Here is a 213,559-nt window from a genome sequence, read left to right on the forward strand (position 1 = left end):
CAGTGCTGAGGACAAGCTAGAGTGCATGGGGACGAAATTACAGAAACTGCGCAACAAACTACGAATACCTGATGAATAAGGTCGACCATTTTGAAAACTACAGTAGGCAAAGCGACATTAGAATTATCGGACTCCGCGAGGGCTGTGAGGGGATGGACCCCATTGATTTCTCTGCTGCCATTATCCCCTTCCTTCTGGGCAAAGAACATTTTTCTGAGCCCCTGGTCATCGAACGGGCACACAGGTCACTCGCCCATCCCCTGACCAGAACCCACAACCCTTCCTTGTCCAGTTCCCGAGGTACCAGGACAGAGAGAAAGTTCTCAGTTCTCGGCCAAACATTTCAAAGAGAAGGGATTGATCCTATATTGATCCTTTTGAACCCACAACCCAACACTTCACTTCCATTTTTCAACTGGTCGTTCAGTACAGCACCACTTCCGTTCAATTGAACGTTCTATTGCTGAGCTAATTGATCAGTTCAGTGATAGCCTAAATTCAGCACACCTGGTCTTCCAAGTCAGTTAAATCAAAACATGAAGCACTCCAGGACCAGGGTTGCCTACCCCTATTAGTAAATGCTAATGAACTGAATATTGTTTGTGAATTTCCATATTTCTATAACGTTTCAAGTAAGACCCAAGTGTAGACTGTGTTGAAGTAACAATGTTTATTACAGCAACATGGGCAGGCAAACGACAGGTCAAGGCAGGCAGGGGCCGATAATCCAGAGTGGTGAGGTAAAGGTACAGGACGACAGGCAGGCTCAAGGTCAGGTCAGGCAGAGGTCGGTAATCCAGAGTAGGGGCAACGGTACAGGACAGCAGGCAGGTTCAGGGGCAGGCAGGCGGGCTCAGAGTCCAGACAGGCAAGGGTCAAAACCAGGAGGGCGAGAAAAAGAGAGACTGGGGAAAGCAGGAGCCAATAAAAATGCTGGGGGACTTGACAAACAAGATGAACTGGCAACAGACAAACAGAGAACACAGGTATACATACACAGGGGGAAATGGGCGACACCTGGAGGGGGTTTGGAGACAATCACAAGGACAGGTGAAACAGATCAGGGCGTGACAATATCAATGACGCTAATATCAATGAGTTGAATTGTTCAACATGTGCAGTAAAAGTTAACACGGCATTGGTGATGAAAGGTACATAATGCATTGTCATCAAGCCACTGCATGCTGTGACATGTGCCTTGATGGTGACACATCTTCAAGGTGCCTGACTGAATACTGTGGCCTTCAGTGGTACCGGAAGGAAGAGCCTTACCTTACCTAACAACCTATCCCTCAACGTAACCAAGACTAAGGAGATGATTGTGGACTACAGGAAAAGGAGGACCGAGCACGTCCCCATTCTTATCAAAGGGGCTGTAGTGGAGCAGGTTGAGAGCTTCAAGTTCCTTGGTGTCCACATCAACAACAAACTAGAATGGTCCAAACACACCAAGACAGTTGTGAAGAGGGCACGACAAAGCCTATTCCCCCTCAGGAAACTAAAAAGATTTGTCATGGGTCCTGAGATCCTCAAAAGGTTCTATAGCTGCAACATCGAGAGCATCCTGACTGGTTGCAATCACTGCCTGGTACGGCAATTGCTCAGCCTCTGACCGCAAAGCACTACAAAGGGTAGTGCGTACGGCCCAGTACATCACTGGGGCTAAACTGCCTGCCATCCAGGACCTCTACACCAGGCGGTCAGAGGAAGGCCCTAAAAATTGTGCCTTCCTCACCCCAGTCATAGACTGTTCTCTCTTACCGCATGGCAAGTGGTACCGGAGTGCCAAGTCTAGGACAAAAAGGCTTCTCAACAGTTTTTACCCCCAAGCCATAAGACTCCTGAACAGGTAATCAAATGGCTACCCGGACTATTTGCACTGTGAGGCTTACTATAACTATACACTCATGTACATACTACCTCAATTGGGCCGACCAACCGCTGCTCCCGCACATTGGCTAACCGGGCTATCTGCATTGTGTCCCGCCACCCACCAACCCCTCTTTTACGCTACTGCTACTCTCTGTTCATCATATATGCATAGTCACTTTAACCATATTTACATGTACATACTACCTGAATCAGCCTGACTAACCGGTGTCTGTGTGTAGCCTCGCTACTTTTATAGCCTCCCTACTGTATATAGCCTGTCTTTTTTACTGTTGTTTTTATTTCTACACCTACCTATTGTTCACCTAATACCTTTTTTGCACTATTGGTTAGAGCCTGTAAGTAAGCATTTCACTGTAAGGTCTACACCTGTTTTATTCGGCGCACGTGACAAATAAACTTTGATTTGAGTACAGCAACACTCTCTCTCTCTCTCTGACTCACAGCCATTCTGTCAACCACAGGAGGTTGGTGGCACCTTAATTGGGGAGGACGGGCTCGCAATGGCTGGAGCGGTATAAGTGCAATGGTATCAAATACATCAAACACATGGTTTCCATGGTTTCCATGTGTTTGATGCCATTCCATTCGCTCTGTTCCAGTCATTATTATGAGCCGTTCTCCCCTCAGCAGCCTCAGCTGCTGTTAACATGTATTGTATGTAACCGCTCAAATTCATACAAACTGCTACGGACACAATCACTGACTTATATTCACTTATCCCATTCACTCTTGTCTGGGATATACAGTATATTTTAGTTGACACATCTGTGTGATGTGTTTGATATACATGAATAAAAATGTATCCACCCTGGACATGAGACTTGCATTTCTTTTAATCCTTTTGAATTATAAGATAAGTGCTTTGTGTTTGTTACCACAGAAGTTAGTCAAAGATAGGATGTTTGTCACGTTGGTCTTCACACTATGAAAAAGTTACTTGAAACAAAAATTCGACTTTATTGCATTTGGTCATCCCCAAAATGTGGCCTTGAAAGCCTTTTGAACTGTCTGCAGATCGCTGACAACAGGGTGGCAGGTTATTTGATGTGCTGCTCTAAAGGCCCATAGCCCAGCAGACACATGGGGATAGAGGGATGGACACCAGGGCCGGATTAAGAAATCATAGGCCCCAGGGCATTGTTTTTTTTGTTATAGGTCCACTTGTAGAATCTATGCCAAGGTGCATTGAAGCTGTTCTGGCAGCTCGTGTTGGCCAAACAACGTTTTAAGACACTTTAGGTGTTTCCTTTATTTTGGCAGTTACCTGTATGCACTTGTGATAAAATATAATCCAATTTAACTATTGATCATCTGTGGCTAAATTATGCTCTCTGGGGTATTTCGAACATTGAAAGTGGGCTCCTGTGGTTGGATAAAAAAGTAATAGTTTACATTTTTTTGCCTATTGGGCCCCTGTGGGCTTGTGCCCAGCCCATGACTCCCACAATTGACCAGTCATATTTATTATGCAGTTTATTGCATTTTATGAATCAATTACCTAATCAAGGCAGGGCCCACAGTTACCCACGCGGGCCCCCTACTCCTGTCCTCCCCCCAATTTGTAAGTCGCTCTGGATAAGAGCGTCTGCTAAATGACTTAAATGTTAAATGTAATTACGATTAGCAGTGCGGCAGCAGCAGGTTGTCCACAATGAATCCTCCTGTGGTTGGCGGTTCAGTCAAAAAAAATACATATATTTTCTTGGGTTTTTTTCTGCCTCTTGGGCCCCCCACGGGCTTGGGCCCAGGGCTTCAGCCCGGGTATACAATACTACGTCATTGCCAAATCTAATAATAGAGCTTGAAAATTCAAGCCCCTTGGGTGCAGCCATAGAGTTACTGTACATTAGAAGTGCCCATCCAAGAAGGCTCAAGGTCATTGGCCACAGATAAAATGACGTCAAATCACGTTATATCTACAGTAGCTTTGATTGGACTCATGTCAACATCATACTTTCAAAATCTTAGCTAGCAGTCATAATCATGAATCAAGCCGACAATCTACTGGCAAATCCTTTTTAATCCTTGTCATATGAAGAGAAATAATGAAGAGAAATTATAGATAAAACGTATCGGTGCTCATCGGCCATTGGACATAAACATTACAGAACAAGTTGGAAATTGCAAATTCAACAATAAGTGTGTGTGTGGTCCCAATTCTTGGTTTAATAGGATCTCCTTTTCACGCTTAAAATGATAAACATTTAACGTTGACCATGCTGTCAATCCAGCATGATTTCTGCTGCACCCAAAACAACTGTTAACACAGAACTGGGATATCTGACTTCAGTTAGTTCAAGACAACTGGGAACTCAGGAAAAAACGATCTCTGACTGGGAAAATACATTTTGAACGGTCATCCAACTCGAAATTGTAAGTCGGGAACACTGGCCTCTTTCTAGCTCTACAACCTGAAGATCACTGACATCATCATGACTTGACCGTGTTTTTTTCAGAGTTCTCAGTTGTCTTGAAAGTACCGTAAATCCAGAGAATGACAGATTTTGATGACAAAGTTTGCTGGCAAAATTTGCCCACGAAGGACCGCCGCGCCACCTTCCTGTTCAAGTGAGCACAGCACAACAAGGTGAGTCCAAAAATGTATTGTATGCTGTTGCATAAATTATGAAATATGCCAGGGAGATATGTATACTGTAGCTAAGAAAGTAATATTAAGTGTATGTTGTGTAGTAAGCTGTTAGTAGCCCATGTGCCTCACCCTAATAATTTGGTATATTTTCCCCTCTGAATTTTGCCTAATGTTCTGACTTGGTGGTGCACATGTAGCCTATAACTTGTTATAAGAGCTTTCATTGTCTGCTTATATGCCCCCTTTATTTATCCTACGGTTCTGACTTGGTGTACAGGGAGAACACTGTAAGAACGGCCCATATTCTGAATTCTGTCGCTGTATATTTAAAAAGTGCTGAACAAATAGTTATATTGACTACATCCGCCCTAGCTCGCTCATTAATGTCTTAATCGAAATTACGGATTGCCTCTTATCCGCATATCGTTCCCTTATGCCATAGTTTGTACATCTGAATTGTCAGTAGAAACCACATTTGTTTAAGCAAGTCAGCCATATCAGGGCTCCCGAGTGGCACAGCAGTCTAAGGCACTACATCTCAGTGCTAGAGGCGTCACTACAGACCCTGCTTTGATCCCGGGCTGAAACACAACCGGCCATGATCAGGAGTCCCATAGGGGCGGTGCACAATTGGCCCAGCGTCGTCCGGGTTAGGGGAGGGTTTGGCCGGAGTAGACCGTCATTGTAAAATAAGAATTTGTTCTTAACTGACTTGCCTAGTTAAATAAAAAGAATATCTGCTATGTTTTTAAAAAAAGGCAATAAATGAGGCTGAATAAACTGTTTCGCTGCCAGACAAGGCTTCGCTGATAGCCAAGTGTAGCAGTGGTAAAGTGTTGGGACTCTGCTGTTGGGACAGCTTTATGTAGGCCCTAACAGTTTGTGGGCACCGTTTGTCACCGTTATAGTGCAATGAATGTATTGTTCAGTATTGTATTGTGTTGTGTAGTGGCTTTCTTGGCATGCATTCCCCCCCCAATTTTTTTGGGGCCCACCAAGATTTACATGCTAATATCGCCACTGTGCTGCACACATGTGAATGTATAGCTAACAAAGCTATTATTTATACTATCGCATCACGTCTCATCTCACAAACAATTGCTAAGGTGAAAATCGAATTCCACTATTGTGGCTAATCCGTATTGTGGCTAGCTTCACATAAGTGACATAAGCTAGCTGCCAGCTTAGATGCATGTGCTTGTTCAGACCTAATTTTGCAAGCAAACTGCTTCAAAGATGGATGTTGTCAAGAATTAGCCTAGGTAGCTAGCTAGTATCGACTCTATTGCTTAATAAGTGATCTAGCTAACATGAGCTAACCAACATGCATCGCTTCTGACAAATGCCACAGTCCTGCTTCCATTACATCTGACAGATATTTAGCTACCGTAGCTAACTGGATAATAATGGTTTATGATAATTTCAGTTTAGTTCATTATCTAGCTAGTGTAAAACTGAGTCTGGCTGTAAAACTTTATCAGTTGTAGCCAAACTAGCTACCTTGAAACTCACACTGTAACGTTAGTTTATCATGATTTTCTAGCCAATCCCAGTTGAATCCTTGCCTACTCCCATCTCTTGGTCTTCCAGGTTCAAAACTATATGGCTGTAGTCCGGTGCCTTATTGTCAGAAGAAACCCACTCGTAACACAGCCACCTGGTGCAGCCAGACAGTCAATGGCTCAGTGTTCCAAAACCTTTCACAAGTTAAGCAAGGACAATGTTCCATTTGTTATTTTTGTATGTTGTTATGATGCACATGCGGCACAGCAGCATATTGTCGATTTTATCTCCAATTTCCACACCAAAAAAGTGACATATCATATTGGTACATAAATATATGTGCTACACATTATTGTTTGGGGGGTGCTAATGTGAAACATGGCCTTTGTTGAACACCCTTCTGTCATACTGAATGCAGCCCAGGCAAATGCAATCAAGCAACGTGCCTTGGCATTGATCAACCAATGGTGTGTTAGATACCATCCACATGCTTTTGCTTGACACCCACTCATAATCAGATTGGAGGAAGAAATACATAAATAAATAAATAATATAAATGAATAAATTGAAAGAAAGTGCGATAAATAATTTAAATAATTATGTATTTATCTGTGCTTTCTCCCCCGATTGCTCAGTTAGGCCGGGCGGCCAGCTTGGCCAGTCTTGGTGGTTCCAAACTTCTTCCATTTAAGAATGATGGAGGCCACTGTGTTCTTGACAGACCTTCAAGGTACCCTTCCCCTGATCTGTGCCTCAACACAATCCAGTCTCGGAGCTCTACGGACAATTCCTTCGACTTCATGGCTTGGTTTTTGCTCCAACAAGCACTGTCAATTGTGGGACCTTATATAGACAGGTGTATGCCTTTCCAAATCATGTCCAACCAAACTGTTCCTGGATGGTTGGGAGAAGTTGCTCTCGGAGGATGTGTTGGTACCATTCTTTATTCATGGCTGTGTTCTTAGGCAAAATTGTGAGTGAGCCCACTCCCTTGGTTGAGAAGCAACCCCACACCTGAATGGTCTCAGGATGCTTTACTGTTGGCATGACACAGGACTGATGGTAGCGCTCACCTTGTCTCCTCCGGACAAGCTTTTTTCCAGATGCCCCAAACAATCAGAAAGGGGATTCATCAGAGAAAATGACTTTACCCCAGTCCTCAGCAGTCCAATACCTGTACCTTTTGCAGAATATCAGTCAGTCCCTGATGTTTTTCCTAGAGAGAAGTGGCTTCTTTGCTGCCCTTCTTGACACCAGGCCATCCTCCAAAAGTCTTTGCCTCACTGTGCGTGCAGATGCACTCACACCTGCCTGCTGCCATTCCTGAGCAAGCTCTGTACTGGTGGTGCCCCGATCCCGCAGCTGAATCAACTTTAGGAGACGGTCCTGGCGCTTGCTGGACTTTCTTGGGCGCCCTGAAGCCTTCTTCACAACAATTGAACCGCTCTCCTTGAAGTTCTTGATGATCCGATAAATGGTTGATTTAGGTGCAATCTTACTGGCAGCAATATCCTTGCCTGTGAAGCCCTTTATGTGCAAAGCAATGATGACGGCACGTGTTTCCTTGCAGGTAACCATGGCTGACAGAGGAAGAACAATGATTCCAAGCACCACCCTCCTTTTGAAGCTTCCAGTCTCTTATTCAAACTCAATCAGCATGACAGAGTGATCTCCAGCCTTGTCCTCATCAACACTCACACCTGTGTTAATGAGAGAATCACTGACATGATGTCAGCTGGTCCTTTTGTGGCAGGGCTGAAATGCAGTGGAAATGTTTTTTGGGGGATTCAGTTCATTTGCATGGCAAAGAGGGACTTTGCAATTAATTGCAATTAATCTGATCACTCTTCATAACATTCTGGAGTATATGCAAATTGCCATCATACAAACTGAGGCATCAGACTGTGAAAATTAATATTTGTGTCATCCTCAAAACTTTTGTTCACGACTGTATATTTTGTACACTATTTGAAAATATACAAATTAGGTGATCTCATTAAATAGGTGCATATTTGCATATCACGCAAGTACTTTTTTCTGTAAGCTGGAAAAAGGCATCCTAAATATTTTGGTTTCGTTTTGTTAAGATATTCCAAACTTACAAATAGCCGATTGTGGATAAAGACTTGTTTCATCTTTCTATCTTTAAAATACTAAAGAAAGGTACATAAAATGCATTTTTTGCCCTTTTTTTAACAGAAGAAAATGTAAACTAGAAAAAACATATCAACAATTTTGGAGAATACGTCTAAGGACAACCACATGCAATTTGATGAATGTACATGCTTCTGAGGCTGAGAAAAATTTGTTGGCATGTGGGAAGAGTCTGACTTTCAGGAAATGGCAGTTAAAGACAAAGACACTGAATTTAGACTACCAAACGCCAAACACCTATTTAGACCCAATCACCATCTCTTCAAAGTAAGTTACTACATATAGTTCAGTTTGTAACCTTCTCCATGAAATGTGTGGTTCAATGTAGTGAGTTTTGAAATTATGTCCATTTAAAAGTGATTCAAATTTATAACATTTGGATGAAGGTAGTATGATGAACTAATGAAAATATACATTTTCATTACCTTTTTGACATTTTCATTTTTACTTTTTGAAAATACTAATATTAATGGAACAAAATACCCCAAAATCTCAAAATTGATAAGTACATGCAAAAATGTAATTTTAGTCTGTGGTGCCTGGCCTTAATTCCTTTTAGGTCTCAACCTATCACCTGGATAGTTAAATAGATATAAAAGGTGGATGAAGTCACCGTTGGGGGATAACTTCAAGGTAAAATCAGCTCTCAAGATAGTGGTTTGAAGAATAAACATGGCCTTGTGTTGTGATCATTGAGTGGCTGTAGTTTATGGAGAGTCACATGACTTCTTTTCATTGTCTCTTCGTTGTTTGTCTATGGCACAGTTGGTTTCACTCGGATTGATCATTAACCAGCCAACGGATAACAGGCTTTTTGTTGACCCATATAAGAACCTGGGGTCCTATTGAGACGTAAGACGTATCAATGATAAAGTTCATTAATAATATCATGGCTGTGTAGTTACTAAATGGTTTCGGCCAATCCAGGCACTGAGTTGTTTAAACAGTTAAATGGCACACATTGACCATCTGGACATGTTTTTGTGCATTAAATTAAAAGAGCCATTGACAGTTTGTAAAACACGAATCCAAACAGAAAGATGAAAACAGGAATGAAGAAAAAAAATCCCCTTATTCAGACATTCTATTTCTAAGCACTAACAATTCACAGAGATACTATAAGCTCATAGTTCAGCATACGGTAGCAATAGCTCCTTGTGAGGAGGAGCTGGTTTCATAAGTGACATAGGTAACATTTAATTGAATAACTATTGAAGTTGATTGTAATAACTCAAAGTTACCAAGTAACAAATGCTTGTTACCATGCTTGATATAAATCTGCAAGTTTCCACTAATTTAGTGTTCTGTTTCTTCTCAGCTGCATTCGATTCAGTAGCAACTGTCACAAGGTTGTCATCTCTCGTGGACAGATGTGCGGGGTTCAAGATTACAAAGGTTGGAGTCTCAATAGACTCTAATAACCTCCCTGTGATTGCGCTCTTCAAAATCTCCGCTCAATGTTGTAACTAGCACTTGCCCCCAAAAAGTGTACCATCTGGGTTAACTTAGTTGAGTTTACAGAAACAGTTTAGATATCGGTCAACCTCATACGGGTGTCATCCCAGATTATTATTACAAAATTAACTCATAATTAATGTGTACGTTACCCATACTGACTACCTGAACCTCCTTGCCATCCAAGTTGCACAATTACTTGTAATTAATGTGTACTTATATATAGTACATTACCCATGCTGACAACCTGGTCCTCATTTGAAGGTTTCCGAAAGTACCATCCAAGTGGGAGGATGAACACACTAGTACAACACAGAGAACATGTAATATCTGCCTAAGTACAATGCAAATACTAGGTGTTACACAGGATTTAGCTAGTTATAATGAAGTGTATGTTGAGGGCTTTTTGTAATTATTATGTACCTACAGTACATAGTACGTTACCTAAATACTGTAAATAGTTACCTATGAGCAATTACCATATACTTACTACTCATTCAGTGAAAGCTCCTCAGAGGAGGAAGAGGAGGACCATCCTCATCAGTGAATTACATACAAATAAAAGTAGTGAAACATTACAAAAGTTATCTTTTTTAGATAAAACTATACTAAATATATTCAGGTTACCAAATAATTAATTAAAACACACTGTTTGGAATGAAGGTCTACAGTAGCCTCAGCAGTGCTCTGTAGGGTAGCACCATCGTGTAGCCGGAGGACAGCTGGTTTCCGTCCTCCTCTGGGTACATTGACTTCCATTTGAAAGCCTAGAAGGCTCATGGTTCTCACCCCCTTCCATAGATTTGCACAGTAATTATGACAACTTATGGAGGACGTCCTCCAACCTATCAGAGCTCTTGCAGCATGAACTGACATGTTGTCCACCGAATCAAAGGATCAGAGAATGAATCTAGTACTGAAAGCATAAGCTACAGCTAGCTAGCACTGCAGTGCATAACATGTGGTGAGTAGTTGACTCAAAGAGAAAGACAACAGTTTTGAATAAATTAATTTCTTTAAAAATGAAGGAAAAGCAAGAGAGAGAGAGAGATATTTTGTTTGGTGATATATGATGATATAAAGGTTTGGCTTGGAAAGGTTTTTTGGCCTGGTCACAGACAACTGATGTGTATTGTGCTCTGAAGTCCACAAGCTAAGGGAAAGGTGAGATGTGGCTGCTATGAAAGTGAATTGTGTTTGCGTGTGATCAGGGGTGTATTCATTCCGACGATTCTATTGAAAAACTTTCCTTAAATGGAAGCAAACGGACCGAAACGGGGATAAACATACCTGAATTTGTCCAAGAGAAACTCGTTTGCAACTGTTGGACTAATAATTACACCCTAGATCAGCTAGATGCAGGCAAGAGCGTTCATGGCGGTATTGAATGTGTCACTGTCTGTCACCTTGATTACTCACTTACGTTGTAAGCTTTCATTCAAAGGGAAAATCTGAGTATCATGTAGCTACCTAAACCATTTGACGCTACATTGAGCTGGGTGAATGGAATATGAATGACAGTCATCCAATATGCTGTAATAGAAATTAGGCCATACTCATAAAAAAATGTGTTCTCCCTCATCTTAAATGGCACCGACCGCCACTGTACTCATCATTACCACGTGAAAATACCTACAAACAAAAGACGAGCTTCTACTTTCGTCAACTTTATTGCAGCATGTAAAAAAACTTTACATTTCTTACAAAATAATATCGATTTGTATTGTTTGAATAATAATTAAATTTAACAAAGATATAGGCAAATAAGAAACAAAGTGCTTACATATTTTGTATGTTAACTATGTATTTTTAGTGTGCTTTGTAACTTTCCCCAGGTCATTGCTATAAATGAGAATGTATTCTCTGTTAACTCACCTGGTAGAATGAGGAATAAATAGATTTACAAAAATGAAATAACTATTTTAGTGGTGACTCAAATCTGCAGCCTATAGTATGGTGAGTAGCCTAGCTAGCTAGCTAATTAAGATAAAACAGTATTGTCTTTTTCTCACCTTTTTAACATTACAAGTAACAATGGAAATCAACAACATCTGTGTCTTGATCTGTTTCTTTCTTGTAAGCATTTTCCCATCCTGGAGTCTGAGACCTTGTGGGAATCTGTGGTAAAGAAGAAGAATATATGACAATTTAGCAAAGACACTCTATTATTAGCCTACTAGCTAGCTATCTAGCTATCAGAGACAGAATAGAAACATTAATCCTATATCTCTGCTATCATCTTGATTTCTATAATTTAAGGTTTTAGGCATATAGCTAGCCATAGCTACCTAGCTAGTAGTTGTGTTATCCAGCTAGCATTATAATAATGGTGCTTGCTAACACTAATAAGCTAGCTCACGTTTACATTGAAAAAGGAACTAACGTTACTCACAAGTAGCAAGCTAGCTAATGTTAATATGTTGCGTGTGTCTCATGTAATACCCTTGGGTATGGATACCCTGAGAACAAGGTTCAGGGAAGATAAGACCAAAGACAGATCCTCAACACTGGAGTCCCCCAGGGGTGCGTGCTCAGTCCACTCCTGTACTCCCTGTTCACCCACGACTGCATGGCCAGGCACGACTCCAACACCATCATTAAGTTTGCAGACGACACAAGTTTGCAGATGACCCCCCCCCTCAACCCCTCATTTACGCTGCTGCTACTCTCTGTTTATCATATATGCATAGTCACTTTCACCATATCTACATGTACATACTACCTCAATCAGCCTGGCTAACCGGTGCCTGTATGTAGCCTCGCTACTGTTATAGCCTCGCTACTGTATATAGCCTCGCTACTGTTATTTTTCACTGTTTTATTTCTTTACTTACCTATTGTTCACCTAATACCTTTTTTGCACTGTTGGATAGAGCCTGTAAGTAAGCATTTCACTGTAAAGTCTACACCTGTTGTATTCGGCGCACATGACAAATAAACTTTGTTTTGATTTGATATACTACATATTCTATCCATATATTGTCCATATTGTCTATACATTCCATCCCATATATATTTATGCTCCGGACTCTGGCATTGCTCGTCCTAGTATTTCTATATTTCTTAGTTCCATTCTTTTACTTTTTAGATTTGCGTGTATTGTTGTGTATTGTTAGATATTACTGCACTGTTGGAGCTAGGAACACAAGCATTTCGCTACACCCGCAATTACATTTATGCGACCAATACAATTTGATTTGATTTCTTTCACTAGACAGTGCCTTTGAGGTTTGACACATATCCCTGTTGGGAACAGTGATGGCGCACAGCCCATCTGATCCATGTCACAGACTCCTAGTCTCAACAGGCTGTTCAGTCTATCTGCTCCAAGTGATTATGTTTAGAGAAGTAGGTTGTTGCTGGAAGTGTGTGATGTTGGGTTGTGGCATCCAAGGACAACTATGGTGGACATCATGAATCTATTTACAGCCTTTCTGAATTTATTAAAGGTTCCTATAAGAAGCCTTGACCTTCAGCTCTTATGACTGCTTATAGCAAGTCTTAGAAGGTACTGTCTATAAAGCATGAGACACAGGTGTTTCAAAAAAGTGGTATCAGAAGGTCCTGTTGTATTTGTTCATTTTATCAGATAAATTGGGTTGATGCTCCTCCGTGCTTACTCAGTGGTTCTGGGCAACTCCAAAAATAGTTTCAACTTCACTTCTCTCTGCCCCTGGTGATGCAGAAAGACACTCCCTTTATCGCTCACACGACCCTTCCATCCATGCAGAAAGCAGTTCAGGGAATTTCCAATCCAGATTTCTGTGCATCGCCTTCCCCCTGAGTGCCTGTGACTGTGACTTCCCTTCTAAGAATAGGAGGAAAGAGAGGCTGCCAGGCAAGACACTGATCATCCCAGACAACTGGAGGAAGATACTTTTGGCCCCTGAGTTTGATGGATGTTGGAGTTCATTTTCAGTCAGAATGTGTCACTTTGACTTGGGCTGTTTTGGGAAGTTGTGTGTGCATGTCTGTGTGCGTGTTTTCATTGAAAAGGGCTTGTGTAGTGTGTTCAGTCTACTGTTGAACATCCATAAAAAAAAACAATTTACCTTGCATGCCCTACTCTCCAGTTCTACTCTCTACTGCTCATGTGGTGTATAAGTGGTGCACAGGCTTAGACCTGAGACATAAGACCTCATGAGAACACCCTTGACATTATGGTCAAGATGCATTTGAATGTCTACTGAGATGTTCTGTCTCATAGCGTTCGTGTTGATCAACATGGCATTTTATTTTGAGGCAAAACACCCTCCCAAGCACAAAAACGAATGTGTGAAATATTTAAACCATTACCAATGTTATTATGTTGTTTCAGGTGGACTGTGTTGCAGAGTACTACTGTGGTCCTATCAGAGAAGGCCGTCCCTGACCTTAGGACAGAGATCAGTGTTGTCTCCGACGGAGCCGAAACAGTCAGCATCTACAGTGAGGAGACCTACAATGGCAATGCGTGAGTCAAAAGGCTTGATACTGTATATACTGAACAAAAATATAAATGCAACATGTAAAGTGTTGGTTCCATGTTTCACGAGCTGAAATAAAAGATCCCAGAAGTGTTCCATACGCACGAAAGCTTATTTCTCTCAAATTTTGTGCACAAATTTGTTTACAGTCCTGTTAGTGAGCATTTCTCCTTTGCCAAGATAATATATCCACCTGAAAGATGTGGCATATCAAGAAGCTGATTAAACAGCATGATCAAGACACAGGTGCACCTTGTGCTGGGTACAATAAAAGGCCACTCTAAAATCAGCAGTTTTGTCACACAACACAAAGACACAGATGTCTCAAGTTTTGAGGGAGCGTGGAACTGGTATGCTGACTGCAGGAATGTCCACCAGAGCTGTTTCCAGAGAATGTAATGTTAATTTCTCTACCATAAGCCACCTCCAACATCATTTTAGAGAATTTGGCAGTATGTCCAATCACCCTCACAACCCCAGACCACGTGTAACCACGCCAGCCCAGGACCTCCACATCCGGCTTATTCACCTGCGGGATCGTCTGAGACCAGCCACCTGGAAAGCTGATGAAACTAAGGAGTATTTCCATCTGTAATAAAGCCCTTTTGTGTGGAAAAACGTATTCTGATTGACTGGGCCTGGCTCCCAAGTGGGCGGGCCCATGTACTCCAAGGCCCACCCATGGTTGCGCCCCTGCCCAGTCATGTGAACTCCACAAAGGATTTAATGGACCTAATGGATTTATTTCAATTGATTGATTTCCTTATATGAACTGTAACTCAGTAAAATTGTTGAAATTGTTGCATGTTGTGTTTATATTTTTATATTTTTGTGTAGTTTAATTACAGTGACCTATAGACCTAAAATGAATAGTCCAGTCCAGGTAAATACGCTAGTCTGGGGAGAATAGTCTAGACCCAAAGTGAGTTCCCATAGTCTTGATGTAGAGTGGATAGTCTCTAATGGGGGTGAGTTACCATAGTGTCTACCTACAGTGGATAGCTTCAACCCGGGGTGAAATGCCTCGGCTTAGTCTTGGCCTAGGCGAATAGACCAAAGTTGTATAGTCAATAGTATTGGTAACAATAATATTACCCCAACCCTAGTGCTCATCCACAGCTGTTAAGTCTGATTAGAAACAGGAAAACATTTTTTTTTAAACCAGTTCATAACAGTTTGAAAATTAATTCATGAATTAATTATTTTTTAGATGTTTCAGTTCCATGTTTTACACGGGACCGATAGTTGTAGTAAGAAGTCCTGTGAATAACCATATAAATGCCAGCACACTCAAAGTAAAGTTCAACTAAACTATATCAAACGCCCCGACCTCAGTTTTTATATGCATAAATGATCAAACGTAAAGAGGGGCGTTGAAAAAGTTAACGACTTTAGTGACAGTTTGATATTATCTCCAGTTACTATGACAACACCAATGGCCTATGGAGGCAGAGAGCCTGAGGAAGACCCCATTCCCAGGGAGAGGGAACAGGACCCTACCCCCCTTTCACAGGAGGAGACCCAATGTGAGACCGGTTACACCACTGGTGGGGATACTGGTAATGAACTGGACCAAGACCAAAATGACCACTTGTATAGGTGAGCCATATTTGATGGGTGGGTGGATGGATGGAACAAGAGAATGAGCGATAGATTAAACAATAAAACAAACAGACAGCATTCCATATCTGCTGTGCGTGCTGTTTCAGTGTCACATGCTTAGTGGGAAAGCTTGACAGAAAGCCATTTTGTTCTACATTCAAGATAGCATTCAAGAAAATTGCAGTATTGATCAAAATGGCATTTCCTTTGTCTCCTTTTTTCCTGTGTAATGTGTCTCTTCAGTACCCTGAGATAACATCAGACAGGCAGACAGTATATGAAAGAGTTCTACCTGGCGAGCTAGAAGAGCCTGTGTGCCGAGATCGATGACATCAGCGACCAGATGCAAAAACTGAGCCGAGAGCTGGACACCCTGGAGGATGGGACGATGAAGTACCAGGTGCGGTGAGCACGAAAAAGCATCTGCTATTAGATTTTTGGCCAAAAAGAATATGGTTATTTTTTGTCTTACTTTTTAAAATCTTATTAACACTTTTTTCTAGCTAGCTATTTGTGTAGGTCGCTATCAAGTAAACACAATGATATAGTTATTCTGATACTTGTGTAGAAAAGTAACTTTTTAGCGATTAATTGAAACAAGCACCATTACAGCACACACACACACACACACACACATGCACACAGGCTTACTTTAAAAATATATTTGTAACTACTTTTTGAGTACAAAATTAGATGATCAAAATAAAAACAGTAAAAGGAGTCAATATTTTCACCTAGAATTTGTACTACTAAGGAGCGGTGGTATTTTAACCTTTCTCTTTAGCTTTATGAATCAGCTAAATGATACGCAAATAATAAAAAGCCCCGGTAACCAGCCTTATGAGTTTGAACATTTATTTGTGTGACGTTTCCTCTACAATTGTGGAAAAACTGTCTGTAACTTTTATGAATAACCCCTTGTGAGTACACTCTTAGAAAAAAAGGTGCTATCTAAAACCTAAAAATGTTCTTCAGCTGTCCCCATAGGAGAACCCTTTGAAAACTCGTTTTTGGTTCCTGGTAGAACCCTTTTGGTTCCAGGTATAACCCTATTGGGTTCCATGTAGAACCCTTACCCCAGAGCCTTCTACATGGAACCCAAAAGAGTTCTACCTGGAACCAAAAAGGGTTCTCCTATGGGGACAGCCAAAGAAGCCTTTTGGAACCCTTTTTTCTAAGATTGTAGTAGTATGTTTTAGCATTCTCCTCTACATCTCAGGGAGTGGCTGATGAATACAACTGGGCTAAAGGACCTGAAGCGGGTGAGTGAAAACTGCGTTAGAGGAGCATACCTCATGTTACTGTACATCAAGGATTAAGCACTACCCTATATTTTCCAGCAGTTTGACAAAAGACACCAACTCATGCTCTCATGGAATATCGATTGAGGATGACAACTGGTAATGAGCACGAACAATTGTAACTTTGTCTGATGTCGCCTCACGCTGGTGCAAGATGCAACAGTGTAATGGTTCATTCTTGGTAAAATGATTTACAATAGGTAGATTGAAAGGATGAGGCTGTTTTCACCTATTCTACAAAATGTATGCATTACCTTTTGCACGTTAGTGTGCTGTCTAATATTCTATCTTTAATGTTTTTAATGAAGAATAACAATTAACATGTTTTTTGTAATTAAATATTCTAAATCATTCTAGAATATAATGTTTTGCAATGTGATCATGCAACACATTCTTTCTGGACATTTGTAAAAAACAACAACATTTACAGTAGTTTTTCTTTGATGAAAACCTATACATACTGGTACTCCCCAGTAGGAGCAGTCCTCCATAGGAATGAATGGAATTCTACATTTTTCAATGACAAAATTACATATAGTTAAGTATTGTTTGTTCTAATAGGGACGGTAACATTCGTCATCTCAAAAAATTATACTAAAAAAATGTTGATATATTTTTTTCGTTTTTTATTTTTGCTTACCTCACATAATATAATTTAAAAGCATGAATTAAGGTGTCTGTAATGGAATCAATGTGGACGTAGACATTAATAAATGCATTTCTGTAGCTTCCAAAATATTTTTTACAGGGTGGGGGAGTGCCAAGATGGAGGCACGATGGCTTCAACACATCACCCCAAAACTCATCTAGTGTATGTACAAATCATTAATTTCATCTCTTATTAGCTTGTGAGTACAAAACATATTGCCCACATCTAACTGACATTCTTATGGCGTTAACTGACACAACTAAGGAAAGAAACGATCCACACATTCACCTTGTCATTTTGGCTGCAGCAGTCACATCGCCAAACAGCCATGACAACAAACTCCCATGACAACAAACTCCCATATTGCCTAAGTGTTCTGCATTGAGCTAGTGGAATGCATTGCTTTGTGGTGGCAACACAATTGGCTCAGGAGTAGCCTCTTGTTCTGCACCAGTGTAGTGTCACTTTCACCGCTATGGAGAATCATATCTTTTTGACACATCTCGAGGAAGGGTAGAGGTATTTTCACATGAAAATGTTCATGTTTAAAAAAAAATGAACTGTGAACTCAACATTAAAAAAAAGAACTTTACCTTCTAATCCCATTTTGTAGAGATGAAACACAGATCAATAACTAAATTGTGACATGCCGCAGGACAACCTTTGGTTCCCTAAATCTACAGTATATACACTTCTTAACACTTAAAATTTGTTTTGATGCGATTTCTCTGCATTTTGAAAGTACCAACTGTATATGCTCTTTGTTTTCAGCATGGTCGCAGGTCATAGGTGAACCGTTTGGCCACAACCTTTCAGCATGGAGATATGTCATAGGGGAACCATTTGGCCACAACCTTTTTGATTAAATACTTTTTTTGTCACTTGAGAACAGTCTTGTTTCAACAATCAGCCTGTCACTCACATCAGCTGCATTCCTCATCTTCAGGTGTAGTTTAAATATCAGTCCGTATAAAAAAAAACAGTGTTAATCTTAAAGAATATGTCCAGATGAACGATCTACTCATACTGCAATGTCCGAATTCATATTGAAAAGGCAGTCGTTGAAAAGAAGGCAGTATGTGGTGAACAACTGTACAATGACAGAGAGGTTGCCTTTAGAAGAAATCCCTCTATAGCATTCTGCTGTCTTGTGAGGTATCGATCCATATTTGTGTGACTGTGGCGTTTGAAAAGTTGCCCAGTACAACAAGTAAGAGCCCTATGAGTGATACATGGAAACAGTCGTTGAGTCCCTCTGTAAGTCTCTCCATTTTATCTGTCTGGCTGATTTAGTAGTTCAAATGTCTAAGATTATAAAAAGCTATAATCCTTTAAAGCTATAATCCTTAATTGAAACAATAACAAAGCGGGCAAACCGCCTCTGTTTTGGTAAAAAGCTGAGGAATGGGCCTGGAGATACTGTATGTACATTTAACAATGTAGTTTAAACGATGTTTTGAGACTAAAAGTTATTTATAAGTTATATTCTTCAAGAATAAATGGGTATATATAATTAATTTATAAGTCCAAAAATGGATGTAGCAAGTAAGGATTCTAGCTTTAAGAACAATTACGTTTTGAGTGAAATGTCTGTGGACGATGAAGATTTGGGTGAAATGTCTTGTCCCAGTTCCATTTCCTCCTCTACCACTTCTGTGTTTGCATATATAAAGCTTTTCTACCAGAATTCTCCAGAATTTCACCAAGTGTGATCTCTGTCTTGGTTTGAAACTCCACCAAAGGTCTGATGTTGATGTCAAAAGTCTTTGCACCAAAGGCAATGAGATGTGGAAAATGAGGCATGGTTCCAGTGACCTCTATTGGCAGGACATTAATGTGTGTATGTAAGTCACTATGGCATGCGGATGGCATAGCTGACTCGGGTTGCCATAATGGCGCACAGTAGGTGTGTTGGCACCAGTGTGCTGGCAATAGACCCAGCTGGCACTAGGCTGGTATGGAGAGCTCAGTTCATGGAGGCAGTACAACATGTATGATGTCCAGCTGGTGCTAGCATAGAATCACACAGATGGATGAGTCAGAGGAACCTGTGGTCCTTGTCGTCACTGCCCAGACGGAGACTTCCTTTCGGGGTTACTGTCCAGGGACGTAGGGCCAGCTGATGGAGCTTCCGGAGAGCTGCATGTCGCGGATGAGAGTCTCGATGGGCGTCTTGCCCACCAGACGCATGAAGAAGAGCTGGGAGATGAGGTTGGCGGGCACCGCGCGGAGGGCAGGCAGGCGGAGGAGCAGGCGGCCGAAGCGCTGGGGCTGACCTGGGTACTGCATCCGCTCGTACTCTGTCAGAGCCACCTGGGCCTTCTCCTGCAGAGACTCCACATGGGCTGGGTCTGTCAGGCCACACGCATCTGAGATGGAAGAAGGGAGGAAGAGATTGTTGAGGTGAGGACAAAGTGGGAGGGAGTAGTACTTTATTGAGACGGGACCCTAAATGAAGATGAAGGGTTGCTTTCGGTTTGCACGAACAAGAAAAATATTCTAATTTTTTTCTCTTCTGTTTTCCTGTTTTGTACACATTGTATCATTTCTATCTTTTGTTTATGTATTTTTGATTTTGGTCATTCAAGCAAAATTGTTTAATTTACATGTCAAAATGTTCAAATCAAAGTGTATTTGTCACGTGCAGCGACTGTGCACACATACAGACATAGTGACTGTGCATACATACAGACACCGGTTAGTCAGGCTGATTAAGGTAGTATGTACATGTAGATATGGTTAAAGTGACTATGCATATATGATGAACAGAGAGTAGCAGTAGCCTAAAGAGGGGTTGGTGGGTGGTGGGTGGCGGGATACAATGCAGACAGCCCGGTTAGCCAATGTGCGGGAGCAGTGGTTGGTCGGGCCTATTGAGGTAGTATGTACAGTGGGGAGAACAAGTATTTGATACACTGCCGATTTTGCAGGTTTTCCTACTTACAAAGCATGTAGAGGTCTGTAATTTTTATCATAGGTACACTTCAACTGTGAGAGACGGAATCTAAAACAAAAATCCAGAAAATCACATTGTATGATTTTTAAGTAATTAATTTGCATTTTATTGCAAGACATAAGTATTTGATCACCTTCCAACCAGTAAGAATTCCGGCTCTCACAGACCTGTTAGTTTTTCTTTAAGAAGCCCTCCTGTTCTCCACTCATTACCTGTATTAACTGCACCTGTTTGAACTCGTTACCTGTATAAAAGACACCTGTCCACACACTCAATCAAACAGACTCCAACCTCTCCACAATGGCCAAGACCAGAGAGCTGTGTAAGGACATCAGGGATAAAATTGTAGACCTGCACAAGGCTGGGATGGGCTACAGGACAATAGGCAAGCAGCTTGGTGAGAAGGCAACAACTGTTGGCGCAATTATTAGAAAATGGAAGAAGTTCAAGATGACGGTCAGTCATCCTCGGTCTGGGGCTCCATGCAAGATCTCACCTCGTGGGGCATCAATGATCATGAGGAAGGTGAGGGATCAGCCCAGAACTACACGGCAGGACCTGGTCAATGACCTGAAGAGAGCTGGGACCACAGTCTCAAAGAAAACCATTAGTAACACACTATGCCGTCATGGATTAAAATACTGCAGCGCACGCAAGGTCCCCCTGCTCAAGCCAGGGCATGTCCAGGCCCGTCTGAAGTTTGCCAATGACCATCTGGATGATCCAGAGGAAGAATGGGAGAAGGTCATGTGGTCTGATGAGACAAAAATTGAGCTTTTTGGTCTAAACTCCACTCGACGTGTTTGGAGGAAGAAGAAGGATGAGTACAACCCCAAGAACACCATCCCAACCGTGAAGCGTGGAGGTGGAAACATAATTCTTTGGGGATGCTTTTCTGCAAAGGGGACAGGACGACTGCACCGTATTGAGGGGAGGATGGATGGGGCCATGTATCGCGAGATCTTGGCCAACGACCTCCTTCCCTCAGTAAGAGCATTGAAGATGGGTCGTGGCTCTTCCTGCAAAATCGGCAGTGTATCAAATACTTGTTCTCCCCACTGTACATACAGTGGGGAGAACAAGTATTTGATACACTGACAATTTTGCAGGTTTTCCTACTTACAAAGCATGTAGAGGTCTGTAATTTTTATCATACGTACACTTCAACTGTGAGAGAAGGAATCTAAAACAAAAATCCAGAAAATCACATTGTATGATTTTTAATTAATTAATTTGCATTTTATTGCATGACATAAGTATTTGATACATCAGAAAAGCAGAACTGAATATTTGGTACAGAAACCTTAGTTTGCAATTACAGAGATCATACGTTTCCTGTAGTTCTTGACCAGGTTTGCACACACTGCAGCAGGGATTTTGGCCCACTCCTCCATACAGACCTTCTCCAGATCCTTCAGGTTTCGGGGCTGTCGCTGGGCAATACGGACTTTCGGCTCCCTCCAAAGATTTTCTATTGGGTTCAGGTCTGGAGACTGGCTAGGCCACTCCAGGACCTTGAGATGCTTCTTACGGAGCCACTCCTTAGTTGCCCTGGCTGTGTGTTTCGGGTCGTTGTCATGCTGGAAGACCCAGCCACGACCCATCTTCAATGCTCTTACTGAGGGAAGGAGGTTGTTGGTCAAGATCTCGCGATACATGGCCCCATCCATCCTCCCTTCAATACGGTGCAGTCGTCCTGTCCCCTTTGCAGAAAAGCATCCCCAAAGAATGATGTTTCCACCTCCATGCTTCACGGTTGGGATGGTGTTCTTGGGGTTGTACTCATCCTTCTATTCCTCCAAACACGGCGAGTGGAGTTTAGAGCAAAAATCTCTATTTTTGTCTCATCAGACCACATGACCTTCTCCCATTCCTCCTCTGGATCATCCAGATGGTCATTGGCAAACTTCAGACGGGCCTGGACATGCGCTGGCTTGAGCAGGGGGACCTTGCGTGCGCTGCAGGATTTTAATCCATGACGGCGTAGTGTGTTACTAATGGTTTTCTTTGAGACTGTGGTCCCAGCTCTCTTCAGGTCATTGACCAGGTCCTGCCGTGTAGTTCTGGGCTGATCCCTCACATTCCTCATGATCATTGATGCCCCACGAGGTGAGATCTTGCATGGAGCCCCAGACCGAGGGTGATTGACCGTCATCTTGAACTTCTTCCATTTTCTAATAATTGTGCCAACAGTTGTTGCCTTCTCACCAAGCTGCTTGGCTATTGTCCTGTAGCCCATCCCAGCCTTGTACAGGTCTACAATTTATCCCTGATGTCCTTACACAGCTCTCTGGTCTTGGCCATTGTGGAGAGGTTGGAGTCTGTTTTATTGAGTGTGTGGACAGGTGTCTTTTATACAGGTAACGAGTTCAAACAGGTGCAGTTAATACAGGTAATGAGTGGAGAACAGGAGGGCTTCTTAAAGAAAAACTAACAGGTCTGTGAGAGCCGGAATTCTTACTGGTTGGTAGGTGATCAAATACTTATGTCATGCAATAAAATGCAAATTAATTACTTAAAAATCATACAATGTGATTTTCTGGATTTTGATTTTAGATTCCGTCTCTCACAGTTGAAGTGTACCTATGATAAAAAATGACAGACCTCTACATGCTTTGTAAGTAGGAAAACCTGCAAAATCGGCAGTGTATCAAATACTTGTTCTCCCCACTGTATGTACATGAATGTATAGTTAAAGTGACTGTGCATATGTGATAAACAGAGAGTAGCAGCAGTGTAAAAGAGGGGTTGGGGAGGGGGCACACAATGCAAATAGTCTGGGTAGCCATTTGATTACCTGTTCAGGAGTCTTATGGCTTGGCGGTAAAAAGTGTTGAGAAGCCTTTTTGTCCTAAACTTGGCACTCCGGTACCGCTTGCCATGTGGTAGTAGAGAGAACAGTCTATGACTGGGGTGGCTGGGTCTTTGACAATTTTTAGGGCCTTCCTCTGACACTGCCTGGTGTAGAGGTCCTGGGTGGCAGGCAGCTTAGCCCCAGTGATGTACTGGGCCGTACACACTACCCTCTGTAGTGCCTTGCGGGTGGAGGCCGAGCAATTGCCGTACCAGGCAGTGATGCAACCAGTCAGGATGCTCTCGATGTTGAATCTATAGAACCTTTTGAGGATCTCAGGACCCATGCCAAATCTTTTTAGTTTCCTGAGGGGGAATAGGCTTTGTCGTGACCTCTTCACGACTGTCTTGGTGTGTTTGGACCATTCTAGTTTGTTGTTGATGTGGACACCAAGGAACTTGAAGCTCTCAACCTGCTCTACTACAGCCCTGTCGATGAGAATGGGGGCGTGCTCGGTCCTCCTTTTCCTGTAGTCCACAATCATCTCCTTAGTCTTGGTTACGTTGAGGGATAAGTTGTTATTCTGGCACCACCCGGCCAGGTCTCTGACCTCCTCCCTATAGGCTGTCTCGTCGTTGTCGATGATCAGGCCTACCACTGTTGTGTCGTCTGCAAACTTAATGAGGGTGTTGGAGTCGTGCCTGGCAATGCAGTCGTGGGTGAACAGGGAGTACAGGAGGGGACTAAGCACGCACCCCTCGGGGGCTCCAGTGTTGAGGATCAGCGTGGCAGATGTGTTGCTACCTACCCTCACCACCTGGGGGCGGCCCGTCAGGATGTCCAGGATCCAGTTGCAGAGGGAGGTGTTTAGTCCCAGAATCCTTAGCTTAGTGATGAGCTTTGAGGGCACTATGGTGTTGAATGCTGAGCTGTAGTCAATTACTAGCATTCTCACATAAGTGTTCCTTTGTCCAGGTGGGAAAGGGCAGTGTGGAGTGCAATAGAGATTGCATCATCTTTGGATCTGTTTGGGCGGTATGCAAATTGGAGTGGGTCTAGGGTTTCTGGGATAATGTTGTTGATGTGGGCCATTACCAACCTTTCAAAGCTCTTCATGGCTACGGACATGAGTGCTACGGACGTGAGTGCTACGGGTCTGTAGTCATTTAGGCAGGTTGCCTTCGTGTTCTTGGGCACAGGGACTATGCTGGTCTGCTTGAAACATGTTGGTATTACAGACTCAATCAGGGACATGTTGAAAATATCAGTGAAGACACCTGCCAGTTGGTCAGCACATGCCCAGAGCACACGTCCTGGTAATCCGTCTGGCCCCGCAGCCTTGTGTATGTTGACCTGTTTTATAGGTCTTACTCGCGTCAGCTACGGAGAGCGTGATCACATTCTCAGGGTAAGTGTGCAGTGCAGACCTTTCAATTACAATATCGACTACAACAGTTTTTCTAATCTCGTCCTTGAGCACCCCCAAAAGTACACATTTTTATTTTAAAAACGGGGCAACCGATTCAACTTGTCAACTAATCATCAAACCCTCGATCAGGTGTTTTTGTTCGGGGCTGAAATAAAATGTGTGCTGTTGGGTAGACTCCTCGAGGACCGGAGTTGAAAAACACCACACTACCATACACTTACATAAGGCCTGTGATTGTACTCTGCACTTGCATTGTGGTGCCAGGAGAGGGTACCACACTCCTCAAGTCTACCAGTATAACCGTGTTCAGGCTTTGTCCTCGTAATTTCAGTCAACAGGTGCTTGGTTATCCTTAAATAACATAGAGCAGTGCTCTCCAACACTGTTCCTGGAGAGAAACCCTCTCGTAGGTTTTTGCTCCAACCCCAGTTGTACCTAATCTGGTTCAGCCTATCAACCAGCTAATTATTAGAATCAGGTGCGTTATATAAGGGGAAGAGCAAAAATGTATTGGACTGTACTGTAGCTCTCCAGGAAGAGGGTTTGGAAAACCCTGATTTTATTTTATTTATTTATTTATTTCACCTTTATTTAACCAGGTAGGCAAGTTGAGAACAAGTTCTCATTTACAATTGCGACCTGGCCAAGATAAAGCAAAGCAGTTCGACACATACAACAACACAGAGTTACACATGGAGTAAAACAAACATACAGTCCATAATACAGTAGAAAAATAAGTCTATATACAATGTGAGCAAATGAGGTGAGATAAGGGAGGTAAAGGCAAAAAAAGGCCATGGTGGCGAAGTAAATACAATATTGTCACGTTCCTGACCTGTTTTCTCTTGTTTTTGTATGTGTTTAGTTGGTCAGGGCGTGAGTTGGGGTGGGCATTCTATGTTATGTGTTTCTATGTTGGTTATTGGGTTGCCTGATACGGTTCTCAATTAGAGGCAGGTGTTTTACGTTTCCTCTGATTGAGAACCATATTAAGGTAGGTTGTTTCACATTGTTTGTTGTGGGTGGTTGTTTCCTGTGTCTGTGTCTGTATGCACCACACGGGACTGTTTCGTGTTTTCGTTCGTTTGTTTTAGTCTGTTCCTGTTTCATGCGTTCTTCGTGTTTATGTAAGTTCTTATGTTCAGGTCAGTCTACGTCGTTTGTTATTTTTGTATCAATTCAAGTGTTCTTCGTGTTTTCGGTTTTGTTTAAATAAATCACTATGTCCTATAACAACGCTGCGCTTTGGTCCAATCCCTACTCCTCGTCTTCAGACGAAGAGGAGGAGAACGACCGTTGCAAATATAGCAAGTAAAACACTGGAATGGTAGATTTGCAGTGGAAGAATGTGCAAAGTAGAAATATAAATAATTGGGTGCAAAGGAGCAAAATAAATAAATACAGTAGGGGAAGAGGTAATTGTTTGGGCTAAATTATAGATGGGCTATGTACAGGTGCAGTAATCTGCGAGCTGCTCTGACAGCTGGTGCTTAAAGCTAGTGAGGGAGATAAGTGTTTCCAGTTTCAGAGATTTTTGTAGTTCGTTCCAGTCATTGGCAGCAGAGAACTGGAAGGAGAAGCGGCCAAAGGAGGAATTGGTTTTGGGGGTGACCAGAGAGATATACCTGCTGGAGCGCGTGCTACAGGTGGGTGCTGCTATGGTGACCAGCGAGCTGAGATAAGGGGGACTTTACCTAGCAGGGTCTTGTAGATGACCTGGAGCCAGTGGGTTTGGTGACGAGTATGAAGCGAGGGCCAGCCAACGAGAGCGTACAGGTCGCAGTGGTGGGTAGTATATGGGGCTTGGTAACAAAACGGATGGCACTGTAATAGACTGCATCCAATTTATTGAGTAGGGTATCGGAGGCTATTTTGTAAATGACATCGCCGAAGTCGAGGATCGGTAGGATGGTCAGTTTTACGAGGGTATGTTTGGCAGCATGAGTGAAGGATGCTTTGTTGCGAAATAGGAAGCCAATTCTAGATTTTACTTTGGATTGGAGATGTTTGATGTGAGTCTGGAAGGAGAGTTTACAGTCTAACCAGACACCTAGGTATTTGTAGTTGTCCACATATTCTAAGTCAGAACCATCCAAATAGTGATGCTGAATGGGCGGGCAGGTGCGGGCCGCAATCGGTTGAATAGCATTTAGTTTTACTTGCATTTAAGAGCAGTTGGAGGCCACGGAAGGAGAGTTGTATGGCATTGAAGCTCGTCTGGACACAGTGTCCAAAGAAGGGCCAGAAGTATACAGAATGGTGTCGTCTGCGTAGAGGTGGATCAGAGACTCACCAGCAGCTAGAGCGACATCATTGATATATACAGAGAAGGGAGTCGGCCCAAGAATTGAACCCTGTGGCACCCCCATAGAGACTGCTAGAGGCCCGGACAACAGGCCCTCTGATTTAACACAATGAACTCTATCAGAGAAGTAGTTGGTGAACCAGGCGAGGCAATCATTTGAGAAACCAAGGCTATATAGATATAGAGTGATATGCTTTCCCATTAGAAATACACTACATATACCAAAGTATGTGGACACCCCTTCAAATGACTGGATTCAGCAATTTCAGCCACATCCATTTCTGACAGGTGTATAAAATCGAGCACACAGCCATGTAATCTCCATAGACAAATATTGGCAGTAGAATGGCCTTCCTAAAGAGCTCAGTGTCTTTCAACGTGGCACCGGCATAGGATGCCACCTTTTTAACAAGTCAGTTTGTCAAATTTCGGCCCTGCTAGAATGGCCCCAATAAACTCTAAATGCTGTTATTGTGAAGTGGAAATGTCTAGGAGCAACAATGGCTCAGCTGTGAAGTGGTAGGCCATACAAGCTCACAGAACGGGACCATCGAGTGCTGAAGTGCATAGTGCATAAAAAACACTCACTACCGAGTTCCAAACTGCCTCTGGAAGCAACATCAGCACAAGAACTGTTCGTCGGGAGCTTCATGAAATGGGTTTCCATGGCCGAGCAGCCGCACACAAACCTAAGATCACCATGTGCTATGCTAAGCATCGGCTGGAGTGGTGTAAAGCTCGCCGCCATTGGACTCTGGAGCAGTGGAAACACGTTCTCTGGAGTGATGAATCACGCTTCACCATCTGTCAGTCTGACGGATGAATCTGGGTTTGGCGGATGCCAGGGGAACGCTACCTGCCCCAATGCATAGTGCCAACTGTAAAGTTTGTTGGAGGAAAAATGGCCTGGGGCTATTATTCATGGTTCGGGCTAGGCCCCTTAGTTCTAGTGAAGGGAAATTGTAACGCTACAGCATTCAACAACATTCTAGACGATTTTGTGCTTCCAACTTTGTGGCAAGTTTGGGGAAGGCCCTTTCCTGTTTCAGCATGACAATGTCCTCGGGCACAAAAAAGATCCATACAGAAATAGTTTGTCAAGATCGGTGTGGAAGAACTTCACTGGCCTGCACAAAGCCCTGACCTCAACCCCATTGAACACCTTTGGGATGAATTGGAACGCCAACTGTGAGACAGGCATAATCACCCAACATCAGTGCCCGACCTCACTAATGCTCTTGTGGCTGAATGGAAGCAAGTCCCCGTAGCAATCCAACATTTAGTGGAAAGCCTTCCCAGAAGAGTGGAGGCTGTTATAGCAGCAGGACCAGCTCCATATTAATGGCCATGATTTTGGAATGAGATAGTTCGACAAGCAGGTTTCCACATACTTTTGGTCATGACTAACATCAAGGCGGTGGCCCGTTCCTGTAGGTTCATGCTCTACAACATCCGCAGAGTACGACCCTGCCTCACACAGGAAGCGGCGCAGGTCCTAATCCAGGCACTTGTCATCTCCCGTCTGGATTACTGCAACTCGCTGTTGGCTGGGCTCCCTGCCTGTGCCATTAAACCCCTACAACTCATCCAGAACGCCGCAGCCCGTCTGGTGTTCAACCTTCCCAAGTTCTCCCACGTCACCCCGCTCCTCCGCTCTCTCCACTGGCTTCCAGTTGAAGCTCGCATCCGCTACAAGACCATGGTGCTTGCCTACGGAGCTGTGAGGGGAACGGCACCTCAGTACCTCCAGGCTCTGATCAGGCCCTACACCCAAACAAGGGCACTGCGTTCATCCACCTCTGGCCTGCTCGCCTCCCTACCACTGAGGAAGTACAGTTCCCGCTCAGCCCAGTCAAAACTGTTCGCTGCTCTGGCCCCCCAATGGTGGAACAAACTCCCTCACGACGCCAGGACAGCGGAGTCAATCACCACCTTCCGGAGACACCTGAAACCCCACCTCTTTAAGGAATACCTAGGATAGGATAAAGTAATCCTTCTCACCCCCCCCCCCCCTTAAAAGATTTAGATGCACTATTGTAAAGTGGCTGTTCCACTGGATGTCATAAGGTAATGCACCAATTTGTAAGTCGCTCTGGATAAGAGCGTCTGCTAAATGACTTAAATGTAAATGTAAATGTAAATGTAGTGCATATGTTAAAGTCTCAGCATGTTAGTAAAAAGTCACAGCATGCAAGCCAATAGTTTGAATATGTAAGTATGTACAGTAGTCAAAAGTCTCAAAATGTATCAGGTCGACATATAGGTCATAAAGTCTGACATGCATGCCAAAAAGTATCCGAATGTGGGTCGAAAAGTCTGACATGCATGTCAAAAAGTATCAGCATGTCAAAACAAATCTCAACAGACTCAATCCACATACAGTACAAAGTGGGAATAAAATAAAACAGACATCTCACCTGGCGAGAAGAGGACGATGGCCTTAAGGCAGCTGTACTCGGCAGAGTCCACCTGGAGCCGGCTCAGCTTTTCCACTTGGTTCTGGAACACCCTCACCTGGTCCATGAAGGACACCACCCGCTCGGCCGACATGGGTGAGGAGTGGAAACCCGCAGCGGCCAGCAGTGGGGCCATGTGGAGGGGCAGGGCGGACTGGGCTGCGTTCAGGATGAACAACTCGCTCCAGCTCAACCTGAGGAGAGCTACCTGCTCTGACACAGGCAGCTCTGGGAAGTAGGGGATGTTCCTGGCCCACTCAATGGTGCTGAAGAGCAGCCTAGCTGCCAGCTCGCAGATGTTGTCGATGCCCATGACGGCCCCGCCCGCGCCGGTGGCCTGGCCTTGTTGGTTGTACTGGTGGCCGTAGCGGCTGCTGGGGTAGGGCTCGGCACGCAGCAGCTGGGAGATTAGCTCTGACACGGGCTGCCCACCATTGTTGTTGTAGAAATCGGCCCCTCCTACGCCACTACCACCACCTACTGGGGTGCCCGTGGGGCTGAGGCTGGAGTGTGAGGGGGGGATACGTCCGCGCTGAACTGCTGGGGTGGGGATGGGGGCACAAAGGGAGGTTGGGGGGGAGTTAAGAAGGGGCAGGGAAATGGGGAGGACGAAAGGGATTAGGATTTGGGTTGAAAAGTAGGGAGGGCAGGGAGGGCAGGGGGGAGAAGTTGAAAATGAGTCGGGCATGCTCTCTCACAGAAGGTGGTTTGGCAGATTAACAACAGACGGTCTTGACCAGATAAGGACCATCTAATTCCTGAGTAAAGCTGGCACAAAGGGGCGCAGACAGATTCCTCAATAAAAGAGGGCAAAATGGAGGACTTGCATTCTTCGAGAATCCTCCAATTGAAGGTTATCTCGAAAAATAAAACAAAAGACAGCAGAATTATCCATTAAAATTAAATTTCCTCCAATTAATTCTCCCCTCCCCTGGAGTTCATTTTTTACTGTGTAAAGATTTGTGTTACCAAAAGTGGGATGAAATATGACATTATGGCCTTTGTTTTCAGATTGATTGCTCTCGGAAAGAAAAGGAAATTATTTTGCTTCTTTGTAAGGATGAAATAGAGCGTGGGTATATCAAATACTGCTATAATGCTCCCAACCATAGTTAACGTATTACGCCATTGGGTGAGTCATTTAACCTTGAAAATTCCACTCTTATATGCTCCTATAGGAGGAGCAGATATGACTCGTTTCAGGAAACTAGGCGCACTACTTCACAGTAGCACTATTTGAACGTAACCTTTTTTTTAAATCAAAATGCGAGGGCAGAAATGCCTTCTGGAACATGTGAACTTTCATGTGCCTTAATAACAAACTCATACGCAATCTGTAAATACGAATAACATTTTTTAATTAAGAGCCTAGTTGGTTTAGCCACGGAAAAAGCCAGAAACCTTCCCGCTAGCCATGATTGGCTGAGATAATGAGTGGGCTGGCCATGTAGCACGCTTCTGTCTATAACATGAGCTGGTCAGTATGTGTAGGTACTCCTTTCTAACGCTGCTTTTTTTTAAAGATATCACATAGTAAAACTGCATCAGGGTTGCGCTCCACTTTCTGGAGGACCGAGTTTTGAAATCAGTGGAATTAGTGTATGATAGTTAAAGAAATGAAGTTCTGGGGTTTGATTACAAATATGCAGATAGAGTCGAAAAGAGAACACACAGAAGGCTGTTGTATAAAACACCTGTCTCCGGATTACATCTTCAAACTAAGGGCAACCATGACATCTGTGACGGAGAAGGAGAAGCGTCCATCCATGGATACAGGTAAGATGGTCTAGCTAGCTACATTTTCAGATATTACACGTTTCTAATTTTGTCAGAAAGTTGTTTTCATTTCAAGTTAAAGTGTACTGTTAGCTAGCTAGCTAGCTAATGTTAACTGGCTAGCTAGCTAACATTGCGTGTATGATCTCTGTAGTAATATTATTCTTATCTGAGCCATTTGCATTGCTAGTTATAACCTAATGTTAGCTAACTAACATTGAACCTGGTTGGTTAGGTACCTGCAAATGTATGCAGGGTAGTAACGTTATGAGTTGGGATTATGGTTCATTGTTTAGCTAGTTAGCTAGCTACATGTCTAAACAAAAGATGTCATTATGCAAGTAACTATTTCAATAGTATGTTTGTCACTGCAACAACTGTCGAGAGACGTAGCTGGTAAATTCGCTCTGGCTATATACTCCGATTTCAGAGCACTCTTGTCTGAGTGTACGAGAGCACGGAATAACTGATGAATTTATGAACGCTCAACACCTGTTGAATATGGCCGGTGTCAGTAAACGTTGGCAAAAAAAGCGTTATTATATTGTTGCCAGCAGCAGTACAGTTGCAGTCACCAATGCTCTGGATATCATAAAAACAGCCTAACCACCTCTGCTAGGGCGAGTAAAATGGTCAGTGAGCTGTTCTCTCATTTGTGTCTGGAAGTAGCTAGCAAGCTAGCCAACGTTAGCCAGTTAGCAGTCAAGCACCCAAGCTGTTGTTAGGTCCGAACGTTCAGATCAACCCTACTCCTTGGCCAGAGTGTCCAGTGTGCGCTCTGAACGCTCCGAGAGCGAAGCGCTCTGAATTTACAAACGGACAATCTGACAACGCTCTGAGTTTACGAATACCCAGAGCACACTGGCACTCCAGATTAAATTTACGAACACACCCGTAGCATAAACCAGCCTTTAGTCTTGAAATCTTTGGTTGTTTAGTACATAGCCTCACATGTGAATCCTTAGAGATGGGTGGGGTTAGGAGGGTGTGAACGATGCTGAATGGGTGTAGACAAAGAAGAGCTCTCCAGTAGGTATCAAAACATTCAAGGGACATTTTCTCAAAAGTGAGGTTACAAGTTTATCAACTTTCAAAGCATAATTACTTTCCCATTGTTCCTCAACTGTAGTGTATGTTATACCATTTTCTAGCTCGGAGTCTACTTTTATCCAATGTTTAAAAAAAACGCACAATTTCAAATGTTGCTACGTAAGACCAAATCGAGCCGGTCGGTCACAGATAACGGAAGGCAGAGTCATCTATATTAGACTGAAGAGGAAGCATTTAGAGTTAAATTCCTCTACATTTTCTGCAACAGCTCAAGTAAATCATTGTGGGCTATATCACTCTGAGCTTCATGCTACAGACCCTTTACCTTAGGCTACAATAATGCCTCAAATCAACGGCATAGGGATACTTGGATATTAGGGATATTTTTAGGGATATTTTACTTAGGGCTTCATTAGGTATAAGATGGCATATAACCATGGTAACGGTGGAACAATCACTACTACCAGACAGATAGAATGTTATACATACACAATGTATATATACATACCCAATACTCAAAACTATTGGAAAAGCATTCCTCATGAAGCTGGTTGAGAGAATGCCAAGAGTGTGCAAAGCTGTCATCAAGGCAGTATATTTTGATTTGTTTAACACTTTTTTTTTTTACTACATGATTCCTTATGTGGTATTTCATAGTTTTGATGTCTTCACTATTATTCTACAATGTAGAAAATAGTTTAAAAATAAAGAAAAACCCTTGAATGAATAGGTGTGTCCAAACTTTTGACTGGTACTGTATATTCACATGACTATGGGGCTATAGTTACAGTTGAGATACAGACAGTGATGTGCGTGAATGACTGGTGCTCAGGGGCGCAGGTGGCTTGCTCCTGTATCCCTCTCATTCACTCACACAGGCACTAGATTTGATGACAAAGTGCATGGCATCGAGACTGTACCCATGGCAAGCTTAGCTATGATAGGGCCAGGGTAGTTATTTGTGACATGGACTATGGCCCACATGAAAAAATACTATAGTATACTATGGTATAAATACTATAGTATTCACTGTATTGTTTTTGCGGACAAAAGTGTGTGGATACTGTAGTACTTACAGTTAACTATAGTATAAATACTGTAGTAAAATAAAACTGTAGTATATACTATAGTAATTCATGTAGTGTTTTTGCAGATTATGGTATACTGTAGAATTTACGGTTGTGCTTTTGTGGAAATTACTGCACAATTTAATATAGTGTTTTTGTTTTATTATCTTTGACACAGAAGTGAGGACTTTCTCCTTGAGAAACCTACTGGCAAAATACTAAAAGAGCAAATTTTTGTTAACCTGCAAGTAAGTCTGCACTCCTGCTCTTTCCTACAACCTGTAGGGAACACAATATATGATCTATACTTGGCATGTATGGGTGGCACAAAGTGTGATACGGGGGAGGGGAATAGGTAGGGTATATGCAAAATATTTTTTTATTTTTATATTGTTTCTGCAGTCATTACTGTAGTATTTACTACAGTGTTTTTTGGGGAGGATAATACTGTAGTATTTACTATAGTATTCTACAGTATACAACAACATTCTATAGTAAGTACTAGACATATTAGAGGGATACTACAGTGTGTAGTATATTATTCTACTGTATACTACAGGTTACTATATAATTATATAGTAAGTACTGTACTATTCTATAATAAACTGTAGTATTTCTTCATGTGGGGGGCCATGTAATGGTAAAAAAAAGTTTACTTGTTTTTTAGGGCAGAAATCTATGGATTTCTTGACTGGAGTTCATGTCTCTTAAGACAACATAAACATATTCTGCATGAATTTACATAGAAATATGGATATGCAGGTGTTCTATTGTATGTGGACAGGAAAAGTACCTTCTTTGCGCATTCCTACACGAAAGCACTTCTCCAGGCGACAGTACTGGCACTGGTTACGATGATGTTGGTCGATCTGGCACTCTCGATTCGACCTGAAATATAGATCAAAACATGTCATCACTGCTATGCCATACACAAATGATAAGGACATTTAGCTTAGCTGACACTTAGAACAGCTACATAACCCTTGGTAGAAATCTATAGTAGCATATACAGTATGTGTAATATCCTCTTAATGGAGGAAGGTCACTTCAACGTGATGTAAAACATTTCCAGGCAGATGTGAGTTACCAGACCATATCTAAATGATTGCATAACATTACTAGAGGGTATAGGTAAAAAGCTGAAGAATAAAACACGATGTGATACAAAATAAGCTTCTATTTAAATATATTATAGGTATAAGCTGGTTTACAGAACCCGGTTATATAACTGCACAGCAAATTCTCCACTTTAAATCAACACTGACAGTATTAAACTTAACACTGGGCCAGTGCCAACAGGGGTCCACACTTTTCAGTGTTAAGTTAACACTGAAAAGTGTGCTGATCACACTACAATGGTGCCGGAGAAGAAGGCAAACGTTTTACGTGTTCCCAACCGATAGTTTTTTTGTTTATTTATTTGGTTTTTTTGTAACTTATTTTTTAACTTCTTTTGTACACAATGTTGCCGCTACCATCTCTTATGACCGAAAATAACTTCTGGACATCAGGACTGCGATTACTCACCAAGGACTGGCAGAATCCTTTTTTTCCTTTAACGAGTCTGATGAGCCCGACGCGAACGATATACTGCTTTCTCGGGAACAGGTCCAGATGCCCGTGATTTGCGTGAAGAGAAGGTGGTGAAAAAGGGGCCAGACGGCATGCTGCCTTCTGAGAATTTGTAGGCGATCTAATAAAACCCGACTTCCTTCCATTCTGCTAGCAAACGTGCAATCTTTGGAGAATAAAATCGATGACCTACGCACAAGATTAAAGTACCAACGGGACATTCAAAACTGTAATATCTTATGCTTCACGGAGTCGTGGCTGAACGAAGACACTATCAACATACAGCTGGCTGGTTATACGCTGCACCGGCAGGATAGACCAGCGGCGTCTGGTAAGACAAGAAGCGGCGGACTATGTATTTTTGTAAATAACAGCTGGTGCACGATATCTAAGGAAGTCTCGAGCTATTTCTCACCTGAGGTAGAGTATCTCACGATAAGCTGTAGACCACACTATCTACTTTTCGTAGCTGTTTACATACCACCACAGTCAGAGGCTGGCACTAAAACAGCATTGAATGAGCTGTATTCCGCCATAAGCAAACAAGAAAACACTCACCCAGAGGCAACGCTCCTAGTGGCCGGAGACTTTAATGCAGGGAAACTTAAATCTGTCTTACCAAATTTATATCAGCATGTTAAATGTGCAACCAGAGGGGAAAAAACTCTGGACCACCTTTACTCCACACACAGAGACGCATACAAAGCTCTCCCTCACCCTCCATTTGGCAAATCTGACCATAATTCTATCCTCCTGATTCCTGCTTACAAGAAAAAATTTGAGCAGGAAGCACCAGTGACTAGATCAATAAAAAGGTGGTCAGATGAAGCAGATGCTAAACTACAGGACTGTTTTGCTAGCACAGACTGGAATATGGTCCACGATTCCTACGATGGCATTGAGGAGTACACCACATCAGTCATTGGCTTCATCAATAAGTGCATCGATGATGTCATCCCCACAGTGACCGTACATACATACCACAACCAGAAGCCATGGATTACAGGCAACATCCACACTGAGCTAAAGGCTAGACCTGCAGCTTTCAAGGAGCTAGACTCTAACCCGGAAGCTTATAAGAAATCCCGCTATGCCCTCCGACAAACCATTAACTTCTTATGGCTGCAGGGGCAGTATTGAGTAGCTTGGATGAAAAGGTGCCCAGAGGTGCCCAGAGTAAACTGCCTGCTCCTCAGTCCCAGCTGCTAATATATGCATAGTATTATTATAATTGGATAGAAAACACTCTGAAGTTTCTAAAACTGTTTGAATGATGTCTGTGAGTATAACATAACTCCTATGGCAGGCAAAAACCAGAGAAAAAAAATCCAACCAGGAAGTGGGAAATCTGAGGTTTGTAGGTTTTCAACTCATCACCTATCGAATACACCGTGGGATATGGGTCAGTTTGCACTTCCTACGGCTTCCAGTAGATGTCAACAGTCGTTAGAACCTTGTCTGATGCTTCTACTGTGAAGTGGGGCCGAAGGAGAGAGGAATGAGTAAGGTCTGCCATGAGCTGACCATGCTTTGACCATGCGCGTTCACATGAGAGGGAGCTCTGTTCCATCGCACTTCTGAAGACAATGGAATTATCCGGTTGGAACATTATTGAAGATTTATGTTAAAAACATCCTAAAGATTGATTCAACACATCGTTTGACATGTTTCTACTGACTGTTACGGAACTTTTTGACATTTCGTCTGCTTTTAGTGAACGCGCTTCGTGACTTTGGATTTGTTTACCAAACACGCTAACAAAAGTAGCTATTTGGACATAAATGATGGACATTACCGAACAAAACGAACATTTCTTGTGGAAGTGGGAGTCCCGGGAGTGCATTCCGACGAAGATCAGCAAAGGTAAGTGAAGATTTATAATGCTATTTATAACTTTTTTTGACTCCACAATTTGGCGGGTAACTGTATGGCTTCCTTTTGTGGCTGAACGCTGTTCTCAGATTATTGAATATTGTGCTTTTGCCGTAAAGCTTTTTTGAAATCTGACACAGCGGTTGCATTAAGAACAAGTTTATCTTTAATTCTATGTAAAACATGTATCTTTCATCAAAGTTTATGATGAGTATTTCTGTTATTTGATGTGGCTCTCTGCAATTTCTCCGGATATTTTGGAGGCATTTCTGAACATGGCGCCAATGTAAACTGAGGTTTTTGGATATAAATATGGACTTTATCGAACAAAACATATATGTATTGTGTAACATGAAGTCCTATGAGTGTCATCTGATGAAGATCATCAAAGGTTAGTGATTCATTTTATCTCTATTTCTGCTTTTTGTGACTCCTGTCTTTGGGTGGGAAAATGGCTGTGTTTTTCCGTGATTTTGCGGTGACCTAACATAATCGTTTGTGGTGCTTTCGCTGTAAAGCCTTTTTGAAATCGGACACTGTGGTGGGATTAACAAGAAGTGTATCTTTAAAATGGTGTGAAATACTTGTATGCTTGAGGAATTTTAATTATGAGATTTCTGTTGTTTGAATTTGGCGCCCTGCACTTTCACTGGCTGTTGCCATATCGATCCCATTAACGGGATTGCTGCCCTAAGAAGTTTTTAAACAGGCAAAGTGTCAATACAGGACTAAGATCGAATCGTACTACACCGGCTCTGATGCTCGTCGGATGTGGCAGGGCTTGCAAACCATTACAGACTACAAAGGGAAGCACAGCCACGAGCTTCCCAGTGACACGAGCCAACCAGACGAGCTAAACTACTTCTATGCTCGCTTCGAGGCAAATAACAATGAAACATGCATGAGAGCACAAGCTGTTCCGGAAGACTGTGCGATCACACTTTCAGCAGCCGATATGAATAAGACTATTACAAAGGTCAAGATTCACAAGGCCGCAAGACCAGACGGATTACCAGGACGTGTACTACAAGCGTGCGCTGACCAACTGGCAAGTGTCTTCACTGACATTTTCAACATGTTCCTGTCCAAGTCTGTAATACCAACATATTTTAAGTAGACCACCATAGTGACTGTGCCCAAGAACACTAAGGTAACCTGCCTAAATGACTACCGACCCGTAGCACTCACGTCTGTAGCCATGAAGTGCTTTGAAAGGCTGGTCATGGCTCACATCAACACTATTATTATCCCAGAAACCCTAGACCAACTCCAATTTGCATATGCCCCACAGATGCCAGATGACGCAAACTCTATTGCACTCCACATTGCCCTTTCCCACCTGGACAAAGGAACACCTATGTGAGAATGCTATTCATTGACTACAGCTCAGCATTCAACACCATAGTGCCCTCAAAGCTCATTAATAAGCTAAGGATCTTGGGACTAAACACCTTCCTCTTCAACTGGATCCTGGACTTCCTAACGGGCCGCCCCCAGATGGTAAGGGTAGGTAACAGCACATCCACCACGCTGATCCTCAACACTGGAGCCCCCTCACAGGGCTGCGTGCTCATGCCCCTCCTGTACTCCCTGTTCACTCATGACTGCACGGCCAGGCACGACTCCAACACCGTCATTAAGTCTGCCAATGACACAACAGTGGTAGGCCTGATCACCGACAACGACGAGACAGCCTATAGGGAGGAGGTTTGTTGTTTGTTTGTTGGGCCTACCAACTACGCTAGCTAGCAGACTTCTGCCTGTTTTGATTTTTGAAAATGTCTGAATTTAAAAAAATGCATAGAACAATTACAAATAAAAATATGCTAGCAAGCAAGCTAGCTAGCTAGTTACCAATACATAATATACTTTCCATGCAATCTGTTGAGTTTTTTGGGATTAGCTAGCACTCTAACTAGCTAGCTAGCTATTTTTTTAACCTTGACTAGCAAGCTACCTACCTAAAGCTGGCAAATATGCTATGGTTGCTACTCACTAGCTAACCAGCTAGATAACGTTAGCTGGGCTTGATGGATTTATCTTCCCTGAACCTTGTTCACAGGGTATCCGTACCCCAAGGGTATTATGTGAAACACCCAGCATGTTAGCTAGCTAGCTACTTGTGTCAACACAAGCACTGTTATTGCTAGCTGAATAACACAACAACTTGCTAGGCCAAGCGTAGCACCCCGTAATATCGGCATATTCAACAGCGTTTAAGAAATATATTACCTTCAACAGTGTTACCTTGTGAACAAGCCATCAATGTTTCGTGATTATTGGTGTCGTAAAAACACCAATAGCAATTAGGGTTAGCAATTAGCATGTTTGACATTTCAGCTTTTTGATAAGCGGTTTAGCAAATAAATACGTCCCTTATTATCGGCATACTGTAATGGGGTGCGTGCTGGTGGCAGGGAAGTCAGGTGCAGGAGAATGAACTTGGTATAAACGGAGCTGTTTAATAAGTATTCAAAACCTCCGAAAACCAAAATGTACAAAATAAAAACAGAGGGTACAAAACCCGTCGCACACCAGAACATAACTAGCACACATACATACAACAAACAATCACCAACAAGGACATGAGGGGAAACAGAGGGTTAAATACACAACATGTAATTGATGGGATTGAAACCAGGTGTGATGGAAGACAAGACAAAACCAATGGAAAATGAAAAATGGATCAGTGATGGCTAGAAGGTCGGTGACGTCGACCACCAAACACCGCCCGAACAAGGAGAGGGACCAACTTCGGCGGAAGTCGTGACACATACGATCCCCCGTTATTGGCCACCTTACTATTATGTTCAATTACAAGATATAGCCGTTTAATTTTGTTGAAAAAAGAGACACCAACCTCGTATCTGAAGTGTTTGACTAGTTGGCTAGCTTACCAGTAAAAAAAATAATACTTGCCTGAAATCCATTAGCTATATTTCAGAGGTAAAATATGTATATTAAATGTGTGGTCTGTCATGCGGTCAAATTTTACAATATACAGCGTGTCACACAAAATGTGTACACTATGAAAACTCTCAAAACCTAACTTAACTTCCATAAATTGCAATGAAAATTGGTGGTCAGCTAGCTAGAAGAGTGTCTTTAGTCGCAAAACTTACCGTTATTTTCTAGTCCTTTTAAATGTTGAGCTCGCGGTGATTTAATCATCTAACCGCTAGAGTGTTTCCGAAGTTAGGGAGTGTCCGATGTTGGGGGAAAATTAGTTAGCTAGCTATACGCCTAAAGTATAGAAATCATGATGATGATAACTAGCGGTAATGTTTAGTGGCTATGCTAAATTATCATACATTCTTCTTCTCTCCCACAGATTCCCACAAGGTCTCAGACTCCAGGATGCTTAGAAGGAGCAAACAGATGAATACAGTCAGACAGGGTTGTCGATTTCCATTGTCACTTGTAATGCTAAAAAGGTCAGAGAAAGACACTCCCATTTTGCTAAATTAGCTAGCTATCTAGGCCACTCACCAAACTAAAGGATACAGATTGATTCACCACTTAAATAGTTATGTTTATTTTATTGAGTAGGCTTGTATATATATATATATATATATAACCATACTTCCGGGTTGGAGCGAGCGGTCGCACTTCGCACTTTGGTCCGCAGCAGCTAGCCAGCTAGCAAACGTCCACCGTCTACCGAATAGCAGCACTTTGGTCCGCAGGTAGTATAACTTTTCATTACATTTCATTACATTTCATTATAGTACAACGGTTTAATTTGTCTAATCTTAGCAATTTCTTCTTAGCTAGCTACATAGCCGTCTTTGTATCAAAGATAATTGCGTAATTATCGTATTTCGTCGTCCTAACGCAGTCTACACTGCTATCTGCCATCTGCCCAGCAGCTAGCCAGCTAGCAAACGTCCACCGTCTACCGAATAGCAGCACTGTAGCAACTATTACACCCAACTGAACGACTTGATTAGTGTAGTGTTAGCTAGCTACATAGTTGTCTTTGCTGTCTTCGTATCCAAGATAATTGTGTAGTTTAGAGTGTGTAGTTTTAGAGTGATTATCTTAATTTACCGAGGCTAGCTAGCCAGCTATCTGTCGTCCTTAACGTAGGAGACACTGCTAGCTAGCCAACAGCTAGCCAACGTCTACCGAATAGAACTTCTGCACTCAACAACCCGGTCGCATTCCGCTTCGCTCCACAGGTAGTATCACATTTTCATTTCATTTCATTACAGTACAACGGTTTGATTTGTTTGATCGTAGCTAGCTACATAGCTAGCTACATAGCCGTCTTTGTATCAAAGATAATTGTGTAGTCTAGAGCGATTTTCTAGGTTAGCTAGCCAGCTATTGTCGTTCTCTTAACGCAACGTAACGTAATCAACACTGCTAGCTAGCCAGCTAGCCCCCGAATAGCAGCACTGTAGATACTATTACACTCAACGGAACGACTTGATTAGTGTAGTGTCAACAACGCAGCCACTGCCAGCTAGCCTACAAAGTCAACAACTGCCAGCTAGCCTACAAAGTCAACAACGCAGCCACTGCCAGCTAGCCTACTTCAGCAGTACTGTATCATCTTAATCATTTTAGTCAATAAGATTCTTGCTACGTAAGCTTAACTTTCTGAACATTCGAGACGCGTAGTCCACTTGCCACTCCAATCTCCTTTGCATTAGCGTAGTCTCTTCTGTAGCCTGTCAACTATGTGTCTGTCTATCCCTGTTCTCTCCTCTCTGCACAGACCATACAAACGCTCCACACCGCGTGGCATCGGCCACCCTAATCTGGTGGTCCCAGCGCGCACGACCCACGTGGAGTTCCAGGTCTCCGGTAGCCTCTGGAACTGCCGATCTGCGGCCAACAAGGCAGAGTTCATCTCAGCCTATGCCTCCCTCCAGTCCCTCGACTTCCTGGCACTGACGGAAACATGGATCACCACAGATAACACTGCTACTCCTACTGCTCTCTCTTCGTCCGCCCACGTGTTCTCGCACACCCCGAGAGCTTCTGGTCAGCGGGGTGGTGGCACCGGGATCCTCATCTCTCCCAAGTGGTCATTCTCTCTTTCTCCCCTTACCCATCTGTCTATCGCCTCCTTTGAATTCCATGCTGTCACAGTTACCAGCCCTTTCAAGCTTAACATCCTTACCATTTATCGCCCTCCAGGTTCCCTCGGAGAGTTCATCAATGAGCTCGATGCCTTGATTAGCTCCTTTCCTGAGGACGGCTCACCTCTCACAGTTCTGGGCGACTTTAACCTCCCCACGTCTACCTTTGACTCATTCCTCTCTGCCTCCTTCTTTCCACTCCTCTCCTCTTTTGACCTCACCCTCTCACCTTCCCCCCCTACTCACAAGGCAGGCAATACGCTCGACCTCATCTTTACTAGATGCTGTTCTTCCACTAACCTCACTGCAACTCCCCTCCAAGTCTCCGACCACTACCTTGTATCCTTTTCCCTCTCGCTCTCATCCAACACTTCCCACACTGCCCCTACTCGGATGGTATCGCGCCGTCCCAACCTTCGCTCTCTCTCCCCCGCTACCCTCTCCTCTTCCATCCTATCATCTCTTCCCTCTGCTCAAACCTTCTCCAACCTATCTCCTGATTCTGCCTCCTCAACCCTCCTCTCCTCCCTTTCTGCATCCTTTGACTCTCTATGTCCCCTATCCTCCAGGCCGGCTCGGTCCTCCCCTCCCGCTCCGTGGCTCGACGACTCATTGCGAGCTCACAGAACAGGGCTCCGGGCAGCCGAGCGGAAATGGAGGAAAACTCGCCTCCCTGCGGACCTGGCATCCTTTCACTCCCTCCTCTCTACATTTTCCTCTTCTGTCTCTGCTGCTAAAGCCACTTTCTACCACTCTAAATTCCAAGCATCTGCCTCTAACCCCAGGAAGCTCTTTGCCACCTTCTCCTCCCTCCTGAATCCTCCTCCCCCTCCCCCCCCTCCTCCCTCTCTGCAGATGACTTCGTCAACCATTTTGAAAAGAAGGTCGACGACATCCGATCCTCGTTTGCTAAGTCAAACAACACCGCTGGTTCTGCTCACACTGCCCCACCCTGTGCTCTGACCTCTTTCTCCCCTCTCTCTCCAGATGAAATCTCGCGTCTTGTGACGGCCGGCCGCCCAACAACCTGCCCGCTTGACCCTATCCCCTCCTCTCTTCTCCAGACCATTTCCGGAGACCTTCTCCCTTACCTCACCTCGCTCATCAACTCATCCCTGACCGCTGGCTACGTCCCTTCCGTCTTCAAGAGAGCGAGAGTTGCACCCCTTCTGAAAAAACCTACACTCGATCCCTCCGATGTCAACAACTACAGACCAGTATCCCTTCTTTCTTTTCTCTCCAAAACTCTTGAACGTGCCGTCCTTGGCCAGCTCTCCCGCTATCTCTCTCAGAATGACCTTCTTGATCCAAATCAGTCAGGTTTCAAGACTAGTCATTCAACTGAGACTGCTCTTCTCTGTATCACGGAGGCGCTCCGCACTGCTAAAGCTAACTCTCTCTCCTCTGCTCTCATCCTTCTAGACCTATCGGCTGCCTTCGATACTGTGAACCATCAGATCCTCCTCTCCACCCTCTCCGAGTTGGGCATCTCCGGCGCGGCCCACGCTTGGATTGCGTCCTACCTGACAGGTCGCTCCTACCAGGTGGCGTGGCGAGAATCTGTCTCCTCACCACGTGCTCTCACCACTGGTGTCCCCCAGGGCTCTGTTCTAGGCCCTCTCCTATTCTCGCTATACACCAAGTCACTTGGCTCTGTCATAACCTCACATGGTCTCTCCTATCATTGCTATGCAGACGACACACAACTAATCTTCTCCTTTCCCCCTTCTGATGACCAGGTGGCGAATCGCATCTCTGCATGTCTGGCAGACATATCAGTGTGGATGACGGATCACCACCTCAAGCTGAACCTCGGCAAGACGGAGCTGCTCTTCCTCCCGGGGAAGGACTGCCCGTTCCATGATCTCGCCATCACGGTTGACAACTCCATTGTGTCCTCCTCCCAGAGCGCTAAGAACCTTGGCGTGATCCTGGACAACACCCTGTCGTTCTCAACCAACATCAAGGCGGTGGCCCGTTCCTGTAGGTTCATGCTCTACAACATCCGCAGAGTACGACCCTGCCTCACACAGGAAGCGGCGCAGGTCCTAATCCAGGCACTTGTCATCTCCCGTCTGGATTACTGCAACTCGCTGTTGGCTGGGCTCCCTGCCTGTGCCATTAAACCCCTACAACTCATCCAGAACGCCGCAGCCCGTCTGGTGTTCAACCTTCCCAAGTTCTCTCACGTCACCCCGCTCCTCCGCTCTCTCCACTGGCTTCCAGTTGAAGCTCGCATCCGCTACAAGACCATGGTGCTTGCCTACGGAGCTGTGAGGGGAACGGCACCTCAGTACCTCCAGGCTCTGATCAGGCCCTACACCCAAACAAGGGCACTGCGTTCATCCACCTCTGGCCTGCTCGCCTCCCTACCACTGAGGAAGTACAGTTCCCGCTCAGCCCAGTCAAAACTGTTCGCTGCTCTGGCCCCCCAATGGTGGAACAAACTCCCTCACGACGCCAGGACAGCGGAGTCAATCACCACCTTCCGGAGACACCTGAAACCCCACCTCTTTAAGGAATACCTAGGATAGGATAAAGTAATCCTTCTCACTCCCCCCCCCCTTAAAAGATTTAGATGCACTATTGTAAAGTGGCCGTTCCACTGGATGTCATAAGGTGAATGCACCAATTTGTAAGTCGCTCTGGATAAGAGCGTCTGCTAAATGACTTAAATGTAAATGTAAATGTATATATATATATATATATATATATATATATATATACATACAGTGGCTTGCATAATTATTCAGCCCCCTTGGCATTTTTCCTATTTTGTTGCCTTACATCACTTGTATCATTTGATTTGCACAACATGCCTACCACTTTGAAAATGGAAAATATTTTTTATTGTGAAACAAACAACAAATAAGACAAAGAAAACTGAAAACTTGAGCGTGCATAACTTTTCGCCCCCCCAAAGTCAATACTTTCTAGAGCCACCTTTTGCAGCAATTACAGCTGCAAGTCTCTTGGGGTATGTCTCTATAAGCTTGTCACATCTAGCCACTGGGACTTTTGCCCATTCTTCAAGGTAAAACTGCTCCAGCTCCTTTAAGTTGGATGGGTTCCGCTGGTGTACAGCAATCTTTAAGTCATACCACATATTTTCAATTGGATTGAGGTCTGGCCTTTGACTAGGCCATTCCAAGACATTTAAATGTTTCCCCTTAAACCACTCGAGTGTTGCTTTAGCAGTATGTTTAGGGTCATTGTCCTGCTGGAAGGTGAACCTTCGTCCCAGTCTCAAATCTCTTGAAGACTGAAACAGGTTTCCCTCAAGACTTTCCCTGTATTTAGAACCATCCATCATTCCTTCAATTCTGACCAGTTTCCCAGTCCCTGACAATGAAAAACATCCCACACAGCATGATGCTGCCACCATCATGCTTCACTGTGGATATGGTGTTCTCTGGGTGATGAGAGATGTTGGGTTTGCGCCAGATATAGCATTTTCCTTGATGGCCAAAAAGCTAAATTTTAGTCTCATCTGACCAGAGAACCTTCTTCCATATGTTTGGGGAGTCTCCCACATGCCTTTTGGCGAACACCAAACGTGTTTGCTTATTTTTTTCTTTAAGCAATGGCTTTTTTCTGGCCACTCTTCCTTAAAGCCCAGCTCTGTGGAGTGTACGGCTTAAAGTGGTCCTATGGACAGATACTCCAATCTCCACTGTGGAGCTTTGCAGCTCCTTCAGGGTTATCTTTGGTCTCTTCGTTGCATCTCTGATTAATGCACTCCTTGACTGGTCCATGAGTTTTGGAGGGCAGACCTCTCTTGGCAGGTTTGTGGTGGTGCGATATTCATTTCCATTTTTTAATAATGGATTTAATGGTGCTCCGTGGGATGTTCAAAGTTTCGGATATTTTTTTATAACCCAACCCTGATCTGTACTTCTTTGTCCCTGACCTGTTTGGAGAGCTCCTTGGTCGTCATGGTGCCGCTTACTTGGTGCTGCCTCTTGCTTAGTGGTGTTGCAGACTCTGGGGCCTTTCAGAACAGGTGTATATATACTGAGATCATGTGACAGATCATGTGACACTTAGAGTGCACACAGGTGGACTTTATTTAACTAATTATGTGACTTCTGAAGGTAATTGGTTGCACCAGATCTTATTTAGGGGCTTCTTAGCAAAGGGGTGAATACATATGCATGCACCACTTTTCAGTTTTTTATCATTTTTGAAAAAACTTATTTTTTTCATTTCACTTCACCAATTTGGACTATTTTGTGTATGTCCATTACATGAAATCCAAATAAAAATCCATTTAAATTACAGGTTGTAATGCAACAAAATAGGAAAAACGCCAAGGGGGTGAATACTTTTGCACGGCACTGTATATATATATATATTTGTTTAATCTAAGTAATACAATTATTAATATAACAATAAAATCCTTATTATTTTGAAAGACATGTAAGGTCTTTCTACATGTTGCAATAAAGTTGACTAAAGTAGGAGCTCTTTTTTTGTTTGTAAGTATTTTCACTTGGTAATGACTAATAAGTAATTATATAGAAATTGCTCACATGTACCTATAAAGTTACACCTCACTTTAAATAGCTAAACCCTGTGTAAGAACTATCGACAACCTTGTACAGATATTACAGATATGCACTAGTGTGTTTATTTTCTCATTTGGATGGCACTTTCAGAAGCTGATGATTAGATTGCCAGAATGGGTAACGTAATTTGTAGGTACACAATAATTACAAGCAAGTACACTTCAAGATACACTTCATTTTAACTAGCTAAATCCTGTGTAACACCTAGTAATTACATTGTACTTATGCAGATATTACAATTACTCTGTGACAACGTTGAGTGTAGATTTTGAAGAGTGCGCATTTACGGGTAGGTAATTAGAAACTAAACATTAAATTGGTGAATTTAGTGGAAACCTGCCCATTTCTAACAAGCATGGTAACAAGCATTTGTTGTTACGCCTCTGTAATTACAGACCGCAATTACAACCAGTTACATGTTGTTATTACAGTGTAACTATGAGTTATTACAATTAACTACAATACTTGTTACAGTATAATTACACATGTAATGACACTGTAATAAGGACCCCTTAAAATGAAGTGTTACCAAAAAAAATCTACCTGCAGTAGAGCATGCTGGGAAATCTGATAATGAGGGGCGTGGTTTTGAAAGGAATGTTTTACTCTCCACATAGTAAAACTGACACAATCACACTCAATACTGGTTATTAACACCAACACTGGGGTTATTTTACACCACTGAGTGTTATTTTAACTCTTACAGAGTTAATTTAACTTCTAAATCAACACTAGAAATGTTACACTTAAAAATCAACACTAGGTAACACTGGCCAATTTGCTGTGTATATACTGTATGACCCAATCCCTCTCTTTCCTTAGATGATCCATGGCATTAAATACTGCATCTTGCTCATGGATCGTTCATATGGGCAGACTGGCTGATGTAAGGATGACTAAATCGCAGTGGGGAAGAAATTCAATCATCTGACTTCAAGGCCAGTTTTGTAGAAGAAAACGTATGAATGCAATGTAAATCAATAAATAGCATACCGCAAAACAACACAGCTGAACAATACAATTAAATGCGATAGAGGTGGATATTCAACCCTCAATTGTTGCATATTGTTGTCTACCAATAATATGGGCAATCAAAACATCTGCCAATAAACAATGGTGTGTAATACAATGTTTCATTCAGCTATTCTCTTCAGAGCCCTTTCATGTCATGAAAGGCTCTCACTTAAAGGAAAATACCACTCAAAAACTGTCTTTTGGTATTTGTTTCGTTAGTCCACTGTTGATACAGTCCCAAAATGTTTTGCATGTCAGCACTCAAGTTTTCAAGACATAGAACTTTCAAAATATGATGCAAAACGCTTTCTGTATTTTGAAAGTTCTATATCTTGAAAACTTTGCTGACATACCAAACATTTTGGGACTGTATCAACAGTGGACTAATGAAACAAATACCCCAAATATCCCTTTAAGTGAGGGATGACTCAAATCCATTATGCGCACTGCTGTGGGATATTGTAACAGCTCTGCACAGTCAACAATGTATTAATGCATGACTCATTCTCGCTATTTGCATCCATTTGCTTTGTACAAATGGGATATCGATAACAGACAAACTAAGAGATCAGAAATAAAGGCTCAGGGACAAAGCTATTACACAGGTGTATGCTACAGTTTGGTTGAGAAAGAGGTGAATTCTCCTCTTACAATGTAAATTGCTTTGAGCACTTTAAAGATGCACTATGCAGAAATCACTCCGACCACTTCCTGGTTGCTAAAATTCGAATAGTTCGCCTAATTTCAGTTTATGTGACAAAACAAACAAGTATAGTCTAGAGAATTATTGTACTATCTAAACCGTTGTTAAATATATTTTCCATAACCAAAAATATTGTATTTTCAGCTGTTTGAAGCTGGTGTACAAAACAGAAAGTAAAACACTCAAAAATGAAACTTAAGAACAGGAAGCATAGAAATAGGGCATATAGAACAGATCTACCGCTTCTTAGACTTGCTTTCAATGAGAATGACAGATCTATAACCCACATTTCTAGGGTTGGGTCGCCCAACAAGTTACACATGCAGCTCTGTTATAATTATCCATCCACTTTGAGAATCAATAATTAAATCATCACAATTATTAATTAAGTCTCACCTGCAGGTATAGTTGAGGTTGCGACGGATGCTTCTCTTGAAGAAGCTCTTGCAGCCCTCACAGGTGAACACACCGTAGTGCTTCCCACTGGACTTGTCCCCACACACCACACAGTCCACCACACATGCCTTGTCCTCGTCCCCAGCCTCCATGTCACTGCCCCCTGCCTGGGGCGAACCGTCCTCCTCCTCTCCCCTCAGATAGCCCTTCTCCCCCAGCCCGTTGGTGCCCCCGTTGGGATCTCCCCAGCCCCCACTTACCATGGCCATTGTTTGATTAGCAGACCACAGAAGGAATGGGAGACGGCCAAAGCTTTCGGTAGCTGCCGTCTAAACTTACTGACTTTCTTTTGTGCTCCGCTGTTCAGAGTTCAATATTTGAAGGTTCTCTGTCTTCTCATTTAATCATTTGTTTGGCTTTTTGGTCCTTAAAGTGTGTTGGAAACTAAAATAGTCTGTCTGAAAAATACCCACACCCTCTTTTAATTTATAGAACAGTAAAAATGGTGTAGAATGTTTGTCCTCCGAAAAAAAACAATAGAGCTGTTTTGTCTCCTCCCCTTCCACTATGATCCGGAAATAGTTAAGCCTTTCACTTTAGAAACTTTTGTTTTGCATGCCTGTGGCTTCCAATACCCCCTGTTTTTCTTTCTCCTTTTTCAGTTATTCACTCTTTTTGTGAGTTTTTTCCTTTGGCCCATGTCCTCCGACGGCTGTCTTATAGAAGTCGAATTGTTAACGCTTCAGCCAAGAAACAGAACCTTTCACAGGAAACAATGAATCAAACACAAATTTTCAACAACGGACCAAAACACACCCCATTCACTAGCTCTCCAAATCCCTTATTATCCGTAGGGTTTTCACTGGTTAGCCTCGCCCACGGTTGGCTGCGTGTGAACTACAATTCAGACACTGTGTTTTAACGTTTAGAAACGTCAATAATCATCACTTGCGAAAAGGTTTTCGAAACATATGATATGCCCCTTATCTTTCATATCAGCAAGAAAGAATCTTTCAAATAAAATAGATACACTTACAGTAGCAGTTTCTCACACATCCATATGCTGTGCGTGCCTCCAGTTGACGAAATATACTTCCTCCCCAGTTACACTTACACACAGGTGTTCTGAGCACACTAGTCCTTATGTTTTCAAAAACCTTACCGCAAGCGATGCGTTTTAACGTTCAGAACAAGCCTTGAAGCTCTTAACAAAACTCCCCGGAACAGTAGATACTATCTTCAGTAGTCACTGAAGGTAGTTAGCGTCTATGAATGAGTTACACATTCACTAGCACTTTGCACATGATTAGAGAGGGAAATTCTCTCGCACTCCCTTCCCTCTTTGGCAAGAATAATGGCTGAAAAAGAACCTCGCTAGCCCTTAGCACATGCCTGGAGACGAAGCAGTGGCCACCCCTCATAAAACAGTCATGCCGTTTGCCTTTCTGATACTGTTAATGTAGAGACCTAGTCCTGCTGCCTTTCTGGAATATATTACTTATATCCTGGCATTAGAGAGAAATAATACAAAAGCCTTGTATGCTTACCTTGGGAAGTACATTCATATAAAATGTCAATGTCTTGTTTTTGCTAGATCACTCTTACAGCCACGGCGGGAGTGAGGGTACAGACAGAGCGAGGCAAGAGACGGGTTTACCAGCAATCCTCAGAGCACCAACAACGTTCTGGTTGACAAAGAGCTCTTCCAGGTCACCATTAGCAAAACAACTTGAAGTTTCACAGCTCACTGTGTGGCAATATCATCAAGGCACACAGAAAACTACTATCACGTCTCAACTGTGGTTACATCTACCCCCTCTGTTTAACTAAATCAACCAGTCTCTCTGGCTCTCTTCAAAATGATCTTTTGCTCAAGGAAGTGCCCTCTCTTCCTTGTTTGTTGTTGCAGAGGGCTAGGCTGTAGCAATATCATCGGCCGTAGTGGCTAGAACAGTCTCTGATTCAGACCCTCCAAAAATAGAGCGCACAGATGAGGTAGAAATCCAAAAAGCCTCCTTTCCACCCCTCTGAAGTCAGTGGAGATACTCTAAGCACTCACTCCAGTCTTTTGTCAGTTTTTTCCCACCGAGCACTAATGACTTGTGGCCTAGCCCTGTGCTCAGTCCGTGTGGGTACTTCCCGTGGCTGAGGCAAGGGGGAAGGGACAGGGCTTTCTCTCCTCCCTTTGGCTGCAGAGTCCACAAATTTAATTAAGATTTTAAAAAAGAAGGCTAGGCTCTAGACAGTGTTGCAAGCCGCCACACTGACCATCCTCTCTCTCTCTGTGTCTGTGTTTCTCCTGCTCCCTCAGTTTTCTTCAGCCTGTGTGTGTGTGTGAGAGAGAGAGAGAGAGAGGAGAGCAAGAGAACAAGGGGGAGCAAGAGAGAGAGGGAGGGAGAGGGGGTCATGTGTGTGCTCAGGGATTTGACACTGCTATTCAAGCCCTACGGTTGCCATGGCACCAGCTGCCTTATATGGACATTGGAGTCAAAGAGCAGAGAATGTGCTGTGGGGCTGACTCACACACACAGGAAAATAACGTGGAGGTTCGCTCTCCTTGGAGAGAGGCATGACCCCAAGGCCTGACTCTAAGCACACGGCAAGAGTTACCCCCGACCACGCCAAACAACTCGAAGCCCTCCGACAAATAAACAAGACACCTCTTATCATGGCTCTGTATCAGCTCCCATCACATTGTGTGGGCTTTTTATGGCAAAATGTTAAGCTACTTGTTTGTTTACTCTGTTCCCACAGGCAGGTTATGCAATAGGCTACATTGCATTTTTACATTTCATAGCTGAAACAAAACACAGATTCCTCTACAAACATTGACTTCAGTAATATGAAGTAGTCCTACAAATGTTTTCTAAGTGTAATGCATTAACCCTGCAAATTATATTGCCTGCACTTTGATCTTAGCCCCTGGTCCATGAATAGACAGCTTAAGACCCATCTCATTGTGCAACAACAACAAAAAAACGCCACATTTTGGTCATCGCCATTTCACAAAGGTTCTCTGTCCCGTTGCTCCCTTGCTTTGTGAAGCGCATGGTGATTTGTGTCTGAGGTTAACCCCAAAGGTCACGCTGACTTTCACACCCCTGCCTGGCGAAACCCAGGGTCATCCTAGATAAAGAAACAAGGGCAGGAGAGAAGAAAAACTATCCTGGCTCAGAGTGCAGAAAAACAAGTCATGAATCTGATCAGGCATATTACTATGATGTTATTTGAGAAGTTGATATTTTACCGCTATAGAAAGACGTTCTTTTAAGTACCTAAAAAAGTGTCACCAACATCACTTTTTTCCTTGTTCAGATCCAGATAATGTGTAGCATAATAAGGACAGTGTAGCATAATAAGGACAGTGTAGCATAATAATTCAAAGTAATTCCTGAACCCAAACCCTTCCCCCCGTGTGTGTGTGTGTGTGTGTGTGTGTGTGTGTGTGTGTGTGTGTGTGTGTGTGTGTGTGTGTGTGTGTGTGTGTGTGTGTGTGTGTGTGTGTGTGTGTGTGTGTGTCACTGGGACAGTGTAGCATTGTCCAGGCCATTGTGTGGCTAATGGATCATCAGAGATGTGTCAAGCTGAATGAAAGTCCCTTTAATTAAGCCTGTGTGTCTGTTGATTGTACCTCTATTGTTGGTCAAGATTAGCCTCCCCAAATAATGGCTCCTTGTGAATGTGTGTGGAAGTGAATGTGTGTGGGAGTGGATATGTGTGGGAGTGGATAATGTGTGGGAGTGTGTGCGGAGGGGGATGGGGGCGCTGAAAATATTGAAAGTGTTGACCTTCCTTTTCTTCCACAACATTTTCAAGATCCGTTATTACGACCAATCCTTTTGAGATGAGCTACATGAATTCTGTCATGAAATAACAATCATTTCTTAAAATCCGGCATATATTTTACATTAGCAAAAGCCTGTTAAAACCACTATTCCTGGCTTCAACCTCCCCAGCAGCAGTTTGTCCAGCCAAGGTACTACTAACAGCCTGCTACCATAGCAAGGGCTTGGTACATTCCTAAGAGTGCTTGTTCAACCGTCACATCAATGATAGCTGCTGTAGATCAAAAAGTAATGCTAAAGAGATACATTTAGCCTTTACTTGATGTTTGGTATGTCTCTGGTGTTTGAGTTAGTGTGTGTCTGCACTCATGTGGTTTGTTTGTGTGTTTGCGTGTGTGTGTGTGTGTGTGTGTGTGTGTGTGTGTGTGTGTGTGTGTGTGTGTGTGTGTGTGTGTGTGTGTGTGTGTGTGTGTGTGTGTGTGTGTGTGTGTGTGTGTGTGTGTGTGTGTGTGTGTGCATCAGTGTGTGAATCTATTTAGTGCTCACATGCTTTGTGTGTGCATGTGAGTGAGTGTGAGCGCCTGCATGTGTGCATTGGGGGTGGGGTGCTTTGGCCTTTGAACTGCCAGTCAGGAATGTGGTTGCTCTCTGCTAGGGGTCCAGTAAGGCAAGTCTGCAATGATGTCTGCCAAGCTCCACTGACACTGAACCGACAGCCAGGCGTAGACATTGCACGCACACACACACACACACACACACACACACACACACACACACACACACACACACACACACACACACACACACACACACACACACACACACACACACACACACAGAGTGCTTACCCAGTGGTAGTAGTATGACCTAGTTACCTATTACATTGCTTTCCAACTAATTGTAACCTGATATTAGTTCCTCATGCAGGTTATTATAGTACTATTGAGAGTAGTACTATAATAAGCCATACATTTTTTTCTCATTTGGCTTCATTCCATTATTGCAGATCAAACCACTGACTGGTCATTAGCTGAAGAAAGAGGACAGAACTGACTGAAGTTTCCTTCCAGAAATAGTTTGCTCCATTTGTTGTAAGGCGAGCTCTACTTTGTTTTGACATGAGAAACTCTTCACACAAAATAGCTCACTTGATGTTGTGGTAGGTGTGGGTTGATGGGAGGAGTCCAGGGATGTGTTGGTGGGGATTCAGATTACGTGGGTTCTGCGCACTCCCACAACAAACCAGGACACCCCTGTAAATGTTGGAAATAGCAACACTGGTCCAGCCTAAGGCACTCCCAATAGTCGATGTGATTTTCGAACCCTGGGTGTTGGCGACGGTGAACTCAAGCATAGCGGCATATGGAAAGTACTAGGTTTTAACATAAACTGATCATGGACGTCACAGTGGTTACACGAGAGGGACATTTTCATCGCGCTCCAATGATTGTCAAACCGTTTGACCTGCAGGGACAGCTTCTCTCTGAGACCGGCTTCACCTTTGAACCCAAAGGAATGGGCAAGCCTGGTAACAAATACAGGGCCTTTTGTCTGCGTCAAAGGAAAACATATGCTGGATTGAGGAAAGATTAAGTATTTTCTCTCACAGAAGACCCTCTGATGAGAGTTAATAAGATGTTTGGAGGGAACCTGCCATTACATTTAAGCACCATGGCTTAAAAGGCATGGTTTGAAATATGAAATCTGCATACAGTATTCAAAATACCCTATGAACACAGTGTTCTTATCACAATCCTACAGAAGACTGGCGCAAGCAATTTATTTTCAAATAAAATTTGGTCTGAATGAGTGGCCGTGGCCGTCAAAGCCTGATAGTTTAATAAAAAAGTATTTCTATTGAAATAGAAAAACCCTCAGCGTTTTTTACATTTTTAAACCACTCATGCTTTGATATCGCAGACTAATAATTCATGAATTGATATTCTCCAGACTCAACAATGGTACAATATCACATAATGCAAATCACATAATATATGTACAAAAATAAGCTATAAGCTATAGGACCAGCCTTGTTGTTGGCCAACGTCCTTTCGATTAAAGTGTGTTTTACAGCATGATGACATACAAAAGGCAGACTCAAAAATTGCATTTTTGGGGGACATGTAAAGCACAAACTTCCCATACACACACACAAGTATTTAGCACCACATTGTTTATTTGTCTCAGGAGGGGTAAAACAAGAGTCTGGTAACCAGTGTCATAACTCTCCTGTGACGATCTGAAGGATCAGGTTACAGGGGGGTCCGCTCTACAGCGTGCGCTCTCTCGTAGAGGGGGAGAGCGGGAAGTCAACTGTTTTATGGTCGGTCATAAAATACGCTGCCCCTATGCTCTGTAGTGTTCGAGATTGGAATGAAAACTGTGGAACACAGAGAGACCCTTGGATATCAAAAGTTAAATCATTCAAACAACGTTTCTATTTTTGAGAATGTGGGAATGGTCCGTGGACACTCATGTCGAGTGTGTTTCATTTGGTGATCTCATGAAGGACAGGAAACACACATAACAGTATCTTTTAAAGTGTACATTTCCCAGCAGTCAGGTTTACATCTAAATATTGTGAAACGTATGTGATTAAACAAAAGATGTAATGTGATGTTAACCTAAATGAGAGTATGGATTTTCATATAAAGATTAACTAGTCAGTGGCCACACCCCTGTGAGCCCAGACATCACATTAGGTGTCATAGAACCGCCCCTTCTTCCACAGAGTATATAACCTACTTCCTACAAAATATACATTAAATCAGAAAACGCCGGGATGGAGTCCCCACGTTGGAATGGCTACAATTCTATAGGCCACGGAGACCGGGTGGGTATAATTTGTGGAACGGTCCAACAGGAATCTGTTCCAAAAAATTCGTAAAGTACAAGGATGCCACCAAACAACGCATACAAAGTAGCATGATCAATTCACCTAGTTAACTAGCTCCCGAATAGGCATCAACTCACCACGTAGATTATTCTAATGTTTGTCCATAGGCTCCCAGAGTGAGGACAGACATTTTTCGGGAATAAACGTGGTGAGTGAAAAACGCAATTAATTTGCCCACTCCCTACCCGGTATCTTAATCTGCCGCCATACAACTTTGTATGCGTTGTTTGTTGGCAACCTTGTTATTTAAGAAGTTTTTGGAACAGATTCCTGTTGGAACGTTCCACAAATTGAACCCACCCACGGAGACCAGTCAGCGTGCAGCGGTGGCTACATGGCTGACAAATGGTTTAAAACTACAAGACCAGAAAACCAGACTGCGTGTAGTGTTGGCTACACGGCTGGAAATGGTTAAACTGTGAAACTATCGATCACTACAGAATAAGAGCCAATCCTAGACGTAGAATTACTAGTCTGCAGCTAGAAATTCCGTAAACCTAGGACGAGAATACCAACAACCTCCAAAACATATTAAAAAAAAATATATATATACAGTATATTATTTATGTGACACCCAACGTGTATCAAGTTTAACAAGTGGTTACTTATGATATCCAGCCAATCTCAACTGATTGGATATCCATGTCTCATTCAATTTAACTAAGAAGTTAAAACTGCATAACAAATCTTTTCAGGTGGATCTTTTAGAAAATATTCAAAGTGATTGGTTTCTACAAATGAGACAATTTAAACTATTCCACATTAACCTAGATCAACAATATTGTCAGTTTAATTCAAGTTTAATTCCCAAATAGCCTATACAGGTTTCATTTATCATTAACATTTGTGTTTGCAAGCATTACCCCCACTCCCACATTACTGATCAGTATTGATGGAAGTCCCGTCTTCGTGAGAATCCCATGTGGTTTTAGCCCTCAGGGATAAGTAACCCCTGGTGTAAAGAATAATTTGTAACATTTTTTACAAATATTCCATTGAGGTCCACCGTTGTCCCAGTGTCAACAAGTGGTTAACTTCTTATGGATAGGGGGCAGCATTTTCACATTTGGATGAAAAGCGTGCCCAGAGTAAACTGCCTCCTACTCAGTCCCAGATGCTAATATATGCATATTATTAGTAGTATCGGATAGAAAACACTCTGACGTTTCTAAAACTGTTTGAATGATGTCTGTGAGTATAACAGAACTCATATGGCAGGCAAAAACCTGAGAAGAAATCCAACCAGGAAGTGGGAAATCTGAGGTTTGTAGTTTTTCAACTCAGCCCCTATTGAATATACAGTGGGATATGGGTCATCTTGCACTTCCTAAGGCTTCCACTAGATGTCAACAGTCGTTAGAACGTTGTTTCAGGCCTCTACTGTGCAGGGGGGCTGAATGAGAGGGTAATGAGTCAGAGGTCTGCCAGCAGCCTTGGTCTCGTGATGCACGGGCATGAGAAAGTTACCTCTCGTTCCATTGCTTTTCTACAGACAAATTAATTCTCCGGTTGGGACATTATTGAACATTTATGATAAAAACATCCTAAAGATTGATTCTATACATCGTTTGATTTGTTTCTACGACCAGTAATATAACTTTTTGGAATTTTCGTCCGACATTTCCGCTGGACTTGCCCGCGCCTCGTGAGTTTCGATTTGTTTACTAAACGCCCTAACAAAAGGAGGAATTTGGACATAAATTATGGACTGTATGGAACAAATCAAACATTTATTGTGGAACTGGGATTCCCAGGAGTGCATTCTGATGAAGATCATCAAAGGTAAGTGAATATTTATAATGCTATTTCTGACTAATGTTGACTACACAACATGGCGGATATTTCTTTGGCTCTTAGCGACGTACTCAGATTATTGCATGGTTTGCTTTTTCCGTAAAGTTTTTTTGAAATCTGACACAGCGGTTGCATTAAGGAGAAGTATATCTTTAATTCTGTGAATAACATCTGTATCTTTTATCAATGTTTATTATGAGTATTTCTGTGATTTGATGTGGCTCTGTGCAAATTCACGGGATGTTTTGGAGGGAAAGCCAAATGTAAACAAATGTAAATATTTCTGCTTTTTGTGACTCCTCTCTTTGGTTGGAAAATCGCTGTATGCTTTCTGTGACTAGTTGCTGACCTAACATAATGATATGTTCTGCTTTCGCCGAAAAGCCTTTTTGAAATCGGACACTGTGGTTGGATTACCGAGAATTGTATCTTTAAAATGGTGTCTAATACTTGTATGTTTGAGAAATTTGAATTATGAGATTTCTGTTGATTGAATTTGGCGCTAGCGGAACCCCGGTCTTGGACAGGTTAAATCTTGGAGAATGCCTACTACTGAACACCACTAACGTTTCTCCGTCTCATCATTTTATCCTGTTAAATCATGTATGTAATGTGCAAAAGTGCAATATGACTCTCAAAATATTGAGGTAACATGGTTAATTACATAATCCAGGAGTTTGGTGACGTTTGAAGGTTTTAATCGAGTGAAAAACTTGTTGGTATTTTCCCCATTGTAAGTAATGGAGGTTGGCTAGGTTGCTAATTTTTTATATGTAAGAGAAGGGATTAAGATGGCGTCCAAACTTTTTGTACTTGTTTTAAACAACATTTTAGCTCCTATTTGTTTTCTTTTCTATGAACGAAGGCTCAGTTTACTGTAGTTCAGGGAATATATGTAAATATGTGAGGTGATGATAAAATGTGTTAAAGTGTTAATAATTGTTTAAAAAATGACATTTAACAGTTCGCTAGCTTGATGCTAAACAAATTTAGCTTGGCTGGACACTAGCTAGCTCTAGGCTAGTTGGTTTGGTCAATGTTAGCTTACATGTTGGTGGTTTAGTGTAATTGTTGTAGCACTGTTTAGCACAGGCCTCCAGTAATTTACTACTTTTCAAGATTGACACTGATAGTACAGTAAGTTATATATAATGTGAATGTGTTGAAGAATGGTGATAGGTTTTTTGAACCTCAGACCTTTTATTTTTTTGGATACTGGAATATGGAATGGGAAGATTTAATACTACAATAGAATTGTCATTCATAATTGATTTTGACAACAAAAAAAGATGAAGAAAAGAGAATATTTTAATCTTGGAGAATGCCTACTACTGAACACCACTAACGTTTTCTCCATCTCATCATTTCCCCCTGTTAATTCAGGTTTATTATCTGTCGGACACGTCTCAATCCGAGGCGTGTAACAATTACTGACAATGTGTATGTGGTAACGTTACTGACTCGAAACTAAATGAGAAGTCACACCAACAATTTTTTTTTTAAATATGATACCTAATTAACTTTATATGATTTATTTTCTAAACTAATCCAATTATTGAATTATTGTGGTTGTTCCAGTTTAAATGATGTAGGTAGTTTCCTCCCACTGTTCTTAACCCTGGCAGTCTTTATGAATGCAGGTTGCGGGTGAATAAAATATTTAACTGTTGGATAGCCAAACGCTGGCTAGATTCCAATAGGAATTAAACCTCACTTTACAAGCCAGCATAATGTGATTTACGGTTAGGGTTTCAAAATCCATGTACATGTCCCAGGTTTTCCAGAAATCCTGGTTGGAAAAAAATGTGCTAACAAAATTGCAGGCCTGATGTGGCTTGTAAACTATGAGTTTAAGGCCACTGTATAAGGCCATATTATATATGTGATGGTTCAATAATAATGATAATAATCACTTAGGGACACACTTGGTGAAGGCCACACGACTACAAATATACAAATTCAACAACCATTTCTCTTTCATTAACAAATACAGTCATGGGTGGTAACTCTACAAGTCAATCGAAAAGGCAAGTCGCACTGGGAAATGATTGGAGGCGTGGCTTAGTGGGGCTGTTAAATTCAAGTATACATTAAAAAAAAATTGCATTTGTATTACTCATATGAAGGTTGTACTGCTCACTTCAGCTATTTAAGTTTCTTGAGGATCCGCCCCTTTTTTTCAATTTTCGCCTAAAATGACATACCCAAATCTAACTGCCTGTAGCTCAGGACCTGAAGCAAGGATATGCATATTCTTGATAGCATTTGAAAAGAAACACTTTGAAGTTTGTGGAAATGTGAAATGAATGTATGAGAACATAACACATTAGATCTGGTAAAAGATAATACAAAGAAAAAACAATGTGTTTTTTTGTAATTTTTTTATACCATCAGCTTTGACATGCAAGAGAAAGGCCATAATGTACTATTCCAGCCCAGGCGCAATTTAGATTTTGGCCACTAGATGACAGCAGTGTATGTGCAAAGTTTTAGACTGATCCAATGAACCATTGCATTTCTGTTCAAACGTTTGTATCAAGACTGCCCAAATGTGCCTAATTGGTTTATTAATAACTTTTCAAGTTCATAACTGTGCACTCTCCTCAAACAATAGCACGGTATTCTTTCACTGTAATAGCTACTGTAAATTGGACAGTGCAGTTAGATTAACAAGAATTTAACCTTTCTGCCAATATCATATATGTCTATGTCCTGGGAAATGTTCTTGTTACTTACAACCTCATGCTAACCACATTAGCCTACGGACCCACTGAACCTGTAGAGGTTAACTTATTCTTTTTAGGTAATCGGTTTCTTCAAAATTTGCGCATCTTGTCAAAAGTTTGAGTAGCCAGACCCTATCCAGTTTTACAGTATGCCAAAATGGGGAGTTGTTCATAATAATCATAGCCCATGGGATGAAACTCCTCCCGAAGCACACACTGCGCACCATTTAATTGACTGATTTCGCTGACCTGATGGGAGATCAGAGCAGTGGTGGAGTCGGTGGTCTAGATTGGAGTTCATGTGGTGGGCTTTGTGCTGTATAGCATGTTCGTTCAGTAGGTCTGGGGGATCCAATCAGTTTAGATACGGTGAAAAGTGAAATAGTAGGCTTAATAACCAATACACTTTATTTTTATACAAACCTTTAGAAGCAGTAATATGTCTAATAACATCACTACCAAATTACACCGATGTTAGATTTTTTTTTTCTCTTTTTTTAAATATTGAAGTTGCACATCAAAATATTTAGAGTCATATGACGGTCTTCTCTGCCATTCCTCCCCTTCACACACTAGGGCTGCAAAGAATATAAGGTTGCTATAGACCTAAATGGGAAAAGAATGGACCTGTGAAAAAACTATAAAATAGCTCCCCACTACCCTCAGAAAGTATTCATACCCCTTTAATTATTTCACATTTTGTTGTGTTACAGCCTTAGACACATATACACACAATACCCCATAAGGACGAAGTGAAAACATGTTTTTCGACATTTTAGCAGATTTATTGCAAATTAAATACAGAAATATCTCATTTACATAAGTATTCTTCACACCCCTTAGTCAATACATGCTAGACTCAATGTTTATTAATTATGAAATATATTAATAACATTCTACCCATGAGGCCACTAGAGGGCGCTTCTGGTCATTCTACTACAGGAAAGGGATACTATGTCTAAACTGTAACTAGGCCATTCAAACATTCAATGTCATGTTGGTAAGAAACTCCAGTATATATTTGGCCTTGTGTTTTAAGTTATTGTCCTGCTGAAGGGTGAATTCCTCTCCCAATTTCTGGTGGAAAGGAGACTGAACTAGGTTTTCCTCTAGGATTTTGCCTGTGCTTAGTTACATTCTGTTTTTTTTATCCTGAAAGATTCCCCAGTCCTTAATGATTACAAGCATGCCCATAATATGATGCCGCCACCAGTATGCTGACAATATGGAAAGTGGTACTCATCAATGCATTGTATTGGATTTGCCCCAAACATAACACTTTGTATTCAGGACAAAAAGTTAATTGTTTGACACATTTTTTGCAGTATTATTGGCCACCATTGGCCTCATGGGGAAATCCCTGAGCGTTTTCCTGTCTTTCCAGCAACTGAGTTATGAAGGACGCCTGTATCTTTGTAGTGACTGGGTGTATTGATACACCATCCAAAGTGTAATTCATAACTTCACCATGCTCAAAGGTGTATTCAATGTCTGCTCTTAAACCTTGTGACATTTCTGTGCAACTTCTGGTGCGCATTTACTGTGAACACTGAGGCTGTACCCGCTTTAATTTACTGTTTTAACAGTGTCCAATCAGGCTTCTGTGGCTATTTGATCATAATGTAGTCTACCAGAGTGTCCTACCATAAAAAACTATGGAGAAAATGCATCACATAACATTTTAATATGGAAATAGTGGTTATATCCTTCAGTCTACAGTAGCAACCAATGTGTGGTGTTCAATGTAGACCTGCACTCCATGAGACTTTGAAAAAACATGTAGGACTTGACATTAATCTGTTTATCCACTTGTTCTTCAGACGAGCTGACTGAACATTTTGTTGTGTTGTCTGATGTAAGAAACCACGTTACAAAATAAAATTCATTATTATTCCAATACCATTTTTACAGAGAATTATTATTCCAATACCATTTTTACAGAGAATCAGACAAGTTATGCTACAATCTGCCTATGGCTACTTAGCTTATTCAAGCCTGTCTCAAAATACAACACTGCCCCCTTTAATAAGACATAAAAGAGATCTTTACCTGGATCGCTTTTCAGTGATGGCTAGAAATGTAAACGTCTTGTTCTCTTCTAGGAAGCAATCACTCTCACATTGCTAACTACAAATTAGCTATAACTGCGCAAAATAATTTGAACAAATGTGCACACGTGGCTACATTTTATTTATCCGTTATTTTACCAGGGAAGTTGACTGAGAACACAAAGTTCTCATTTGCAGCAACGACCTGGGGAATAGTTACAGGGGAGAGGAGGGGGATGAATGAGCCAATTGTAACCTGGGGATTATTAGGTGACTGTGATGTTTGAGGGGCAGATTGGGAATTTAGCCAGGACACCGGGGTTAACACCCCTACGATAAGTGCCATGGGATCTTTAATGACCTCAGAGAGTCAGTACACCCATTTAACGTCCCATCCGAAAGACGGCACCCTACACAGAGCAGTGTCCCCAATCACTGCCCTGGGGTATTGGGATCTTTGTTTAGACCAGAGGAAAGAGTGCCTCCTACTGGCCCTCTAACACCACTTCCAGCAGCATCTGGTCTCCCATCCAGGGACTGACCAGGACCAACCCTGCTTAGCTTCAGAAGCAAGCCAGCAGTGGTATGCAGGGTGGTATGCTGCTGGCTAAAAAATACATGCAGCTCTCGGTTTGATCTCAAAACAAGCGCATAATGCATAATAATCGCCACCGCTCATTCTGAAAAAGAGTCCACTTCAAAGAAAAAGGCACAAATCAATACATGGCAATGGTCTATTTGCAGCTCTGATCGGTTATGGCACACCAGTCTGTGTAGAGTAGAGGCCTGAGTCATGCCTGTCAATGCAATACAATCAGGGACGCAACTTTGGTTTTAGAAGTGGGGGGGACATAACCTGGCAGGGGGTCCTCCCTCACAATTTTTTGGGGCATCTAAACTCATTTCCTGCATTTCAACTAGGGTTTACCTCGACAAAAAATATATCTAGAGTAGTCTTTCAACCAATTGATTGGTCGTATACTGTATACATGTATACATCCTATGTGTCTTAATAAAATCATCTGTATGTACTGAACTTGTCTTATGCTTAATGCACGCTGTTTTATTAAATACTGAAGACACACAAGTGACTCAAAAGGGAGCCAGAGATCAAGATAGCCTAATCTGTCACGTTCTGACCTTTCTGACCGGAGCTGCCAGAGCCGCCAGCCAGTCAGGAGCTGCCAGAGCTGCTCGTCAGTCCGGAGCCGCTCGTCAGTCCGGAGCCGCCCTTCAGTCCGGAGCTCCCTTTCAGTCGGGAGCTGCCCCTCAGTCCTGAGCTACCCCTCAGTCCTGAGCTGTCCTTCAGTCCGGAGCTGTCCTCAGTCATGAGCTACCCCTCAGTCATGAGCTACCCCTCAGTCCGGAGCTGCCCCTCAGTCCGGAGGAGTTTCCTCAGTCCAGAGGCGCCCCTCAGTCCAGAGGCGCTCCTCAGTCCAGTGGGGCCCTTTATTAGGGTTCCCAGGCCAAGGTCGGCGGCGAGGGTCGCCGCTCAAAGGACGCTAAGAAAGCGGACAAAGACAATGGTGGAGTGGGGTCCACGTCCAGCGCCAGAGCCGCCACCGCGGACAGATGCCCAGATGCCCAACCCTAGGTTCAGGTTTTGCGGCCGGAGTCCGCGCCTTGGGGGGGGGCACTGTCACGTTCTGACCTTTATTTCCTTTGTTTTGTCATTATTTAGTATGGTCAGGGCGTGAGTTGGGGTGGGCAGTCTATGTTTGTATTTCTATGTTTTGCTATTTCTGTGTTTGCCCTGATATGGTTCTCAATCAGAGGCAGCTGTCAATCGTTGTCCCTGATTGGGAACCATATTTAGGTAGCCTGTTTTGTGTTGGGTTTTGTGGGTGGTTGTTTTCAGTCTTTGTGTGTCTGCACCAGATAGAACTGTTTCGGTTGTCACTTTTGTTGTTTTGTATTTTGAGTGTTCACCTTTATTAAAGTAAGATGAACAATTACCACGCTGCGCATTGGTCCTCCGATCCTTCTAACTTATCCTCCTCAGACGAGGAAGACGACAGCCGTTACATAATCAGAAGAAACAAAATCTGTTCCCTACCCTCCTACCACTACTGCTAGCCTTTGCAGATTCTGCCGTTATGCTCCTGAAGTTGCTGGTAATAGGTTACAACTGCAACCTTTTTTATTTGCAGTGACAATTTATCTTACCATTTATACCAATCTGCATGCCACAAATGATTTTCATATGCACATCTTCGTGGAACAGTTTTATTTCATTTATAATAGTCTTTGTATCTCAAAATCATTGTCAGAGGTTAATCTACATTCTATCTAAATCTAAATGAAAATTATACAAATCTAAAAGTAACTTTTATTGCAATTGCCAAATTATGTAATAATAACCTACATAAAGCCAACACATAAAAACATTGCAGCATGCAGGTAGAAAATACTTATCACTGGATCAGATCATTACATCTTTAATGCCGAGTGGCTATCGAAAGGGAGAGAGCTGGAAATATTGTTAAAATACTTTGAGGAACTATTGTCATTATGAATTGATTCTAAAAACAGACTTCGATTACTTGCTCTTTGAGGAGAAGAAAAAGTACTTTGAGAAGCTCCGCAGCTCATTAGTGGTGGTGAGTTAAGAAAATCAGAAATACTATCAGACATCCCCAAATGGGTACATTTATGGGCATACAGTTGCGCGCTGGCCAGGTAGACTAGTGCTACTTCTATATGCGTAATCAGGTGCGTGTCCTCGCTCAACATTGTGTTTCAAACAAAAGATGATGAATAAATTGACCAAACTCGGATGTGCTCTGCCTACAACTGTGAGGACAGACGCTGGAGAGGAGAAGCAGGGAGTGAACATTTAATGAAACATTGACAGAAACAGAATCTGGAAAACAAAATGACAAAAATGTTGACACGGTGAACCAACGGAGGAACAGACAGACATAGATGGGGCAATCAACAAGGTGAAGACGTCCAGGTGAGTCCAATGAGCGCTGATGCGCATGATGGTGACAGATGTGCATAATGAAGGGCAGCCTGACACCCCTCGAGCGCCAGAGAGGGAGAGCGGCGTGACAACAAAAAAATCTCTTGCATACTAAGTCTTGCATAATTTGTTTTGTTATGTTGCTTTGAAAGTGGATAATATTGCATTGATTTGATCACAATTCCCACAGTAAAGGGAAATGTTGATAGTGTTAACTAAGGATGAAAACTCTAAAAAGTTGAGTGAAATTCAATCTCATGCTTTTCTGTGTAACAGTGTTGCTTCCGTCCCTCTCCTCACCCCTACCTGGGCTTGAACCAGGGACCCTCTGCACACATCGACAACAGTCATCCTCGAAGCACCGTTACCCATCACTCCACAAAAGCCACAACCCTTGGAGAGCAAGGGAAACAACTACTTCAAAGTCTCAGAGCAAGTGACATAACCAATTGAAACGCTATTAGCACGCACCCCGCTAACTAGCTAGCCATTTCACACTGGTTACACTCACTCCCCTTTGACCTCCTCCTTTTCTGCAGCAACCGGTGATCTGGGTCACGGCACCAATGTAACAGTGTGCTTCCGTCCCTCTCCTCGCTCCTACCTGGACTTGAACCAGGGACCCTCTGCACACATTGACAACAGTCGCCCTCGAAGCACCGTTACCCATCGCTCCACAAAAGCCACGGCCCTTGCAGAGCAAGGGAAACAACTACTTCAAGGTCTCAGAGCGAGTGACGTCACCGATTGAAACGCTATTAGCGTGTACCCTGCTAACTAGCTAGCCATTTCACACCGGTTACATCTGCACAGGCAGATTTTTTTCTGAGCCAGTCAATTGGGAGCAGGCCCCGCGCACGTTCCGCTTAGTGGAAACATTTGGGTGTGAATACCTTCTGAAGGCACTGTATATATTTAATGTATTAATTGAATAGTGACCACAGCCCTTCCAAAAATACATTTCAATTGTGTTTTAATGCGATTTTTCACCCTGCTATTCACCCCCCTATTCAATGTGGCTCTCAGTGCAGCTTTACTTCTTGGCTATTATGATACATCTGGCAGTTGCTTCTCTGTATTCCTAGGTAGAAACTATAGGCTGAAAACTACACCAGTACCACGTTCTGTCATAGTCCTAAAGGGCCGTCTACAACATTAGAGTGAAGGAGTTGAGTCGCCAGAATAGAATTCTAGGAGACAGGTACCCAAGGGGATGCACGTTTTTATTACGCACGTGGTTCGAACCACAATTTTATTCTGACAACATTTACCAGAATACCGGTTGTTTATGCTCCAAATAAACAACCCAATTCATTTTCAATATTCAACATTTTGTGTGTACTTCTGTGTTTGTCCCTGATATCCTGCTTTTGTTCCCAAGCTTTATCTGTGATCTGTCCTGATGGTAGAAACTCGGAAATGGCCAATTCTAATACCTTGGTGAATTACTGCTTCCTCTAAAGACGGGGGTTGGCACAGCAACAATGGCTGCCCACGTCAGCAAGTTGGGTTGAGACGCACAGCATCAAAGGGTTGCTGGCTCTGATACTCTATGGAACAACGTGTAGGCCTACTATTGTCCTGTCACTTAACTAGTGGAGCTGTGCACCGGAAACCATGTTCATGATCCCATAAAAAAGTTTTTTTGGGGGGGAAATTAGGTCTTTACAATGTGTCATTTTGAGAAAGGCAGTTATGGAGGAAGATAATATATACAGATCAAATCTTTAGAACAAATAATATCTTCAGAACAATGGTCAGAACAAAGGTCAGCACAATTGTCAGAACAATTGTTCATGGATCATATACCTGTCAAGAGTGTGAACATGCATGTACCTACCTATGCTAAATACTTGTCAACAATAACCTCTCTGAACCTCACAACTAATCAGAGAGCAGGTAAGGGTTTAGATCGCTCAAGGAAAATGAAAGACCATTATATATGATGCCTACAAAAACCATCACATTTAAGTGTCCCTAATACCTATGTAATACATATTAGGTACATATACTGGTACAGTTTAGGTACACCTTGTTAAATAGTACTTAGGACTGTTATACCCAAAGACTTTTCCTAAGATTATTATCTCTTTCCCTCTTCGGAGCATGGAATTTCAGGACCACTATCTCTTGTCACATGTGCTGACATGTTGTCAAACAAAGGGGCGGCTGAAACCGCAGGGGGCCAGGGGTAAAAAACAGTGTGTTTGCGTGTGTGTGCATGATGTTATATGTATGTGTGTGTGCGTATGTGTGTGTGTGTGTGTGTGTGTGTGTGTGTGTGTGTGTGTGTGTGTGTGTGTGTGTGTGTGTGTGTGTGTGTGTGTGTGTGTGTGTGTGTGTGTGTGTGTGTGTGTGTGTGTGTGTGTGTGTGTGTGTGTGTGTGTGTGTGTGCGTGTGTCTGTGCGTAATGTTATGTTAACCCTGACATGATGTCCAGGGATGGGGAGGGGGTCAGGAAGGTGTTCCCAGAATGGGAAGTGTGGCAAGGTGTTTATAAAACTCCTGACGATGTTTACACAATCCTGTCTTCTCACTCTCAGACAATGCTCAGGAGAGGAAACGGCTAGAACTCTACTGTTTGGACTGCCACTGTGCGCTACCTTAAGTCAGAAGGGGGATACTATCGCCGAACCACACCACTACCAGGGACTGAGTTCGGTTGCCTAAGATATCTCACATCTTTTCTATTCTTTTGGTATTTCATTTGGTCCTCAAGAAGTGGAACCCATTTGAACCGTCTTAGTTCTGTCTGGGCTTGGCTGTTTCTCAGTAAGGGTGTTCTGTACTGTACTGTGCATCTGAGGCTGAGCACCCATGTACAACAGCAACTACTCCCAGGCCAAGTTTGGCTTGGAGGCCAGGAGGAAGATCCAGAAGCCCAGAGGGAAGAGCTGCGGCTACTACATGAGGGTTGTCTTCTTCTTCTCCTCTCTGATCCAGTCGCTCATCATCGTCAGTCTCGTTCTCTTCCTGGTCTACGGGAGGTCCCCAGACGCGGCAGCCGAGAGCCGGGTCCAAGACCTGGAGAAGAGCTTCAACCGTCTCTCCATTGACAACATGAACCTCCGGCAGCAGAAAAAGAATCTGACGCTTCTCCTGAATGCTACTCAGACTGACAAGATGCGCAACAACAAGGACATGATAAATCTGCGTCAAATGGCAAACAAATCTGTCATGTTCATCACCAATCTCAGAGACCAAGCGGTAAGTGCTGAGACTGGTTCAGTGGTCAATGCTAGAGAGTTGCGGTGGATGTTTTTTGATATTTTGAAATACTTGAGAGAATAGTTCATTTTTTATATTCAACACAACGACATCAGTACAGTACATACAGTGGGGTCACAGTGAATGGTTTATTGAATACTAATATTAAGTCAGCTTAGTTGTATTAGTGGATAGAAAAATTAAATGTGGTAACTGATTTAGATTTTAGTGTAATTGAACATGAAATAACACGCCTAACAAAAAACAAACTACATTCAAGTATATTAAGTATATCATATCCATTATTATTTCAGCGATCATTATATCCATTCATTTCAGCAAATTTATACCTGAAAAGGTTAAAACAGTGTTACTACATAAACATTAACAATCACTAGTTACGTTCAGATTTAAGTTTGTCAGTTGTATAAAACATATGTATAAAACAACTGTCCACAATAATCTGCATGTACACAGTAGGTGAACCTTGCACTCAAATTTTCTTTAGCGGACAAAATGTGATGCATATCTGTTATTAATATCCACAGAATCAATGCGATAATGATAAGAGAAGCTGTCAGATTCAACTTAGCATGAACCGATGCCCCAGAGTCATGACACCAATGACAACACTAAATGGTAAGACAAATTAACTTTAAGACAAACCAATGCTTTCATTGCTCTGCTCTGCACTAGTGTTACATATGTTCAAACGTCAACACAGAATCTCATCCTTGTAATTCACAGGTGAGCTTTCCTATTCCTATTAGCTTTCCTATTCCTATTAGCTTTCCTATTCCTATTAGCTTTCCTAACTTCCCTAACTGGTATTTCTTTGGACAAGAATCAGCAAGGAGCAAATTACAACTTGGCAATGATATTCTGTCTTAACGGTTTTCGGTTTTCACGGCAAATGCTTGCTGTTGTAGTACCTAAGTAAGAATACAAAATAGTGAAAATATCATTTAAATGATTTATTCGCCATTCTGAATTCACTTAAAACCAACACAGGGCTGGGGTTCAATCCAAGCCACCTTGTAGCGTGCTTGGTTTAGAGGGAATTATCTGTTGAGCCCACATCTGCAGTGTTTACTGTGAATATTATATCCGCAACGCAGGAACATTGCCTTTAAAAGGTGCATTGTCGACAGTGCTCCTCGGATAGTGGTTCAGAAGTATTAACACAAAACTTGTTTCTTTCTTTTTTATCTTCCTCAAAAACATTTCCAGGCAACAACAACAATATACATGAAAACCAGGTCCAGCGGCTAGAGCAATTGTTAAAGCTAGTGAGCACCAACTTCAGTCAGACGGTGCAGTTCATGAGGATTGAGATAGAGAACACAGCCAAGAACCGGGACACCCTCACCTTGGATGCCATCTCCCTCCGGAGGGACAAGACCTCCCTGCTGAAACAGCTGGAGAGCTACAGGAAGAAGTGCAAGGAGGACTTCGTCCAATCCCTCAGTGGCATCTCCAACGTCTCCAAAGCCTTCCTGTTGAAGATCGACACCCTCCTGCCCAAAGTCAGCCCCTTCCTGCTCACCTGCGAGAAGCAGCGCGACCACCTGGACCAGATCCGCAACAACTGCTCCAGTCTGTCCCGCGAGGTGGAGACCAAGTTCCAGCACTACCTGGACAACGTAGGCTCCCAGGTGTCGGAGATCGAGGGCCGTAGCGCCAGGCTGCAGGCGGAGAAAGACCAGCTAGCCGAGGACCACCACTGGTGCAGCCAGAACCGCAGCGCCATGGCCCTGGAGCACCAAGAAAAGTTGCAGAAGACCCAGGAGAAATACGACCAGGAGATGGAGAAGCTGCTGACAGGCCGCATGAGGCTGCAGGGGGACAAGGATCTGGGGGAGACAGCGATGAAGGTGAAGGAGGGCGAGATCAAAATCCTCAACGACAAGATCCGGAGCCTCAACGCCTCCTTGGCCAACTGTGGCTCCAGGGTAAAGGAAGATCTGTTCTGTGGTTTAGTAGTGGGCTTTCATCCAGGTCAGAGATAAGGGCCGTTTAAATATAGACAGAAAATGATTTAGAAGTCAAACTGAGGCCAGAAATTGTTTCCGTCCTTGCTGTAGGGATAGAGTTGAGACACTGGTGAAAAGATCTAATCATGTAAATGAGATTTACGATGACAATTATCTCTAGGAAAAAACATTAGTTGAAAATGAAAGCTATGGGAAAGTGAAAAATGTACCCAGGTGAGGGGGGAGGGTCCAAAATAGGGGAGGGTTGTCTAACTTTAGTTTTTTCTTTGCAGAGGGTTGTGTGTTTTTTTTATTGGGCACAGGGAGGGTAGTGCATCTTTTCCCTGGTTTACATTCACACTTTTTCAGGTTTTATTATATAATTTCTTCCATCCGAACTAAATTTCCGCATCTGCTTGAATGTGCATCCCTGATATCAAGGTGTTATGGTACTTCCCCTATGCACTACGCTTTTCTGCTCCCTAGCTATACCACAGCTCCCTAGCTATATATAAATAAAGATATTCATGAGAGAAGAAGTGTTTGAAAACATGGGAGGCTACAGAAAGGCCAAGGGCTGTAATAGCAGAATTTAAATTGTACTACAGATGTATTGGGGATGCATGGGACAGACTATGATAGAGTCACAGCAGAAGAGCGCAGTGCATGACAAGTGTATGGCTCAAGGTATAACGTGTAGGCTTAGTGCCGGTGCCTCTCCCACACTCCCACTGTTTGATAAATGGGCGATGCGTTTTCAGAGAAGTGGTGTGACCTACACAGATCATTCCTTGGAAACAGAGGGAAGATCTCCTAGGACCATTTAGCTGCTATCTCACCTTTCACACAGGACTCTACCCTATGTTGTGTCGTTTTGAGGGTGCGCTCCAAGCCTTTACCCCATCACATAGGATAGTCTATTGTGCTTTTTTTTGTCACTGGAAAGCACCCACTTTTCTGTCTATCCTACGCCTGCAAAGCGAGTGAGTGGGGTTGCAAGTGCTGTCAGCCCGCCCGTTTGTGCTTTCAGTTTGCCCCGGGGTCCTCCTGGGTACCTTGGAACCCAAACTCTGCCTGTATGCCTGGGGTCAGCGGCAAACTGTGTTGTCTCTCCATGGAGCTTGTGGTCACACCCGCTTCTCCAACATTTGTGTCCAGCATGCGCCTTGCGCATTTGCTTGGATGAAAGCGAGAGTATTGCACTAGAGTATTGCAAAATATAATAGCAAAGCTTACAGCCCAGAAAGGGTCTTTCCACCAGAGGTATCTGAGGAACCAAAGGGGTGCACATCTTTCAAATGAGCAACTCATAATCCTTTACATACATTGTTTTTTATTTTATTTTAGTCATTCAGCATGCACTTTTCCAGAGTGACTTACAGGTACAATTAGGGTTAAATGCCTTGCTCAAGGCCAAATCTACAGATTTTCCTCCTAGTTGCCGACTTTTCAGTTACTGGCCCAACGTTCTAAACCGCTAGGCTACCTGCCGCCCGAGCTTTGAAAGCCAATGCAAAAACAAAAATGTGCATCCCTTTGGGTCCCCAGCACCAGGATTGAGAACCACTGCCATAGTGAGATAGCTCACATATATTCTCATAGAACCGCGGTTACGTAAGTAACCTTAAATTATAGGCTTTGTTTGTACTATTATTATTATTATCTGTGATTATAAATTATGTATAACTCATTCTTATATTTTACTATATTTTATGACAGTATTTTCACCTAACATCATTCTCTTTGTCTTATTATGTTTCAGACCGGAATGGGTAGCCCGGGTGCAACTGGTAACACAGGGACAGGCTGGGTAGGGTCGAGTGCAACAGGGCAAGGTAACAGGGGGTCAATTGCTGGCACAGGATTGATGGCAGGAATAGGTGGGTGGGGCGCATCTGCATCTGCAACAGGAAACAGCAATACAGTGTTTGGCAACACAGGAATGGGCGGGGCAGGGTCAAGTGCAACAGGAGTGGGTACTAGGGGATCAGGAGGGACAGGACTGAGTGGTGCCGGGTCACCATCAGGTGTTGCAAAGAAAATCGGACCAGGCTTGGGTAGCCCCAACAGTTACAGTTTAGGTAAGACATACTAGTGTCAAGGCTTGATATAAACATAACTTCTTATTAAGACTGATATGCTATGGGTGATGGCTAATGATGTTGTTCTGTTGTTTCCACAGCTAATATCAATCAATACTTACGCGAGCTGCAGCAGTATTCCAAACCCAACACCGGTTCAGAGTGAGTTCAAACCCCCCGTACAGCAAAGTGACCCGTAAATAAATGTGTTTGTGCCAAAAATGACCATGTTTCTAGACCTTTTAATTCAACACGGCTGAGAGAACATTTAATGATAACGTTCAAATGTGATCTGCTGCCTGCGGGAGACACAATGAACTGAACGAGTATTTCTATTGGTTCTTCTTGTCTGCAGAGTATCTGGGTAATCCATGGAATCGCAGAGGAAAACGGAGAAGGAATGGGACCCTCTGCTCTAAAACCCAGTCTCCTCATATTGAGTTGTGGTATGTTAATACACAGAGTGTACAAAACATTAAGGACACCTGCTCTTTCCATGACATAGACTGACCAGGTGAATCCAGGTGAAAGCTATGATCCCTTATTGATGTCCCTTGTTAAATTCACTTCAGTCACTGTTGATGAAGGGGAGGAGAGACGGGTTAAAGAAGGATTTTTAAGCCTTGAGACAATTGAGACATGGATTGTGTATGCGTGCCATTCAGAGGGTGAAGGGGCAAAACAAAACATGTAAGTGCCTTTGAATGGGGTCTGGTAGTAGGTACCGGTTTGTGTCAACAATTGCAACGCTTCTGGGTTATTCACCCTCAACAGTTTCCTGTGTGCATCAAGAACTAGACACAACTGTGAGAAGCATTGGAGTCAACATGGGCCAGCATCCCTGTGGAACGCTTTATACACCTTGTAGAGTCCATGCCGTGACGAATTGAGACTGGGGGTGCAACTCAGTGTTAGGAAGGTGTCCTTAATGTTTTGTACACCCAGTGTATGTATAATATAATTTCTATCAGCAGCAGCTGCATTGTAATATATCATAAAAGAAGATCTGTTGCTAGTGTGACATGTATTACATTTTTGCACTTTTTGGGGGATTGAATGTCATTGGTAAACAAATAAGAATGTATATTATTTGAACATGTTGATGTAGTCAGGAAAAAGGCATGAAAGTCATAAATAATCTGTTTTTAATGTACTGTATATACTTTTATTAAAACGAAGGGATAGGTATTGTAACTCCGGTTCTATGAAGGATGTGTGATGACCTCAATGTTTAAGGCACTACTTTGAATTTCACACCGCTGATTTCAGAAACATGTACCCCATCCAAGACGGATATGAATTGTTTGTCCCCATTTGCGTCACCCATTGTGAGGATAATAGTCCCACTGCTGACAGTCCCTCCCCTTCGTCACGTTACAGACATCATTTACTGGAAGACAATTTTATCCCACCAAGATGTTTATGTTTATGTCTGCCAACCTGTCAGACCAATTGGAGCGGATGGGAGGGAAAGGTACAAACACTGGTGTATACAAAACCCAACATTAACAATACCCCCTGGGCTGGCTACAGACTATGTATTTCCATACACTTAATAAGACCATGAAACAACTCTTATAAAAAACATTGAGAGACGGAAGGATAAAGATATCCATCAAATCTTCAGTATGTTCTTTCCCCAAAACCAGCCCCTAAAATAGCCTTGGACACCAAACAATGTTTTCTTTTGTTATTGCTGTGTCTATGGGATATATGAACTATTGGAAAGAGTATCCCAGCAACCCCTGGTCCAATAATACAAACACTAACTTCATCAGTCTATAACAGCATTCTTGCCTCAATGGGAAAATAGCATGCTTAAATTACATCTAGGAACATGCCAACCCAGATATTATACAGTATGCCATTAGGCCAACAGCTTTTATCCAAAGCAACTTACAGCTACGCATGCATATATATTTTTTTATGTATAGGTGGCCCCGGGAATCAAACTCACTATCCTAGCATTGCAAGAACCATGCTCTACCAACAGAGCTACAGAGGATCATCCATTGTGTACCACAGCTCCATTTCAATTTGTCTCAACGGAATCTCGAAAACGACCCATAAACCCTTTATTATTATTCGTTATTCTATTAAATTAGCACATCCGGATCAATTTCTGAATCAAAGTCTATCTGGCACACCATCTGGCCTACATTAAGCACAATTAAAGTAGAACAGTAGAACGACTGAGAAATGTTGGTGGCAAACACCCTGTTGGAAACAATGCCCAAGGGAACCAACTGTTAATTCAAACATTTTAAATAGGTAAAGTGGTTTGACTGTTTGCCAACTAATATATGGTAGAGTTCAGGATGGGAGACCTCTATCCTGTCTAAAGGAAATCCTTTGTTTAACATCAAGTGTTTTTCCAGTCAGGACGATTGGACCTCCAATTCACATTGAGAGAAGCCATGAGGAGATTGTATGTCTGTGATCTGATCTGATTCCACTTTAGCACACTCTGCCACACTGGACCACATAGTCTCTTAGACTCTTTCCATTGACAATACCTGAGAAAGAGACATCAAAACTGCAAATGTTGCTGATTTTAAATAAATCAATTAAACTCATCAAAAGTACACTGACTTGTCCATGTAATAGAGTGGGTTCAAACACGTGTGTGCTATGCATTGTGCAAATTGCACTGCAGGTTACAGTACAAGCAGGCTTGAATATGCTATGAAGTGGATATGTCACAATCAACAAAATGTTCATGAAGCAGTGTTACTGGTATCTAGCAAAATAGTGTAGGAGTGGTATCTAACCTGGTTAACTGTATAATTTTTAAAAAAATAACTCAAGCTACCTAGCTGGCTAACTTGACTAACTTTGGGGTGGAAATGTCCACTTACTTACAGTTAGCCCTGTCCAGCCCTGCCCAGAGGTACGCTAGTAGACAGATGCTGCTGACCAAACAACCAAAATATGGACTTTAAAACTTGGTCAATCAACAACAACCAACAAAATAACAGAAAATCTTTTGAAAATTATTATAGGTGAACATCCCTTTAAACCTGTGTCTACTCATCTTAATTTGATATACAGTTGAAGTCGGAAGTTTACATACACCTTAGCCAAATACATTTAAACTCAGTTTTTCACAATTCCAGACATTTAATCAGAGTAAATATTCCCTGTCTTAGGTCAGTTAGGATCACCACTTTATTTTAAGAATGTGAAATGTCAGAATAATAGCAGAGAGAATGATCTATTTCAGCTTTTATTTCTTTCATCACATTCCCAGTGGGTCAGAAGTGTACATACACTAATTGAGTATTTGGTAGCATTGCCTTTAAATTGTTTAACTTGGGTAAAATGATTCGGGTAGCCTTCCACAAGCTTCCCACAATAAGTTGGGTGAATTTTGGCCCATTCCATCTGACAGAGCTGGTGTAACTGAGTCAAATTTGTAGGCTGCTCGCACGCGCTTTTTCAGTTCTGCCCACACATTTTCTATAGGATTGAGGTCAGGGCTTTGTGATGGCCACTCCAATACCTTGACTTTGTTGTCCTTAAGTCATTTTGCCACAACTTTGGAAGTATGCTTGGGGTCAATGTCCATTTGGAAGACCCATTTGCGACCAAGCTTTAACTTCCTGACTGATGTCTTGAGATGTTGCTTCAATATATCCACATAATGGATATGATGCCATCTATTTTGTGAAGTGCACCAGTCCCTCCAGCAAAGCACCCCCACAACATGATGCTGCCACCCACGTGCTTCACGGTTGGGATGGTGTTCTTCGACTTGCAAGCCTCCCCCTTTTTCCTCCAAACATAACGATGGTCATTATGGCCAAACAGTTCTATTTTTGTTTCATCAGACCAGAGGACAAAAAAGTACAATCTTTGTCCCCATGTGCAGTTGCAAACCGTAGTCTGGCTTTTTTATGGCAGTTTTGGAGCAGTGGCTTCTTCCTTGCTGAGCGGCCTTTCAGGTTATGTCGATATAGGACTCGTTTTACTGTGGATATAGATACTTTTGTACCTATTTCCTCCAGCATCTTCACAAGGTCCTTTGCTGTTATTCTGGGATTGATTTGCACTTTTCGCACCAAAGTACGTTCATCTCTAGGAGACAGAACGCGTCTCCTTCCTGAGCGGTATGGCGGCTGCGTGGTCCCATGGTGTATATACTTGCGTACTATTGTTTGTACAGATACAGATGAACGTGGTACCTTCAGGCGTTTGGAAATTGCTCCAGACTTGTGGAGGTCTACAATTTCTTCTCTGAGGTCTTGGCTGATTTATTTTGATTTTCCCATGATGTCAAGCAAAGAGGCACTGAGTTTGAAGGTAGGCCTTGAAATACATCCACAGGTACACCTCCAATTGACTTAAATGATATCAATTAGCCTATCAGAAGCTTCTAAAGCCATGACATAATTTTCTGGAATTTTCCAAGCTGTTTAAAGGCACAGTCAACTTAGTGTATGTAAACTTCTGACCCACTGGAATTGTGATACAGTGAATTATAAGTGAAATAATCTGTCTGTAAACAATTATTGGAAAAAATACTTGTGTCATGCACAAAGTAGATGTCCTAACCGACTTGCCAAAACTTTAGTTTGTTAACAAGAAATTTGTGGAGTGGTTGAAAAACGAGTTTTAATGACTCCAACCTAAGTGTATGTAAACTTCTGACTTCAACTGCATGAATAATTGCCGGCTTATCCCTCTGTAGTGTTGTAGGTTCAGTAACATGAAAGTATGATGGGTAGTATTCACAATAACTTTTTAGGTTATCTCTGCTTGTCTTCTACTGCCACGGGTCATTTGCTATTGGGCGTCCCCAGGTATCTGAGGCCGATTAGGTCAAAACCCTTCTAGATGACGCAGATTGGTGTCACAATGGTGTCTGGGAATACTGGGTTTGCTCTGGTCTGGGGGACTTTAGCGGTCATTTGGAGCCCAGAAAGGCCTGGGGCGCCACGTCTCCCCACTCCGCCCAAACTGCAGGAAAGGAATGGCCGCTTATTATTGCTACCTCCTTCCTACCCAGGGTTGCAGAACTCTGACCCCTTTTGTCTCTGGTTACTAACGTTCCCTTATGACCATGATTGCTAATTACACTTCCTATTTGGCTGGCCCCTTCAGTCCCATGGCCGCCAGACTGGTAAAAACATTAGAGGGCAAAACCTTTCTCTTGTTGATAGTCGAGGCTGTGGTAAACAGTGGAAGCAGCTGGAAGGAAACAATGAGCCTCGATGGCGTCCCTGGATCTGTCCAACATAACCTGAGCTCACCTTGGCTTCTTATGTCAGGTCAAGCACTTGTCATTGCATTAATATCAGTTACATCGGCACATTTCATTTTAGATGACCCAGTCATCTATGTTTTTGGGGGGGGGGACCTTCAGTCCTGTAGCGTTGCTTGGAAGTCTAGTATCTTTTCATATCTAATCGTAAAGTTATTGTAAGCAACTGAAAATGTATACTGAATTTCTCACTTGTATTTCAAAATGAATGTTACAATCCTATTCAAACTAAGACTAAACGGAAATGTACAATGAATACTAAATACATGATTAAAACCTTTTTCCCGGTACATAGACTCATGGCCTCTCCTCAACAAAAGGCTAACAAGATCATCAATAATCCTCAATGGCAATTCTGCTCGATTTTAGCATGTCGCCAGACTAGATTTACTGTAATCTATCAACCCCATTGATTACCCATCCAACAGAGAGACCCAATTGTATTCCGCTAGAGTAGGGAGAGACAGTGGACTACAGATCATTTACTCAGTTCAGCAGAGCCAGTCAGATACTGCCCCATGTCTGGGCCCGTTGCTGATCTAGGATCATTTGAAACTTTCAGACCATAATTAATAAGATTATGTGGACATGGGGACCTGATCCTAGATCAGTAGTCCGACTCTAAAACCCTTTATGCATACCAGCCCAGATCCTTCACCCAGTGTTCCCTGGAAGAGGTTAGGGGCTAAAGGTAGCAAGCAGCCTGGCACCTCATCAGGGTGTTCTGTCTCTTGCCCTGTATACCAACCAATAAGAAGTGTATCTGTCTTTAGGCGTCCGCATACTAAGTTCAGTTTGCTTCTAACAAAATGTGGCCAGGCAAAGTGAACATTTTTGCCACGCATACTCCTTTAAAAGACCTTCGCTGGAAAAACTAGAGATAGTATAGTACAATAGTACTGTTTGTCCATCTTCAGATGCCATAGCCAGTATACACTTCTTCAAGATAACTCAAGAAATCTGTGATTTTGGACATTTTTGCAGAGTGGATCTTAGTCAAGCAATTTTACACCTAGCTAATATGTTTGGTGCAGTATTTCTCAAGTGAAAAAATGTGCATGAAAACTAGTTGTCTCTTGTTGAATGACAACAAACACTTAATTGAAGAATCCCTACTGTTGACCAATCACCGTCGTAAGGCCGTAGACTTCGGCTAACAAAAACATGTTGTGTGCACAAACAGTCCAAAAAAACCTTGCCGAACACCAAAACGAACAAAAAAACGTCACAAAATGTGGTCATGATATATGCACAAACTGTTTTGGATGGGAAACATGCCATTTCTCACACTTCAACACAACTTCTCTCTAGCGGCCATTATATCGTAATGGAGGATCTGAAATACTGTATCTGATGGAATTGAGAAGTAGGGTCTTCTACAAAGTGGTGCCTCCAATGGATTTCAGAGGGACTTTTTAAACACAAGCTATATCTATTGCAAAGACCGGTTTCTCATTGCCAATTGGTCTGTCCAAAGACTCACATGGTGAGCATCTATAATAATGACTTGCGGATCACAACATCAGCTCATGCTCACTATTTTATGACAGGGTAGCCTTTTTGACGTGAGGTAAGGGGTCCCTTTGACATAAAAGTACTCTGAATGGCTCATGTTCTTTCTTCTCTTACAGTACAATACAAATGCGGTTGGTTTGAGTAAAAAAATATACATATCTCAATCAACATTGAAATTACTAAAACCAAATGGAAACTGTATAGAAATAATAATGGACACATTTATAGTCTTACTCTGTCCAGCTTGCTAAGAGCCAGCGAAACGAAAGCTAGACAGTCAGGGAGCATCGAAAATTCCAAAAGCGATAGATTGACTATAGAGGATTTTTTGCTGAAAATGTTGACAGTGAGGAAATAATCATTTAAGTGCGGCCCTCCGAATGTGGCCCGCAGGGGAAATGAGTTTGACCCCCCTGCTCCACATAGTAGGGGAGACCGCAGAACAAAGTAACACATCCAGTCGTTTGCTTATTTGTGAAAAGATTATTTGAGTTAGATGAATGATATGTTTATACCTCATAGAGAGCATATCCAACTGACAATCTCTTACAAGAGAATATAAGCTATCAGAACCAACACTTAAAAAGAAAGTTGGAGTATAACTAACAAAATTACAATTAATGAACATTTACACTTAATCCAGTATAAACAAATGTATAGAATGTATTATACAAGAGACTAAATTCCCAAATTCTACAGCACAACGGCGGAGTCATGTCTTAACTGGAAAACGAATAACACTTTAACTGAACAGTGATAACACATGCAATTGCACGTGAAAACATGTGATCACGTGAAGTAAAACAATATATTTAGAAGTGAAGTGTTCCAGAAACACATATTTTCGCATGTGAAATGTGACGTGAAGTGTTCCAAAAACATGTTTTCACATGTGACATGTCGTTTTCACATGTCATGTGAAATAATGTGATTTGGTTTAATATGTGACAACATGTGTGCTTATTCAAATGATGGTTTGTGTGTACTGTATTGACGCAAAAACAAAAAAAAATTAAAAGAGTTTTGCAAGAATTGTTTGCTTTTGCAAGAGATTTATAATGGTTTGCTGGTTTGGTGTAAGGTTTTGTGGTTAGCGTGTAGAGTTTTGCAAAAATAGCCTACCCAAACCCTGATTTGTGAAGTCGCTAGAGGCAAAAGACAAAACTGGAGGAACAGGAAAAAGTCTCTGCCCACTTCCAGCTGAGTTTTCATCAGAGCATATCACTACAAACAATAGTGGGGACAGATATGGCCACACAGTGAGCCAGACGTAATTGTAGACCCCTGTGGTAATCTAAGGTACCCAAAAGGGTCACTAGATGTCGTAACATGAGATAGAAATACAGGATAGAATAGAACATGTTATAGACGTACAGTATTACTGCTAGAACAAAACACAGAAACACAGGGAATGTGATGTTAGTATAAGGAACCCATACCCTCAAAGAGCAATAAAGTCAAAAAACGACAAAAGAAAAGAAAGAAAAGGAATATATCGTTGGCTGCAATCTGAGGTGCAGTTAACTCTAATGAACTGATTCTCTGCAGCAGAGGTAACTCTGGGTCTTCCTTTCCTGTGGCGGTCCTCATGAGAGCCAGTTTCATCATAGCGCTTGATGGTTATTGCGACTGCACTTGAAGTAACTTTCAAAGTTCAAAGATTGACTGACCTTCATGTCTTAAAGTAATGATGGACTGTCGTTTCTCTTTGCTTTTTGAGCTGTTCTTCCCATAATATGGATATGGTCTTTTACCAAATAGGGCTATCTTCTGTATGCCACCTCTACCTTGTCATAACACAACTGATTGGCTCAAACGCATTAAGGAAAGAAATTCCACAAATGTACTTTTAACAAGGCACATTTGTTAATTGAAATGGATTCCTGGTGACTACCTCATGAAGCTGGTTGAGAGAATGCCAAGAGTGTGCAAAGCTGTCATCAAGGCAAAGGGTGGCTACTTTGAAGAATCTCAAAACTCAAATATTTGTTGATTTGTTTAACACTTTTTTGGTTACTACATGATGCCATATTTGATATTTCATAGTTCATGTCTTCACTTTTATTCTACAATGTAGAAAATATTAAAATAAAGAAAAACCCTGGAATGTGTAGGTGTGTCCAAACTTTTGACTGGTACTCTATGCAGAACTCTAGAAAACAACTAGATTAAGGTAACCTGTCAGGCACTAGGGCCTCCATGATTACAGGACACCTACACCGGGGGGGGGGGGGGGGGTGTGTGTGTGTGTGTGTGTGTGTGTGTGTGTGTGTGTGTGTGTGTGTGTTAAGCTAAGCTAAACCAAGCTCAGCTAAGCTAAGATAATGACAGGAATTACAACATGACCCTCGTATTAAATCCTTATTATATCCTAACGGCTTTAGGGTGCCTAAAGTATAAATCCAGAAGAGTTCTTTCTGGCAGAGTTTGCGGTCCTTGTCTCCTCCTCTTGGGGACACTTCCACATTCTCAATGCCCTGGAATTGTAGAGAAGACACAATGTGAGAGCACTGGACAAAGTGACAAGTAACAGGGTCATTTTCACCCTTGCGTCTCATGTTGGCTAATTCTCTGTTTCAAGCTTCTGGATGTCTTGCCCTCATACATGTTGTCACAAACAGGATGTAAATCAAATGTTTTGTGTTGCATGTGATCACGCCTTTAACACTGTATCCAGATCTAGGATGTCAGAACTCTGAGACTTTTTTTGGTTTTGTTGCACTGAGCACAATTGCAATAAGGGTAGTTTCCATCTCTCAGCGGAGAAAGGACGGCTTGTTTAGAGCCCATATTGAAGCTGGCTCTGACTAGTCTACTGCGAAGATTGGGGCCCCGTTTGTAGACAATTGAAGGGGGGGTTCTTTGAATTCCTGGCCGAGCTCTGGGTCTGAGGTGAGCATATGCCAGTGCTTCATTACTATGTTTTTAATCATACAGGCTTTGGGGGTGAATGTAGATATTCAAGTAATAGAACTCCTTAGAAGTTTTAACACATTTATTGAGTATATCCTGGCGAGGTTTAGAGAGCGCAATTCGGTACGCATCTTCCGCACAATGGGTGGAGTAACCCGTCCAGAAAACGTTTGTTTCATGTTGACAGCGTTATCAATCAAGTCCTTTGTCGAATTACACACACGTCTGAGCCTATAGAACTGGCTCTTGGGTAACCCTCTTTCAAGGGCACTAAAATGAGCGCTACTTGCTAGGAGAAAAGTGTTTCCGCCAGTCTCTTTCTGATATAGAGTGACGATAAAGTTCCCAATTAGCAACCTCTATCCACATGTCCAAGAAATGGACCCGCTTGTGGTCATATTCAATAGAGAACTTCAGGTCAAAGTTCATACTGTTCAAAAGGGAAGTGAATTCATGGAGTTCTTGTTCAGTGCCAATCCACACACAGGGAATTTCATCAATATACCGGAATCATTTGAGGATCATGGAGAAGTAAGGGTTCCTGGTCTGATCACAGAAAACTTTTGCTCAAAATAGCACACATATAAATTAGCATAATTAGGGGCAAAGGTGGAGCCCATAGCATTTCCACTAACTTGAAGGAAAAAGTGTTTTTCAAAAGGCAAAGTAGAACGCGAGAAGCCAGTTCACAGATAAATTCACTAGGCGGTGACATTTCTCCGTCACGTTCCTGTAGATAATATCCCAGTGCATCTAGGCCTTTTTCATGAGAGATATTTATGTAGAGCCAACATGATGTTGTCAGGGAGATTAGACAGTTCTGATATTTTGTTTTTCACATCTGTAGAATCTTTGACGAATGCTGGGAGTTTTTACAAAATAGGCTTAATGTCCAGTTTGAGTGTTTGTTGCAGCTCGTTCCTGTCGTGAGCTGCAGCGAACTGAAAAGACAAGCGACCCAGGGAGGTGTGTGCTTTGGGGACCTTTAACAGAATGTGACTGGCAGAACGGGTGTTGTATGTGGAGGATGAGAGCTGCAGTAGATATCTCAGATAGGGGGGGAGTGAGGCCTAAAAGGGTTTTATGAATGAGCATCAACCAGTGGTTCTTGCGACGGGTATACAGAGATGACCAGTTTACAGAGGAGTATAGAGTGCAGTGATGTGCCCTGTAAGGAGCATTGGTGGAAAATCTGATGGCCGAATGGTAACGAACATTTAGTCTCTCGAGAGCACCCTTACCTGCCGATCTATAAATTACGTCTCCATAATCTAGCATGGGTAGGATGGTCATCTGAATCAGGGTTAGTTTGGCAGCTTGGGTGAAAGAGGAGAGATTACGATAGAGGAAACCAAGTCTAGATTTAACTTTAGCCTGTAGCTTTGATATATGCTGAGAGAAGGACAGTGTATCTATTAGCCATACTCCCAAATACTTGTATGAGGTGACTACCTCAAGATCTAAACCCTCAGAGGTAGTAGTCACACCTGTTGGGAGAGGGGCATTCTTCTTACCAAACCACATGACCTTTGTTTTGGAGGTGTTCGAACAAGGTTGAGGGCAGAGAAAGCTTGTTGGACACTAAGAAAGCTTTGTTCTAGAGCGTTTAACACAAAATCCAGAGAGGCGCCAGCTGAGTATAAATAAGGCTTCCTACTGCCTGAGCTATGTTGTTGATGTTAATTGAGAAGAGCGTAGGGCCTATAATTGAGCCTTGGGGTACACCCTTGATGAGAGGCAGCGGCTGAGACAGCAGATGTTCTGACTTTATACACTGCACTCTTTGAGAGAGCTAGTTAGCAAACCAGGCCAAAGACCCCTCAATTACACCAATACTCCTTAGCCGGCCCACAAGAATCGAATGGTCTACAGTATCAAAAGCTTTGGCCAAGTCAATAAAAAATAGCAGCACAACATTGCTTAGCATCAAGGGCAAAGGTGACATCATTGAGGACTTTCAAGGTTGCAGTGACACATCCATAACCTGAGCTTTAAACCAGATTGCATACCAGAGAGAATACTACAGACATCAAGAAGGCCAGTCAGTTGATTATTGACAAGTTTTTCCAACACTTTTGATAAACAGGGCAACATAGAAATAGGCCTATAACAGTTAGGATCAGCTTGATCTCCCCCCTTAAAGGACGAACTGTGGCTGCCTTCCAAGCAATGGGAACCTTCAGAGAGAGGAGAGACGGGTTAAAAAGGTCAGAGATAGGCTTGGCGATTATAGGGGCAGCAACCTTAAAATAGAAAGGGTCTAAACCATCTGACCCAGATGTTTTTTGGGGGTCAAGTTTAAGGAGCTCCTTTAGCACCTCAGACTCAGTGAACGCCTGCAGGGAGAAACTTTGTAGCTGGCAAAGATGGGTCTGCCCTAAGGTTTATATAGGCTCTGATGGATCTTAGGTAGCGTATAGAAAACATGTATGACAGAGAATTTGCAACGAAGGTAGTCAAATTCATGCCTAGAGATCCAGTTCTGATCAAGAGCAAATGTCAGATAGTTGGCTATCTTTGTCTAGAAGTCAGACGTAGGGTCAGTTCTGAGTTTCCTATAGAAATGTTCATCATCAAGCTGGCGATCGGCCTCTCTCTCTGCCATATAGTCTGATAGACTATAGCTTCTCCCTTATCGGCAGGTTTAATGACATTCCGAGTATCTTTAGCAAGTTCCTGAATGGCTAGTCTTTCATCTCGGCTCACATTCTTTGGAGAATAAGTTGGTTTGGACTTACAAAAGTTGAAAACATCCTGTTCCGCAATTCTACAGGTGTGAATGGAAGGAATTAATACTTGAGGCACAAATATACTCTTGTGTTTGAACACAGGGCCTTTGGGTATCATTGGAGTCATCAGACTTGCCAAACATATGCCTGATCGAAAAATATCAGTCTTTAGCTCAAAAGAGTTTGTTTCATATGTGGGGAAAAAAGAGAGGCCTTTACTTAAGGTATGGTATCACATGTTGAAATGTTGCATCCCCATATTGTAAAAAAAAATCACATGAGGTTATGTTCTCACATGTGCTCAAATGTTGTCACGTCATGGTATAATATTTTGTATCCTCATGTTGTCACATTTATTTCACATAAATTTCACAAGAGATCATGTTCTCACGTGTCACCTACTGTCACGCCCTGACCTTAGAGAGCTTTTTATGTCTCTATTTTGGTTTGGTCAAGGTGTGATTTGGGTGGGCATTCTATGTTCACTTTTCTATGTTTTGGTATTTCTTTGTTTTGGCCGGGTATGGTTCTCAATCAGGGACAGCTGTCTATCGTTGTCTCTGATTGGGAACCATACTTAGGTAGCATTTTCCCACCTGTGTTTTGTGGGTAGTTATTTTCTGTTTAGTGTTTTGTTGCACCTGACAGGACTGTTTCGTTTTGCACTTTGTTATTTTGTTCTAGTGTTCAGTTTAAAATAAAGTCATGAACACTTACCACGCTGCGCTTTGGTCCGATTCTTCCTCTTCAGACGACACCCGTTACACCTACATGTAACATGTAGTTTTATGTTGCTTCACATGTTGTCACCTGTTGCTTCACATTAAATCACGTGATCACATGAAATGTAGGGTTTTTTTCTCGTTAGGGGGCCATTGAATTGTCACATGATGGGTATACAGGGAACATGACTACATCTCATACATGGATATATTACACATCTACGGTGCATTCAGAAAGTATTAAGACCCCTTTACTTTTTCCACATTTTGTTACGTTACAGCCTTGTTCTAAAATGTTTTACATCTTTTTCCCCCTCATCAATCTACACACAATACCACATTATGACAAAGCGACAACAGGTTTCAAATATTTTAGAAAATGTATAAGAATAATCTGAAATACCTAATTTACATAAGTATTCAGATTGTTTTCTATGAGACTCGAAATTGAGCTCAGGTGCACTGTGTTTCCATTGATCATCCTTGAGATACTTCCACAACTTGATTGGAGTTCACCTGTGGTAAATTCAATTGATTGGATGATTTAGAAAGGCACAAACCTGTAAGGTCCCCCAGTTGACAGTGCATGTCAGAGCAAAAACCAAGCCATGAGGTCGAAGGAATTGTGTCAAGGCACAGATCTGGGTAAGGGTACCAAAACATTTCTGCAGCATTGAAGGTCCCCAAGAACACTGTGGCCTCCATCATTCTTAAATGGAAGAAGTTTGGAACCACCAAGACTCTTCCTAGAGCTGGCCGGCCGGCCAAACTGAGAAGGGCCAGGGAGGTGACCAAGACCCCTGCTCCAGAGTTCTTCTGCAGAGATGGGAGAATCTTCCAGAAGGACAACCATCTCTGCAGCACTCCACCAATCAGGCCTTTATGGTAGAGTTGCTAGACGGAAGCCACTCCTAAGTAAAAGGCACATGACAGCCCGCTTGGAGTTTGCCAAAAGGCACCTAAAGACTCTCAGACCATGAGAAACAAGATTCTCTGGTCTGATGAAACCAAGATTGAACGCTTTGGCTTGAATTCCAAGCATCACGTCTGGAGGAAACCTGGCACCATCCCTGCGGTGAAGCATGGTGGTGGCATCATCATGCTGTGGGGATGTTTTTTAGCGGCAGGGACTGGGAGATTAGTCAGGATAGAGGGAAAGATGAATGGACTAAAGTACAGAGAGATCCTTGATTAAAAACCTGTTTTGGAATGCTCAGGACCTCAGACTGGGGGTGAAGGTTCCCCTTCCAACAGGACAACGACCTTAAACACACAGCCAAGACAACGCAGGAGTGGCTTCGGGACAAGTCTCTGAATGTCCTTGAGTGGCCCAGCGAGAGCCTAGACTTGAAACAGATCGAACATCTTTGGAGAGACCTGAAAATAGCTGTGCCGCAACGCTCCCCATCCAATCTGACAGAGCTTGAGAGGATCTGCAGAGAAAAATGGGATAACCTCCCCAAATATTAGTGTGCCAAGCTTGTAGCGTCATACCCAAGAAGACTCAAGGCTGTAATCGCTGTCAAAGGTGCTTCAAGAAAGTACCAAGGAAAGGGTCTGAATACTTATGTAAATGTGATATTCTGTTGTTGCTTCGTCATTGTGGGGTATTGTGTGTAGATTGGTGAGTGGAAAAAACGATTTAATCCATTTTAGAATAAGACTGCAACGTAACAAAATGTGGAAAGAGTCAATACTTTCCTGAATGCACTGTACATACAGTATGTTCAATAAGTAGCAAATTGTCTGTGACGCATGAATCATATACCTGAATGTAGGCTACAATACAGATATAACTCCACAGTGCTTCCATGAATCTTTGTCTGATTAGCCTTTTATGTCTAGCCTACATGATGGATGGAGTTGCAATAGAAAATGCCCTTTTATGTCCCTTTTATGTCACAAAACCACCTCACATTATGTTTTACTCCACTCCAATGGAAGGTAGCAGATATTGATATATTTGTTATCACTGCATCATTGACGACAGATATTGCAAAGCAAAAGAGATCCACCTTTGCTGTAGCTCTACCATCAGTTGTCTTCATTCCTATATTGGATGGGACTTAGTGTCGACCTCCTAACTCCTCCTTCTTCACTGCTCAGTCAAGGAAGACTAGCGTGTGCAGTCCATCATCAGGTAGGGTGGGCGGGTATCCCCAACCTTGTCCATACAACGCTCATGGAACATCATCTTCCATAGTTGCAGTGCTGTCTTTCCAGCACAGGACCTGCACTTGACAGTGAATTCATGCACCATACTTATGACGTGAGCGTGCGGCACCTAATACCGCCGCGTCTGTAAACACAACTGCACCGCAGACAGCGACCGTGCAGGGGAGAGGATGGAGAAGACAGTGCCCACCGAAGAGGACAAGATAACTAAGCAAGAGCAAATATCTTCAATGTCGTCAGGTGTACTGGGTAAGTGTCTTGAGGAACACAGCATTTGTCGTCGTGACAGGGTGCGTAAATTCGAGATCGATGGTTACAGAGAGGATAATTATCAATGATGCTATTTGTGGTGGTAGGCTATGATGCCGTATTCTCATACATTCACGAAAAATGAATTGACCCCAGCCTTCGAGGTTAATCCCATAGTTTAGCTTTCACCTTTCATCTTTCGTGCCACGTGTTTTATTTATTTGGTAGTGCATCGTGTCCTATAACATTGTGCGCATTACAGTGTGAATGAGAAGGGCCAAGTTGCGGCTGTGCTGGCTTTTGTGGTCCCACAGGTGTAGCCTAGTCCAAGGCAATACAACTGCATTTTCATTCATTATATTGTTTTAATGTTGCCTTTGTATTTTGATAAATATTAGATGTTAATTATTTATTTCAGTGGTCTAGCTGTCAGAGTGGTAAAGTAATTGTCCAGTAAAAATCTCACTTTTCAAAGTTAATATTCTGTTAACTCATACACAAATAATGTTGTTGACTCATCCTATACTCCTATTTGTGGCCAAAGCATAAATGTGAGGGGAAAAAACACTTCAAAAGCCCAACCTCAAACTTGTGTCTCAAACAGACTGTTTAAAAATGCTTGATATTTCCTCACAAAGGATGATGTCATCCTCCTCAGGAGGATGAGCTGGCCAATCAGCGCTCTACTTGCGTGAATATTTTTAATGACCGGTATACGCCCACACCATTCTGTTGTTGGAGTATGCCCACACCATTCTAACACAGAAAAATTGGAAGGAAAAACTATTTCACTCATTGTAATTAATTATAGGTCATATTTCATAGAAATCTGGAAACACTGGACAGTTACTTTAAACAGAAACTGTAAGATTAAAAACTAAATATTTAATGTTGGATTTTAGTAGCCTACAGTGGTTATTTTATTACAACTTTGTTCTTCTGAAAAACTACATTGTGCATAACATTAAGCAACCACACACATTTCTTCCAAGTCCACATTTTTGTAGGCCTATACTTAAAGCTGCAATATCCAGGATATCTGAGTTTGGGAAACACTGCTCTACACTATACTTGCTTGTTTTGTCACATAAACTGAAATTAGGCAAACTATTAGAATTTTAGCAACCAGGAAATTACCTAGCGATTCCTGCATAGTGCATCTTTAACATTTACATTAAACTGAAACAACCAAACACACAGCCTACTCTGCATGTGTTTACTGGGGCGGCAGGTAGCCTACTGCCGATGTGACAAGGTAAAAATCTGTCGTTCTGCCCCTGAGCGAGGCAGTTTAACCCACTGTTCCCCAGGCACCAAAGATGTGGATGTCGATTAAGACAACCCCCCGCACCTCTCTGATTCAGAGGGGTTGGATTAAATGCAGAAGACACATTTCAGTTGAATACATTCCGTTAGACAACTGACTAGGTATCCCCCTTTTCTCCGTTCCCCTCTACCAGTGAACACACGCAGCCTAATCTTCAAGTGTTTACTGTACCAGTGAACATATACCCAGGACACAATGATGACATATCATGAAGATGTCAAGGCGAGAACATCACAGACACATTTTACTGCACTTCCTGTTGTTTAGCTCATTCTGTCACAGCTATGTGGTGGAGGTGAGAGCTGACTGACTGGTATTTTTTGCAATGGTTGAAGAAAGTCCTCAAAGAGCAGCAGAGGAAAACAGCATGGCACAGGATTTGTCCTTTCTGTGAATTTGGAGATGGAGGTCGATAGATAAGAATCCAATCATCTGTAATCAAAGATATTATATTCTTGAAGTGTTCTGCTGCCAATGCCTAGCTGTCACTGTTATCTAGCAATGTGGGGGAAGCCTATGAGCAATGATGTAATTGAAAATAATTACTGGGGGATAATGAGGTGATGCTCAGAGCTTGCATTCATAAAGCATCTCGGAGTAGGATCACTGATCTATGAATATGGGCCCAATGTGCTATTGGATGAGGGGACAGCCCATATTAAAGGCTTTGGACTGCATTTGTAAAAATGTTACTGTTAGACTAAAGTATTCTCCATTCAGTACACACACACACACACACTCACACACCTACAATTAACAAACTTGGGCAAAATTGAATTGGTATTAAAATTAAAGCTGTGGTTAGGAAAAGAACACCATAGTAAAGGCAGTAGGTATTAGGGCTGACCCCATTTAGTCAACTGCTCGATTGTTTGGTCGATAGGCTGTTGGTCGACCAAGATTTCTTTAGTCGAGCAGCAGCAAATAATAATAATTTCATGGTGTACAAGACACCTGTCTGATTCGCGCCTGTCTGAGTGGACTAATCCATTGTGGAGGCCGTGGGGATGGCACTGTCCATTACTAAGACATGTGCTACTGAAACTGTATATGGTTATATTACGAAAGAACAATGGTGCAACACTAATTAAAAATTATATTTTATAACAAATAGCCTTTCTCCCGCGTTGGATAGCGGTCGCTGTCCGCAGTTCTGAAACATCAGTGTGCTGTTGAGTTGGCGCCTTTTCCTAGACCATGTTGCTGTGTGCATAATAGCAAAGTTAACCTGCATATTGGGGTTTAGAACAATGCGGCGGAGTGAGGAGACGAGAAAACAGCTCTTGCCTTAATTGTCTAAGAAAAGTGAGAGGAGAGAGGAAACGCCAACTTATTTAGGTTTATAATCAATGCCTAACTGTTAAATGTGTCTGGCTTTATAAATCATACATATATATCTACAGAAATAAGACAGATCCTGCTTCTGTTTGAGTGTTTGTTTAATAGCCTACTGATTCCGTGTGCACCAAGACTCACGCAACCACAACATGTCGGATAAACAATTTCACAAATCCGTCTGTTTTTAATCTTTGCAATGCTGTAATAAAGGCTTTACACATTTTGCCCATTAGAACAGCCTCTCTGGTATTACTTATATTGTATTTACTGTTGTTTACACTCTTCCAAATTGTCAGAAAAATTATTTTTATAATAATAACATTCCTTTTTCTTGATCTCCTTCTTATTGTTGTTACTACTATTATGATCGTCATTATAACAATAAGTCATGTCATTATTATTAGGCTTCGTATAGCAGCCTTGTATAACCACCAGCGAGCTTTAGGCCAAAAAGCGCATCGTGTTTAGTCTTTATATCGTAACTTAGGCCTACAGTGGGGCAAAAAAGTATTTAGTCAGCCACCAATTGTGCAAGTTCTCCCACTTAAAAAGATGAGAGAGGCCTGTAATTTTCATCATAGGTACACTTCAACTATGACAGACAAAATGACAGAAAAAAATCCAGAAAATCACATTGTAGGATTTGTAATGAATTTATTTGCAAATTATGGTGGAAAATAAGTATTTGGTCAATAACAAAAGTTTATCTCAATACTTTGTTATATACCCTTTGTTGGCAATGACAGAGGTCAAACGTTTTCTGTAAGTCTTCACAAGGTTTTCACACACTGTTGCTGGTATTTTGGCCCATTCCTCCACGCAGATCTCCTCTAGAGCAGTGATGTTTTGGGGCTGTTGCTGGGCAACACGGACTTTCAACTCCCTCCAAAGATTTTCTATGGGGTTGAGATCTGGAGACTGGCTAGGCCACTCCAGGACCTTGAAATGCTTCTTACGAAGCCACTCCTTCGTTGCCCGAGCGGTGTGTTTGGGATCATTGTCATGCTGAAAGACCCAGCCACGTTTCATCTTCAATGCCCTTGCTGATGGTAGGCTTTGTTACTTTGGTCCCAGCTCTCTGCAGGTCATTCACTAGGTCCCCCCGTGTGGTTCTGGGATTTTTGCTCACCGTTCTTGTGATCATTTTAACCCCACGGGGTGAGATCTTGCGTGGAGCCCCAGATCGAGGGAGATTATCAGTGGTCTTGTATGTCTTCCATTTCCTAATAATTGCTCCCACAGTTGATTTCTTCAAACCAAGCTGCTTACCTATTGCAGATTCAGTCTTCTCAGCCTGGTGCAAGTCTACAATTTTGTTTCTTGTGTCCTTTGATAGCTCTTTGGTCTTGGCCATAGTGGAGTTTGGAGTGTGACTGTTTGAGGTTGTGGACAGGTGTCTTTTATACTGATAACAAGTTCAAACAGGTGCCATTAATACAGGTAACGAGTGAAGGACAGAGGAGCCTCTTAAAGAAGAAGTTACAGGTCTGTGAGAGCCAGAAATCTTGCTTGTTTGTAGGTGACCAAATACTTATTTTCCACCATAATTTGCAAATAAATTCATAAAAAATCCTACAATGTGATTTTCTGGATTTTTTTTCTCATTTTGTCTGTCATAGTTGAAGTGTACCTATGATGAAAATTGCAGGCCTCTCTCATCTTTTTAAGTGGGAGAACTTGCACAATTGGTGGCTGACTAAATACTTTTTTGCCCCACTGTATATTTCAATACTTATATAGGCTACTGTGCCAATCAATCATTCCTTTCGTTCATGTCATCACACACCATATGAGTCATTCCATATTTGAAATAAAATCAAGCATTTTAGTTTGAAAATAAAATAAAGAGACCCTTGAATAATTAGCGTAAATAATAAATAAACCGTTCCATTTCGGAAATTGCATTCAACTGTTTTTAGTCTTTGCTGTAATAAAGGTTAAAAAAAAAAGTTAAACATTACAACAGACTCTCTGGTGCGCTTATCATATGTATAGTGTTGTTTACATTGGCCCAGCGTCACCCGGGTTAGGGGAGGGTTTGGCCGGCAGGGATGTTCTTGTCCCATCGCGCTCTAGCGACTCCGTTGGCGGGCCGTGCGCAATGCACGCTGACACGGTAGCAAGGTGTACGGTGCGGCTGGCTTCCGGGTTGTGTTTCGGGGGACGCACGGCACTTGACCTTCGCCTCTCCCGAGTTCGTACGGTAGTTGCAGTGATGAGACAAGACCAACTACCAATTGGATACCACAAAATTGGGGGGAAAAGGGGGTAAAACTATTTTTAAAAACACACACGAAAAAAACGAAAAGAAAAACACATAGGATATGTCTATATACGGAAAAATAAAAAGTTTTAACATTTCGACCAATCGTTTGGTTGAAAGAACAGACTAGGTCGACCAATTTTTTTTAGTTGGGGACAGCCCTAGCAGGTACAATCACAAAGTTACGTTTTCTATATTTGCTGATAGATGTATTTTACGTGCTGCTACTATACTGAACAAAAATATAAACGCCACATGCAACACTTTACAGGTCATATGAGGAAATCAGTCAATTGAAATAAATTCATTAAGCCCTAATCTACAGATTTCACATGACTGGGAATACATACAGTGGGGAGAACAAGTATTTGATACACTGCCGATTTTGCAGGTTTTCCTACTTACAAAGCATGTAGAGGTCTGTAATTTTTATCATAGGTACACTTCAACTGTGAGAGACGGAATCTAAAACAAAAATCCAGAAAATCACATTGTATGATTTTTAAGTAATTAATTTGCATTTTATTGCATGACATAAGTATTTGATCACCTACCAACCAGTAAGAATTCCGGCTCTCACAGACCTGTTAGTTTTTATTTAAGAAGCCCTCCTGTTCTCCACTCATTACCTGTATTAACTGCACCTGTTTGAACTCGTTACCTGTATAAAAGACACCTGTCCACACACTCAATCAAACAGACTCCAACCTCTCCACAATGGCCAAGACCAGAGAGCTGTATAAGGACATCAGGGATAAAATTGTAGACATGCAACAGGCTGGGATGGGCTACAGGACAATAGGCAAGCAGCTTGGTGAGAAGGCAACAACTGTTGGCGCAATTATTAGAAAATGGAAGAAGTTCAAGATGACGGTCAATCACACTCGGTCTGGGGCTCCATGCAAGATCTCACCTCGTGGGGCATCAATGATCATGAGGAAGGTGAGTTATCAGCCCAGAACTACACGGCAGGACCTGGTCAATGACCTGGAGAGAGCTGGGACCACAGTCTCAAAGAAAACCATTAGTAACACACTACACCGTCATGGATTAAAATCCTGCAGCGCACGCAAGGTCCACCTGCTCAAGCCAGCGCATGTCCAGGCCCGTCTGAAGTTTGCCAATGACCATCTGGATGATCCAGAGGAGGAATGGGAGAAGGTCATGTGGTCTTATGAGACAAAAATAGAGCTTTTTGGTCTAAACTCCACTCGCCGTGTTTGGAGGAAGAAGAAGGATGAGTACAACCCCAAGAACACCATCCCAACCGTGAAGCATGGAGGTGGAAACATCATTCTTTGGGGATGCTTTTCTGCAAAGGGTACAGGATGACTGCACCGTATTGAGGGGAGGATGGATGGGGCCATGTATCGCGAGATCTTGGCCAACAACCTCCTTCCCTCAGTAAGAGCATTGAAGATGGGTCGTGGCTGGGTCTTCCAGCATGACAACGACCCGAAACACACAGCCAGGGCAACTAAGGAGTGGCGCCGTAAGAAGCATCTCAAGGTCCTGGAGTGGCCTAGCCAGTCTCCAGACCTGAACCCAATAGAAAATCTTTGGAGGGAGCTGAAAGTCCGTATTGCCCAGCGACAGCCCCGAAACCTGAAGGATCTGGAGAAGATCTGTATGGAGGAGTGGGCCAAAATCCCTGCTGCAGTGTGTGCAAACCTGGTCAAGAACTACAGGAAACGTATGATCTCTGTAATTGCTAACAAAGGTTTCTGTACCAAATATTAAGATCTGCTTTTCTGATGTATCAAATACTTATGTCATGCAATAAAATGCAAATTAATTACTTAAAAATCATACAATGTGATTTTCTGGATTTTTGTTTTAGATTCCGTCTCTCATAGTTGAAGTGTACCCATGATAGAAATTACAGACCTCTACATGCTTTGTAAGTAGGAAAACCTGCAAAATCGGCAGTGTATCAAATACTTGTTCTCCCCACTGTATATGCATCTGTTGGTCACAGATACCATAAAAAAACATGGTCTGCGGTTGTGAAGCCGGTGGGATGTACTGCCAAATTCTCTAAAACTACGTTTGAGGCGACTTATGGTAGAGAAATTAACATTAAATTCTCTGTCAACAGCTCTGGTGGACATTCCTGCAGTCAGCATGCCAATTGCACGCTCCCTCAAAACATGAGACATCTGTGGCATTGTGTTGTGTGACAAAACGGCACATTTTAGAATGGCCTTTTATTGTCCCTGGCGCAAGGTGTAATGTGTAATGATCATGCTGTTTAATCAGCTTCTTGATATGCCACACCTGTCAGGTGGATGGATTATCTTGGCAAAGGAGAAATGCTCACTAACTGGGAAGTAAACAAATTTGTGCACAAAATTTTAGAGAAATAAGCTTTTTGTGCATATGGAACCTTTCTGTGATCTTTTATTTCAGCTCATTGAAATATGGGACCAACACTTTACATTACATTAGTGTAGTATAGCTACTAGTCCCTTAGCAGTCCCAGCACTAGAAGTCCCGGTTACGGAGCTGTCATAGGTTTAAACGTTGTAACTTGGCAGTGAAGATAAAAGTATAAGATGTGGTTGTGCAAGAACAAGCTATACACGGCTCACCCACTAAAGCCTAGTGGTGTTTGTGGGTGTCTGTATGCGTGTGAGAGAGAACAGGAAAGAGGGAAGGGGCGGGGAAGGTTAGAGGACTACTTTTCATGCCAGTAATAGGTGACTTATGAGTGAGATACCACTTCAGTGGGTAAATGCACTGACAAGAGCATTCGAGATTCTCATTGTTATCCTGTCATTTGACCTGTGGTTTGTACCTCCCATGTAGTGGTTGGTTTTCAAGAGCAGTTTTCAAAAGCTACCCTGCAAGTACTGCAGCTTAGTAGAGTAAACACTTGTTTGGTGTTTATGTAATGGTGAGCCTCGTGTTCTGTTGTGCAAAAAACGACTTGAATTACACAAGCCCTGTGCAATGTAGAAAAATTGTCATTTCTGATTCTTTCGTGATTTAGGATGATCTGTGCGCATTTCATATTGTCTGAGGAGAGAAAGGAGTAACGAACTGCTTTGGCCTTGTTGATGAGTAGAAAAGTGACAAAGCTGGCAGTGAGGATTTGGCACTTTGGTAGAATCCTCCCTCTCTCCTTCTGTCACCTCTTTACCCATTACACGGCACTGATGAGAACTGTTCTTACCCTCCATCTGTCTATGCATCCCCCCCTCGCCCTCTCTCCTCCCCTCTACCTCTCCCCCTTTAGATAAATTGTTTGGGAAACGCCTCTCGCAGGCCAGACGGTACATCATGTCCCATAAATCCTGGCTGAAAATGGTTCCCACGGAAGACTGTGATATCCTAATGACATTCTCAGGTACACTTAATCACCACATTCACCTTCTATGGTTCAGTCCCCTCAATCATGATGGGAAATGTAGACGGGAATCTTATTAGCCGTTGTGGGCAATGAGCCAATCACTCGGAGACGTGACATGGAACAGTTCACGGGGACTACTGAATCACATCCATTACCTCAGGGCTGCCCAACACTCTTCCTGGAGATCTACCGTCCTGTGGGTTTTCAGTCCAACCCTCTTCCTGGAGATCTACCGTCCTGTGGGTTTTCAGTCCAACCCTCTTCCTGGAGATCTACCGTCCTGTGGGTTTTCAGCCCAACACTCTTCCTGGAGATCTACCGTCCTGTGGGTTTTCAGTCCAACGCTAATTTAACACACCTGATTCTACTAATTAGCTGCCCAACAAGACCTTAACTAGCTGAATCAGATATGCTAAATTAGGGTTGGACTGAAAACCTACAGGACAGTAGATCTCCAGGAAGAGGGTTAGACTGAAGACCTACAGGACAGTAGATCTCCAGGAAGAGGGTTGGACTGAAGACCTACAGGACAGTAGATCTCCAGGAAGAGGGTTAGACTGAAGACCTACAGGACAGTAGATCTCCAGGAAGAGGGTTAGACTGAAGACCTACAGGACAGTAGATCTCCAGGAAGAGGGTTAGACTGAAGACCTACAGGACAGTAGATCTCCAGGAAGAGGGTTGGACTGAAGACCTACAGGACAGTAGATCTCCAGGAAGAGGGTTAGACTGAAGACCTACAGGACAGTAGATCTCCAGGAAGAAGGTTGGACTGAAGACCTACAGGACAGTAGATCTCCAGGAAGAGGGTTAGACTGAAGACCTACAGGACAGTAGATCTCCAGGAAGAAGGTTGGGCAGCCCTGCATTACCTGTATGTTTATTACAGAGTAAGGTACTCTAGGATTCTGCACATGCTGTGGGAATGCATGCTACACATGGATCAATTTCAGTAATCAAAGTCAAACCAAGTTTCCAACATGGATCAAAATTGGATATTAATTATTGCACTGATTCTTGCTAGAAGGGATGACATTAATGCAGTGGTGCCTTGCCCCATACACTCTCAGTGTCACGGTCGTGATAATGGACGGACCAAGGCGCAGCGTGTGTTGAGTTCCACATCTTTATTAAAAGTGAAACTTCTCAACAAAAACAATAAACAAGCAACGAAACGTGAAGTAACGTAGTGCAACAAGCACATACACAAACAATATCCCACAAATGCAGGTGGGTGCAGGGAGACCTTAAGTATGATCCCCAATTAGAGACAACGATAATCAGCTGCCTCTAATTGGGAACCATACTCAAACCCAAACATAGAAATAAATCGACTAGAACACCCCCTAGTCACGCCCTGACCTAACACACCATAGAGAACCCTGAGGGCTCTCTATGGTCAGGGCGTGACACTCAGGTGTTTACCTTATTTGATTGGATTGACCTTTCCACGGCTCCGTCCTCCCACGGTTACTACTGCTACCTCTGCCAAGCTCTGGAGAATGTTGTTGTTTGAACATCCTTATTTGAATACACTCATTAAGTGGCTCCAAGTGTGTCTGATGAATGACTAGAATATAAAGTGTAAAAAAAATGGTCAAGCAATTGCGACAGGTTCAATATTAATGCATGGAAATTGGCTCCTACATAAAATTAATGCAAAAGCTGACATAGAAACTGACCATTTATTTTTCTTGTAGACTCCATAGATGACCACACCTTGCTATGGCTGTTGAACCATATCCGACTGGGAATCCCACAAGCTACAATCCAGATCAGACAGCATCAACACACACAGGGATATGCGTTCTGCATTACAAGCACATTCGAGAAGTAAGATATCCCACTTCTGACCTGACATTTGTGTCAGAAATTAAATGGTTATATGTTAACTATCTGACCCTTTTGCACTGTCTCTTTGCACACTCACAGAACTCTACACACTCTTGCACACTGACACTCCAACGCACACAAAACATGCACACACATTTAAATTGACACACGCACACGCACTCACATACTATCACGTTTCAGGAGAAGACCCAGATGCAGACAGTGTCGAAGTAACAAAAGTTTATTACTAGAACAGGGGGCAGGCAAAATGACAGGTCAAGGGCAGGCAGAGGTCAGTAATCCAGATCAGAGTACATACGGTACAGAACCTTGGGAGAGGTGAGTGTAGACAGGGGAAAAGCCAGGGTGCTGTAACCCTGGAAAAAGCGGCGATAAAAGTTGGCAAATCCCAGGAAACGTTGCAGTTGCACTCTGGATGTAGGCTGGGGCCAATCCACCACCGCTCTCACCTTCCCGGGATCCATCTGTACACTCCCTGCAGCGATGTTGTAGCACAGGAAGGGGATGGTGGAGCGATGGAATTCGCACTTCTCTGCTTTCACAAAATCTGGTTCTCCGGTTGGCGTTGGAGAACATGTCGGACGTGGAGGACGTGTTCTTGGGCGGAGCAGGAGATAACGAGGATGTCGTCGAGTTAGATGAAGACAAACCTGATCAACATGTCGCGGAGAACATCATTCACCAGAGCCTGGAACTCAGCAGGGGTGTTGGTAAGGCCAAATGGCATGACCAGATACTCGTAGTGACCGCTGGCCGTGTTGAAGGCAGTCTTCCACTAGTCCCCTTCCCGTATCCTCACCAGGTGGTAGGCGTTCTGTAGGTCCAGCTTGGAGAACACGGTGCCCCCCTGGAGCAGCTCGAAGGCCGAGATGAGTGGTAACGGGTAGCGGTTTTTCAATTGATGTCGTTGAGGCCCTGGTAGTCGATGCACAGGTGCAGGGTTTTGTCCTTCCTCCACAAAGAAGAACCCTGCGTCGGCGGGGGAGGCAGAAAGATGGATGAACCCTGCAGCTAGGGAGTCCTCAATGTAGGGCTCCGTAGCCTTGGTTCCAGGACCAACAGAGAGTACAGTTGTCCCCGGAGCGGACTGGTGCCAGGGAGAAGGTCGATCCCGCAGTCATAGGGTCGGTGCAGGCCTTACTGAACACCTCCGGGAGGTCCTGATACTCCGCGGAGAGGTCCGGGGAAATTCCGAGCCACCAGGAAGACGTCCCGGGGCAGGCTGCACTGACTTCAGGCAATGAGAGTGGCAGAACGGGCTCCAGCCCATGTTGGCACCAGCAGACCAATCAATAAAGGGATTGTGTCGCTGGAGCCAAGAGAATCCCAATACAACGGGAACATGAGGAGACATAATAAGCAGGAATTGGATTCTCTCGCTGTGTTTCCCTGACACACGTAGGTTGATGGGGTGGTATTGTGAGTGACCCGGACTATAGGTTGCCCGTCCACCCCTCTAATGTCCATGGGAATGGAGAGGGACTGAGTGGGAATTCATAGCTCGGTCGCCATGGTAGCGTCTATAAAGCTCTCATCGGCCCCAGAGTCGATGAGTACCCGGAGAGATTTGGGCTGGTTCCCCCACAGCAAGATGGCATGAATCAATTTTAGAATAAGGCTGTAACTTAACAAAATGTGGAAAAAGTCAAGGGGTCTGAATACTTTCCGAAGGCACTGTATACATGCCCCTGCACTCCTATGGGCATGAAGCTTCTGAGTGGCAGCGAGGACCTGCAGTGTTTAAGCAATGACACTTTAAATAATGTCACTTTAATAATGTTTACATATCTTACATTACTAATATCACATGTTTATACTGTATTTTATACCATCTACTCCACCTTGCCTATGCCGCTCGGACCATCGCTCATCCATGTACTTACAGTTGAAGTCGGAAGTTTACATACACTTAGGTTGGAGTCATTAAAACTCGTTTTTCAACCACTCCACAAATTTCTTGTTAACAAACTATCGTTTTGGCAAGTCGGTGAGGACATCTACTTTGTGAATGGCACAGGCAATTTTTTCAACAATTGTTAACAGACAGATTGTTCCACTTGTAATTCACTGTATCACAATTCCACTGGGTCAGAAGTTTACATACACTAAGTTAACTGTGCTTTTAAACAGCTTGGAAAATTCCAGAAAATGATGTCATGGCTTTAGACGCTTCTGATAGGCTACTTGACATCATTTGAGTCAATTGGAGGTGTACCTGTGGATTATTTCAAGGCCAACATCATGGGAAAATCTAAATAAATCAGCCAAGACCTCAGAAAAAATATTGTAGAACTCCATAACTCTGGTTCATCCTTGGGAGAAATTTCCAAACGCCTGAAGGTACGACGTTCATCTGTACAAACAATAGTACACAAGTATAAACACTATGGGACCACGCAGCCGTCATACCGCTCAGGAAGGAGACGCATTCTGTCTCCTAGAGATGAACGTACTTTGGTGCGAAAAGTGTGAATCAATCCCAGAATAACAGCAAAGGACCTTGTGAAGATGCTGGAGGAAATAGTTACAAAAGTATTGATATCCACAGTAAAACGAGTCCAATATCGACATAACCTGAAAGGCCGCTCAGCAGGGAAGAAGCCACTGCTCCAAAACCGGCATACAAAAGCCAGACTACGGTTTGCAACTGCACATGGGGACAAAGATTGTACTTTTTGGAGAAATGTCCTCTGGTCTGATGTAACAAAAATAGAACTGTTTGGCCATAATGATGTTATGTTTGGAGGAAAAAGGTGAGGCTTGCAATCCGAAGAACACCATCCCAACCGTGAAGCACGGGGGTGGCAACATCATGTTGTGGGGGTGCTTTGCTGCAGGAGGGACTGGTGCGCGTCACAAAATAGATGGCATCATGAGGGAGGAAAATTAAGTGGATATATTGAAGCATCATCTCAAGACATCAGTCAGGAAGTTAAAGCTTGGGCGCAAATGGGTCTTCGAAATGGACAATGACCCAAAGAATACTTCCAAAGTTGTGGCAAAATGGATTAAGGACAACAAAGTCAAGGTATTGGAGTGGCCATCTCAAAGCCCTGACCTCAATCCCATAGAAAATGTGTGGGCAGAACTGAAAAAGCATGTGTGTGCAAGGAGACCTACAAACCTGACTCAGTTACACCAGCTCTGTCAGGAGGAATGGGCCAAAATTCACCCAACTTATTGTGGGAAGCTTGTGGAAGGCTACCTGAAATGTTCGACCCAAGTTAAACAATTTAAAGGCAATGCTACCAAATACTAATTGAGTGTATGTAAACTTCTGACCCACTGGGAATGTGATGAAAGAAATAAAAGCAGATTTTCTTTTTTTTCTCTACTATTATTCTGACAATTTCACATTCATAAAATAAGGTGGTGATCCTAACTGACCTAAGACAGGGAATTTTTACTATAATTAAATCTCAGGAATTGTGAAAAACTGAGTTTAAATGTATTTGGCTAAGGTGTATGTAAACTTCCGACTTGAACTGTATATGTTCATATTCTCATTCACCCCTTTATATTTGTGTGTATTAGGTACAGTGGGGAGAACAAGTATTTGATACACTGCCGATTTTGCAGGTTTTCCTACTTACAAAGCATGTAGAGGTCTGTAATTTCTATCATGGGTACACTTCAACTATGAGAGACGGAATCTAAAACAAAAATCCAGAAAATCACATTGTATGATTTTTAAGTAATTAATTTGCATTTTATTGCATGACATAAGTATTTGATACATCAGAAAAGCAGATCTTAATATTTGGTACAGAAACCTTTGTTTGCAATTACAGAGATCATACGTTTCCTGTAGTTCTTGACCAGGTTTGCACACACTGCAGCAGGGATTTTGGCCCACTCCTCCATACAGATCTTCTCCAGATCCTTCAGGTTTCGGGGCTGTCGCTGGGCAATACGGACTTTCAGCTCCCTCCAAAGATTTTCTATTGGGTTCAGGTCTGGAGACTGGCTAGGCCACTCCAGGACCTTGAGATGCTTCTTACGGCGCCACTCCTTAGTTGCCCTGGCTGTGTGTTTCGGGTCGTTGTCATGCTGGAAGACCCAGCCACGACCCATCTTCAATGCTCTTACTGAGGGAAGGAGGTTGTTGGCCAAGATCTCGCGATACATGGCCCCATCCATCCTCCCCTCAATACGGTGCAGTCATCCTGTACCCTTTGCAGAAAAGCATCCCCAAAGAATGATGTTTCCACCTCCATGCTTCACGGTTGGGATGGTGTTCTTGGGGTTGTACTCATCCTTCTTCTTCCTCCAAACACGGCGAGTGGAGTTTAGACCAAAAAGCTCTATTTTTGTCTCATCAGACCACATGACCTTCTCCCATTCCTCCTCTGGATCATCCAGATGGTCATTGGCAAACTTCAGACGGGCCTGGACATGCGCTGGCTTGAGCAGGTGGACCTTGCGTGCGCTGCAGGATTTTAATCCATGACGGTGTAGTGTGTTACTAATGGTTTTCTTTGAGACTGTGGTCCCAGCTCTCTCCAGGTCATTGACCAGGTCCTGCCGTGTAGTTCTGGGCTGATAACTCACCTTCCTCATGATCATTGATGCCCCACGAGGTGAGATCTTGCATGGAGCCCCAGACCGAGGGTGATTGACCGTCATCTTGAACTTCTTCCATTTTCTAATAATTGCGCCAACAGTTGTTGCCTTCTCACCAAGCTGCTTGCCTATTGTCCTGTAGCCCATCCCAGCCTGTTGCATGTCTACAATTTTATCCCTGATGTCCTTATACAGCTCTCTGGTCTTGGCCATTGTGGAGAGGTTGGAGTCTGTTTGATTGAGTGTGTGGACAGGTGTCTTTTATACAGGTAACGAGTTCAAACAGGTGCAGTTAATACAGGTAATGAGTGGAGAACAGGAGGGCTTCTTAAAGAAAAACTAACAGGTCTGTGAGATCCGGAATTCTTACTGGTTGGTAGGTGATCAAATACTTATGTCATGCAATAAAATGCAAATTAATTACTTAAAAATCATACAATGTGATTTTCTGGATTTTTGTTTTAGATTCCGTCTCTCACAGTTGAAGTGTACCTATGATAAAAATTACAGACCTCTACATGCTTTGTAAGTAGGAAAACCTGCAAAATCGGCAGTGTATCAAATACTTGTTCTCCCCACTGTAGTTGTTGGGGAATTGTTAGATTACTTGTTAGATATTACTGCACTGTCGGAACTAGAAGCACAAGCATTTCTCTACACTCGCAATAACATCTGCTAACCATGTGTATGTGACCAATAAAATTTGATTTGATTTGATTTTGTGTCGCCTGCTGAATTGAATTGAAAGGCGTTTCGCCGCAGAGAATCATCTGGCTCCTGTATCTGTGAGACACTGGGCTGGTCTGCTAACTCACAGGGTCTCTTAGTGAATAGGTCTGAATACTTTCCGAAGGCACTGTATAGTATGCCGCTGTGCCCCTACGGGCATACTGTATAGTATGCTTACTTACTTTTTCATGTTCTTCTCATTTCTTCTTTTTATTTCTTGTGTGTTCTACCGTATGTAATTTTTAGTGCTACATTGATATTGATTACTGCATTGTTGGGTTTGGAGCTTGCAAGAAAGGCATTTCACTGTACTTGTGCATATGACATTAAAACTTGAAAACTTGATAATTACCTAATAAGTACTATTTTGTTTCTGTGTCATTGTTTGAAACAAGCACCACTATTTGGCAGCCGAAGTACTCACATTGTTACCACATCAATCGTAAACATCAAATTCGTAAATAGTGACCTGGTTCCAGATTTTTTTTGTTCTGTGTTGCACTGTTTGGTATGACAATGACCATAGGAGGAGTTGGCAAGAAAGCAAAGTCAGATATGGGATCAGGCTAGGTAAATAGAGACTGAAACAGGACTGTAAATTAAAGGCAATATCTGACCCGCTAAAATCCTAATTCCCCTCATTCTCCATTTCTCCTCAGCTTGCTGCGTGGTGCAGAGCTGTTGGGAATGCACAAAGTGGTGAAGCCACAGTACGGAGGCGGAACACGCAGGTTTTCCTGTGAGGAACATAACATCTATGAGAACATAGAGAGCGAGTTGTGCTTTTTCACCTCACAGGTTTATATCCGTTATGGCCCTAATCTCCAAACATATGTAAACATCTCTGATATACACTTCATTTCCAAAAGTATGTTGACACCTGCTCGTTGAACATCTCATTCCAAAATCATGGGCATTAATATGTAGTTGGTCCCCCCATTGCTGCTATAACAGCCTACACTCTTCTGGGAAGGCTTTCCACTAGATGTTGGAACATTGCTGCGGGGACTTGCTTCCATTCAGCCACAAGAGCATTAGTGAGGTCGGGCACTGATGTTGGGCGATTAGGCCTGGCTCGCAGTCGGCGTTCCAATTCATCCCTAAGGTGTTTGATAGGGTTGAGGTCAGGGTTCTGTGCAGGCCAATCAAGTTCTTCCGATCTCGACAAACCATTTCTGTATGGACCTCACTTTGTGCACGGCGCATTGTCATGCTGAAACAGGAAAGGGCCTTCCCCAAACTGTTGCCACAAAGTTGGAAGCACAGAATTGTCTAGAATGTTATTGTATGCTGTAGCGTTAAGATTTCCCTTCACTTGAACTAAGGGGCCTAACCCGAACCATGAAAAACAGCCTCAGACTATTATTCCTCCTCCACCAAACTTTACAGTTGGCACTATGCATTCGGGCAGGTAGCGTTCTCAGATTAATCCGTCGGAGCGGCAGATGGTGAAGCGTGATTCATCACTCCAGAGAACGCTTGTCCACTGCCCCAGTCCAATGGCGGCGAGCTTTACACCACTCCAGCTGACGCTTGGCATTGCACATGGTAATCTTAGGCTTGTGTGTGGCTGCTCAGCCAAGGAAACCCATTTCATGAAGCCTCCGACAAACAGTTATTGTGCTAACATTGCTTCCAGAGTCAGGTTGGAACTCGGTAGTGAGTGCTACAACCGAGGACAGATGAATTTTACGTGCTAGGCGCTTCAGCACTCGGCGGTCCGGTTCTGTGAGCTTGTCTGGCCTACCTACCACTTCATTGTTGCTCCTAGATGTTTCCATTTCACAATAACAGCACACTAACAGACCAAGGCAGCTCTAGCAGGGCAGAAATTTGACAAACTTACTTGTTGGAAAGGTGGCATCCTATGACATAGGATGCCACGTTGAAAGTCATTGAGCTCTTCAGTTAGGCCATTCTACTGTCAATGTTTGTCTATGGAGATTGCATGGCTGTGTGCTTGATTGTATACACCTGTCAGCAATGGGTGTGACTGAAATAGCCGAATCCACTAATTTGTAGGGGTGTCCACATACTTTTGCATATATAGTGTATGTCCTGTTGCTGACTTTTACCTTGTTCCCTTAATCTATATGGTTGTTCAGGTCTTACCTTGTCTTTAGGAGCGTCAGAGTATCATCAAGTACTGGCTGGATAACCTACGTGCCAAACCAGGGGCAGTCCTTCACAACATCCACTTCCTGGAGGGACAACCAATCAGTAAACTGTTATTTTTGTATTTCATCAATCCCTTTCTCTACAGCATGACAACAACATATACTGTAAGACGGCTTCATTATTGACTGATAACTATGTGGATTGATCTCAAATGTTTAAATACGTTTGGAGAGTATGGACATGAATAATGTATTCCTCTATTGCTCAGTTGGTAGAGTTTGTAACGTAAGAATAGGGAGTTAGATTCCTGGGACCACACATACGTAAAAAACGTTTTTATTTTTTATTTTTTAATATGCACCCATATGACTGTCAGTTGCAATGGATAAAATCATCTGATAAATGGCATTCACTTTTTATTATAGTTCCAGAACTGGTGGCCAGAGGAGTAATCTGTCAAGTGTTTCCTCTACACGAGCAACGGATCCTCAGTCAGCTGATGACGTCATGGGTCCAAGCTGTCTGTGAGAGACAGCCTTTGGGTGAGCAGCACCTGTTGAGACAATACAGCATTACTTATTGTTACAATTATCAATGGAAAGATACACATTTCCTCAAATGATCATTCACTAGCTGAAGCCAATAACCCATTTTGTCTGTCTTTTGTCCATGTCTGTTGGTCCATGTCTGTTGGTCCCTGTCTGTTGGTCCATATCTGTTGGTCCCTGTCTGTTGGTCCATGGCTGCTGATTCTTGTGTGTTAGATGACGTCTGTGATTACTTTGGGGTGAAAATTGGCATGTACTTTGCCTGGCTGGGCTTCTACACCAACTCCATGCTGTACCCTGCAGTCGTTGGCTTCCTGATGTGGATCCTGGCAGAGGCTGACCAGGTAGGTGATCCAGCATCACATGCCTCAATGGAGACCACACACTGGCCAATAAACCGGTCAATATACAGTAACTAATGTATCATACACAATGTGGTTCAGCCTACTACCTAATCTGCCAGTGACATAGGAGTTGGCAAGATAGCACAAACAGATCGTGGATTAGGCTAAATGTAGCTAACATACACAATGGGATTTCACAGTTATACAATAAAAATCACAGTTATACAATAAAAATGACTCACCTATTGCGGGAATATGCGTAGGTGTTTCTTTTCACAATCACTGCATAAAACAGCATGTAACAAAACATGGACGTGTTGGCCTATACTTCAAAACTGTATCGCCCGCCACAGTTCTTACTATCCCTGTGATATGGCAGGTAGCCTAGCAGTTGAATTCCCCAAGCCAACAAGGTGAAAAATCTGTCGACGTACCCTTGAGCAAGGCACATGACCCTAATTGCTCATCTAATTCGCTCTGGATAAGAGCGTCTGCGAAATGACTTCAATGTAAAATGATACAGTCCATTGTTCTTTTGAGTTACTGTCCCTATGATTTGTATGTATCTCATGTGGCTCACCCACTCCCCAACAGACCAGCCAGGATATCTGCTGTGTAGTGTTTGCCCTTTTCAACGTGGTGTGGGCGACGCTTTTCCTGGAGAGATGGAAGCGGAGAGAGGCCGAGCTGGCATACATGTGGGGAACACTGGACACCCCTGCCGAGCCCCTTGAGGAGCCCCGTCGCCAGTTTCGGGTGAGTGTCCTATTATAGCATCCTATTCATTTCAGAGTTAGGCTGAGATTAATCTCTCGCGGACAGATCTATGTAAACATAACTGGTACCGTAGAATATGTCGGTAAGGAATGGGATGCGTGGGGTAACGAGCAGCAGTCACTGGTTATTTGGACATATCACGATTTCAAAGGTGTTAGAACCGTTCGAATTTTGGAAGGGGATGGAACATTCGGGATGTAACGTGCAAAGAGAGAGGGTGGAGCTCCTTGTTCTGGTTCCGCTCCTTGTTCTAGCATCTCTTCATCTCTTCTCTTAAAATGTTTGGACCCAGAACTTGATCGAGCAGCGGACCAATTACGCAATACTTTAGTTCTGGAGATTAGTCCGAGATTCAATCTGAGGCGCGTTGTAGAGCCATTGACATTTAAAGGTACTTTCCAATTGAGCCGACATCTGCTGTGGGAACATTGCATTTAAAAGACGTATTGTCGATAGCGCTCTACAACACACCTTAGATTGAATCCCAGCCTTAGATTACTACCAGTGCTGTTTGGTTCCTTCAGGACTATGGCCAGAGTACAAATTCCATCACCAGCCTCAAGTAGCTTTTCCCGGGTTGTTCCAGGGCCAGAGTTCACGGGTCTACAGTGATAAGTAATATGAGCTCTAGGCTTGGAGAGTGTTGTGTGAATTCCAAGGGTTGGGGCAGGGAGACATGCCTCCTGAGATTTCTAAACGGGCAGTTGTTACTGTTGCTATCAGGCCCGGCTAGCTCAGTCGGTAGAGCATGAGACTCTTAATCTCAGGGTCGTGGGTTCGAGCCCCACGTTGGGCGTAAATGTTTTAGCTGGCGTTCCTGATCTTCTCAACTACCATTGTGTCTTTGTGGTTTCTAAACAGGCCGTTGTCACTGTTGCATTCAGGCCTGGCTAGCTCATGCGGTAGAGCGTGGGACGCTTCATCTCAGGGTTGTTGGTTTTAGCCCCACGTTGTGCGGTAATGTGTTAGCCGCTTCTCAACTACTGTCTTATCTTTGGGGGACACATGCCTCCTGTGGTTTATAAAGGGGGAGCTAGCGCAGTCAGTAAAGCATGAGACTCTTAATCTCAGCATCATGGGTTCGAGCCCCACGTTGGGAGCAAGCATATTAGTTGGTGCTCGACTAAGCCTGTATCTCTGTGTGCAGGGTGTGAAGCGGTGCAGTCCGATAACAGGCTGTGAGGAGTTATACTACCCACCTTGGAAGAGGACAATGTTCAGGTGGATGGTCAGCCTCCCCATCTGTCTTCTCTGTCTCTGCTTTGTCTTCTTGGCCATGCTCGTCTGCCTGGAGATGCAGGTAAGAGACAGCTAAGTCAACAGGAAATAGCCTCATCAGACATGTTCCCAAAGTCATGATCATCAAACATGGTCTGGTATTGCAAGAAGGTTCAGGGCGGCAGCTTAATTCAAATGAATAATATGTATTGTTGACTCGTTTAGAGGGGAGCTCCTTTCGTCAAAGCACTTGGTAGTATTAATGTCAGGTACAATTAGTGCATTTTTTTATATATAGATTTTTTTCTTTTAACGAGGAAAGTCAGTTAAGAACAAATTCTTATTTACAATGACAGCCTAGGAACAGTGGGTTAACTGCCTTGTTCAGGGACAGAACTAACAGATATTTACCTTGTCAGCTCAGGAATTCAATCTAGCAACCTTTCAGTTACTGGCCCAACACTCTAACCACTATGCTACCTGCCTCCCCATTTAAATACACTATCCCATTTAAATCACATGCAAACCAATTCACTTTTGAGGAGTAGGCACTTTTAAGATAAAAGAGAATGGCTACAGTGTTAATTAACCTGTCTTTCTGTAATTAAATATACCTATGTTGTGGTTTATCTCCTTTTTTTTATAGGAGTTTGTGATGGAAATTAAGGAGTTACCCAGTATCACAAGATTCATTCCTAAAATGTTGCTGGCCATCGTTGTGACTGTATGTGATGAGGTGTATAGGAAGATCGCCCATTGGCTCAATTATATGGGTAAGCTGTGCAGCTGAGATTCATTAATATCAGCACCAGGTGAGGAATGATTGGAACAGTGAGCACCCATCTCAGAATAGAAGTACGGGTCTAGGATCAGGTCCCTCCCTGCCCATGTAATCTTATTCATTATAATATGCAAGGCAAAACTGATCCTAGATCAGCACTCTTAGTCTGAGATGCTTTAAGAATACTGGCTTTGATCTCTTCAGAGGGGCATACTACGATGCAAGCTAGATCTACTCAGGGTTTTCAAAAGATAGCCAGCTTCAGTTAGCTTTTCATCCGTATTACGACTGTGGACAATGGTGTAGTGGAGGCTATACGCAGGTATACGCCGTATACCCACTTTTTTTTCAGTCGGCATTGCATATACTAATTTCTTAATCCCCACTGATGGGTATCAAATTAGTGATGTGGAGGTACACGGCGTATAAATTAATAAGGCTGATGGAAAGATCTGAATGTTTCGCTTAGAATTTTGATAAATAGTATTTTTTCACATTTTAAGTGCAGCAATGTGCACATGGTGGTACTGTAGGCCTACACGCGAATGTTCCAAAATGCAATTTGTAGGAAAACACCGTTCTAAAATGCTCAAGCGGTTTCATGAACAGAGATGGAAATATCTGTTTGAATTTTAGAAAGGGGGAGATCTAAAGATGCAACAACTATCATGGTTTGCTAATACTGTGTGACTAGGATAATGCCTTTGGCTGCTAGACAATGAAAGAAAGTTGATTTGAAAACCAATAGAACAGGAGAGCGCATATGAGGAAGTGTTTAAAAAAAAATCCCTCAACATTCCTATGATCGGTTTTTGGCTTGGCTACTTTGAAACAAGGTAAGACATGCCTCACAATATGAAGTGAAATGTCCATGTTTCAAACAATTAAGGAACAGGAAAAATATATTGGAGCTAATGATAGGCCTAACTGTCTTCGGGTAGATGGAAAGACTTTCCCAAAAATCTTCTCAGTTAAATGTTAACTAGCTATAAAGTAGCCTATGCTTAGCTGGCAGAATAATATCTTGATTATTTGCATCAATCCAGTGGCCAATTGTTTTGCAAACTCCATCTCATGTGCGCTACTGAAACACCGCTAACCAAACAACAGTGCTAGGTGCCTGCACACTTGAATAAAAGGGTAACAAACAAAAAAATATCTCTGATTTTTCCCAGACCTCAAAAGTGGTCACCTGATGTGGTTTAATTAAGCATTGTTGTGGACTTAGAACATGCAATTGGTTGTTTTTCTATAAATAAAAGTGTGACTTTGAGAGCGAAAACCGGAAGAAGAAAAATACAAATCTGAAACCTGTGAATTTCTGACTCAGTTGACTGTCACGACTTCCGCCGAAGTCGGTCCCTCTCCATGTTCGGGCGGCGTTCGGCGGTCGACGTCACCAGCCTTCTAGCCATCGCCAATCCATTTTGCGTTTTCCATTTGTTTTGTCCTTGTCTTACACACCTGGTTTCATTTCCCCAATTACGTGTTCATTATTTAACCCTCTGTTCCCCCATGTTTGTTTGTGAGTGATTGTTTGTTTGTAATATCAATCAATCAATCACATTTGTTTATAAAGCTCCTTCTTACATCAGCTGACGTCGTCTCAAAGTGCTGTACAGAAACGCAGCCTAAAACCCCAAACAGAAAGCGATGCAGGTGTAGAAGCACGAAGAAGAATTCTAAACTAAGGGACCAGCTAAGCTCGTCATCAATGACACTGTTTATTTTCTAAAGCATTACTTGTCCTAACCTGGGTATCTTCAACCTTGAGGTAGTCAGGGGGAAAAACTCCTGGTCCCTCCCGTTGACCCCGGGGTCAGAACCCCGCCCCTGTCTCCCCGGGGTCAGAACCCCGCCCCCGTCGCCCCCGGGGTCAGAACCCCGCCCCCGTCTCCCCGGGGTCAGAACCCCGCCCCGGTAATACGTACGTTATTGTGGGCTCGCATATTTGCGTTGTATTTGTGAATATTTGAGTAAATTACATTTATTACTCACATCTGCTGTCCTGCGCCTGACTACTCTACACCAGCTACACACAGGCAATATTACATTGACAGCCTCATTTATCTATTTCAATAGTAGGCCTACTATTAGCCTACTTGCTCAGAACAGCTTGGGTTGGCCTGACTGTGAAACACCAATATGGGATTTATCATTTTAGATCATTCAGAGTACGTCACGGTTTCTCACAGAATTTTTCACACGGTGCGCCTTTTCTTCCCCGGCCGGGCCGTTTGGATTTTGTTTAGCAAAATTAGAGTATACCCACTTCTCCAGGCACCGCTACGCCACTGACGGTGGATATTGCTCGTCCACCTGCCACCAACTTTAGCAGACTTGTAACTGTGCGTGCATGTCGCATGTGACTTGTTGAATGCCGAACTCTTCATTGAGACAATGCTGAAACATCCATGGGCGATTCAGTGCCACATTTTCATTTGTGGCGAAGTCAAAATGAAAGAAAAGTTATCTTGCAGATTTAGCAGGCTATGGTGTGAAATAGGCTTTTAGAAGTTCCGTCTTTATTTTATTACTTATTGTTAATGCCGTCTTTGTTGTGCTTATTAATGTGTGCTTTTTTCCCATTCCTATCGATAAAATAATTTTTATTAAGTATTTTAACATGACTATTTCTTAACACACACAAAAACAATATTTAAATCAGTCGTTTTCCTCAAATGAAGATGCCGATGACGCAATCTTTGTCAAAGGGAGGAAATCTGTTTTAATTGGTCCTCAACTTGCAGCTCAGACATTTCATTGAGGAGTAGTAGAGTTAGCCCTGAGTTAGCCTGCCCTGGAGCAGGTTAGTTCTGAAGGAATCGTTGCCATATAAATGTACCTGTCTAAAATGTGAGCCACTTCCGTGGTACCGGTTATCCCGAGTTGAACTCAAAAATTGACCAAAGTTACCTCGCTAACTCCTCAAACCAGGTACGTAGTGTTGTACAAAGTGATCACACAGGTTTGTTCAGTAATCAGTATCAAATGGAGCAATGTCTTTTGATGATTGGTATTATTTTCTTACAGAGAACTACAGACTTCAGAGTGCCTATGAGAATAATCTCATCATTAAAATGGTTTTTGTAAGTTAGATATTTCTTACATTTTTATTTAGACCATACTAACCACTGTTATTCACGGGGGTGTATTATTGACTAACACTTTTGTATATATGTTTAGGAATGCCATGTCTGATTGAAAGTCCTTCTCTTCATTTTGCAGTTTGAGTTTATAAATTCTTACCTTAGCCTTTTCTACATCGGATTCTACCTCAAGGACATGGAGCGACTGAAGGAGGTAAAAATCTGTCAATTAGATTCGGATAATGGAAAACACGATTGAACAAAATGATTTCCCCCAAAGAATAGCAACTGAATCATTCACACTGTCTCCTCACAGACGCTAGCCACTCTCCTGATCTTCCGCCAGTTCCTCCAGAACATCAAGGAGGTGCTCCAGCCTTATCTGTACGAGCATCACAAACTAGGAGTATTTACCCCCAAGGTCGTGTGGGAGATTCTCCAGGCCATAGTGCTCAAGTACAGCCGCCTGGTTCTAGGAAAGGCCCAGGCTTCATGGACTATCCAGTCCCTGCTAAGCCCCAAAGGCCCTGCCACACTTCCTGGACAGACAGAACAGAAGAAGAGAGGAGATCTAAAAGCTGGCTATAGGTTTACAGAGGAAGAGTGGGACATAAATGACACACTGAGGCAACGGAAGATTAGCTTCAATGAGAAGGTGGATGTTGCCAGGGACATTGCCTTGGCGACCCAGCCAGAGGACAGTCCCACGTTGGTGGAGGAGGGCATGGATCCTTCCAGCATCTTTGAGATAGCCACTGACATTGTCACCTATGAGTCCTCTGAGACCAAGGGGACTAGTGTCTCCCCACCAAATGGCTATGACACGCTAGTATGTCAGAGATGGACGAGTCCAATCCCAGAGAAAGAGGCGACAAAGTCCTGGATTGACCCGCCTGATGAGCCCAAGTCTGTCATTCTCAGCCAAGCAGAGGTTGAGAGCTGCATGCAGACATATGAGGTGTGTCTTAGTCATCAGATCTGTTGTTATGAACTTGACCGTCGGTTTATATTGGACATGTGTTTAGTTTAATGGACTTGGACAGTATTTCTGGCTAGTGTTAGTAGCTGGTACATGCAGTAGTACATTCACATTTAAAGTAAAAAGTGATTTGAAACACAAATGCTATTCTATGTGACTTTGTGACTATGTGACTTTGGCCTCTAACCTTTGACCTCTGAGCCAACAGGACACCCTGCAGGACTACCAGGAGATGTTCATCCAGTTTGGCTACGTGGTGCTCTTCTCCTCTGCCTTCCCGCTGGCTGCTATGTGGGCCCTCATCAACAACATAATCGAAATCCGGAGTGATGCCTTGAAGCTCTGCACAGGCCTGCAGAGGCCCTTTGGCCAGAGGGTGGAGAGCATTGGACAGTGGCAGGTCATTTGTCGCTCACATCTGGGCCCGTATTCAAAATGTTTCCCTTGTTCATATAATCCTATTCATTATGATCTAAATGGCAAAAATCATCCTAGGTCAGCACTCCTACTCTCCAATATGAGTTTATCCTGGAATAACCCAGGACATACAGTATATTCACATAATTTAGACATACAGTATATAGACACTGAGCGCACAAAACATTAAGAACACCTTCCAAATATTGAACAGCCTCAATTAATCTGGGCATGGACTCTACAAGGTGTCGAAAGCGTTCCACAGGGATGCTGGCCCATGTTGACTCCAATGCTTCCCACAGTTGTGTCAAGTTGGCTGGTGGACTGTTGAGTGTGAAAAATCCAGCAGCGTTGCAGTTCTTGACACAAACATGTGTGCCTGGCACCAACTACCGTACCCCGTTCAAAGGCACTTTTTTGTCATTTTGTGTTGCCTTTCACCCTCTGAATAGCCCACATACACAATCCATGTCTCAATTGTCTCAAGGCTTAAAAATCCTTCTTTAACCTGTTGTCTCCTCCCCTTCATCTACACTGATTGAAGTGGATTTAACAAGTGGCATCAATACACTCAGTGTAAATCTATATACTGTATGTCTAAATTATGTGAATATACTGAAAAACAAGATGGCGCTGACAGAGATGGTCGCCTCGCTTCGAGTCCTTAGGAAACTATGCAGTATTTCGTTTTTTTTTAATGTATTATTTCTTACATTGTTACCCCAGGAAATCTTAAGTCTTACTACATACAGCCGGGAAGAACTATTGCATATAAGAGCGACGTCAACTTACCAACATTATGACCAGGAATACGACTTTCCCGAAGCGGATCCTCTGTTCGGACAACCACCCAGGACAATGGACCTAATCCCAGAAGCTGACCTAAAACAACGGCGCCGCAGAAGGGGCAGATGGAGCGGCCTCCTGGTCAGGCTCCGTAGACGTGCACATCGCCCACCGCTCCCGAGTATACTACTCGCCAATGTCCAGTCTCTTGGCAACAAGGTAGATGAAATTCGAGCAAGGGTTGCCTTCCAGAGAGACATCAGAGATTGTAACATTCTCTGTTTCATGGAAACATGGCTCTCTCGGGATCGGTTCAGCCACCGGGCTTCTCTAAGCATCGCACCAACAGAGTTAAACTCCTCTCTGGGAAGAGAAAGGGCGGGGGTGTATGCTTCATGATTAACTCATGGTGTAATCATAACAACATACAGGAACTCAAGTCCTTCTGCTCACCCGACCTATAATTCCTTACAATCAAATGCCGGCCATATTATCTCCCAAGATAATTCTCGTCAGTTATCGTCACAGCTGTGTACATTCCCCCTCAAGCAGACACCAAGACGGCCCTCAAGGAACTTCACTGGACTCTATGTAAACTGGAACCATATATCCTGAGTCTGCATTTATTGTAGCTGAGGATTTTAATAAAGCAAATTTGAGAACAAGGCTACCTAAATTCTATCAGCATATTAAGTGCACTACGCGTGGGTGTAAAACACTCGATCACTCCTACTCTAACTTCTGTGATGCATACGAAGCCCTCCGCCGCCCTCCCTTCGGCAAATCCGACCACGAGGCCATCTTGCTCCTACCGTCTTATAAGCAGAAACTCAAACAGGATGAACCAGTGACTAGAAACATTCAACGCGGGTCTGACCAATCGGAATCCTTGCTTCAAGATTGTTTTGATCACGCGGTCTGGGATATGTTCCGGTCAACCTCAGATAACAACATCAATCTATATGCTGACTCTGTGAGTGAGTTTATAAAGAAGTGCATTGGAGATGTTGTACCCACTGTGACTATTAAAACCTACCCTAACCAGAAAACGTGGATGGATGGCGGCAAACCACTGCATTTAAGAATGGAAAGAGGTCTAGGAATATGGCTGAATATAAACAGTATAGTTATTCCCTCCGCAAGGCAATCAAACAAGCGAAATGCGGTACAGGGACAAAGTAGAGTCGCAATTCAACGGCTCAGACACAAGATGTATGTGACAGGGTCTACAGGAAATCACGGACTACAAAAATAAATCCAGCCACATCACTGACACCGACGTCATGCTTCCAGACAAACTAAACACCTTCTTTGCAAGCTTTGAGGATAATACAGTGCCACCGTCACGGCCCACTAACAAGGACTGCGCCCACCCCTCTCCTTCTCCGTGGCCGACGTGAGTAAAACATTTAAACGTGTTAACCCTCGCAAGGCTGACGGCCCAGACGGCATCCCTAGCTGCATCCTCAGAGCATGTGCAGAACAGCTGGCTTGTGTGTTGTCCTTACATATTCAATCGCTCCCTATCCCAGTCTGCTGTTCCCACATGCTTCAAGATGGCCACCATTGTTCCTGTACCAAAGAAGGCAAAGATAACTGATAACTAAATGACTACCGCCACGTAGCACTCACTTCTGTCATCATGAAGTGCTTGAGAGACTAGTCAAGGATCATATCACCTCCACCTTACCGGCCACTCTAGACCCACTTCAGTTTGCATACCGCCCCAACAGGTCCATAGACAATGCAATCGCCATCACACTGCACACTGCCCTATCCCATCTGGACAAAAGGAATACCTATGTAAGAATGCTGTTCATTGACTACAGCTCAGCATTCAACACCATAGTACCCTCCAAGCTTATCATCAAACTGAAGGCCCTGGGTCTCAACCCCGCCCTGTGCAATTGGGTCCTGGACTTTCTGATGGGCCGCCCCCAAGTGGTGAAGGTAGGAAACAACATCTCCACTTCGCTGACCCACAAGGGTGCATGCTCAGCCCCTTCCTGTACTCCCTGTTCACCCACGACTGCGTGGCCATGCACGCCTCCAACACAATCATCAAGTTTGCAGACGACACAACAGTAGTGGGCTTGATTACCAACAATGATGCGACAGCCTACAGGGAGGAGGTGAGGGCACTCGGAATGTGATGTCAGGAAAACAACCTCTCACTCAACATCAGCAAAACAAAGGAGATGATCGTGGACTTCAGGAAACAGCAGAGGGAGCACCCCCCTATCCACATCGAAGGGACAGCAGTGGAGAAGGTGGAAAGTTTTTAGTTCCTCGGCGTACACATCACAGACAAAATGAAATGGTCCACCCACACAGACAGTGTGGTGAAGAAGGCGCAACAGCACCTCTTCAACCTCAGGAGGCTGAAGAAATGTGGCTTGTCACCCAAAACCCTGACAAACTTTTAAAGATGCACAATCGAGAGCATCCTGTCGGGCTGTATCACGCAACTACACCGCCCTCAACCGCAAGGCTATCCAGAGGGTGGTGCGGTTTGCACAACGCATCACCGGGTGAACTACCTGCCCTCCATGACACCTACAGCACCCGATGTCGCAGGAAGGCCAAAAAGATAATCAAGGACAACAACCACCCGAGCAACTGCCTGTTCACACCGCTACCATCCAGAAGGCGAGGTCAGTACAGGTGCATCAAAGCTGGGACCGAGAGACTTAAAAACAACTTCTATCTCAAGGCCATCAGACTGCTAATCAGCAATCACTATCTCAGAGAGGCTGCTGCCTACATTGAGACCCAATCACTGGCCACTTTAATAAATGGATCACTAGTCACTTTAAACAATTCCACTTTAAATAAAGCCACTTTAATAATGTTTACATATCTTACATTACTCATATCAAATGTATATACTGTATTTATACCATCTATTGCACCTTGCCTATGCCGCTCGGCCATCGCTCATCCATATATTTATATGTACATATTCTCATTCACCCCTTTCGATTTGTGTGTATTAGGTAATTGTTGGGAAATTGTTAGATCACTTGTTAGATATTACTGCACTGTCGGGAACTAGAAGCACAAGCATTTCGCTACACTCGCATTAACATCTGCTAACCATGTGTATGTGACCAATAACATTTTATTCGATTTGAATAAGGGATCATAGCTTTCATCTGGATTCACCTGGTCAGTCTATATCTAGGAAAGAACGGGTGTTCATAATGTTTTGTACACTCAGTGTATATTTACCCCGTCTGCAATTAAGCTCAGAGAACCATTTTAGAATCAGGAATTTCAAGCATCTCTGCAAAAAAGCATGCTAACAGTTATTTATTTCATAAAGTTATTTTCCCTCCGAGATTTCACTCTCTCTGTGTGCAGACAGCAATGGAGGCCATGGGCTTGATAGCCATTATGGTGAACTGTTATCTGATTGGCCAGTGTGGTCAGCTGCAGCGTCTCTTCCCCTGGCTGAGCCCTGAGATGGTCATCATCTCCATCGTGGTACTGGAGGTAAAACGCAGCCGGCCATTTTGTCTTCACTCTGTGACACCTAGTAGATCGATGCCACAAATACAGACAACAATCGTAGCAATTGTGGTACTTTTTAAATACTACCTTTATCAAAACCAAGGACATTGTACATAAATCCACAAAGATTACAGAATATAAAACAATGGAGCATAGCAAAAAAAGGAGGAGGTGTTGTCTAAGCACAAGTGAATAGCCTTCACTCAAAGATGACATCTTGTTTTGAATATCAATTGCAGCATTGTACAAGAAGTTAGATCCACATTGTGCTGTCTTCAAAAATAAAAAGGAAAGGACAGGTAATTGAGAAAAACTATTGCTTAAATGCATGTGCCCAATGTGCGGCTCAAACCCACGACCCTGAGAGTAAGAGTCATGCTTTCCTGGCTGATCTAGCCCGGCTTGAGAAGAGCAAGCAGCTCCCTCTACACACCACACACAGCATTGCAACATCACACATACTCTATCCACTCTGGTATAGGTTAAGATCACATTATTCATCAATTGTACAGAAGGTCTAACCGAAATTTGACTTCCGCTTTATCCCAAACCCTCCGTAAGACACACATACATATATAGGTTGGAGAGGTTGGAGCAGGGGGCTGCCACATTGGATGCCCGCAGAGCAGTTGTGGGGAGGTTTAAGTGCCGTGCTCAAGGGCACAACGGCAGGCAATGGCATCTAGGATTTGATACCAGCTATCTATACTTTTCTGTGTTCTCATGTCAGTGTTTGTTTCCTTTCTTGTTTTGGGATATACAGCATTTTGCCATCCTCCTCAAATACGTCATCCATGTGGCCATCCCTGATATACCTGGATGGGTCGCAGACCAGATGGCCAAACTAGAGTACCGTCGAAGGGAGGCTTTCAAGGTACAGTTGTATAGCTCTAAACACTTTTGGCTAAATCCACAGAGCAAGCTGTTATATAATGTACTTCACATCTCACCCTTGTCTATCACTATCATCCTCCAAGTTTGTGTCCTTTTGGTGGATTTTCTTTGCATTTTCTGATACATATAGCCACTGTAGGGCATATTTTTGTACTGACACCAGTATGTATGACACTTCATTTGAACCCTCTGGTAACGTTGGCCTTCATAATAACATAATCCTGTCATAATGTCATTACATAACTTATTTCATACAGTCATGAAAGCTGTATGCATATGGCATCTAACTTTACACAGTCATGAAACAAACCAAAGTTGGTCGCAATCTAGGTTTCCATCCAATTGGTGACAGATTTGCATGCGAATATTCTAGAATCTGCAAAAAAGAAAATATGCAAATTTCCCCACCAGTGGAATGTTTCCACCAAAAAGACTTGTTGCGGATAAAAAAAACAGTGCGTGATGATATAGTGCACACAAAATGTACTTTTTCGCGTAAGTTTACAGTACCAGTCAAAAGTTGACACTCCTACTCATTCCAGGGTTTTTCTTTATTTTTACAATTTTCTACATTGTAGAATAATAGTGAAGACATCAAAACTATGAAATAACACATATGGAATCATGTAGTAACCAAAAAATATATTTGAGATTCTTCAAAGTAGCCACCCTTGTCTTGATGACAACTTTGCACACTCTTGGCATTCTCTCAACCAGCTTCATGAGGTAGTCACCTGGAATGCATTTCAATTAACAGGTGTACCTTGTTAAAAGTTAATTTGTGGAATTTATTTTCCTTAATGCGTTTGAGGCAATCAGTTTTGTTGTGACAAGGTAGGGTTGGTATACAGAAGATAGCCCTATTTAATAAAAGACCAAGTCCATATTATGGCAAGAACAGGTCAAATAAGCCAAGAGAAACAACAGTCCATCATTACTTTAAGACATGAAGGTCAGTCAATCCAGAAAATGTCAAGAACTTTTAAAGTTTCTTCAAGTGCAGTCGCAAAAACGATCAAGCGCTATGATTAAACTGGCTCTCATGAGGAACGCCACAGGAAAGGAAGACCCAGAGTTACCTCTGCTGCAGAGGTTAAGTTCATTAGAGTAACCAGCCTCAGAAATCGTCAATTAACTGCACCTCAGTTCGCTCGCGCACATGTTGATTTTGTCCACCTACACCAGACGCGATCAGGACATGCTGGTTGAAATATCAAACCGAACTCTGAACCAACTACATTAATTTGGGGACAGGTCAAAAAGCATTAAATATTAATGGCAATTTAGCTAGCTAGCTTACTGTTGCTAGCTAATTTGTCCTGGGATATAAACATTGGGGTGTTATTTTACCTGAAATGCACAAGGTCCTCTGCCCTGACAATTAATCCATAGATAAAATGGTAAACTGAGTTTGTTTCTAGTAATCTCTCCTCCTTCAGGCTTCTTCTTCTTCTTTGGACTTTATATGGAGGTTGGCAACCAACTTTAAGGTGCATTGCAACCACCAACTGGACTAGAGTATGGACCTCAGTTCAGCTTTCAATCACCCACGTGGTTAAATGCTCTTAAAACCAATGAGGAGTTGGTAGAGGTGGGACTTGCAGCGCGTCAAGCGTCAAAAATAGAACAAAATTATATTTTAGCGCCTGGCTATGCAGACGCTCGCGAGCAGTTTGGATGAAATTATTGAATAACATGTATTGTGTACATTTATTTTGCAGTGCTCGGACACGTAATGAGAGTGGTGTGGTCAGCATGTTATGGTGATGTTTTCACGCACCACTGACGTTTGTCCAAAAACCCGCCGAAATACAAAGTTTGAAGTAGGAAAGACGTCGAGAGGAAATCATGGCTCTCGATGTAAAGTCCAGAGCAGACGGAAGTGCATGCAGGTAATGTCATATGACTTGTTCAGAATGAGGAGTAAAATGTTGCTAATCCATGGATAAAAGTGGACTAAACGGTGATTGATATCCAAGGCCTAAGAAGAAGACTTTCTTGGGCTGTTGTGTTTTTGAAGGAAGACATGGCTGGAGTTTCGGCGTGGAAGAGTGAGTCGGAAATGGCAGCGAGTAGTGCCGACCTAACAAACTGTAGTGTAGCCTAATAAACTGTTTCCCGAGTCGTAGTGGGAGGACCACATACCATATCATCGGGTGTCTCCAAATTGACGATGATGTGATGGTTATTATATCAATATTTGCGTATATAAAGGCATTTCCACCACCATTTCCCACATAATACATTTTACCGACACAAAAAGAACCCATCATGTCGAATGAACAAATGATCTGTCGGCATTTAGAAAATTACACTGAAACTTATGATATAATATAATATGATATATGACTTTACACGCATAAAAACTGTGGATGGAAACGTGGTTACAGATAGTGTTGCCTGCCAAGTCTGCTTTCTTTCTGCCACATATTATACATACAGTATTACCTTGTTCATATGCAGAAGCACGAACGTCAGGCCCAGCAGCACTCCCAGCAGCAGCTGAGGAGGCAGCTTGAGGAGGAGGAGCTGCAGCGTCAGGTGGAGCTCCAGGCCGAGGCCCAGCAGGAAAGCGAGTACCACAAGGCTGACAACCAGCACCACCATGACAAGACCCAGTGGAAGCCTGTGGACAAGCCCAAGAGACCCAGCTCTCTGCTAGGTAACAGCAATGTGATGAAGCTCAAGCAGATCTTCCCCCAGCAGGGGAAGTTCTCCTCGGGCACGGCCCTCTCCCCTCAGTCCCCAACCGGGGGAGAAGCCAAACTAGCAGGCTTCCTCAGCTTCAAGTTCCGGAAGTCTCCGGAGTTGAAGAAGGAGCTGTTGTCGGTAACACCAATACCGGGGACCGTGGTGACGGCTGCGTCCGTGAACCAGGAGAGGTCCCAGTCCCCCAACAGGACCTTCAGCCCAGGGAAGCTATTCAGCTTTAGCAGATCAGAGGGGGCAGTGGTGTGTGCGAACGGGCCTCAGCCCTCCAAACCAGGCGATGCTATCCCTCAAACGACTCCTAACAGTCAGCCCACCAGGCAGGACCTGAATACAACTCCCTCAGGCGAGTTGTTACCCTCATCTGAGAGCGAGAGGGGAGAAGCAAGACAATCTAACGATACTGACACTTCTGGCTCCAAGTGTTAGTCAATCATCATGGCAATATGTAAAATGTAAGAAAGGGATGCAGAGAACAATGACTTGTTATTCTTGTTAACATGTCAACATGGTTTAGGTCATACTGAATAAACTAAATAAGCTAAGATGTAATGTAAGGTCAGAATGTAAGGTCAGGTTTTGGGTTCATTCTCCACCATCCAAATGATATGACAGTAAATATAGGCTATATCTGTTCTATATACTGACACCCTAAAGCATATATGTCAGAGTCAAGGCCCGCGGGCCACATCCGGCCCGCGAGAAGGTTTTTTACGGCCCCTGGGATGATCTTGATTTATTATTAGAACCGGCCCGCAGACCGCAGCAAGCCGGCAGCCCGCAGATCTTTTACACGCACCAATACTACATTTCCCACAATGCAACGGTGACGCACCGAGCAGTAGGCTGCTGTGTAAATGAGATGGAGCTGCCTTGGGAAAAACTCGTGGGTTTGACAACCGACGGAGCACCTGCGATGTGTGGACACAGGAGCGGACTGGTGGCGAAGATACGGGAAAAGATGCAAGAGGAAAACGCGACAGGTGAGCTGACAGCTTATCATTGTATCATACACCAGGAAGCGTTGTGCGGTAAAGCCTTGAAAATGGAGCATGTAATGAGCATCATCACGCGCACAGTTAACTTTATCAGAGCCAAAGGTTTGAATCACCGCCAGTTCAAGGCATTTCTGACGGAGTTAGAAACGGAGCATGGTGATTTGCCTTATCACACAGAGGTGCGATGGCTAAGCCAGGGAAAGGTGCCTTGAATACCGGTTTCTTTCATTTAATGTTCATGTTATGGGGATTTTTATATAAAGGAAATTTGTCTTTTGTGTCTGTTGAAAATTAAAGATTACTGACAGAGCCATAAGAAAATATTGCTTTATTTATCTGATCATATTGGAATATATTTGTTAGGTTTTCAGTAGGTTCAATTAGGTTCACTAGACTATATGCGTCATTTAAAAATTTTTCAATGAACATTCGAACAGTCCGGCCCTCGGCTTGTAGCTAAATTTTTTATTTGGCCCTCCGTCCATTTGACTTTGACACCCCTGCCCTAAAGGATACTATGTACAAATTGTAACAGTTTACCCCCTTGAATGAGGCCCGCCGTAGTACCATAACTAAATGCAGTTATAAGACTGCATGACTTGTGGTTCTGATCATCATGAAGCAATTCTGTAAGATCTGGATGGCAGTTTATTCCATCCCATATTTTGTCTTTCCATTCATCAGATTTGATGTGTAAAAAGCATGGCGAAACATCTGCATGCCTGAAATAAATGTCTTATTCAGCACCTTATAAGCCAAAGACATCTTATATTCCTGCAATAGTACAGAATGAGTACAACATTCACTGTGACTGACAGATATTCTATTTTTCTTAACTTTGTTTTTCTATTAATTATTTTATTACATGAAATAGTGAATGTACCTCGATGCAAAACACACTCCAATAAACTTCATGAGACCAGAGGAAATGTAATGCATCACTTTTTGAACACATTCTACCACAGCAAGGATGATAACTATGATATAAAATAGAATACACTATATATATACAAAAGTATGTGGACACAGCCATGCAATCTCCATTGACAAACATTGGCAGTAAAATGGCCTTACTGAAGAGCACTATCACAGGATGCCACCTTTCCAACTAGTCAGTTTATCAAATTTCTGCCCTGCTAAAGCTGCCCCGGTCAACTGTACGTGCTTTTATTGTGGAACTGTGAAGTGCAACAAGTGGAAACATCTAGGAGCAACAAAAGCTCAGCTGCGAAGTGGTAGGCCACACAAGCTCACAGAATGGGACCGCTGAGTGCTGAAGCGCTTAGTGCATAAAAATCATCTGTCCTTGGTTGCAACACTAACTACCGAGTTCCAAACTGCCTCTGTAAGCAACATCAGCACTATAACAGTTAGTCGGGACCACAAGTCTAAGATCACCATGCGCAATGCCATGCGTCGGTTTGAGTGGTGTAAAACTCACCGCCATTGTGGCAACAGTTTGGGGAATGACCTTTCCTGTTTCAGCATGACAATGCCCCGTGCACAAAGCGAGGTCCATACAGAAATTGTTTGTTTAGAGCGGTGTGTAACAACTTGACTGGCCTGCACAGAGCCCTGACCTCAACCACATCGAACACCTCTGGGATGAATTGGAACACCAACTGCGAGCCAGGCCTAATCGCCCAACATCAGTGCCCGACCTCACTAATGCGCTTGTGGCTGAATGGAAGCAAGTCCCCGCAGCAATGTTCCAACATTTAGCCGAAAGCCTTCCCAGAAGAGTGGAGGCTGTTATAGCAGCAAAGGGGTACCAACTCCATATTAATGCCCAAGATTTTGGAATGAGATTTTAGATGAGCAGGTGTCCACATACTTTTGGTCATGTAGTGTAGCTTAAAGTCTGGGTAGGAGGCAACGCAATGGATATGTCTGCAAGAACACATGGATAGGGTAGCCTGTTGACCTTTTATTGAATAGATTGTGTCTTTGTAGGTGTAACCAGTGTGAAATGGCTAGCTAGTTAGCAGTGCGCGCTAGTAGCGTTTCAATCGGGTGACGTCTCTCACTCAGAGACCTTGAAGTAGGCCTAGTTGTTTCTCTTGCTCTGCAAGGGCTGCAGATTTTGTGAAGTGATAGGTAACGATGCTTCGATGGTGACTGTTGTCGATGTGTGCAGAGGGTCCTTGGTTCAGGCCCAAGTTGGGGCAAGGAGAGAGACGGAAGCAATCCTGTTACAAGGGCTTCAGACGGTGTAACAGATGATGATTTGATAGATGTAGCGACCTGGTACTGTAGTCAATAACTCCTCTCTAGTGGTCCGTGCTGTTTGGTTGAGAGGACTTACGGTAACCACTGCAGACGGGGTATTTAAAGGGCTAGCCCCACCCCTTTCAGGAGTTGGTGATCTGGTTGATTAGTTGACAGGTGTGTGGCGACTAATAAGAAGCAGGCTCCCCTTCAGGTATATCCCCTCCAGGTAGGAGCGGATTCGCACATATAACTATAACATGAGCTAGCATGGCGACTTCTTTATCATGTAGCCTGCCTATTCCTACCGTGTGTAGTTACATTCTTGACTAGCTACCTTTATGTTTATAAGAAATATGTTTCAGTGAATTCCAACATGAGAAAAAAAAACATACCTCACGGATGCTCAGTAGAAACAAACATTCATAAGCAAATCAACACAATAGCCAGGTAACTTTATTGAGAACATCTTTTCAGAGGGTCATTTCCATATGAATTCAGTCTAGCTGACGATCAGTTACCATTCTGTTCCTTGGTGATGCGAGCTGCCTACGTGTTAATGTTGAGAATGTGTTTTTTTTTAAATAAAGTAAAATGAAGGACTCCTTCGTTCAATTCTCAATAGTAAACAGCGTGATGACCTTAATAGACATTGTGTGCTGCGATTTAAACTGTGTGAATGTGCCAAGCCCCACATTCACACAGTTTAAATCACAGCACACAATGTCTATTAAGGTTAACTTACTTTATCAACAAAATAATTCTCAACATTAACACATGTAGACAGCTAGCATCACCAAGGAACATAATGGTAGCTGATCGTCAGCCAGCCTCAAGATCACCTCAAACAAGATGAGCTGACGCCACCTAAAACATATGTCCTGCAGAGTTTATACTGTACATGCTTTCAAACAACAATTAAGTGTGACTGTTTCAGGTAAGATATGATTATCTAATGATCTAAAGGTTCTGGACACTGCGAGTCCTTGAACTATTACCTGATAATGGTCTAAGGTAACAAACCATGTATACACAGCCCATAGTTTTGGACAGGATTCACAACTACACTATCAGATCATTGTAAATAGCAACAGAGGGATATAGAGAGCATATCCGGAACAATACGCCCCATTTTAGTATTTACATTGGTCAAACTATGCCCCACATTAACAGTTTAACATCAGCTGGTTACTTTTGAGACAAGATTCTATACACCTGAATGGCACATTTACCCCACATATTGACTTAAGTCCTTTTAGCAAGGCATATCCTATAGGTTCACACAGATCGATTGACCTAAGTTGCAACTCAGCAGCTATGCTTTTACTTGTGGAGCCATGCCATGTTAAGAGTCAGGTAAGTCCACTTCCCTATACTATCCAGACACTTATCTGCATCAAGATAACTTTTCTAGATGTGATGACAATCTAGCTGCTAGTGGTAGATTGTAGCACGTCTACGGGGAAACAACGTTTATGCACATTGACAAACATCGAGCATTGTGTGTTATGTATTGCTGCAAAATTGGTCTGTTTTTTATACTGTAGAAGGGTTTGCCCCAATATGAGCCTGTGGGAGCATTCTCCATATTCACACCACTAATCCCCTCCTTAACTCAACAGCGTGTGCATTTCCTCCACTGTCGTCACAATGTAAACAGAGGGAGGATCCTTAACTGATCAAGAAACATTTCCATTAAGGCAATTAAATCACTCAAACTAGGTGACGTCAACACTTTCAGGAATGCAGCCTTCTGAGGCAGCATTCCCCACAACAACCTGAGACTAATTCAATCTGAAGTCTATACACAGTCTTCCCTTTTCAGTAACTGTAATAATTGTTGGGGATCTCACAAGCATCCTTCAGTGTTATGGTATACCTCCGTCATCGCATTTATCTCAAACTAAAATAAGAGGCTGTGGGGACAATATTCTATTTACTCCAAGCCCAGAAGGATGTACATAAATAGCATAGAACTTAATTGATTAAATGGACATGACTTTAAAACATGCAGTTCAAAATACACATATAGTACAAGTAAACTAATGAAAGCCAACAAGGGCACTGAAAATGCTCCTCACGTAAAAACATGGTCAAGCAACAATTCAATATGAGTCCTAGGGTGGAGGAGGTAATGTTATTGTTATGAAGACAGAGCTTTTCAGCTATGTGCCAATCGAAGACTTATAAAAAGGACAGTTAAGGGAAAAGAAAAGAATGCTAATGTAAATAAAATACAAAGACAAAACTGTCAACATCCCAAGATCATGTTGTACGATGTAGGAAGTGGTATGTCCTGTCTGTCAAATGCAACTTTGCCTGTGTGCTTCTTTATCTGTAGTTCTGTGTGTGTACAGCACTCTATGAGTCCTCATTTAATTCCCGACTGTCGGTTCTGGCAATTTTCCGCGGGGGTGCAGTGTTCTCCCCCTCAGCCTGCTCCTGCTCCCGCTTTTTGGCCGCATTCTGTCGAGACAAAATACAGAGAGGGGTTGGAAAACTAGCTCACCTACAGTAAACCGCAATACAGTGTCTATATCATGTGAAGAAACAATGCCTTAGGAAGGTATCAACTTCCCCAATATTTTACCTTTTTGTCCCACTGTTGGTGAAGATATCTCAGTAGGATATTTGTCTTCTCTGTGACAATGACTTAGAAGAAGAAATATCAGATCAAAAAACAATATAAATCACAAGAGAATGTACAGTACCAGTCGAAAGTTGACACACCTACTCATTCAAAGGGTTTTTCTTTATTTTTACTATTTTCTATACTGTAATAAACTTTGCTAGGTCAGCAAATAACACACTTGTATACCGGAATTGGAATATATGCATAAAGCCGTTTTATCTGCTGATGTTCAGAATTTGTATGGCACGCATTAAACAGATGGACATTTCAATTACAGTACCAGTCAAAAGTTTGGACACACCTACTCATTCTATGGTTTTTCTTAATTTTGACTATTTTCTACATTTTAGAATAATAATGAAGACATCAAAACTATGAAATAACATGTATGGCATCATGTAGTAACAAAAAAAAAAAAACTGTTAAACAAATCTAAATCTATTTTATATTTGACATTCTTCAAAATAGCCACCCTTTGCCTTGTTGAAAGCTTTGCACACTCTTGGTATTCTCTCAACCAGCTTTATTAGGTAGTCCCCTGGAATGCATTTCAATTAACAGGTGTACATTGTTAAAAGTTAATTTGTGGAATTTCTTTCCTTCTTAATGAGTTTGAGCCAATCAGTTGTGTTGTGACAAGGTATGGGTGGTATACAGAAGAGAGCCCTACTTGGTAAAAGATCAAGTTCATATTATGGCAAGAACAGCTCAAATAAGCAAAGAGAAACCCATCATTACTTTAAGACATGAAGGTCAGTCAATTCAGAAAATGCCAAGATAGGAAGAGATGGAGGAGGTGTGATGGTGCTTTGCTGGTGACACTGTCTGTGATTGATTTAAAATTCAAGGCACACTTAACCAGCATGGCTACCACAGCATTCTTCAGTGATACGCCATCCCATTTCGTTTGCGCTTAATGTGACTATCATTTGTTTTTCAACAGGACAATGACCCAAAACACACCTCCAGGCTGTGTAAGGGCTATTTGACCAAGGAGGCGTGATGCATCAGATGACCTGTCCTCCACAATCACCCAACCTCAACCCAATTGAGATGGTTTGGGATGAGTTGGACTTTGGAATGAAGGAAAAGCAGCCAACAAGCGCTCAGCATATGTGGGAACTCCTTCAAGACTGTTGAAAAAGCATTCCAGGTGAAGCCGGTTGAGAGAATGCCAAGAGTATGCAATGCTGTCATCAAGGCAAAGGGTGGCTACTTTGAAGAATCTCAAATATATTTTGATTTGTTTAACACTGTTTTGGTTACTACATGATTCCATGTGTGTTATTTCATAGTTGTGATGTCTTCACTATTATTCTACAATGAAGAAAATAGTAAAAAAAGAAAAACCCTTGAATGAGTAGGTGTGTCCAAACTTTTGACCGGTACTGTATATCAATGAGCATTTGGATGAGGAAAGTATCCTCTACAAGACAGAATGTTGAATAAAATAAGTTAACTTACTTTACTGGTTGTCCATGTGGTTGGTCCTTTTGCAGGTAGGAATGTGAGACAATATATCAACAGGAAAGTATAATTACATCAACTTTTCAACCGTTGGTAATGCGTTCAGATTACTATCACCTGAAGCATGCGTTTCAGGTGATAAAAATACATGCACGAGACACATGCATACTTCCCGAGCTCGTGCACGTGTATACATGGTTCTGCGCATGCTTCAGGTGATCGAAATCTGAACACACTGCCAGCGCTTTGAAAAGTTGATGTAATTATACTTTCCTGTGGATATATTGTCTCACATTCCTACCTGCAAAAGGACCAACCACATGGACAACCAGTAAAGTTAAACTATCCTTCTATTGAATCCAATACAATTCAACGTTGGGTCTAAAGGCTAATCAATAATGTGTAACCTTTATCAGTCAAACTACACAACATTCAGATTTGAAGTACACACTAGCACGCATATACTGTGAGAACAGTATCATTTGAATCTGATGGGACACTCACTCTGTTCTGATGGATACTCCCGAGTTGGGAGATACACAGAGGGCCTCCGGTTCTGAAAGACATACAGAAATAGGTGAGAAAGAGTCTAAATCAAGTATGTGTCCACTAACTGACTAACCCAAACAACAGGTGAGAAATATAAAGACCAATTACAATATGCATTGGTTGGCACTAAATTCAATATCTATTTTGTCCATTAGCAATTTGTGCTCTCAGGTGACAACGCAAAAACAATCACATTAATTTGGAATTGCTTTGACATACAGAACTAAGGGCAGGAAGACACTTACTGACGCTTTGCAGACAGAGTCTGCATGAAATCTGCTGAAATTGCTTTTGTTGTAGACAGGTAGTCCTTTTAAAAACTCTGCCTGTTTAGGAAAGAATGCAAATGTGAGAAATGAACCTAGCTGACAAACGTTACTCTAGCTTTTTAGGATACTTAATTCTGAACATTGGGATTGGGAAATATCTTCCTGGGTAGCCAACTGAACAATTGGGGTACCTACCCAAATGACATTGGCCTAGCTAACTAGATAATACATTAGATAAGTAGCTATCGAGGGACAACATAACGTTAAACATATATTATTAAACTTTATTTTTTCTAGCTGTCATATTCTAAACCAGCTTGATGACGAACAAGTAAACACAGGGCCAAAATTGAACTAGTTCATAGTCAAAACAGGGTAACTTAGTTAGCTAGCCTTCAACTGTAAACACAATATTTTTAACTTGAAAGCTACATAAAAGAAAAAGACGTTACCTTATCCATGGTGGCTTTCTACCACAGAAAGACAAACTAAAATATGATGCGTTAGCTGATGCGCGTGGAAAATGTTAGCTACAGTAACACGAACATGCGTAGCTTGCTAGCTTAATTAAAGCTAAATACGCTGTACAGCGTTGGCTATCTGAAATATTCAAGATTGCACAAAGTACAAGGAATGTGTGCATCAATTCCTAGTAATTTACAAGTATTCTATAAGCTAACAAGAACACCAGTTTGCTAACTAGACAACCCGTTATATCTATCTAGCAACTCACTAACGTTAGCTAGCTTGCTACTACAGTGTTTTGTCGTAGCTAAGAAACCGCTGGTTGTTTACAAGTTCTCGTAGACTATGACACAATCAAATCATGAGATGTTTTTTTTGTGAAATTCGGTTTGAGATAATCAAACTATGTTGAATCGAATAATCAAGCATACTTGATGGCTAGCTAGCACGCAAGTTAGCATAACAATTCCATATACTCCATATTTGTTGCTAGTCCGTGTATGGGCGTTCCTCTTCTTCTTGCCTGGTGCTCCATTGGCTGCAGGAGAGGACGGACGGTCGTAAAAGGACAATGCTCAATGGGTCACTAGTTTTTACACGAGAAACTAGCCCGCCAATAGGAAGAGGGGCTTCAGATCCCGTCAAGTGATTTGATGGCGAAGAGGCAGTGATAAGCAGTAGCTAGCCATGGCATACAAATTCATTGTTATTCATTATCAAAGTTTGTGAAATTATTCTCACAAGGAGATATTAACACAGACATTGAGATATAAAATATGTTAACCATGGTTTTCTGATCTTCCATCAACAACACTCATCCATGCTAATAAAAATGCTTACCCCCCCACCCCCCCTGAAACACAGTACTTTTATTTGAGCAAGACACAAACTTGAATGACAACTGTGTATCAGCATGGTATGAAGGTCCGAAGATGTATTTATTTTCGCAGCAACTAAATAGCTTACACAAGCAGCACAGATGCTTATATCCCAGCACTTGCATATTAAAAGTCCAATATTCAAATTCAGGAACTAGTTCAACCGCACTCTGCATGTTGACAGGTGCATAAGTAAACCTACTTTTGTCACAGTTGCTTCCATATGCCATTTATGCTAAATGGACTTACTACACCAACCTACCAAGCCTTTCCAAAATTGAGTCTGAAATAGATGAGAAAGACATTGAAAATCCTTTTCATGGTCAAATACATCTGCAAATTCATCTGCCTTCCAGTAGAGGCTACTCATAGGATGAAGGGGAGGACCATCCTCCTCAGTGAATTTCATACATTTTTTAATGATAAAACATAATGAAGGAAAAGGAAACCGCACACTGCTCTTGATAGTATCACCGATATTTAATAAGCTTACGTATCGGCCACACGGCCTTCGTCAGAGCTTTTTAAAACATAAAAAGTTGTCCTTTTTTGATAAAACAATACTAAATATTTTCACCTCACCAAATAACTGATTAAAACATACTGTATCGCAATGAAGGTCTACAGTAGCCTCAACAACAATCTATAGGATAGCACCACGGTCTAGCTGGAGGACAGCTAACTTCCGTCTTCCTCTGGGTACATTGACTTCAATACAAAACTTACGAGGCTCATGGTTCTCACCCCTTTCCATTACACAGTAATTATGACAACCTCCGGAGGACGTCCTCCAACCTATCAGAGCTTTTGGTTTTACAAATTTATTGCCACCGTGGCCCGCCGGTGTAAGTGCTAAACTGCTTATTGACTGTACACTGTAATGTTACTGAAAGATTGTAGCAGGTTTACTAACGTGTTAGTTCTATTAGCTATTTCGACTATGACGTTACTTTAGCTAATATGGTGACAAAGTATGGTTTGGCTTGGAAAGTTTTTTTCGGCTGATGTGAAGGGAAAAGGTGCGAGGAGAGTGCATAGATGAGAGAAGGACTACAACGTGGCTGCTATGAAAGTGAACTGTGATCAAGGATGTATTTATTCCGCCGATTCTGTTGAAAAACGGAACGGGGATAAACATAACTGAATTTGTTCAATAGAAACTCTTGTTTGCAACTGTTGGACTAATGACTACACCCTATATCAGCTAGATGAAGGCAAGAGTGTACAAGGTGGTATTGAATGTGTCACTGTCACGTCAAATTTCTCTCGACCTACATTGTAAACTTGTAAATTCTCGACCTACATTGTAAATTCATAGGCTAGGTTGTGCAACCTCATGATGTTTAGCCTAAACCTATCGCTGTTACACTGAACTGGGTGAATGGAATACGAATGAGTCATCCAACATGCTGTAAGAGAAATAAGGCCACGCTCATGATTTTTTTCGCATCCTCCCTCATCTTAAATGGCACTGACCGCCACTGCTGCCTTCATATATCCAATAACTCAGACATCCAGCTCTAGACAAAACTGGACCAACAAGTCTGCAGGTTCTTAGATTTCCTAATAAATCAGACTTTTGTGAAATCATAAAGTTTTCCTTACAAACCAGAATGTTGAATAAAATGACATCTGAATTTGGTCCTTCAGCCACTCAACATTTTTGACAAAATATACGTAGGGAAAGTGTTGTTTGCCCCACTTTTTAGAGCGCAGGTACTACCGTTGAAATGTATATCGCCTGGACGTCACCTGCAGACGTTGGTTACATGCATGCATCACGTGCATGTACTTCCATCTTGTGCATGTGCCTTTGGTCATGAGCAAACAAATCTTGATTGCTACACACAGAGACCCACGTTTCGAAGTCAGGTTAATAATACTTTCCTGTGATATTGTGTCTAAAATTTCTACCAACACCACAGACAATCAACAGAGTAAGATCAAATGAAGTTTATTCAACATTCTTACTTGTAAAGGGAATGTTTTAATGTAAATGTGCATGGTGTTGCCTACATAATTGGAAGGCATCGCCACGTTTCGTGCCTATTTTTTTGGCATCTTCCACTTGGTAGTAAAACCTGGGCACCTTTGCACCACAACTTTGATAAGTTTACTGGCAAAATAGTCCATTGGGTGCTTAGTGTGAGAGGGATTTCCGTCCTTTTAGCATCCTACGGAGAATCACCTCGATGCCACCCTGCGTGCTGATCCTCTTGATCCAGCCGTGGGTCCGCTTCCGCTTTATATTCTTGGGCTGGTACTCTGTGCCCCGCTTCCCTGTGCGAACCTGCTGGTGGTGCCAGGGGAGTTGCTGGAACACTCCTGCCCCCTCTGCCTGTGATGTGAGAGGACCACACCGAGAGGTCAGGGGAGGTACACTGGCCCGGGACAGAACCCAACCACTCAGTGATCGCGGCTGGGCGCCACTGGATCCTGGAAGCTGTAGTGCAAAAATCCTGCTGGATAATAAGAGTATGAAATGTCAGTTTCATGATATAACCATGTAAACTATTCAGCAGAGTGCTAAGGCATTCAAGCTTTAGGAAAATATGGCTGCTGGTTTGTGAAAGTTTATAACTAGCTAGCTTAGTTTGCTTTTTAATGCAGACTTGGTCATAAGGGTTAGTTAGAATGTGTTCATGGATAGCTAGTTCACTCAAAGTTCAATCATTGGAAGGAGAATACAAGCAGGCAATATTTGTCTGATTTATCAGGCTGTAATTCACAATTAATTGGTATATACAGCCTGAAACATTGGCGTGCAAAATCATGTAAAGGTTCCTTACAAGCCAGAATGTTGAGAAAAATAATCAATTTTAACTTACTATACCAGTTGAAATTTGAGACAAAATATCCACAGGAAAGTATCTCTGGCTACAGATTGTACACCAGATAATGTGATATAACCAAATATTTTTGGTATCCATTACTGGAAGTTACAGGTTTGCCTATACAAAACGGTGCTATAGATTTTTCAACTAACCTGGTATTGGTGATACTATCTTCGTTCTCGATTCAGCCAAATATGTATCTTCAAAAATGTCTTTGTCCAGTTGCATTTGAATTTAGAAAATGATCCATTATATATATTATTTTTTTAATTGTTCCAAGAAGTAATCCAACATTGTCTATTTCAAAGACAGGTATCATGACATGCAGCCCTTTGGAGTGGACACCCACCTGTCTCTAACGATAAGATTTGAAATAGAGAAGCTGGCGGCGTGCACCTCGTTAGATTACTTAATGGATATTTTTTTTAATGTTTTATGTTTTATAATGGAGCATTTTCTAAATTCAAATTCACCACCTGCAACTGGACAGGGATATTAGATGATAGTAAGTTCAAATGTACATTTTATTCAACATACTTGGCTTTTAATGAAAATGAACAGCCTGATTAATCACACAAGCAACATATTTGATATGGTTAGTGGTGGGTGTAATTAAACTAGCTTCGTTACAGTCGAAGCCACAATCAAACGCGCGAAGAAAACATACAACACTGCTGCAGCATCATTTTGGTACATATCTAGCCCAAGAATGTACTGTTAAGATGTACATATCCAGAGTTAGCCTAGCTAGCGCTAGTTATCCGAGGTTGAACCTCAAAATACCTTGCCATGACTTCTCAAGCATTCCATTTTATATTCATTTGACGAACGTAATTACCTTGTGGAACATATCAATCCACGAAACCGGTAAACCGACGACCTTATAATATTCATTATATACAATATTCACGTTTTTTTCACTGACATTGAAACAACATGAACGCACAGGTTCTAAACCAAGAATGTATTCGAATTGCGAAATAGCCTCGTTCCATCCAGAGCTATGATTGGCTTGCGTTTTTTCATCCAATCAAAATGCGTCTTACAGATACGAGCCAAATATTTCACCAGATGTATACTGTATTATTTTTTATTTTTTATTCTGGATGTATAAATATGAAGTATCCGGTTGGCATTTCCACTCACTACAAAATATGCTCCACGGTATATGATGAAGTCAGAGCGTACCCAGGGATAAGAGGAAGCCCAGTGGCCGTCAGTTGGAGAAGATGAAGCGAGATGGATTTTGGCCGACATTCTGCAAATTTTCTCAACCGTGAAACATTTGATTTCCATACAGTTTTCTGTTTCCAACACTAGAATCTGTAACAGAGTGGACTGTATTTTGTAGACTTTACCCATTGCCAAAGTAAAACAAAATTGCGTTGTTTAGAAGGAATTCAAGGGCCAATTGTTATTGCACACGCGCACTTAAATGCTAGAACGTGCCAATATGATCACACTAGCGCGTGCTTGACTCCTGCTTGCTTGTTCTGCCCACTATGGGTGCGTTCGTAAATGTACTTCTGGCTATCTACTATGATTAATTTGCTCCCATTGTAAACGACAGGCTCTGGTCTATCTTGGGTTAGTTATACAAATCTTTGGCAATTTTAAAAAATTTGTCTTCATTGGGGGTTTTATGGCAGACTACATCCAAAAAGTTGTATTGCAGCTGCCTACTGTGCGGAATGGAAAATAAGAAGATCCTATAAACTACAAATACTCATTAACTACCTGAAAATCACTCATCAAAATGCTCCCTCCTTCATCTGTTAAATCCTTAAGAGTCTATTTGTCAGACCGTGAGACATCCCGAAAATCTGTATTTTCGTGAAAACGTCTGGTGCTTCCGAACGGTTTGGCTGACAAAACTAATATGACCACTCTATGGAAAGGGGAGACCCAGGAACACAATGGTTTTCTCCGGACTCGTCTGAAGGTAACCCATACAAATGAATGAAAGTATGGAGGTAGATTTGTGCCAACAAAAGTAAGGGGTTAAATATGTGTCAAAACACATTTCCTGAGCTTTATTATAACTCCTAGATATAGGACACACACTTAATGTTTTTTGACTGTCTTTTTTGCAATTTATGAACGTGTTATTCAATGTGTTACTATGGGCAATAAGGGTAAAAACCTATTTCAATATTTTATCAAATGCATTTTATACTTGAAGGAGTCCTAAAATTCTAAATTAAATGGCTAAATGATCCATGGTATGACCATCTTTAAAAAAAAATCCATATGTTAGCTTAGTAGAACCAATAAATTATCCATGTCTGGTCCCTACACAGGCTTAGGAGCCCGTTGCATTGATGACAGTTTGCGCACACTTGGCATTCTCTCAACCAGCTTCACCTGGAATGCTTTTCCAACAGTCTTGGAGTTCCAGATTCCAGGACAGATTTCCACTGGTCTAATGTCCATTGCTCGTGTTTCTTGGCCCAAGCAAGTCTCTTCTTCTTATTGGTGTCCTTTAGTAGTGGTTTCTTTGTAGCAATTTGACCACGAAGGCCTGATTCACACAGCCTCCTCTGAACAGTTGATGTTGAGATGTGTCTGTTACTTGAACTCTGTGAACCATTTATTTGGGCTGCAATTTCTGAGGCTGGTAACTCTTATGAACTTATCCTCTGCAGCAGAGATAACTCTGGGTCTTCCTTTCCTGCGGCCGTCCTCATGAGAGCCAGTTTCATCATAGCGCTTGTTGGTTTTTGCGACTGCACTTGAAGAAACTTTCAAAGTTCCTGACATTTTCTGGATTGACTGACCTTCATGTCTTAAAGTAATGATGGACTGTTGTTTCTCTTTGCATATTGGAGCTGTTCTTGCCATAATATGGACTTGGTCTTTTACCAAATAGGGCTATCTTCTGTATACCACCTCTACCTTGTCACAACACAACTGATTGGCTCAATGCATTAAGGAATGAAATTCCACAAATTAACTTTTAACAAGGTACACCTGTTAATTGAAATGCAATCCAGGTGACTACATCATGAAGCTGGTTGAGAGAGACAAGAGTGTGCAAAGCTGTCATTAAGGCAAAGGGTGGCTACTTTGAAGAATCTCAAATATAAAATGTATTTTTATTTGGAAATATATTTTTATTTGTGGAAATAAATTCCACAAATTAAATTTTAACAAGACGCACCTGTTAATTGAAATTAATTGAAATAATACCTCGAAATGCATTCCAGGTGACTGTTACTTCTATTCCCGCTCCTCCCCTCCGGCGTTCGACGTCGCCGGTTTACTAACCACCTGTCCTGGCATTCATCATTACTTGCACCTGTGCTTCATCATTAGGCACACCTGGACTCCATCACTTCACTGATTACCTCCCCTATATCTGTCACTCCCTTAGTTCTTGTCCCCAGGCAGTATTGACTATATGTTTCATGTCTGTATGATATTCGTGGTTCTTAGTTTGGGCCATGGTCCGTTTATTATTAAATGCACCACCTGCAGTTGCTTCCCGACTCCCAGCGTCTATGTTTCAGAATACTGCCTCACCAAATGGAAGCAGCAGGAAATCAGGACATCTCCCAGACGGTTGACAAACAGGGATACCTACTTCGTAAGCACCATGACCAGCTGGCGCAACTGAGGACGGCTATGGAAGAGGTTCTTCAATGTCTCGGAAATGCCTGAGAGGCGTTGCCTTCCACTAGTGGAGGATACTCTGCCACCAGTCGACCCAGCACATCAGTCCGCCCAGGTCAGTGATGCCCGTTGGTCCCTCCCGGATAAATATGATTGAACCCCATCTAAATGCTGTAGCTTCCTACTCCAGTGCTCCCTCTATTTTGCGCATCAGATGGGAGCCCCCACCACGAGAGTTCCAAGGTTGCCACAGTTATTTCTCTGCTGACTGGGCGGGCATTGGGGTGGGCTACGGCCGTCTGGGAGAGAGGAGAGGAGGAGCTGGCTTCGTATGAGGGGTTCATGGCTCTATTCAGAGGTATTTTTGATCATCCACCGGAGGGCAGAGACGGGGGTGGGTGCCTTAAACTACGGCAGGATGACAAGACCGCTGCCGAGTACGCCCTCACCTTCCGGACAGTAGCAGCATCCAGCAGATGGAATGAGCCGGCGTTCCTTACGCTATTCCAAAGAGGACTGCGTGAGGATGTCCAAACGGAACTGGCATGTCATTATGACAACCTCTCATTGGATGCACTCATCATGATGGCCATCCGGTTGGATAATCTACTTCGGGCATGTCGGTAGCCACATTGCTTCTCTCCCTCCCTCAGTGAACACTCTGTAGCAGAGCTTGAACCTATGGAGGTAGGGGTCACACGCCTCCCCATGATGGAGACAACTGAGGCTCTGTCTCTATTGTGGTCAAGGGGGGGCTTCAGCAGTGTCCGGTACGTCCCAACTCGGGATCCACGAGAGCAGAGGGACGGTCATAGGATACTCACATCTGCCCCAGGAGGTGGAAGATCACATCTTCATCAGTTTCTGCTAAACCCTTTTTAGTGTCGCTCACACTAGCTGGCTGTCCCTCATGTACTGTTTCTACAGCGCTAGTGGATTCCGGTGCTGTGGGGAACTTTACTGACCAGACCCTTGCCTCCTCTCTGAACATCCCCCTCATACCTGCTCTCCTCTCCATTTCCGGTTCAAGCCCTTGATAATCGGCCACTAGGATCCGGAACCATCACACACACCACATCACTCACTCTCACCGTGGAGTCCCTTCATCAGGAAAACATCCCCTTCATCACTAGTGCACCACTTCACACGATCATCCTCGGCCTCCCATGGCACCAACGCCATAACCCCACCATCTCACGGTCGAGGATGAGAATCACGGACTGGTCACCCGAATGCAGGATGACCTGTTTTCCTGTTCCCTTTCGTGTCATAGCCCCTGTGGTCTGGGACGTAGATGTGGACATTTGCCAGGCTCTGGAGAGGGAACCCGCTCCCACTACCTGTCCTCCTGTGCGCATCTACGTTCCCACGGGGGTAAGAGAGTGACTGTTGACCTGGGCACACACAGCTGTCGTCGCTGGACATCCTGGGATCACCCGTACTATACAATCACTCTCCGAAAAGTATTGGTGGCTCACCTTGGCGCAGGACGTTACTTGTTACGTCAACTCCTGTTCTGTGTGTGCCCAAACTGTCTCCCCGGCACGCACCAGCAGGGCAACTCCTTCCCGTGCCTCAGCATCCCTTGTCTCATTTGTCCATTGACTTTGTTACCGATCTCCCCTCTGACAGTTTCACCACCATTCTGGTGGTTGTGGACAGATTTTCCAAATCATGCTGGTTTATTCCTCACTCTGGTCTCCCTACCCCTCTCCAGTTTGCTGAGGCACTGTTCCAGCAGGTCTTTCAGAGGACATTGTCTCTGACCGTGGCCCCCCATTCACGGTATGGAGGGCTTTCATGGAGAAACTGGGGGTCATGATCAGCCTCCCTTCCGAGTACTGGCCTCAGTCCAACGGGCAGGTGGAGAGGATTAACCAGGAGCTGGGGAGATTCCTGAGGAGTCCCTACCAGGACCGGCATGGGGAGTGGGCCCGATTTTCCTTCCCTGGGCAAAATGTGCCCATAATTCATTACGTCACTTTTCCACCGGGCTTATTTCCTTGTGTGTCCTGGGTTATCAGCCGGCCCTGGCTCCATTGACTCTGAGCCAGACCGAGGCCCCTGCGGTGGACTAATGGTTCCGGCATGCAGAGGTTTGGAGTGAGGCTCCAGCGTGCCGTCCGTCGCCAGAAGGAGCAGGCGGATCGCCACTGCAGTGAGGCGCCCGTGTTCCAACCTCTCACTTTGCCATCCCTGCAAGAAGCTGAGCCCCAGTTTGTGGGGCCTCTCAAGGTTCTCTGGAGGGTCAGTGAGGTGACGTATAGGTTACAGCTTCCCAGTGACTACCGTATCTCACATTCATTTCATGTCTCCCTTCCGGTGGTTCCTGGTCACCTGGCTGATGCTGTTCCCCATGACACCCCTTCTCCCCCCTGGACGTTGAGGGAGGTCCCGTTACTGTCACGTCTGCTCCTCCCATACGCTGTTCGACATCGCCGGTTTACTAACCACCAGTCCTGGCATTCATCATTACGCGCACCTGGCATTCATCATTAGGCACACCCGGACTCCATCACTTCACTGATTACCTCCCCTATATCTGTAACTCCCTTACTTCCATTCCCCAGGCAGTCTTGACTGTGTTTCATGTCTGTACGCTACTCGTGTTTCATGTTTTGTTCGTTTATTATTAAATCCACCACCTGCACTTGCTTCCAGACTCCCAGCGTCTATGTTACAGTGACTACCTCATGAAGCTGGTTGAGAATGCCGAGAGTGTGCAAAGCTGTCATCAAGGCAAAGGGTGGCTACTGTAGAATAGTAAAAATAAAGAAAAACCCTTGAATGAGTAGGTGTCCAAACCTTTGACTTGTACTGTATGTAAATGCATTTATTTATTACCATATATTAAAATATTTTCCATATGACTGAGATTCTAAGATTATTTTATTAGGGCTACTATTAGCCTCATCGAGCACCTAGGGTACATGAAAACAACGAGTATGGCTACGCCAGACTACTGAAGCCTATTACACATGTGGGAACCTAGTTATTTTATGCTAATTTAAATAAAATGTTATGCCTTGTCTTTGAGTATTCATGTCTCGGAATAATTTAGGTATGAAACTTCAGGGCGTTTCATGGCCTCCAGTAACAGTTTGACAGGCAGATGCTTTTCTAATGACTCTGAATATCTTTTGTAACATTTGACTTAGAACAGATTAAGAATAATACAATTTCATACCTTAAATCCTGCATTTCTAGTATTGTAGCCAACTTGTCAGTTTCATTTCTTGTATGTGCACAGTGGATTTTTCTCATATTAGACAGTAGGGTAAACTATTTGAATTCAATCACTTTTTGACCGCACCCCTTTTGATTTGAACAAAACCTTCCGTATATATTTGCCCGTTGTAGAAGCGTTCCGAAAGTTACTTTTTGGACCTGAATGCCAAAACATTCACAAGATCAAGGTGCTCAAAGTTGACCTATTTTGCATACCCCACCATACCATGAGATATCCATGTCTTCATCACTAGAAAATCTAAAGTTCTGCTACTATGCTCTGGCTTCTTGCTCCCACCACAACCCCAGCCTCCTTCTGTTAGGTTCTGTGTTCCTGCCGGGGAGATACCGCGGTCACAGCCTGTAGGCTATTTTATCGCCACTCGGTGAGCCTGAAAAAAGAAATAACAGTTATTCACAACATATTTTATATGTAATATTCTGTGTTAACAGGATGTGTTGCTACAATGACAACTGCATTCAAATATCTAATCATGTTTTCCAAGTATCTATTTGATACAAATCTCATGAGATTTACCATTGTATATTTAAGAAATGAACAAGAGAGTACAACAAAGTATTACAGTATGATTAATAGTAATTGCTTACAGGCTTCTTCTCCTTTCTTCTGCCTCAGTGCTCTCCAGAGTCCCTGGAAGCAGATGGTTCTTACGGTTTTCTTCCTCCCACCTGTAGCAGTGGAGAGGCTGGTGGAGGACAGTTCTTTCTCTGCTGCCTTGGTCTCCCCTGCTACAAGGCTACTCCAAAGGAGTGCATGTTTCCACCAGTGGTCAGCACCTCATCGCCATAGGCTGCTGCAGTGGGGCCTCAGCCAGAAGCATGCCACCCTGAGGGGCCACAGAGCTTACTGGCAGCTCTCTGGGGGAGATGGAGGGAACCCCAGATGTTTTGGTGTCGATGCTGCTTATGGAAGGGAATCTCCCGCTAAGTGACAGGGAGCTGTCATAGGCAGTGTAGGCATACTCATCACCCGTAGGGAGGTCCACTGGTCGAGGTCATCTAGGTATAAAAAAATTAAAAAAATTACTCTCTGGTGAGGTCTGGACTGAACGAAACACCATGGCAACACATAAACAAAAAACGGATTTTGGCGTTACAAACCAAGAATATTATCATCCATGACTTTTTTCTTTCAGATATCATCGATAAAAAAGTATTGATGCATATAAGGCTACATTCGAAGTTTTGCATTTTTATTATAGCCTATTTGGTATAGTTAAATTGCATGGTAACTAACACACACACACGGTATGGGAATCTGTTGTTAGTTTACCCACTCGGGCTTAGCAACTGGAATACAAGACATCCTATTGGCTTTCGTAGGACTAAGGTTTGTAGCCTATTCGCTATCTTTCTTGTCATTCAAATGCAGAAGGAAGTTGACAGGAAAATTCCGTAGATGCTGAGTACAACCAGAATACAACAAGACCAGAAGGGTTGGTAGAATCTCGCCAATCTGCGCAACGCCGAACGATGCTGATCAAAAGAGCATTGATCTGTCATCAGCATGGGCATTTTAAAATGTAAATTGGCACACTTACCTAGTGTGCATTACTTAGATTTAAAGCCTTATTATATTTGTTGATTAGTAAAATGTAAACCATCTGCAGATGCCCAATTATCATATTGCAGATTGCTTTTGAATTATACCAATGCAACAGATTTTCAACTGCAGTTAATTATTATCAACCTATTGACTAGCGTCTTATGGAAGAGGAGCATCCTATTTCTCATCCTTAATCATCAGTAAGGTAAGGATTTGGTTAGAAAATAGGCATATGCATTAGCAAACGTTGTATGGCAATTACTGGGTATAGGGTTTTATGTTGATACCATACCTAAAACAGAATATTTGAGATTTCATAATGGGAATTCAGATAAATAGATGTCAATCATAATGTGTTGGCATTGTGACATACATTGTGCAACACACTCAATATTGATTTATGTTGTTGATATATATAAATATATGTCACTTCCCATAGGCAACAGTAGTGTCCAGTCCAGTTTGCAAATGGTTAAATCTTTCATAACAGGTTTGACAAAATAATGTGTATGCATGCTCATTTGGCTAAGACTTCATTTGTCTGCTCCTAATGGTACATTATGTAATTTCTGATGTTTACAGGTAGTGTTATGCCCTAGTACCAACATAATTCAACTAGTTATGAATTACACATTTGTATTTTGAATACTGTACATATATGCATCAGAATGTATTTATGTACTGTGTGGGTGGAAAAGTAGATCACATAGTGTACCAAATGTGTGTTAAACATGACGCTTGGATAATCAACCTAATTCTGCATTGCAGATCAAATAGTAAAATGGCTGAATAACATGGTTGAGAGAATTTAGGGCAGTCCACTGGAAAACTCAATCATATTCAAGTTTCACTTTCATATTCAACCTTAATATGACAGTGGGATTTAAATGGCAAGGAACGTTGAGTCGGATGGCCTTTTGCATTTTAATCTCTGGTTGTGGAGTAATGTAGTGATCTTGGAGGGTAGTGCAAGTCTCCTCGCAGTTTAGCAGTCATGCGCTGGTTCATTGCAAGAGTGGCCATCACATCCCCTGGAGGAAAGTCCACCTCCAACATACTTTCTTTTCAGGCTTATATCAAACCTGATATGATTAGATGATGATAACCTCAATATGATATCGGTTATTACATGAGATACATACAGTATATGTGTATAGACATGTATGCCTGTAGGTCATGTCTGGGCTTTCATAGTGCTTACACACATATTATCCAGTATCCTGACTCCTAAACGTATTGCAATGATTTAGAGGCCAGCTGTGTCTAATGAATGTTGTGATGGTAGCATTTGAACGTATGATTAACGACGCGCTCACTGCTCCTAGACCCCCACCATTTTGATCCGCCAAGGAAGGGAAATCACAAAATTCACATGGCTCATGAAACAGGATAGTACAGGATGCACCGACCTTCACAACACTCTCAATAAATTATCTCTCTCTCTTTCCCCCCTCCCTCCCTTTTACCTTCTCTCCTTGCCTCTACCCCTCTCAGCCAGACATTGATCCCTGTGTGCCATTTCAATATGTTAATGAGCTCCCCTGTGTGTGGATGCATAGAAACAGTGAGCAGTAAGCTGCACCTCATGCAGAGGCATCATTTACCAGGATCAATGCCCCCTCCTCTCTCCCCATTACCATGACCTGCTTTCCGATTTCCCATATGTGTGTTAAAATGAACTTCATTAACTTTCCTTTGCTCACTTGCCTGTGCACCTAATTTTCATTGTTTTTCTCGATTGCGTACAAGCATTTTCTGGAACAATGTTGTCGATTTTCTAAACAAAGTGCACAAGACACTGAGCTCTGTGGCCTTTTGCAAAACAACAAATGCGTTTTTTCAAAATGTAGTTGCTTTCTCAAAACATAAATGCATTCATCAACACTATATTATACCGTTAAAATTGCAAATACATTCATCAAAAGATTAACGCAACCATACTTATTTCTTGAGTCCAAGCAGACAAAACAGAAAGTCAAGCCTGTCTTTTAAAAATCCAAGTAGAACAATAAAACATGTTTTGCATTCACTAATTCATGATGATCAATGTACATCTATCCAAAGGTGCAGCATCATGGGCAATAATTACTCTCCTTTCATACATATTTCACCAAACCTTTCCATACACATCAAATCAAATATTATTCCTGATAGAAAACAAAAAACAAACACATTGTGTGCAGGATTCATTCATCGGTATCATCACAATCCAATTCCATGTATTCATTACATAGGCTGGTTTGCTCATAGTTTTGTAGACTTTCCATTGGCGCACAGAAACACAATCCACAATAGAAATAAGGAAATATGAATACAATGGAGAAAAACAACTGATATGAATGTATAGGCCTTAATCCACTAAGCAAAGCTCTATAATGTAAGTTGATGTTGGAGATGATGCAGATGACTTAGTAGTAACCCAAAGTTACTTAGAAGTAACCTAACTTCATTTTCTGCATCTCTATTAGTACACAATATTGTAAAAAATTCCCCATTTTCCTATATTGTACATGGTATGACACTGATGAGGTGATTTAGAATTTTGTGCAGTAGCTTTTACTTATTGCCGGATCGGTAAACACCATATTGCACATATTTCTCTTATGATGAAACAATGTGTTAATATTCTGTGAACAAACATTTAGGAATTTGTATTTAAAGTTTTGCAAAAGGTGGTCTAAGATATGATAGTCAGGTACAAAAGCAATAAAGTTATCAGAAGGTCTGTAAATGTATTTGAGCATTTGATTATTGCAGTTCTGCTGTAGACACAGTATGTTTCAACACAGATCCAAAATTGTCTTGTGAGCGATTGAGAAAAACTGTAATAAACTTCGCTAGGTCAGCACACACTTGTATACCGGAATTGTAATATATGCATGAAGCTGTTTTATCTGCTGATTTTCAGAATTTGTATGGCACGCATTACACAGGTGGACATTTCAATTACAGTACCAGTCAAAAGTTTGGACACACCTGTGTCTCCAGTGCATGTCCACAGCCCAGTACGTCCTGTGCCAGCACCCCGCAGTTGCGGGGCTAGGGTGAGCATCCAGCCAGGAAGGGTGGTGCCAGCTCTACGCTCCAGACCTCCAGTGCGCCTCCTCGGCCCAGTATATCCTGCGCCGGCTCTACGCACAGTGTCTCCGGTGTGCTCTCACAGCCCAGTGCGTCCTGTGCCAATGCCCCGCAGTTGCCGGGCTAGGGTGAGCATCCAGCTTGGACGGGTTGTGCCAGCTCTGCTCTCCAGACCTCCAGTGCATCTCCACGGCCCAGTGATGATCCATGGCACGAAGCCTCCAGTGATGATCCGTGGCACGAAGCCTCCAGTGATGATCCGTGGCACGAAGCCTCCAGTGATGATCCGTGGCACGAAGCCTCCAGTGATGATCCGTGGCACGAAGCCTCCAGTGATGATCCGTGGCACGAAACCTCCAGTGATGAGTCATGGCACGAAGCCTCCAACGACGGCCTCCAGTCCGGAGCCTCCAGCGACGGTCCCCAGTCCGGAGCCTCCAGCGACGGTCACCAGTCCGGAGTCTCCAGCGACGGTCCCCAGTCCGGAGCCTCCAGCGACGGTCTCCAGTCCGGAGCCTCCAGCGACGGTCCCCAGTCCGGGGCCCGCAACGAGGGTCTGGGCCGGCAACGAGGGTCCCCAGTCCGGGGCCCGCAACGAGGGTACCCAGTCCGGGGCCCGCGGCGAGGGTCCCCAGTCCGGGGCCCGCGGAGAGGGTCCCCAGTCCGGGGTCGGCGACGAGGGTCCCCGCACCAGAGGCGCCGCCAAAGTGGGGTGAGCCAGAGGTGGAACGGGGTCTACGTCCCGCACGAGAGCCGCCACCGCGGATAGATGCCCACCCAGACCCTCCTCTATAGGTTCAGGTTTTGCGGCCGGTGTCCGCACCTTTGGGGGGGGTACTGTCACACCCTGACCTTAGAGAGCCTTTTTATGTCTCTATTTGGTTTGGTCAGGGTGTGATTTGGGTGGGCATTCTATGTTCTTTATTTCTAGGTTTTGTGTTTCTATGTTTTGGCCGGGTATGGTTCTCAATCAGGGACAGCTGTCTATCGTTGTCTCTGATTGGGAATCATACTAAGGCAGCCTGTTTTGCTACCTTAGGTTGTGGGATGTTATTTTTTGTTAGCTCTGCATAGCCTACGGAACGTGACATTCGTTGTTCTTTTGTTGTTTTGTTTGGAGTTCGGATTTAATAAAGAATCATGAACACGTACCGCGCTGCACCTTGGTCCACTTCTTCCGATGAGCGTTACAAACATACTCTGTTTCACGGAGACATGGCTAGCTGGGGACATGCTGTCGGAGTCCATACAGCCAACAGGATTTTCAGTGCATCGCGCCGACAGAACACTAACATCTCTCTGGTAAGAAGAAGGGGGGGGGGGGGGGGGGTGTATGTTTCATGATTAACGACTCATGGTGTAATTGTAACAACATACAAGAAGTCCTTTTGTTCACCTGACATAGAATTCCTCACAATCAAATGCCGAACATATTATCTCCCAAGAGAATTCTCCTCGTCACATTCGTGTATATCCTGGAAACCATATATCCTGAGGATGCATTTATTGTAGCTGGGAATTTTAACAAAGCTAATCTGAGAACAAGGCTAGCTAAATTCCATCAGCATATATATTGCAGTATACGAGCGAGTAACACACTCTACCACTGCTACTCTATGCAGACAGGGCCCTCCCCCGCTCTCCTTTTGGCAAATCAGACCATGACTCCATCTTGTTGCTCCCCTCCTATAGGCAGAAACTAAAACAGGAAGCGCCGTGCTTAGGTCTATCCAATGCTGGTCTGACCAATCGGATTCCACTCTTCAAGATTGCTTCGATCACGTGGACTGGGAAATGTTCTGGGTAGCCTCAGACAATAACATTGACGTATATGCTGACTCGGTGAGTGAGTTTATAAGGAAGTGTATAGGAGATGTTGTACCCACTGTGACTATTAAAACCTTCCTTAACCAGAAACCGTGGACTGATGGCAGCATTCGCACTGAAAGCACGCACCACCGCATTTAACCATGGCAAGGCGACTGGAAACATGGCCGAATACAAACAGTGTAGTTTTCCCTCCGTAAGGCAATCAAACAAGCAAAGCGTCAGTATAGAGACAAAGTGGAGTCGCAATTCAACGGCTAAAACACGAGACGTATGTGGCAGGGTCTACAGACAATCACGGATTACAAAAAGAAAGCCAGCCCCGTCGCGGACATCGACGTCTTGCTCTCAGACAAATTAAACAACTTCTTTGCGCGCTTTGAGGACAATACAGTGCCACCGACACGGCCCGCTACCAAAGACTGTGGGCTCTCCTTCTCCGTGGCCGGCATGAGTAAAACATTTAAACATGTTAACCCTCACAAGACTGCCGACTAAGACGGCATCCCTAGCTGCCTCCTCAGAGCATGCGCAGACCAGCTGGCTGGTATGTTTACGGACATATTCAATCAATCCCTATCCCAGTCTGCTGTCCCTACATGCTTCAAGATGGCCACCATTGTTCCTGTTCCCAAGAAGGTCCCTGTTCCCAATAAAATGACTAGTCAAGGATCATATCACCTTCACCCTACCTTTCACCCTAGACCCACTCCAATTTACTTACCGCCCCAATAGGTCCACAGACAATGCAATCGCCATCACACTGCACACTGCCCTATCCTATCTGGACAAGAGGAATACCTATGTAAGATGCTGTTCATTGACTACAGCTCAGCATTCAACAACATAGTACCCTCCAAGCTCATCATTAAGCTTGAGACCCTGGGTCTCGACCGTGCCCTGTGCAACTGGGTCCTGGACTTCCTGACGGGCCACCCCCAGGTGGTGAAGGTAGGAAACAACATCTCCACTCCGCTGATCCTCAACACTGGGGCCCCACAAGGGTGCGTTCTCAGCCCTCTCCTGTACTCCCTGTTCACCCACGACTGCGTGGCCATGCACACCTCCAACTCAATCATCAAGTTTGCAGACGACACTACAGTGGTAGGCTTGATTACCAACAACGACGAGACAGCCTACAGCGAGGAGGTGAGTGCCCTCAGAGTGTGATGTCAGGAAAATACCCTCTCACTCAATGTCAGCAAAACAGAAGAGATGATCGTGGACTTCAGGAAACAGCAAAGGGAGCACCCCCCCATCCACATTGATGGGACAGCAGTGGAGAAGGTGGAAAGTTAAGTTCCTCTGTGTACATATCACCAATAAACTGAGATGGTACACACACAGACAGTGTGGTGAAGAAGGTGCAACAGCGCCTCTTCAACCTCAGGAGGCTGAAGAAATTTGTCTTGTCACCGAAAACCCTCACAAACTTTCACAGATGCACAATTGAGATCATCCTGTCGGGCTGTATCACGCAACTGCACCGCTCTCAACCGCAAGGCTCTCCAGAGGGTGGTGCGGTCTGCACAACGCATCACCGGTGGCAAACTACCTGCCCTCCAGGACACCTACAACAGCCGATGTCACAGGAAGGCATATAAGATAATCATGGACAATAACCACCCGAGCCACTACCTGTTCACCCCGCTTCCATCCAGAAGGCAAGTTCAGTACAAGTGCATCAAAGCTGGGACAGAGAGATTGAAAAACAGCTTCTGTCTCAAGGTCATCAGATTGTAAACAGCCACCACAAGCACAGAGAGGCGGCTGCCTACCTACAGACTTGATATCACTGGCGACTTTAATAAATGGAACACTAATCAAATCAAATCAAATGTATTTATATAGCCCTTCTTACATCAGCTGATATCTCAAAGTGCTGTACAGAAACCCAGCCTAAAACCCCAAACAGCAAGCAATGCAGGTGTAGAAGCACGGTGGCTAGGAAAACTCCCTAGAAAGGCCAAAACCTAGGAAGAAACCTAGAGAGGAACCAGGCTATGAGGGGTGGCCAGTCCTCTTCTGGCTGTGCCGGGTAGAGATTATAACAGAACATGGCCAAGATGTTCAAATGTTCATAAATGACCAGCATGGTCAAATAATAATAATCACAGTAGTTGTCGAGGGTGCAGCAAGTCAGCACCTCAGGAGTAAACGTCAGTTGGCTTTTCATAGCCGATCATTAAGAGTATCTCTACCGCTCCTGCTGTCTCTAGAGAGTTGAAAACAGCAGGTCTGGGACAGGTAGCACGTCCGGTGAACAGGTCAGGGTTCCATAGCCGCAGGCAGAACAGTTGAAACTGGAGCAGCAGCATGGCCAGGTGGACTGGGGACAGCAAGGAGTCATCATGCCAGGTAGTCCTGAGGCATGGTCCTAGGGCTCAGGTCCTCTGAGAGAGAGAAAGAAAGAGAGAAAGAGAGAATTAGAGAGAGCATACTTAAATTCACACAGGACACCGGATAAGACAGGAGAAGTACTCCAGATATAACAAACTGACCCTAGCCCCCCGACACATAAACTACTGCAGCATAAATACTGGAGGCTGAGACAGGAGGGGTCAGGAGACACTGTGGCCCCATCCGATGATACCCCCGGACAGGGCCAAACAGGAAGGATATAACCCCACCCACTTTGCCAAAGCACAGCCCCCACACCACCAGAGGGATATCTTCAACCACCAACTTACCATCCTGAGACAAGGCCGAGTATAGCCCACAAATATCTCCGCCACGGCACAACCCACTAGTCACTTTAATAATGCCACTTTAAGAATGTTTACATATCTTGCATTACTCATCTCATGTGTATATATTGTATGCTGTATCCTTCACAATCTATTCTTTACTATCTATTGCATCTTAGGCTGCATCTTAACCATCTGTCACTGCTCATCCATATATTTTATACTTATATGTTCTCATCCATTCCTTTACTAGATTGTGTGTATTAGGTTTAGTTGTGGAATTTGTTAGATATTAGGTTTTGCTGTGGAATTGTTAGATATAACCTGTTAGATACTGCTGCACTGTCGGATCTAGAAGCATAAGCATTTCGCTACACTCACAATAACATCTGCTAACCATGTGTATGTGGTATAAAATAAAATGTTATTTGATTGAATTTAGACATCTCCCCTCACTGTGAATAAATAATGTATCAATCTAGAATATGAATCCGGGGTTGAAGGTGATTGGAGGTGGGTGAGTGAGAGAGGGGTGGACATTAATCAGAGCTCTGCCATTATTTGTTTGTGTGTGTGTGTGTGTGTGTGTGTGTGTGTGTGTGTGTGTGTGTGGTGTGTGTGTGTGTGTGTGTGTGTGTGTGTGTGTGTGTGTGAGAGAGAGAGAGAGACATGTATATAAGTCAATGGTGGGACCTTGGAGTGAATACCAGGAGAGAAATATATGTGTTGATTAAAGCCAGTGTGTCAGGTCAGCTTTTATACGAAGGGTTTCCACAAACTCATCATTAGAAAAGCCTCCCTTCTGTGTAGGCAACACTTTTCTGAGGATTGAAAATGGCTGCCGCAGTTTTCCCCAGACCTCACCGACTGTAGCTATGAGCATGATCTAATAATATCGGTGAACGTTGTTGACTAGAAATGCAATTCAATCAGATGTCTAGCGTTTTAGGGATCATAATCTGTGAGCATAGGTAGATCATATACTCCAACTTTACATAAGATCATTTAATAATAGAACACAACCAGCAGTTTATATTCTGTTAAGTTAGCGGAGACACAGTAACATAGGAAACCATGAAGCCTTTATCTAAGTTCCAACACATACTGTAGATATGACACTTCTGTTCTGCTTCCCCTTGATAATCTGTGTGTCTATATTTAAACCGTGTGACATGAAATTCTCAATTTACCAGACTGCCAAAAACCTCTTGAGCCATGACTGGACATAACCATCCTGGGAAAGACCCTCGTCTGGTGGTGTACTAATAAACAAACTCCGTTGGCACATGTAATACATAGAGTGAGCAGTTGGCATGAACCCCGCTGTGCCATTGCTGACATTCTATTTGTACTCTAGGGACTAGGGGCCATTTTGGAAGAGCCGTGACCATTCTTAGTTTTTTGACTAGGTCAGTATTTCAACGCATGTATTGTGTTACTGTTGTCTATGGACTGACTTTGAACCCAATGTTAAACTGGTCATTTATGCTGGTGAGTTTTTTAATTGAAAGCTTCATTATTGAGAAACCCTAGCTTGTTTATCATGGAGCAAATGTCAGGTTCAAACGACTGTTTTGTCATTTTTTCGTGTGGTGAATTGTTGTGAGAGCCAGTGGTATCTCTTAGTTCAAAGATGTCTGTTGATCTTTGTTGTCTGTTAAGCCTACCAGATCATTCCTATTATGTGTTGTGATGTATGGGGAGAACATGTGTACGGTCAGAACAATAATGGAAACTCACACCACCCCTCCTGGGGCACTTTTTACTGTTTTGTTCTTATATTATGTTTGTTGTAAGTTCCAACCTAAGACTTTGTCTCAGACCAAAATGGGGACTGTGTTGTATTTTAGTTACATGAAATAACTAATGTTATTCACAATATTATGCATACAAAATACTTACCTCATGTTCTTACCACAGTACTTACCCATCCAATTGAACATTTTGTTCTTTTTTCAAGCATAATCAATCAAGTTGTGTTGGTTTTGTTAAGATTGCTCATTGACATTCCTCATGGGTATGTGTCTCTGCAGGCAGGCACCATGCTGACCAGCATTACAGACGGGATCCTGTGCTGTCTGACTGGGAAGGCTGCCAGCCTAGTGATGCCCGTCGAGTCCTCCGAGCCAGCTGACACCTTTGAGTTTGTGGAGGTGAAGCCCGGGAGAGTCCTAAGGGTTCGCCACATCATCCCTGAGCGCCAGTCATCGGTGGTAACGGAGGAGGACCAGGTAAAGGAGCCAGAGCAGGAGAAGGGCAGTGGAAGCAACAACAGCAGCAGTGTGCACTGCAAGCGCAAGATCACTGTCTACCGCAACGGCCAGCTAGTCATTGAGAACCTGGGTGACGTGCTGCACTCGCAGATCCTCCAGTGCCAGGATGGAGACCTAGAGCCCTGTAGCACCGTGGAGGTGGAACTGGCCGACTATAAGGAAGTGCCCACCTCCCCCGAACCCAAACCCACGCCTCCCCTACCCACGGTCGGGGATCAGAAACCCGCGGCACCTCCTCGCCGGCGCCATCGCAAGCCTAAGCGCACATTGATGATTGACTCGGAGAGGGAGATCTCCAGCTGCAAGGGGACGCACTCGGATGTGGCGCTCTTTTTCGTACATGGGGTAGGCGGCTCGCTGGACATCTGGGGCAGCCAGCTGGACTTCTTCTCGCGGCTGGGGTATGAGGTCATCGCCCCTGACCTGGCGGGCCACGGGGCCAGCACAGCACCCCACATCACGGCGGCCTACACCTTCTTTGCCCTGGCAGAGGACATGCGCGCCATCTTCAAGAAATACGCCCGTAAACGCAACATCCTAGTCGGGCACTCCTATGGGTCAGTATGCTTGCTTCTCTGTTAAAACGAATGGTCAAGTATCATCTTATGTCTTAGGTCAATTAACAAAAGGAATATTTTTATTTTTATTTTTTTTATTTCACCTTTATTTAACCAGGTAGGCTAGTTGAGAACAAGTTCTCATTTGCAACTGCGACCTGGCCAAGATAAAGCATAGCAGTGTGAACAGACAACACAGAGTTACACATGGAGTAAACAATAAACAAGTCAATAACATGGTAGAAAAAAAGAGAATCTATATACAATGTGTGCAAAAGGCATGAGGTAGGCAATAAATCGAATAATTACAATTTAGCAGATTAACACTGGAGTGATAAATCATCAGATGATCATGTGCAAGAAGAGATACTGGTGTGCAAAAGAGCAGAAGAGCTGAACTATATCATGATAGTTAAGGAATTACAGTATTTGAACATGCCCTGAAACACACCATAAACTGGTCCTGACTATGTCTGAAGAAGAAGAACCAATCCGAGAGCAGGGTTATGACGATGGCATGATGGACCAATCAGAGAGCTGTGTTATGATGAAGTCATGATGAAGCGACCAGTCAGAGAGCAGGTTATTCGATGTCATGATGAAGGACACATTAGAGAACAGGGTTATGATGATGATGAATGGACCAATCAGACAGCAGGGTTATGACGATGTGATGATGAATGGACCAATCAGAGAGCAGGTTCCCAAGATGTTATTTTCACTTGTTTGATTATATCCCTTTTCAGGGTATCGTTCTGTACCTTCCTGGCACATGAGTATCCAGACCAGGTTCACAAGGTGGTGATGATCAATGGAGGGGGGCCCACAGCTCTGGAGCCCAGCCTCTGTTCCATCTTCCAGCTGCCTTCCTGTGTGCTGCACTGCCTCTCCCCCTGTCTGGCCTGGAGCTTTCTCAAGTAAGTAAATCATCCCATCTCTTTGTAGACAAAACAATATTGCAGTGCAGACAAAACAACAACCCATTGCTAGACAAAACAACATTTTGTAGACAAAATAACAACACATCGCTAAACAAAGAGAACACCAATCTATCGCTGTAGACAAAACAAAACCAAGAAACTCTTCATACAAAAAGTATACTGTACACTAGGGTTCCCGAATAGTCGGCTGCCCACAAGGAATTATATTTGTCCCCCCCCCAAAATAGACTGCAAAACATTTGTGCGCCAGTTCACACAAAAGTTCACGTGAAAATGTGCTCACATGGTTGATGATATTACTAGGTTAACTAGCTTGTTCTGCGTTGCATGTAATCGATGCGGTTGCTGTTAATTTATCATCGAATCACAGCCTACTTCAACTTCGCCAAACGGGTGATCATTTAAGAAAAGCGCATTCGCGAAAAAGAGCACAATTGTTGCACAAATGTACCTAACCATAACCATTAATGCCTTTCTTAAAATTAATACACAAGTAAAAAAAATGTAAACCTGCATATGTAGTTAAAAGAAATTCATGTTAGCAGGCAATATTAACTAGGGAAATTGTGTCACTACTCTTGCGTTCAGTGCAAGCAGAGTCAAGGTATATGCAGCAGTTTGGGCCGCCTGGCTCGTTGCAAACTGTGTGAAGACCATTTCTTCCTAACAAAGACCGTAATTCATTTGACAGAATTTTACATAATTATGACATAACATTGAAGGTTGTGCAATGTAACAGCAATATTTAGACTTAGGGTTGCCACCCATTCGATAAAATATGGAACGGGTTCCGTATTTCACTGAAAGAATAAACGTTTTGTTTTCGAAATGATAGTCTCCGGATTTGACCATATTAATGACCAAAGGCTCGTATGTCTGTGTGTTTATTATATTCGAATTAAGTATATGATCTGATATTTGATAGCGCAGTCTGACTGAGCGGTGGTAGGCATCAGCAGGCTTGTAAGCATTCATTCAAACAGCACTTTACTGCGTTTGCCAGCAGCTCTTAGCAATGCTTGAAGCACAGCGCTGTTTATGACTTCAAGCCTATCAACTCCCGAGATTAGGCTGGCAATACTAAAGTGCCTATAAGAACATCTAATAGTCAAAGGTATATGAAATACAAATCGTATAGAGATAAATAGTCCTATAATAACTACAACCTAAAACTTCTTAACTGGGAATATTGAAGACTCATGTTAAAAGGAACCACCAGCTTTCATATGTTCTCATGTTCTGAGCAAGGAACTTAAACGTTAGCTTTTTTACATGGCACATATTGCACTTTTACTTTCTTCTCCAACACTGTGTTTTTTCATTATTGAAATCAAATTGAAAATGTTTCATTATTTATTTGAGACTAAATTGATTTTATTTATGTACTATATTAAGTTAAAATAAAAGTAGTCATTGTTCATTCAGTATTGTTGTAATTGTCATTATTACAAATATATTTTTTCTCTCAAAATAATCGGCCGATTAATCGGTATCGGCTTTTTTGGGTCCTCCAATAAATCAGTATCAGTATCGGCGTTGAAAAATCATAATCGGTCGACCTCTAGTGTGCGCCAAGTTGATAAATCTCATAATTTTTCTGAAATTGCGCACGCAGATATTTACGCAAAGGTTATACATGAGGCCCCAGGAAATCAGTTATTTTAATTTAGGAAATCTGTTCCCAAGTTTTCACGCGCATAAATAGAGACGCATATGTGATCGTATCCCCATGTAATCAAGATTTGAAATTATTCTGTTTTTGTCAAATAATATATCTGTTTGAGGTTCTTGCGGTACCTTTTTTGTAGTACACAAGTTATTTATAACTATGTTCTGGCTCCCTGACCATCCAAGGTAAAATCGTCCCACGGCTGAATGTAATTGGGGACCCCTGATGTACACTGTCAATGCTTAACTACTACTGCATACACAAAGTAAGGGGAATTTACACAGAATTTCAAATATCAGATAATACTGATGCCTTCCAACTGGCTCATTCATCCCCCCTCCTCTCCCCTGTAACTATTCCCCAGGTAGTTGCTATAAATGAGAATGTGTTCTCAGTCAATTTACTTGGAAAAATAAAGGTATACAAAAAAAAATATATATATATATCATTGACCTACGAGTCTGACCTCTTTTTCCAACATGTTCAGGGCTGGGTTTGCCCATCAGGGAGCCAAAGAGAAGCAGCTGCTGAAGCAGGGCAATGCCTTCAATGTGAATCCATTTGTGCTGCGAGCCATGATGAGCGGGCAGTATTGGCCTGAGGGGGATGAGGTGTACCATGCTGAGCTTACTGTGCCCATCCTGTTGGTGCACGGCATGTACGACAAGTTTGTGCCTATGGATGAGGACCAACGCATGGCAGAGGTAAGGAGACACAAATGAATGAATACCAATCCATGTGAATTTAGTTCAGATGCTCTACTACTCATGAACGAAAGATACATTATATCAATTTATGTTTTATGATGTGAATTATGAACAGTTCCTATCATGTCACAAGCCTGTCATCTTCAATGACTAATATTAGATTGAATATGGTCAATGTGATCTGTACCACTGTTTTGTATCTTGATTGTAACTATTATCCTTTTTATTTTAGATCCTTCTGTTTGCATTCCTGAAAGTCATTGAGGAGGGCAGTCACATGGTAATGATGGAGTGCCCTGACACAGTCAACACCCTCCTGCACGAGTTTTTCCTATGGGAGCCCGACATGTCCAAAAAGGACACAGTTAAGACTGATCCTGACAAGACTGTTACGGTCAATGGCGTTGTCGTCCAGACACCAAAACCAAACAAGCCCATGGACAAATAACCAGTAAGGAGTTTCATTTTACATGAGCAAACCCAATCCGAGGGCCTGTCTTTGGCAGGTGGCATGTGGTCTTAAGGCTGCTCGCAGGCTGAGAGCTGTTATTAACCGGGCCAGAGTTGGTTGTTGAAGAGGAGGGGATGCAACTGGTGCGCCAAACTAGAGTGGCATTTGAATGGGACTTAGCACTGTCGAAAGAAGACAGGAAATTATGGAAAGAAGAGAGGCGGAATCTAATACAACGACAGAGATGGGTGTTTCTGTTTCCCCTTTGACAGCTGTCTGTGCTGTTTGTAATGTGGTGTTTGTAATCAGATAGACCTTGGGTCCAGAGGATGTTTTTAAAACACAATATCCATTCGTAATGCTCTGAAGTACCAAACTTGGGTTGGTGAGTGGGCCATTGTCAACCAAAGTGAGGAGGGCATGACTATTAAATGGTCTGTGGATTGCCTTACTATCTATCGTCCATTATCTTGTGAATAATATATCACTGCTGATTGGTGTCCTCCTGTCATCAGTTTAAAGTTAAGGATCTTATAAGACTGGGTCCATATTATGGATTATCTTCAAGGGAACCATTAACTCAATAGGATAACTGAGAAACTATCCAGATAATGCTAGCCAATGGGTGACTGTGGTGTGTTATGGGAGTAAGATCAGCCAGTTTGCATGAGGTCATCCTCAATAATCATCCCCTATTAAGCAGGTTATAGACTCAAGTGTTGACTGGATGGAAGTAGTGGTGAATGGATTGGAAATTGTTATGGCAAATAAACATGCAATAAGTAATTACATAAAGTATGTTGCAGGCATAATAAAGACATACAGCACACCACACACCTAAACAAATTCACCATACAATTTCAACAGCCTCATCAAATATCATCACGCCAAAGGAAAGCTGTTAAAACATATCCTTGTGCAAACTACGTATCTGTCAGTTACAGTCAGCATCTGTCAACTTTGCTGTACACTGTGCATTAACTCACGCTTGAAGTTTAGGGTATCGGTTTGCTTTTGAAACCTAATGATTCATCTATGCACAACATGGAGTGTTTTGCCTTAAGAACATTTTGCGTGTGTTGTCCAATGTTATGTATTTAGAAACCTATGCTTACTGTATGTGTCTACACTTGCGTATGCATTATCTAACCTAACTGGACCATTTGAAGTTGTTTCATGAATGGGCTTTTTAAGATATTTCGAGGAATTTCTTGACAACATACTTTGACAGTCGAGAAATCCAAAAACCTCCCGTGTCCTCTGAGAGTATAGTCTAAGGGGCATTATGGACAGAGAAGTTGGACCAAAGCTTTAGTGATATGTAGTCATTTATTTAATAATAGTGATGCCAGTTATTAAATGTCCAATCTTGCAAGTTCAACTCGTTTTACCTCAGAATTTGATGTAACACCATTTAGAATGATGTTGTTCTCCAGTCTACAAGCTAGTGTAGCAAAGCATTTTCCTCCACTGCCCTCCAGTCAATCTGTATGTGCTTACTGCTTGCAATGTCAAAGGTCAACCATGATAAGCTAAAGGACATAACGTTATCAGGTGCTCATTTGTGAATGTTTTTGTGTCTCATAATGAGAATGTGTGATTAATCTGCGATTAAGAAGTATGAAGTACAGTAAGGTATTTTCCCGGTTCGGTCTTTTCGACTGCTGCACACTGTTTATTGCATATGCATTATTCTGAGAAAAGATGCAGGATGATAACGCAATTTCAACAGAGAAAAGAGGATTTATGAACTGTAGACTAAGATAATGTACTAATAAGTCATGGAAACAAATAGGTTGAGGAACAAACTAGTTCGCCCCAGCTGTTGAAAAGAAAATGAATTCATGTGGACTGTCCACTACCATGAAGTGCTTCTGATGCAATGTCTGTTTTTGCACTGTATAGATTGATCCAACAGCAATATGGACTGCAGGGCGCGCGCACATTTGCTTCCTCCGCTAAATGTATACAAATCGGTCAGTGTTCCTATCCAGTGTGCTATCATTTGTGGTTCAAAATGTTTGAATGTAATTGATGCATTTATTCATGGACATCAGAACATCATGTACTGCCTGAATGTATATGCATATAAAATTCTGATATATCGAACTGTTCAATTGAGTGTATGAATGTGCCTTTCCTGGCATGAATTAAAACAATTGTTTGCATTATATGGTTGTTTTTGTTCTTCTGTGAATGACTGTATGAACGAATGAATGAGGGCAATTTTGTTGTGAGAGACAAAAGTAACCATGACTTTTTGAGTGTACATTTCTGGCTCTGAGGCCTGGGGAGCCACCTCTGTTTAGGCTACTGTAGCCTCTGCCGAGTCCCCAACAACCGGATGATCCCGTTTTGGAAAGAGAGCCTGTGACGCAACTTCCGCTTTTGGACGTTAACCACTGATGATCCATTGTATTGACCAGATACCCCAAGGGGCCAGGTTTCCAGTCGGGAAGCACGCCATCCCAGGTACACCATTGAGCTATAATAAGAACTAGAGATAGCCTTCAAGATGGCCCGACCGTTGTTTTTAACGTAATCTACTCACGGTCGCCTACGTCGATTCTTGCGGGCTGACATCTTGCTAGTTCCGGTATCAGGATCCCATTACTACATGCCCGCTAGCACTGGAGCCCAGCTGAGCCCAACCTTTGAGCCCAAGCCCAGCATGTGCAGGAGCGGAGACATGCATTCCAGCGCAAGCTAGAGCGGGGTCGTGGATCTTGATTAATGGGGGAGGGGAAATCTGTAGGTGCTAAGCACCACCACGCAACCGTGACACAACCACTGAAAAAAGTAGATTTTTTTTTTGTCTGCAAGTAAATTATTCAGGACTAAGAGGAATGTACTCTATGTTTCTCTTTCCAAACAGACTAACTGTCTATGTATCTGGGAACAATGGAGGTGTTTGGGGTGAAGAGGACGGTGGACTCAGTGGAGGACATCCCAGCCACTTGGCAGTGAGGTTGTCGATTAATATCGTCTGGGCGCCCGTGAAGGTGTTTTGCAAAGGATGAAAGTCGATTGTACTCAATTTGGAACTGGGCTGCCTCCCGAGCATCAGCCAGTTGCCCCGCTCTGGCCGACATCGAAGTCAGCTCAAAACAAAAGTGACGTAGGTTAAGCACATGGAGTAATGAGTAGGATTCTGTGCTTTCACATGCAAAAGTGATTGCTTTTGATAAAAACCCTTTATCTGCCTTCCCAAAGAAAAACGAGTTTGAAAATTCAAAGACATATTTTATGGAAAAGCTATGTATGTTTCTGAACGATGCACCATGCTGCCTTGTTGACAAATCAAATCAAATTGTATTGGTCACATACACATGGTTAGCAGATGTTATTATGAGTGTAGCGAAATGCTTGTGCTTCTAGTTCCGACATTGCAGCAATATCAACAAGTAATCTAACAATTCCACAAAAACTACTAAAAGGATGGAATAAGAATATGTACATATAAATATATGGATGAGCAATGACTGAGCGGCACAGGCAAGATGCAATAGATGGTATAAAATACAGTATATACATATGGGATGAGTAATGCAAGATATGTAAACATCATTATTAAAGTGACATTAAGAAAGTGACTAGTGATCCATTTGTTGGAGTGGCCAATGATTTCAAATCTGTATGTAGGCAGTAGCCTCTCTGTGTTAGTGATGGCTGTTTAACAGTCTGATGGCCTTGAGATTGAAAAATAGCTTCTGTCTCTCGGTCCCAGCTTTGATGCACCTCGCCTTCTGGGTGGTAGCAGGTTGAACAGGCAGTGGCTCGGGTGGTTGTTGTCCTTGATGATCTTTTTGGCGTTCCTGTGACATTGGATGCTGTAAGTGTCCTGGAGGTCAGGTAGTTTTCCTCCGGTGATGCGTTGTGCAGACCGCACCACCCTCTGTAGAACCCTGCGGTTGTGGGTGGTGCAGTTGCCGTACCAGGCGGTGATACAGCCCGACAGGATGCTCTCTGTCTGTAAAAGTTTGTGAGGGTTTTAGGTGACAAGCCAAATTTCTTCAGCCTCCTGAGGTTGAAGAGGCTCTGTTGCGCCTTCTTCATTCCATTTCAATTTGTCCGTGATGTGTACGTCGAGGAACTTTCCACCTTCTCCACTGCTGTCCCATCGATGTGGATGGGGGGTGCTCCCTCTGCTGTTTCCTGAAGTCCACAATCATCTCCTTTGATTTGTTGACATTGAGTGAGAGGTTGTTTTCCTGACACCACACTCCGAGTGCCCTCACCTCCTCCCTATAGGCCGTCTCATCGTTGTTGGTGATCAAGCCTACTACTGTTGACCAAGCGGCGCAGATTACTGTTCGACTTGAGAAGGGCGCTCCTCCCTCACCACTTTTTCTTGTTCATGTCACGGGCTGTAGCCGGGTGCACCATGGCTCAGGTTAATAGACCTCCCTCAGTGTTGGCACTGCTATTTCCTACCTGACTGGTAAGAGGACATCACACACACACACTATTAAGAGTGTTCCCCTATTTACATGTTTGGGTGTACTTGTGTCTGAGCTGAGGGATGATAAGCCAGTGTTTGAGAAGAGGCGTCTGGTGTGTTTAGGAGGACATGTGGATGCACTTTCCTGGATTATTATTACCCTATACCCTACCATTACTCCACTACTCTCACCCTGGCCTAGCCCCTTACTCTCAAACCACTAACCCCTAAGTTTCCAACATGACCTGACTTGTGAGTATGTGTGTTATACATGGTGTTACAGGAGGAGTTGAAGGCGGAACACGCCTCATACTTACGGCAGCAGCCGGATCTCCGCCGCCACGATGGCCGACTTCTTGCAGAATACTTCCCGTTACTACGAAAAACCGAGCGACGTCATCATGTTCGCCCTCAAGGACTTCTCTCCCCTCGCATCCCCCCGATCCCTGGGGGGCACATTCAACACCGCACCTTGAGGACACACACTGGGGCTGCGTCTCAATAGTCTAGTAGCTTCCTCTCACAGGCACTTTAGTGAGGACAATACTCTTCTGGGTAGCAGTTGCCACTAGTATGTACAGTGGCCCTCAATATCTAGAGTATTGATGAAATATGAATGCTTTTATGGTGTTTTGTTTTTTACTGTGTACTGTTCTTATTTGCATGAGCTTTATTGAAACAAAGTCCAATCAACTCTGTTGATATAGCAATTGATATAGCAATAGCAATAAAATGTATTATTTAATGTCTTATCCTTTAGTGAGAATTACATTTACATTTTCTACATGCTTTAGTTTCAGGTTAAGGGAATGTGTTATGATCTAAAAAACGAACTTGAGCCACCGGGAAGGGGAACCAAGTCAGAATGTACTGTACCCTACACCAAAGTCTGATGAACTGTTGTCTTTCTGATTTGGTGAGATCAGTCGTCAACAGCAACAAAAAAGAAACAAAATCAAAAACACCTTTGTGATTTTCTGAACTAAGAGGACTACAATTCCCAGAGTACACCTGAAGCTACGGCTGTGTCAAGTCGTGGTTGTGTGATTGCGTTGTGTTAAACAGAAAATATCATACAACTATCTCCTGAAGTGCACATATGTGACCGACTGGTTCAATTTGGTCTTATGTAGCAAAATTTGATAATAGAGACTCGGCTCTAGAAAATGGTATATCATACAGTACAGTTGAGGAACGATGGGAAAGTAATTCTTATTTGAAAGTTGATAAACTTGTAACTCCACTTTTGAGAAAATAATGACCATATCATAAAGCTGACAAAGTCAGTCTTTTGTTTAGACATGTAGCTAGCTAAACAATGAACCATAATCCCAACTCATAATGTTACTACCCTGCATGAATCTACAGATAGCTAAAGCTGACCAACTAGGTTCAATGTTAGCTAGCTAGCTAGCAATGTAAATGGTTCTGAGATACAAATAATGTTACTACACAGATCATACAAGTAACGTTAGCTAGCGATCCAGCCAGCTAACGTTAGCTAGCTAGCTAACAGTACGCAACTTGCAATGAAAACATCTTTCTGACAAAATTAGAAACGTATAATATCTGAAAATGTAGCTAGCTACCCATATACATGGATGAACGCTTCTCCCTCTCTGTCACGGATGCCATGTTTGCCCTTATTTTGAAGATGTAATCCGGAGACAAGCTAGAAACGAACCAAAACATTGTTTCGAAAGTTGCTTTTAGTAGTTTTTTAAACGGATTAGTTTATTGTTGTTAAATTACACAACTTATGCTACCTTGAACCACCAGGCTGCTGATGTCATGCAGCCTATCATTTTTGAGTTTATACTTTTTCATAACGGCAACAACAAGTTTGATGTCGAACGACAATAGAATGTTCATGATGTCACTGCGACAGCTATATACAAACACGTCGATAGACGTAGTATAAACCAGCCTTTAGTCTTGAAATCTTTGGTTGTTTAGTATACTGCCATACTCACGGTTTAGCACTTGGCCTCACATGTGAATCCTTAAAGAGATGTCTGGGGCTAAGGTTTTAGATTGTGTGAACCATGCTGGATGGTTGTGTAGACAAAGAAGAGCTCTACAGTAGATGCACCAAAACATTCAAGGGCCATTTTCTCAAAAGTGTTGTTACAAGTTTATCAAATGTAAAAAACGAAATTTAAAATGTTGCAAATGTTACATAAGACCAAAAAGAGCCGGTCGGTCACATATGTGCACTTCAGGAGACAGTTGTATATTTTCTGTTACACACAACACAATCACACAACCACGACTTGACACAGCCGTAGCTTGGTAACATCAGTTGTACTTTGGGAACTGTAGTCCTTTTAGTTCAGAAAATCACAAAGGTGTCAGCATGGCCACTGCCCTTTAAATACGTAACTCGCTGCTTCAAACCACACCCACCCACCAAACCGGAGCAAACGTTCCATCAGCAAAGTGTTCCTTCATCAAGAGACGAGCCTTTTCACATCAGATGCCACCATGCATCAACCAACGATAATGTCGTTTTTAAACCCAGTCTCTTTCTATATTTGTTTAGTGATAATCTAATTTATTTGTAAAAAAATATTGGCTGATATTGCATGTCGACAAAATCGTTCACTGATTGGCTCGCTAGCTACGTCTGAATTTATGCGTATGATGGTAAACATCTGAGCTTGCGCTTGCGTACTGGTAGTAATGGAGGACAGGTCCTTCTCTTCGGGGTAAAATCGGAATTACTTTTGATATCAAGACAACAACTGCCCAATAATTATCGGTTGAAGCTGTTTAACATTGTTGGTAAGTTATAATATTTTAAAGTTGTAACTTAACGCCATATGTGGATTTGTTCATCATGAACACGTCCTTGAAATTGCAATGGCTAGCTAGCTAGCAGACGTTAGCAATAAGATGGCTTGCTAGTTAGCTAACTTAGCTATTTTCTATGTATTGTAAGCGAGATATTTAGTTATCATAAAATCTGATTTCTTATTGACGTGTTATTATTTATATTGTTTATGACACGCCTAACATTAGGCTAGAACATTTGCTATAAGCTGTTAGCCGTTAACTAGAGCTGTTAACTAGATACACTTCAGGGTAGGCCGAACTTAACTTTAAGAGACGCTGCTCTCGACCAATCAGGTTGCTGCTTTTCTTTTGGTCCGTTAGGTACATAGAATTATAATACTAGAATGGCCATGAACCTTCTTATGATAGGATAAATGTCAGCCATTTTGGTCAGGGAGTTGGTCAACTATGGTTGGCCAGTGCTGTGTATTGTGTAAAATAATGATTTTTAACGGCCCACCTCAGAGGAAGTTGCCACATTTGTTTTGAGTAATTTCAGTCCTAGAGCGTGATTTCTCGTTTAGGATTAATATATTGCTGATGCTATGTATTGGCTAATGAGAGACTTTGAAGCCACCGGTCGGCCACATTGGCAGTCCTCAGAAAAGTAGTCCTCCATAGGAATAAATAGAATTCTACAGTATTTAAATGCTTCTTGGATAACATCACATGTATTTTTGTTGTTGTGGTGGAGACAGTAACTATTGCACTTTCTAAAGTATACTTTACGAAATGTTTTTATATATTTTTATTTAATTTTCATGTTTAGCTCTATAATAGAATAAATATGCCCCAAAAAAAGTATACATTTATAAATATATTTCAATAGCTTCAATAGAGGGAGGCACGGTGGCTTCAAAACAACGCCCCCTGGCAGTCATCTAGTGTATATAAATAATTGATTCCACTTCGAAGACTGACACATATGCTAATACATATTAAGGAATTTTGGGTGGGAATGTTGTGGTGCTTTTCACTTGTAGCAGAGACATGTCAACACATAGGGCACTGAATGACAGCTGTCAATGTAACTAGCTAGCATGCTAAGCTAACCATTTTTTTATCAATTTATTTAACTAGGCGAGTCAGTTAATTAAGAACACATTCTTATTTACAATGACGGCCCACCGGGGGACAGTGGGTTAACTGCCTTGTTCACGAGCAGAACGACAGATTTTTACCTTGTCAGCTCGGGGATTCGATCCAGCAACCTTTCAGTTACTGGCCCAACACTCTAACCACTAGGCTACCTGCCGCCCCAAAAGTTAAGTGAGCACCATTTCAGTTAAGACAGGCATACTGTTAAGGCGTCCGCATGTTTCTCACCGAAACAGTTCGGAAGAGTTGGAGCATATATTATGACGACGTTTTCGTTCATTTTGGTCTTCGGTAAGGGTTATTTCAGCTTTTCTGGCACATTTTTTTTTTCTTGAGGCAAGCTGAAGTCGGTAGCCGAAGTCTACGCCCCTTCGTCAGTGATTGGTCAACAGTAGGGATTATTCAATAAAGTCTTTGTTGTCAGTCAGTGAGAGTCGACTCGTTTCCTTGCACATTTTTTTCAGTGAGAAATACTTCACCAAACATCTTAGTTGATGTAAAATTGCGCGACTAAGCAAAAACGTCAGACTCTCCTCAGCAAAAACTGCAAAATTGATGACAGATTTCTTGAATTATATTAGATTCATTCGGATTATTTTGAGTAAGTGTCTACTGTCTCAAAATGGACAAACTGTAATATACTTTTTTTCTAGTTTTTCAAGCAAAGGTCTTTTAAGGCAGTATGCGAGCACACTCGTTCGGTTTGCCAAGCCGAACTCGGCTAGGCGCCAGCCATACTGAAGCATGCTGACACCTTAAGTCAAGTAAAAATAATAATTTCAGAAAAAGACTACCAGCCTACGTGTCAAAAGATGAGTCTCAGCTAAACCATGCCTATATGTGCTGTTGACATGTTAAGATTTGACATGTCTGACTCTTGCCCTTTTGATAATTCTAGTGAAGCTGTGTCGGATTCCACACGTTATTAATAGCTATGTTCTCTCATTTCAGTGAGGTAGCTACAGTGCATTCAGAAAGTATTCAGACCCTTGACCTTTTCCACATTTTGTTACGTTACAGCCTTATTCTAAAATTGATTAAATAGTTTTTTTCCCTCATCAATCTACACACAATATCCCATAGTGACAAAGCAAAAACAGGTTTTTAGAAATTGTTAGCAAATTTATAAACTGATATCACATTTTACATAAGTATTCAGACCTTTTACTCAGTACTTTGTTGAAGCACCTTTGGCAGCGATTACAGCCTTGAGTCTTCTCGGGTATGACGCTACAAGCTTGGCACACCTGTATTTGGGGAGTTTCTCCCATTCCTCTCTGCAGATCATCTCAAGCTCTGTCAGGTTGGATGGGGAGTGTTGCAGCACAGCTATTTTCAGGTCTCTCCAGCGATGTTAGATCGGGTTCAAGTCTGGGTTCTGGCTGGGCCACTCCTGCATTGTCTTGGCTGTGTGCTTAGGGTCGTTGTCTTGTTGGAAGGTGAACCTTCACCCCAGTCTGAGGTCCTGAGCACTCTGGAGCAGGTTTTAATCAAGGATCCCTCTGTACCTTGCTCCGTTCATCTTTGCCTTGATTCTGACTAGTCTCCCAGTCCCTTCCGCTGAATAACATCCCCACAGCATGATGCTGCCACCACCATGCTTCACCGTAGTGATGGTGCCAGGTTTCCTCCAGACGTGATGCTTGGCATTCAGGCCAAAGAGTTCAATGTTGGTTTCACCAGACCAGAGAATCTTGTTTTGCATGGTCTGAGAGTCTTTAGGTGCCTTTTGGCAAACTTCAAGGGGGCTGTCGTGCCTTTTACTGAGGAGTGGCTTCTGCCTGGCCACTCTACCATAAAGGCCTGATTGGTGGAGTGCTGCACAGATGGTTGTCCTTCTGGAAGGTTATCCCATCTCCACAGAGGAACTCTACAGCTCTGTTAGAGTGACCATCATCGTGTTCTTGGTCGCCTCCCTGACCAAGGCCCTTCTCCCCCGATTGCTCAGTTTGGCCGGGCGGGCAGCTCTTGGAAAAGTCTTGGTGGTTCCAAATTTTTTCCATTTAACAATGATGGAGGCCACTGTGTTCTTGAGGACCTTCAATGCTGCAGAAATGTTTTGGTACCCATCACCAGATCTGTGCCTCGACACAATCCTTTCTCTGAGCTCTATGTACAATTCTTTCAACCCCATCGCTTGGTTTTTGCTCTGACATGCACTGTCAACTGTGGGACCTTTATATAGACAGGTGTGTGTGCCTTTCCAAATCATGTCCAATCAATTGAATTTACCACAGGTGGACTCCAATCAAGTTGTAGAAATATCTCAAGGATGATCAATGGAAATAGAATGTACCTGAGTTGAATATTTATGTAAATAAGGTATTTCTGTTTTTTGTTTAATACATTTGAAAAAAATTCTAGCAACTTATTTTCGCTTTGTCATTATGGGGTATTGTGTAGATTGCTGATGGAAAAAATCTATATATTTTAGAATAAGGCTGTAACGTAACAATGTGGAAAAAGTCAATGGGTCTGAATACTTTCCAAAGGCACTATATATATCAATGCTTTATTCTATGGCTGCGAATCTGCCATATAAATATTATAGGCTATCCATATTACCGGCAAGTTTGTTTTGCATGGCCTGGTGCCCCGGGTGGGTGAAGATTTCTTTGGGGGAGTGTGGTTCTAACATTTTTAAAATAATAGTCGTATTTATACAGATAAACTGTAACTTGACATTATGTTAATTTCCAGGGGGAAATAAGTGGGGGCGAAAAGCACAAGTTTACACCCCCTATTTTAATTTGTTCCATGGCTCAGGCAGCCAAGTTAAGTAGACCAGACCCAGTTGCTATTGCATTGGTGTCTATGGGAGACCCACCCCGTTAATTAGACTGGAACTGACAATGTTTTTTAATCGTAAAAGGCCTGAGTGAACTATTTTCATATATCCACCATCTGTAGCTAAAGATGATCTATTATATTGCTCAGTCGTGACTTGTGATCTTTCCAGGTGTTTCTGATGAATAAATAATGCCATGCAAGCCCAAAAATATCATACTTAAGACTAAAAGGATGACTTATTGACTTACATTGTTGTGCGACATCGTGGGTAAGCTCTGGCCATCGTCTTGCACCTCTCAAAAGTGGATTTCCACTGGTGTGGGCGTTTTTAAGATTTACATTTTTGTTAGCTAGCTTGCCAACCAGTTTTACAGGAATGATTCCATACATTTTTCAAATTAACTGACAATATGCCAACGTTCCATTCAAACAATGCAGTCAATCCACAGCCATACACTGGCTGAAATCAGTTGATGATAGGATTTAGGACAGCAAGTACTGATATTGTATCATATAATACCACTCACAGCTTTCCAAGAAAACAAAAATGGTCTGTTTACATGTATTTTAGAGGTTATTATACTGAAAATTGGTATAAAACCCATATAAACTGTTTATAATTATATTACAATATTTTAGGTTGACAATAATTCTATTACACCATTTCTGATATCACATGCCTTTTTATTTTCCTGCGTAAGTAAAATCGGTATTATGCCTCTACTGCCATTCATTCCAATTAGACTGGTTTGGATTTCTCCCTGACCAATATGGCTGCCATTTTGACCTCATTCTGGGACTTTGAGGGATTATGACATATCCCTCATAATATTATAATAGGATCTCAATGGGAACATGCATGAGACAAAGGACTAAATCAACTTCGACTGACTTGTTGTTTACATAGCTATTTACAACTGACCAACACATTGTAAACACAGCAGCCTAACAAAGGGCTGTGACTTGGTCATGAACCAGAGTTTTGGCAATATTATGCATCACACAGATGTTTTCCCACCATCTGGCCACCCAGTCACCACAGATTTTTTTTCTTCTTCCCCAACGGACATCCTTAGCATTATCAATAGCGTGCATGCTCCCGGACTACTGTTGTTTAACTGTCGCTATTGTGATCTTGAAACTTGTTTAATTCTGATCTGCAGGTCCGTTCTATTTAGGATGGCGTCTGATTCGGGGCCTCAGGCTCCCGGCTCCAAAGGGATCATGACCTTTCACCCCACCGCTGAGGAGTTCCAGAACTTCAGCCGCTACATTGCCTACATGGAGTCCCAGGGAGCACACAAAGCCGGCCTGGCTAAAGTAAGCAACGACACAACCCCTTCTGCATTGTGACGATTATTTTGCATTACCTTTACCTGCTTTCAGAACTGTAACTTTGTGGTGCAAAATGCTTGTTTTTACAGATCGTGCCACCGAAGGATTGGAAACCCAGGAAGTCCTATGATGATATAGATGACCTGGTGATCCCAGCTCCCATCCAGCAGGTAGTGACGGGCCAGTCAGGTCTGTTCACCCAGTACAACATCCAGAAGAAGCCCATGACCGTCCGAGAGTTCCGCAAGACGGCCAACAGCGACAAGTGAGTCTGACTGCACCAACACTGTAGCATCTGTAACGTATATTTTTAAAACATACTGAGCCTAGTGTATGAATAAGCTATACTGTATGTTCGGTCTGTGGTTAGGAAAGCCACTCTGAGGACATGCTATATGATTAAGGAAATGATACAGCTACAACATGTAATATGGTAGAAAGTATGACAGGCTGTGGCTTTACAGACACTCATTTAAAAATGTCTACTCAGCTGTGCCGATTGTCCCTATTTATTTTTTCCCCAACATAGGTTCTGCAGTCCTCGCTATACCGACTTTGAAGAGCTGGAGAGGAAGTACTGGAGGAACGTAACCTTTAACCCGCCCATCTACGGGGCTGATGTAAACGGAACGCTCTATGACCCAGTGAGTAATAACGAATCCCCTCTGGGTTGTTTTTAATGTTCTATGGTGTTTACAATGTTAACATGTTGTTATCGTTCCTGGTTATAAGGATGTTGGCTGATGAGTGAGATGTTGTGTGGACGGATGGCTGTGTAGACGGACGGTTGTGTAGATTACTTGTAAGTGTTTCTCTCAGAATCGTGTGTTGCACCCGCAATTTGCATTCACTACAAATACACAAGGTTGCAATGGTTTTGTTTCACTGCAGCGATGACGATGAATCTCCAGCGACAATAGTTACATTATTCTGTCGTTTTCTCCAGGATGTGACCGATTGGAACATCGGCAAACTGAACACCATCCTGGACACGGTGGAGCACGAGAGTGGCATCACCATCGAGGGGGTGAACACGCCCTACCTGTACTTTGGCATGTGGAAGACCACCTTCGCCTGGCACACCGAAGACATGGATCTCTACAGTATCAACTACCTCCACTTTGGAGCGCACAAGTCCTGGTAACTAACTACACTATTACTCACATAATACATTTACCTGTTAGTTTTGTGTGTGTGTAAGAGCCACATTATTAAGCATCAACATACTGACGATGGTCATGTAGGTGTGGTTTGGGGACTCTTTGTCGTTATCGGAGCAACACTCAACGAGTAAAAATAAACGGCAGCTGTTGTGATGTCCGTGTGATAACTGATTTGTTGACGTTATGACGCCCTCACAGGTACTGCGTTCCTCCAGAGCATGGGAAAAGAATGGAGCGCTTGGCTCAAGGTGAGAGGGATGATAATGTGTGACGTTTTGATGCTGTTTTTTCTTTTCTTTTTTCTTCTCCTTCATATTAGAAAACAACTGATTTTTAACAAGCTTTAATCCAACACACTGTTTTCTGTTGTTCCCTTGCAGGGTTTTTCCCTGGAAGCCACCAAAATTGCGAAGCCTTCCTGAGGCACAAGATGACCCTCATCTCTCCCTCCATATTGAGGAAATATGGCATTCCATTTGAGAAGGTAATACTAGCCTAATGTATGATGTCAAACTCTTATGCTGAAATATAAAGCTTTATACAGAGTCTAGTATTTCATTGCTATTTCCTATTTGTTTTCCAGATCACTCAGGAGCCGGGTGAATTCATGGTGACGTTTCCCTATAGCTACCACGCCGGCTTTAACCACGGCTATAACTGTGCAGAGTCCACTAACTTTGCCACTGAAAGATGGATTGAGTATGGAAAGCAAGCCATACTGGTAAAGAAGAGGTTCATTTTCTTTCAGTGTTCCTCCTTTAAAGGTGCTATACATAGGATTTGTATTTTTTGGGGCATTTCAGAAATTTCTCATATCTGCAGTAATAGTGGAATGATAGTGTTTCACCGTATTACTTACCTGCCAGTGTGTGATTGGCTGTGATATTCACCTATTGATTTCTCCCGCCGGGCCGGCTTATTTTATCAAAATGGGGTGGTTGTGTTATCTAGTGGAAACCGGGGCAAGCGGCCAATGTAGAAATCCCTCTGTCATTTCCTGGTTGCTAAAATTCTACACTGTTTGCTCAATTTCAATGGATGTGAGAAAACAATCCCTGAATACTGTAGGGAATCATTGTTAAATATCTTATCAATAACAAACAAATATACACTGAACAAAAATATTAACTCCACATGCAACAATTTCAAAGTCACAGTTCAAGGAAATCAGTCAGTAGAATCAATGAATTAGGCCCTAATCTATGAATTTCATGTGACTGGGAATACAGATAAACATCTGTTGGTCACAGATACGATACAGTGGGGAGAACAAGTATTTAATACACTGCCGATTTTGCTGGTTTTCCTACTTACAAAGCATGTAGAGGTCTGTAATTTTTTATCATAGGTACACTTCAACTGTGAGAGACGGAATCTCTCACAGTTGAAGTGTCCAGAAAATCACATTGTATGATTTTTAAGTAATTAATTTGCATTTTATTGCATGACATAAGTATTTGATACATCAGAAAAGCAGAACTTAATATTTGGTACAGAAACCTTTGTTTGCAATTACAGAGATCATACGTTTCCTGTAGTTCTTGACCAGGTTTGCTGGGCAATACGGACTTTCAGCTCCCTCCAAAGATTTTCTATTGGGTTCAGGTCTGGAGACTGGCTAGGCCACTCCAGGACCTTGAGATGCTTCTTACGGAGCCACTCATTAGTTGCCCTGGCTGTGTGTTTCGGGTCGTTGTCATGCTGGAAGACCCAGCCACGACCCATCTTCAATGCTCTTACTGAGGGAAGGAGGTTGTTGGCCAAGATCTCGCGATACATGGCCCTATCCATCCTCCCCTCAATACGGTGCAGTCGTCCTGTCCCTTTTGCAGAAAAGCATCCCCAAAGAATGATGTTTCCACCTCCATGCTTCACGGTTGGGATGGTGTTCTTGGGGTTGTACTCATCCTTCTTCTTCCTCCAAACACGGCGAGTGGAGTTTAGATCAAAAAGCTCTATTTTTGTCTCATCAGACCACATGACCTTCTCCCATTCCTCCTCTGGATCATCCAGATGGTCATTGGCAAACTTCAGACGGGCCTGGACATGCGCTGGCTTGAGCAGGGGGACCTTGCGTGCGCTGTAGGATTTTAATCCATGACGGCGTAGTGTGTTACTAATGGTTTTCTTTGAGACTGTGGTCCCAGCTCTCTTCAGGTCATTGACCAGGTCCTGCCGTGTAGTTCTGGGCTGATCCCTCACCTTCCTCATGATCATTGATGCCCCACGAGGTGAGATCTTGCATGGAGCCCCAGACCGAGGGTGATTGACCGTCTTGAACTAATTCCATTTTCTAATAATTGCGCCAACAGTTGTTGCCTTCTCACCAAGCTGCTTGCCTATTGTCCTGTAGCCCATCCCAGCCTTGTGCAGGTCTACAATTTTCACCCTGATGTCCTTACACAGCTCTCTGGTCTTGGCCATTGTGGAGAGGTTGGAGTCTATTTGATTGAGTGTGTGTACAGGTGTCTTTTATACAGGTAACGAGTTCAAACAGGTGCAGTTAATACAGGTAATGAGTGGAGAACAGGAGGGCTTCTTAAAGAAAAACTAACAGGTCTGTGAGAGCCGGAATTCTTACTGGTTGGTAGGTGATCAAATAATTATGTCATGCAATAAAATGCAAATTAATTACTTAAAAATCATACAATGTGATTTTCTGGATTTTTGTTTTAGATTCCGTCTCTCACAGTTGAAGTGTACCTATGATAAGAATTACAGACCTCTACATGCTTTGTAAGTAGGAAAACCAGCAAAATCGGCAGTGTATCAAATACTTGTTCTCCCCACTGTACCTTTAAAAAAACAATTAACAAAAAAAGTAGGGGCTTTGATCAAAAAACCAGTCAGTATCTGGTGTGACCACCATTTGCATCATGCAGCAAGTCACATCTCATTTGTGTAGAGTTGATTGTGGCCTCTGGAATGTTGTCCCACTTGTCCCAATGGCTGTGCGATGTTGTTGGATATTGGTGGGAACTGGAACACTTTGTCATACACTTCGATCCAGAGAATCCCAAACATGCTCAATGGGTGACATGTCTGGTGAGTATGCAGGCAATGGAAGAACTGGGACATTTTCAGCTTCCAGGAATTGTGTACAGGTCCTTGCGACATGGGGCCGTGCATTAACATGCTGAAACATGAGGTGGTGGGGGAGGATGAATGGCACAACAGTGGGCCTCAGTATCCCGTCACGATATCTCTGTGCATTCAAATTGCCATCAATAAAATACAATTGTGTTCGTCGTACATAGCTTAGTTTGTGCAGAAATTCTTCGGTTGTGCAAACCCAGAGTTCCATTAGCTGTCCAGGTGGCTGGTCTCAGATGGTCCCGCATGTGAAGAAGCCGGATGTTGAGGTCCTGGGCTGGCGTGTGAGTCTGGTTGGACATACTGTCAAATTCTCTAAAATGAAGTTGGAGGTAGTTTATGGTAGAGAAATTAACATGAAATTCTCTGGCAACAGTTCTGGTGGACATCTCTGCAGTCAGCATGCCAATGGCACGCTCCCTAAAAATTTGAGACGTCTGTGGCGTTGTGTTGCGTGACAAAACTGCACATTTTAGAGTGGTCTTTTATTGTCCCCCAGCTTGTTGATATGCCGCACCTGTCAGGTGGATGGATAATCTTGGCAAAGGATAAATCCTCAATAACAGGGATGTAAAATTAAAAAAATATGCACCAAATTTGAGAGAAATTTGCTTTTTGGTGCATATGGAAAATGTCCGGGATCTTTTATTTCAACTCAGGAAAAATGTGACTAACACTTTACATTTGATATTTTTTGCTCAATATAGTTTTTACGGGTGTTTGACGCTGGTGGACAAAAAGTAAAAGGCTTAAGAATGAGTGTCCGACATGTTATGAGGAAATGGGATGCGGGGGAGGGGGGAGATTTGTTTTGAATGCAGCCTAGTGCTGTTGCAATTCCCCTACCTTCCACATAGGGGAGCCATTCTGAGATTCTACATGTAGCACTTTTAAACAACCATGTACATTAATATCATTATCAAGGACTGCTATAGTAGTAACATTGTGGCATATATATATATATATATATATATATATAGTAAATGAGGAAAACTGGGAAAAGACAGAGTTTTATCAGACAGTATTGATAATAAAAGGACTATCAGACTGACTAGTTTTACTTTAGTGTTTTTTTTAACCTTCATTCTTTGGGGGCATGATTACTTCCCTAGCACTTATAGTTCCTTCCTCTTGCCTCCAGTGTTCGTGCAGGAAGGACATGGTGAAGATCTCCATGGACCTGTTTGTGAAGAAGTACCAGGCGGAACGCTACGAGCAGTGGCTGGCGGGTCGGGACACGGGGTCCATTGACCACTCACGACCCACCCCAGAGGCCAAGGAGTTCCTGGGGGAGGAGGAGGGGAAGGACTGCATCTCCCATGAGCCCTGTGTGGAGGAGCTCAACACGGAGGGGGAGAGAAAGAGGTCAGAAGAGATCTGTTCATTTTTATGTTGGTCGAGCAGATTTTTTTGTTTTTTTGTTTTACGTTATATGGATTTAAATTCCCATTCTTCTAAAATGCTTGACATGAAAAACAAATGAACTTTTTAATGTTTTGTGGCCCATCAGCCCCACACAGAGGATAGGGACCAAGAGGCACCGAGTGTGTCTGGATGTACCTGACGAGGTGGTCCCTAAAGATGAAGAAGAGGAAGAGGAGTATGGGAAGAAAGCCAGACTAGGCCTCACCACTCAGGGCACGGGAGCAGAGGAGTGCAAAGATACAGGGAACCTCACTGACCGTAAGGCTGTGCTTTTCTACCTCATCACTTCATTTCACAATGTACAACTTGTGCAATTATATGAAACCTCCACACAGATTATGTATGGTATGATACTTTTTCATGTTACCTCTGATTTTACTAATGTATCATGTCAGTGCCTCTGGAGGCTTGTGTACAAATCCCACCACCAAATGTTAAATTGTTTGAATCTAGGCCTCTTTTTTGTGTTTGTATTAGGGCAATTCTCCTGTAGCGGAATTTCACTGAGACTGTTAAAATTAGTCCTTGTGAATAGAGTTCTATGGTTTGTTAAACTTTGAAAGCAATGGTTTTTGTTTGGTATACATTTTTTAAAGTGACAAATGAGATTATTGTAGTAAATAGATCGGCATCACTGATTCTCAATAGGACTCTGATACTTGGAAATGCTATCTCCATTGCTTCTCCTTATACACATGTTTGTATTTCAGTCACCTTGAGGAACCTCCCTAATGTAAAGACAGACCCAATGCAGGGCAACAGCAGCAGAAACACTACTCCGCAAAAAGTCACCATCCCCTCCACCAGCAATCATGCGGCGGCCATTTTGGCTCAACCCCAGTCGCACAGAAACGGGCACCTTCCAGTAGTGGCTCCTCCAGCCAGGACTGGCCCCTCCACCCAGCCGATCAGAAAGCTAGGGGTGGCCAGCCTGCTCTTTCATAAGACCCAGAGCCCTAAGGAGGCCCTGCAGGTCCACAGCTACGCCCGTGAGAACCAGCAGCAGATTCACCACACCCACCTCCATGTGCACAGTTACGCCAGGGAACACCTGCCACGGCACCTCCAACCTCACCTCCAACTCAAGGCCAAGCCCCAGGCCCAAGTCAAGGCCGAGCAGCAGGAGTCCCACGTCCCATCTACCAAAGGAGAGCAGAACCAGGCCGACGCACAGATTCCCTGTAAGGGAGAACCGGTTGAAACCAAAGCCCAGACCCAAGGCCTCGGTAAGTGGCGGCAGCATCCTGGCGAGGCCCAGGCTTGGGAGGAGAGGTCCGAAGCCAGGTCCCCTAGCAGTCCAGAGCCTGTCCAGACCCAAGCACACACCAAGGCAGCCAAGAGGGTCGAGGCGGAGGTCCGAAGGGACAGGCGGAAGGTTTGTTTGCCCTCTTTCATGGCGTTATCTTTTTTGAAGTTATTACTGTTTGGTTATAAGTTAGTAGTGTAGTTTGTGATGATAGTTGAGAGTGATATTAAGAGGTGAATATGTTAAAAATGAAAATGTGACATGGATGTTTCCACACTTGCCATACAGCAGAAAATGTAATTAGATGTGGATCGACACGAGCCAGCTGATGGCTACTCATCCTCTTCCCCTCTCTTTCCACAGCAATGTCTTTCCCCTGTGCAGGCGGAGGTAACTTTAATGAAGCAGACAAACGTACGTCCAAGTAAGCCGACGATCTTACGTCCAAGTAAGCTGACAAACTTAAGTCCAAGTAAGCAGACGGATTCAAGTTCAAGTAAGCAGACGGATTCAAGTTCAAGTAAGGAGACGGATTCCAGTCAGAGTAAGCAGACGGAATGCAAGAGCATGAAGAGCAAACCGCATCCTCTCCTCCGCAAACTGTCCAAACAGCACCCACTACTCAGGCCCAGGGAAAGCTCCAGTGATGACGGTGAGTACCTGGATGTATTGCCGTCATGGACTTTTACAACAAGCAACCATTTGCAGGGCTCGATATTAACTCGGGGACAAGTAAACAAAATTGACGGACAAGACTATAGATGAAGTTTTTTTAAATGCACACATCACAATATTTATTTTTATTTTTTATTTTACCGTTATTTTACCAGGTAAGTTGACTGAGAACACGTTCTCATTTGCAGCAACGACCTGGGGAATAGTTACAGGGGAGAGGAGGGGGATGAATGAGCCAATTGTAAACTGGGGATTATTAGGTGACCGTGATGGTTGAGGGCCAGATTGGGAATTTAGCCAGGACACCGGGGTTAACACCCCTACTCTTACGATAAGTGCCATGGGATCTTTAATGACCTCAGAGAGTCAGGACACCCGTTTAACGTCCCATCCGAAAGACGGCACCCTACACAGAGCAGTGTCCCCAATCACTGCCCTGGGGCATTGGGATCTTTGTTTAGACCAGAGGAAAGAGTGCCTCCTACTGGCCCTCCAATACCACTTCCAGCAGCACCTGGTCTCCCATCCAGGGACTGACCAGGACCAACCCTGCTTAGCTTCAGAAGCAAGCCAGCAGTGGTATGCAGGGTGGTATGCCACTCCTGCATTGTCTTGGCTGTATGCTTTGGATTGTTGTTCTGTTGGAAGGTGAACCTTCGCCCCAGTCTGGGGTTCTGAGTGCTCTGGAGCAGGTTTTCATCAAGAATCTCTCTGTACTTTGCTCTGTTCATCTTTGCCTTGATTCTGACTAGTCTCCCAGTCCCTGCCACTGAAAAACATCCCCACAGCATGATGCTGCCACCACCATGGTTCACCATAGGGATGGTGCCAGGTTTCCTCCAGACGTGACGCTTGGCATTCAGTCCAAAGAGTTTATTATTGGTTTCATCAGACCAGAGAATCTGGCAGCCAGCTCTAGGAAGAGTCTTGGTGGTTCCAAACTTCTTCCATTTTTAAGAATGATGGAGGCCACTGTGTTCTTGGGAAACGTCAATGCTGCAGAAATGTTTTGGTACCCTTCCCCAGATCTGTGCCCCGACACAATCCTGTCTCGGAGCTCTACGGATATTCCTTCAACCTCATGGCTTGGTTTTTTCTCTGACATGCACTGTCAACTGTGGAACCTTTTATATAGACAGACAGGTGTGTGCCTTTGCAAATCATGTCCAATCATTTGAGTTTACCACAGGTGGACTCCAATCAAGTTGTAGAAATATCTCAAGGATGATCAATGGAAACAGGATGTACCTGAGCTGAATATTTATGTAAATAAGGTTTTTTGTTTAATACATTTGCAACTTCTTTTCGCTTTGTCATTATTGGGTATTGTGTGTAGATTGCTAATGGGAAAAAATATATATATATTTTAGAATAGGGCTGTAACGTAACACTGTGGAAAAAGTCAAGGGGTCTGAATACTTTCCAAAGGCACTATATATATCAATGCTTTATTCGATGGCTGCGAATCTGCCATATAAATATTATAAGCTCCGGTAATATGGATAGCTTAACTATTGAAGCAATAGGCAAGTTCGTTTTGCATGGCCTAGTGCCCCGGGTGGGTGAAGATTTCTTTTAGGATCAATGGAATGGTGTAAAATGAGCGCACCGGGGTCATTCAAAATGAATTTGCCTAAACATTAGTGATCAAAACCATTCATCTTGGGGGGAGAATAAATGGTTGTATTTTTTTTTTATACAGAAACTGTAACTTGACATTATGTTAATTTGCAGGGGGAAATAAGTGGGGGCGCAAAAGCAAACATTTACACCCCCTATTTTAATTTGTTCCATGGCTCAGGCAGCCAAGTTAAGTAGACCAGACCCAGCTGCTATTGCATTGGTGTCTATGGGAGACCCACCCTGTTAATTAGACTGGAACTGACAAATTGGAAAAGGTCAAGGGGTCTGAGTACATTCCGAATGCGCTGTACTTGAGGCACGGTTCGTTCAGATTTAATGGTCACAAGACCGGAGAGTGAAGGACAGTGCCTGCTGCGCACCGCACACTTCCCCCATCTCACAACACAGGGCACTTCCCCCATCTCACAACACAGGGCACTTCCCCCATCTCACAACACAGGGCACTTCCCCCATCTCACAACACAGGGCACTTCCCCCATCTCACAACACAGGGCACTTCCCCCATCTCACAACACAGGGCACTCCCCCCATCTCACAACACAGGGCTTGAATCTGAGCGGAGGCCGTCAGCATTTTGAAACTATTTAACCATAAACGTACAGTTGAAGTCGGAAGTTTACATACACCTTAGCCAAATACATTTAAACTCAGTTTTTCACAATTCCTGACATTTAATCCTAGTAAAAATACCCTGTCTTAGGTCAGTTAGGATCACCACTTTATTTTTAAAATTTGGCATGTCAGAATAATAGTAGAGTGGTTTTAGAGTGATTTATACTTTTATTTCTTTCATCACATTCCCAGTGGGTCAGAAGTTTACATACACTCAATTAGTATTTGGTAGCATTGCCTTTTAAATTGTGTAACTTGGGTCAAACGTTTCAGGTAGCCTTCCACAAGCTTCCCATAATAAGTTGGGTGAATTTTGGCCCATTCCTCCTGACAGAGCTGGTGTAACTGAGTCAGGTTTGTAGGCCTCCTAGCTCGCACACGCTTTTTCAGTTCTGCCCAAAAAAAATCTATAGGATTGAGGTCAGGGCTTTGTGATGGCCACTCCAATACCTTGACTTTGTTGTCCTTAAGCCATTTGTTCCACAACTTTGGAAGTATGCTTGGGGTCATTGTCCATTTGGAAGACCCATTTGCGCCCAAGCTTTAACTTCCTGACTGATGTCTTGAGATGATGCTTCAATATATCCACTTAATTTTCCTCCCTCATGATGCCATCTATTTTGTGAAGTGCACCAGTCCCTCCTGCAGCAAAGCACCCCCACAACATGATGCTTCCACCCCCGTGCTTCACGATTGGGATGGTGTTCTTTGGCTTGCAAGCCTCCCCCTTTTTCCTCCAAACATAACGATGGCCATTAATGGCCAAACAGTTCTATTTTTGTTACGTCAGACTAGAGGACATTTCTCCAAAATGTACGATCTTTGTCCCCATGTGCAGTTGCAAACCGTAGTCTGGCTTTTTTATGGCAGTTTTGGAGCATTGGCTTCTTCCTTGCTGAGCGGCCTTTCAGGTTATGTCGATATAGGACTCGTTTTACTGTGGATATAGATACTTTTGTACCGGTTTCCTCCAGCATCTTCACAAGGTCCTTTGCTGTTGTTCTGGGATTGATTTGCACTTTTGGCACCAACGTACGTTCATCTCTAGGAGACAGAAGACGTTTCCTTCCTGAGCGGTATGACGGCTGCGTGGTCCCATGGTGTTTATACTTGCGTACTATTGTTTGTACAGATGAACGTGGTACCTTTTTTAGGCGTTTCAAAATTGCTCCCAAGGATGAGCCAGACTTGTGGAGGTCTACAATTAATTTTTTCTGAGGTCTTGGCTGATTTCTTTTGATTTTCCCATGATGTCAAGCAAAGAGGCACTGTGTTTGAAGGTAGGCCTTGAAATACATCCACAGGTACACCTCCAATTGACTCAAATGATATAAATTAGCCTAGCTTCTAAAACCATTACATCAATTACAGTCAACTTAGTGTATGTAAACTTCTGACCCACTGGAATTGTGATAGAGTGAAATAATCTGTCTGTAAACAATTGTTGGGAAAATTACTTGTGTCATGCACAGAATGGTTACAGACAATTTTTTCCATATGACTTGAGCTTTTGGGCAAGTAAAAAATATTTTCTACTTGTCAGAAGGATAAGTGGCAAAAAAAAACGAATCTCAAGCCCTGATTTCAACGCAAGTTCTGTACACATTCAGAGTGTTCGAACAGAGCCCTGCTCTTTGCTTCTCCTTTCACTTAACCTCCCTCGTTCATCTCTCTCACTCTGTTTCTTTCTCTCTCCCTATTATTCTCTCCTACAGATGAGCTGTATGTGAATATGGAGGATGAACCAGAGGAGACGGAGGAGTGGGCCAAGCCCCTGGCCCAGCTGTGGCAGAGTAGACCCTACAACCCCCAGGCGGAGAGGGAATACAACAAACTCATGGGCCTGCAGGCCCCCTACTGCTCCATCTGCCTGCTTTTCCACACATATGACCAGGTAAGAACTCCATTGTCTTGCTCGAACTACAGTTCAGCTGTTGTTCATAGGCACCCAAACAATGTTTTTATTTGACTGATAACGTAAAACATAATAATGAGGTCCAAAAAATGTTGTTTTTTACCATTTTGATTTCCTGAAACCATTCAGCTAACAAGTCCCGGTCAGCGTAATAACAATCATATAAATGACTATTTAACCCTACTAATACGGGTCTCTTTTCCATCCTCTCCGACAGTCGGAGTCTAGCGGCAACCCCAGCTACACTCTAAAAGGCCGGCGAGGGGGCAGACAGAGGTCCAAGCCCCTGATCCCAGAGATGTGTTTCAGCACCACCAATGACAAAACCAACAACAGCAGCGATAGCGGCGTGGGCCAACTTTCCACCCCTCACCTGGAGGAGGACGGTACCAGCCTCCTGGTCAGCTGCTCCCAGTGCTGTGTCCGCGTTCACGCCAGTGAGTAATCCAGCTTCATTCACCATCTCCATGTTTTACAGCCTGTTAGATTGAGCATTTATTTCATTAGTAATTGATTGTAGTGTTGTAGGCTACGCTTTCAATGAATTCTAGTTCATTTACACCGGGTTCTTAGACACCACGTTTTTCATTGATAACGAATGTTTTGCTCTTGCTGAATCCCAGTTAATTCATGCCAGCAGTCCGTTTAACACTACTGTTTAGTATGGGATGCCGTTTGGGTCTTTGCGTGTCAAAAAGGATAAATGTCAAGTAACACTTTTACGTCAAATAACAACGTTCTATTATACAAGGTTGTGTGTGCTGAATTTGCACGTGCAAGCCTGTTTTTATAAATTTGGGGTATTTTAGATGACATCTAGCAAGAGAACTATAGCTACTGAAAACAGATTGTCGTTCTGCTATGTTTTTGGGGAAAAACATTGTTTGCATCCATCAGCTAGCTAGCTTTTTTTATGACAGCTGTCCCAGAGCTTGGGGAGGTTTGTCTGCGCTCGTGCGGCAGCGACAGGTGCGCTAGACACAACTTTACAAGCGTCATAGCTTACATATCGGTGAATTGCTGTGACATATGAAATACGAGTGATAGTGTAATCAATGTGTAATAACTACGTAAAAAAATGAATGGTCCTGATTGGTCAACAAGCTTATTTGACACGTCAAATACTGTTGTTTGACATATATTTTTTGCCATGCTAAGACCCAAACGGCAAGCCATAGTTTAGAGGCCAGTGCACGTGTTTGATGTAATCAATGATATGCCCTCAGGGAAAATCCAGTTAATTCCAGAGTTCAGAATTTACAATTACTAACAAGCGTTCCAAAATCTACATAAATAATAAACGATTAAACAATAATTTGCACTTTCGTCAATGGATTTACCGTACTAATAAATGATGTGACAAGCCACCTCTTTAAATCGGAAAGTGGCCTCTAAATGTTTTTCCTGTCCCCCACAGGTTGCTATGGAGTTTCTGCAGACCAAGTGTCAGATGAGTGGATGTGTGCCCGCTGTGAGGCCAACGCTTTAACTGAGGTCAGTAGTACTGCAATCAAGTACAGCTGAAGCCATATCACTAGCCCCACTACACGATCTTAGCACCTACTTTATACGCTAACTCCATACAGTATGATGCAGGGCTGGCTCCCTTGCGAAAGAGACGTTGCTAAAGTATGTTTAAAATAAAGGTTAAATAAATACTGACAATTAGGTTGGATAAGAGATATGTTGTCGCTAAGCTCATATACATGAAACTCCTTCATAGATTCTAAGAACTAGACCTAAGCTAATTGAAGAAAGCTGACAAAGTATAGCATCAAATCACATTTAACTGGATGTTAACTCTTGCTCATACACATGCGAATCATTCATAGGTTGAACATCTATGCCTTGGAAAAAGAGAGGATCTATGTTTACAAGTCACTCTACTCCCTGACTGTATTAAGAAAAGAGTGTTAGGTTGAATGTAATTTCACAAATTTCTGATTAAGGTTCTGATATTTGACACGTCACTCAGTTTCACCCTGGGATTACATGTGAACAGGCGCCAGAGTTGAAATGCACAACATAATAACAAACCGTTACATCATTCCTTGTTTTGGGTAGAGCAGGCCAAATCGAATTTCAGAGTACTCCCCAGGAGTTGTATTACGTAGTGTGGCAGCCAGTCCACAGGGTGGCGCAGCGCCCCATCTACATTCTTTGGGGAGAACCCTGGATTTAACCTCATTAAATTTGCTGACCCCATGTTGGATAGTTCAATTCCTATCCAATATGGGGTCTCGCACGCCAAGTCATGAATCTTAGTATGGGTGTGTGGTTCTTGATTATTGGACTATTTAGTGAAACGTATTTCTGCCTCAGAATAAAAGTACTTGTCAAGCTGTGAAATATGTCCATTTTGGATGAAGTCCCAACTTGTTATAACCAAGCTTAACCGCTAGAGGGCAGTGTTTTTACATTCTGGCTTTTGTCTCTGTGTACCCAATGCATTTAAGCAAAGCCAGGAGCAGAATCGCTGATCTTAGTCACATGAGTAATTAGTTGGAATGTAAGGTGATTTTATAGGTCAGTGATTTTTGCGCAGTCCTGGCTGCAAGTTAGGCAATCTCAAACCCGCACAAATGACAGAAGGTCTCACTTATGTTCAAGTACTTGTCTCTGGCAACCCAAGAGTTAGCTTCCTGGGTCCATAAAAGTCACCCATTACAAGATAGTCTCTGCCAGGCAGCACAGCAAGGACTTTAAATAGCAGTACTCTGGCCAGCTTTGTTTGCAAAAAGATATTGCCATAGAGAACGTGGAGAAATTGTTTTTTTATTTTTTTATTTTTAATAAAGAGTACATTCTGGTAATGACTTGAAGGAATTTAAGTCAGTAAGTAACTGGCTGGCACCACGTTGCATGAAATGGGGATGTTTTAATGAATCCCAAATAAACACAAGTGATATTTTTATTTATTTAACTAGGCAAGTCAGTTAAGAACAAATTATTATTTACAATGAAGGCCTACCCCGGCCAAACACTAACCCGGACGACGCTGGGCAAATTGTGCCACCCTATTATCAGGCAAATTACTATGTAATTAAAATTTTACTATGACATTTTTCTATGTACTGTAAATACTAAGCAAAGGGCTGTAAAATCATGTGTAACCAAAATGTGATGTTTAACACTAGGTCAGTCATCTGTGTGTCTTTCTCTCCCTCAGGACTGCTGCCTGTGTTCACTGCGAGGGGGAGCTCTACAGAGAGCCAACAACGACAAGTGAGTAGTGCAGCGATTTGAGGAGCTACCCATTTAATGGAAGGCATCCAGGCTAAATGCATGTAGTTAAACACAACGCTACAACCACTCTAGTCTGCAGCCAGTGGTCTCACTTTACTCTACCCGCTGCAGCTAGGACACTTCAGTAAAGGTAAAAGGCAGGGAATGCCTGCAGACCAAGCTAGCTTTCGCCTCTGTCTAGTCAAGTGTCTGGTCAATTAGTCTAAAGAAGGCCAGTTTTATTGCTTCTTTAATCAGTACAACAGTTTGCAAAATGGTTTTCTAATGATCGATTAGCCTTTTCAAACGATAAACTTGGATTAGCTAACACAACGTGCCATTGGAACACAGGAGTGATGGTTGCTGATAATGGGCATAAAAACTCAGCCGTTTCCAGCTACAATAGTAATTTACAACATTAACAATGTGTACACTGTATTTCTGATCAATTTGATGTTATTTTAATGGACAACAAATGTGCTTTTCTTTAAATAACAATGAAATTTCTAAGTGACCCCAAACCTTTGAACGGTAGTCTAGATAGAGTTATTAAAGTGAATATGCGTAGTTAATAACAGAGAGAAGCAGCAGTGTAAAAGGGGGGGGGGCAATGCAAATAGTCTGGGTAGCCATTTGATTAGATGTTCAGGAGTCTTATGTCTTGGGGGTAGAAGCTGTTTAGATTTCTCTTGGACCTAGACTTGACGCTCCGGTACTGCTTGCCTTGCGGTAGCAAGCAGTGTATGACTAGGGTGGCTGGAGTCTTTGACAATTTGTAGGGCCTTCCTCTGACACCGCCTGGTATAGAGGTCCTGGATGGCAGCAAGCTTGGCCCCGGTGATGTACTGGGCTGTATGCACTACCCTCTGTAGTGTCTTGCGGTCGGAGGCCGAGCAGTTGCCATACCAGGCAGTGACGCAACCCGTCAGGATGTTCTCGATGGTGCAAATTGGAGTGGGTCTAGGGTTTCTGGGTCGGTTGTCATTTAGGCAGGTTACCTTAGTGTTCTTGGTCACAGGGACTATGGTGGTCTGCTTGAAACATGTTGGTATTACAGACTCAGACAGGGAGAGGTTGAAAATGTCAGTGAAGACACTTGCCAGTTGGTCAGCGCATGCTCGGAGTACACGTCCTGGTAATCCGTCTGGCCCTGCAGCCTTGTGAATGTTGACCTGTAAAAAGGTCTTACTCACATCGGCTGCGGAGAGCGTGATCACACAGTCGTCCGGAACAGCTGATGCTCTCATTTCAGTGTTACTTGCATCGAAGCAAGCATAGAAGTAATTTAGCTCGTCTGGTAGGCTCGTGTCACTGGGCAGCTCTTGGCTGTGCTTCCCTTTGTAGTCAGTAATAGTTTGCAAGCCCTGCCACATCCAACGAGCGTCAGAGCCGGTGTAATACGATTCGATCTTAGTCCTGTATTAACGCTTTGCCTGTTTGATGGTTCGTCGGCGGGCATAGCGGGATTTCTTATAAGCTTCTGGGTTAGAGTCCCACTCCTTGAAAGCGGCAGCTCTATCCTTTATCTCAGTGCGGATGTTTCCTGTAATCCATGGCTTCTGGTTGGGGTATGTACGTACAGTCACTGTGGGGACGACGTCATTGATGCACTTATTGATAAAGCCAGTGACTGATGTAGTGTACTCCTCAATGCCATCGGAAGAATCCCGGAATATATTCCAGTCTGTGCTAGCAAAACAGTCCTGTAGCTTAGCATTAGCATGAGGGAGATGTCCTATATCTTGTAGCATTACAAGATCTAATATGATTTTTTGTTGTTGTCTAGACTACATGTGACGCAAACGTTTTTGTATTTATACAAATAAATATGTTTAATGTAGCCGAGCCATACTGATAGTTATTAATAACGTTTCTACGTTGTCGTTTCCTTGAATGGTGGAATGAAGGCCCAGTAAAAATCCTCAGTGGATACTCTCCCCTGCTGTATCACACACATACTCTGTGTTTGATGTGCTCTCCTGTTTCCTGTGACACAGGTGGGTGCATGTGCTGTGTGCGCTCGCGGTCCTGGAGGCGCGCTTCGTGAACATCACCCTCCGCAATCCCGTGGATCTCAGCTACATCCCTCTGGCCAGGTTCCAACTGGTGAGCTACCATTCCACCACAGCCACAGTCAAGACCACAACAGGACCCAAACATGGTCAAGGTTACTTCTACGTGACAGATGTGTATCAACTTCCTGTCCTTTCGGTTTCGGTGTTGAGTCATTTGACACATTTTTTTTTTTCAGCTGTTGAGAGATACAGAATTCAAGTTCCCTATAGACCGTCTGTTGTGAGTTTAGGACTACTTGTTTTCCTTATTATGAGCGTAGTACACTCTGTTCTTTCTGTTTTTCCCCCCAAGTATTCTTCATTAGCCCAGCACCTATGTTTTTAAGGATGTACATATGACCACAAACTCTTACATTTTTCATACTAAAATCATACTTCCGCCATGTTGTAAGGTCAGTCTCTTTTTCATGGCTTTCACTTCTCACTCTGGTCCTGACCCCTTCTGTATGGTTCCTTTGTTTGTCCATGTTAGTCTACAGTGCGTCCTCTCTCTCGCCTCCTTTTGAAAAAGGTCAACGGTAATCGAAGAGAGCCGGCGAGGAGAGGGAACTTGAATGAAAGTATGCTTGTATGAAATGTCCCTCCTTCTCCACTCGTGCATCATCAAGCAAATTTGATTTACAGGGGTGTTGCCCCAAATAAATGTGTAAAGTGCTAAAAACAAATTTAGTTGTGCAAGACATTTTTAAAGATCAAATGTTTTTAAACGTAGGATAAACATAAGTATCCTCTATGAAAGATGGCTATCAAGGCGGGGAGGACACTCTTCCGTTTGCCTACTAACTAATTGACATCTCTTTGACCACTTATCACAGAGGACGGGCTTTTGTCCAGATGAGAAAACTGGGAATGACAGAAAATGTGGCACCTGGGAGTTTGAAACAGTGAGAAAGAAGACATTGTAATTTTCTCAATGCCCATGTCTCCTTCCACCCCCCCCCCCCCCCCCCACACACTTTGTCCCACTCTCCCTCTGACCCTCCTCTCACTTCTCTCTTTCTACTCCTCCGACTGCTGTTCCTCTTCTCCTTTTCCAACTCCCGCTGCTCCTTCTCTCCCTCCCTCTCCTCCATCTCCCTCCTCCCTATCCCCCACCCGCAGAAGTGTTTCTACTGTAAGCGGCGGGTGAAGAGGGACGTGGGCTGTTGTGTGCAGTGTTCCCATGGCCGCTGCATCACCGCCGTCCACCCCACCTGCGCCCAGGCTGCTGGCCAGCTCATGCAGCCTGACGACTGGCCCTTCATCGTCCACGTCACCTGCTACAGGCACAAGTCACCCGTCCTGCCGGAGGTAGCTATTACAGGGGAGGGGTTCATGTAGTGCAAACACATGATGCTACACTTTTGGGGCATTACATATTTCTAGAGGGTTATATAAGAGTTTTCTAACTCTTAAAAAAAGATATATCACAGCAATTATTCCTACACGTAGGTTTACCTCTGCATATTGAGTTTGTTGCCATTTTCTATTGCCTCCACAATCAAGTACCTTCAGAAAGTATTCCTACACCTTGACTTTTTCCACATTTTGGTACAGCCTGAATTTAAAATTGATTAAATTGAGAATTTGTCACAGACGTATACACAATACCCCATAATGTCAGTGGAATTATTTATTTAGACATTTTTTGAGTCAATAAGTGTTCAACCCCTTTGTTATTGCAAGCCTAAATAAGTTAAGGAGTCCAAATTTGCTTAACAAGTCACATAATAGGTTGGATGGACTACAGTTATCTGTAAGTACAGATTCAACCACAAAGGCCAGGGAGGTTTTCCAATGCCTCGCAAAGAAGGGCACCTATTGGTTGATGGGTAAAAAAAACTGAAATAAAGCATACATCGAATGTCCGTTTGAGCATGGTAAATGTATTAATTACACTTTGGATGGTGTATTAATTACACTTTGGATGGTGTATCAATACACCCAGTCGCTACAACGATACAGGTGTTCTTCCCAACTCAGTTGCCGGAGAGGAAGGAAACCTCTCAGGGATTTCACCATGAGGCCAATGGTGACTTTCATACAGTTAGTTTAATAGATGTGATAGGAGAACTGAGGATGGGTCAACAACATTGTAGTTAATCCACAATACTAACCTAAATGACAGAGTGAAAAGAAGGAAGCCAGTACAGAATACAAATATTCCAAAACATGCAACTTGTTTACAGTAAGTTACTAAATCGTTATGTTAGGGGCAAATCCAATTACCACTTCATATTTTCAAGCATGATGGGGGCTGCATCATGTTATGGGTATGCTTGTCATTGGCAAGGACTATGTTTTTTGGGCTGATAAAAATAAATGAATATAGCTAAGCACTGGTAAAATCATAGAGGGAAAACCTGGTTCAGTCTGCTTTCCAACAGACACTGGCAGACAAATTCACTTTTCAGCAGGACAATAACCTAAAAGACAAGGCCAAATATACACTACAGTTGCTTACCAAGACAACACTGAATTTTGGCTTAATTCAGCTTGAAAATCTATTGCAAGACTTGAAAATGGCCGTCTAGCAATGATCAGCAACCAACTTGACAGAGCTTGAAGAATTGTAAAAAGAAAAATGTGCAAATATTCTGCTCTCCAGGTGTGGAAACTCTTATTAAAGACATACCCAAAAAGACTCACAGCTGTAATCGATGCCAACAGTGATTCTAACATCTGTGACTCCAGGACGTGAATACGTACAGTGGGGAGAACAAGTATTTGATACACTGCCGATTTTGCAGGTTTTCCTACTTACAAAGCATGTAGAGGTCTGTAATTTTTATCATAGGTACACTTCAACTGTGAGAGACGGAATCTAAAACAAAAATCCAGAAAATCACATTGTATGATTTTTAAGTAATTAATTTGCATTTTATTGCATGACATAAGTATTTGATACATCAGAAAAGCAGAACTTAATATTTGGTACAGAAACCTTTGTTTGCAATTACAGAGATCATACGTTTCCTGTAGTTCTTGACCAGGTTTGCACACACTGCAGCAGGGATTTTGGCCCACTCCTCCATACAGACCTTCTCCAGATCCTTCAGGTTTCGGGGCTGTCGCTGGGCAATACGGACTTTCAGCTCCCTCCAAAGATTTTCTATTGGGTTCAGGTCTGGAGACTGGCTAGGCCACTCCAAGACCTTGAGATGCTTCTTACAGAGCCACTCCTTAGTTGCCCTGGCTGTGTGTTTCGGGCCGTTGTCTTGCTGGAAGACCCAGCCACGACCCATCTTCAATGCTCTTACTGAGGGAAGGAGGTTGTTGGCCAAGATCTCGCGATACATGGCCCCATCCATCCTCCCCTCAATACGGTGCAGTCGTCCTGTCCCCTTTGCAGAAAAGCATCCCCAAAGAATGATGTTTCCACCTCCATGCTTCACGGTTGGGATGGTGTTCTTAGAGTTGTACTCATCCTTCTTCTTCCTCCAAACACGGCGAGTGGAGTTTAGACCAAAAAGCTCTATTTTTGTCTCATCAGACCACATGATCTTCTCCCATTCCTCCTCTGGATCATCCAGATGGTCATTGGCAAACTTCAGACGGGCCTGGACATGCGCTGGCTTGAGCAGGGGGACCTTGCGTGCGCTGCAGGATTTTAATCCATGACGGCGTAGTGTGTTACTAATGGTTTTCTTTGAGACTGTGGTCCCAGCTCTCTTCAGGTCATTGACCAGGTCCTGCCGTGTAGTTCTGGGCTGATCCCTCACCTTCCTCATGATCATTGATGCCCCACGAGGTGAGATCTTGCATGGAGCCCCAGACCGAGGGTGATTGACCGTCAACTTCAACTTCTTCCATTTTCTAATAATTGCGCCAACAGTTGTTGCCTTCTCACCAAGCTGCTTGCCTATTGTCCTGTAGTCCATCCCAGCCTTGTGCAGGTCTACAATTTTATCCCTGATGTCCTTACACAGCTCTCTGGTCTTGGCCATTGTGGAGAGGTTGGAGTCTGTTTGATTGAGTGTGTGGACAGGTGTCTTTTATACAGGTAACGAGTTCAAACAGGTGCAGTTAATACAGGTAATGAGTGGAGAACAGGAGGGCTTCTTAAAGAAAAACTAACAGGTCTGTGAGAGCCGGAATTCTTACTGGTTGGTAGGTGATCAAATACTTATGTCATGCAATAAAATGCAAATAATTTCCTTAAAAATCATACAATGTGATTTTCTGGATTTTTGTTTTAGATTCCGTCTCTCACAGTTGAAGTGTACCTATGATAAAAATTACAGACCTCTACATGCTTTGTAAGTATTAAAACCTGCAAAATCGGCAGTGTATCAAATACTTGTTCTCCCCACTGTATGTAAATTAGGTGTTTCTGTATTTCATTTTCAATAAATGTGAAAACATTTTGAAAAACATGTTTTGACTTCGTCGTTATGGGGTATTGTGTGTGTGTGTGTGTAGATGGGCGGAGAATAAATATATATTTTGAATTCAGGCTGTAACACTACAAAATGTGGAATAAGTCAAGGGGTATGAATACTTTCTGAAGACACTATGTTGTTTGCACAGCAGACAATACCTGCAGCTTAGTTTTCAGGTTGAAAGCCAGTTTGAAACTAGACGAAACAAATCAAAACACACTTCCCTAATGAAATGCCCATCTAAATGATGTGCAACAACAACAAACTCCAAACCAGAGACCATGTGACCATATAGAAACATCCAATCCCTTACAGTGAGACCTAGAATGCCTGCAAGCAGGTACAGACACTTTGACATGATGAAGAAAGAATTCTCTGACTCTTGGAACCTGTGTGTTTACACGTTTATTATATGTCAGCCACCTTATGTGAAGTGTTGTTGTGAGCATTGCATGAGTGAGTCCAAACAAGTTTCAGATACAATCGGTGGCATACACACATCTGGTCTGCAGTTTTTTTGTTTGTGTGTGTGGGTTAGCCTGTCATTCATTCTCAGCTCGGGTAGAGTTCTGTGGTTTGTTTACAGTCGTATAGCCTAGGCCATCGGTTTAATCGTCTATGCTCAGTGCTGTAACACAACACTATTCAATTCAGTACAACTTTATTTATCCCCTCGGGCCATTACAAAAGGTAAGTCAGGTTACAAATATTAATAGAGTATACAGAAAACACTTTCAGAATCCCATACGTTATACAGATATCACAATGTGTGTATGTGTTCTGTATAAAAAGCTGTATCTCCGGACGGTTTATGTTTCTTTTATACTAATACTCCTGTATTGGCGACGGTTGGAGCGAAGATCAACGCCTCAGCTCTGCTGGTTGTCTCTGTGCCTTTGGCTGTTCTGATGTAGTCAGTCAGTGCAGCGGGCTGCACCCAATTCCCCCCCAAGGAGCTGAAGGCTCTGGCTTTTGTCGAAGCTCAGCCTCAGTGCTTTATTTCGCTAATCGGGCAAGATTTGATTGTTGTAAAATAAGACATGAGTGCGGACACAGGACTGATGTTCAATGAAATGCAAATCAATGTTCTCTGAATGTTTTTTCTTAACTGACGGCTCATGCATTTTAATACCTTTTTGTTGAGTTAACTTAAAAAGATGTTTAACATGAAGAGAATTTCACCGCTACTGAAATTACTTTTACCTTCACATTTATTTATTCTTACCAAGTGTCTTAATTGTAAATATTTGTTTTTAATCTCTTCGCTCAATATGGCAGCAAGATTTTTTTATAAACAGTTAACCGGCTTATGCATTTTCTAGTTTTCAATATTTTAGCTGAGTTAACTTTAAAAGCAGAGCCATATATTTTGAAATTATATAATTTAAATATACGGCTCTGTTTTAAAAGTAGAAAACAGTTAAACAATAACAAAGCAGATGCTTTTACGAGGCCACCTTCAAATGTATTTATGCTTGCCAGATGGCATATTCATTTATTGGAAATATACAACGTGTCTTATCTTTATGGTCATCTGTTTATGGTGCTAGGGAAAGGGTGTGTGTGTCTTCCGCGTTTAACCAAATCCGTCTGAATCAGAAAGCTGCGGGGGGGGGAGCTGCCTTAATCCACATCTATGTCATCGGTGCCGGGGAGCAGTTTTTGTTGGGGGCTAATGGCCTTGCTATTTGGAGTGGGGTGTGTGATTTTTATTGTCCTCTTATCTCCTAGCGCAATAAGGCGGCCATGCGAGAGCTAGAGGTGGGCCAGAATGTTATTTGTAAGCACAAAAATGGCCGCTACTACCAGTGTGAGGTGCTGGAGCTGACCATCGCCACCTTCTACGAGGTCGTCTTCGACGACGGCTCCTACAGCGACAACCTCTTCCCAGAGGACATTGAGGTGAGGAAGCGTCACCTGTATCGTTGGTTGCTGGCATCATAAAATGCTATCTGGAGTAGAGGTCGACCGATTCTGATTTTTCAACACCGATACCGATTATTGGAGGGCCTAACAAAAGCCGATACCGAATTATTTTATTTATTTTTTAAAGATTTATTTGTAATAATGACAATTACAACAATACTGAATGAAGACTTATTTTAACTTAATATAATGCATCAATAAAATCAATTTAGCCTCAAATAAATAATGAAACATGTTCAATTTGGTTTAAATAATGCAAAAACAAAGTGTTGGAGAAGAAAGTAAAAGTGCAATATGTGCCATGTGTCGTGTCTTTGACTATGCCAGATTGATTGCTATGACATGCTATTCTATAAAATCATTTCTCCGGTATTAATATTACCTGATTGAACTAATCATGTAAATATTAATTAACTAGAGAGGGACACCACGAAAGAATATTTATAGAGCTGTTATCTTTCGAATAAACTCTTAAAGATTTTGTAATATTTTACTAAATAACAGTCACATTAATCATCATTTTATTCAGTCTCATCTGAAAGTTGTAAGTCCTTGATTGTCTGCAAGAATCCTGGCTAACAAGTTGAATCAGCAATACAAAATTGGGTTTAATTATTTATTTACTAAATACCTAACTAATCACACAGAATCACACATATACAATTAAATCATAACTTGATCACAAATTACGTCATACAGAAAACGTCCCTAGCGGGCGGAATAGATATGACAGTTTGTTACACAAAGGGAAGGGGCGGGATTTTAGTGAAAGAGCGGGAGATTCGGAACATAGGCGAGCTGTGCTCTCGTAAATATCGTATCTTATGCATTCTAAATTACCGCCCATTTAAGAAAGAAAATGCAATACATATTTACTCTGAGCTGCGCTTCGGTAGGTTGGTGGTAGATGGAAGGCCGTATCGACGACCCGAGTCCTCTGTCCTTTGGAGGATGTCTCTGGTCTCTGGTAGTCACGGGATACTTCGTAGTACCGTTGTGTGTGGAAGACGGGATACTCGGACGGTCCTTCCTAACCTGCGTTTGTAGCAGCTGTTGCCAACTCAACGGCTAGGAGATATCACTTCTGTAGTGAACACGAGTTCAAAGTTCATACCATTCGCAATCAAAGTCCATGCTGATGTTGGCTTCATCTAAAGTGATTATCTGAACCATTCTGACACTGGATCGTCATCCTAGCATACCCGGAACAGGATGTTACATTTTTGTCACTGGCTTTATATAGTGGAGGTAGAGGGGTGTGTCTGAAAAGTTTCTAACCCACACCTCTTCACAGGGGCGGGCCACTGTGAGCAGAGGAAAACTTATGAAAGCACAGATCTCTTATTTGGAAGCTAAAATTACATTTCATCTCTTCACAAATAATCTCATATTCAAACATTTGAATTAAACAACAATTCCATGTGAATCCGATACCTCTGACGTTTAGACTTTTCACAGTAGAGTTTGTCATTCTATCATTGATGAGAATGTGTCAGAGGGCAACCGAACTGACATAATATACCTTAAGTACCACCGCATATGTTCAGTTGGTTGGATTACCAGAATATAGTTCATTTCCCCCCAACTTCTGATGTTACCCAGAATCTCTATGTTAACCCATGGGTTTCCTTATGTCACATCAGTTATAGTGGGGAGAGAGAAAAAGGGGGAAAGAGGTATTTATGACTGTCGTAAACCTACCCCCACCCCAACGTCATGACACATGTAAGAAAGCTAACGTTTAAATTCCTTGCTCAACATGAGAACATATGAAAGCTGGTTGTTCCTTTTAACATGAGTCTTCAATATTCCCAGGTAAGAAGTTTTAGGTTGTAGTTATTATAGGACTATTTATCTCTATACGATTTGTATTTCATATACCTTTGACTATTAGATGTTCTTATAGGCACTTTAGTATTGCCAGTGTAACAGTATAGCTTCCATCCCTCTCCTCGCCGCTACCTGGGCTCGAACCAGGAACACATCGACAACAGCCACCCTCGAAGCAGCGTTACCCATGCAGAGCAAGGAGAACAACTACTCCCAAGTCTCAGAGCGAGTGACGTTTGAAACGCTATTAGCACGCACCCCGCTAACTAGCTAGCCATTTCACATCGGTTACACCAGCCTAATCTCGGGAGTTGATAGGCTTGAATTCATAAACAGCAGAGATGCTGGCAAAACGCACGAAAGTGCTGTTTGAATGAATGCTTATGCTTTTGCTGAATGAATGAATGCTTGTTGCCCACCATCGCTCAGTCAGACTGCTCTATCAAATCATAGACTTAATTATAACATAACACACAGAAATACGAGCCGTAGGTCATTAATATGGTCGAATTCGGGAACTATCATCTCAAAAACATTTGTTCTTTCAGTGAAATACGGAATCGTTCCGTATTTTATCTAACGGGTGGCATCCATCAGTCTAAATATTCCTGTTACATTGCACAACCTTCAATGTTATGTCATAATTACGTAAAATTCTGGCAAATTAGTTTGCAATGAGCCAGGCGGTCCAAACTGTTGCATATACCCTGACTCTGCGTGCAATTAACGCAAGAGAAAATACACAATTTCACCTGGTTAATATTGCCTGTTAACCTGGATTTCTTTTAGCTAAATATGCAGGTTTAAAAAATATATACTTCTGTGTATTGATTTTAAGAAAGGAATTGATGTTTATGGTTAGGTACACGTTGGAGCAACGACAGTCATTTTTCGCGAATGCGCACTGCATCGATTATATGCAACGCAGGACACGCTAGATAAACTAGTAATATCATCAACCATGTGTAGTTATAACTAGTGATTATGATTGATTGATTGATTGATAGTTTTTTATAAGATAAGTATAATGCTAGCTGGCAACTTACCTTGGCTTCTTACTGCATTCGCGTAACAGGCGGGCTCCTCGTGAGGCAGGTGGTTAGAGCGTTGGACTAGTTAACCGAAAGGTTGCAAGATTGAATCCCTGAACTGACAAGGTAAAAATCTGTCATTCTGCCCCTGAACAAGCCAGTTAACCCACCGTTCCTAGGCCGTCATTGAAAATAAGAATGTGTTCTTAACTGACTTGCCTAGTTAAATAAAGGTGTAAAAAATCGGCAAAATCGGCGTCCAAAATTACCGATTTCCGATTGTTATGAAAACTTGAAATCGGCCCTAATTAATCGGACATTCCGATTTAATCGGTCGACGTCTAATCTGGAGGTGTTGACAAAGAGCAAAAGACAAATTTTTCGTTGTTCGCTGTAACAAATGGACTGTAAAGTTTTATTGAATAAAAAAAAAATATATATATATATATATACAGTGGGGAGAACAAGTATTTGATACACTGACGATTTTGCAGGTTTTCCTACTTACAAAGCATGTAGAGGTCTGTAATTTTTATCATAGGTACACTTCAACTGTGAGAGAAGGAATCTAAAACAAAAATCCAGAAAATCACATTGTATGATTTTTAAGTAATTAATTGGCATTTTATTGCATGACATAAGTATTTGATACATCAGAAAAGCAGAACTTAATATTTGGTACAGAAACCTTAGTTTGCAATTACAGAGATCATACGTTTCCTGTAGTTCTTGACCAGGTTTGCACACACTGCAGCAGGGATTTTGGCCCACTCCTCCATACAGACCTTCTCCAGATCCTTCAGGTTTCGGGGCTGTCGCTGGGCAATACGGACTTTCGGCTCCCTCCAAAGATTTTCTATTGGGTTCAGGTCTGGAGACTGGCTAGGCCACTCCAGGACCTTGAGATGCTTCTTACGGAGCCACTCCTTAGTTGCCCTGGCTGTGTGTTTCGGGTCGTTGTCATGCTGGAAGACCCAGCCACGACCCATCTTCAATGCTCTTACTGAGGGAAGGAGGTTGTTGGTCAAGATCTCGCGATACATGGCCCCATCCATCCTCTCCTCAATACGGTGCAGTTGTCCTGTCCCCTTTGCAGAAAAGCATCCCCAAAGAATGATGTTTCCACCTCCATGCTTCACGGTTGGGATGGTGTTCTTGGGGTTGTACTCATCCTTCTTCTTCCTCCAAACACAGCGAGTGGAGTTTAGACCAAAAAGCTCTATTTTTGTCTCATCAGACCACATGACCTTCTCCCATTCCTCCTCTGGATCATCCAGATGGTCATTGGCAAACTTCAGACGGGCCTGGACATGCGCTGGCTTGAGCAGGGGGACCTTGCGTGCGCTGCAGGATTTTAATCCATGACGGCGTAGTGTGTTACTAATGGTTTTCTTTGAGACTGTGGTCCCAGCTCTCTTCAGGTCATTGACCAGGTCCTGCCGTGTAGTTCTGGGCTGATCCCTCACATTCCTCATGATCATTGATGCCCCACGAGGTGAGATCTTGCATGGAGCCCCAGCCTGAGGGTGATTGACCGTCATCTTGAACTTCTTCCATTTTCTAATAATTGTGCCAACAGTTGTTGCCTTCTCACCAAGCTGCTTGCCTATTGTCCTGTAGCCCATCCCAGCCTTGTACAGGTCTACAATTTATCCCTGATGTCCTTACACAGCTCTCTGGTCTTGGCCATTGTGGAGAGGTTGGAGTCTGTTTGATTGAGTGTGTGGACAGGTGTCTTTTATACAGGTAACGAGTTCAAACAGGTGCAGTTAATACAGGTAATGAGTGGAGAACAGGAGGGCTTCTTAAAGAAAAACTAACAGGTCTGTGAGAGCCGGAATTCTTACTGGTTGGTAGGTGATCAAATACTTATGTCATGCAATAAAATGCAAATTAATTACTTAAAAATCATACAATGTGATTTTCTGGATTTTTGTTTTAGATTCCGTCTCTCACAGTTGAAGTGTACCTATGATAAAAATGACAGACCTCTACATGCTTTGTAAGTAGGAAAACCTGCAAAATCGGCAGTGTATCAAATACTTGTTCTCCCCACTGTATATGCTTAACAAGCTGCAGTCGCCATGGCAACAAATGTGACACAGTTTCTACTGTAACTCTACCTTTCTCAATGTCATTGTATTACAAGGAGGAGCCCTAATGCAGCAGTGCCAATAGATCAATCTGTTTTTATTAGTGCAAGCTGTAGGCTACTGTGGTATGGCAAAAACAGTGGTAGTATTAATCATAGAAATTCACCAATCCTAAAAAGTGGAAACAAATCAATCCATTTGGGCTGTTGGCTATATTGACATGCTTTAATGGTCCAGACAGGTATACTACAAAGCAGAATCATTGAGTTAGCCAGCTATCTTGCTTAAATGTTTTTGAAATATAATTTTTTAAATGGGCATGGTCTCATTGACTCAACAACTAAAACTCGTATCTATGTTTAGCTTTCCTTAACAAACAAGAAAATCAATAATTATCTGGTTGTTCAGCAAAGTTAGCTAGCTGACTCATTGATCCTGCTTTTTAGTTTTACCCCTCTGGTGTATTTAACCATATGACCTATATGATGAGCCTGTCTTATGGTTTGGTTTCAGAATCGGGACTGCGTGAAGCTGGGCCCGCCAACAGTGGGCGACGTAGTGCAGGTGCGCTGGACCGACAACCTGCTTTACGGGGCCAAGTTTGTCGCGTCGCACTCCATCCCTATGTACCAGGTAATAGGGACCACATTAACTTGCCTCGCCTCAACCACGTTCATCAGATTTACGGGGTTTAAGGTTTTACAGGGAAAGCATGGGTTGTAATAAGGGTAGCAAGTATAGGTGTTCTAATAACACATCAAACACAGATGTGGTCCACAGTTTCAAGCTCTATAGCAGGGCTCTCCAACCCTGTTGCTGTAGAGTTACTGTCCTGTAGGTTTTCACTCCAGCCCTAATCTAGCGCACCTGATTCTAATAATTGGCTGGTTGTTAAGCTGAATTAGGTTCGTTACAACTGGGGTCGGAGTGAAAACCTCAAGGAGGGTAACGCTCCAGAAACAGGGTTGTTTTCTTCTTTAATGTAAACATTTTGTTTATTCTTGCTATTCTTTTCACATACAAATTCACATATTTTACATGCACTTCATACAGAACACATGCATTAAAAAAAATGATATTGTTGTGCGACGTCATCATTGTTTTGTGTGCTGACTCAGATGGAGTTTGAGGACGGGTCGTCGCTGTCTGCTAAGAGGGAAGAAGTCTACAGTCTAGACGAGGAGCTGCCCAAACGAGTCAAGTCCCGAATGGTGAGACGCGCCTCTCCCAATGTTCCTTTATACAAACTGATTTATATCAGATTAGGTCATATGAAATGAGATCACAAATCATCAATTTATCAAAGGAATATTGGATCCGGTCCATGTTTATAATACCCATCTACAGTACCAGTCAAAAGTTTGGACACACCTACTCATTCAAGGGTTGTTTTTTTGTGTGACTATTTTGTGTGACTAAACAAATCAAAATATATATTTTATTTTAGATTCTTCAAAGTAGCCACCTTTTGCCTTGATGACAGCTTTGCACACTCTTGGCATTCTCTCAACCAGCTTCATGAGGAATGCTTTTCCAACCGTCTTAAAGGAGTTCCCAAATATGCTGAGCACTTGTTGGCTGCTTTTCCTTCACTCTGCGGTCCAACTCATCCCAAACGATCTCAATTGGGTTGAGGTCGGGTGATTGTGGAGGCCAGGTGATCTGATGCAGCACTCATCACTCTCCTTGGTCAAATAGCTCTTACACAACCTGGAGTTGTGTTGGGTCATTGTCCTGTTGAAAAACAAATGATAGTCACACTAAGCGCAAACCAGATGGGATGGCGTATCACTGCAGAATGCTGTGGTAGCGATGATGGTTAAGTGTGCCTTGAATTCTAAATAAATCAGACTGTGTCACCAGCAAAGCACCATCACACCTCCTCCATGCTTCACGGTGGGAACTCCACATGCAGAGATCATCCGTTCACCTACTCTGCGTCTCACAAAGACCAAAAACCTCAAATTTGGACTCATCAGACCAAAGGACAGATTTCCATCGGTCTAAAGTCCATTGCTCGTGTTTCTTGGCCCAAGCAAGTCTCTTCTTATTATTGGTGTCCTTTAGGAGTGGTTTCTTTGCAGCAATTCGGCCATGAAGGCCTGATTCACTCAGTCTCCTCGGAACAGTTTATGTTGATGTGTCTGTTGCTTGAACTCTGAAGCATTTATTTGGGCTGCAATTTCTGAGGCTGGTAACTCTTATGAACTTATCCTTTGCAGCAGAGGTAACTCTGTTCTTCCTTTCCTGTGGCGGTACTCATGAGAGCCAGTTTCATCATAGTGCTTGATGGTTTTGCGACTGCACTTGAAGAAACTTTTTTTTAAAGTTCTTGAAATTTTCCGTATTGACTGACCTTCATGTCTTAAAGTAATGATGGACTTATTTGAGCTGTTCTTGCCATAATATGGACTTGGTCTTTTACCAAATAAGGCTATCTTCTGTATACCATCCCTACCATGTCACAACACAACTGATTGGCTCAAACACATTAAGAAGGAAATAATTTGTGGAATTTAACTTTTTAACAAGGCACACCTGTTCATTTAAATGCATTCCAGGTGACTACCTCATGAAGCTGGTTGAGAGAATGCCAAGAGTGTTCAAAGCTGTCATCAAGGCAAAGGGTGGCTACTTTGAAGAATCTCAAATATATAATCTATTCTGATTTGTTTAACACTTTTCTTTGGTTACTACATGATTCCATATGTGTTATTTCATAGTTGTGATGTCTTCACTATTATTCTACAATGTATAAAATGGCAAAAATAAAGAAAAACCCTGGAATGAGTAAGCGTGTCCAAACTTTTGACTGGTACTGTATGTAAATGTATTTCTTCAATTCTATTTATGATACGTTGATACTACCTTTTTAATGGTGCCACCTTAACTCATAGTTAACGTTCTCATGGCCTGTGTCCTTCAGTCCAAGGCATCAGACATGCGCTTCGACGGGATCTTCACGGAGGAGGAGGTGAAGCAGGGCTCCAAAAGACAGCGAGTCATCAACTCCCGTTACAGAGAGGACTATATCGAGCCTCTCATATACAGAGCTATCATGGAATAACCCTCCTCTTTCTCTACTTCCTTATAAACTCACCAAACACCCAGAGAGTGGGGCATCTCTGGGCACCCACAGCCTTGACAAGTGGCTCCAACCCTGGGTACCAGTACGAACAAACTCTCCCATGTCCCTTGGGCATTTTTGTAAACCACAGCTGGGACTTTAAGGGAGTTTCTGCTCTTCATGAACCCCCCCCCCACCCCTTATTTCTGTGAATGCTATCTTTATCCTCTTTTGCTGAAATAGTTCAATAAAATATACAAGTTGGAATTGGAACTACCCATTGAACCGGAACCGCAGGTTTATATATATATATATACAGTGGGGAGAACAAGTATTTGATACACTGCCGATTTTGCAGGTTTTCCTACTTACAAAGCATGTAGAGGTCTGTCATTTTTATCATAGGTACACTTCAACTGTGAGAGACGGAATCTAAAACAAAAATCCAGAAAATCACATTGTATGATTTTTAAGTAATTAATTTGCATTTTATTGCATGACATAAGTATTTGATCACCTACCAACCAGTAAGAATTCCGGCTCTCACAGACCTGTTAGTTTTTCTTTAAGAAGCCCTCCTGTTCTCCACTCATTACCTGTATTAACTGCACCTGTTTGAGCTCGTTACCTGTATAAAAGACACCTGTCCACACACTCAATCAAACAGACTCCAACCTCTCCACAATGGCCAAGACCAGAGAGCTGTGTAAGGACATCAGGGATAAATTGTAGACCTGTACAAGGCTGGGATGGGCTACAGGACAATAGCCAAGCAGCTTGGTGAGAAGGCAACAACTGTTGGCACAATTATTAGAAAATGGAAGAAGTTCAAGATGACGGTCAATCACCCTCGGTCTGGGGCTCCATGCAAGATCTCACCTCGTGGGGCATCAATGATCATGAGGAATGTGAGGGATCAGCCCAGAACTACACGGCAGGACCTGGTCAATGACCTGAAGAGAGCTGGGACCACAGTCTCAAAGAAAACCATTAGTAACACACTACGCCGTCATGGATTAAAATCCTGCAGCGCACGCAAGGTCCCGCTGCTCAAGCCAGCGCATGTCCAGGCCCGTCTGAAGTTTGCCAATGACCATCTGGATGATCCAGAGGAGGAATGGGAGAAGGTCATGTGGTCTGATGAGACAAAAATAGAGCTTTTTGCTCTAAACTCCACTCGCCGTGTTTGGAGGAATAGAAGGATGAGTACAACCCCAAGAACACCATCCCAACCGTGAAGCATGGAGGTGGAAACATCATTCTTTGGGGATGCTTTTCTGCAAAGGGGACAGGACGACTGCACCGTATTGAAGGGAGGATGGATGGGGCCATGTATCGCGAGATCTTGACCAACAACCTCCTTCCCTCAGTAAGAGCATTGAAGATGGGTCGTGGCTGGGTCTTCCAGCATGACAACGACCCGAAACACACAGCCAGGGCAACTAAGGAGTGGCTCCGTAAGAAGCATCTCAAGGTCCTGGAGTGGCCTAGCCAGTCTCCAGACCTGAACCCAATAGAAAATCTTTGGAGGGAGCCGAAAGTCCGTATTGCCCAGCGACAGCCCCGAAACCTGAAGGATCTGGAGAAGGTCTGTATGGAGGAGTGGGCCAAAATCCCTGCTGCAGTGTGTGCAAACCTGGTCAAGAACTACAGGAAACGTATGATCTCTGTAATTGCAAACTAAGGTTTCTGTACCAAATATTCAGTTCTGCTTTTCTGATGTATCAAATACTTATGTCATGCAATAAAATGCAAATTAATTAATTAAAAATCATACAATGTGATTTTCTGGATTTTTGTTTTAGATTCCTTCTCTCACAGTTGAAGTGTACGTATGATAAAAATTACAGACCTCTACATGCTTTGTAAGTAGGAAAACCTGCAAAATTGTCAGTGTATCAAATACTTGTTCTCCCCACTGTATATATATAAAAAAACTATTTTTTTTCTTCTACATCTTTCGATGACGACCTGCTCAACTCTAGAATTTCATGTCTGCATTAACTCCTGCCCTCTTTGGACAATTTGTTTCTCCTCTGAACTTGAGGTGGCATTTTAATATTGCGCTTTACCCATCCAAAAGCATTAATTGGTCGACGAAAACAATGGTATTTCACAATGCAGGCCATTATTCAATCCGATTTTCAGTAACATGCTGTTGACTGATTTATTTTTAATCCCCAAACATGCTTTGCTTTATACTCTTTGCAATACATACATTTATGGACTTCATAGGAATGTGCAGGTTTGATAATGTCTACTGTGACAATAGGAAGATAGAAGTTAGTAGCCCAAGCCTTAAGTTCAAAGGGCAGTGTTTTCTTGTTAAGTTTAGCTTTACAACTTTAAAACTTTGGATTTATTGCATTTAATTTATGTAAGTTGTATGAGTTTCAGAATGCATCTGTTTGATACCACAGCTCACTGTGCTTACAATCTCCGAATATCCCCAAGATGTATTTATTTGTAATGATGATAGGTTTTTGGACGCAAGTTGGTTCTCGATTCTTGTTATTGTTTTTTTGTTTTTTTCTGAGCCATCCTGGGTTGCATTGGTAGTGTGTGTGTGTATATATGCCATAGAGAATGAACGAGAGCTTCCCTACATAGTTCCCATTATGTCGTCTTAGATTGCCTCAATGGTGTTCCCCGTGCAATCTCCATTTTGAAGTAGTACATTTTCTTCACGATTGGCTAATCCCTCCTGATGACCTGGCTGGACATGACTCCAACAGGTTTACCAGGAGGAATCAGCCAATGAAGTTGGAAGTCCCACTCAGTTCAATACATTTTAGTGAGGCCCATGCTAAAATGGCCTTGAGGCCTCTGTCATTCTCTATAGTATATGCCAACATGGGTCAACGTCCTACTTCCTGCAGAAAAAAGCACTTAATTCTCTCCCTAAAGTACCCATGGCATGTCTATAATTGCTTATGCAGGTGGCCGTTAGGTTCAGGTACATAACTGAGCATGTGCAGAAAAGTTAGTGTTGGTCAATTACAGCCTAGGTGTATACTAGTTGGTTTGTGGTCCTATCACAACCAGTGAGAAAACTGCAGAAAGTTTTTATAGGAAAAATATATTTTCATATCATTAGAAGAATGTTCTTCCTCCTAATGCTTTGTCGAAGTTCCTTGTTGACATAAATCGTTACCATCTTTGGATAGTATTGTATATGTAGCTAATTTAAAGCTGTAAAGTCTATCTCAGGAGGACACACACCCACACACACACCCCCCCCCCCTCCAAATCTTGAGCTGCACCGCTGATTTCCGTTTTGTTTCCATGGCTACTGTTTGATGTGCTTGGATTGATTTGATATGTACACGGGAAGCGTCAACTATGTGCATTACATTTCTAAACATCAACTGTTGCAGTAAAGACCGGACTGAGAAAAGCTAATTTCACGTCTCTTGTTTCCTGTCCCCTTCATACACTAATTTCAAACATCCTGTCGGACATAGTTCACTTGAGTAAGATCCTATTGAAAGATATACACTCACCGGCCAGTTTATTACGTCTATCTGTCTATACTGAACAAAAATATATACACAACAATTTCAAAGATTTTACTGAGTTACAGTTCATAAGGAATTCAGTCAATTTAAATAAATGTGTTGGGCCCAAATCTATGGACTTACTCAAATCTATGGACTTACTCATTCAAGGGTTTTTACTATTTTCTACATTGTCAAATAATATTGAAGACATCAAAACTATGAAATAACACATGGAATCATGTAGTAGGCAACAACAAAAAAGTGTTTTAAAAATAGATTTCTTCAAAGTAGCCACCCTTTGCCTTGACAGCTTTGCACAACTCTTGGCACACTCTTGACATTCTCTCAACCAGCTTCATGAGGTAGTCACCTGGAATACATTTCAATTAACCGGTGTGCCTTGTTAATTTGTGGAATTTCTTTCCTTAATGCGTTTGAGCCAATCAGTTGTGTTGTGACATGGTATGGGTGGTATACAGAAGATAGCCCTATTTGGTAAAAGCCCTATTTGGTAAACGACCAAGTTCCCCCTAAAACAAAAAAAGATCAAGTCCATATTATGGCAAGAACTGCTCAAATAAGCAAAAAGAAACGACAGTCCATCATTACTTTTAAGACATGAAGGTCAGTCAATCCGACTGCACTTGAAAGTTTCTTCAAGTGCAGTTGCAAAAACCATCAAGCGCTATGTTGAAACTGGCTGTTATGAGGAACGCCACATGAAAGAAAGACCCAGAGTTACCTCTGCTGCGTGAATCAGGCCTTCATGGCCGAATTGCTGCAAAGAAACCACTACTAAAGGACACCAATAAGAAGACTTGCTTTGGCCAAGAAACATGAGTAATAGACATTAGACCCATGGAAATCTGTTCCAACCACAGTGTCTGTGTGAGATGCAGAGTAGGTGAACGGATGATCTTCGCATGTGTAGTTTCCACTGTGAAGCATGGAGGAGGAGGTGTGGGGATGCTTTGCTGGTGACACTGTGATTTATTTAGAAATCAAGGCACATTTAACCAGCATGGCTACCACAGCATTCTGCAGCGATATGCAATGCCATATGGTTTGTGCTTAGTGGGACTATAATTTGTTTTTCAACAGGACATTTACCCAACACACCTCCAGGTTGTGTAAGAGCTATTTTATCAAGAAGGAGAGTGATGGGGTGCTACATCAGATGTCCTGGCCTCCACAATCACATGACCTGAACCCAATTGAGATGGTTTGGGATGAATTGGACCGCAGAGTGAAGGAAAAGTAGCCAACAAGTGCTCAGCATATGTGGGAACTCCTTCAAGACTGTTGGAAAAGCATTCCTCATGAAGCTGGTTGAGAGAATGCCAAGAGTGTGCAAAGCTGTCATCAAGGCAAAGGGTGGCTACTTTGAAGAATCTAAAATATATTTTGATTTGTTTAACACTTTTTTGCTTACTACATGATTCCATATGTGTTATTTCATAGTTTTGATGTTTTCACTGTTATTCTACAATGTAGAAAATAGTAAAAATGAAGTAATACCCTTGAATGAGTAGGTGTGTCCAAACTTTTGACTGTTACTGTATGTGGTACCGACGATCATACACGCTCAACGTTGCTTTGGTCACTCATTTAGCCAATTCTAACAATCAATTGAACAGTAACTGAATGCCTCGATGCATGCTTTATATAGCAAGCCACGTGACTCACTGTGTAGGAGTGATCCATTTTCATGAACGGGGTAGTGTACGTAATAAACTGGCCGGTGAGTGTATATCAGAAGATATACACTCGGATCGTATCATTGCACGAGACGAGTGTTCCTCCAAAGATGGCTTGCCCAGTGCATGGCTGCTCACCCTGGCCCGAGGCTAAAGAGCCAGAGAAGCTGCCAACAGAATTACCAAGCACTGCCAATTAGGTCCCATGAGATAATTGCATATAAGAGCGTAATAAGAATAAAAGCATCCAAGGCCAAGCTGTGGACTCGATTGTTACCACTCCTCTCTCCATGTCATTCACTCCGGTCACAGGCATTCCGGTGCCACCGTCATTCAGTCACTCAGAGAAGGCCACTTCATCCTTGCAGGACATAATTTGGCTAATAACAACCTTGAAAATGTTTTCATAAGCCAAAGAATTTGAAACGGTTATCATCTTGGGTGCAAGGATTATGGATTGCAACTGGTACTGAAACGGCATGGAGGGGAGACCGAGATTTCATAGTTGCTAGTGTTATTACAAGGACTGTGTTTGACTATGTTAATATGGCATATCAGCACAGTTTCTACTATACGAAAAGAAAGTTATTCAGAATAACGTTTTTTCCCTCTCATTGAAGATAACAGTTCTCTGGTTCTTCTCCTTGTCGGAAATCAAGATCAATGTCTCAGAACATTGTGTCCTTTGAACAGGAAATTTAGGGTGCTATTTTCTGTGATGTTTCTTGTCTTCTTTGATGAGCAGTTTACTCTAGCTTTCTAGGCGTGTCAGCTGCTATACTGTATGTATGACGCCACGGTGCCAGTAAAAGTATTGGGCAGCCATATACTAACTCTGTGGGTATGTAAAGGAAATGACTCAAACTCTGTGCAAGTGGGTGACAGACAATCTTCTACGGAAGTGGAATCGTTTTGTAATTGGTTCATTCAGTGTGTCATTATTCTACAAGCAGGGGATGCGATATGTAATAATAATTTATTATATACTGTACATTTTGTTGGGGGAAAAAATTGGCCTTGAGGGTAACAAAACATTGTAGAATAGAATAAAACTTTGTCCGTCCATGATGGCCATTTTTCTTTGGAATCACTTTACATTAAAAGGATTCATTACACATACTGTACATTCTCACATCACACACATTTAAAACTGTCAGTCCATCATACTGCATACACTAAAAACATAGAGAACATTGATACGTTCACTCTCAACTGACTGCTGCCCCAACTTACATTGAGTTTTGTGCTGGGTCGACCTCTGAATGTTTCCCAGGTATTGTGTGTGTTCTACTCAGTTCTAGTTCTATCCTAGTAGTCCTGCCATGGTCCCATGCACCACACTTCCTGAGCTCACCACACTAGGCCATTGTGCTCTTCCTCCCCAAGCCTGATTCCGCTCCCCTCTACCACTGAAGCAGACCTGGCATGATGCAGCTACTTCAGCTCCAATTACCACCCACACCTTGATTCCTCACCCCTCGCTCTTTCCCTCTCCAGGCCACTGTCGAGATAAACTAGCACTGAAAACCCAGGAAAGCAAACCTTTCATGAGATGTACAGGCACTGCATAAATGGCCTCAACCACAGAGGGAGTTCTGTCAGGTTTCTGTCTCTGTAGGGCAGAGAGAGACCTGCTGTGAGGACTATGTTCAGATGGCAGGCAGGTGGCTGGTTCATCGACTCTGCTCAGCTCTGCTTTCCTCCAGGAGACTGACAGAGAGCCACCAGCTGATGAGCATCACCGTTGGGCCGGGGGCCCTCACTCCTCACCCCTCCCCCGGCCTTGGCGGAGGATCATATCAACATCTGCTGAAGGACGGGCAGAAATGCCAAGCCTTGAACTGTGCAGCTTTGTTTGCCTTTTCCATGTGTCTCTGCCAGATGGAGAAATGTGTGTGGTTATTACTTTAAGAAGGATTTAGTTATCATAAGATCACCTGCGTCTGAGAATTCTAAAATGAGAGGAAAACCACAATATGTCCACATGAAAATACTTTTCGAAGTAAAAGTATATTGCCGTTTCAATTGATATCAAAACCCCCAAAGCTGTTGGATGACTTGTTGTATTTCTTGAGCAAAATTTGTAATGACTTGGGCCTACTTAATCCACTTTACATTTTAATACAATACATTTTAATTTAGGCATCATCCCAAAATAGGCATCATATTACATTGGAAAACTTTTCATTAAATATTGTTGCAATGAGGATATTAAGTAGGGCAACTTACTAAGTATACGCTTCCTACTCATACTGTAGGCCATATGCAATTTTAGAGATCTTGTTAGTATTTTTGTGATTTTCTTTAGCTTTTTTCATTACTTCTTTTTGTCAAACCCACTGAATTACTCGATAGGTATCAATGTGCCTGTGTTATTCATTACATCGCTTACATTCAGTAATACTAACATAAACCAGTCATTGACGAAGCCATCGATCAAGGGAAAACATAATCCCTATTACCTTTAATGCCCAGTTTCCTGTTTCACAGACCACTCATTTTTATGATTTACAATAAATGCAATACACTGTATTTCTGAAGAAAATGCTTTTAATCAAAGGAACTTTGCTCATAGCCAAGTATAACAAAGAAATCAGAGCCATATATAATGGTTTTGGTTGAAACCTCAATTGCCAGAGTCTCTCAATATTAGGCTCTGGGGAAAACCAAGTGGTTCATTAGGCTTGATTGTTCCTGTAGTTCCATTGTGATTGGCTACACGAGGTCAGAGCGTGTGGGTGTGTTGGATAGCTTCACAATGAATAGGAGAGCCATACTGAGGTTATGAATTACCCAATGACAAACCAAGACCAAAACTAAGAATAATGTGATTTAATAAAGCCAATCTGAAAGTGTGGGAGATTGTTCATGGGGGCAAGACAATGGAGAATGTGTGAATTCTTACGAGAGGTGAAAGGAGAGAGAAGTCAATCAATCTATGTTCAACATAATCATCGGAACTATGTATATGTTGAAATTGCGTAGAAAATTCCACATAGAAATGTTTTTCATCCTATATTCAATTGGTTGGGTGAAATTACTGTATGTTGAATTTTAGATTTGATTAAACACATTTTATTTGACCTTGTTTCAATGTTGTGTCAACCTAAATAGAGGTACTGTATATTTAAATAAAATGTGAAACCACTGTCCATGATTTCTGCCTAAACAGTGACTCCTACATAAGAGAGGTAATGCACTTCAGTGAGAACAAGTCTACCATCCAGATGCCTGCCTCTATGTACCTTGCTTAGCTTTGGAAAAGAAGCTGTGTTCTTTTTCAGCTGAGCTAACATGGCAACACATTAAAATATTGATCAGCTTCCGTACTCATTTGTGTAGACTACCTAAATAACTCTTCTACTTTTCTTGCACATGCTGTATGTGCAAGTAAATTCAGAGTGAGGTTGGGTTTATGTTGGCTACATTGACATCTGATTTGCCCAACAAAGGACTCCATCATTCCAGTGTAGAGATGTATACTATCATTCATCCATGGTTGATTGGATCTTTGGAAGTTTAGAAGTAGTTACCATTATCCCTATAAATAGGATGCCAAATTCATGATATTAATAATACACTTCACCTTTGAATATTTAGCTTTGGATTTTGGATATTTGAATATACAGTATCACTCAAAAGTTTGGACACACCTACCTCATTCCAGGGTTTTTCTTTATTTTTACTATTTTCTACATTGTAGAATAATAGTCAAGACATCAAAACTATGAAATAACACACATGGAATCATGTAGTAACCAAAATATTGTTAAAAAAATCAAAATATATTTTAGATTTTAGATTCTTCAATGTAGCCACCCTTTGCCTTGATGACAGCTTTGCACACTCTTGGCATTCTCTCAACCAGCTTCACCTGGATTGCTTTTTTAACAGTGTTGAAGGAGTTCCCACATGTGCTGAGCACTTGTTGGCTGCTTTTCCTTCACTCTGCGGTCCAACTCATCCCAAATCATCTCAATTGGGTTGAGGTCAGGTGATTGTTGAGGCCAGGTCATCTGATGCAGAACTCCATCACTCTCCTTCTTGGTCAAATAGCCCTTACACAGGCTGGAGGTGTGTTGGGTCATTGTCCTGTTGAAAAACAAATTATAGTCGCATTAAGCGCAAACCAGATGGGATGGCGTGTTGTTGCAGAATACTGTGTAGCGATGCTGGTTAAGTGTGCCTTGAATTCTAAATAAATCACTGACAGTGTCACCAGCAAAACACCCCCACACCAGCACACCTCCTCCTCCATGCTTCACGATGGGAACCACACATGCAGAGATCATCCGTTCACCTACTCAGCATCTCACAAAGACACAGCGGTTGGAACCAAAAATCTCAAATTTGGACTCATCAGACCAAAGGACAGATTTCCATTGGTCTAATGTCCATTGCTCGTGTTTCTTGGCCCAAGCAAGTATCTTCTTCTTATCGGTGTCCTTTAGTAGTGGTTTCTTTGCAACAATTGACCATGAAGGCCTGATTTACGCAGAGGTAACTCTGGGTCTTTCTTTCCTGTGGCAGTCCTCATGAAAGCCAGTTTTATCATAGCGCTTGAGGGTTTTTGCAACTGCACTTGAAGAAACTTTAAAAGTTCTTGAACTTTTCCATATTGACTGACCTTCATGTCTTAAAGTAATGATGGACTTATTTGAGCTGTTCTTGCCATAATATGGACTTGGTCTTTTACCAAATAAGGCTATCTTCTGTATACCACCCCTACCATGTCACAACACAATTGATTGGCTCAAATAAATTAAGAAGGAAATAATTTGTGGAATTGAACTTTTTAACAAGGCACACCTGTTAATTGAAATGCATTCCAGGTGACTACCTCATGAAGCTGGTTGAGAGAATGCCAAGAGTGTTCAAAGCTGTGATCAAGGCAAAGGGTGGCTACTTTGAAGAATCTCAAATATATAATCTATTCTGATTTGTTTAACACTTTTTTGGTTACCACATGTTTCAATATGTGTTATTTCATAGTTGTGATGTCTTCACTATTATTCTACAACGTAGAAAATAGTAAAAAATAAAGAAAAACCAAGCCTCCCGGGTGGCGCAGTGGTCTAAGGCACTGCATTGCAGTGGTGCCACCAGAGACTCTGGGTTCGAGCCCAGGCTCTGTCGCAGCCGGCCGCGACCGGGAGGTCCATGGGGCGACACACAATTGGCATAGCGTCGTCCGGGTTAGGGAGGGTTTGGCCGGTAGGGGTATCCTTGTCTCATCGCGCACTAGCGACTCCTGTGGCGGGCTGGGCGCGCTGACCAGGTCGCTAGGTGTACGGTGTTTCCTCCGACACATTGGTGCGGCTGGCTTCCGGGTTGGATGCGCGCTGTGTTAAGAAGCAGTGCGGCTTGGTTGGGTTGTGTTTCGGAGGACGCATGGCTCTCGACCTTCGTCTCTCCCGAGCCCGTACGGGACTTGTAGCGACAAGACAGTAACTACTAACATTTGGATACCACGAAATTGGGGATAAAAGGAAAGAAAGAAAATAAAGAAAAACCCTGGAATGAGTAAGTGTGTCCAAACTTTTGACTGGTACTGTATGTAAATGTATTTCTTCAATTCTATTCATGATACGTTGATACTACCTTTTTAATGGTGCCACCTTAACTCATAGTTAACGTTCTCATGGCCTGTGTCCTTCAGTCCAAGGCATCAGACATGCGCTTCGACGGGATCTTCACGGAGGTGGTGGTGAAGCAGGGCTCCAAAAGACAGCGAGTCATCAACTCCCGTTACAGAGAGGACTATATCGAGCCTCTCATATACAGAGCTATCATGGAATAACCCTCCTCTTTCTCTACTTCCTTATAAACTCACCAAACACCCAGAGAGTGGGGTATCTCTGGGCACCCACAGCCTTGACATGTGGCTCCAACCCTGGGTACCAGTACGAACAAACTCTCCCATGTCCCTTGGACATTTTTGTATCCAACTGTGTTCAAACTTTTGTCTGCTACTGTATATGTTAGTAATATGATCCTTAATCCCTCTTTTTTTTCCTTATGCCCCATTTTCTATCCTTCCACTTACCCTCTCTCTCTTTTTGCCTCTTTCTCTCTGTCTCGATCTCTCTCACTCTCTCACTTTCACTCTCTCTCTCACTCTCTCTCTCTTTCTCTTGTTCCCAAAGCTCTCCTTTATCGCAGAGGGGTATTAGTTGCTTGGGAGGCCTTGTGCCAATCACATGGTGGTCAGGTGGTAGAGCTCAGGTTACCTCATGCCTTTTAACAACTGATTTAGGATCAGCCCGAACCTACCTTTAACCATATTCAGCTACACCACAAAAGCAGCCATGGAACAATGGCTAAAGGTTTTAAGTAACCAGGCATGGTGATAGAGTGTGAGGCTGTAGACTCATACTTAAGCCTGTTTTCTGTGTCTCGTTTGTCTTGTTCTTTGGCATTAGAGCAAGGGGACTGACTGAAGATAAGGTGGGTTTCTCCATCCATGAGGCAATCCATACAGTATTGCTGTCCACTGTAGATTACAGACCCAAGACAACGTGGCTCAAGCAGATATGGTGTTTATTACAGCATATCTGCTGCAACCACAGGAAGCGTGGTGAATTGGTCAGATCACAGATCACTCAAAGTTTGAAGAAAATGGAAAAAATGGAATTAGGAGAATTAGGAGAAACTACAAATTAAAACCTGGAGTGGTTTAGGTTTTTGTTTTGTTTTTTGCTTTCATGATTTGACTTGGTTTTGGTTAGAATTTGCAAACTCAAAGAACTTCCCAAATCAATTGTTAATGATTTCTAAGTGAGTTAGCAGTGGTTATCTTATTGGGAGGAACTTACTACTACATGGCTTGGTCACATCCTGATTAGTGACTTCCCACTGTACACTCCCTTCTGATCTCAATTTCTCAACTGTCTCACTTTGGCACTGAATACTGGCCATAACTCCTGCAGTTTAACCATGACTATTTTGCACAAAATTACCTGGGGAGGACTTTTGTACTGAAACGTCTTTATGCTACATGAAAATCAAATCTACACCAGTCATCCATCTCTTGATAAAATCTACCTTGTGCTTTTGCTCATGCACATTTAGACTGCTGCCATAGCAACCACTGTCGATCAGCCAATGGGATGATTGGGTGTGAGGGCTTAGTGGACCAGTGTTATGGTGTGATTATCCTTCTGGCGCTCAGGTGAATTTAAGGTCAGCACAACCGGTGTGGCTTTTAGCCTCTGTGAGTAACTCAATTTGTCTCTCATTTCAGGTTAGTGGACCGTTGATGCTTTAGCTGAAATTCAATGAAACCTGTTTTAGGACCCTGTACCGAGGGAAAGTATGTTTATATAATGTTTTAACACGGATTTACGTTTCAAGTAAAATCAATGTTAATTGGTTGAAATTAACAAAACAAAAGTTATTCCAAAAGTGTATTTTCTCAGTGCAGTTACAAAATAATTTGAGTTTCAGTTTGAGTGTGATGAAATTCCAATGACACTTTGAGGATGGCAGCCTCAATTTCCTTATTGTCCACAGGCAAAAGTACAAGGAACACTGTATAAAGGGGTCGATTTACCGCTAGCAAAAACATTGGATATGGAATGGGTCTTTCTGTTTCATCTTCTTGATTAGACTTCATTTAAAAGAGCACTCTTTCTTTTGAAGTGGATCGAGTTTGGCTGTGGCTAAGTTCAGTGACATTCACCCTACAAAGTGATGCATTTGGAGGGATAGTTCCAAAACTACATCTTTCTTTCCTCACCCTTTAAGTGTAGCACATGAGGATGTGTGAAACTTACTCCTCACCATAAAGTGTTGAATTGCTAGCTTTTCGGGTTGCGCTGACAGTTAAGACGCTTCAGGACGACGGTCACTAGTCCTGGCAACGCGGAGGTCCTGGATTTGAGCCTTGTGTGAGCCGAATCAGGAGTAAGCGGTACTCGCTAAACAAGCAGCGTGACGTCCTTTACAGTAGTGCCGTGACCCGGATCTACTGTTGCGCTCAGCTCAACACTGGGATCGCTGTTAAGTGAGTTTGAGGGCGTTCACACAGGTAGCCCGATTTGAATATTTTTTCCACTAATTGGTCTTTTGACCAATCACATCAGATCTTTTTCAGAGCTGATCTGATTGGTCAAAATACCAATTAGTGAGAAAAAAACATCAGAATTGGGTTGTCTGTCTAAACGCAGCCTACGTGATTATTTAATAACAAATGTTGTATCCGGTGTCCTGGGGAAGATGCAGGTATTGTGTGCTTCAGTATGAACGCTCTAGTTACTCCAATGTTTGGAAGCATGCAGGTTGA

At 42.7% G+C, this 213,559-nt stretch overlaps 6 protein-coding genes, 1 long non-coding RNA gene, 1 other non-coding gene and 1 pseudogene across 14 annotated transcripts; 6 read left to right on the plus strand and 3 right to left on the minus strand.

Annotated features, from left to right (window-relative positions):
• Nucleotides 1-11,246: 11,246 nt before the first annotated feature.
• LOC139551301 (nuclear receptor subfamily 2 group F member 6-like) lies at nucleotides 11,247-51,039 on the minus strand. 3 transcript variants are annotated; one of them, XM_071362800.1, is made up of 5 exons: nucleotides 50,209-51,039; nucleotides 48,662-49,421; nucleotides 34,240-34,334; nucleotides 29,515-30,093; nucleotides 11,247-11,713 (listed from the first exon to the last, which is right to left on the minus strand). In XM_071362800.1, the coding sequence occupies exons 2-5, from the start codon at nucleotides 48,928-48,930 to the stop codon at nucleotides 11,637-11,639; spliced, it is 1,020 nt and encodes a 339-aa protein (XP_071218901.1). In that variant the 5' UTR covers nucleotides 48,931-49,421; nucleotides 50,209-51,039; the 3' UTR covers nucleotides 11,247-11,636. The 3 variants fall into 3 exon arrangements, with proteins under 3 accessions (XP_071218901.1, XP_071218900.1, XP_071218899.1); XM_071362799.1 differs by lacking the exon at nucleotides 11,247-11,713 and adding an exon at nucleotides 17,574-19,982 and having other exon boundaries at nucleotides 29,515-30,090; nucleotides 50,209-51,029; XM_071362798.1 differs by lacking the exon at nucleotides 11,247-11,713 and adding an exon at nucleotides 17,574-19,982 and having other exon boundaries at nucleotides 50,209-51,023.
• Nucleotides 51,040-67,417: 16,378 nt separating this feature from the next.
• Nucleotides 67,418-73,345, plus strand: plvapa (plasmalemma vesicle associated protein a). The gene is made up of 6 exons (XM_071362065.1): nucleotides 67,418-68,082; nucleotides 68,631-68,721; nucleotides 69,313-70,034; nucleotides 71,818-72,136; nucleotides 72,238-72,298; nucleotides 72,492-73,345. Exons 1-6 carry the CDS (start codon nucleotides 67,693-67,695, stop codon nucleotides 72,502-72,504), a joined length of 1,596 nt encoding a protein of 531 aa, XP_071218166.1. The 5' UTR covers nucleotides 67,418-67,692; the 3' UTR covers nucleotides 72,505-73,345.
• Nucleotides 73,346-87,370: 14,025 nt separating this feature from the next.
• Nucleotides 87,371-128,462, plus strand: LOC139550853 (anoctamin-8-like). 2 transcript variants are annotated; one of them, XM_071362068.1, is made up of 17 exons: nucleotides 87,371-87,702; nucleotides 95,869-95,979; nucleotides 97,683-97,815; nucleotides 103,788-103,926; nucleotides 105,252-105,348; nucleotides 105,672-105,788; nucleotides 106,011-106,138; nucleotides 106,733-106,894; nucleotides 108,063-108,215; nucleotides 108,780-108,906; nucleotides 111,948-112,003; nucleotides 112,143-112,217; nucleotides 112,320-112,961; nucleotides 113,191-113,382; nucleotides 117,549-117,680; nucleotides 118,462-118,572; nucleotides 128,083-128,462. In XM_071362068.1, the coding sequence occupies exons 1-17, from the start codon at nucleotides 87,624-87,626 to the stop codon at nucleotides 128,140-128,142; spliced, it is 2,514 nt and encodes an 837-aa protein (XP_071218169.1). In that variant the 5' UTR covers nucleotides 87,371-87,623; the 3' UTR covers nucleotides 128,143-128,462. The 2 variants fall into 2 exon arrangements, with proteins under 2 accessions (XP_071218169.1, XP_071218167.1); XM_071362066.1 differs by lacking the exon at nucleotides 128,083-128,462 and adding an exon at nucleotides 121,056-121,746 and having other exon boundaries at nucleotides 87,373-87,702.
• Nucleotides 107,639-107,711, plus strand: trnak-cuu (transfer RNA lysine (anticodon CUU)). Its single transcript has one exon. It is a non-coding gene; the product is annotated as a tRNA-Lys (tRNA).
• Nucleotides 124,944-130,505, minus strand: LOC139550855 (DET1- and DDB1-associated protein 1-like). The gene is made up of 5 exons (XM_071362069.1): nucleotides 129,877-130,505; nucleotides 129,401-129,481; nucleotides 129,111-129,162; nucleotides 127,098-127,159; nucleotides 124,944-126,973 (listed from the first exon to the last, which is right to left on the minus strand). The coding sequence occupies exons 1-5, from the start codon at nucleotides 129,883-129,885 to the stop codon at nucleotides 126,869-126,871; spliced, it is 309 nt and encodes a 102-aa protein (XP_071218170.1). The 5' UTR covers nucleotides 129,886-130,505; the 3' UTR covers nucleotides 124,944-126,868.
• A 2,200-nt stretch (nucleotides 130,506-132,705) lies between these two features.
• On the minus strand, nucleotides 132,706-134,584 carry LOC139550856 (large ribosomal subunit protein bL34m-like; annotated as a pseudogene).
• A 7,278-nt stretch (nucleotides 134,585-141,862) lies between these two features.
• On the plus strand, nucleotides 141,863-158,369 carry LOC139550857 (protein ABHD8-like). 3 transcript variants are annotated; one of them, XM_071362072.1, is made up of 5 exons: nucleotides 141,863-142,213; nucleotides 151,634-152,430; nucleotides 153,177-153,347; nucleotides 155,528-155,744; nucleotides 155,980-158,369. In XM_071362072.1, the coding sequence occupies exons 2-5, from the start codon at nucleotides 151,643-151,645 to the stop codon at nucleotides 156,193-156,195; spliced, it is 1,392 nt and encodes a 463-aa protein (XP_071218173.1). In that variant the 5' UTR covers nucleotides 141,863-142,213; nucleotides 151,634-151,642; the 3' UTR covers nucleotides 156,196-158,369. The 3 variants fall into 3 exon arrangements, with proteins under 3 accessions (XP_071218173.1, XP_071218171.1, XP_071218174.1); XM_071362070.1 differs by lacking the exon at nucleotides 141,863-142,213 and adding an exon at nucleotides 150,796-151,091; XM_071362073.1 differs by lacking the exon at nucleotides 141,863-142,213 and adding an exon at nucleotides 150,798-151,009.
• Nucleotides 158,370-158,536: 167 nt separating this feature from the next.
• On the plus strand, nucleotides 158,537-161,391 carry LOC139550858 (uncharacterized). Its single transcript, XR_011670145.1, has 2 exons — nucleotides 158,537-160,639; nucleotides 160,923-161,391. It is a non-coding gene; the product is annotated as an uncharacterized lncRNA (long non-coding RNA).
• Nucleotides 161,392-163,041: 1,650 nt separating this feature from the next.
• LOC139551297 (lysine-specific demethylase 4A-like) lies at nucleotides 163,042-205,532 on the plus strand. 2 transcript variants are annotated; one of them, XM_071362793.1, is made up of 22 exons: nucleotides 163,045-163,423; nucleotides 168,526-168,682; nucleotides 168,787-168,962; nucleotides 169,227-169,341; nucleotides 169,644-169,837; nucleotides 170,059-170,108; nucleotides 170,241-170,344; nucleotides 170,444-170,581; nucleotides 174,095-174,318; nucleotides 174,464-174,636; nucleotides 175,089-175,753; nucleotides 175,988-176,276; nucleotides 180,271-180,449; nucleotides 180,688-180,907; nucleotides 181,888-181,964; nucleotides 183,640-183,695; nucleotides 185,693-185,801; nucleotides 186,872-187,060; nucleotides 191,863-192,033; nucleotides 197,525-197,644; nucleotides 198,130-198,222; nucleotides 199,938-205,532. In XM_071362793.1, exons 2-22 carry the CDS (start codon nucleotides 168,542-168,544, stop codon nucleotides 200,076-200,078), a joined length of 3,624 nt encoding a protein of 1,207 aa, XP_071218894.1. In that variant the 5' UTR covers nucleotides 163,045-163,423; nucleotides 168,526-168,541; the 3' UTR covers nucleotides 200,079-205,532. The 2 variants fall into 2 exon arrangements, with proteins under 2 accessions (XP_071218895.1, XP_071218894.1); XM_071362794.1 differs by lacking the exon at nucleotides 191,863-192,033 and having other exon boundaries at nucleotides 163,042-163,423.
• Nucleotides 205,533-213,559: the final 8,027 nt, after the last annotated feature.

The sequence above is a fragment of the Salvelinus alpinus genome, chromosome 23 (genome assembly GCF_045679555.1).
Source record: "Salvelinus alpinus chromosome 23, SLU_Salpinus.1, whole genome shotgun sequence".
Lineage (NCBI taxonomy): Eukaryota > Metazoa > Chordata > Actinopteri > Salmoniformes > Salmonidae > Salvelinus > Salvelinus alpinus.

What these genes read in the sequence shown, in the direction of transcription:
- LOC139550855 (XM_071362069.1), bottom strand. An exon ending in ACTCTGTCTGCAAAGCGTCA is followed by an intron (nt 129,163 to 129,400) that starts GTAAGTGTCTTC and finishes TATGTCTTTCAG; the next exon opens with AACCGGAGGCCCTCTGTGTA. An exon ending in GGAGTATCCATCAGAACAGA is followed by an intron (nt 127,160 to 129,110) that starts GTGAGTGTCCCA and finishes TCTTCTTCTAAG; the next exon opens with TCATTGTCACAGAGAAGACA.
- plvapa (XM_071362065.1), top strand. Translation starts at nt 67,693, where the DNA reads ATGTACAACAGCAACTACTCCCAGGCCAAGTTTGGCTTGGAGGCCAGG. An exon ending in CCAATCTCAGAGACCAAGCG is followed by an intron (nt 68,083 to 68,630) that starts GTAAGTGCTGAG and finishes TAATATCCACAG; the next exon opens with AATCAATGCGATAATGATAA. An exon ending in CCCCAACAGTTACAGTTTAG is followed by an intron (nt 72,137 to 72,237) that starts GTAAGACATACT and finishes TTGTTTCCACAG; the next exon opens with CTAATATCAATCAATACTTA.
- LOC139551301 (XM_071362798.1), bottom strand. Translation starts at nt 48,930, where the DNA reads ATGGCCATGGTAAGTGGGGGCTGGGGAGATCCCAACGGGGGCACCAAC. An exon ending in AACCTCAACTATACCTGCAG is followed by an intron (nt 34,335 to 48,661) that starts GTGAGACTTAAT and finishes TCTATATTTCAG; the next exon opens with GTCGAATCGAGAGTGCCAGA. An exon ending in CATCGTCCTCTTCTCGCCAG is followed by an intron (nt 19,983 to 29,514) that starts GTGAGATGTCTG and finishes CTTCCATCTCAG; the next exon opens with ATGCGTGTGGCCTGACAGAC.
- LOC139550857 (XM_071362070.1), top strand. Translation starts at nt 151,026, where the DNA reads ATGTATTGTGTTACTGTTGTCTATGGACTGACTTTGAACCCAATGTTA. An exon ending in TAAACTGGTCATTTATGCTG is followed by an intron (nt 151,092 to 151,633) that starts GTGAGTTTTTTA and finishes GTGTCTCTGCAG; the next exon opens with GCAGGCACCATGCTGACCAG. An exon ending in CTGGCCTGGAGCTTTCTCAA is followed by an intron (nt 153,348 to 155,527) that starts GTAAGTAAATCA and finishes CAACATGTTCAG; the next exon opens with GGCTGGGTTTGCCCATCAGG.
- LOC139550853 (XM_071362066.1), top strand. Translation starts at nt 87,624, where the DNA reads ATGGAGAAGACAGTGCCCACCGAAGAGGACAAGATAACTAAGCAAGAG. An exon ending in TATCCTAATGACATTCTCAG is followed by an intron (nt 95,980 to 97,682) that starts GTACACTTAATC and finishes TTTTTCTTGTAG; the next exon opens with ACTCCATAGATGACCACACC. An exon ending in TCTCCATCGTGGTACTGGAG is followed by an intron (nt 117,681 to 118,461) that starts GTAAAACGCAGC and finishes TGGGATATACAG; the next exon opens with CATTTTGCCATCCTCCTCAA.
- LOC139551297 (XM_071362793.1), top strand. Translation starts at nt 168,542, where the DNA reads ATGGCGTCTGATTCGGGGCCTCAGGCTCCCGGCTCCAAAGGGATCATG. An exon ending in TTTTCCACACATATGACCAG is followed by an intron (nt 180,450 to 180,687) that starts GTAAGAACTCCA and finishes CCTCTCCGACAG; the next exon opens with TCGGAGTCTAGCGGCAACCC. An exon ending in ACTCCATCCCTATGTACCAG is followed by an intron (nt 197,645 to 198,129) that starts GTAATAGGGACC and finishes GTGCTGACTCAG; the next exon opens with ATGGAGTTTGAGGACGGGTC.